Source organism: Paroedura picta, chromosome 7, assembly GCF_049243985.1.
Source record: "Paroedura picta isolate Pp20150507F chromosome 7, Ppicta_v3.0, whole genome shotgun sequence".
Taxonomy (NCBI): domain Eukaryota; kingdom Metazoa; phylum Chordata; class Lepidosauria; order Squamata; family Gekkonidae; genus Paroedura; species Paroedura picta.
In genome coordinates, this window is record NC_135375.1 from 25778359 (window position 1) to 26066716 (window position 288358).

Here is a 288358-nt window from a genome sequence, read left to right on the forward strand (position 1 = left end):
GATGATCTGGGGCCAAGGGACCAAGCCCTATGAAGATAGGTTGAGGGACTTGGGAATGTTCAGCCTGGAGAAAAGGAGGTTGAGAGGGGACATGATAGCCCTCTTTAAGTATTTGAAAGGTTGTCACTTGGAGGAGGGCAGGATGCTGTTTCTGCTGGCTGCAGAGGAGAGGACACGCAGTAATGGGTTTAAACTTCAAGTACAACGATATAGGCTAGATATCAGGAAAAACATTTTCACAGTCAGAGTAGTTCAGCAGTGGAATAGGCTGCCTAAGGAGGTGGTGAGCTCCCCCTCACTGGCAGTCTTCAAGCAAAGGCCGGATACACACTTTTCTTGGTTGCTTTAGGATGCTTAGGGCTGATCCTGCGTTGAGCAGGGGGTTGGAGTAGATGGCCTGTATGGCCCCTTCCAACTCTATGATTCTATGATTCTATGAAATTGGAGACCAATGCATAATATTTGGGGGGTAAAGCCCATTGAATTTACTGCTTGAAAAGTTTAAAACAAAAATACAAACAAAACAAAACAAAAAAACAGACATAAAACAGGCCTAGCTAATTCTCCACTACACAGATCTTGCTGTAAGAATGTGGGAATAAAGATGCATGGAAAGCTTGCACTTGGAGGGAAGGATTGGGACCTTTGGATTCCACCACAGGAGGCATGCACAGACATCCTGTTCTAGGACATATTTTAGGGCACTCAACACTATGCATATCAAAGACCAGAAGGGAAGTTAAAAGTGTTCCACAACTGAATCCTATGGATGCCCTTTTTTTAAAAAAAGTTTAAAATTTTGATTCTTTTACACTCATGGGAGTGAATTTAGGTAATTTTTTAAAAATCTAGAAACCAAATTTGATTAAATACTAAGAACAAACCTGCCATATCTCTGTTCATGGTAGTTCTTACAATCTTGCTGAGAAGGGATGAACTGAATGATGGATCCTGATCGTGTTTGCATCATCAACCTGTTGCTTTTTCTCTTTCAAAAAAAGGTGTTCCTAAGCATCTTGCTATTTTTAACGAACCAGCTGTCCTCCAAACTAGCTGCGCCTCTTTAAACAAAGCTGCAGCCAACCCCCGTGATGTTTTGAATTCGTGTTGACCAAGTCACTTCAAAGCCTGGAATTTTGGGGCTTGCTTTATCTAATCATTCAGGAAACATCTGAAACGTCTGTATTTTGAAGTGATGCTATGATAATCATACCTTTTTATGACAGTTTTAAATCTTATAACTAAAATGTCTCTTCCATTTTGCCAGCTTTCTCTTTGGTTAGCCTGTTGCCTGCCTCATCCTGCAAAGCAGAAGAGAACTTTACTATGCTTAACTGGAAGAACGGGAATGGCCCCTGACCACTTGGCCACTGTGATCCAATGGACAGTCATCTCTAGGTTGGATTGCTGTAACTCGGTCTATGCATGCCTTCCTAATCCCTGCTCAGAAATGCAGCTGGCCCCAAATATGGCTGCCTCACTCCTCACTCAAACACCATGGAGGAAGGACCCATATAACACCAGTTCTCTAGCAGTTGCATTGGCTTCCTGTTGCACTCCAGATCAGGATAATGCTGGCATTATCCTATATATGGCCTGGGTCCAGTGTGTCTAAGGCAGGGGTAGTCAACCTGTGGTCCTCCAGATGTCCATGGACTACAATTCCCATCAACCCCTGCCAGCTGGGGCTGCCCAGCTGAGGATGTTCCCCGACGAGCATTATGCTCAGCCAACACCAACAGGCTGGTAATTAACTCCGTTATCAATAATACTAATGTTGTTTCTCTAATGAAAAATCTGTGGTTTCTCTGGTATCTCATAACTGAATATCTGCTGATATTAAGCCCTATTGGGGCTATTAAGGGCGGATTAAAGGGAGAGATCAGCCCCTGTGTCCACCTGAGGTTTTTAAATAATGATTAGTATGGGTTTTGGGCCACCGAACGAATGGATGATTTTTAGTTGACTGGCTAGTTTGATCGAAATTGTTATTTTATTTGGGTTTTTTGTATTGGGGTTTTATCTGGTTAGCCGCCACGAGCCCTTGTGGGAGTGGTGGGATATAAACGTAATTAATAAATAAAATAAAATATTATTAATGTATCCCACTTTTCAGCAGGCATGAAGTCCCAAAGTGGATATCAAGAACTGGAGGCAAAGTCCTGTATGGACATTGTGTTGTAGTCAATGTCAGAGACCATTAAGCTCTAGCCAGCAGAATCTGCTTAGGATCCCTGGCCCCAAAGAGATCAAACTGGCCTCAACCAGGAGCAGGGCCTTCTTGACCCTGGGTCCAGCCTAGTGGAATGCTCTGAGATCAGAGCCCTGTGAGCTCTCAGACAATCGCACACAGCTTATAAAACAGGGCTCTTCCACCAGGTCTTTGGTTGAGGCCTAAAACCATCTGATCTATTGGCCTCCCTGTCAGAACCAACCAGCCAAGCAGCCGTGAACCATCTTTGTAAGCCCCCCTTTCCCTCCCATAATAGAAGAGTGGGCAACTGTTTTAAATTGATCGCTATAATTTAATGTATGTATTTAAATTTATATTTTATACAAATGTTATGTTTTATTCTCTTTTAAATCACCCTGGATCTCGCAAGATAGGGCACTGAGTTTTTAAAAAACCCAAACATTCCAGTTCTTACGCTCACTCAACCTGGCCTGTGCATTATTTCACTATGAAGACATCTCTCTATCTTCTTTCTCAATTATTCCAGGAAATGGGAAGGCAGGATTTTGAAATACTTTACGCCTCAGCAGGTAGGCATGATGTGGTCCTAACAGTCAGGGAGTCCGACCCTCAGGCAGGCAGATGATCTCTACAGTATCTACCAAACTGATCTTGCCCTATGAAACTCCTAGACAGGTTATACAACTGCACAGAGCCTTCTTCAGTTTTGTCCTATGCTGAAATGAGGCCTTTTTAAAAAAAACTTCCTGATGAATCAATATCGCTCATGCAATACAAGCAAATGTTTCAGAAGTCATTTGCATCTTTCAAATTTGCCAAAGTTTATAGGCTCCCTTTTAATGGAAGAGGCCATAGCTCAGTGGTAGAACATCTGGTCAGCATGCAGAAGGTCCCAGGTTCAGTCCCCGTTGTCTCCAGATAAAAGGATCTGGTATTAGATTATGTGAAAGACATCTGAGACCCTGGAGAGCTGCTTCCAATCTGAGTAGACAATACTATCTTTAATGGGTCAGTGGTCTGATTCAGTATAAGACAACCTCATCACCTGATAACTGCAGCATCAGGCAATAGCTCCTTCACAAACACAAGTTATCAGAATTCTAATCTAACAGACAAAACATTCATTTCATGTCACAACAACTCAGACATAACCAGTTTCAACAAAGTCTACCCACACATTTAGCTGCCAAACATCAGGATATGCTTAGGATTAGATCCTACCAACTAAATTTCTGCTAACAGGAGGGGAAGTAGAAGAAAGTTGGCCCCATTCAGACCAATAAAGTTTAGTTTCTGGATATAAAGGATAACTGAGTGAGCATCCGTAGTGAGATAAGATGCCTATATCTCTGTTAAGCCCAGGGTGTTCCGGTGTCCTGAATGTTGTAATAGCTTGCAATTCAGCAACCTCTTGTTCCAGTCTTTCTGAAATTCTTTCCAATAAAACAACTATTTTGAGGTCCCCTGTTGAATATCCCAGGAAATGTATTCCTACAGGTTTCTCAGTTTTGCAATTCCTGATGCCAGATTTGTGTCCATTTATCCGTCATTGAAGGGTTTGACCTGTCTGTCCTGTGTAAAGAATGGAGATGCATTATTGGCATTTAATGGCATATACAATGCTAGGCGTAAAGTAAAGAGCCTCTTGTGGCGCAGAGTGGTAAGCGGCAGAAATGTCTGAAGCTGTCTGTCCATGAGGTTGGGAGTTCGATCCCAGCAGCCGGCTCAAGGGTGACTCGGCCTTCCATCCTTCTGAGGTCGGTAAAATGAGTACCCAGCTTGCTGGGGGGTAAACGGTAATGACTGGGGAAGGCACTGGCAAACCACCATGTATTGAGTCTGCCATGAAAACGCTGGAGGTCGTCACCCCAAGGGTCAGACATGACTCTGTGCTTGCACAGGGGATACCTTTACCTTTACCTTACAATGCTAGAAGATGAGCGAGTGAATTAGCCTGTGTAGTTAATGCTGTTAGGTCCAGGCCTGGGTGTCTGTGGCAGCAAAGTTGCCATCTGGGTTTATTGTAAGTGCCGGTAATTTCTGCGAATTCTTGCTTTCTGCTGCATCATTTCATAAATCTGTAAAATCTCACTCGAAAAATGTGCAAATCATTAATTTCATATTAACACCCTTAATTACCTTACAGAAAATACAACTCAATGATAACCGTGTTCACACATTGCTGTTTTACAGTCTCAGATCTTTTTTATAGATACTTCAGGTTTTCAGGGATTGTTTTACATTGTTTTTTTGCCCCAAGCGTGTTTTTAATAGCTTGCTTTGTTTTAAAATTTATAGCATATAATTTTAAAATGATTTTATAGCATAGTTTTTTTTTCTTATAAACCACCCCCAGCAGGACTCTGGGAAGATCAAACAGAGAGAAACAGACCTATCCAATGGCAATACAATAAATGTATTCATAAAAGAAAGAAGTGTCCTTTTTTGTAGTTCTCCTTATCTCTTTATTCTGTAGGACTTCTGTCAAAACGGAATCCAGGTAATATCCGTTTTCAGTGAGATTCTTTCATCAGTGACAAGTCCTCTGAGTCTTCAATAACGGCGGGGAATAAATCTAAATAATAAATAAATAAACCGGAGACTTGATATGGCAGCTTAATCTGCTCCTGTAAACAGGGACCTTGGCAGTGCTTCCTTCCTTTTAAAGTCTGTTTGTGGTAAGAAAGTTGTCTCCCCCCCCCCTTTCTTTGCTGCAAGCCACAAAGAGCATCTGCGTCCCAAATGTAAGCGTGAGTTCATGACAAATCGTTTGTCACCAGCAGAGCTATGCGGGCTCAAAACACAACAATCCAGCAGTCCTAAAACTGGCTCGTATTGTCGTATCATCAGAAGAACTTGAAGGAAACCACTTGCCTTTGTACAGACAAGTAGGCTTGAAGAAAAATTCACAAACTGTGCTATAGCACAGTGGTAGTCTGCATTTGCTGGCAGGGGCTCATGGGAATTGTAGTCTATGGACATCTGGAGACCACAGGTTGACTACCCCTGCTATAACACACTGCCAGGGGTGGGGGGTGGGGAACAACCCCAATTTACAGGTGCTACAATGGACTACTACCTCAGCACACGTAAGATCCTTGTAATATTTTAATCCTATGACATTGTGGGAGATTTGAAGTACGGAAGAACCAGCCCTTGCTAACAGTGACGGCAAAATGCCTGCTGCCCTGAATGTCTGTTTTTGTGTTGTTGTTGCTCAGATACTTTTGCTTCTCTGCACTTCTTCACAGAACATTGTGGTGCCCATTTCCAAGACAATACTTGCTCAAACCCATCCGTCTGTTTTCCAGAAGGATTTTATACCCCAATTGTTTTCTACCACAAGGAGTCTCAAAGCAGCTTACAATTATATTCCCTTCCCCTCCCCACAACAGGCACCTTGTGAGGTAGGTTCTGAGAAAACTGTGACTGGCCCAAGGTAACCCAGCAGACTTCATGGGAAGAAGTGGGGAATAAAACTTGGTCCTCCAGATTACAGTCTGCCACTCTTAAACACTGCACCACATTGTCTCTCATCCACACTGATGCCCTGTTTTATAAGATACTAGAGGCAAAGCCTGTTGCACCCAGGAATACAGAGGATGCTAGAACATACATCTGCACTGTAACCTTCCTGGGTTCTGACCCTCCTCCCCCCTGCTCGAGATCCAGTGTGGCGAAGAGGTTAAAGAATAACAGACTCTAATCTCAAGAGCTGGGTCTGATTCCTGGCTCCTCCTCCATATGCAGCCAGTTGGGTTGCCAGCTTCCAGGTGGGGGGCCTGGAAACCATCAGGAACATGAAAAAGACAGGATGAAAGAGAGAAAGGAAGATGGGGGAAGGAAGGGAAGAGAGAAGGAAGGCATCAGTTCTCCTGGGGAAAACAGCTGCTTTGGAGGGACACTGGCCCTCCTACCCCACCCCCACCCCCATACAACAGTGTCTACACAGATCACCACTGTCCCTACCTTCTCATCCAACTCCACTTCTTCCAAAGGCCAGGCTGACTGCTACCTTCTTACCCCCCACATCTTCTAAAGGCCAGGCAGGCTGTGGTTGGGCTGCCACTGCCCCTCATACCTCCCAAAGGCTAGGCTACTCAGGGAAGACCATAGGATATGGGCTGCCTCCTTCCCACCCTCCCACATTTCCCAAAGTTTGAGCCAGGCAGGGAAGTTTGTGGGGGGTTGCCTACTTCCTGACCCCTCCCCCACATATCCCAAAGACCAAGCTGGATGGGGAAGGCCATGAGGAAGTGGACTGCCTCTTTCCCTCCCTCACTCACATCTCCCAAAGTCCAGGTTGCTCAGGGAAGGGCTGCCTCCTTCCCAACCACCCCATTTCCCAAAGGCTGTGGGGGGTGAGCTGAGTTCTTCCTGCCCAACATCTCATAAAGGCCAGGCCAGACAGGGAAGATCATGGGGAGCTACCTCCTTCCCACCACCCACATCTCCCAAAGGACAGGCTGGACAGGTAAAGCTGTGGGGGGGGGCTGCCTCTTTCCCATCCCCCCCCCCAATTTCCCAAGGGCCAGGCGGGGTGGGGAAGGCTGCTGTTTCCCCCCAGCCCCTCTGAGGAGTGGGAATTGGGGGAGGAAGCAAAGAGCCCAGGTCCTATTAGGGAGGACTCCTCAAAGGAAAAGCATTAGCAGGAGCTCCCAACTTCACCTGAGCCTCAGCTTCATGAAAGTGAGATGTTCAACAGCTCTGACCAGCAGGAGGGAATCGAGCTGCAGACAAACTAGGGCTGGATTCCAAAGTTGTTGCAGGAGAAGGGCCAATCAGGAAGGGACTGAGTAGTTTGCATGCAATTTGAACTGATTGGCCCTCATTGGGACAATGCTCTCTCCCTATGCACACAATTTGAACTGATTAGCCCTTATTGGGACAGTGTTCTCTCCCTATTGGCGGCACACCCCCAGGGAGGGCCAATCAGGGAGTGAGATGCCAACTTGAGCTTTATTATGTTTAGTGATAGTAATATGGTTTTCTGTTCCTTTAGACTCTTGTTTGCTTAGCTTTCTTGCTCTCTGCCAGCTAAACCCTACCCCTTGTCACTTTTCTCTCTTCTCACTCATGCATTCCTTTTTCTAGATCCAGGTTGAGCAGCCTCTCTCCCCTCTAATGTCACCCCTCCCTTTCCTGTTTTAGAGGATTCCCAGGTGTGGGGAGTGGCAAATGTTTGGCTTTCACATAGAAAAACAAGCATTGGGTGATGTCATTGTCACCCTGGTCGAGAGACTCTCAAAACAAGGATTGTGTTGAAGGAAACGTCTGCTGGAGAACTTTGGTCTGGCTCCTGACGGAGGATTCTAGCAGAGCAGATTATATACAGTTCAGGAGACCTTTAACAAGTCTGGGAACTTAAGGAGGTCTTGTTTGCTGCCCATGCCCAAGAACCCTTTGCTTCTCTGCAGTTCATTGCCTCTTCACTGGGTCCTGCTTTTCATGATAAATGGCCAGTTTTCACTTTATAATCTGGAGATGGCTGAAGCTCCCCAGAAGCGTTCCTAATTTATTATGTTTGCTAAAAGCTTAAGGTTTTTCTAAACTGCCGCAATTCAACTAACACAAATCTTTCTCTCTACCCTTCTGCAACTACCCCCCTTCTCCCAACTATTAAATCCATGGGTTCAGTAAGACTATGGACACACAGTTCCAACAACCAATGGCTTTACTGGAGCCAGAAATACTGAACAACAACTTTCATAACTAGGGAACTTATATAGTTTTGCTGTGAACCTGTCCCCACTCATCAGATCTTGCCAGCTGTATCTAATAAACCTACTTGTCCCATGATTTGCTCCATGATCAGTGGGAGAGCTTCTGTCTTTGCCTAGTAGGTATAGAAGAAAAAGAAGAATTGGTTCTTATATACCCCTTTTCTCTACCCAAAGGAGTCTCAAAGCAGCTTACAGCCACCTTCCCTTTCCTCTCCCCTCAACAGAAACCCTGTGAGGTTGAGAGAGCCCTGATATCACTGGTCAGTCAGAACACTTTTATTAGCCCTTATTAGCCAAGGTCACCCAGCTGGCTGCATGTGGGGGAGTGTAGAATCAAACTTGGCATGCCAGATTAGAAGTCTGAACTTCTAACCATTACACCAAACTGGCTCCAGACCTAGAAACTGCGTAGTGTAGTGGCCAAGTTTACAGATGACACATCGTTATTCAGGATGGTGAAAACCAAGGATGACTGTGGAGAACTTCGGAAGGATCTCCATAAATTGGGTGAGTGGGCAACAGTGTGGCTGATAAAGTTCACTGTTAGCATTTGTAAAATGATGCACATTGGGCCAAAAAAAATCCCAGCTTCAAGTGTCAAGCAAATGGGGTTTAAACTTGCTGAGAATGAGAAGGGGAAAGATCTTGGGGTCATGGTGAATAGCTCAGTGAGAGTGTCAACCCAGAGTACTGTATTTCCAAAAGCACATGGAAGAGCAGGGGGAAAGTCCAGAAGAGGGCAACCAAGATGATTTGGGGCTGGAGAGTCTAGGACTTCTCAGTTTAGATAAGAGGGCACGCTAGAGGTTTATACAATTATGCATAGGGTGGGGAGAATTGATAAAGAGAATTTGTTCTCCCTTTCCAAAAATACTAGAACTTGAGTGCATCAAATGAAGCTAATGGCCAATAGATTGAGGACGGACAAAAGGAAATACATTACACAGAAAGTGATTAAATTGGGGAATACGCTGTCTGAGTATGTCATGATAGCTACAGAAATAAACAACTTTAAAAAGAGATTCATGGAGGATAGGTCTATCAGTGGCTACTAGTCATGGTGACTAAAAGGAACTTCCTGGTTCAATAGCAGCCAACCTCTAAATCCCAATGCCAGGAGGCAATATCAGAGGAAGGACTCAGCTTCTGCGTCCTATTGTTGGCCTTCCAGAGGAACTGGGCTCATTCTGCACACATTGGAAAATCTATTTCTAAAGTGTATTAAAAGTGTTATCTAAGGTGTGTAGAATGGCCTTGGTTGGCCACCATGTGTTGGACTAGATGGACCACTGGTCCAATCTGGCAGAATTCTTCTTATGTTCTTAGAAAATGGAACATCTTTTTTCATATGAAAAAGAGGTCCTTGGCTATATAGAAGCAGAAAGTTCTCCCAAAGCCTCTGGGAGTGTGCAATGATTGACAGCCAGTGGAAAAGCTACACTCGGATATGACAATTGGGAAAATCCAGTTTGGTGAGAATACTGGTTAACTGTTCTGGTTGGAACTCTCCCCCCCTCTCTTGCCTAGGGAAACAAAACCAGACGGTGAGGCATCAGAATGTTTCCAAGTGTTCTCATATATTGCAAATTATCTAGATTGAATTCCAGACATTTCTGATATTTACAAGAGTGATTCAGGTCAAAACTTGTCTAACAAAGTTCTCAGTATACACTGCTACTGTAGAAGAAGATGGAAGGTAGTCATCAGACTGTAGGAAATTGAGGCATTAATGTAATGCCTATGAGGCATGAACAGTGCCACTGTGCAAGGCTTAGATGGGAGGATGCTGGGTTGCACATCCCTACCTGCTTGTCAACCAACATATCCCATGCACCAATGACTGAGAAGGGTCTCAACCAATGGTAAGGTCTTTCTGGGTTTGTGAAAGCTTTGTAATATGCTGACCCTTATTTGTAAAGGTCTTCTGATTCTGATCTTCTGCCGAAGGAGATGCAGATTGTGTGTTGAACGCCGAAGACAGAGCACAAAATGTCCGTTAATGTCATGTTTTCTTTGGCAGTCCCAATGGCAGCTTATTGCCTTCAGTTATTTTTCTGGCCTACCCAATTTCAAAACAGATGCATGAATCAGCACAGATTTGACGTGAGCAAAGTGGTGGTGGGGGGGAGGCTAAGACTAATTATCTTTTACTAGAGTAAATTCCCATTACTCTTGCAACATATGCTTATGTGTGAGGTGGAAAGTCTAAGCCCTGTGACAAAGGAGATGAAGCAAATGATATCAGGTGGAGGGCCCATTGGGGTGTTTCTCACATGGGAAAGATCTACACAATACTCCCACATAACTGCTGAGCCACACACTCTAGTCTTTTAGAATCACATCACACGGGACTTGCAGCTGTGGAACTGACTGAAGAGGACCACAGTTCCTTTGGTTTCTTTTCTTTACTTACCAACAAATGTCCCTCACCGTATCTTTTGGAGCAAAGGCAATTGGAAACTGCTGCAGAGAAAGGATTGTATCTGGATAGATTGAAATGTTTCCTTGTTCCACGAAGCTCAGGGTGGCATATACTTTATCCTCATTATAACTTCACAGCAATCCTGTGAGGGGGGTTAGGCTATATTTGACTCCAGATCATTCAGTGGAGCTTTGAGTTTATTAGATCCTAGTCTGAAAATGGAACCCAGCCCTTCTCAACCTTCTGACCATGGAGGAGCCCTTGAAATGTTTTTCAGGTTTCAAGAGAGCCCTGGAACTGAGCTGGAAGTGATGACAGCTGGCCACACTTCCCTGTCATGCTTGAGGAGGATGGGGTGGGGGGTGGTGGTTTGCAGCAGAAGTAGGCATCCAGGCTCCATCCCTTTCCCTAGGCATGGTAACCCTACAAGAATGCCAACTCCAGGTCAATGGAAGGAGCTAGTTCCCTGCTTTCATAGCAATGCTGGGAAGAGCTCCTGACAAAGTCCATTAAGGCAGGATACAGGAAAAGACCAGGGAGCCTCTGGGAAGTTCTCACAGAGCCTTAGATCTCCATGATTTCTGGTTGAGAATCCCTGCTCTTCCCACTGTCCTATGTTGGTTCTAGTGATCTTGGGACTAAATGTATTTACAGTTTAAAAGGAAAAGATGGCTAGAAGACTGGGAGAAAGATTTGTAAACAAAAAAGAGTAAAGGACCCACTTCCACTATCTCTCAGTGGTTCTTTCTTTCAAAAGTCATCTTGGTGTAGTGGTTAGGAATACGGACTTCTAATCTGGCAAGCTGGGTTTGAATCCCTGATCCCACATATGCAGCCAGCTGGGTGACCTTGGGCTCTGATAAAGCTATTCTGACCGAGCAGGAATATCAGGGCTCTCTCAGCCTCATCCACCCCACAGGGTGTCTGTTGTGGGGAGAGGAAAGGGAAGGCGACTGTAAGCTCCCATGAAGAGTTTCAAGTCTGTAGCCATGTTGGTCGGCAGGGCCTTAAAGCTTTACAAGAGTTCCGGGGTATAAGCTGCTGAGAGCCAAAGCTTTCCTCATCTGATATCCAGACTGCAGAGATCAGTTTCCCTGATCTATGTAGGGTAGGATCCCTACTGGGATCCCTCCCCTTTCCCAAACCCCATCCTCTCCAGGCTAGGAGCGGGAAATCAAACCCAGCTTGCCAGATTAGAAGCTGCTGCTCTTAACCACTCCGCCATGCTGGTGCCTTTCAACACCCAGTGCTTCTTACAAATAAATAAATAAATAAATAAATAAATAAATAAATAAATAAATAAATAAATAAATAAAATGCCGTGTTCAGTTTAAAAATTGGGCGGATAGGCAAAAAATAAAAAGGCACAAACATATCATTTATTATGAAAGTTGAAATTTAATTTTCTTGGCCTGAAACTTAGCATTCCTTGATGCAAAATTTTGGGACTTTTGGCCTCAGAACTAGACTGCCCGGTTCCTAAATAATGGCAAAACCAAGAACATTTTGTCTTGAAATTCTTTCCATCTTGGTTCTCAATACTTAAGTTTTCTAAGCCAAAAGCAAAAACTCTTTAATCTTGAGTAGTTTGCATAGTAATTTGCTAAATTTTTGGGAACTATTTTGGGAAGATCTATTGCTCTTGAGTTGCAAGTCTGAAAACTCTTCAACTCTCTATGAAAATTCACAAATTTCCAGAATATATATTTTGTCGGTCACACTATTTTTTAAGCAGGACGGAAAAGCCATTAGGAAATCTCACAACTGTTTTTTAAACAGCTTAGGAAAACAATCACCCTCCAGTGGTAAGAATGATCCATAATATGCAGTGTATCATAGCAATTAGGCCAGGATCTGGGAGACCCAGATTCAAATCCTTGCTCTGGGATGAATCATAGAATCATAGAGTTGGAAGGGGCCATACAGGCCATCTAGTCCAACCCCCTGCTCAATGCAGGATCAGCCCTAAGCATCCAAGAAAAGTGTGTATCCAACCTTTGCTTGAAGACTGCCAGTGAGGGGGAGTTCACCACCTCCTTGGGCAGCCTATTCCACTGCTGAACTACTCTGACTGTGAAAATTGTTTTCCTGATATCTAGCCTATATTGTTGTACTTGAAGTTTAAACCCATTACTGCGTGTCCTCTCCTCTGCAGCCAACAGAAACAGCATCCTGCCCTCCTCCAAGTGACAACCTTTCAAATACTTAAAGAGGGATATTATGTCCCCTCTCAACCTCGTTTTCTCCAGGCTGAACATTCCCAAGTCCCTCAACCTATCTTCATAGGGCTTAGTCCCTTGGCCCCAGATCATCTTCGTCGCTCTCCTCTGTACCCTTTCAATTTTATCTACGTCCTTTTTGAAGTGAAGCCTCCAGAACTGCACACAGTATTCCAGATGTATGCTTGCTGGGTGATCTTGGACCAGTCATGTATTCTCAGCACAATCTAGCTCATGAAGGCTGTTGTGAGGATAACTGGAAAACAACATAAGCCACTTTCGGTCTCCTTTGGAGAGAAATGCTCAATTTGTGCATTAGGAATAAATGAACACATTTGCAGAATTCAGGCTTATTGCTGAAATTTGGTCCTAGTCTGACCAGATCAACTGAAGTAGTAGTAGAAGAAGAGTTGGTTCTTATACGCCACTTTTCTCTACCACAGGGAGTCTCAAAGCGGCTTCCAGTCGCCTTCTCTTTCCTCTCCCCACAGCAGACACCCTGTGAGGGAGATGAGGCTGAGGGAGCCCTGAAATTACTAAAGAAGAAGAGTTGGTTCTTATATGCAGCTTTTCTCTACCAAAGGGAGTCTCAAAGTAGTTTACAATCCCCTTCCCTTTCCTCTCCCCACAACAGACACCCTGTGAGGTGGGTGATACTGAGAGAGCTCTGAGAGAGACTGCTGTACAAGAACAGCTCTAACAGGATAGTGACTAGCCCAAGGTCATCCAGCTGGCTGCATGTAGAGGAGTGGTCTTTAAGAGACTATGCGGAAGAGACTATCCTTCCCTGATCAGCACTGTCATAATGGAATGCACCCACCATCTGTTCAGCTCATTCATTGGTAGAGATTTTGCATGGGAAAATCTGTGAAATGTCACCTCTATCAATATTACAAGTTATGTCACTGACTGTGAATACCCAACATCCTAGGGAAATTTCAGGTATCTTTTAACACTTGAAATTATTTCTGCTAATTGTAACATTTGTTCTAGTCATTAAAACAGCGCTGTTCAGAAAAGCATCTTAAACGAGAGAAAAATGTCTGCCAAACAGAATTTTCCGAAAACAAGATTTGCACTGCTACAATTGGTTGTTGAAGCAAACAAGTAATGAACTACGCCCTCTTTGTTCCAAGCTATTTCTTTTCTACCATGAGAAAACTTCTTTTCAAATTTCTGACTTCCCTAGGCTCCTTGTGGCTTGGAGCCAAGCCAACCCATGGCTGACTTCAGTGACTTTGACCAAGGTGTCCCTGTCTTGCAGAGTAACGTTGATTAGGTAAGACTGCCAGGACCAAAAGAATTCCAAATCCAACTTGGCATCAGGTGTTCATTAGATATTTCGCAGATGTATTGGGGAATGAGAAGCTGTATGTTCCCATATGTCATCGAAAGACCCTCTGAAAGGTGAATCTCCTCCTCTTAATGCACTGGAACCACAAATTCATTCAGGTTTGAATCTTTTCCAAAGGCAACCTGAAGCTGCTAACTGGAACAAAAGAGATGGTTATGCCAAGTGTTTTCCAGTAAGGCCAATGAAAAGGAATAAGGAAAAATGCAAAAATGTCAAAAGCAAAGGCAGTTTTTCCCCCAAGAAGCCAATAAATTTCTACTGTGGAATCCCAGAAAACTAAGAAATCAAGAGTCAAAGTGTGTCCCACTTGCCTGGAAATCGATGGCTACATTTACTGGAGGAGGAGGTCTTATTAGTCAGTATGGCTGCAGGGGCTGGCTAGACAGCAGGTAGGTTGGCTTCCAAGCCAAGAGACAGTTTCCGGGGGCCCCTTTTTGTTTGCAGTTTTAAATCCCTCCCGTTAGTCATCAGATGCCTCACTGGCACTTCAGAAAATGGACCAGTGTCTGGCTTCCTGTTAACACACTAGACAATTACAAAAATGACCCATCGACTAAAAAGCCTCACTTCTATTACTTCCATAAATTACTTTGGCAGCAAGTTGCCTTATGCTGAGTTGAAAGAAGCTCAATCCTGTATATTAACTGGGGATGAAAAAACAATGGATCTGAACATGCACAGCGGCAGAGACACCTCGAAAACTAACCAGCAAGAAAAAAACAAAACAAAATACATGCTTGTCTTTTACAGTTCACCACTTTTTAAATAAAGTTATCCCTTATGTGCACTATTTGGTTACTTCGCCATGAACAGAGTCACAAAGACTTTTAAGTTGTTTGACACTTGAATTCCAAGACCTCACACTCATCCATTCGAGAGTGGACAGACAACAGCAACACGGTGCAACACAGTGGCCAAAACCAGGAGTGGTTGAAGGATCTGTGAGGCCCGTAGCACCAGAGCCAGTTGAAGGATTTGCAGGGGTCTAGCAGAATGCAATTGTGGTGAGAGCAGCAAGACTGGGGGTGGGGAGGCCCTCCCCAATGGAAAGTGGGTGTCACTCCCAGTGTCCTTAAAGAGGGGGAAAGGATAAGGTGGGAGGCTATGTCCCAGATCCATAGGGGGAGGAAGCACTGAGCGGGGCCCCTGGAAGTGCGGGACCTGTAGCACGTGCTGCATATGCTACAAGGATAAGCTGGCCCTGGCAAAAACATTTACTTCTAGTATGACACTGTGGAAGCTTGGAGTAGTATACACTGCACCAGATTAAAATTGGTTTACCCAAGCTTTTTGCTAGCTTGGGGGGGGGAGGGTTCTTAAAAATATGTATAGTTTTAATGCAGTTTAATTGTTGTTATTCTGTTGTCTGTCAAGTGACAACAAGTTGCAGCCAACTTATGGTGACCTTAGCAAGGGGCTTGCAAGGAAATTGAAATGCAGAGCAGCATCTTCCTTAGTGGTCGCCCTTCTGAGTACCAAGACTTGACGAGGTTGCGCTATACTATACCATTTCACATCCCTGGTTGTTGTTATCGCTATAATGCTTTACTGTTTGGAAGAAGCCCCTAGGTTCAAGTCTTTCTGGAATGTACGTGTTATAAAATAAATGGTTCTAGTAATATCCTTTAGCAGGACCAACCAAATGATCACAAATTCAGGCTCGTCCTAAGAAAAGATATTACATGATGTTTGGTTTTGGACCATTGAGGTTATTTAGGATCTCTCTCTCTCTCTCTCTCTCTCTCTCTCTCTCTCTCTCTCTCTCTCTCTCTCTCTCTCTCTAACAAGAACAAATATTATAGATTATGTATTCTGGTAAACATCTCCTACTCAAATTGCCTCTCCCTTCCTCTGGGATGAAGCTGAAAGCAAGTCATCCCAACTGGCCCTCAACCAAGTTTGACTGCAAGAATACTACAGCTCCACCTTGCAGTTTATTTATCCCATTTGTGTCCCCACCCTGAATCAAGTTTTAGAGAACTGCAATTTTAGGCATTGTTGAAACAACCTTTACTCCCTTGTACACTTTAAATCAATGGAACCCACTCTGTGACTCATGGAGGGCCACATCTGCAATGACCATCTGTCCATAGAGTCATGTGACTACTGTGTACCTCCCTGCCATGATGGCAGGTCTGACAGGGGCAGTCTATAAATTTGATAATGGATAGATAAATACCAATCATAAACACACATAAATAACAGGATTGCCCACCAGTGGCTGGCACGTGACAGAAGACTAGACAGTGTTAATGCAGGTGGGGTGCATGATGGCATTTCCAGGCAAAACCACAAGGGATGCCTTAGGATTCAGTGTAAACCACAGAGTTTCTGCTAAATCCACAACACTTGGGCATGAAATTGGGGTCAATCTGGGTAGGCAGGCAGCTGTGAGTTCCTTCATTGTGCAAGGGTTGGACTAGATGACCCTGGAGGTATCTTCCAACTCTATGATTGTATGAATCTTTGATTCTAACTATGAATTCTCTATGATCAGTGGATTTAACTGGTGAATATTTTACACCAAAGTCTTAATACCTACCATAAGAAAACCATACATGTGTCTAAAATATGCTGTTGTGTTTTAAGTCTGTTGTTATCTGTGTGGCCCTTGAATTAGAGCACAAGTTTTGACTATTAAAGCCCAGTAGAGAGGGAAAATTGAATATGTAGTATGAAATTATTAAGCAAGATAATAACTTGTGTAACTGAAAACCCAGAAATTGCAGGTTATATCCCACACCTTGCCCTCGTTTGGTTGTCATTGGAGGGGAACATGGTTGAGCAAGAACTTTGGTCTTAGCCCCTTCATAAATGACACTTGCACCAGCACATTAAGATTTTTAAAAATCTTTATGTTTACTTTGTAAAAGAACACCTTCACCAACATTTAGAGCCTGTGATTGAAGTTGGACCTTATAAATTCTGGCCTACTAACTCTGTGATTTTGTCTTCATGATGCTTCTGATATCTTTATATACATTGTCCTAAAAGGACCCATGACAACGGCCTTGAAAGGATTTGGTTGACATCTATCCCTGTAATTATCTAGGTTCCATAACTGGCAAGCGCACTTACATGATGTTTCCCACGAAATGCTTCCCTCCTCCCCGAATTTCAATTTTATGTATTTTGTCGCTGCCAACCACAAAACACAAGGCCTTGAGGTTTGTCTGATAACACCTCATGCATTTTGCAGATGAACTTTGTGGGCTATGTGAGAACTTTCCTCATCACATAATTAATTTACATAGAAGTTACTCTCTGTCAGTTTGGCCTGACTGAGCATTCCAAACATAACTGACAAGTTGGGCTTCATTTGTTTGGTGGTGGCGGTGGGTGGGAGAGGACACACAACCCGTCAGGATCCGGAAAATATTTCTTTTACCTCACTCTAAAAAAAGAAAGGAAACTAAATGCAAACCACAGGACGTGATTCTACCAACTGCCCGGTTGAAAATATAACAGCAATGCATCCATGTACCAAAAGGATCAGATGACATGCGAGCTGACTACTGAAGTGAAATCGACTATTAGAAAGCAGGGGGTTTAATTACAACCTGTCAGACGCTTGCTCCTGGGGAGGAAAGCTATGGCAAATCTAGCCAGCATCCTAAATAGCAGAGACATCACCCTGCCAACAAAAGTGTGTTTAGTCAAGGCTATGGTCTTCCCAGTTGCAATGTATGGCTGTGAAAGTTGGATCATAAGGAAGGCCGAGCGTCAAAGAATTGAGGCTTTTGGACTCTAGTGCTGGAGAAGACTCTTGCGAGTCCCTTGGACTGCAAGGCGAACAAACCGGTCAGTCCTAGAGGAGATCAGCCCTGACTGCTCCTTAGAAGGCCACATCCTGAAGATGAAACTGAAATACTTTGGCTACCTCATGAGAAGGAAGGACTCCTTGGAGAAGAGCCTAATGCTGGGAGTGATCAAGGGCAAAAGAAGAAGGGGACGACAGAGAATGAGGTGGCTGGATGGAGTCACTGAAGCAGTCGGTGCAAACTTAAATGGACTTCGAGGAATGGTAGAGGACAGGAAGGCCTGGAGGATCATTGGCCATGGGGTTGCGATGGGTCGGACACAACTTCGCACCTAACAACAACAATACTGGGCACCTGAGCTCCTCTCCCTTGTCACTGGAGATGGACCTGGAACTCCACCCAAGAGCCATACTGAACCCCAGGAAAAGTTCACATCTTAATCAATGCAAATGAACAACACAACTAAGAGAGCCTTTACTAGCCAGAAAGCTCAGGGTTCACCATGTTCACAGACTGTGCTGCAACAAGGCAGAATAAATCTTTTGGTTAGGGACAGGGGCTTGGAGCTAGGCGATAGGGGATTATTCCTGGCTTGGTCCTGACTTTTTGTGAATGTTAGGCATTCTGGTACTGCAACAGCTAGCAGCACAAAATATAACGAGAAGAGAAGTGGGGGGGGGGAGAAGAAACACTCACAGCAAATGAACCTTGTTGATTAGGCTTATAGGAGCGGTGAGAGAGAAGGGAGGATTTAGGTTACTTTTAACTACAATCGCATTGATGTCTTCTGTCCTCCTAGGACAGGCGCGTTGGCGAGACTTAAAATTAGCCAAACACGCCACTCTATCTTGATACGCATTGTTTGTAGTAACTTCTATAAATATTGTGGCCGAGGGGAGAAGAGTTATCCATTTATCACGGCTGGCTCCAATTATTTTCTCAGCTGTGAAGCAGGTTAATTGTGGACACTAATAGACAGGAATGCTGGGTAAACATTCCTGATACCATTCATGTATGTCGTTAGTTTAGCAGCCATAGGTTACCTTATTGACTGTCACACTAAGGTCATGCTCATTCCTTTAAAGGTGGAGCAGCGAATGAGCGAGCCCTGTGCAAATTTCGACAGACACCCTTTCTGGCCTTTAGGGTATGACCTGCTGAGCTTATAATTACTTGGATGTGGAAAGAGAGGCCACTGGCCAGCCAACCAATACGTAAAACTATTAAGTACCTGAAAACAAGAACCGAATGCTTAGAGTTTCTAGCCTTCGCATTTTGTAAAGGAATAAAACTGAGTGTTTTTTTTTTTAAGTTCGTGTTGAAAAATTAATACATTGGGGGGGGGATCCACAAATCAATCAATGGAATGGCTAATTCCAGATCTAAACTGTTGCCTATTATTTTATTTTATGTATTTGGATTTTTATACCACCCATTCTTTACTGCTCTGGGTGGTTTAATAGACTAGCAGAGAAAGAGGGGCACAAACATGCACCAAATCCTTCTCTTTGTCATCAATTTGATGATGACAAAGGGGCACCCACTTTCGGAACTCCTGGACATGGACCCTGTAGTCCAATCGTTGTGAAATTCAGAGGGGGGTTAGGGAAGACCCTCCCGGAGCTACCCGGAAAGTTTGGAGGCTGTAACTGGAACCCCCATCCCCCAGGCTCCAGGAAAGGCAGGAATGCTGGACTTCCCACAAAAGTCAATAGCGCCATTGACTTTAATGGGTGCCGAAACCAAATCGGTCCAGATCGGGCCCCTAGTGCACGGGCCTACTTCAGAGGTCATAAACAACACCTTGAATTCAAACACAATGGCAACTAGGGTTGTGTGCTTTGGCTGTCAAAGTGGTCATTCAAGCCCCAAGTGGCTGGAGCTCTGGGCCTGCATGCGGTCGCCGACTGGCGCACCACCACCTGTGCCGTCCCTCCTCCCCACGCCACAGCACTAGCTGCTTCGGGCTCAAATGGCTGCTTCGGCAGCCAAAGTGCACAATCCTACTGGCAACCAATGTAGTGGTTTCAAAACAGGCAATGTATGTTCCTGGTGGCTAGCCCCTGATCACAGCTGGGCTGCTGCATTAGAAACTAATTGTAGTTTCTGGGTTGTCTTCAAAGGCAGCTCCACATAGACAGCATTGTAGTAGTCTATGACTGCTCCTGAATGTAACAAGCAATGGTTTAGAACCAGAATTCTTAATATATTTATCAATGTCATTTCCCCAGATCTTTATCCAACTGCAGATCTCTACTGCGCAACCAACATGTAAGGACTCATGTATTATGGTTCTGTGTATGAGTATTTTGATGTACTTTGCTGAAAGTCACACCTTACATACCATTCTGGTACATGCATTGGTTTACATATGAATACAGTTCACGTCCGTGCAGGGTCGTGATCACGTCTGGAAAAGGAACGTCATTTCCCGCAACCTTCTGTTTTCAGTGCTGGAGAAACATTTCTAAACCCAGAGTGATGACTGGGAGCAATTCTGTGATTTCCAGACATCCCTTAGGAACTATGAGAACTTTATCAGGATTTCGTCTGCCGTGACTATGAGATCTCCATTCACTGCTATAAAAAATGAAGCTTTGTGTACGATATTCTGGTAGCCTGTGAACATATAGAGGAAAGCCAGTCTCTTTCCAAAGTGGCTAAATTAGCTCTTTAATTCCCATTGAAGTCAGCTCGGCTTAGATGAGAAGCACAGACATTGTGCGGCTGTTTCCGAAACCAGAAGCCTCTCATCGTCTCCTTTCTCCCTCTTGTAGCAGTTAAAAATGCAATTTGTGTGTAATGACGTCATGGGGCTGGGAGTCTCGCCAAGTCCCGCAATCAGTTGTTGCTACAGAAATCCACAACATGATGTGCAACATCTCACGTTTTTACAGAAGTAGCAATTGTTACAGGATGACGGAAGTCAACCTCTGCGCAGTTCTGCCTTTCACTGCCGAAATCAGGGGTAGTCAAACTGCGGCCCTCCAGATGTCCATGGACTACAATTCCCATGAGCCTGCCAGCGTTTGCAGTGAAGCAGTGTGTGTGTGTGTGTGTGTGTGACGCAGCTCACAGGGAGAGTCCAGATTTCAGAAAACTCAAGAAAACAGAAGAGCTCTCCAACGTTGTTTGGAAATTCCTGGGCCTCTTGCAGTTCAACCTGGGATGTCCGACTATAACTCATTTCCGTGATCTGTTACATAACTAAACATTACAAGATAGATTTATGCTGGAATGGAGTCCAAAACTGGGTCCCCCCCCCCTCACTCTCCTTTATCCTTTGAGCAGATGTGTCATGTTTACAACCTTATCTTGTTTACACACATTTTGGCACAAGCACAGTATTCTATTCGAAGAAGAAGAGTTGGTTCCTATATGCCGCTTTTCCCTACCCGAAGGAGGCTCAAAGCGGCTTACAGTCGCCTTCCCATTCCTCTCTCCACAACAGACACCCTGTGAGGTGGGTGAGGCTGAGAGAGCCCTGATATCACTGCTCGGTCAGAACAGCTTTATCAGTGCTATGGGGAGCCCAAGGTCACCCAGCTGGTTGCATGTGGGGGAGTGCAGAATCGAACCCGGCATGCCAGATTAGAAATCCGCACTCCTAACCACTACACCAAACTGACACAGCATTTATTGCCACATAAGGGTGGTTCGGCCACATCCAGGTCCTACATGGACATTTTATGATTTTGTGGCTGGTGTTTTGTTACCATGCTCAATGTATTACTGGATTTTACTACGAAATGACCTCCAGCATGGAATGTGTACATACAGCATTCTTTATGCCACCAGAAGGCACTAAAGAACTAAGAAACTAGTTGTACAAACCCTTAGGAGACTTCAGCTCCCGTGTCACTGAGCAAAGTGCTTTTGGAATGGTGATACAGAGATACGGTTCAGGGGTCAACCATTAAAAAAAAAGCGTCTCCTCTTATTACCAGTGATAATTACCAGTGATAATTCACTCAGTGTCCTGGGAGCCACACGTGGCCCTTGAGAGCACCATTCCCCAATGTGACAACAGCCCCATACTATTTTCTGGTATGGCCTATGGTGGGCAGATGGCTCCCACTTTGGAACAGTGGCTTCAGGAGGACATGAATTATAAGTAAACTGTAGTCTGGCCAAGGGCCCCGTGTGATGGATGGATGGAGCCATTCATGTCATGATAACATCAAGACTACACTCAGCCTTTCTCAACCATTGAGAAACCCTTGAAATATCCTCAGGCTTCAAGAAACCCCAGAAGTGGTACAATTGTGCAGAATAAGGTGGGGAAGAATAGCTGTGTACACATCTACCCAGGACCCCTCCTCTGCCCAACCCCTCCAGGCCCATCATTGGCCATTGGGAGGGGGGAACTGGGTCAACATGACAATATATGGTCATATCACCTGATATATGGTCATATCACCTGATAACACATTTATATATTTATATATTTATATTTATATATATATATATATATATATATATATGTATGTATGTATGTATGTATGTATGTATGTATGTATGTATGTATGTATGTATGTATGTATGTATATATATGTATATATGTGTATATATGTATATATATGTATATATATATGTATATATATGTATATATGTATATAATTAACTCCCACCCATTGGGAAACTCTTTCAGGGCCATCAAGAAACCCCAGGGTTTCATGAAACCCTGGTTGAGAAAGCCTGACTAGACTACAGTAGTGCACCTGACACAGGTCCCCGCTCGAAACAGACTCCAGTGGGCACAGAAGGCTGCAGCTCAGTTATTACCAGGAGCTGAGTGAAGAAGGCAGATCACACACAGCCACTCCATTGGCTGCTCATTGGGTACTAAGATCCGTTTAAGTAGCTAGATTCCAGTCCAGTAACAGTGTAGACACAGTTTTTTTTTAAAGGGGGAGGGGTCTAATCTTTCTTACATAAAATCTTTCACTGCCTTGGACCTTCGTACTTGCAAGATTGCCCCATCACCTATGTCTTTGCCACAACTTTGATCATCTGAGCAGGGCCTTCTGTAGGTGTTGATGTTACCAAGTCAGTTGAGTCCAACTCTTGGCGATCCTATAGCTCAATTGTCGCCACGATTCTGTAGGTGCCATCCTGCAAATGGGCAAGATCAAAAACTGCCCCCATACCTGCCTTCTCTGTAGTGGCCCATCACTTGTGGAATTGCCCACCTGAGGTCAGGGTGGCTCCCAGACTCCTAGCCATTTGCAAACTTCGTTAAGTATAACTATTCAGATGAGTGTTATTACTGAGGAATGACTGCAATGTCATAACAGACCGCTCCTGGAAAAGGCACTGCGTTTCCACTTGAGTAATAGCCATGTCCTGTGTGGTTCAATATGCCATGTGTAATACTTACACTCGAACCAGGCCACAGCATTTCCAGTGTCTGCAACCCTAGTCCCCTCATACTGCTTATCAGAAGAAGAGGAAGAATGGTCTTGATACCCCGTTTCATCCTACTCAAAGGAGCCTCAAAGCAGCTGGCAATTGCCTTCCCTTCCTCTCCCCGCATCAGGCACGTTGTAGGTGGGGCTTGAGAGAGCTCTACGGGAACTGAAACTGACCCAAGGTCACCCAGCTGGGTGCATGTGGAGGAGTGGGGGATAGAACCCGGTTCTCCAGAGTAGAGTTTGCCTCTCTTAACCACAAGACTATGCAGGCTCTCGGATAGACGTATCCTCCTATTGGTTGCATGGATGAGGAATCCACCTTGAGACTCCATGAGAAAGGCAAACAACAGATATCACCTGGCCCTTCTGCTGGGCACCTGGGCAATTTCACTCCTGCTTGAGCCGCAGGGGTTCGTGCTTGAGAGAGAATGGCAAAGGAACACAGGGAAGCCTTTTGCCCCACTCCAGATATACAAGGGCTGGATAAGGCTCAGCAGTGTTGGGGAAAAACAATCTTACCTGCCAGGAGGCACTCTAGTCAATAAGGAAGTTATTCCATATTTAACATTAACATTAGTGTTGGTGAGCCAGGTTCCTTAGCAGTGGTAGAGTACAAAATGAAGAAGAGTTGGCTTTTGAAGAAGAATTGGTCCTTATATGCCGCTTTTCTCTACCAGGAGGAGTCTCAAAGCGGCTTACATTCACCTTCCCTTTCCTCTCCCCACAACAGACACCCTGTGAGGTAGATGGGGCTAAGAGGGCCCAAGGTCACCCAGCTGGCTGCATGTGGAGGAGCAGGGAATCTAATCCAGTTCTCCAGCATATAGGCTGCCGCTCTTAACCACTACAACATGCTAGCTCCGCCAAGAGTTCCAAACGCACCATGAATGAAGTGACGGTGAAATACCCAATTTTGTTGAAGCACACCAAGGGTTGTTGTGCACGTGAGTCTCCAGAGCACCTTAACGCGATCACGTAGCGAACGTTAATAAAACACACAAACACTCCTACATGTTCAGTTTGACCATCATGTTCAAGCGGACGTATTCGACACAGCATTTATTTCCACTTTAATTAGCGTAAATTATATCAATCACAAACGGTTCCTCCTGCATATCAGTTGTCTGCGCAAATTGGCCAACGAGGTACTGATGCTGTACTTTTTTTAGTATAAAGTTCAGGGCTATAGGATAGTGAGCTATCAACCACCGCATTTAACTACAGAGAGATACAAACTTTTGGAATATAAATTATTTGCCGTTACGAAAAAAAGGCAACTGTATTAGCTAGTTAAGTACAAAAATCCGTTAACTTCTATAAATAACGAACCCAAAGAAGCTCCATGAAACAACACCTACTTAACAGCATTTTGAACATGGACGCGGAGACATGTGGCACATTATACAGGGCGGGGTGGTAGAAATACTGAACACATTCAAGATATTCAGAGATATAACCATGAAGGACAGACATGGAAACAGCACAGGGAACATTTTAGAGCTGGTAGACAAAAGGAGCCACTGACGGTTGTAAAGCATGAGATGTCTGACAGAAACTTGTCAAAACAGCTGCTCTGAGATACTGATTGATAATGTTTTTATTCTGACTGCAAAAGTACTGCAGACACTCACAGGTCTGAGAAGAAGGCGAGGGGGGGGGAGCCCAATGTGGACATGCCGTTGCACACTTGCACATACTCCCAAAGCAATTTAACAGATGTCTCTAAGAATCTTACGCCTCAACAGCATTCGCTCTCTCTCTCTCTCTCCCTCCCTCGAAAAACACCCCAATATTCAACATTTAATGATTTCTCATGGCAAGCAGTTCCCAAGAATGAGATTTATTTCATCTTTCTGATGAACATTCAGGATGAGCTTAAACAACAAACATTTTAACAGAGAGGAGCGGAGTTGCTGTTGAGAGGTCAATTTACATTTAAAAGAACAATTTAGACAGTATTCTTGTTAATGTGACATTCAGGGATCTTACTGCTTAAAAAAAAACAAACGTGAAGTGTTTTAAGCATATAAAATTTTTTACAGATATGCTGAAATCCAGTTATAATCACGGAACTACCAAAGATGAATGATAATGAAAAGGTATGTGTCAAACATATCTGAGGTATCATTTCAGTACATACAGTGGGGTGAACACTCGAGTATCAGTGAATGAAAATTCTTGGAGAAATGAACTTTTCCTGTTTATTAAATATAGACCTGCAGCCCAATCTGATGTAGACTAATTCAGAAGTCACGTCATGCTGAGTTCAAACCAGGCTAACTTACAAATAAGCACACACAGTATTGCTGACCTATAATTTCTCTTACAATGAGCATTATGCCTTAGTCTCTATTCCCCCTGTTAAGCTGTTTTGCTATTTCACACAGGCAGCACCTCATAGCAGCGGCTGTATGTAGGAGATACAGCAACTGCAAGTCAAAATGCTCAGTAGTTTGATTCACATCTGTTGGTGGACAAATTATTGTTCACCATTGGGCCCACATTTCTCCTTGCTACGTATTTGGTCCGTTAGAGATAAAGCACCCAATTAGAAAACTGTTTTCTCCTTTAAAAAAAAAAGTCAATTGGTATCTGTCTCAGACCAATTCCGCACAGGCAGAAAAAGCTGAGAAAGTAGCGGGGCAAATCCTTGTTTGTATGTGACACTGAAGAAACGGGGCAAATCCCTGTTTGTATGTGATGTTGCCGCCAGGCTGCTGCTCTCCCGAGCCCAGTGTGGAATCAGGTTCCAGAAGTCCTGGGCTAAGGGATCGCGGATGTTTCTGAGTTTCCTTACCCAGTGCGGGGGCCAACACGGCCTGCCCTGTGGCAGCCCTGTACGGACCTGTCCTACAGTGGCCCAGAGGGGGCAAACAATGCCCCGGTCGGCTTCATGGTACTTATTTTCATTTTGCAGGAAGGTGGGATTGCGTTCACACACTATCTTACAGTCCTGCAAAATACAGACCCCCCCCCACGTGGAGGAACTATTGCACTGCTGTTTAGTTTTCTGTGTGGACACAGACTGCTGTGGTGCATGCAGCTCTGCAGTGATACACCGCTAGCTGTGCGGAATTGGCCTCCACCGTGCGGAATTGGCCTCAGCCACTACCGTGCGGAATTGGCCTCAGTTGCTCTTTTTGTGTCAAAAAGCGTATGTGTGTGTGTGGGGGAGAAAGTCTGGAACCTGTGTGCTTCACTTAGAGGAACCATAGCCCACCCATAATGACTTCCTCAAGCTGACACTGAGATGCAGTAGAAGAGATTAACTGGGAACAAGGGAATAATTATTTTTAAAACATCCCTGTAAAACGTGCATCCCAGGAAGACTACAGCCAAAAGGTGACACAAATCACTACATGCCTTTAGTTGTATGCACTTCTAAACTTTTGATTAATTTTAAATCTCCTTCTGAGATTCTGGTCAACTTTAACTCATCTACAATTCATTTTTTTTTTAATTGGGCTGGATCGTAATGTGTCTTATAGAAGGACTCATTTTCTGAAGGAGATATATGCCTTTAGGGTTTAAATACAATCCCTTATTTGCTACTAAAGGGTAAATCATATGGCACCCTTTTTCAGGAACAGAAAAAGATAAGACCGGCAGTCTAAAACACCAAGAGTACTGATATATCAAACTGCATTATATACTGAGATGTTATTTCTCACACTTGTACACTAAAGTACATTATTTTAAAAAAAAATCCTTTAAAAGTGACAGATATCCTGCGCTTACCCTTGAAAATAATAATAAAAAAAAACACCCAAAACTCCAAATCTACAAAAATAAGATTAAAATGCGGCAACATTCATATTCTTGGAACAAAACGGAGTGCTTTCACATTTAATGACAAACACTCTTGTCTTTGAGATTAAGCGCTTTCTACCAAAACTCAGACCGAACAACGTCTGAAAGAAAAGCCAAGCCCCTGAAAATAGGGGCATATAAGAAACATGGACAGACTACCACGTAATTCAGGGACACGTTTAAAAAAATATCCGGTGGCCTAGGAATTCTAATGCAATACTAATTTCGTAGGATACATCTAATGATTATTTAAACTTGCATATTGCTCTTGCACCATAGCGGTTACTAAGAGTAAGCTTCCATTCATCATTTTAGGAGACCAATCCTAAGAAAATCTACTCGGCATCCAACTGTACTCAATGGGCTTACTCCCAGGAAAGTCTTCTTGAGATTGCAGTGTATGTTAATTTACATCTATAGATGTATAAAGGCTACTCTTTGTACTCGAGATAGTTCTGAAATCATAGCACAATACTGATATCTCCACTGTCTTGGCTTCCCTTTCCATTTAATGGTTTGTCTCATTAAGAAGACTGACCACCAATAAATGTTAAAAGGTAGGTATGTGCATTCAATAAGGCTTCCAAATAATGCTTGCATCAAAATTCAGTCCTGCGACTCTAAGCGACTGTCACTTCCGGATATATCCAAAGTGCCCATACCATATGATAGCTAGAGCACAGTGGAACACTATTTCAGAATGATCATTAGTTCTTTTTGTGTTCATTTAGAGGTTGTTTTACGTTTTGCACATGCAGTGCCATTCCATATTACCGTTTTTCCTGATGACCACGCGAGACCATGCCACCTAGTGAGCAGAACTGGTGGTAAACAAAAAGGAACTCTCTATTTCAGTAGTACAGACAACTTGGCCAAAAAGAATCATGACCAGACTCACTGAACTTATTTAAAAAAATGTTTTCCAGACTAAACGCAAAAAAAAATAGATATTTATTGCAAGCTCTAATGCAGTCTTCTCAATATCAAACCATAATTCAGCAGAAAGCAAAACGAACAGGTACGACGCCATCCAACAACCATTCTCGATTTCGTCACATTCGGGAAGGCTCAAGATCTCTGTCTTCTAGTAAATTGATCAGCAGGCTGAAGCTGTCTTTTACTGCTTCCATGTCATCCAAGGAACATGGCTTAAGTATCCAGCGTTTTCCTCGTGCGAGGGGTTCAAGTTCCAAATATTTTCTTATCTGTTAAAAAACAAAAATCCCAAAATCCAAAATGAATTGTCATATATGCTTCTCACCTTTACTAGAAAGAAGAAATAGGAGAGAGGGGAATGACCCAATGGAATGTTTGTTCTTAGAAACAGCCGTTTGTAAAATGCAGGTTGTAAGTTGTGACCTCAACATTTTTTCTTTAAGCAGGGAGCGACTGGCTTGCAAACCACCATTCTATCAATACATTAACCACACAGGAAGCCTGGGAAAGAATTCTACACACTTTTATGACAATGGTCAATACATGCCAAGTGTTGAAAATGAATGGGAACACAAAGGGGGAAAGCATCTAATCAACATCATGGTTTCAATTTCTGAATTAAAGCATCTTTCAGGCAGACGCTTATGACTGAGCAAGAGAAAAGGTCTTTATGAGACACTGTGTTGCACATGCTTGAAACCAGCACTGTCCAAATGGCTTGCGCAAAGAGGATTTTCTTTTAGTTGTAGAAAGTTTCTATATTCTAACAATATAAGTTACCCACCCTCCAATTCTACTGAGCATCTACCAGTTGTTTGGCAGCTCAGAATCTTAGCAGTGTGTCTTACGAGCTGAGGTTCTAAGTTATGAACGCACTTCCAGAGGATAAGAGAACTAAATGACATCTCCACAAATTAAAATTTAAACACAACGGTACAAATACTAAAATATCATTCCCTATCAACGTACACAAAGTGAATTAACTAAAGGTAAAGGTAAAGGTATCCCCTGTGCAAGCACCGAGTCATGTCTGACCCTTGGGGTGACGCCCTCTAGCGTTTTCATGGCAGACTCAATACGGGGTGGTTTGCCAGTGCCTTCCCCAGTCATGACCGTTTACCCCCCAGCAAGCTGGGTACTCATTTTACCGACCTCGGAAGGATGGAAGGCTGAGTCAACCTTGAGCCGGCTGCTGGGATTGAACTCCCAGCCTCATGGGCAAAGCTTTCAGACGGCTGCCTTACCACTCTGCGCCACAAGAGGCTCTTAATTAACTACTCAAGCCGATACAGTAGCAAGCTCCATAATGTCACCTTCTGACAATAAGCCTCAAGTTTCTAAAGAGCTCAAGCAGTTCCATTGGCCAAAATTTAAGGGTAGCAGTGACACATGAGGATGATGTGCTCTACTTCGCCCAGCCCCTGAAAGGCCAAGTGTCTAGATCAGGGGTGTCCGAACGGCAGCTCTCTAGAAGTCTGGAGACATCTGGAGAGCCATCATTTGGGCACCCCTGGTCTAGATCACTGGACTATCAACCTTTGATATCTCTGGCCTCTGTTCTTCTCCCTTGAAAAACCTGCATCCAGTCCAAGGAACCATTTGGTGATAATGGCAATTCCTTGCAGCAGCAGTCACCTTAGCATAATGTCACAAGGAACTCCCAAGCAGAGCCGAGGCTTGGCTCCAAGTTTCTGATTTCAATAGGTTTAGACTAGAATAACTTTGCACAGAACTGCACTGTAAAGCCCGCATGGGATAATTTGGACCCGGCTGAAAAGGAACACATTGCGTTGATGTTAAAATCTGGCGCGTTCGCCACCTAATTTAAGAAAAATGAAGGATTTCTGTGGCTTGTTTCAGCAAAAACAATCTGACAGCTGGATGCAGAGAGGAAGCAAAAGCTGCACTAAAACATAACAAAACGTAGTTTTCGGTGCAGCCACTTGATAGCAAAGCCAGCTGGTGCTAAGCTGACAAAAATGGCTGAGTAACCTGAGATTTTCATAAAACTCCAGTGTAAAGAATCCTTGGCACACCCACCCACCCACCATGCACACACCCTTTTTACAGACCAGGGTTCCCCGTCCCACTAACTATCTTAAGGCCCACATTTGTCAAGGTATTTGTCTGACTTATTCGAAAGAGCAATTTGCTTAAACATCCGTAATATCAGACTCTGTTACAGGAAATGGAAGATAATACCAAGCATGCATTGATCTTTTTTCACTGCCAGCATGAAAAAAAGCTACCTTACCGAACGGACTGAGTAAATAGATATAGGAGCTGATTGCACAACAGTCGTCCTGCAGCGTTCTGGGCTCAGAGCAAAACAATATGAAAAAACTGACAACAAAGGAAAAGGTTAAATGAAGAAGTGTGTGTGCAGACTAAAAAAGCTTAAAGGCAGAAGGAAAACTCTGTTGGTCTTAAAGGTGCCACTGTACTCACACTTCGTCCTGCTGCTTCAGACCAACACAGCTGTTCACCTGAATCCATCACTTTTTGTGTTATGCAAAGAACATAGATCAACCTAGGTCTAAATATTTCCTCTCATTACTAAGACAAACTGTACCTGTGTGGAAAGCCCAACTCAAGATAGCTGCCAAAATAAGAAGAAATAGATATTTTTGCAGTAGTTTTTGATGCTGTGACCTTTGGTATCATGGATGCTGTTTCCATTTTTTTTCTTTCTCATATATGGATCAATAAAATCACAGTCTTACAGCTCTACAATTTGAGAAATCAAACATTTTGGGGGGAGGGGAGGGTAAAGCTTCATACAGATGTCTTTTGGAGCTGAAACAAAACAATAAATGGTGACTCACAAAAGCTCACACCCTACCACAAATTCTGTTAGCCTTTATGGCAGGGATTCCCAACCGGGGGTCTGTGGACCCTTGGGGGGGCCGTGGGAACTCCAGAGTGGGTCTGCAGCCTTTCTCCTCCTGCCTAAATGGACTTGGCCACAAGCTAAGGAATTGGATGTATCCCACTGGAGGGCTTGGTGGGTAGGCTGGGGGGGGGGGGGTTGGTTGCGGAGTGGTAAATGGGGGAGTCCGGGCTGTCTTCTCAGCTCCTGCCCTTCTTTCTGGACTAAATGAGGCAAAGCCACTGTAGTAGTAGTAAAGGTGGAAGAAGGGATTATAAAAAGGATAGAATGTGCAGATGTTTATGCTACTTCCGCGGGGCAAGGCAGGGAGGCACGGCCAGCTGCCAACACTTCCAGGGGTCCTCTAGGCCTGAAAATGTATTGCAGGGGCTCCTGGTCAAAAGGTTGAAAAGGGCTGCTTTAAGGTGCTACTGCTCTTTCCTCTTGTCCTTTCATCTAAAGCAGGGGTAGTCAACCTGTGGTCCTCCAGATGTCCATGGATTACAATTCCCATGAGCCCCTGACAGCATGGGATTTGTAGTCCATGGACATCTGGAGGACCACAGGTTGACTACCCCTGATCTAAAGCATGGTCACAGTTTTAGGGATACTTGTCTGAAAGAACTCTCTTCCCCTCCAATGCTCTACATTTCCATGCAAAAGTCCAGAGCCTAAACAGAGAAATGTGGGCTATGCTTAAGATTAAGATGAAGACAAGAGGAGGAGAAGAAGAAGGGGTAGGAGGAGGAGGAGGAGCAGGTGGTCGTGGTGGTGGTTCTTATATGCCGCTTTTCTATACCTGAAGGAGCTTATAGTCGCCTTCCCTTTAATCTCCTCACAACAGACACCCTGTGGGGTGGGTGAGGCTGAGAGAGCCCTCATATCACTGCTCAGTCAGGACAGCTGTATCAGTGCTGTGGTGAGCCCAAGGTCACCCAGCTGGATGCATGTGGGGGAGTGCGGAATCGAACCCGATTAGAAGTCCACACTCCTAACCACTACACCAAGAACAACGAGTACCACAAAAACATGAAGGCACCCAGTGGATGTACTTGATTGTTTTTACTGAATTCATTTTTTAGTACAGAAATTTTCTAATATTTTCTCCCAAGTCATCGGTCTGTTATGAAGCTCCCCAGGTTCTGGTCTTAATTTCTGGGCAGCTCCAAAAGGACAATGTTTGCATACTTTCCACATTCTAGAACCCCTAGCCTCCTTCCCTGTTTGAGGTTCCATGATATCTGCTTTTAGTTCTTTGAATCCAACCCACCGGGACATTCACCCTGTCTGAAGGCTACTCAAAATCTGACAAGCAGCTCTCCTCTGACTTTTCCAGAGGGTCTGCTACAATGTCCAATGAATTGCCAAAGGAAGGCGATTCAAAATGCGTGGGACACAGCTTCCCTTATTTTCATGCTAATAAGGGGCAGAAGCCCCTCTCAGGTCGGCTCTAGTAGTGGGGACTGCACCTGGAAGGAAGCACAGGATGTCCCTAAAATACACTTTGACAGCAGGAACGAGGCACTGAGGCAAACTCAAGGGAAGGGGGCTAACAACACCCCTGTTCCAGAAAACAAACTATTTCAGACCTATAGTTAATGTAGTGTAGTGGTTAAGAGCAGTGGCCTCTAATTTGGAGAGCTGGTTTGGATCACCCACCCCTCCATATGCAGCCAGCTGGGTGACCTTGGGCTAATCACAGTTTCTCTCAGAGCTATCTCAGCCTCACCTACCTCACAGGGAGTCTGTTATAGGCAGAGGAAGGGAAGGCAATTGTAAGCCACCTTGAGACTCCTTCAGGTAGTCTTTTTGGGTCATATTCTTCCGGTTGGGTCAAGCAAACACATATCCATTACTTTATCTCAGAAATCACTACCCTTTCAATATCAGTTTCCAATACCTGCATTAGAAAGTGAAATGTGTAGTTTGAAAAACAATATGTCTTATAATTTATTAGATTTTTATCTCATCCTTTCTCTAAGGAGCTCAGGACATATACATGTTCCTTCCCTCCCATGTTACCCTCACAACAACCCTATAAAGCAGGTTAGAATCAGATAACATGAGAGTATGCAATTATGTTGTTTATACCTAATGATTTCTGAAGGGTCACAACATGTAATTCGCTTATCTTTGTATACATTTTATGTTGTAAGCTGACCCAGGCTTGCTATGCAGGGAGGGGCGGCCTAGAAATTAAAATAATAATAATATTAATCTGTGCCCTAAGGAAAGGCTCCTCTTCTTACAACTTAGTACTAATATTTGTGAAATAACTTGACCTAGCATATAACAAAAAGCTGATTAAGAAACATTTTGTGCACTGAGAAAAGTTAATGAGTCTAAGTCCTGAAGTCACATATTAGAGGTGACCAATTACCCTGTCTGAAGTACAGACTTGTAAAACTATCAGGTACTTGTAAAATGGTCTGCTACACACGAGTAAGACACTGTTTAAATGGCTGGCTTGACTAGGTGCACTCACCATGAAATTGATTCTTTCAAAACACTGTCTTTAAAACTTGATATAAGTTAACAGCATGGGCTAAAAATGAGGGGGAGAAGAGGGCAGGTTTCAGGTACGAGTTCAGTTTTATGGGGCCCAGGGTTATTTGAATGAGAAACTCATCAGGAATGGTCCAAGCTAATCCAGAGATGAACTAGAGGGCTTCATACAATTAGATCATTCCAATGCTATTTCACCACAGATTGGTTGTACATTACCCCAGTTACAGACAGTATTTGAAACTCGAGAGAAGGAAATGGGAAAGAAGCTGTTTTTTATACCCCCCTTATATTCAATCGAAGGAGTCTCAAAATGGTGTAGAGTTCCTTCCCTTCCTCTCCCCACAACAGTCACCTTCTGAGGCAGGTGGGGCTGAGAACATTCAGAGAGAACTGAGACTGGCCCAGGGTCACCCAGCAGGCTTCATGTGGAGGAGCAGGGAATCAAACCCGGTTCTCCAGATTAGAGGTTGCTGCTCTTAACCTCTGCACCAAGCTGGCTCTTTACTTGGAGACCCTCCAAATTCCATTCCTGAACAAAACCTGTGCACCAGTACCCTGTAAGTACTACTTCAGATATCCCAAATAAGATCAAATCTAACCTCCACATTTGGTTAGTGAGACCTTCACAATCAAAAGCCTTGGCTTATATATTTAGCACTAGAGATCTAGTTGTCACAATTTAGTCCTGGCACTAAACTTGTCTGTATGATGAATTGTCTAAGCGTCATTACAGAAAGGAAAACTTGTTACTGTTTAAGAAGAAGGACCTATGGCCAAGCTAAGCAGCAAAGATCTCCTTCAGATAGCTTGGGAGATAGCGGTAGCTTGCGGGATGCTGTTCATGCATTCTCTTCAACAGGAGTAGTCAACCTGTGGTCCTCCAGATGTTCATGGACTATAATTCCCATGAGCCCCTGCCAGCATTTGCTGGCAGGGACTCATGGGAATTGTAGGCCATGACCGTGCTGCTCTAGGCTTCTTCTTCTTCTTTTAAAACATTTCATGGGATTTTGTCTGAGCTGCTTAGCTGGTGGCTTCATTTCCTGTACTCAAGTCCATGCTCTGTTTCTAGGACAAAACAAAACTTGGTAACATACAGGGATGAGGGGTGGGAATGGCTTGGGATGCTTTTTCATTACTCAAAAGAAAAAGGTGGCAAAACAACCCTTTGCTTCATCTTATCCCCTCCTTCTTTCAAGAAGCTCATGTTGGTGACTGTCCCAATGTCACTCTGAGAGTTCCACAGCCAAGCCTAGATTTGAATCCAGATTTCCTTCATCCTATTAGCCATCACACCATACTGGCGACAATAATAAATGTTGCAGAAATGCCACTTATCCACAGTGCACACCGGCTATTTAAGCTCCTATTCTAAAATTGCCACGTGAATTCTCTTTAAAAACAGGCCTACAGATTGTAAAATGAATGGAATCACTTCTTCTATTTGGACACTAAGACAATATGTTTTCTTTCGAAAATATGAAACCAAGTTGGAAGATGGGCAGAGGTAATAATGGCGCAGAATATGTACAACAAAATTGTTTGCACACTACCTTAGGAGATAACGCAACAGGAAAACGGTTCTGCCAATGGGAAAAGGTTTAAGAAGAAGAAGAAGAGGAGTTGGTTCTTATATGCCGCTTTTCCCTACCCGAAGGGGGCTCAAAGCGGCTTACAATCACCTTCCCTTTTCCTCCCCCCACAACAGACACCCTGTGGGGTGGGTGAGGCTGAGAGAGCGCTGATATCACTGCCCGGTCAGAACAGTTTTATCAGTGCCGTGGTGAGCCCAAGGTCACCCAGATGGTTGCATGTGGGGGAGCGCAGAATCGAACCCGGCATGCCAGATTAGAAGTCCGCACTCCTAACCACTACACCAAACTGGCTCTCAAAAGAAAGCCAGATTCAGAATCTCAAAAGAGCAGATTCAGAATCTCAAGCCGCCACCCTCCCCCCCCCTCTCACACACACACATATTGGCTGCGCTGTGCCACAAGTCGATTAGCACGCACCAAAGAGTGCTAGCCACACTGTTTTGTTTTTAAAATAATACCAGCCGCAAACAGATTGATGGAATGAGTCTCTCTCCGACTCGTCTTTCACTTCACAGGCAATGTGCCACAGCAAAAGGAAAGAGGAAACAGACATAAATATCTGGAGAATAACAAGAAATGCAGCCTCCGATTACAAGGAGGTTATAAAAATGCCTTAGTTTCAATATGTGAAGACAGAGTATCAGGCGACAAAAAAAGCAAGTTGCACTGATTTTGCCTGGAAATGACTTTTAGAGCTTCAGACTTGGAGGGAATGAGCAGTCTGGGCAAACGGCATCATTTCCATGGCTAAGACACAATGAGCTACCCTAGGCATTTTGAGCCCTTTATGTGCCTCAGAACAGTAACATCAACCTTGCTAGACCTGTGACTCAACTTTTAACCCTGAGGCAACAGCATGGACTGGCCAACTTCCAGGCACATCACAGGACAGTATGCAATATCACCTGTTTGTTAAATCAATAACCAGGCAGGTCACACACACACACAAAACACATTGCCCAAAAGGCATCTAAGAGTGGATTTAGGGCAGTCCCTTGTGAAAGTGGAATGGAAGGAGGATTGTACCCTGGCACTACATCCCCTTGCAAAATCAACTTTCCGGGGAGATATCTCTGTGGTACATACAGGCAGGGGCTGTGCCCGGCTGGGAAAGAAAGTAAGGAAGAGCAGGGAAATCTTATCTGCAGGGCACTGGAGGACAAACTGGCAGTGGGAGGGAGTGCCAGAGGAATAGGGTGAAGAGAAGGCACAGAAAGGGTTTCTAAACTTGATGCACCATAAGACAATCCTCTTCACTGTTTCAATTTGACCCCCTGCTTCTCAATGTACAGGGGGAGGCAAGAAGCATGCTGACCTTCTTTTCTATCTTTGCACCAGCATCATCCATCCATCCATCCATCCATCCATCCATCCATCCATCCATCCATCCATCCATCCATCCATCCATCCATCCATCCACCTATACCACCCTCCTCCAAGGCTCAGCTGGAGAGCCACAGTTTGATCACCCCTGATTTACAGGCTCTCCCAATGTGTACTGCCAGCTGTTATTTCCAGAACACAGCAAAATTGACAGCTCAGCAGGTTGGGATGCATGACCCACCAGAGGAATCCTGACCACTCAACTAAATGATCCAAGCTTTGCTAAGAAGTATGAGGGAGAGGGAGCTTGCCGTTCAAACTGCACAAGCCAAACATCTACTAGGTATACAAAACTCATCCCCACATGTTTGGGACCTGGCTGATAAACATGTTTATCCTTACCATAAGTTCTCCTTATATTTGTGAAAGGGCCATCTGGGCGGCCCCTGTCCGGGTGGTGTCCGGGCCCTGTCCGGGAGCCCGGAACCACCGGTCCGGCCAGCTCTTCCTCCCCAGTGGGCCAATCCGGACGCACCCAGCAAAGCTGGGCGCGTCCGGATTGGGCCCCTGGAGCACCTGCCTCCATCAGATGAGCGCCAGCCACTCTCCCAGCCTCCGGCCCAGAAGGCTTTTCGCCACCAAGGAGGCCGCTTGATGGCTTGCGCCCTTCCCAGCATCTCTGCTCCAACGCCAGCAGCTACCACCTGTGTGCTGCCGCCGCTGGGAGACCCCTTTCCCTCCCCGCTTGGCCCGCCGTGCATCAAGTCCCCGTCCCCATCCCCGCCCACCCGCCAGCTCTGGATGCCCGTGGCTGATTCGGGGTTGCTTCTCCTTCCCGCTTAGCCCCCAGGCCTAGCTACAGGCCTTGCAGCCCTACCTGCCCACTCCCGTGGAGTGTGCCTGGCGGCGGATTGCTTCCCCTCCCTGCTGCTGCCCAATAACCCTCTCACTGCCCCACTGACGGCACGCCAACCCTTCCTGTCTCACCCGCAGCCTCCCGAGCTGCAACCCCACCGCCACGTTGCTTCCCCTCCCCGCTGGCCCCAAAAAGGCCTCACTGCATCACAGACTTACCAACAGCCCTTCCCACCCCACCAGCCAGCTCAAGCCGAGCGCGCCCGGCGGCATGTTGCTTCCCCTCCCCGCTGCCGCCTAAAAGGCCTCTTTCCAGCTGGCTGATGGCGCCCCAACTCTTCCTGCTCCACCTGCCGCCTCCCCACCTGCCTGCCCCACCTACCAGCGGCTTGCTCCCCCTCCCCGCTGGCCCCGAAAAGGCTTCTCGCCACGTCGCAGACGCGGCAACAGACATTCCCGCCCCACCAGCCAGCTACCGATGACCGCGTCCGCCGGGGGTCCCTTTCCCTCCCCACTTGCCCCCTCTACCACGTGTCCAAAGCCCTTCCCGCTCCACATGGCACCTCCGTCACTTGCCCGCTGCCCTCCCAAAGCCCATTTATTTTAAATGGGCTTTGTTCCTAGTACTCTGAATAAAAGTAAGCAAAGATTAATGAAGACCCAGCGAAGAAAAGGACGGAAGATTTGTTGCATTAAATATAGTCCCCCCCCCACCTCAAAAAGGTGGCTGATATTAGTTACATACTGTATAGATCCTTTAGGATCAATTGTAATGGCTGATAGTGTTTCGTTTATAGTCTACACAAAATTACAAGCAAGGCTGTATCTCGGCTTTAGGAATTCTCCCTTGCAAATCCTGTTAAAAGGGAGTAGGTGTGAATGATAAATCTCTGCCTGAGAGCCTAGACCAGGGGTAGTCAAACTGCGACCTCCAGATGTCCATGGACTACAATTCCCAGGAGCTCCCTGCCAGCATTCGCTGGCAGGGGGCTCGTGGGGATTGTAGTCCATGGACATCTGGAGGGCCGCAGTTTGACTACTCCAGGCCTAGACAGCCGCCAGTCAGAGGAGACAATACTGCTCTTCACAGAGAAAAGGTTTGACTCCCATAAGGCAGCTCCATTTTTTCCCCCAGGGATGGTTCTAATGGATATACAACAGGGAGATGTAAGAAATGTACTCAGCCTTATGCTGCTGTCTTTAAAATCATACTTGGTTGAAGCAAGAGGAAGAATTATCCTGTTATATTTATTTAGGCAAAACTGCATCTGGAAACTTAATATCCCCCAATTCTCGGGGCCTAGGACTTGGCTGGCTTGTGAAAAAGTGGAACTTCGGTAAGTTAACTGCTTTAAAAAAAAAAAAGGAAAACAGATTTTATGGATTAATCTAAACACACTGCCCGGACTACAAGTTGGCACTGCCAGGGCAGACTTCTAGCAATAGATAGATAGATTTAGATGTCCAGAAATTGGTGAAAAGATGTGCAGGACCAGGTGTCAAGCAAGTGGTTTGCAGACTTAACGATTCTCAGATCACACTCAATTTCAGAAAGCGTTCAAAATCCACTTCTTTCCAGCAAGTATGTACCCACAGAAGAATAGTCAGAGGTTTACTTTACATGGTTCAGCTACCATGCTCTCTGTAGCTTGCCTCAATGCAAGGCAGACAAAGGAGTAGGAGAAATTAATGCACTCTAACCATCCAGACTGTCTGAAACATTTGATTCTATTGGAGACTGCCGGGTCTCCATTACATCCTGGAAGTATTAGCTTCATAATATTATCTTTTTGGCCTGACAATTAACTTCACTAACATAGCAGCTAGGAGGCTGCCAAGTAATTCCTGGAAGCCATGGTGAGGATGAAACAAAAATATACATATGCTAACAGATCAGGGATACAATGGTCGGATCAGCCAAAAAGCGCCATGATTCAGTGAGATCCAATTATTAAAACCATGCATGCTGACGAGACAGCACGTTCCTTACGGCAGTTGTCCTACTGGGTCCAACGCCTGCCACTTTTGTAACAGCAGGTCATCTTCCTTAACTGCTGACACTGAAGAGTCTCTCCCACACACAACGCCAAACCCTTGTGCAGGACAATGAGAACAAGCCTTTTGCTTGTGTTTCATTCCCTCCTCTCCTGTGACCCACTCCAATTTGATGAGCTAAAAAGGTAAAGGTAAAGGTATCCCCTGTGCAAGCACCGAGTCATGTCTGACCCTTGGGGTGACGCCCTCCAGCGTTTTCATGGCAGACTCAATACGGGGTGGTTTGCCAGTGCCTTCCCCAGTCATTACCGTTTACCCCCCAGCAGCAAGCTGGGTACTCATTTTACCAACCTCGGAAGGATGGAAGGCTGAGTCAACCTTGAGCCGGCTGCTGGGATCGAACTCCCAGCCTCATGGGCAAAGCTTTCAGACGGCTGCCTTACCACTCTGTGCCACAAGAGGCTCTTTTTGATGAGCTACTGCAGCCTTTTTCAACCTTTTGACCGTAGAGGAGCCCCGAAATAATTTTTCAGACTTCAAGGTGCCCCGGAAGTGATGTCAGCTGTCCATGCTCCCTGCCATACCCCCGGAAGTGACATCAGTACCCACAACTATAACCTTCCTTTTGATCTCTCCTCCACCTTTACTACTAATGTGGTGGCTCTGCCCCATGTAGGCTGGAAAGAAGAGTAGGAGCTGAGAAGACAGCCCAGATCCCTCCATACCATGCCACTTCAGAGCTCCTGTGGACCCCCACTGTTCTGATGGAGCAGTGATATCAGGGCTCTCTCAAACTCACCCACCTTACAGGGTGTCTGTTGTGGGGAGAGGAAAGGGAAGGCGACTGTAAGCCACTTTAAAACTCCTTCAGGTAGAGAAAAGTGGCATATAAGAACCAGCTCTTCTTCTTCTTCAATAATATCAGGGCTCTCTCAGCACCCCACAGGGTGTCTGTTGTGGGGAGAGGAAAGGGAAGGCGACTGTAAGCTGCTTTGAGCCTCCTTTGGGTAGAGGAAAGCAGCATATAAGAACCAACTCTTCTTCTTCTTCTGGTTGGACCCCCTTGAGTTACTGCTTTCTTAGTAGGGTTGCCTGGCCTCCCGCTGTTGTGTCTTGTTGCCCATCAGTTCTTCAAGCACCAGAGGCAGAAGAAAGCCCATCTCACACATGATATTATGTTGCTTTTGGAGAAACTAGGGAAGTGATGACACATAGCTTTAAGAAGTGCTGAAAACTCTTATTATTTTAACTAGAGGGGCATTATGTCACTTATGACTTTTCCCAGGAGTGATTTCATAGCACATGTTGCACCACACATCTCCTTCATGTTCCCACAGTTGCCTGGTAGCAACACTTCTTCTCAGTGGAGTTCTTTGGAAATCTTTAAACAGAGGCTAGATAACCATCTGATGGAGAGGCTGATTCTGTGAAGGCAAAGGGGTGGCAGGTGACAGTGGATGAGCGATCAGGATGTGAGTGTCCTGCACAGTGTAGGGGGTTGGACTAGATGACCCATGAGATCCCTTCCAACTCTATTATTCTATGATTCTATGAGACCACAACACTTTCCTCTGCATCAGGGATTCCAGCCAGCCTCATATTGTGTTTGGGGAGGGAATAAATAATTGTTGAGCCCTCCTGTCGCTGCCCACATCCCCCCCCCCCTTCAAGATAGTATACGTCAGTCTGGTGTAGTGGCTAGGAGTGCGAGACGGGTTTGATTCTGCACTCCCCCACATGCAGCCAGCTGGGTGGCCTTGGGCTTGCCACGGCACTGATAAAGCTGTTCTGACCAAACAGTGACATCAGGGCTCTCTCAGCCTCACCCACCTCACAGGGTGTCTCTTGTGAGGAGAGGAAAGGGGAGGTGAATGTAAGCTGCTTTAAGACTCCTTCTGGTAAAGAAAAGTGGCATATAAGAACCAACTCTTCTTCTTCAGTAATATCAGGGCTTTCTCAGCCTCACCTACCTCACAGGGTGTCTGTTGTGGGAGGAAGGGGAAGGAGATTGTAAGCCACTTTGAGCCTCCTTCCGGTAGAGGAAAGCAGCATATAAGAACCAACTCTTCTTCTTCTTTAACTGGCTCTCAGCCTCTCTCAACATCCTGTGCCTCCAGGATACTCAAGTCCTTATCAAGTTGAGTTTAAAAAAAACCTTTTCTCTCACTCTTTTGGTTAATTTTCCAAGCCACATTTTCCTAACCTGGGAAATTCCCCCAAGCATGTAGAAACTCCTCTTATTTATGGGTGGGTTGGCTTTGCTGGGCTTTTGTGTGTGTGTGTGACAGGCACATTTTGCTGTTAGATATACAGGCTGAAACATTATTTAAGGTGGCTGCCTGAAAGTTCATCTAGAATCAAAATACAAACTAAGGTCACAAACAAAGCCAAGGCCAGTCAGAGATCAGCACCAACAATAAATGACAACTGCAGCAATCCAGATCAAGGTGGCAATGACACTCCACAGCTGTTTTAAGAATAACCGCATTGGTTTGGTAGTTCATCTCCCTCCTTTCTTGCCGAGGCACCAACACCAGGGCCCCACCATGTTATTTTAGATGGTGGAAAGGGCCCCTTGGAACAAGATCTTAACTGGGCATCTAGGCTCACGTGGGAATAGCCAGTTCTTCATATTCAGGTGCTAGACTACTTCCTACACTTTTGCACTCACAGCTCCAACTTTAAGATAAACTTCTATATTTCAAAAGCATACCCTTTTTCTTGTGACTTCTGGTTATATAACTCACAAATTATCCATCCATCCATCCATCCATCCATCCATCCATCCATCCATCCATCCATCCATCCATCCATCCATCCATCCATCCATCATCTTCCACTCTTCTCAATGCAGTGCAAGAATTTGGGCTTGGATCTAGCAGAAAAGTTCATGGAAGGAGTTGACAAAGATCTTTCCATTTCTGCACATAGCCTCCTTTAAGTAGGTCAGAAGAGGTTTATGTGGTGGGGGGAACAGCCCGGGACACAAGGGCATTAAGAGCAAATCAGGTAACATATTTTGTCCCACTGCTGCTACGGGTTAGTGTGAGTGGAGCAGGAGTAGGAGATGTGTTTTACTGACTCGCCCCTTGTCACTGACACACACTCTACTGTGATACCCATTTGTTTGCCACACTCTCTGCCAGCCTTTGAGAGGACTTTCAGATCAAAACAGCAGCCTGTCTGGAGAAGGGGAAGGCAAAGAAAGGTCCACTGTGCCAACTACTTTTATGAATTTTTCTGTTGGACCCCACTGACATTTCCTCATTTATATACTAAATAAATTTACTTACAAGCAAGTCTAATTAAACGATAGGTGCATAGGTGTTTAAAGAATTTGGAAAACTGGAAAGCTTATTTTGTGCCCCTAATTGGTATAATAGAATGTACACTTCAGATTTCTCTACCATTCTTCACAAGTACAAAATCTGCTTGCTTCTTATTCCTATAAAGTTTCTCTTGTACTCATGAGAAAATGGGGGTGACCCAAACTCCCCTGAGAGAAAAAGGGAGAGAATTTTCAGAAAAGCAACCTAGGCTAACTCCTTGTCATGGCAAATACCCAGAAGCCTCTTCAGCTGAGGCTCATTCTAGAAGACTGAGATTTTTGACTCAGTCCCTAGGAAGCAGCTCTTAAGGAACACTTCTCTGGGGAGACTGTCAAAGCTGAGAAAGGAAAACATCCCCAAGGATGGTCTTCTTAGATACAGGGAATGGCTCTTCTCTATACTGCTCCTAGCATCCTGGTTTACCAGTAGCTTTATCAGCAGCTAGAAACAATGGTTGGTTCCCAAGTCCAGACAAAATATGTAGAACCCTATTCCTTGAGTACCTCCTTCTTTCTTGTTATGGATACACAAGGGGGGGGGGAATCTCATTTCTCCCTATATCACCTTCCCCCGTTATTTCTCCTTTTCCTTCTGTGGTAACACCAAGAGCAGAAAAGGTTGTTGCATGGTCAATCAAAGCAAACTGTACTTTATAGAGTAAATCCACCACACACCCACAAAAGATACTTCCTGCCACTTGGCAATTACAATCTAAATTTCAGCATTAAAAAAGGTGCAGCAAACAAAGGAAAAGGAAGGAATCGGAAAGGTGAGGGTAATGAGTGATACTTGCGAAGAAAACAAGACCCCAAATCCTTTTATGATAAGTACTGCAACTTGGTTTTTGAGAAATTCCAATGTGAATATTTTGATATCATGCATAAAAGATATAGCAAGATACCGCTCCCAAATCACCAAATGGATAATCAAAAACCCCTTAAACTTCCTACTCAAAGACAAATATTATTTTGGAAGATACTCAGGGTCAGCTAAATGTTTAGGGTTTTTAGCAGAACAGTCTACGCATAAATGAATCATCTGCTTACTACTGTGGGAGAGACGCACGCTGAATATAAAGGACGGAAATGTAATGACCCAGTCTTGTGCCATTGCTTCACGTTTACAACTGTCTGAAAAAACACACCGTGTGGCCTATTAATAGCCTGAGCAGATGTTCAAGAGGTACCTTGGGCTTCTGCTTGGCATCGAATCAACGTGACAAGATACTAAAAAACATTAACAATGAACAAATTAAAGGATTAATGGGAACAATAAACAGTCTAGAAAGAAAATGGGGACGAGAATAAAATCTGATCAGAAAGTTAATATGTTTTTATTACCACCTGGCAGCAGGCAGCTCAATAGACCATTTAAATGTGTTCAACAATGCATGAGTTAAATGGCGCAATCGTGAAGGAGGCTGCGAGACAGCTCAATACTTACAGCAAAAGAAAACAAATCTGACTAGGAGTGAGGGGCTTGACTCTTATCCTTTAATCATAGAATCATAGAGTTGGAAGGGGCCATACAGGCCATCTAGTCCAACCCCCTGCTCAACGCAGGATTAGCCCTAAGCATCCTAAAGCATCCAAGAAAAGTGTGCATCAAACCTTTGCTTGAAGACTGCCAGTGAGGGGGAGCTCACCACCTCCTTAGGCAGCCTATTCCACTGCTGAACTACTCTGACTGTGAAATTTTTTTCCTGATATCTAGCCTATATCGTTGTACTTGAAGTTTAAACCCATTACTGCGTGTCTTCTCCTCCGCAGCCAACAGAAACAGCATCCTGCCCTCCTCCAAGTGACAACCTTTCAAATACTTAAAGAGGGCTATCATGTCCCCTCTCAACCTCCTTTTCTCCAGGCTGAACATTCCCAAGTCCCTCAACCTATCTTCATAGGGCTTGGTCCCTTGGCCCCAGATCATCCTCGTCGCTCTCCTCTGTACCCTTTCAATTTTATCGACGTCCTTCTTGAAGTGATTCACCTGTGCTCACAAGACCCCACAAAACCCACTCAGATAATTGGATGGCTGACAATTATAGTTTTTTTTCTCACTAAGCATATGAAAACAGTGGGCACGCTATCATTTACAATTTTGAATATAAGGTTATTTTAATGTGGTCACATTATGGGATGAACAAATTCTAAATCTACTTGGTGATTCCTGTGCATGAGGGTGGTGGTTTGCCAATTCTGGAAATGAATTCTGACTCCTCCCCCAGCAAAGGGACCTCCAGGGTCATCTAGGCCAACTCCCTGCAGAATGCAGGAAATTCACAACTACCTGCCCACCACAGTGACCACCATTCCATGTTCAGATGATGTCCTCCCCATAAAACCAGAATCCCTGGCCAGTCCGGCCAGGAGGAAATTCACCTTCTGATCCCAGTGTGGTGGTTGGTATTCCCCTGGGCATGGAAGAAAGGGCCATAAGAGTCAAGCACCAACACAATATCTTCTGCCCACCCACTTACAACCTGCCTAATTTCACAGAATCGGCAACCTATTTTAAAGACTGTGTTATTTGTTTATATTTATTTATTAAAACATGCTCATGGTTCAAGGCTTTTTTTCAATAACAGTTAAAAACATTTCCAGTTCAAACCAAAAATAAACCGCAAACTCCAAATTCCCTCCCCCTGCCAAGACGCCTGCCATTCAAGCCCCTTCAAAAGCCCTGGCAGATAGGAAGGCTTTGCAGAACTTCCTAAAAGGTCTCTTGGGCTATCCTCAACTCTTCAAGGAACCCATTCTATGAAGCCTGAGAAATGATGGACGGTGCTAGACGGGTTTGGACTTGTATACCACCGCTCCCAGCAAGCTGACTCGTGGCAGTCAATAACAAATAACATAAAACAGATATCCAATATAAAACCATATAATAACACTTAATAATAATCCTAACTCCCAGCGCTGTCAGCTCTGGATCTCTAGCCAAAACCAACTAAGTCCCTCGCTCCCAGACAGAGAGTAATAGACCTTTGTTGGACGGGGGGAGGGGAGTGGGTTATATATTTATTATCCGCCATCGTGATATTGTGTTTTAATTATGTTTTAATGGGTTTTTAATGGGATTTTATTGTTCTTATGAATCTCTGTAAACTGCCGCAAGACTTTTCAGAGCGGCGGTATATAAAGATAAAGATAAATAAATAAATAAAAACAATCCCCAACTTTATAATAAATGGTGATACACTACTAAAGCTCCTCCCGACGCATCGGTCCATTAGAATTGGTCCAGATGATGTTTGACAATTAAAAGAACAGAATAAAAACAAGGGGCAACCATCCAGAGGTTCCTGGTATACAGGAATGGGGGGGGGGACTGGGCTACTGCATTCTGGGCCAGTTGTAGTTTTCAGGTTGTCTTCAAGGCTAGCCACATGTACAGTGTGTTCCTGCCAGAATATTCTTTTAAATGGGGATTTTATATTGTATGTTTTTATGTGGGATTTTGTTTTGTAACACGCCGCGAGACGACTTGCCTGGAGCGGCAGGAAATAAATCAATTAAATAAAAAATAAAAATAAATAATCCAACCATGCTGTTCGTAAGGGTCCTTTGCCTCCCAGGATCAGCATTCGGCTGCAGCAGAAGATGGGGAAGCTGTACTGCGAGGACAGAAATCTCTTCCACCTGGGAAACCTCCTGGAGGATCCAAGCTTCTATCAACACATGTCCAAATGGTACAGATATGCTCATACAAACAGGTATGTACATGCTTGGGCCAGGTGTGTTTACTTTGCTCACTAAAACTCAACCAAGGTAAATTTTTCCAGGGAGATAACTTCTGATTTTTTTTTCAATTGCAAGGGGAACTATTTAATATGCACACACAAAAAAAGCCGTGTCCCAGTTCTAAGTTGAATATAGTTTACTAACATGCTGACAACTATGCAAGCTAAAATAAAGAACTTAAAAAACCCACTGTGGAATTTAAACGTACTTTATGTTCGCTGAATCATACGGAATGCATGCTGTGTTATCGATTAGCAAACCAGTGTGATGTCAAAGTTAGAGTGCCAGACGATTAGCAGTGAAACTACATTTCAGATCTCCAGTCTGCCAAGATGAACCTCACTGGGTGGCCTTGGGCCAATCACATGTTCTCAGCCTAACCTCACAGGCTCCCCTAAGAAGGGAAGGATAAAAATGTGACCAGTGACAAACATCTGAAATCATATTACGCTCGAAAGCACTGAAAAAGAACCAGCCGCTTATCACAGGCCAGTCGTAAAAACAGACCAAAGCGTATAAAGTGCATTCCCACAAAATGGTTTATGTTGTATTATTTTGTCCTTTAAAGCCCAATATATGTCTGAAATTCTTAAAACATCAGAGTAAGGCAACGTAACTAAACCCATGAGGTCAATGACTGCGGATTCATCTCTTTCACTGATCTTAACCGAAGACACAAGAAAAGGAGCCAAGGAAAGTAATAGGGGGAAAGTATTTGTCTGACCTTGTGACAGATATGTTAAAGCTATAAGCAACTTGACAGGTACCATCTGGGCTTACAGACTATGGGAATTTGGAAGGCTGCCATGCCCTTAACTTTCCTATTATAAACTGATTGTCTAGTGCCTGGCCTAGAAAAACTGGAGCTCTAAAAGGGAGTTCTAGGAGGTTCAAACATGTGTATTCTCTGGAGGGAAATACTTCCACAATCACCCTGGCTTTTTTAGGGAGGATAGTGGATGTTTTTTTAAATGGCTGCATGCACAACATACTGGAAACCATTCAGGGGTCTAAAATATTCAAGAACTGATGGATACATGGTTTGATTCATTTGCATCATTTCTGTGTTCGCCTGAGTTTACAAACTTGGGTTTTTTTTTTGAGAGTGCTAAATTAGAAGCTGTGTGAAAGGGGATAATATCACACTCGGAAGTGGCAGGAAAGCCAAGCAGATTGTGTGAAAAATGAACCGTTAAATCTCTTCACATTAAAACAAATCCTGCTGCATCTGTGACCTCTCCGTTTTTTTTTCCAGTCAAAAGGAAAAATACATGTGTAAGAATTAAGCATTAGTCAACGTGAACCAAGATCTCAGTTCTTTTTGTTTTCTGCAGTTTAAGAACTTTAGTGATTAGTATTCCTTACTAGCGCTGATTTTTAAAAAATGAATTAACCTCTCATTTAGGTGGCCATACTGGGTAAGTGAATGTTTTCCTGAAGATGGGGAATTATTTTCTCCCCACCCGTTATCTCCTATTGCTCCTCCCAACAAGTGCACTCATTTGACAGAGGGACACAGAGAAAAATTATTTGAGATTTGAGCCATAGGAAGTGTGTTGTCGTTAGGTGCGAAGTTGTGTCCAACCCATCGCGACCCCATGGACAATGATCCTCCAGACCTTCCTGTCCATTTAAGTTTGCACCAACTGCTTCAGTGACTCTATCCAGCCCCCTCATTCTCTGTCATCCCCTTCTTCTTTTGCCCTCAATGGCTCCCAGCATTAGGCTCTTGTAGAGGGAAGTGTAAGAAACGATAAAAGTATCAGTACAGGAAACCCTACAAAATTTACTTCCACATGCAACTGATCACACATAAATTGTTCATAAATTAAACTGTTCCCCCAAATAGCCAGTTTGGCGTAGTGGTTAGGAGTGCAGACTTCTAATCTGACATACCAGGTTCAATTCTGCACTCCCCCACATGTAGCCAGCTGGGTGACCTTGGGCTCGCCATGGTACTGATAAAGCTGTTCTGACCGAGCAGTAATATCAGGGCTCTCTCAACCTCACCTGCCTCACAGGGTGTCTGTTGTGGGGAGAGGAAAGGGAAGGCAACAGTAAGCCTCCTTCGGGTAGGAAAAAAGCAGCATATAAGAACCAACTCTTCTTCTTCTTCAAATAGCACTGCACTTCTTCCAAATGAATCCTTGGCGATGCCAGCTTCATTAAGCCACAACTTGTTTTATACACTCCCATTATATTAAAGTGGTCTGCTGTATGACAGGTAGCAAGAAATTCCTGACACTGGGACACCATCGCCACAAAGTAAATAAAACAAGTTAATATGATTGGCATGTGGTTTTTATTTTCATTTCAATGCATAATGCGGTCCATATTCAAGAAACTTGTTCCCCCTTTGATCAGTTGTTAAAGGGAAATCCTAAGCATGTATAACGAACGCATAAGTGTCCTACTGTGGTTAATAGGACTTACTCTGTAGCAAGTGTGCTCAGGCCTGCAGCCTTAATAAGGTCCATAATAGATGCCAAGTCCTTTGCTGCTCTAGAGGGGATGCTATAGGTCTGTTCACTGTAATTGAGCAACACAAAAGGACAAGATACATATCACTATAGGCACTTCACAGGTATCTGTGTTTTAGTAGCATAAGTTACAGTTGAGGAAGAGCTCCCCCCACCCCATAAAGGCCCACTGTGGCCTCTCCAATATATATATATATTGTTCCCATGGTTGCATTTATTTTACCCACAATATATAATTTTGGATATCAGTATATTTAATGAGGAGCTGTGGGGCCAACCACAATTCCTAGGCATACAGGAAACATGCATTTCCTTTTTTTAAAAAAATCTAAAGAACAGAGGAATATGCATGTGTACAAGCTCTCGTTCTCATGATCATCGTTAGACTGAAGACTCTTTTCCTGAAGGCTCTGGGCAGGGGAGAGGAGAACTGAGGTTGGTCCGTGCCTATCTCCAAAGCCATGAAGAGAGCAAGAAACCCTAGGTTCAAGCCAAGAGATTTGTTGCCATAAATTTCCAATCTTATCTCTGGTTGAGCTTGAGAGGTTGGAAAAGCAGTGAGGTTCAGCCTGACCCTGCAGAATTCCCTGACCTGTCTTGAGGATAAAATTTGGGGAACAAGAGGGTAGAATTTTCTTAAAAGGCAAGGAAAGACAACATTCCCCTCCCCTTCCTACTTTAAAAAATGCTGTTTTGCTCTTGTCTAATGAAAACGGGCTGAGGTTTTAGGTGGCCACTTAAAATGTTGCTGGAACAGCTAAGTATTTTTCTTGGGGGGGGGGCATTCTCAACTTTAAAGCACTGGAAAACTATCTTAGGAAGCCAGTCTCCAAACCGAGCACTTTCACACTCTATAGCAAAGCAAGCAGCCAAAGATACATGAAGTTTTAGACCATCCGTCTATCAAGATGGGTATTCTGACTTGAAGAAGCTTGCCAGAGTATCAGGCAAAGAGCTTTCACTTTGCCTGCAGTCTGATATTTTAACAAAGAAGTGATAAACATGGGACATCTTTTGTATATGCTCTAGCACTAAGCCATGCCTACTCCAGAAAGAAAGGTGGCTGGAGAGTTGAGGTGAAAGGGTCTCTCTTCCTTTATTCTCTTTTTCCTCTTCTGCAACTCTCCTGCTGTAGGCCAACTGGAGCCCTGAACAGGACATTTCATGGTATCGACCAGTCTTTCTCAACTGTTTTACCATTGAGAAACTCCTGAAACAGTCTTCAAGCTTCGAAAAAAACCCAGAAGTGGCACAATCCATGCAGAATATGGTTGGGAAGCATAGCTGTGTACATGCCTCCCCTTCCCACTCCCTCTGGGCCCATTATTGGCCATTCTGGGAGGGGAAGGGGTAGGTCGACATGACCATATATGGTCATATCACTCAATAAATGTTGAGCAAATTTTAAAAATTCACAAAGCCCTGGTATACACTGCAGGATATGCTGCGACTCTTTGCTGTAGATTGCTACTTGTGATCATAGGAAGCTCTAAACGGTTGTGTCTTCTTAGCACAGTATACAAAAGAAAGGCTATTAGTTTGAGAACCGGCAAGGTACAGGGATCTCACATATCTGACTATGTTTTCCTGTTAGCTACAGCTTTTCTTGATTTAGAAGCCATGCTGATGGGCCATTGGGATCTCTATAATTAATATAAGCAAAAGATTCCTCCCCTATCATTTAAGTGCTTGAGGCACATCCCATACATATGCTATTACACTGAGGCAAAAAGGAAGGATCATACCACCATGGTAGAACACATGCCTTGCATGCCGTGGATCCTACACTCAAACCCTGGCCGTTCCAGTTAACTTCTCCTGGCAGTTCTCATCTAACAGGGCTTGCTTGGATAATAACTGCTTGATGGCCAAACCACATTTTACACACAATCGTGCTTCTTTTCCATTTGCATTTTTGGGTTGTGACAAAACACATATTTTGGAAGGCAGAAATTCCCAGGCTCAGTATCCAGCATCTTCAATTACAGTATTTCAAGGTGTTGGAAAAGTCCATAGTCTGCCTGAGAGAAAGGCCATAGTCTGCCTCTAGAGAGCCACTGAGACTTAGAGTAGCCAATGCACAATTCAATGGACCATTGTTCTGACTCTGTCCAATATGATCATAATCACTGTAAGCAATCTGTAAAGTCAACATATTGTCCTCACGTTGCAGATGACTAAGGGTGTCTCAGAGCGAGTTGCATAAAGGCTACCCAGGAAATTTGCATCAGAGGAGAAATTCAAGCCACAGATTATGACTATAACTCCATGTCTTAACTACTATTCTACACCATTTCTGGGATAACCACATCAGATAAGCTATATCACATGTGCGTTAGTGTCACATAAGCAAGCACGAAGCTGCTTTATACTGAATCTGTCAAAGCGCATACTATCCACTAGGGTTGTGTGTGGCGGCATCCGAAGCGGCTGTTCCAGGCTGACACAGCCAGTGCCATGCCACGGGAGGGGGGGGGGGTGCGTCAGTTGGTTGGGTGCATCAGTTGGGTGGATCACCGGTGCCTGCGCCTCCCCCCCCCACACACACACGGCATAGCGTTTGCTGTTCCTCTCCCCACAACAGACACCCTGTGGGATGGGTGAGGCTGAGAGAGCCCTGATATCACTGCCCGGTCAGAACAGTTTTATCAGTGCTGTGGCGAGCCCAAGGTCACTCAGCTGGCTGCATGTGGGGGAGTGCAGAATCGAACCTGGTATGCCAGATTAGAAGTCCGCACTCCTAACCACTACACCAAACTGTCCGACTATCCACTCAGCCTGATAGATGCTCTTCAGGGCCTCAGGCAGTGTTTAATCACATCACTGATCACAAGTAACCTTTGTAAATGCTGGGGATGGAGCTTGGGACCTTCTTCATGCAAATTAGAGGCTCTTCGATTGAGCCAAATTATAAAGAGAAGCATAGGCTTCTCTTTATGATGTGAACAATGTGACCTCAGCTGACCCATCAAAACACCTTCGTGTAGATATATCTTCTTTATGTTTTGATTTTGATTCCAGCCTTTCCCAAAGATATTGTTTGGATTCATGTTACATGATGCCATTACGTACTTCTTGTCTGTGTGCTTTTGACAAGAAGGCCGGGTTGCTGGACCATCTTCAATTAATTTAACTTCTTTTTTTTAAAAAAAGTTTCTCAGCCAATTGTTCACTAAAATAAAGCTAAGTCCCAGATAGTGTTACCTGCTACGTTATCTTATTTTACACTACAATTCAGCTTCACAGAGTATTAAAATAGCATGCGAGTAGTAAACAACTCCAAAGTACAAATTAAACGTTCTCCTCTCCAGCTGTGAAGTCTCATTCTCCAAATGGAGCTTCCAGTGATGACAGAAAATGGTAGGACAAAGGATTAAAACATTCTCAGTGGTCAAGAGCCAGAACAAAATCCAACTGTCGAAGTATAAGCAATGTCTTGAATTAATTACAACAGGCCAATCTGTTGAGATACACCAATATGGTTTCCTCTAGACCTGGCTCCTTGCCTTCCCTTCACATTCCTTAGCAAGAATGTACACCGTCATTTTCAAAATATACTTTATGGACTTTTGCATATGTTTTACTAGAAATCCTTATCTCGGCAGGCCAGTATCAACTTCCAATTTTTATGATCTGCATTTTATGAGACTCCTTTCCTCAAATGTTTGCCCACCGGTTTAAACTTGCTTAGCATGATCTAAAAAAAAAACACCAACAAAACTGACTTCAGTTGATTCACGAAGGTGTGTCTGCTGTACACACACATATAATAATCAAATGCGTCTAAACCGTTTGGTTGTACTTTAAGAACTCAAGTCAGTGGAGATGGAAGTCTCTAAGATCCAAGAGAAAAAAACTGCACTTCATTCAGACCCCTTCATTTATAGTTTGCAAAGCGGCTAACACTGTAAACTACTACTATTTACAAATACTATTGCTAAAAAGATGATAGAGGCATAATAAAATATAATAAATAAATAAAATAAAAAGTAACCACTTCACTTTTGAATACATGCTGAGTATTCAAAGCATTTCACATGTATGGTTTCAGTAATCCTTACAACCAAAGGGTAGGAAGGGATGTCTCTCGTCTGGAAGCTGGCAGTATACTTTCAATGTCATGAGGATAAAGGGCAAGTACAGTCTGTGGAGTTCATCAGTGCCTGCAAAACTGAGCTCTTCCGCAAGGTCTAGGGTTGAGGCTGGGGTCGGAGAGGTACATCTGCTGCTCCCCCCCCCCAGGCTTTTGGAGTGAACATCGTTGGACCTCCTTCTCCACCCCCCTTAGTAATTGGGGGTAGGAAGGGGATTTTCCGCCATGTTGGGATGGATTTTAAGTCTTTTAATGGGAGTTTTAATGGAGTTTTAAGACATTGTGACCCACCATGAGCCATTTAGGGAGTGGCGGGAAATAAATAGAATAAATAAATAAATAGATAGATAAATAAATAAATAAATAAAACATTCCCGACTTGATATATGAAAGAGCATCCCACCCCACCCAATGATACCCTGGTGTTCGACAAGGAACGTTCCTGAATTAAAGGATTCAGTTCCAATGGCCAGAATAAAATACACGACACTCCTGGTTACGTATCCTAACACCACCTTCCATGCTTTTACCTACAGTGGCTTTTCCCAACAGGCATTTAGAGAGTGGGGAGAAATAAGTGTAATTCTTGGAACGCTGATAATTATTATTCTCATTGTACAGGAATAAGAAAGAGAGATTGGAGCAGCGCCTAAAACTGTTCATTACCAGAAGCAAATATCAACACAGTACTCAGAGGTGGTTTGCACATTAGATCCCAAATATGTTCTCTTGATCTCATGTGGGAAGAAAAAAAATCACTGGATGATGCAGGGCACTTAAAAAAGCATCCCTGCTTGGTGATTATAACACTAAGTTAACAAAAGGAAAGCTAATAACTCAGACAAGTCTTTCATTGCTGGCATAACTGCAGTAGTAATAACACGTAATGCACTCAACAGATCTTCAGGCAAAGATTTGAACACCTGTACGAAAACAGGGGAAATGCTTTTACTTTATATGAAAGAGGAAATTCCCCATGGAGGAGAGGCAAAGCAGCTGTAACATCCCCAAAACAAATCCCATCCATGCCCCAAAATGAGCAAACTTCTGTGCCCCCTGCAGGGGTCAGGGATCCTACTTTGAGAAAGTGATCACTGTAGACCACAATTTGATCAACACCATGATGATAATGGCATTAGAACATCAACTCCTGGCAACACTGTCTTCTTAGTTCTGAATACGACCAAATGAAAGAGAATACAATTCAATTCAGATTCTGGAGATGAAACCCCCAAACAAATGTTTTCTGTCTATCTAAGAAAGAGTTCAAATTCCCTGTTGAAAACATAGGAGTTGAAATGTCCAATAAAACTAAACTCTCACAACACTGAAAGGTATCTAAGACTGTTTCTGCACTGGGGGCTTCACACTAGGTTGCAAACTGGAGTTGCCCCATCTCTTTCTGCTCCCACATGGGGGAGCATTTGGCCTGGTGTACCTCATCCGCCCTGTATTTGTGCTCCTGCAGAGGAGCTGGGGCAGCGAAGTTCCCAGTGCAGAAACAGTCTAAGAAATTACAGGACAATTAGCCCATTTTTTGTTTCAGGTAAACTGTAGAAATTGTAATTTATTATAATTAGAGCGAAAGAGCACAACTGAGCATGGCTTCTGCAAAGTCAGGACCTGCCTTACCTATTTGGGGAAGTTATATGAGAATGTTAATATCCATATGTGATCTGATACACATTTGTTCTAAAGAACTTTTAACACTGCCATGTACTAAAGGCTCTTTACTAAACTTACAATGTTAAGAGGACATATCCCATCCCATCATGGATAAGCAATTGGTTAAATGACAGGAATTAGTGGGTCCAAGCAACCTGTCAGTTCTTACAAGGGAAATATGCAAAAAAGTAGTGGGATACCTCAAGGACTTTTATTAAGGAAAATGCTATTTAAATTCTTCATAAATGGTCTGAAGCAGAGGGATCAGTGAAGTGTCCAAGTTTACAAATAAAGCCAAATTATTCAGATGGTAAATTGTGAGGAGCTAGAAGCTGATCTCCCTAGGTAAAACGCGGTACATAGAGCTCCATGTGTGAAAATGTAAAATGATGTGCATTGAGGCAAAGCAACCTCTACCATCACAGATACACTGATAGGAATTTCTGAACTTTGTAGTAGGCCGGGAAAGAATCTTGAAATTTAGCTGATGCCTTGATGTGTAGAGATTCTGTGCTGAGAGTTATTAGGAAGGGAACTGAAAACATAGTCCTACTGTATGCCACATTGGTCAGACTTCACCTGGAGTACTGTGTGCAGTTCTGGAGGCCTCACTTCAAAAAGGATGTGGACAAAATTGAGAGGGTTCAGAGGGTTTACTCTACTCTGGTTCGGCCTCACTTGGAGTACTGTGTTGAATTTTGGGCACCCCAGTTGAAGAGGGATATAGACAAATTGGAGTGTCTCCAGAGGAGGGCAACAAAGATGGCGAGGGGTTTGGAGACCAAGATGTATGAAGAAAGGTTGGGAGAGCTTGGTCTGTTTAGCCTGGGGAGGAGATGACTGAGAGGGGATTTGATAACCATATTCAAGTATTTAAAAGGCTGCCATATTGAGGATGCAGCAAAGTTGTTCTCTCTTGCCCCGGAAGGACGGACCAGAACCAATGGGATGAAATTAATTCAAAAGAAATTCCGTCTCAACATCCGGAAGAAGTTCCTGACAGTTAGAGCGGTTTCTCAGTTGAACAGGCTTCCTTGGGAGGTGGAGGATTCTCCATCATTGGATATTTTTAAATAGAGGCTGGATAGCCATCTAACGGAGAGGCTGATTCCATGAAGATTCAAGGGAGTGGCAGGTTACAGTAGATGAGTGATAGGGTTGTGATTGTCCTGCATAGTGCAGGGGGTGGGCCTAGATGACCCATGAGGCCCCTTCCAACTCTATAATTCTATGAGAGCAATAAGAATGAGCTGGGGCCTGGGGACCAAGCTCTATGAGGAAAGGATGAGGGAGAGAATGTTCAGCCTGGAAAAGAGGAGACTGAGAAGGGACATGATTGTTGTCTTTAAGTATTTGAAAGGTTGTCACTCAGAGGAGGGCAGGGGAAGGTTCCTGTTGGCAGCAGAGGACAGGACCCGTGTTAATAGGCTTATACTACATGGAGAAAGATATCTGCTAGATATCAGGAAAACCTTTTTCACAATCAGAGTAGTTCAGTAGTGGAATCGACTGCCTAAGGAGGTGGTGAGCTCCTCATCACTTTGAGCAGCGGCTGGACAGGATGACCTGCATGACCCCTTTCAACACTATAATTCTATGATTCTATAATGAATTCTATAATTCAAATTGCAGATGCAGCTGTATCTGAAATGTTATATACAATTCTGGTAGAAAACAACTAGCAAGTGATAGCCTTAATACCACAACTAATGCACAAGGGCATATGGTAAGAGAGGTACTTTTAGATAAGTGGGACCACGGCTGTGAAGGACTTTAAAGGTCATCACCAGCACTTTGTTCTGCACTCTCAAACAAATTGGTAGCCAATGGGATTGTGGGGGGGGGGGGGAAAGTGCCGTCAAGTTGTAGCTGACTTATGGTGGACCAGTAGGGTTTGCCAGGAAAGAGACATTCAGAGGTGGCTTGCTAGCGACCCTAAACATCATTGGAGATCTCCCATCCAAATACCAACCAGGCCTTCTAAGATCTTCCAAGATCATGACAGCCTGAGTCATCTAGGTCAGCGAATGAAGCTGTTTTATAGTAGGAGAAATATGTTCACTAGCTAACTGTTTAATGAGATGGAAGGAAAGGCTTGTAAGTTAAGGCTAAGGCTTTTCCGTTCACTGAGAAATCAATTCAAGTTGGATAAAAATTAATTATGCATGATGGAGAAAAATGCATCGAAAACCACACTTTCTTCCTATATGCCAGAACTTGTACCCCCCTCTAAATGTCATGTGATTACAGCTACTGCCTAGGATGGCTTTAAAAGAGGACAAACTGAACAACTTCACTAAGAATAGGTCTAGTTAATGGCTCTTAGGTCACTTTGGCTGAGTGCCTTCGGAAGCTAGCTGCTGGCAGGGAAATATCAAGATGGGGGGCTCATTGACCTCTGTGCCCCTGCTTGTAGGCCTTCGGGGGCACTGGGTTGGACACTGTGAGAAGCAAGATGTTGGGCCAGATGCACTATTGGTATGATCCAGAATTCCTCATGCTCAGGGTTGCTAACAAAATTGTAACACATTTCAATCCAGACAGCTAAATGTATCAACTAAATGCAAACAGATGTGAAGTTTATTCCTGAGCAGTGTTGGCTTGTTTCTTGCTTGAAATGGGAGTCAGATAGGGAAACTAATCACAAAATCCTATACACACTTCTTTTTTTGCCAGTCTGCTGTGAAATGATTCCCCCCTCTTTCTCTGTACAATGTGGCATCAGATTGAAAAGAGATTTTGGTCTTCAAACTCTCCAGCTGACACCTAAATAGCTTAGCCTCTTGCTAAACAGGACTGTTTCCTATGTAAGGGAGCCAATCTGTTTTCAGGTAAGAAATTCTTTGATCTCTAGCACATATCCACATGGGGCACAGTCAGTCATGGGCACCTGTCATTCCTTCTATTAATCTTGAATTTTAATTAATATCTGGGCATGTTTTAAGAAATTGTAACTGGATCCCCCTTTCCAAGATGTAGTTTTGTACCTTTCAACCTGGGAAGGGCTGTCAAAAGGCTGGAAAATACAGGACTGTAGAGGCTGCCCAGACTTAAGAATGAAACAAATAATGAAATTTAAGAAGAGGAAGTAGAGTTGGTTCTTATATGCCGCTTTTCATTACCAGAAGGCATCTCCACATGACTTACAATTGCCTTCCCTTCCTCTCCCCACAACAGACACCCTGTGAGGCAGGTGAGGCTGAGAGAGCCCTGATATTACTGCTCAGTCAGAAAAGCTTTATCAGTGCTGTGGCAAGCCCAAGTGTAGAGAGAGGTGCTCGTTGTTGTGCTAAGAATGGCATGTCTTGGCAGCACTGAGGTGAATTCAACCATCCTTAGGCTGCCTCTAGAGTCCCCGCCGGAGCAACTGTGAGCCGCGCATAGCGCGGCTCGCAGTTGCTCCTTTGCCAGTGGTCTGACGCGGCGAGAGGCCCGCCGCCCAAGGGAGCCCCTGGCAGTCGCGCAGAGCGCGGCTGCCAGGGGCTCCCATGCCTAGCGCCCGCTGTATTTAACGTACTTTACTAGTATATATTTCCTCAAATGCCCAGAGAAGCTCAGGTGTGATTCAGATCTTACTTTGCAGGCAGAAGAGACAGATTATGAATACTTGGAAATGGCTGCCATTAAGAAGACAGATGATATGGAGTAAGAGGTAACTGAACTAAAATTGGGGAGGCCTGACTTCTCACCTCCATTTTCTGAGTGGCTTTGGACCTACCCAATCTCATAAAGGTTACTGTCTGCATAATAGAGACAAAAAGAGAATCTGTACACAGTTTTCTAAATGAGGCCACACCATAGATCTATACGGGGGCATTACAATACTGGCAATTTTATTCTCATTCCCTTTCCTAGTAATCCCTAACAGAGAGTTTTCCTTTTTCACCACTGCAGCACACTGGGTTGACACTTTGATTGAGCTTTTAAAATGATTCTTGGAGTCATGGAATTGGTGCAACTTTCGAAAAGTGAAGTTTCAGCCTGGTTTAAGATTTTATTTTAAAATGAACACATTAAAATCTATAAGTGCTGGCTCTAGGAAAAAACCTGGAAGCATAAAACAATATAACAACACATGAATAATGCAGTCATTATGGAGCCAGGATTAGGTTTAACTACAGCTCCCTGTTGAGTGCACACTTGGAAGTAAAATTAAGTTTGCACGCTGTATGAAAAGGTCCAAAAAAACTTATTTTTTTAAGGACCGTTAGTACGTAGCATTTCAACAAGACGATCGATAGTATCCGTACAAAATGACAGTGACAAAATTTCAGAAGACGACTGCAATCTGTTGTGGTACAGATCATTTTCAATGATTTGAAACTAAAAAAAGACCCTGTATTTTGAGATGCCAAGTGTAACTAAATATGTAAAATTATTATTTCCCTAATGGGAAAACGAAAGAATGTAACAAACCTTGCTTATTAAGAGGCAATCGATGATCATCTCCAAATCCATCTTCTGACAGGAGATCTGTTTCTCCAGAGTAAATTAAGATTTATTAAAAGCTACAGAAAATGTTTCTGGGGAGTTAAACTACAGAGACAAGTTTATTTTTTGCCGATTCAGACTGAAAGCTTTAGAGGCCCATTTCCAACCTTTAGGCTCCTTACTACTCGACTTGCCAATGTTTAAAGCTGTTACAACTAGGTACGCATGCATATGCCAGAGAAAACAGAAGAAAGTATTAATTGGAATGATTGCAAATGCATTCTTTTTCATAAATTATAACCTCCTTGTTTGCCAAGAGTAGAGTTAAAATAGAAACTTTCGTGGAGTTTTTCTAAGGATCTGTTACAGTGTTCCGCATGGCTATCTGAAACTGAACAAAACAAGTTTTAATATATGTGCCATAATCTTTCAGCGATGTCTTATTCTATAAATAATATCCAAAAATGGCTTGGGAGGAGTTTAAAAGGTTTTTTGTTGACATTGGTGAGAACTGTTGCACTAATGGATGTAAATAGTTGAACGCAGTGCAACCTTTTCTCAAATAGATCATTTTATTTTTCTCTGATAACAGCTAAGAATTTCAGAGAGAGCTGAAGATGACACAAGGTATTGGCCAAGGCCATCAAGAACACAGAAATAATCAAAGTATTAAAAGCCTCCGTACTGACAGATGAGATATCTATTCGACAGGCTATCCAAACAGCTGGAAAAGATGTTGATTCTCTTAGGGAAATTTATAATGCGTTTGACTCATGTTTTTGTGGAGTTGTAGATTATCCTGTGGGATAAGAACAAACGAACAAATGCCAAAAAATTATCAACGGTATCTGGAAAGTGATGCTGTCCCTCTATTTTTCCCTTCCTAAGTTAACATAATAGAAATATAGTTAAATAATATTTTTAAAACCAAGAGGTGGGGACAAATATACTATTGATTTTAGTCTTTAGAATGAATGAGTACTTTATTATCAATACTGAAGAATTTCTAGGTCTGTACCTCAAAACTGCTGTAAAAATGTCTTTATAGAAAGAGCAGAATCACACCCTTACCGTTTTAGTTCACATTAAGGGTTTCCATTTTGTTTTATTATCAATTTGAAAAAAAGAAAATTGTGTATTGAGCGTTTCAATGCCAGTCCAAATGATAGAATAAGTAAATTCTAGACATATACATTCTAGGATATACAGTATTAAATAATTATTTTTAGTCTGCCCTTTTAATCAGTCATTGAAGATATCTGTGCATTTATTCTTCTCTGATGATTACTTCTGAACAGAAGATGGCAACAAAACGATCAAAGAGTTAGAGCATGCTTCCTATGAAAAAGGTCTAGAGCAGACTTTCTCAACCAGTGCTTCGTGAAACCCTGTGGTGTCTTGACAGTCCTGGGTTTCCTAAATGGGTAGAAGTTAATCAATTTTAATATTTTTTAAAAAAATTGCTAAACATTTATTGCATGGTATGACCATATATGGTCATATTGACCCCACCCCTACTAAAATAGACCATGATGGGCCTACAGGAGGTGGGAAGGGGAGATGCCCCAGTTAGGCATATAAACAGCTATGCTTCCCAATAATATTCTGCATGATTGCTCTACCTCTGTGGTTTCTTGAAGCCTGAGGAATTTTTCAGGGGTTTCTCCATGGTAAAAGGTTGAGAAAGGTTGGACTAGAGTCTGGGACTTCTCAGTTGTTTTTTAAGGATTAGTTAGAGAGGATTATAAAATTATGTTTAGATGCATGATCTTTCCCCTCTCTCCCATAATACTTGCACTCAAGAGCAACAGATGGACAACAGATTCAGGGCATTAAAAGGGAAACATTTCTCTACTCAATGAGTAATCAAATTATATAATTCACTATCATTGGATGTAGTGATGGCCATGAGCATGGATGCCTCCAAAAAGAAGGTAAGAAAAAGCAAAAGAACAATTGATGCAGTGGCAAAAATAATGGATTCAACTTTCCAGTCCCTAAGTATTTTGCCTATGATTTGTCGAGGGATCTCTATCACTGTTGCCAGAGTGTTCCGACAGCTAACTTTCTGGCTATTCTGTTCTACAGATGCCCCGATGAAGCACAGGCCAAACATGTAGGAATTGTCAAGCTAAATAAATTATTTCCCCCATAGCACCAATTGTTCTTTCTTCTTGTTCTGGTGCAACACAATTTTGCACTACTTTAAAAATGAGGTTAGCAGACTCATGGAGGTTAGGTCCAGCAATTGCCATGGTGACTACAGCCAATAGAATTCTGAATACCAGTGCTTGGAGGCAACATCAAGGGAAATTCTTGGCCTTTATACGTTGTTTGTTGCCCCATTTGGGAAGCTGGTTGACCTTTGTGCGAAACAGGTTGCTGGGCTGGATGGACCACTGGACTAATCCAGCAGGGCTCTTCTTATGTTCTTATCTTGACAAACAATGGTTTAAGATAAACTCTGGTTTATCATTCAGTTCAAGTGCTGCTCTGGTTTGCTAAAGGATAAACTAGGATGCTAAATCATATTAGTTCCAGGTTTGTAATGATATCCAAATGCATAAATTCCAGTTTGTTCATTAGCAAAATTCCTTACAGACACCTAGAAACATAATTTGCTTCTATAACCCACATTAACAAGAAAGTATATATTGGCAACAACAGTCACAAATAGTATTCAGAGCTCTGATGTTCCATGACCTTGATACGGTCATACTTAAGGAACGGGTCTTCTTAAATTCAAGGTCAAACTGTAGAATACAGCAAGCAGTTCAGAGTCCATATCTATAGACTATGAATCCATATAAAAAAAAAGAACCACAATGCATTCAAAGATATTTAGTAGGTGCTACAAATAAAATTCAGCTCTTGGAACATCTCCAATCCTGGGTGATACTTTCTGTATCTCGTTTTGGTGACCTATCTACAAAATAGTCCTCTTGAATAATGGAATTAGGTATGTACAAGCCATAGCTTAGCAGTAGCACACAAATGCCACATGCAAAAGGTTCCATATTCAATTTCTGAAACCTTCAAAGGGAGCTTGGAAAGCCACTACTAGACCATGCTGGGCTAGATGCATCAGTACTCTGATTCAGTATAAAAGCATATATGACCACGTGTATTTTGTGTAAACTTTAAGATAAGATAGACACCAGTTTTATTACTAGCAGGTTGCACTACAGAACTCTAATCAACTACAGGTCATTTATGTTACAAGATTAATAGTTTCAGTTATTAATTATGTTTTGATAGTCCAATAACAAGTCATCATAATTTAAGCAGATAACAACTGCACAGATAATTCTGGTCCAAAATACAAAAAACAAGCAGCCAAAAAAAGAAGCCTAAAGGGACTTCCTAATCAGTCCAAAGAATTTAAGCACCAAGCCCAGCATTTACTTAATCACAGAATTTATAAACCAAGTACAGACAAAGGCCAACATATTCATTATCTTTATTGAACCATGAAATTTAACTCAATTTAAGAAAAGGTCAGTTCAAGTTGCAAGCTTGAAAAGTAAACTACAAAAAAACACATTTTGATTTGGATTTCATAAAAAGGAACATGCCTGCATACACACACACACACACACACACACACACACAGAGAGAGAGAGAGAGAGAGAGAGAGAGAGAGAGAGAGAGAGAGAGAGTAGAGAGAGAGTAGAAAGAGAGAGAGAGAACAAACGAACTAAAGCCACCAGGAACAAAGTACCAGTTCTATTTCTGATGCCAAATCATCTGTGATAATAATATACACACATACACACACACACACAAGCAGGGAAGCCCTTTGTATCAAAGAACACAATGGATGAAAGCCCCCCAGCCCCCCCCCCCAACAGCCTGTAAACGTTAACACCAAACTCCTCCCAGGACCCCTTAGCACTTTTATTTATATACTCATCATAGTTACAGAGCATACTTTTTTACAGGCTCAAGTCACACATTGTTTTCTGCACATATACAAAATTTACTCTAAAAGGGGGGGGGGATGCGATATCTATGACTGGAATTACTAAACTGATATGCTGCAATAGATAGTTTTACAATATCTCAGACAAAAACAGCCCCATGGTTCAAATCCTTTAAAAAGACCATAGAAGAACACCTTTTTAGATACTATTACCTCTATGCCATTATGTATAGGTCTTACCTATTTAAGGTTCCAAGCTTTGCCCGCAGTCTTGAGATTTGGCCAATTCTCATGCATACCGAGATCTCAGTGTCTATCCATATGTGGAAACCTGGAAGTTGAGGATCTCTCCCATTACATCTTATCTTGCCCACTACATGACGAGCCAAGGAAGTTGTTAATTTTAAGGTTAATTCCTGATGTGTCCACAATGTCTGAGCAGGATAATTTGATGTTTTTATTGTCTGATACTGATCCATACATTTCCAGCAGATTAGATCTTTAGGCCCTTGCAGCCAGGAAAATCAGAGCCATAATGAGCAAGGAAAAGACTTTTAATCCCTAAATACTGTACTGCTAATGACATTTTATCTGTTGTTGTCTTTAGGTACATGCATATATATTTTAACTTCATTGTGAAGGCCTTTGGCCAGTACAATAAAATCTATCTACTCCTCCTCCAAAGAAGTATGATACAGATGTAACAGCAATATTTTTGAATTAGCGATGAGAATTCTTTCACTTTAAGTACACATAAGCAAGGGGCTCAACATAAAACCCTGAATTACTACAGAAAGTCTAAGGCAGGGGTAGTCAAACTGTGGCCCTCCAGATGTCCATGGACTACAATTCCCATGAGCCTCTGACAGCGAATGCTGGCAGGGGCTCATGGGAATTGTAGTCCATGGACATCTGGAGGGCCGCAGTTTGACTACCCCTGGTCTAAGGTGCTAAAGAACCTCAACTGAAGTTACAACAAAGCTGATCTTCTGGAACAAGAAATTAATACAGAAAATGAGCCAATAATGTTAAGTACAGAAATGGACTGAAGGCCTCATAATTTCATCACAAATCTCTGCTATATATTACACTGCATATGCAAGCCATCAAAGCTGCCATCAACTCCTGCTGGATGCATTTGCAAGCTCTTGTTACCTTACATAATAAGCCTGGACATACAAACAACTATCCAACTGGATCTAGTTTAGACTGAGAGGGATTCCCTACTGACTTCCTCATAAGCACTATGAACTGCAGTAAAGATTTATAGAAATGTTAACCCCCTGCCCAGATAATACTGATCACCTGTTTCATATCCAACTCATGAGGTCTGCATACCTCAGAAAGGTCCGGCATAAAAATCCAGTGACATTATTGCCCAGTGCAGACAGAAACCTGGCAATGCTTGCTATACAAGCTCTGTAGGTGAAAGCAGAAAGTGTGATGATATTAATAAGATGGAAAATACAGGTTTGCATAATTTGCCACTAATGCTCTCCCCACCTCCCAAAAGATTCAGTTTCTGCTTTGGCTAGTAGAATTTTACTGCTTACTGCACCCTGGAGAAGAGAAACCTTTAGCATAGTATGTTACAAGGCCCAGGCTGCTGGTCATATGTAAACCCAGTAAGGAAGCCCATGGTCCTAATATTTGCTAATATCCTGCTCTGTATGGTTCTCAAGAAAACTGACCAAGGTCAGGATGTGGGTTGAGGAATACAACAACAACTGTAATACTGCCTGTTAATGATTCAGTTTGACTCCATGCTATGATATATTTTATTTTAGCCCATTTATATACCGCCTTCTCTCCAGCTGAAACACACAGCAGCTTACACTATTCTCCTCCCTTCCCTTTTATTCTTACAACAACCCTGCGAGGTAGGTTAGGCTGAGAACGTGTGATTGGCCCAAAGTCACCCAGCCAGCTCCCATTCCAGAATGGGGATTTGAAGCTGGGTCTCCCAGATCTCCACTAACCCCTATGCCACACTGGCAGCTTAGCATATTGGGACCAAGTACGACAACATGTTCACTCCACAAATGTGTAGCACAGGCAGCTTTCCTTAAGACAGCTCACTCCGCCTGCGCTCTGTCCCTGATGCAGGACGGTAGTCACACTGATGGGAAAAGGGGCCCGGCCCCATCAATCATTCAACATGCCCCTCCTTAAAGCACTTGGGACTGGCGTCAAATCTGTCGCGAGTCCTTCAAGTCTAAATTCTCTGTGTGAAAAAGGAAGGAGCTGAGGTAAAAAGGGTGTGAATCCTGTCATAAATCTTCCATAAGTGAATTCTCTATGCAATTGACTAGAACAGAATTTTATTTATTTATTTATTTTATTTTTATTTATTTATTATATTTATATACCGCCCTCCCCGAGGGCTCAGGGCAGTTTACAGAAAACAGGGAGAGATACAATTAACATATGGTAACAGGGTAACATGTTTTTTAAAAGGCCTGCAAAGGAGGATATGTAAAATCATGTTGAAGTAAAGCAGAGGAAATAAATAATGGCTGATCACTCATGTACTCAGTCGTCCCTCCCAATAAAAATTTTCTGGCTACGGGCCCGCCCTGACCTTACGGAAAGACGCATTTAAAAGCTCAAGACTGTTTCTTAGCTGCATGCAGTCCACTATTACATAAAGTGAAGCATCCAGCTGCTGCAGCTCCTTCTAAACTTACGCACTTTGATTAACTTAATTTTCCCGACGGGAAAAGTTGGCGTGGTAATCTTTGGCTCACTCTGCACCTACCATTTCCCAATTCAGACAAGAGCATATATGATGCAATCAGTCCAAAGCACTGTCAGGAGAGAAGTACAATAAACTGGTACGTTTAAAAAACAAACAAACAAAAAACACTATGGTCGCACAGTTTGTTTATTTATGGGATTTTGAGGCCGCCCCTCTCCAAAATGGCCTTGGAGCAGCTTACATCAGGGCGGCTTATAGTGGTTCAATGTACCCAACAGCGAAGAACAAGAATTTGCCATCAAGTTGAAAGTAATTCAGAGCAACCCCAACCATGGAGAGTCCAAGGCAAGAGAGCAGCAGAAATGGTTTGACATTGCTTTCCTCCATGTAAAGACCCCAGTGCTGATTGTGGTTGACCCTGCTAGCTCAAATGCTGATGAGCACTGGCTAAGCTGTGGTATTCAGGCTACTTTCCAATACTGCAACTACCTAAACCAGCCTTTCTCAATATTGTTACTGTTGAGAAACTCCTGAAACATTCTTCAGGCTTTGAGAAACCCCAGAAGGGGCACGATTGTGTAGAATATTGTTGGGAGGGGCAGGTCAATATGACCATATATGGCTGTATCACCTGATAAATGTTTAATGAATTTTAAAATATATTAAAAATTAATTTACTCCCACTATTTTGGAAACCCTTCCAGGGTTGTCAAGAAATCCCAGGGTTTCACAAAACCCTGGTTGAGAAAGCCTGATCTAAACTAAATCTTTACAGGTGCAGACAACTGAGGAGTTACACTCATCTAGGTCAGTGGTTCTCAACCTGGGGGTCGGGACCCCTTTGGGGGTAGAATGACACTTTCACAGGGGTCACGGCAGCTTGGCCAGAAGGGGGAGCACTGCCACTGTTGCTGTAGTCCTGCCACTGTAGTCCTCCTGCAGGCGTCTTTCTAGAGCAGCGGAAAAGAGTGAGATCGGCATGTTGGGACAAGAGACAGAACTGAACTAAGAACCCCCCCCCCAAAAAAAAAACAATTTATATACAATCATGAACAATGGATCTTTATGCCATTTGGTTTAATTTCTGTGAAAGAACACTTTCATAATTTTATGGTTGGGGGTCACCACAACATGAGGAACTGTATTAAAGGGTTGCGGCATTAGGAAGGTTGAGAACCACTGATGTAGGTTTTTATTAAAATCAAAAGACCTCAAAGTCATCATCATCAACAGTTAAGATGTAACATATTTCAGCAGCCAGGCCAGTGGGTTCAACATTAAGATTAATTGTGAATGATAGCAATTGCTCTTATCCTCACTTTGCCCAGTGAGCACAAGTCAGAACCTTCCAAAACACTAGACCACAATAATACTAAGGATCACATCTCTTTCACCAGATCCGAGGATGTGTATTTTGTGCAGTACAAAATTATAATTCATATAAAACTGCGAAGACTTTCCCCAAGTGTAAATTCAGAGTTTTAGGTAAATAATCTAACATTTAAACTGTTTCATTCATCATGTGGACCAAGAAACTGTGTAGGGGATAATAATTTAGAAAGTTGGAGTTTAAGGGATCGTACTGATGCAATATCTCAATTGAAAAGATTGTATTTTTTTTAAAGCTATTTGAAGAAGCTTTAATATTTTGGAACAAATCAAGATTATTCATGGGCAGCCCACTCAAATCTGCTGTGTTTATTTTTTCCCCCAGAAGAGTTAATAGAGAGCAACGCAACACCTTTGTTTTTAAATTAAACTTTTCTCTCCCCAAGAACCAAAGATTAACAGAAAGAGACTCACTGAATTAGTGGAATACGTTTGCATTCATTCTGGAGTTTTTAAGCTGCGCCACAACAAACATAACTGAGCTGAAAAATGGAATGTAGATATCAAAAAATACAGAAATGAGTCAAATGAATTTTTATGCATTTTAAAAGAGCCTCTTGTGGCGCAGAGTGGTAAGGCAGCAGGCATGCAGTCTGAAGCTCTGCCCATGAGGCTGGGAGTTCAATCCCAGCAGCCGGCTCAAAGTTGACTCAGCCTTCCATCCTTCCGAGGTTGGTAAAATGAGTACCCAGCTTGCTGGGGGGTAAACGGTAATGACTGGGGAAGGCACTGGCAAGGCCACCCCGTATTGAGTCTGCCATGAAAATGCTAGAGGGCGTCACCCCAAGGGTCAGACGTGACCCGGAGCTTGCACAGGGGATACTGTTACCTTTACATTTATGCATTTTAAAAGGCATTACTAAAGCAGTCTAGGAGGATTTAATCTACCTCGCTCACTATAACAAAATATAGCTCAGAATTACTTTTTCTGCAACCATTTAATATTCAATTATATGTTTAATATACACGAAGCCTAGAAGGCACATTGCCAATGTGTCCATAAAATAGCAGTCCTGATGACACAGCAGTCCTGATATCTTCTGTACGCATAATGTATCACACTTTCTATATTTAATTTCTAGAAAACATGGAGAAGATGGGTAATAAACTGTTGTTAAGTATCCACTGGCTTGTGACCTTTCCAGCTCCTTCACAAACCAATTGGGACCATGACATCTTTATTTACAACACTATTTGTCAATGATTCAAGAGCACCAACGATACTGTCTGCTTGCAGCTGCCATCGGACAGCTGTTTTTTCTGCTGACCCAGGCAAGTTCCCTTCAATGTCACTAATATGCTAGTTGTTCTTTGCAGTTGAGTCTGCGCTAGGGTTGCTTATTGCAATTTCGATTGCCTGCCCCAAAGCCTCTTTTTGCACACCACACTAGCATGCTACACTCACTGGCATGCTTGGGGGGATAGACAGAAAGAGAGACAGCTTGGTGTAATGGTTAAGAACGGCGGCTTCTAATCTGGCGAGCTGAGTTTGATTCCCCCGCTCCTCTGCATGCAGCCAGCTCGCTGACCTTGGGCTCACCACAGCCCTGATAACACTGTTCTCACAGAGAAATCTGTCTTAGAGTTCCCTCAGCCTCACTTTAAGACTCCTTTGAGCAGGGTATAAAACCAAACTTTTCTTCTTCTTTTCCTCCCCCCCCCCAATACAATTCATTGGGGAGCACCCAATGAAATTGATGGGCAGTAGATTCAGGATGGGAATGATTAAAATGTAGAATTTTCTCCTGGAGGATTCAGTGATGGCCACAGGTATAGGTGAGAGGGGGAATTACACAGATTCATCGTGGATAGATCTATCATCAGCTAATAGACAAGGTATCAAGAGGGACCATCATAATTTAAAGGCAGCAAAGAATACCAGTGGCAAGAGGAAATAGCCTCTATGCCAGCAGAGGAGCAGGTTGGACACTATGTGAGACAGGCTGATGGACCAAATGGACCGCTGGTCTGATCAAGTAGGGTTCTTATGCTTCTCAGACACTGCCAGAAGTCTCAAGGTTGCCTCAGAGATTACACAATTTCTGCATCCAGTAACTTCTATGTGGAAATTAACACATCTTTAAACTGCTCTGTGGCGCAGGGCGCCGTGGAATAAATAATCGAGTAAGGGCTGTCTGGGAGGAGTTAGGGTGGGCCCTGTCCGGGATAAAAACTCGGAGGGCCCAATCAGGAGCCACAAAGCTCCCCATTGGCTACTTCACCCGGCCGGAGAATCACTGCATAGACTGAACTGCCAGCTAATGCGGTGAGTCCTCTGACCGGCCTGCTCCTCCTCCTGCTTCTCTTGGGCCGCTGGAGTGGCCTCACCGCATCATAGACAACGTGTACGACGCGGCAAGGCCACTCCAGTGGCCGGGAGAAGCCCCAGCCATGCTCCGGGGTGGGGTGGGGGCCTCTCCGGCTTCTCCAGGCCGCAGGAGTGGCCGGGAGAACCCCCACGCATGCCCACTCTTGCCTAGTGCCCATTTTATCTCACCATAAAATGGGCTTTAATTCTAGTAATCTGCATAATCAGTGGAATCTATTCCAAAAGGGGACGTAAGAAGACACCAAGTAAGTCTCAAAATGTAAAATAAAAATATAATTTCTCATTTTACCGTGCTCCCTTTTAAAAAATCAGAGGTGGGGGGCAGTGTTGAGAAAGCTGCTGCATTCATACGAATTGATATATCTACATTTGTTCAGACACATCTGAACAGTTCGCCAAGGAATTAGTGTCCTGCTTGAGGCTGATCCTGCATTGAGCAGGGGGTTGGACTAGATGGCCTGTATGGTTCCTTCCAACTCTATGATTCTGTGACATAAAGCCAAGTTTGTGGCTGTTTGAACAGTAGGAGGAACTCTGTTGCCAGCTGTAACATCGGGGTTGACCATCTGTACCCCCTCTGGTTTTCTGGGTGTAAAGCTTGGATGTGGTCAGAAGCACAAGTACATTGATGAGAGCCAAAGGGTTTGTACCCCATGGCTCTGGATGAGCCAAACCAGTGGATCCAGGATTGGCCAAAGCTATAATAAGCCAAGATCTAGCTAGTTTTTTCTGAGAGAAAAGAGGACAGATTTTCTTGCTCAGAATAATTAATCCTCTCTACATCTACCATTAAGGACTTAATAAAACACAATACCGGTGAAATGAATGGAACACTTGGGTAGCCAGAGTTGAATTAGCCATGATTGACAGGATTGTCTAGACCAGTGGTCCCCAACCTGCGGGCCGCGGCCCGGTGCCGGGCCGCAAAGGCCATGGCACCGGGCCGCGGCTCCCTCTCCCCGCCCCGCCCCCGCAGTAAAAAACTTCCCAGGCCGCAAGCTTGCGGCTCGGGAAGCTTCTTACTGCGGGAGGCGGGGAGAGGGAATCAGGGCCGGGCCGCGCCCGCTCGGCCCGATCCGCGGGCGCGGCCCGATCCGTGGGCGCGGCCCGGGCGCGGCTCGGGTGCGGCCCGATCCGCGGGCGCGGCGTGGGCGTGGCCCGCGGGCGCGGCGTGGGCGTGGCCCGCGGGCGTGGCCCGCACGGGCGCGGTCCGCGGGGGCGCGGCCCGATGCCCTGCCGGTCCCCAGCCTCGGAAAGGTTGGGGACCACTGGTCTAGACTATGCTCCAGAGTTAGCATATATTAATGAACTGGCTCCTCTGCCTCACAAATGATTAAGCCACAGTTATTCTGATCGTTTTTAAGGTGACACAAGACGTGCCATGATTTTGGCTGCAGCAGACTAAACACAGCTTTTCATACACACACACAATAAAAGCAGAGCTGGGAAGATTTCTGCAAGATTACTATTTACAAAAGCATACTGATTTGCTATAGAGGGACTATAAGGAAAACATCACTGGTTTTAAGCTACCGTATCTCACTGATCCCAAAATACAGAAATAATAAAGGATAGCAATAAAGTACCCTAATGCAAAAACCAATGCCAACACCAATGACGTGATGAATCAAAATCTAATACTGATAACTAATCTAAAGAACAGAATATTTTAACCATAGAAGAAGAAGAAGAAGAAGAAGAAGAAGAAGAAGAAGAAGAAGAAGAAGAAGAAGAAGAAGAATTGGTCTTCTACATCCCTTTAACCACTGTGGGAATATGCTTAAGTTTGTTCAAGAGTATGTTTCTACTTCTGTGTTCAAAATAGGGGGCAAAATCTGTTTTGGAAAACAACGCCAGCATACAGCATAGGATTTTTTTTTAATCTAATGTATTTAAAGTCACATCCTGGCTTCTCTCAAGTGTAGTCCAGAATATGTGTTACATATAGTATGATTTCACTGTAGAGAGAGAGTGGGCCCTTTAAATGTGTCGAAGTTCCCAGTAGTTACTGGTCCTTAAAACAGAAGACAAAGAGTTGGTTCTTCTATGCCACTCGTCTCTACCAGGAGTCTCAAAGCGGCTGACAATTGCCTTTCCTTTCCTCTTTGCACAACAGACACCCTGTGAGGTAGGTGAGGCTGAGAGAGCCCTGATATTACTGTTCAATCAGATCATCTCTATCAGTGCTGTGGTGAGCTTAGGGTCACTCAGCTGGCTGCATGGGGAAAAGCAGAGAATCAAACCTGGCTCGCCAGATTAGAAGTCAGCACTCCTAACCACTGCACCAAGCTGGCTCTCACCATTAATTTAACCAATATCACAATTAATCTAACCAAACTTCATTGTAATAGGAAAATGCATGTGCCTTCTAAAATTCAAAATGGATGGAACAAAATAATGTATCCGTCGGGAGATTTCTAGGGTCACAGTGCGGCAGCTGTGAATGCCCTCTCACTCATTTATTTTTGTTAAACATCTGATGGCAATGAATCATAGACCAGGACCTTTCCAGATTAATGGAGTATGAAGGTAAGTCCATGGTAAAAGAGATCAATAATTGTACTCTGATCTTACACCATTTAAGGATTTAAGTGTCAAGCCAGCAATGTATCTCATGTATTTAAAACAACCCCTACATTGATTCAGGAACAGGCCAGAAATACCAATGTTTGCTTTCTAATGTTCATTGCAAGAATCTATATTAAAATACTTGAAGTTTGATGGACTCAGGACAAAGCCAATCACACATCTTCCCCATCTAACTTTATCAAGCTAGAAGAAGAAGAAGAAGAAGAAGAAGAAGAAGAAGAAGAAGAAGAAGAAGAAGAAGAAGAAGAAGAAGAAGAAGAAGAGTTGGTTCTTGTATGCCGCTTTTCCCTACCCGAAGGAGGCTCAAAGCGGCTTACAGTCGCTTCCCTTTCCTCTCCCCACAACAGACACCCTGTGAGGTACGTGATGCTGTGAGAGCCCTGATATCACTGTTCAGTCAGAACAGTTTTATCAGTGCCATGGCGCACCCAAGGTCACCCAACTGGCTGCATGTGGGGGAGCACAGATTCAAACCCAGCTCACCAGATTAGAAGTCCGCACTCCTAACCACTACACCAAACTGGCTCTCCTTCCAAGAGGAACCTTCCAAGGAGACGGAATTGAACAGAACATTTTACCTCATATGAATTATCAACAAAGATCGCATAAAGTATAAAGAATAGTTGTATATATATATTTTTAAGTGTTCAGGATCCACTGCTCTAATATTCAATAGCCTCTGTTATGGCAGTGATTTTTGCCTTAATGAAAACTAGCCTTGTTGAAGAGGGGGAAAGAAGCTTGTGTTGTTGTGGTTGTTTTTGTTGATAATTGGCATTTCTCAAGTTAAAGGCATTTGAGGGGGCAGCTGAAGTTTCCCCCCCAGAGCATTAAGCTGTTTTGAGCAATTTCTTTTAGGCAATACACAAAATCTCCTGTCCCCAAAGGTCGATAGCTGAAAGTTCTACTACATGTCCATCCAAGTTGAACGCACTTTATCCTACTTATTAATTCATTGTAATCCATGGGGATACTGGATCATAACAGCTCAATCTTAGCAAGAAGTGCTGACCTCTGATGTTGCTCATAGACTATTATAGTGACAATAGCCAAGAGTTGTAACAACCCAACTTAACTTTGCTTGCAATAAGAATCTGGAGCCAAATTCTCTTCCACACTGAAAGCCACATCAGCTTTAAAATAGACACTATAAATATTTTAATAAGGGACATCTTTTTTTTTTCTACAACAACATTAAAACAATGGTCCTATTGCATTTATTTTCTCCGGTAAATGAGCTTTCTATGTGGCTGTTTACTAATTTGAATGTCCTCGTCTAGGGGTCAGTTGCTTCCCCATTTCTACCAGATGCTTGAAATCACACTATTATTGTCTCATTTTTATATAAACATGAGCAAACACAGACCCTTCATCAAAACTTCATGTTCCCTTGCTTTTCTATTTTTAAGTAATTGTGTGGTATTTAATTAGTCTTCAGATCTTTAAAGTTAAAAGCAGATTTTTCCATTAATCCATGCTATAAAACACCAATTCAAAATGTGGCAAAAGCTGGTAATTAAATAACAATTACCTTACCAAAAGCATTCAAATAACGCAAATGTGGTCACTGAAATTACTATAAACCTAAGGAATACCGTGCCACCCAGACAATTTTCAATTAAATCCTCTGTGTTTTTGGTGTGTTTTTTTTTCTATTGAACATGGACTGTTTATATCCTTCAAACATTCATAAACTATGATGCATCATGTGCGTTTTGTGGACAAACTCTGCAGCAGAATGCAGGATAACTGCAAAACACCTCCTTGCCTGATGTTTTATCAATAGGGACAGAGGTTTTGTAGATAACAAGAAGGCACAGAACAAGAATTTGCTTCTGAAAGGGGGAAAAATGTTTCTATCCATGCTCTTTTCCATTCCTTAAAATTCAAACACATCATGAAGGGAAAAAAAAGAAGAGACCCACCCAATCCTTTATAAATCAAGCTAGACAGTGGCAAGCCAAAATGCAGAACTAAAGCAAAGGAGTGGAAAGAGACTTGCTTTTGCTTCTCAGTGCTTAATCATTTGTAAAGGCTAATGTCTGCCAGCCACTGGCTTCACAGGAACAAAAGAAAATGTCTGCGGCTGGAAGCCATTACAGAACTTATTCAGGGTTATTATTGTGCTGTAAAGTTACATATGTGCCTCTTAATTTTCAACTGATACAAAGCATGTACTGCAGACTGTAGTACATCTGTCAACAAATATCTGCAAATACACCAACGTTTTGCTTGAATTTCATTCAGCAACTTCCTACAGCCCCCCCCCCCCCACACTCTTGTACCAAATCCCTGCTAGATTCAAGCTGTTCAAATGCTGCTTTTGTTTTTTAAATAGTCTCTTGCTGGAAGAAAAAAAAAATAACTGGTTGCTTTATAATTTGTCACCTTTTGTCTTCTTTCACCAATGTGTCATTAAGTCTTTAATTTGGTGTTTCCTGTTGTCTGCAAAAGGATATATGCTGCTTCAAATCCAAAAGGACCGCAGACATAGATGGTGGGTAAAAATCTGTGAACCATAAGTAAATTCCTATAAGGAACATCCAAAAAGAAAAAAGATTGTTCTTCAGTCAGACTTAAGCCATTACTTTCTTCAAAAGAAGAAAAGACACAAGTTAAGAGAAAGGAACCGCCAAAGACCTTCTGCTGAAATGTGCATCTCCATGAAGTTTCCTGCTGAGTGCATATGAATGCAGTGCGATCTGGGAAAAGGATCCAAATAGGATTTCAAACATCCAAAAATTTTAACTCAAACATCTAGGTATTTCACCATGCTGCTGTTCATTCATTCACTGATTTTTGTGCGTGTTAGTTTAAAGAGATGCTAAACAAAAGGAGACCAGCTCAACGTGTATTTACATTCCAAAACTTAAGATCCCCCTCTCCAGCCCCTCCCCCAACAAGTCTGTCATCCCTTCATAGCTAAACAAACCGTAAAGTTTAGCCTCATGTTCTTGAGGCAACGTAACAAACATGGTGAAGTGAAAAGACCCTAAACCCCCACATGCATGCACGCACGCACACACACACACAACGCAAAGAGAGATGTTTGGTTTTTAAGCCATTATAGCTTTGTGCGCTGTTTTGACTATGAACAGCACACACTTCTATAATGGTCGTAGACTAAACTAGCTGTGGAAGGGGGATCAGTTGCTTGACTATTTTGGCTTTACTGAACTCTTTGTTCTCCGACAACTCCACTCAGTGAACTTCACCCTTTTGTGCGTTGTGCGTTATCGTTACATTATACTTGGTTACAAATTTGTGTGAGATCAAGGTGCATTTCCTGAAACATGACAAAGTTTTACTTTTTTTAAAAAAGAAGATTCATTATAACAAAATATACATATTTGAAACGGTGGGCTAATTAGAAGGGGTGATATAAGAATGGGGTGCCCCAGGTGAAACTACGGAATGTGCAGATGACATTAGAACAGGACATACAAAACTGGCTCCACAGAGAGGCTGGTTAAACAGTTCCTTATTTCATCTGCCTACACGCAACCTCTTTAGTTGTTTTTCAATAGCATGGAGCAAATGTCAGTAATCATATTGCTTACCAGCATAACTGGCTAACTTTGTTTAACTTTAGACTATGTAGAAAAATGAGCCTTAACTATTAAGAATGCCTGTTTCCACACTCCTACCCTATCTCTTGTTCCTCACATTTCCCCCTCAAACTGAAAACCTCTCTCTCTTGAACCTTTTCTTGCTGAGTTGGGTCTCCTAATAATTTGTGTTGTCGGTGTCATTTTGCTCGAGAGTAAGAAAGACCTGGAGAAGGAGGAAAACAAGAGTAGAAAATTCAGGTTTTTTGCAGGCCCTTTTCCAGTGATGTTCAGCTGGTGTCCATTTAAAAGTTGTTAACCAATAATGTTTCTGAGAGTGGTCAGAACTGCGGCCAAGAACTTTTGCAGTTGTGGCTCTGCAGAATCAGCTGCCCTGGAATCGGACCTTGTATGCTGTGTATAGACCACCTACAAATATTTTACTGAATCTTGGTTTTAAAGTATAGATGAAAATATTTTTACTGTAGTATTTAGAGGCTGCAAAGGGATGGAAGTCTCCAGAAAGCATATGCTGTCTGCTATAAATGCTTCAAAAAGTCGCTGCGTTTTCAGTGAGGATGTCCTGAAATTTATTACTGCTATCAAGTTGCAGGCAAATACATATTCAATGAAGGGGTATTTAGCAAGGAGAACTCCATTGGCAATTCAGAAATACAGGAATTGTGCAACAAAGTATGGAACCTGCTCAACTATGTTTGGGCAATGACCTGCAATGGAAGTGGCAGGGGTGTCGTAAGACCTGTGACCTGTTAGTACAAAGAGCTAAGTTGCAAATGCGACAATCCATTATGAACCCCATTTGAAATCTGAGGGAAAGCAGTGAAAGACCAACTCGATATTTATGGAAGAAAAAACAGCAGTTAACATTATTGTACATTATACGTATAGATTGACAGTTGGTAAAGACAAAAGACCATAAGAAGTTTTGGTTAACAGCAAATCAAACAACAAACAGTTGCTGAGGACGTGTAATATAATAGACCACATCTGTTGAACGGGAGTTGTCAGTCACTGTGCGAGTCCCTCGAAATTCCAAGGGTTTCCAGTAGCTTTGAATTATCTTCTGACTGATTATCATGTGCTCCCACAGAAACTGTAAAATTCTACTGAGAGACATATATTTGCCTGTTGGGACAATATTGATGGGAGGAACTCTGCTTAGGATGGTTATTTTGACCTTCAGATGTTTGTTTTCTTTTACTGTCCCTAGACTACTCTGTTTGGGATGGTTATTTCAACCTTCAGATATTTATCTTCTTTTACTGTCCCTAGACCACAATATAATGATATTATATAACTCAAATGGGGTGGCCCCTTCCATTTAAAACACCCTTTCCTAATGGGTCACAATGTAGAAGTTGACTTTTCATTGTCTCATACACATGGTGCTGATGTTTTCAGAGACCCGCTCAAAATGATCCCAAGACAATATTTTAAAATTAAAATGAAATATTCTAAGGAGCAAATAAGTATTAACCCTTATTAACATTACCACGAGAAACACCTCAGACCATCTCTTAGAACGGCACACAGCCTGTTGGGACAAAACAGTTTTAGGTGGGATAAAAGCAGTTTAAAGTTTTTAAACCCCTATTCTATTTTGAAGTTGCATTTATTTATACACAGAAATACCCAGATGGTTCACCTAGTCACACTATGTTTCCTTTGGTTGAGTCTAGAAACAAGCTACACAACCCATGACAGAGAAAACAGTAATTCAATGACTTGTCTCTTAAAGGCATTAGCCTCTCTATCGGCCTTGACAGCAGGTCCTGGCTCCAGTCTGCAAAGCTACAAGCGGAAAAACCTAGCTGTGGTTGCCAGTCTACTCCAACAAAAGTCAACAATACAATTTTGTCTTGTGTTCCTACTCCACCTGTTAGATACAGTCTCCACACCAGAAAAGAAACCAACTTATCCCCCTTTGTATTGCATTTCCCTATTGTATTGCACCTGTCACCAGAAAACGGGAAATCCATTCACAAGACTTCTACGAGCCAATGAGAGTTCCTGTCCCACCTGGAAACCCAGATTTATGGCACAGACAGTTTGCTTTCATTTGCTGCATCAGATTAAAATAGTTTCAAAACAATGCTTTGATGGTATTTGGTCTCCGGATAACTAAAGGACAGCTATGATACTGCTCTGGAGCATTTATGTACTATGGAAACAGAACTATTGTCTTCATGGGTTTTGGAATGTGCATTTATAGAAAGATTTCTGGTTACGCCTTAAGATCATGTCACATACTCATCACTATTTTTCTCAAGTGTCGCGACAGGGTTAAGATACAGAATTAGTCAAGCTCTTACCAGCAGCTAGAGCTGAAATCTAGAAGGACTTGGAAATTTTAACGACAACCCATCTCACAGTATAAAACACAATTCCAGTATAGGTTTTGTCATTAAGCTGACCCTGCTTCTCTCTCTTTAGGGAAGGAGTAAAAGGCTCATTACAAACTATTTTAAAATATAACAGGATCCCTAAACATACAGCAAATAAGGTTATTTTTCAAGTGATCCTATCAATGCCGTAGGGAATGTCTGTGGTGTGAAATCAGCAGGTGCACTATGGGAAAAGGCATATAAATATACACACCCATGCTACCAGTCTCTGACTGGATTCCAGATTAGCCTGCAAATGTGCTAGGTCTGACTCAGCCAGGACAGCATGGGAATAGCACATGTGAGGCAGAAAAATGCCTTCACTGGAAAATGTCTTATCAGATGACAGCATAACAGAGGAAAATATTTAAAGTGTATGTTTGGATCCATCTCTCATACCTCCCCAATTCCAGTAAGATACCTGAGAGCGCCAAAATAACTGATGTTGAGAGTTGTGGGAGCCTCATTGATAAAGTACCATGGACACTGCACCAAGGAGAGGAAACTGGAAGGGAAGCCAGCACAAATGGCTCTGTTAGTGGAAGATGGAAGTCGTTTTGCATCCCACCTCTTCAGTCCCTCAGAGCAGGGATCTTCAACCTGTGGTCCTCCAGATGTTCATGGACTACAATTCCCATGAGCCCCTGCCAGCATTTTCTGGCAGGGGCTCATGGGAATTGTAGTCCATGAACATCTGGAGGACCGCAGGTTGAGGATCCCTGCCTCAGAGCACCTAAATGTCCATGGAAAACAAAGATTCTTTCAGAGCTCTGAAGTGATAGTTGGGAAAAGAGGGTGGCAGAAAAATTCACATCCACAAGACAAGAGGTTTCAATCTAAACCAGCTTTCTCAGCCAGGGTTTTATGAAACCCTGGGGTTTCTTCACAGCCCTGGAAGGGTTTCCCAAATTTATATATATATATATATATATATATATATATATATATATATATATATATATATATATATATATATATATATATATTAAATTTGTTAATCATTTATCAGGTGATATGATCATATACCGTCATGTTGACCTTCCTCCCCCAAATTGCTACTGATGAGCCTGGAGGAGGTGGGAAGGGGAGGAGCCCCAGGTGGGCGTGTCCACAGCTATGCTTCCCAACCATATTCTGCACTATTGTGCCACTTGGGGCATTTCTTGAAGCCTTAAGAATGCTTCAGGGAGTTCTCAAGAGTAAAAATGTTGGGAAAGGCTGATCTAAACCCATAGAACTAGAAGTTCTATATAACATAGAAATTTTTATTTATTTGTTTGTTTATTTATTTCCCAAATCTAGACTGGGGATACAAATATTACAGGAAAGAGAAGTGGACAAAGGTATATAGGATGAAGATATTTTGTTGCATCTACTGTAGCAACGAATTTCAATCAGTGAAGAATAACTGTTTTGTCTCCCCTAGCTGCTGCCTGTTGTTCCTGGGGTAGAGAATATATATCAACACCACAAGGAAGCAGAGATCAAGTCACAGGAGGGGGGAATCTACAGGAAAAAAAACCCTTCTTTAGTCCACAGAAATCCATCGCTGGATATTTGGACACCATCATGTCTAGTTCAGCCCAGAGGGAGAGGCCTGTGGATGAAGACACACTGTATGTGTCAAGCAATATTGCCTAGGAGTTGCTGGGGTTTGTCTAGTCTAAGTTCTGGTAAAGAAGGACTGGGTGTAATGTTGGCCAAAACAGATACTCTTGGTATGGTAAAAGTAAGTATCAAGCACAATAAAATCAGATCATATTTAATCTACAGGCAGCATTGCTTTTATGCTGATGCTGCTTCTTAAATTCCTGGTGATAATTTATGGTAACTGTAAGGACCCTTGCTGTATTCATCCCTTGGAAGGCACCTTTGAATCCTGATTAGCACTTGAGGCTTAAATCGTGTCTTGAACTTGGGTTGGTGGTAAGAATCAGAGTCATTCTAAGGGCCAGCACTGAAACTGGGTTGTTCCCAGTACTCATGGGCAAAGAGACCAACACAAAATAAGCATTTTCTTTGTTACTCGTGGTCCGAGGATCTTTGGGCTGGTCAGGGAGAGTAATTACCCATGTCTGGAATGATAGTTATGAAGTGCTGACTCGGTGAACTTTAGACAATGTGAATCCATACATTATTTATATAACATCAGACAGACTATGGAAGAGAACTATTAAGCCCACATAAATAAAAAGGAGGGGGGGGGAACTATCTGACTTTGCCTGTATGGTTTTATTTTTTATTTTAAAAAATAAGATTTTCAGCCATCAAGTTGATACATCATGGAAATATACCGTTCAGCAACCCCTCCAGTAACCATATTTGCCAAGGAGAACACAATGTGTGATTATCCTTAAAAAAAAAAATCAAGGCATTTTTACCTTGACTTAACCAGTCCGAAACAATGGTTAAAAATAGACGCATTTTTGTATTATTCCAACTCTTCTAATGAAATTCAAGTGAAATCCCTCAGGCTCTATAAAAAGGGTACACTTTTGCTCAACTACTAATGTGGTATTTGCTAAAGGGGTTACATTTGGCTATGTCTGTTATAAATGCCACTTGATCTAAAACATCAGACAAAAAAAATTAACCTTTGAAATGAACATAGTCTATACAACTTATTTAAAGGTAGAAGAAGAAGAAGAGTTTGTTCTTATATGCCACTTTTCTCTACCCGAAGGAGGCTCAAAGCGGCTTACAGTTGCCTTCCCATTCCTCACCACCACCAAGGCTGTCCCTGAGCCAGTACTGATCCACAGTGATCATGGTGCACAGAAACTGCTATAAGCCATCTAATTTTCTTTTAACTTGCATCATTTCATCAAACTGCTTGCAATTACATGCTACTGTGCCTTTAGTTGGCATTACAAGCCTTAGAGAGCAGTCCTCAGCAGGTTTACTCAGAATGCTACTCAGGTCTGTTCAACGGGTTGTTACTACGGGAAACTATGCTTTTAGGATTACACTGTTAATGTTCCAGATTACAACCCGCCTAAGAGCCAGTTTGGTGTGGCAGTTAAGAATGGCGGCTTCTACTCTGGCGGGCTGGTTTTGATTCCTCACTTCTCCACAATCGTTCTCATAGAGAAGTCACTCTCATCTCACCTACCTCACAGGGTGTCTGTTGTGGGGAAAGGAAGGGAACGTGACAAGAAGTCTCAAAGAGGCTTACAATCACTTACCCTTCCTCTCCCCACAACAAACACCTTGTGAAGTAGGTGAGGCTGAGAGAGCTTTGATTTGTGACTGGTCTAAGGTCACCCAGCTTGTTGCATGTGGAGGACTGGGGAGTCAAACCGAGTTCGCTAGATTAGAGTACACTTCTCTTAACCACTACACCAAGTTGTAATTTTGATGACGTAAAGACGGTGCTGACTTGGAACTTTAAAATATCAGTTTTTCATTCATCTTATCAATATATCTAACCCTAAACAGAGCCTGTTCTGTAGACATTTATTGGAACAATGAGAAGGCATGACAGATCTTTAAAAAGACCTTTAAAAAGCTCCAGGCCTGAAATCTTAAAACAACAACAAACTGTAGATTTAAGAAATGAATGTCCCTAGTGGCTACTACTAGGCTATCACAACAGTTTTGTCAGCATTCAAACCTTGGTTTCAGTCAGTAAGAAGGGAAAGGTCACGGCCCTTTTCACAGCTGTTTTTGGCCTTTGAGGGAGGACCCACTAGGATCAGGCCCAGCAGCAAACACCAGGGCAACTTGTTACCATACAATTTGCATGAAGCCCAGCTGCTTCCTACTGTTCAATATACATCGTTGAGGGTTTCATATTAGGATCTTGGAGACCAGGTTCAAAACTCCACTTTGCTGTTGAAGCTCACTGGGTAACTTGACATCCATCACACACACACACACACACACACACACACACACAGAGACCCTAACATGCCTCACAGGTTGCTGTGAAGATAAAACTGAGGACAGGAGTAATGTGTAAGTTGCTCTGGGTTCCCGTTGTGAAAAAAAATCAGAAATGAAGTAAACAAATTATAAACATAGCAAAAGATGGGGAGGGGGTAAAAGGTAGATTAGGGGGGTGGGGTGGAAGAACTCTGTGGATGGCCTCCCCTCCCCCCAGGCCCTAGAAAGGCTGCAGGCAGCTGTCAGGGAACTCACTGGCAGGGGCAGCTCTCATGCAGCAGGGATCTGCGGCCCCCAAGCCTCAAAGGGAAGTGGAAAGAGGAGGGGGTGGTCAGTGGTGGGGGATGGAAAGCAATTGGCTGGACACTGGATAGACAAGCAAGCCAGTTGGAGAAGGAAACATTCAGGGGCATGACAGCCGCCCTGAGTGGGTATTAAGCGCTGAGTGGTGCTTAAGACATAAGATATGCTCTTCCTCCAAGGCCTTACCAGAAATATTAAGTGGAACAGATGACCACAGTAGTACAATTGCACATATAATTCTCTAGATCCAATGGACTGTAGATGTTAATAATGTATATGTACCATACTAAGGTCCAATGGCAGACTGGTATCATGCTAAGAATACTATGACCCATACATACTACACTGCAAGAACAGACATTCTTACAACATCAAAAAAGGGGACTTGAGATGGGATGGTAGGTAAGTACAGGATTAATAGTAAGAGTTTCCTCTTTCTGAGAGAAGAACATTTTGAACAATTGCCCCACAACTACTCCTGACTAATTTTTACTAGCCAGGATTTCACATCAGAGGATCGTTCCTTTTTCTAACCACTCCCATATTTTAACAGGTTATCTTGGGGCAAGACAGGGTTTCAACATAATAGTTCTAGGCTCTGACTTCGAAATACTATTCAGTTTTGAATATTTGTGGTGATGTTGATAAGGCAGGTGGCAAAATCACAGAAATTATTCATGGCTCTAGGCAGGGAAAGACAGATTTATTAGGGCATTTCTCACCTAGAACAATTCTTCTGTAGTTCTGTCATAGATGCTAAGTCAACAAAGCTGCTTCTAAAACCACAGCATTTTTGAAGAGACAAACCCACTAGTTTCAGTCCTAATAAAAAAAAAATCTGCCCAAAACTAGGTGCTTTCCTATTACAACAGCTTCAAGTTCTACATATGCAGAGAAATCTATATTGTCAAGATGAGGGAAGATAATGTCTTGATTCAACCAAACCACTGGTCAACTCCAATCATTGACGAAGCAGTAGATATGGTTTGCGGGCATTTCCATTTGAAAGCAAAAAACGGTTTCTTTATATCCTAAAAGGCATTTCACTTAATTAGTTCAACTCTGGTAGGAGCATACAGAAGCAGGGGTCTACACTCACAGAAGATAATGGTGTACTACTGGTGAGCAGAAGGTCCAACCCAGGACTTAAGGTGTCACCCATTCTGGGTAGGATTTCACTTCCTTTGAAGGAATAGGTCCATACGTCTGGTGGTGCTCTTAGACCTAGGTCTATTTTTGAATAAGCAAGTGGTAGCTGCAGCCAGGAAAGCCTTACCAGCTTTGAGAGGTTATCTACCTGCAGACTTTCCAGGCAGAAAAGATCTGGCCACTGTGCTGTAATGCGTTCTGCATGGGGTTACCCATGAAAAATATTCAAAAACGTTAACTGATGCAAAATGCTGCAGCCAGAATGTTTAATGGAGTAGCTTATAAGGATCATACTAGTCCAGGCTTTGTTCTTCTACACTGGTTCCCTATTTATGGCTTTATGGCTTAGGATCAATGTATCTAAAGTACAGCTACTGCCTTACAACCATACCTAATGGCTACAGTCCATTTTTGAGGCCCTGCTTTGGGTGCCTCTATGTATCAATAAGAGACAGGTAACCTGGGATACAGCCTTTTTCATTGTGGTACCAAAACTCTGCAATTCTCTCTCCAAAGATACCTACCTGTTCCCTTATATTGCTATATTCCATCAGAATGTGAAGCCTTTGTTTTGTTTGGCCTGGGGATGTCCGTGATTCCTGCTTAGAATTTTAAAATGGGCATAGTAAACAAATTCAAATTGCAGGTTTCTCAAATTTTATATATTTTTATCCTTTACAACAATCAGGATATTTGAAGTTGTCATCCAGAGCAGAGATGCAGTCATGCCAAACTCAACCATAGCATGGAAGGAGTATCCAGGCTAGGATTGACTTGCTTATCAGTGTTAAGCTAAACTGATTTTGGTCAAGTCTTGCAGTTTCTGTAAAGTAAGTTATTGATCATCCTATCAAAAGAAGATTTAATTAAGCCCAGTCATCCTGAGCGCTCGTTCAAGAATATACTACCACTTAAGATATCTTCCAGTACATTTGGTCAATCAAGAAGAACTTGAACATTTCGGTTTTCAGCTGAAACCTGTTGAAATTTAGCATTTGCATCAAATCTATATATTTTTCTTAACAAGTTATGCCAAAGTACATACTTCTATTTGTGATATCTTAATTGTGCTGTATTCTTTTAACCTGTTTGCATACATTATTCCCTAAAAAGGTCTCTTAGGTGGTTGAATGCTTTAATTAATAAAAGCTCACTGAATTAGAGTTTGGTCTGTCCTGTGTTTGAAGACATAAAAGAATGTTAAAAGCAAAGGGACTCCATTATATCCTGGTTGAACCTTTGACCAGCTCAATACCCCACTTGGCAGTGGTGTGGCTTACACACTAGCACAAAAGGATAGAGGCCGCAGAAAGAAAAAAAATAAAAGCCACAGCTCCAAATGGTTCATTCAAGAAGTGCCTTATGCATTTCAAGGAGCAAACTCCGAAAGATGCGTATCTAGAGAGATTGACATCCCTATCACTCTGTATAGGTACACAATGTATTGCAGTCTGCTCCTTCAGTTCACAAATGCACACTGGCCTTAACTATATTGTTGCTGCTACCCATTGTATTACTTCCTAATCCCAGAGATGATTAATCAGCATTAAAAGTTACACTTCCCAAGTAGGACAGAATACTAAGACGATATTTAGATGAAACCTGCTAATAGTCACTGGAAGTAACAGCTATATAAAATAGTTCTGCTTCTGGATATAGAAACACACTGCTACTAAATTTCCCCAAAGGCAATGTCTGGCTATTCACAGAATGATTTTAGGTTACTGCTCATTTTTTTAGGCCAAATGCAAATAAATCTCTGATAAGCAAAACCCAGGTACGCTTCCACATTATTCCAGAATTTTGAGGGTGTAACTTTAAGAGCATGCTAAAATTCCTCTATCTATATATAAAAGATCATCTCCACACTATAAATACTCATCAAAACAACAACTGAAATACTACCATGGCAACTATTGATACGTGTGTGGTATCACAACGTTCTAAAATAGGCAGGCACTGGTGCTATGACATCAACAACTGTAATCAAACAAATAACGTGTTTGCATTCTCTCTGATCTTGCTAACTTGAAAACAGAATTCAGAACCCACCCGCCACCCAAGGTAAGGCTCTGAACTAGAGATGTGCAAGTCAAAAAATGATTTGCTTCCAACTAGCACAGAAGAAAAACAGAGTAAGGCACAGACATGAGCTGGAATCCAAAAACTATACAACATTTTTTCTAAAACAGCAACCTCTAACACTGCCCAGCAAAACATTTGTGGAACTGGAGGAGCTTTCAAAAAGTAGTCACATGGCATGGAAGTCTAATGCCCAATGGGAGGAAGTAAACAAAATCCCCTTAGTCCTGCTCACTTCTGGACCATCCTTGAAGTTGTTCTTCGGCTTCCTGAAATGCATTTCCCTTATGGAGCAGGTGTGCTGCTACCTGCCACTGGAATGTGCTTATCATGTAAGTCAGGGCTTCTCAACTACGGATCAGTGAAACCCTGGGGTTTCTTGACGGCCCTGGAAGGGATTCCCGAATGGGTGGGAATTAATTTTTAATATATTTTTGAAATTTGTTAAACATTTATTGGGTGTTGTGACCATCTATGCTCTTTCTTTCTTTCTTTCTTTCTTTCTTTCTTTCTTTCTTTCTTTCTTTCTTTCTTTCTTTCTTTCTTTCTTTCTTTCTTTCTTTCTTTCTTTCTTTCTTTCCTTCCTTCCTTCCTTCCTTCCATCCATCCATCCATCCATCCATCCATCCATCCATCCATCCATCCTCCCCAAAGGCTCAGGGCAGTTCACAAAGAACGTAAATAAGAACAATACATCGAACTCAGTGATTATAATGAATGAAAGGTAACAGTAATAATAATAACAATAAATAAAATAACATTAGAACAGAGTAAGCAATCTAACATACCATGGTTCGGGGACCCAGTAGATGCTGTTTAGTTTTGGTTGACCTCAGCCAAATGCCTGGTGGAGGAGCTCCCTTTTGCAGGCTCTGCAGAACTGTTTTAGTTCCATTAGGGCCCTGATCTCCTCTGGGAACTCATTCGACCAGGTGGGGGCCAGGACCAAGAAGGTTCTGGCCATGGATGAGGTCAAGTGGACTTTCTTGGGGCCAGGGATCACTAGCCAATTGTAGGTGGCGGAGCACAGAGCTTTTTGAGGGGTGTAGGCAGAGAGGTGGACTCCGGGGAATGGTAGAGGACAGGAAGGCCTGGAGGATCATTGCCCATGGGGTCACGATGGGTCGGACACGACTTCGCAACTAACAACAACAAAAAGGAAGAGAGGTGGTCCTTCAGGTACACTGGGCCCATACCACGTATGGCCTTAAGCCTGATCCAGAATTCAAGTGATAGCCAGCGCAGTTGTTGGAGAACGGGCTGGAAGTGGGACCTCCATGGTGTTGCTGTGAGGACCCTGGCTGCCACAGTTTCTGGATCAAAAGTAAGGGATCAGTCAATCAGTGCTTACACACCAGGTACATTTATTTATTTGTGCTATTTATAGTCTGTCTTTCCCACTGAGATTCAGGGCAGATTACACACATTATATTCACCTCAGGCCAAACTGAGGTAATGATCAATTTATCAGTTTGACATCCCAATCCTATGAGAGGCTCATCTACTCCTCCTACTTTTCGACTGCTTTACCAAATATTCTGAAATAACAGGCAGTAAATAGATAAATGTGAGAGTGGCGAATACTATCTATCTATCTATCTATCTATCTATCTATCTATCTATCTATCTATCTATCTATCTATCTATCTATCTATCTATCTATCTATCTATCTATCTATCTATCTATCTATCTATCTATCTATCATATAAAATATATTATGCTTATGAGTCCATCAGCATTTACGCACAGGTCTGGAACCCTTGTGGGGTTTTAGTTAAAGGATTCAATGCTTAAAAAAAATCTCAGCATGTGCAGGCAAGAGTTGCTCATACACTAAAAAAAGAAGCTGCAGAAATACCCTTCTTAACACTCTTCTCAAACTATCACAAAGGATGCAACTAGCACAGCAGAATTCATTTCATTAATACTGTGCTCACTTTGACAGATTTAGTAGTTCAGGGAAGTGGTTTCTTCCATTTCCAGCAAGGTCAGAAAACTGGGTCTGGATATATAGTCATGTTGTCATCAGTCTATGCATGCACCACAGCGTCACAAGCTGCTTGTTGGTTGTATACATGCATGGTGTTGCACAAGTCATCCCATGCCTAAGCAAACTCTGGCTAGTGCTCATGGAAATTGTAGTCCATGAACATTTGGAGGACCACAGGTTGACTACCCCTGGTCTAGATGTCTCCCTCTCAGCCACAGTTCAATGGAACCAGCCCTTTGTCTTCTCTGCTCCACTCCACCAACCACCACTGGTGATTATTCCTTGGGAACACCTCTTACAAACTTCTTGGTTCTGCACACTGACCATTACAGAAGCACTAAATGGGCCATCATAAACTTGCATGCCAGAAACATTAACAATATCAAGTGAATTCTAACTTCTCATATTCTCCAACAGATGTTTTAAGCAGCTTTCTGCACCAGCAAGGTACAGAAAGAAAGATACACAAAGTTACAGGATGAAAACAGATGATTAGAAGGGGCGTTGGGAAAAAAGGTTGTGAAAGTTTAAACTATCCGGTATTAAATGATCCGTATGACCCTGTTTAGACCTCATTAGGAATACTGTGCCTATATTCTCTGTATAGAAATAGTCTGTATCTCAAAAAGGACATCACAGAGGTAGAATAAGTACAGAAGAGGGCAGCCAAGATGATTATGGGGTAGGAGCATCGAAGAGTCTGGGACTTTTCTGTTTAGAAAAGAGACAACAAAGGAAGGATATGATAGAGGTTTATAAAATTATGCATGGGGTACAGAAAGTTGACAAAGAAAACTTGGTCTCCCTCTTCCAAAATACTATGAGGGCATCAAATGACACTTGGTGGGCAGTAGATTCAAGATGGGCAAAAGGAAATCTTCTATACACAGTGAGTGATTAATTGTGGAATTCACTACCAGTGGATGTTGTGATGGCTACAGGCAAGGCATCTGCAACAGGGGAATTTAACAGATTCACAGAGGAAATTTCTGTGAGTGGCAATTAGCCATGGTGTCTAATGGGAACCTCCATTTCAGAGGCAGTAAACCTCTGAGTACCAGTGCTAGAAGTCAACATAAGAGGGACTTGGTTGGCTGCTGTGTGAGACAAGATGCTGGACTAGATGGACCACTGGTCTGATCCAGCAGGACTTGTCTCATGTTCTTGTTTTTAAATATAAAAAGCCTACATAAAACATACTTTGTAGTATAATTTTAGTGAGCATTTTCCCAATACTGAATTTTTTCTCTCTGTCCTTTCCTAAAATTCGAAATAACTTCTTTCCTTTGTACTGGATTAGTGAAGAATTCTGTAACAACCAATTGTAGGAAATCCTACGTGGGGCAGGTAGACTATGAACTTGTCCCCTCCCCACTCTAATTACACAAATGTATGTATTTATTAAGGCACTGTTTCCTAATTAGCAACAGATATACATGGTGAAATGCATTTCCTTCTCCTGCAGTCAGCCAACAAAAACATCTGTTGGAACAATATTATCTTTGAATGAGACAAGCACCAAAGGGGAAATACACAAGGCAGTATGTAAGTCAACAAGATTTGCAATTTGGAATACTGTCCTTATTAGTAACAGGGCTGAACTCTCTCAGTAATACAAACAGAAGAATTTGAAACATAAATTAGGTATAACCCTAAATACTCTATGTCCCTGCCTATTGACAGCTGCTAATTGGAGAATGATTACCATTAGTTGGCTGTCTATTGTTTTGTCAACAGGACTTGGAGATCCATGACTGGCTATGGGCCAGGATGCAGTAGCTGCTAAAATCAATTGGGCACTCTTCCCTACCCCCGCAGACCTAATCTCAAAGTGACCACTCTATGGAGATTGTTCAAAGTCTATAGATAATGTAGGATAGGGCAGCACAACATGAGCAAAACTAGTCTTCTTGCTGGCTTCCTGGACAACTGAACCAGGCATATCCTCAGGGCTGCTCTCCTCGTGTCTCGTTATTACCAATGTAATATCTAGTGATATTTTCTACGAGTCAAAATCAAAGGAACAGAGAGACATTTTTTCTACTGTTCCATGTTGCTTGTTGTTGCTTGTTGTTTCACTTCGTTCATCATTGTTAATCTAAGATCTATATGGTTTCTGTTCTGTTTTATGTGAACCGCCCTGATAAGTCAGAGAAGGGAAGAAGAGGGGTTCCAGTTTTTATGTTTCTCCAGACAATTACCAGCCTCTTCCGACCCAGCTTGGTGTAGTGGTTAAGAGCGCGGACTTCTAATCTGCTGAGCCAGGTTTGACTCCCTGCACATGACCCTACTACATCCCCCCCCTCCAAGTCCACAATTCACTGTTCTGAAAGAGTAATAGCAATAGAGGGGGAGGGGGGTCCAAGTCCATTGGTAAGTGCTGTGCCTATTAATACAATACAGCTTGGTGTAGTGGTTAGGAGCGGCAGCTACTAATCTGGTGAGCCGGATCTGATTCCCCACTCCTCCCCTACATGTAGCCAGCTGGGTAGCCTTGGGCTTGCCACAGCACTGATAAAGCTGTTCTGACCCAGCAGTAATATCAGGGCTCTCTCAACCTCACCTCCCTCACAGGGTGTCTGTTGTGGGGGGAGGAAAGGGAAGGCGACTGTAAGCCGCTTTGAGACTCCTTCGGGTAGAGAAAAGCTGCATATAAGAACCAACTCTTCTTCTTCTGTTTTAAGAAACAGTAACTACTGGGGACGTCGACACCACCAATGAACATTTAAAGGGCCCACTGTCTCTGCAATAAAGTCATACTATATTTAACACATATTCTGGTCTACGTTTGAGAGAAGCCAGCATGTAAGCTTAAATAAATTAGAATTTAAAAAAGAAAAGAAATCCTATGCGGTGTGCTGGTGTCATTTTCCAAAACAGTCCCCCCCCAGTTGAACACACTAGTAGAAACCTACTGTTGAACAAACTTCAGCATATTCCCACAGTGGTTAAAAGGACCATTTTCCCCCAGCCCTATAAGTCAGTCACACACAGGTAATCATTTGTTAGTTTCCACTTCTTCCTTGCCTGGATCTGTTTCAACTATGTGACAACAAAGAAATGAAACACCAAAATAGCAGCAGCTACATATCCTCCGCATGACAGTGTAATTTCTTCTGCCTTTAGGCAGTGTCTAGCACTGAAATCATACCCTGTTTACTTCCAACTGGTGCTACGTTAATATCAAAAAAGCCTCAACTCTCCCTGATAACGCATCTGAAGACAGATTGATGAATCTGAACGCTATGTTCAGATTACAATTAGCAAAGGCGCTCGCTGTTGCCAATTTATACAGAACACAGGTGGGAATATCGCCGAGTTCAAATCAGAAATAAAGACTCCACTTATGCGCGGATACAAATCCTTTTGAACATTTCCTCTTAAAATTTAGCCCACTTTGCATAATCCTTGCGCCTTCTGTCACTTACTGAAGTGTTCCTCTACCTCACCAATAAAACATTAAGAACTCTTGATAGGCACCATGGCTTGCACCCCATCAAGAATACCGGTTCCTTCCAAAGTACAATTAACTCAATGAAGTGCAGATACAAACATGGACAAATTGCAAGAGCAATTAATAGGACAGGAATGAATACATGGTGCAATGCAAGATCATCTAATAATGAGTGATTAATGGGTCTAAAGGTTTTCCTGAGGCTTTTATTTATGCCTTCCTGCCAGAAGCGACTCCCCAAAGCGGCTTAGCAACGAAACTACAGTCAGTGTTTTGGGATATACTATTTAAAGGTAATTTCTGTCTGGCTTTTCAACAAACAGCCTTCTCAGGGTGGGTTACAGAAACAACAGCACCACCATGGCTTCTTGATAAGTGCTGTAGACCAGAGGTAGTCAACCTGTGGTCCTCCAGATGTTCATGGACTACAATTCCCATGAGCCCCTGCCAGCAAATGCTGGCAGGGGCTCATGGGAATTGTAGTCCATGAACATCTGGAGGACCACAGGTTGACTACCCATGCTGTAGACCAAAGGCCTGAGTAAACAAGTGGGTCTTTGCTCTCAAACCCGAGTATCAATCCACAGCCTGCAGCCTACTTCGATGAGCCCCTAGTCTGGTGTCAAAGACCACCAGGACAGTTTTGTGGGAAGCCACAGGGCACTGAGGGCACTCCCTCAGACCACTCTAATGGGGCTTTGCAAGTAAATCACCAGGGGGCCTGGATTTTGCCAGAAAGTATGCGGATAGTATCTGAGGGGTGGGGTGGAGACCATTTAACAGAATGCCTTTTAATCTGCACAGGCAACTAGAAGCCCTACATCCTAACAACACTTGAAGGGTACCAGGAAAAGGTGTTGGTGGGATCCATGGTGCCATGCCAAGGACCTCTGGCCTAATGTAAGTTACTAGTAAATAGTGTCAATATTAGGTAGAGAAAACACCAGACTACTAAATGCCCCTTATATCTTGGGTCTAAGCAGATTTATGGTCCAATTACAGTCCTTTGATTGACACCTCTTGAACAGACACCCGCCCCCCTCATTTCAAGGCTTGGGCAACCAGGAGGATGGAAAGCTCAGCACTTGAGGGGAAGTTCCACACGGACAAAGAATTGCCATGTTTGGACTATGAATTTTAAGAAAAGGTCAGCCACAAAGGGAAAGGCAGGATGTTTCAATAAATAAATAAAACTGCCACTGATAATCTGTTGCAGGTTTGATTAAGGACAAAATCTATAAAGAGGCTGTAGCTGGTGCCGGAAACAAGCTGTCATGTTAGAACAAGAATATAGGGACAATGACTCTTAAAATCTGCATTATTAGACAAGGAATAATCTAAAGAAATTGGTTCTTTCTTTTCTTTTTTTTATCATTGTGCAACCTTGGCAGAGGATTTTTCACGAACCTGGTCTCATTTTTTAAGGGAGCTTTGGTCCGAGAACACCTGATAAGCATTATCTGTGACCTGATGATTTGGAGTGGGAAATTTGGGGGTTTTTTTTTGTTTTTCTTTGTCTGCCTTACTGAACAAAACTTCAATGGTGCTCATCAAATTGACAAAGATTAATACGGTAGTTCTCCTGCTTGAAACGCTTGACGCTGCTGACGGGACTCAAGTGGGCTTTTGCTAGAAAAGGCAGCTTCATTAAAACAGGATTGTGCATGTCAAATGTTATAGGTTAACTTAAATTTGCTCTGTGATTTTAACAATTACCTATTGGTGTGGGCCTCTTCAAAACATGATCATTCTGAAAGGGTGTAGCTTGTTATGGTTACTAATTAGATAGATTTAAAGTATTTTAAAGACAGATGCCATAATGTGATTTATGGATTTGTGCTGTCACCTGGGAAAGACCTCTTGAACTCTGCCTAACAGGTCTAGCGCTGCTACTCATTTCAAGAGGTAATCTTCCCTTTCAAGGGAGCCACTTGATACTCCTCCTAGAGGCAGCATTAAAATGCTGCAAATGAATCAGCACAGAATCAAAGAAAATGGGACCAATGCAAACTTATACGTGCAAATACACATTTTCTGGGTTTAAAGGAGCTTTTCACTGGACGAGTTATGAAGATGACCTGGTAGTGGCACATGCTTACTGCACAATCCATGGGGTGCGGCAGGCTAGCACCCTAGCAAAAATTACACATGCATAAATCCACTGAAACTATGATGCCACCTTCACAACTCACACTGAACCACAGTACCCCATTAACTGACCGCTTTCCCCTTAGTAGTATGTCCATGCAAAGGCAGTGATAACATCTGAGAGAACAGTGTGGCCTACAGAGAATTTTTTTCAGCATTCTGGCTAATATTCTTCTAAGTCAGCCGTGCTGATGAACTTCCAAGCTCTTGGGTCACAGGACTCAAGTCACTAATTCCATGACTTGAGCACTAAGTAAATGCTCAGCTTCATCTATTTCAGATGACCTCCTAAAAAAATGTGCTGGTTAGCACAGTTCAGTATCAGACTCTGGAAAGAACTACATCGCCTGAATCTTTAAAGACACTTTATCAGATAACCAGAGTAACAAAACAGCTTCCCAAAGTAATGGCAGTTTATCATTAATGACAGGACAATTATAATAAATAAAACATAATGGGTTTACAACTCATGTAATCAACATCTTTCACCAAAGAACATATAGTTGCAATAAAATCCCCAAGTATCGAAAATACATTTATTTTGTAAGTGCTAAAACAACATCTCCTCCCCCTACACACATATGTACAATAGACCAGGGTTTCCCAGTCACAGTGGGGATCTTCAAAATGGCAACAAAATGCCAGTCACCCTGTGAAAGAACTGCTTTAAAAAAATTCTACCCTTATTTGGGCAGGTTGACCTGCCTCCTCCCAAAGAGATCAATGATGGGCCTGGAGGGGATGGGAAGGGTACAACTGGCTTTCAGAATACTGGATTATAGCTATAGGAGGCAGATTCTCAATGACTTGCACGATTTCATTTTTCCAGTGTTTCTACATAAGCTGCCATCATAAAGGTAAAGGTAAAGGTATCCCCTGTGCAAGCACTGAGTCATGTCTGGCCCTTGGAGTGACGCCCTCCAGCGTTTTCTTGGCAGACTCAATACGGAGTGGTTTGCCATTCCCTTCCCCAGTCATTACCATTTTACCCCCCAGCAAGCTGGGTACTCATTTTACCAACCTTGGAAGGGTGGAAGGCTGAGTCAACCTCGAGCCGGCTGCTGGGATCGAACTCCCAGCCTCATGGTCAGAGATTCAGACAGCATGTCGCTGCCTTACCACTCTGCGCCAAGCTGCCATCATAGTTCTAATTTAATGTGTTAATTTGTGCTCAAAATAAATAATGGGTTGTTTCCATTGCCTATAACCTGTGGACATGCTTGTAATATAAAAGTACTTCAAGGAGGGGAAAGGTAAATGGGCATTAGTTTTGTAAGTAAAAATTTTGCAGAGTTGTCACAGATATTTAACTATCTAAATGCTAGAGCTATGGCTCCTAAAGGATGCCTTGAATTTTACTTCAGAAAGTACATGAACATTTAGCCAACTGCATTTCTTTGGTCATAATGCAGTTAAGAAGCCCCTCCCCCAAAACGGGTCTCAGTAAAGGTTTGCACCTCATGAACTGAGGCACATATATTGTTGTCTATTTTTTAAAAAATCATTAGCATATTAACAACCTTAATTTATGGATGATCTTCATTCATATAAATTCATGCTTTTGGGGGATAAAAGCTAAATCAGATGCCTTGAATTTTCTTTCTTTCTTTTTCTTTTTTAAGAGTCTAGACCAGGGGTAGTCAAACTGCGGCCCTCCAGATGTCCATGGACTACAATTCCCAGGAGCCCCTGCCAGCACTACCCCTGGTCTAGAAGCTCACCATGCCTCAGGAGGAAAGTTCTGGCACAAGGGGGGTAATTGATTAAGGCTCTGACATCAGACCCTGTTATTCCTGGCAAACTTTATCAAATCATCATTGCTTTATCTCACTTCCATACTCCTGCAAAGTAGAAGCCAAAATCCTTAAACATATCTCAGATTTAACAAAGCTTATAATTGATGATAACTGGAAACAAAACATTGGTGTTCGAATACAATGTATAAAAAGAAAAAACTACCATGTCGCCATACTCTAGTTATATGTTATGTCTTTCCATTATCTCTTACTTGATTCGTTTCTAGTTGACTGTTTAGTGTACCCCAACTATACCATTTCATTCTTCTGAAAAAGCTTGCTGTTCCTAAGTGAAACTTGTGCCAGGTAAACCACTGTGCATATTGACATGCATGCCTTCCAAGCTACATAGAGTGCATATGTCCACACGTATAAAGAGTAATTTGGATCACTCACTTCCTACATACATAAAAAGTCCATATAGAAGTAAGGGGGGGGGAAAAGCATACATAAATATATATCAGCCACTGACAAACTGCTTCATGCATAGCCATGGTTCATGTCACCAATGTAAAAATGCATACCATGTCAAGTGATACCTGTCCCTCACTTGAGAGAGAGAAAGAGAGAGAAGCTGGGGTTTTTTTGTATCCTGTTTTTTACTACTCAAAGGAGTCTCAAAGGCCCATTATGCAAGGAGTGGAAGGTCCGCATTTGGGGTGGAATGGCAGCGGCTAAAATCACCAATTATGCATGCTGCAGGCGGCAACTGGGCACAGAGTCAACATATGCCACCGAAAAAGCCACATTAGCGAGATGCGGAAGAAAGTGGAGCTTCCCGGGACCAGGGCGCAACCAGAGTGACTCCGGAGTAGCCGTGTGCATAATCAGATACTCTGGGTTTTGCCGCCGTTGCGTCCCGTTCCGTGCATAAGCGGTTTGCTTCACTTCTTCCTCCTCCGCATTCTCCATGCCGCCATTTCAGCGGCCATGCATAATAGACCAAAGTGTCTTACAATCACCTACTTTTTCTCTCCTCACAAGAGACACTCTGGCCGTTTACACACCGGAGGTTTCATGCCAGGCCGCAGGCTGGAGTTTTTAGTCGTGGCAGGTTGCCCCACCTCTTCCTGAACCTACAAGGGGGAGCATTTGGCCTGGTGTGCCTCATCCGCCCTTGATTTGTGTTCCTGCACGGGATCTGGGGCGGTAAAGTTCCCAATGCATAAACGGTCCCTGTGAGGTGTGTGAGGTGTAGAGAGCTCTGAGATAACTGCGACTGGCCCAAGGTCACCCAGCTGGCTGCATGTAGAGGAGTGGGGAATCAAACCCAGTTCTCCAGATGAGTGCCTGGCGCTCATAATCACTACATCAAACTGACTGTCTTGTATGATAGTTTTTCCTATAATAATGGTTGGTTGGGTATGTGCCAAAGCATTTTCTGTTCTTCCAACTATTGAGCAAACTTTGTTAACTATTTTGGTTCTGATACGCTGAACACAGTTTTAAGTCAAAGAAGATCAAAGAAGAAGTCAAAGAAGAACATTGGACTATAGTGAGGACAGAGTTTTAGTCTAAAGGGAATGCTTTAACAGCAGTTTATTAACAGTGAATTTCTTTCAAACAGCTATATTTCAAAACTGCAGCTCAGCAAACCAGCAAGCTTACTTACTGAATTTCAGTATTGCCTGGGAATGGTGACAAAAAAACCCCCAACAACAAACCAAAATATGATCAAGACAGCAAGAGAGAAAGCACCAGGCACTTTTTTTCTAAGAAAAGTTGCAAATCTTCTCAAACTATATTGGCATGCAATGCTTAGTTACTGCTTAGTTTGTATCACATTGAGAAGTATCCCATTGGCAAACTAGGTTTACTTAAGTCTGTGTTTAAAACACGCACACACTTTAAAACACACACACATTCACACACGCACCAAATGATTACCATTCAACGCACAAAGCACGTGTAAGACATGCAAGACAATCAACGACAAACTGCTGCTTTTGCAAAACTCCATATTAAAGGATGGCTTGCTCAATATTTTCTGCTTCCTGAAGAAACCCAGATTTTTTTTTGGCAATTTAAAATGCCAGATTTTGCATGGCATTAAATAAAATGCTACTCCAAAGATTTTTGATAAACATTAAACTGTTTAACAATACTAAAACAGACAGTTAATTATAGAAAAACATGTCAGTGCACATATGGCAGCCGGATAAATTATGCACATCTGGATTACTTTTGGCAAGAAATACAGTTAAGTGTCTACAGCCAAATCTAGCAATCTGTCACTAACAATATGTACATTTATTCTGAAGATGTTAAGGCCTCAAAGTAATCTTTTTAAAACAAAATTCATCAACTTTCCAGATCTTCTTAAGAGAACAAACAGGTGACACAACATATTGCTCAAATTGCCTGGAGCTGTATAAACAGGAAGAATTCTGAATCTCTTGCAACAGACACAACAATGTTCATAATTTAAGAGCAATTTTAATCCTTCATTGATGTACGCTGAAGTCTAGGATCAAAACTCATTTTAGGGCTAACAAGGTTAATCCACATGGCATCTTGAAGACATGGTACTAAGCAGTGGTATGTCTAACAGTCTAGAATATATCCAACAAACTATTATTATAAGAAAAAGCATAATACAAGAAAAATTGTAAGTGAACAAGCACTTACCAGCTACATGTGGGCAAGTATTCACTGGCACCACAATGGCAAGCAAAGTATTTCATAATTAGTAACCCATTGCAAACACATACACACACGCACAAACACAAAAAGATCAAGTTCAGCCACAGTTTTAGTGTATTAGATCCTTCATTGCAATTAGCCACACACAAAAATTTGAACAGCTAGGTTGCCATAGCATGACAGAACAATTACGAAAACTTGGAGACCTTTCTAAACTATCACAATTTCATGCAGTGTAGGATCAAAACTCATTTTATGGCTACTAAGGATAGTCCACATGGCACCTTATTTATTTATATTTGCATTTATAGCCTGCGCCTCTTGAACTAGTAATCTGAGGGTGCTTTACAACAATATATATACAACAATATATATAAAGAATAAAAACAGAAAACACACAAATATATTTAAAGCTATTAAAACTGGCAGTATAAACCTCATGGGCTGAGTCATTATTTAATCCCTATATAAAGAGAAGAGAACTCCAGATTGGTAGGGGAGGCCTGTGATGTTCTGATTCTTCTGTGTGTACTGATAGCAATCATATACCCAGTGGAAGAGTTCCATCTTGCAGGCCCTGTGGAACTGTGCTAGCTCCATCAGGGCCCTGATGTTCTCCAGAAGCTCATTCCACCAGGCATGGGCCAGGGCTGAAAAGGCCCTGACTCTGTCAAGGCCAGTCACACTTCTTTGGGGCCGTAGACTACCAGTCAGTTAGCTGTGGATGACCATAATGTTCCCTGGGCTACATATTCAGACTTCCAGTCCCTTAGATACCCAGGTCCCTCGCCACGTATGGCCTTGAACAGAATCTGGAATGCCACTAAGAGCCAATGCAGCTGTTGTGTGAGATGTGAGATGACGTAGTACTAAGCAGTGGTATGTCTAGTAGACTAGACCAACCCTTATTATAGGAAAAAGTGTAATACAAGAAAAACCACAGTGAACAAGTACTTACCAGTTACATGTGGCAAGTACTCACTGGCCACCACCAATATGCTTAGTATCACAAGGCCAGGCAACCTACGTCATAATTACTTTAACCCATTAATTACTTTAACCCATTGCACAGCAGTTAGGCTTTTTATTGTACTACTGGACGGAGAATTGTTGTCCCAGCCCAGACAGTAGCCCTCTTCACAAGTTACAGTAAATGTATCATCCACGCACTGTGCAGAGTTGACTGTTCTTTGTATACATGCTAATTCTCATGTTACTGTCAATGCATGTACAACCGAACATGTGATACAGAGCACATACTGATCCGGGTCCTGGTTTCAGTGTCATTTATAAAGTGAATCCACATTGGCTCATTCCTACAAACAGATGTACACGGGTACAGGCAGGATATACGTGTGTTCACTGTAAGACGTCAACAGGGCTAATGTTTACCTAAGGCAGGAGGCAGCTAATTACCATCTTTTATAGGACAATCCAATGCAGAGTGAGTCCAGTCTATTGGAATAATTCTAAATATGACTCTATATGATTCATTTCTATTTAATTAGTAAAACAGCCTCACGGCACAGGGACCTTAGATTCCATTTGCAATTATTTCTCCTTTCCTCACTCAGTCTCGACACTGGAAGCTTGTTTCCAAATCAGGGTGTAAATTTTCCAACAGAGCTGTCAGTGCCTGTCATTAATTCCCGGTAATCATAAACTATGAACAGGGAAACAAAACGTATCTGACAATACATAAAGTATTCAGCATTTTCATAGTAAAACATCCAAGGCAGCTCTGAATGCCTCTTAACAGTGGTTGCCTTTCGTAAGAATTCCTATACGCTCCCCCCCTCCAAAAATAATTACTAGCCAAATGTCAGTAGTAGCTGTTGATTCCCTAATAGGCCGGCAGAAAGTATGCAGCATAAAACTAGTATTATAGTGGTAAGATAGTATGATAGTGGTAAGATAGTGGTAAGAGCATAACCTTTAGTAAGGGACACAGCTTTAGGCTGCAAGACAATCCATGGGTAATTTTTGTCAGCTACCAGCTTGCATCAATCTTGTTAACACTCTTATTATTTCAAAGGAGTGTAAAGTGATATTTCAAGTTTTGTTTTTATTATCGTGTTCCTTTTAGGTAATCCCACAGTTAGTTCAGCCCATGAAAGAAATTCGCTCTCTTCTACAGGGGAGGGGGAGAGCATCTGTTGAAATTTAAAAGCGATGCAGAGATCTGAAAACCGTACTAGACAAATTTTCTTGCCAGGCGCATGTACAAACATATCTTAGCAGACAGTTACATTCTTCTAAGGTCAATCACTCAAAATATATATATAAACGGTTGCCTACAATCAAATCTTGAGTGGAAAAAAAAATACAAGCTCTAAAAACACAGCCCAGCAGATGCAGTAATGGAGTAGGAATTTCATGACAAAATGTAAGTTACCTTCCAAAATTAGAGGTGTGATATAAAAGAAAAAACCAATTTCTTAATTAAAGTCAACTAACCAAGACTGAAGAATAACGTTAAAGAGACGAGGAAATACTACCAACCCACATAACCAAAAAAAACTCCACATTTATCAATCTATTGAAAACTTGTAACAGCAAACCCCAATATAGCATCTGGATGCACATGATGTGTTTCCTGATACCTGCTTGGGGAATAATCCCCAGAAGGAACAGAAAATAACCAGAATGCTTCCGGTGACTAGCAATGTGCTGCAAACAGAGAAGGCATCAAATGTACAGGAGATTGGCATGAAGACAAGTAAATTGAAAGAGTCCATCAGTAAGGTAAAAAAGAAATATGCTAAACAAAATACACAAACCTATTATTTGACTACCACCTGTCTTCATAATCGTGCCATATACAGCTATGAACATAAATATGCTCATTTTAAAAAGCGTCCCGTCAAAGAGAACGTCGGCCTGAAATGCTGAGGATTTACTATTTATTTATTTAGATTTTTATATTGCCCTTACATACGGCTCTCGGAAGTTTACATATAACATCATGGGGCAATTACATAGAACATTGCAACAAATATAACAATCATAACATGTCAACCAGAACAATATTTAAACAGGAACAGGAACATTGACACAGCTTTGGGTTGGTCAGAGTCTTCGGTCATGAGAGGGGGTGTCCGGGGGGCAGTGGGTGTTTTTGGGCTGGTCGGCCTCAAGCAAATGCCCGGTGGAAGAGCTCCCTTTTGCAGGCCCTGCAGAACTGTGAGAGTTCACACAGGGCCCTGATCTCTTCAGGGAGCTCATTCCTTCAGTGGGGGCCAGGATCGAGAAGGCTCTGGCCCTTGTTGTGAGCGTATTGCATGACTTCATTCGCTGACATTTTATGTTTAGCTTCACTTTCTGCAGAAGCCCTTTTAAAATTTTGCCTGGACACCACAGGAGAGAGTGCGAGACCCAGCCGCCTGCCGGGAGAACCTTGAAAAGAATGCGGGTGGGGCTGCAGGCGGCTCGCGCAAGCTCCAGTAAGCCCCAAAGGCAGAGGAGGTGGTGCGCTCCATGAGCTCCTCAGCCACTGAGCTCATCCGGTCACTTTCCCAACCGGGCAGACACCATAAGATCCAAGCGAGGCGCGAGGCGGGGCGGATGGGCACCTTAGTACAGTACCTTCCTCAGAACACTTTTCTGGGAGTAGGCATCAGTGGAGACCTGAGAAGAAATCTAAGTAGACCTGTTTACGATTACTCCGTTAGCCTCTACATTTTGGATGCCTGGTCAGAGCAGAAATAAGCAACTTCAGAAAAATTATCAGAGTCCACTATAGGAAGTTCACTTTTATCTAAACAGACAGAAAAGGTTCAGCTCACGGACCCCTACAAAACATAGAACTGCATCTTTGCCATCATTACTTCACAATGTAGGTTCCAATTCAGACTGCAACACGTTCTTCCACTTCCGCTCAAACCTTCTCCCAGTGCCATATAACTGCATCATAATGTTAAAAGCACATGCTGCCAGGGGTCCTCTGCAGTTTCATAGGAACCAACACACACGAAACCTCTACGGAAATAGAAGAACCTAGGTAAGGTGGGAGCAAAGGGCAAGCCAGCTTGACCCTACTCCCTCGTACACTGAGGAATAACTGTTGTACAACGCGATTGAAATGGAAATATGGAAATAATTATTTAATTTTTTATGACGACGCACTTAACATACAGTTGCAAGTATGCAGAATATTCTTGGCATTGCACATGCATTAGGGAAAAAATATTTTTTTAAACTAATGGTTCATCTCTTGATTGCATCCAAGACCATAATGCAATTTTATGTTGATTACTTGCCAAACTCTGTGCACATAAAGAATGATTATGAACATACACCAGACAATTAGGCATTTTAGTTAGAAATTACTTTTTGTTGTTAAAAAGAATGGGTGTTTTTTAATTTTTGCATGACTATGCATGAAGTGTACGCGATTAACTACAATTAGATTCCTGTTTGTAAGTGATACAGTGTGCAACTGGTTTACTTTTTATCTAAACTTGACACACTCTGGTTATTGCTGTGCTGTCAACAGCATTAAACTCTGATGGAAAATAAATTTATTTTCTGCAGCCAATGTCCCTCCATAAATCATAGCAGGGAAAGCAGGCGTCTACACTAAATCACATCTCATTTTGCAAGACTTCAAGGGCTGAAGGACAACTCTGCTAAAGCTTTCAACAACACACAGTGTGCTCTCAGGGGGCATTCATTTGCTGCTATGGTGGTCTTCATATTGTCTTCATGTTGTCTTTTTACCACAAAAAAAAAAAACACCACCATCACCAAAAAACTCCGACTATGATACATGCTGGACAAAACCTTTTATTCTTTTGGAAAGCTGCTGCTAAACTTACATCTTGAACTGTGTTGTACTAGATTTTCTCTAAGCCATTAACTGCTTTTTAAACACAGCTTTATGGAACAATAAAACTTGTGAGCTGGTAGACATGTCTAATGACTTTAACACAAGACTAAAAAAAGAAAAAAAAGGACAGACGATATGTAAAAATGGTGCACGGATCCCAAATGGGGCAGGTAGCTCTGCCAGCTCTTGTTTTCTCTTTCTTTTTAATAATAGCGGAGGTATTTTTTAAAACAAAACTTCAGATGCGTGCAGGGGGGGGAATCCTGAAGATTCAGCATATAAATATATCAGACCACAGAAAGAAAGTGATAAAGTAAGCTTCAAAGGTATGAAAAAGACTTTCTGGAATAGGCTTATTGTTGTAAGATCAAATGTACTCCTTATGTTGAAACAGAGGAAGAGTAAGTATTGCAATATGGCTTGTGTTTCAGTACTGCAGGTTTTAACCATCAGCTGCCTCAAGCAATACTTTGAAGGAGTGGTATAGAAATATTCTAAATAGATAAATATTTAATTCCCCTTCCCCCATTTCAATTCTTTTTCAGAAGAAACTGTCCCCTTCCCCCTGGCTTCAAAATGTCTAGCTTTACATCTGTAACTGAGAGAGGAAGAGAGAAGAGCAGGCATGAAGGTGAGGTAGTTTGAGCAGTGGAAGATGTGCATGCATGCAAACAAGTTGCCATAGCCTTCTCCTGCAGGCAGGCAGGCAGGCAGGCAGGCAGGAAGGAAGGAAGGAAGGAAGGAAGGAAGGAAGGGCAGTATAGCGCTGCAAGGAGCATCAACTGCAGCTTGCTCTGCTCTTGTTGCAGGAAAGGGGAGGGGAACAAATAAGGCTGACTTCCCAGGTGACAAGGTACACTGTGGTTGCACATGGCTGATTTACTCTGGCTTCTGGGTGAGGGGAAAACCCCTGCAACTCATCCTCACCATAGCTAGGGGAAAAGAAAAAACAACAACTGTGATAAGAACAAAGACCCTGGAAGCCAAGAACATGGTCCTTCCTTGGTTGCTACTCCACGGGACACCTATCTGCAACCAAGTTGACATGATTTTCAGCCTGAAAGTTGGACCTCACTTGGAGCCATTGGAGAATTCATGTCACAATAGCTCTTACACTTGCAAGAAATATATAGTAGCAAATGGTAGATGGGCATCCCGTGATAAATAAACTGCTACTTGTTCATCTTTTCTAGTTTACAGGAGTGTGAAACGGCGACACCAGAAAAGAGACCATTGAAGAAGGCTGCTGACTACACCAAGTTAAGGAACTTCTCATCCCTTCTAACCTTTAAGAAACCACTTTGGTCCACAAAATCTTATGTGCAGTTAGCCAGTAGGTGTTTTTTCAGGTGGGGACCTGCCATAGGATCTAAAGGGGATGGGGGGATTCAATGGGGTCTCAACATATAATAATTATTTTCTGAGAATATTTATTTTGATTAAATTATTTTTTAAATTTAAGGTTTTTTTCTTTTGCATAAAGTTTATTGATAAAAAACTGTTCAGTTTCATTTCCTATTTTTTCTTTTACAAATATTTCAAGTAAAAAGCATTAAAGCTCTCTTTTGTATAGCAATGAATTAATATACTTCTAACATAGCAAAATGACTCAATAATTAAATTACTATATGTGTGTATTTTTTTGTGTGGGAATTTTTGGTGTTAGCCATTTTCCATGTGGGTATTTTTCAATGCAAGCAATTTTCCATGTGGGCATTTTTCTTGCACACATTTATGACAGTGTTTTTTTTTCCTGTGCGCAATTTTTGAGTGGCTGTTTTTCATGAGTTTTTTTCATAGACCCACTGCCAGGAGCTAGATGGAGCTAGATAAGTCCCACTTCACTGGCGGCCTGTCAGTTACCAGACTCAATTTAAAGAACTGACTATCATATGCAAAGCCTTTTATAGTCATAAGCTCTCATACATCCAGTACTGTCTTTCCCCCTATGCTCTGCTATAATATCTGAGCAAGGCCTTCTGCAGGTACCATCCTCCCAATGGGCAAAGTCAATAACTGCTTGCACACACGCTGTCTCCATTGTGGCTTCCATCTTGCAAAATGGCCTCCCTGAGGAGGTCAGGAAGGCTTCTACTCTTCTGGCTTTCCGCTACCGATGCTAAACTGAATTATTCAATAGGGCCTTTCCAACAGGCCATCAGATAGCGCCATCACAAAAAAGCTTCTCAAAGTTACTTGGATAAATTTTTGGGAACAGAAGCCTGTACTACTCAGTATAATTTGCTCCGGGTTGGCTCTCCTTGTGTAATTTTTTACGGCATTTAACGTTTCATGTTAACATTTATGCTTTGCTTCAGTTCTGCTTTTTAGACTTCTGGTTGGGTCTACAACCCAAATCCTATTTCACTGTTTATCTGAATGTCCCATCTTGTTTATTGTATTGACTCACTCTGTGTAATCTGTCTTGAGTTCCTGTGAGAAAGGCAGATTATAAATAATGTAAACAAGTACCAAGTGGGGAAGGGGCAGGAGCTGCAGGGAGAATCTCATTTTCCCTTTTCTTCTATTTCCCTCTTCCCATTCCCTGCAGGTCCCATGCCTCTCCCCTTTTCCTGCTTTCTTCTCTACTTTGCACTGAGCAAGGTATCTTTTATTTGCCTAATCTTCAAAAACAGTTGTTTACTTTATTTATGCCCTACTGTTCCCCACATTGGGGACCCAAAAATTCTCCTTTTTATTCTAACAATGACACTGTGAAATTAAGACGAAAGTGTATAACTGTGTTCCAAGGACACCCAGTGAGTTTCCTAGCAGACTAATGAATCAATTTTGGGTCTCCACAATCTTAGTCTGAAACTATAACTACTGGCTTTTAGGGTGCTGCTGGTGAATAATATCAAGTGGCCATGCCTGGATGGGTCTTGCAAGTCACATGGTATTGAGTCACCTGGTAACTGCTGCTACCAATGAGTCTTCCATCAAAGCCTAAAATAGCCTTGGAAAGGGCCCTGCCCCCTCCCCTTGACTTTTACCTACAGAAACCAAGGTTGGAAGGCTGGCAATACCATTTGGTATCTTAGCAACAGCAAATGAGGGAACTTGACTGATTGGCTGTTTTAGCAAAGAATTATCATATGGCATCATATAGCTTAATTTGGATATTGTGACACAGTTTATTAATTTGCCATAATTTGCATTTGCCTTATATCTTCACAGTTATGACGGTTGTTCATTTAGTCTGAAGAAGAGTGCATGAATAAATCTTTGTTGGTCTTCAAGATGCCATTGGACTCTATTTTTGTTCTGCTTTATTCCATTATGAAAGGAAGAGTTGAACCCGAATTCAGTTTTGTACTATTTAAGCTTTATTAATGAAGGTGTAATTCAGATTGCAATATCTAAGCAACATTTACATGCATAAATGGTTTCTATCTAAACATTTAGTGATGGGACGTTCCAAGGGAAAACCTGAGTGCCCCCTCTGAAAAGCCAGGTGTGGCTTCTCAAAAGGGCTACTGTTATAAAAGGTTTTATAAAGCAATTAGAGTAGCATAATAATGTTGCTGTGTGAGTGCGCTGAACAGCTGAAATCAACCAGTGAGAGAGGATACACTGCGGCGGAATTGTCATGACTACTTGAGAAGCTGTCGAGAAGCCCGAAATGTTATTGACCCTACTGAGCATCCTCCACTGCCACTGATGAGATGGGTTCTTTGCATATTGTGACAACATGGAACAGAGCAGCAGTTGTTTTCATGACATGTGAAGGTCACATGACTTCTACTAGAAACTTGGGCACCTTCAGAGTACACAAAACATTGCCAAAGGAACTAAGAAGTACGGATTGCTTAGATCAGGGGTAGTCAAACTGCGACCCTCCAGATGTCCATCTGGATTGTAGTCCATGGACATCTGGAGGGACACAGTTTGACTACCCCTGGCTTAGATGATGGAAAACAGTGTCCTTTGATCATGAGTGAAGCAACTGCTAAAATATCCTGCAATATGCAAGAACAAGGCCAAGAAAAAGTTATTTCAAAAAAACAAACAAATGAGGGGGGTGGAGAACAAGAGGAAGAAAACCAAAATCCACCAACTAAATAGAATTCTTTTTTAGGTATACATACAGTAGGGACAAATATATAACAACAGTGACAGATCCACACGCAAGTCTCTACAAAAGGTTTCCAAATATCTAAAAATAAGTCCATACATAATTACACAACTAAAATGCTTGTACTACAATAGTGGTAAGGTGAATGCCCACCTTCAGTCCATCACTGGACTGAGGATCTTAGAACTCTATCAATATATGAATACATGGCAGGAAAGTATGGTACACCATGTTGATGGGGAAATATCTGCATTCAAAAAGTACTGGGGCAGAGACAGAAAAGTAAAGAATGAGGTTATACAAATTTGGCCTCCCCTCATTATTTGCTGGAACAGAAACAAACTCTAAAGATTTAGTCAAAGTTGAGATACTGAACCTGGTTTAAATTCTCATTACTTTGTTCACTGAACTCATTATACCATCACACTGCTTACATACTCCTATAATCTAGCTCTGTATCATGGCACTTTTGGATTTTATTTTTTTAAGAGAGCAAGAGAGAAAACTGAATGCATGGCAGATGGATGACACCCAATCAAATTGGTGTCCTGGGCTTTTTCAACCATTCCTATCCTGTCACCTGAACACAAAACAGCATGTTTGTTGTTAGATGACATTTTTCTAGTTTGATTGCTCTCCATAACCGTAAGCATACAGAATGCTGCCTTATGCAGAATCAGGCTAGTGGTCCATCTCTCAGTATTCTCTGACTGACAGCATCTCAGATAGACAGAATTCTTTCAATATCCCAGATCTTTTTCACTTTGGATGTCTGGGGTTTAATGCAGGATCTTCTGTAAAGCACATGCCTTCCACCTCAGGCTAAGACTTTCTCCCAGACAAAGAATCACTCTGCCAAGGTATTTTTTTTTTGCTTTCTTCAACTATGTGAGCGAATGCTAGCTAAACTGCTTTTAGAGAGCCTGCATTAGCCTTAATTGAGAAGTTAATGAAGGAATGTATAGAAACCCATTCTGAGATCCAATGGGAGTGAGAATCAATTAGCTAACATATAGAACACACACACACAGGGTTGCTTTTTGGGGTTTTTTTTTTTTTTTAGTGTTTAAGACCACCCGCTTATTTTGTTACCTAATGCCTTGGTGAGCAACTATAATGAAGCTTAAGAGACTGTACTTCTATCTTTACAAGTGACAGCTGGGCCAGAAATAATGCCTGAATTTCAATGGGTCAAAGTATTATCAGTTCAGTAAATTAAGAAGATATTCTGAAAAAGTGTATTCTCACAAACTCGTCTCTCCCTCCCAAAGGGTGACACCACTGTCAACAAAGATTCTCAAACGGCAAGATAAATATGTGATAGAAGATTTAACCATGAAAGAGGGACTTGACAACTAGGACTCTTTACATGCAACTCAAATGTTCAGAGTGGATGTAAGGAAATATGCATGATTCAGGTAAATATGAAAATTGTATGCACACGTCATAATGTTTCCTATAGATCTCCAAGCCATTTTCAGGGGCTGATTCCTCCTTCCCCACCCTCTGCAAGAGACTGCAAAACAGTCATGTACTTTTAAAAACACATGTGTTCATTTGCATTTAAATGAAAAGGAGATGATTATATTGGATTTATGGAACTGTCATGCAAAGTATCTGCCTGTGAAAAATCTTAAATCAATCGACGGTTTTGTAAGAATTGGGAAACAGGGCGCTTCGGAGTGCAAGCCTTAAAACCTTGGCATTTAATATCAGTTCTGTTGCTCCTGAACGGTTGTGAACTAAATCAGGCATACTAATGTGGCCTAGCATAACAAGGCTTTTTCACACCGTTCGATCACTCTGCATCTCTTTTCTCCGCAGACACTATTTCTCTCCCCCTCTGTCTAGCCGTCCCTCCCAACAAAGCAAACAAAAAATGTTCACTGTAACCCCCACATTATTGCTCATTAGATCATAGATTAGTGAAGTGAAACTGCCAGAGGTTCCCAAATGCAATCAGTACTTAAAAAAAAAACACCCATGCCAAATGAGGGAAAGAAAGCCTGGGCATGGGGGTCAGCCAGACCAATGATCAAAAGAGATCAAGAAAGGGAAGTCTTCCCCCCCTCAAAGGTCCTATATCATAAATCAGAATCAGGTCACACAGATTGTCTTTCCCTTTTCATTCATTCATGAAATGCAACCATCTGAGCAGGTCCCCCCTCTCCCCCACCCCATGTGGAAAATGAGATTTTAGTGAACTCGCAGCAATCCTATACAATTTCTCTAGTCTAAGTCTGTCAGTCTTCAGCCTCCTTTATCTGTTACATCTGTGTCCCAATCTCTCATCAAGAACCTTAGGGAAATCTCTGCGGCATTTTCTAGGTAATTTGCTGGTCGGACAGAGGTCTCCTTGCTTTCAGGCACTGAACTACATCAGACACTTCTGTACTATGTTGGGGTCCAAACAAAATAACTGGGATTATTGAGGCAGGATCTATTTCTAATTCTGAAGTCCAATGGCACCTTTAAGGGCCAATGATGTTGATTCTGTTTTAATTAGCTACAACAGACTAACACAGCTATCCCTGTGAATTTACAATCCTACTCAAAACACTGAGTTTCAAGTAAAAACGACTAAACTATACAGATTCAGGTGGGCAGCTGTGTTGGCCTGAAACCTCAGTGGCGCCTTTAAGACCAAACAAATAGATCAGTTTGGTCCAGACCAACTTTGTTGGTCTTAAATGTGCCACTGAACTAAAACTTTAATATGTTGCTTCAGCCCAACAGAACCACCAACCTGAATCTATTTCCAAAAAACTGCCCCCCCCATCGTCTTATTCGGGATAACCATTTTAATATAAAATGAAGACCTAAGCAAATAATATATCAACTATAAATGCCAATAAAGATCTTCTTATTCTGAATATATCGACTGTTTTCTTAGTATAACGTTATGCTCAGCAAAACAAATTATAGCAACTTCTCCTGTCGAGAATGTTTCATAGTATTACACAATACTGATCTTCTTCAACATCATTTTATGTATGCTGTATTAATTTACTCCACTATAACTTTGCCTGTACTAGTTTAAAATGTACGCGAAGCAAAATGCAAATCTGTAGTTATCAAAACAAACCTCAACAGTTACAATATGTGAAATAGCACTTCATGCATGCCTTTCTGTTCATGTGATGACACAAATGCATGTATGCACAGTAAACATATATCCATCCAAAGATATAGCTTCTTGAGACCCAAGGAATGGAAGTTAACAATGGTGGCAACTCACACTGACAAAATTGTAACAACCATGATGTATCTTTCAAAAGACAGAAGAAAGGGCACAAAATGGAGATGGTTATTTCATAGAGACTACGAAATAGGGACAACTGTGAGCATATGATAAGGTGTCCAGATTTTAACATTGGTAAAGCAGGACACCTTTGACCGGGGGGGGGGGGGGGGGCTCTTGATTAAAATTTGGTCTATATGGAGCAACAAAAAGTTGCATAGAACGCATAGAACGCAAAAATAGTATTGTAATATATATATTTTAATTTCAACATAAGCACAATTTGCCAGGTACCCCCAGATGTCCCTCCAAAAGTGGGACAATCTGGTCACTTTAGCATATGAACAAATTGCATCTTTTTACATACTGGCAAAGCAGCAAATCAGCCACTTAAAGGCAGAGCAAAACTGACTGAAATCTTACTGCCTCAAAAAGAGGCAAACAACTTGAACTGACGGAGTTTTATCAGTGCTGTGGCGAGCCCAAGGTCACCCAGCTGGTTGCATGTGGGGGAGTGCAGAATGGAACTGGCTTGCCAGATTAGAAGTCCACAATAGATGCTTTAGGCTGATTCTGCATTGAGCAGGGGGTTGGACTAGATCTTGTCCAGGGAAGGAGGGTGGGAGCTGGAGAGGGCTGCACCCTGATTGGCCCTATTCCATCTCGGACAGCCAGGACACTCTCCACCCCCATGGCTGTTTCACAAATATTAAGAGGAACAATGGATAAGGATATATACATATATAGCATTAATACTTGAAACTATCTTGAGTAAACACATATCCCGAGAATGCTTGGTACAATCTTTTTCTTCTTCTAAATCATCATTAAAATAATTTAATTATATCCACAACCCTGCTTATGGTCATAATAATTTCCCCAGGAGCCTAGATAGCTGATACGTCACATCTCTCTGAGAGTGTATGTTTGCTGCCGAATCATAGCTCACTGTAGAAATTGGGGGGGGGGGGAGGGGTTGAAAATGATTTCCTATTCCTTTAACAAAGTGCCATTATACACTAGACAGACTACATTTCAGAACAAATACTGGGACAGACACTGCCTGTAGCGTTATCTTTGCTTCAAAAATTCAATACAGCCCACTTGGCAGTACCATTTACAGATTGTAACGTAACTGTGCAGTGTCATCCTGTTATTTTAAACGGCAAGGGTAAATAAAGCATTTCAGTTTTTTTCTAAATTGCAGGCGAACAGAATACAAATCCTGCGACAGGCAATCCACAAGCACTACAGCTTCAGTAATTGCCATTCATGCTAACTGAAGTGGTTCGTATATCCAAACAAGTGTGGATAGTTCACAGTTTAAGCAGAGTGTTCTGCATTTGCAAGGTTGTCAGGATTACAACCTTAGGACAAGTCCAGACCAGCTTTCTTATCAAAGTTTATTTTGAGCTTACCACTCTAATGTCAATATGGATACATTTTCCATATGTAATGGTCTTCCTCAAACTGCATATTTGGCATTCATTTATTTGTTTTATAATTGTTTAATTTACACCACTGCACCATGAAATATAGTGCCTAAGTATATAAAGTGGAGTGCTTTTATGGAAAGCATTTTTCAAGAAGGTATAAGGATGATGAGCCATGTCTTACATGCTGCTGTACATGAAGGGCTTGAGTTCTTACAACTCACTATATAAAATTTGGCCCACATGCAGCACCAGTATGTGCAACGAGGGATGATGCTCAGGACTCACGTGGCAAAGGAAATTATTCAGGATGTCTGACTAGTTCATAAGCTTTGACTCCGGGAGAAATCTAGGGTTTTCTTTGCCTCCAGTATTCAGCTCCATGCCTATGCAGCTCTGCTTTCCAGCAAACGGCTTTCCCTTTCAGACATGCTGACATGAACAGTTTAAATATCTGTGAACATTCCATGTTCTCATCAGACAATACTTTGACCCCACCTTGAAAAAAGATACATTTTTCAGCCTTTTCTAACATAAAATGAAGAGTTCCATCATGAATGTTCATACCACGTTTTATTGCTGTATCTTATGCTCAAGGGAGATAGTTCAATACAAGTAAGCAGAACATGCCAAACATCTGGCTAGTTAAATGGCACTGAAACTTTTAGTAATAATGCACTTGCATGAACGCAAGCAAGTTTAATGTTCCAGTCCAACATATACCACTTTGCATTTTTCTTAAAACTTTTACAGCATAATACTGGATATTTTCAGAGCCTCTCATCTCTGAATACGCCCCAGCCGTATTCAGACTTGGTGACTTATGACAGGAAACCAAGAAATATCCAACAAACAATTTGATCTTTCCTGAAGTGACAGTTACTTTTTGCTTGAAAATAATACAGGCAAGAATCACCCAGTTTGGGAGACCAGCAGAAACAAGCTTTACATGCAAAAAGATAGCAAGATGGCTTTAAATGGCAAACACCCACTTCTGGCAGAATTAATAATCGCAAGATAGCATTGTTGTGGCAGAGAAAGATGCTACTGAGGTCCTTCTCCTAGATCAAGTTTGAAATGAATGCTTGCTTGCAACTAGCACGGCAAAAGGGGCAATGCCACTGGGGAAGGGCCTGGAGTGGGAACACAGGTGTAAAAAGACTTAAGCATGTCTTCCACTTCCACTGATTCTTCCATCCTAGATTTAAAAGAGGTAGTGAGGGGCAAACACCACACACAACGATATGACTGCCCTTTAGCTCTAGCCTACTCTTTGCCAATTATAAAAAAAACAAGGGTAGAAAGATTTCATACATCCCTTAATAAAGATTAATAGACTCTTGTAAGAACTACCATACAGAGATTACCAGACAAATGTCTTCATTTAATATTTGTTTACTGTAGTGTGGTCTAAGACCACTTAGATGACTAATGGGTGACACAACAAGTGGCCTGTTGACCTCCTGGGGCCTCACATGACCCAGTCAGCTGACCCACCAAGCTATCAGTTGGCTTGGCCAGGTAAGCAATATAAAAAAGGAAGGCAATTTATTCGTAAAGCCGTCTTAGGTTAAGCTTTCATTCCAACGAGAAGGAAGATACCAGTCCTTTAAATGGGGTCCTCTTCCACGTCCTTTGCGACACTGCTGTCTGGGAAGGAGGGGAGTTTTGCACACATGTGAATTGTGAACCATCAAGGAAAAAGTCTGAACAGGCAATTAAAACGGGGGGGAAGTACAAAGCCCAGATGGGTTTTCAATGGAGCACATTTTGAATGGGTATCTATAAGAGCTTCCTAGACAGCATTATAGAACCATTCAGACAAAAGTTCCTGGACGCCATTCAAAACAAAGGCTGCATTATAGTAATTAGCAGAAAATGGAAGGCTTAATTAACTGGGAAAGAGCCTACATTTTGCTCATCATACAGCCCCATAAACTGATCCATTTGGATGCCAAGAAAATACTGAAGCCTTGGTGCTAAGATTGGAAAGATTTCTGTTTAATAAACTAAAACCAAACTGGCTTGATCCAAGAGGCGGCTGCTGCTGCTGCTGCTGCTGCTCCTTTTAGCCACCCTTAGGAGCACTGAGGATTCTCAACCTATTAAAATAAATAAATTAACCTCATTCAATATCATCGAGAGCTGGAACTGGATGTACTGAAGAGAGACTGCAACATTACCCAGACGAACAGCAGGATATTGTGATTATTAGAGTGGCTTTAGGCTGGTCCCATCTGGGCTCTAACGACAGAGAAGCAACATCCACGTAAGAGATGCTTACACTGGGACCAGTGGAGGCTCTAAGAAAGGGGTGTGGGGAGGGGAGCTGATATTTCGGAAGCATGCTTCTAAAGCCCCCACTTGTAATGTCTAAAGCATTACTGCAGAAAGATCACGGTGTTCCAGAGACTTTAAACATGCTGGATAAACAATCTCCTTCTCTGAATAGTACATAAGAAGGAGAGATACAGAACTGCAAAACACGCTTCTTAAATCCCCACTTCCTCGGAACGTCCCAGTCAGCTTAGTAAATGTACAGTTTTCCTTACGAGTAAACAACAGCACAGATCACGCGGCTAAGATAAGCAACACTCTTTGTTTAAAGCAGTGGTCTGCAAGCTTCCGCTTGCCGCGGACCGCTGCGGAGTAGTTGGCGGAGAGGGCGGCCCGGGGGCAGCCCCAGCACAAACGCGGCAGCCCCAGCACAAACGCGCATGCGCGGACTGCCGCGCATGCGCGTTTGCGCCCAGCAGGGGCGCAAATGCCGGCGGCCGCGGCTTCCCCTCCCGGCCCCGAGCAAATCTGCCGCTAAAGCGGCTGATTAGCTTGCGGCTTGGCAAGCTTCTCTTCCCTCCCCCCCGAAGTGAGAAGCTTGCTGGGCCGCGAGCTAATCGGCCGCTTTGGCGGCCGATTTGCTCATGGCCTGGCGAGCTTCTTGCTTCGGGGGGGGGGAGAAGGAGCTGCGGCCCAGTGCCGGGCCGCGGCCTGCGGGCTGGGGACCACTGGTTTAAAGCATCAGCTTAATTTGTTAAGGAAGAAAAGTGAAACTGTATAACAATGTGAAGTTTCTTAAAGCAAGAAATACTAGCAGCACAATACTTTGCACGTTTACGTGGATTTACATCCAGGCAAATGGTTCCCTGGGGTGTGGCCGATGTTATGTAACTGAGAAGTATGGCAGCTAGATACTGTCAAATCTTAATGCATTTGTGAATCAGTTTGGCTCTGAAGAGCATGAGAGATGCAAGCATATGACAATTCACATGAGCAAACAATGATATTTTTGATCCAGGTTTTGGGTTTGTCAATTAAGTTACATGTAGTTTTCTTCTTAACGGCTTGAATAAATAATTTGTACAGTGTTATTTTTGAAAATGCAACATATAAAGAAAAATATTTGCTCAAAAAGCTTAAAATTTGGAAGCTTTACAGTGCCCCGCCCGCGAGTGAATATCACTACCAGCTGTTGCAGAATTTCTTTGGTAGACAAAATGATTTTGCGACTCCTACTCGTTCATATGGTACTCCAATTTGAAAAATACTCTGCAGACTTCACGTTTACCCTCACAATATCTCTGGAGTGGGGATCAAAATTATTCTCACATGAATAAACAGCAACTAGGCTTGATAAGTAGCAGTTTACCCATTATTCCGATTTCTCTCCTCCTCTTCCCGGCACGCCCAAAGCAGCTGATGGAAGGTTTTGCAATAAACAAATTGGAATTGAACCCAGATAGTCTAGATACAAAACCAAGTTTAAAAAAAAACACCTAATGAAGAGAGAGAGCCAGCTTGGTGTAGTGGTTAGGAGTGCAGACTTCTAATCTGGTGAGCTGGGTTTGATTCCACGCTGCTCCTCCCCCACATGCAACCAGCTGGGTGACCTTGGGCTCGCCATGGCACTGATAAAGCTGTTCTGACTGAGCAATAATCTCAGGGCTCTCTCAGCCTCACCCACCTCACAGGGTGTCTGTTGTGGGGAGAGGAAGGGAAGGCAAATGTAAGCCCCTTGGAGACTCCTTCTGGTAGGGAAAAGCAGCACAGAAGAACATTACAAGCAGCAAAGCAACCCTAGAAAAGCCCCAGTTAGGCCCTCGGCCATCAGAATGAGGATGAATTGTTCCACTTTGCACAAATATGGGTAACGAAAGGGTGATTTGAATTTGAATACCCCTCCCTGAGTGGGCAGAGGTGTGACCTAACCATCCTTGGATGACTTCCCCCACTGAAGGAGAGGAATGGGAAGGCGATTGTATGCTGCTTTGAGCCTCCTTCGGGTAGGGAAAAGCAGCATATAAGAACCAACTCTTCTTCTTCAATATATATTGAATGGGGAGCTTGGGAAAGTCTGACATAACTGCACTCCTTAAAATATAGATGTGATCAGTCCCCTGAATGGGGTAACCTCCTGGGACCCACATGTAAGTACAAGGTATAACCCCAAAGGTGGCACTTGAATGCAAATTAAACTTCCACTGGGAGCACATAAACATTCCATCTATTCCAACTCAAATATTTTGGCCACCTCAGGAGAAGGAAGGACTCCCTGGAGAAGAGCCTAATGCTGGGAGCGATCAAGGGCAAAAGAAGAAGGGGACAACAGAGAATGAGGTGGCTGGATGGAGTCACTGAAGCAGTAGGTGCAAACTTAAATGGACTCCGGGGAATGGTAGAGGACAGGAAGGCCTGGAGGATCATTGTCCATGGGGTCGCAATGGGTCGGACACGACTTCGCACATAACAACAACAAATTCCAAGGTAATTACACACACTTCACAGACTTATAGGTAACTCCTATCGATAGGAAATCCTGCAATCAAAGCATGAACAGTGAGACTCAGCAGAGTGCTAAATCATGTGATTATACTTGCAAACCAGGAACCATCAAGCCAATGGCAAAACGAATAAAAACACATTTTACAGAGAAGTCTAACGACTTCTTGTGCTCTACATACAAACAAACAAGAAATGCACTAAGGACATTAGTTAAGAAGAAATCTAAATTTAAAAGAAAATTACACCCAGGCACTTTTGGAAACTTTTGGTAAAGGCAATTTACGGACTCTACCCCTTTTAGCAAAGTGAGGTGAGGAAAGAACACAATATACAGACATACACATCAACAGCAAAAAAGGAAGACATAAGGTGTTGTTGTATTACCTCCTGTACTGAACGAGCTGCTGGTTTGTCTTGATGATTGGCCAATATTAAAAAAGGCAACGTGCATAATTGTGGGTGCTGAAGCGCAGAGTGCAGTTCATTTCTAGCTGTTTCTAGATCATCTTCTGAAGAGGCACTGTCTAATACAAATATTACTCCTTGGGATCCCTGGTAGTAACGACTCCAGTATTTCCTGATGTTGTCAGCCCCTTAAAGTTTTTTTGAAAAAGGAATATTAAAACAGATAAAAAATAGTATTAAGATACAGACATAAAGTAAACCTAGATTTGCACATGATTAAGGTAAAGGTAAAGGTATCCCCTGTGCAAGCACCGGGTCATGTCTGACCCTTGGAGTGACGCCCTCTAGCGTTTTCATGGCAGACTCAATACGGGGTGGTTTGCCAGTGCCTTCCCCAGTCATGACCGTTTACCCCCCAGCAAGCTGGGTACTCATTTTACTGACCTCAGAAGGATGGAAGGCTGAGTCAACCTTGAGCTGGCTGCTGGGATCGAACTCCCAACCTTATGGATATGACTTCAGACAGCATTTCTGCTGCTTACCACTCTGTACCACAAGAGGCACATGATTAGCTTCTATTTAAATTGCCTTAATAGGTATTTTGAAGTGCTTTTAGGGTCAGGTGCTTTGGTGCCCAAAGTAGCCAGTCTCTCCTGGCACAGCTAGCGCCTCGCCACGGGAGGGAGGGAGGGGAGGCCCGGGCATCGGTGCACCGGCAAGCGCACACACCACATCTGCGTGTGTACACCTGCGCCTCCCCCCCCCCCACGGTGCTGGCTACGCCAGGAGAGACGAGCCGCTTTGGGCGCCAAAGCACCCAACCCTGCTTATCTTTTTTGTCCCAGAATATTTTGCTTATATTTTGTCCCAAAAAATTGGCTCTGTGTCTCTCTCCTAGTACTAAAATTCTTCGATTCAAGTGGGTAGCTGTGTTGGTCTGAAGTAGCACAACAAAAAAGATTTAATAAATCTTTGTTGGTCTTAAAGGTGCTATTGGACTCTATTTTTGTTGTACTAAAATTCTTGTAAGAGAATAGAATTGCTTCTGCTTGCTGGCTTTGTCTTCTCACATCTCCTATTCACTGGCTTCCCTTTCTATCCCACCAGCACAAACTGTTCTTAACACCCTTAATCCCACTTTAAATTTGCAGTATGCCCCTCCCCCCCACACACACATACACAAAAACCCTTGGATTGTTCTAATTTCTGCCGGAGATCTTTGCTTATGCATCTCAACCTTGCTGCAAACATCACCTTTCCCATATTTTCACCAGGCTGCTTATTTTGCAGAGTCCTTTCCTCTTACCTACTCAATACCCATTTCTGGATTACAAATATGTCAGCTAGTCTAAACTGGAAATAGTCTAGGGCAGTGTTTCCCAATCCCTGGTCTGTGGCCCGATACCAGGCCTTTTTCTCAATTTGGAACACGAGAAAAGTCACACACTGCATCACATTATCTTTCCATCCAGAACATATTCCAGGATTTAAATTATTCATTAAACTGCAGACCAAGATTTATTTATTTATATTTTCGAATTTATTTCCAAAAACATACAAGGCTGGCTCGTGGTGGCTTACAAGTCTCGTAAAAACCCTGTTTAAACCCCCCATTTAAAAACATAATACAAGTATCTGTAATGTTAAAGACTTTCTCATTAAAAATTACTTTTTGGTTATTTAGTTGGTTGCTTTGGAGTTCCTGAGGCATAAGAAAGATCGCTAACAGGTGAACACCACTGAATCTCAGCCAACATGGCACTTAAGTAGCACATGAAGGTAACTTAAGTACAGCATCAAAAAAGAAGAGGGCTTATGCATGCTAATGGAGCACTATCAAGTATAATTAGGAGGATAAGTTTATATAATTTGTCTTTTCCAGCAGCTAAAGAACTCCAGTTGTTTTGGTTTCTAACACAGCAAACATGTTTTGCCTCCTAGCCTTATTTGTCCTAACTTTCCAACATGAATCATACTGATATACAAGATAAGAGCAGCCCCTCCTTTTCTACTTGGACTTTCCCTTTCAGGATTTCCACTCATTAGCACCTCAGTCCTTGGGGAAATTACCGAGTAATTTCCAACACTTCACATGTCGGTTGAATCATCTTTATCGGATACTTTCAGCTCAGGAACAGGCAAGTTCTGCAGACAAAGCTAACCGGTTCTGTATTTTTCAGGTAGGAAGAGGTCCTCTTGTAAAGGTTTCTTTACATTCTTCAGGAATGATTAGAGATTCCTGAATGACATGCAGGTGGCTTCAGTACATCAAGGTGAGAGGCAAGGGCTAACAAAATAAATACTGAAACACCCTAGAACTGCATTCCGCTGCACTTGAGGACATTTAATCCACAATTTCATGAGGTGTTGCTTAAAATCAGCAATGTTTTACCACTGGGTACTCTATCCGTTATTTCTCAGGGATGAATGCACCAAGTCATAGAGTGAATCATTTTCTGCCAAAGTTGGGCATGGAGGATGGATATTTCTTCTACCAAGAATTTGCACAAAACATCTTCAACACATGCTTCAAAGTCAACAGCCTGTTCTGGTGATGCTGCATACCAACGTTAGAAAGAGAGTTTGGGGCCTTCTGCTGTTCAGACTTTTTGTCTTAGCTGACGAGACAATGCCTGATATTTTTTTATGCTGTATAACTTACAGATACTCCAGCAAGGTACGCTAGTGCCCAAACTTCCAGCACCACCTTTTCAGGGCTCTGTATCTCTTCTTTGCCTCCTACTTTGTCCCTTCTCAGCAGCTTTCCAAAATGCCACGTCCATCAAGACAAGTCGGCACACCGCCAGGCACTGCTTCTGTTTCTTCAAACCAAACCAAATTTTCTGGCTATCTCTACTTCTTCCTCAGGTTCTCTGTTCTTCTTGAAAGCCACACTATGACCGTTTATGCACTGGGAACTTCACAGCCCCACCCTCCTGCCAGGAGCACAGAACGGGGGAGGATGAGGTCCACCAGGCCATATGCTCCCCCATGTGGGTGCAGGAAGAGGTGGGGCAACCTGCCAGGACTAAAACTCCAGCTTGCAGCCCGGCATGAAACCTCCAGTGCATAAACGGTCTATATGAAGAGGCCTTTCAGGAAGAGGTTTTGAAAGTCTGATGCAAGGTTGAAATAGTCACTCATTTCCAATTCTTGAAAGGCACATCCAACAGGATTGTTATTTCTGTTCACTTGCTGGGCACCACTTCAAGCATGAGGGGCCTCAAAGCAGTTTCTCTTGTGTCTTCTGTGGACAAGTGAGACAAGTTGATGCCATTCAGGGAGGCTGCCAGCTTCTAGTACTTCTTAGTAACCACTACCAATAATTCCTAATCTCACCAGGTTTGTGGGCCTCTCCTTATTAGAGCAGTGTTTCATTCAGGCGCTTCATTTACTTCAGCTGACATAAATTGTTCACATGGATTAGCCCAAATCTGTTCTTCACTGTTGGGGGGCAAATGACTTTCATAATCTGGCCCGCATATGGTGATGGAAACAGATTCTTGCTTTCTGAGTTACGTGGCAAAAGAAATTTTAAAATGCCCTTATTCATTTCTCAGGGAAATAGGATGGCCTTTTTACCAAGGAGGAGAGATCGTAACCCTAATGTCTGAAAATTTTAAACAATTTCAGTTGCATTGTTTGATACACATTGTACTGTTACCACATTGTTTTAGAATTCTGCAAGCCAGCTATATTACATTTTAATGTTGTATTGCATTGTACTCCTATTCTGTGTTCTCGTTTCATTGCATTCTTTCTCACCATCATCCTGCCGTTTTTTTGCATTCTCCAAGTCTGTAATCCATTGTTTTAACGACTGCTTGCAGTTTTTATTGCATGTTTTAAAAAATTACATTGTTTGTCTTGAGTCACAGTGAGAAAAGCAGACAATAAATTAAGTAAATAAATAAACCAGAGTGATTCAGCATAGAAACACGGGAACAGTCTTGGCCAAGAGCAACAAAATCGTTACAGAGATGTGGGTTGCCCATTATCATGCACAGTGCTGCCCAAATAAACCACAAAATGTGAGTTTAGCCGTGAAGGGTGGCGGTATAGAGAAAATTTCACATTTAAGGGCTAGCCTTGGTTTAATACCCAGTGCAGTAATCTCCCATCCATTGGAACAAATAGGATATATGGGGTGAGTGGACTTACTGAAGACAGTTTTCGGAGAGTAGCCATAGAGATCTGCAGCAGAACAGCTGGATTTGAGGCCAGGGACTACTTAAGAGACCAACAATATTTTCAGGGTACAAACTTTCGATATTCAATGCTCCTTGTGTCAAATAAAATGCACACAGCAATTCTGCGTCCGGAGCTCCTCCTTCGCAACACCATTCCCAGCTTCTGACTGGAATATAAGGACTAAGATGTTGCCATGAAGGGATCGCTGACTCCTGAAAGCTTAATAACCTGAGAAACCTTTTGGCCTCTAAGACAGTGGTCCCCAACCTTTTTATCACCGGGGACCACTCAACGCCTTTTACTGAGGCCCGGTGGGGGGGGGGTAGTTTACTCCTCTACTCTCAACCACTGCCCTAACACTCTCTGATCGCTATGGTAATGTTTAAACATCCCTTCAAAATAAGATACAGACACGCCACAACAATGAAGTGTGTTGTAAAGGGCTGGGGGGGGTGAAGTAAAGGGCCAGGGAAGGGGGAGAAGGCGTCCTTCGGGGCCCACCTCCAATTAGTTGAAGGACCACATGTGGTCCGCAGCCCACAGGTTGGGGAGCGCTACTCTAAGATATTAGTGGATTCGAAATCTAGCTGGACTCACCGAATTATAACCCACTTTTCAGACTTGTTTTCAAGGTGGGTTACAGTGAATGAATGAATGAATGAATGAATGAATGAATGAATGAATGTATGTATGTATGTATTCATTCATTCATTCATTCATTCATTCATTCATTCATTCATTCATTCATTGTGTTTCTATACCGCCCTTCCTGGGAGTTCAGGGCGATTTACATAGTGGGAGTACATTAAAACATTCTTGACCACAGTTAAATAATTCAAGTTTCGTTTAAATTAAAATAATTAAAAACATCCTTAAAACAGCATAGGGGCATTCCGTTCTGTCAAGGATAGGGTGTGGGGGGCGGGGTGAGGGGATAAGTGCTCAGGCAGGGTGTCTCTATGGTTACTAGGTTTTATTCATTGTATCTATTTGCGCAGATTCCATGTGTGTATCTATGGAGGGAGGCCAGTTTTGTTGGTGGCCTATGGGCCTCAACCCTAGTGGTGGGACAACTCCGTCTTGCGGGAACTGTTTTATGTCCTGCAGGACCCTGATCTCATCTGGGAAGTTATTCCACCAGGCCAGAGCTCACTTTATTTCTCTGGTTGAAGCTAGCATTATTTCTCTTGGAAATAAGACCCTTAGCAATTATTGTGTGCAGGACCTTAAGTGCCTTTGAGGGACACAGATGAAGGCTGTCCTGCAGGTATTAAGTTTCAGAGGGTAGTCATGCTGGTGTACAGCAAAGCAGCTGGATTTGTCCTGCCTCATCTTGGAGAACAAGATTCTGGGGTAGGAATTTTAAAGAAGCAAGGCTCTCTTTGTCTGTGAATCTATATAATTCAGTTGGAGTTAATTGATGCCTCCTTTGGCCAGGCCTCAGCAGTTGTAGCCATCCGCCTCTTTCTCAAGGTGTCTGGCTTTTGATAGCATTCATGGAGGAGGGGCTACAGGCTGATGGAAGGAGCCTTGTTCTTCCTACATCTGCTTTGGCAGAATGGGAACAGAGAGGAAATCACCTACTTATTGTTTTAGGTAAACATTTAACGGAGGATGCATGCTGCAGTGTTGAAAACAGAAATACCAAACCTTACTGAACTTTCCTCTCTTCTGCCTATCTGTATTATGTCAGACAGGGAACTGTAGCATATTTGTGAGTCTTACAGTGAATTAAAAGGTAAAGGTATCCCCTGTGCAAGCACCGGGTCATGTCTGACCCTTGGGGTGATGCCCTCTAGCCTTTTCATGGCAGACTCAATATGGGGTGGTTTGCCAGTGCCTTCCCCAGTCATTACACTCTGGTAAATGCTTCTCCTTACTTTCAGTTGCTAATGAGTCTTAAGTTTCCAAGTAAGAAAAATGTACTAAAAGTGTACCATTTTACTAAAATGCATACACAGTCTAACCTTAAATACAATCAAAATCAATGAGGCGAGGAGATATCCAAAACCTTCCATGCCTTCACCCTCATTCCTAAAATAGCACTTATTTGCTTTCGTCACGGCAGGAAGAGCTGGTTAGCTGCTGTGCTTCTGTCACTTTTCTTTGTTCCACTGAAACTAATCTTTCTGGAAAGCCGAAACTTTCCTATGCTTGTTTGCTATTGTGTCATCTGAAATTCAAGGCATTCTAGTCTCCCACTGCATCCGCTTCCAAAAACGGCACTCCTGAATTTACTTTTTCTCTCGTGCTTCTTTCCTCCTACTCCTCCTCCCGCCACAGAACTCAGCTAGTACTTTAAGAGTTGACTTATGTGTTGCTGCAAAGTAAAATCATACATTCACTGTAAAACAAAAGGATGGTTTAAATCTGACTATAAATCAGCCTTCCTGCAGAGATTTAGAAACTCGATGCAAACACGTTTAAACCCGCCTGTGACATGTACCCAAAAGCAGGAGAACTTTATGTAACATGTGTGAAGCCAGCCTTGGACTGTAAACCTGCAAGGCAGGGACTGTGTCTAATTACTTGTCTGGAGTATACGGTTTTGGCAGTGCACGATTAAATATTATTATTAATAAAAACAAAGGAATGTAAAACTACTGGTCAGATATGCAGGAAATTAATAGTGTTATACCTCCAAGCTCTTTTACATTCAAGATGGCGTTCTGGAATGGCACTGCTTTTATGCTAAAACCTGAAATCAAGAGTTAAAGAAAAACAGTTAGTAGCTTGTTCAGTATTAAAGACCACCAAAGCAGCACAGCTGTTAATACCCCTCCTCAACCTATTGGTTAATGCAAGGTCTGTGGAAATATTGGAATTTTGAGATCAGAGATTGAGCATCACCACAAAGTAGTATCCATGGAGGGCTGAGGCCCAGAAGAAAAAGGCTGGGGCCAAAATGCTGGGAACTTGCAAGCCAAGTGCACTCCTGCGGTGTAGTCCAGGCTTTCTCAACTCTGGGATTTCGTGATGGCCCTGGAACGGTTTCCCAAATGGGTGGCAGTTAATTAATTTTCAATATATTTTTAATAATCTGCTAGACATTTATTGGATGATGACCATATATGACCATGTCAACCTGCCTCCTCTCCCCCAAATGGCCCTATGATGGGCCTAAAGGGGGTGGGAAGGGGAGGGGCTCCAAGTGGGCTTGTACATGCTTATGCGTCCCAATTATATTCTGCATGACTGTGCAACTTCTGGGGTTTCTTGAAGCCTGAAGAATGTTTCAGTGGTGAAAAAGTTGAGAAAGGCTGGTGTAGTCAGTTGTTTCTGGATTTTCCTGCTTTGATGAGGTAAAGGAAAGCCAGTATTGAGCCTTAGCTTTGGGAAACAAGCAAATGGGCATTAAGCCATGCATCAGCATGTACGAAGGTGCCCACAGGAGCTACATCAGTTTGAAATCTAAGCTTCAAGTGTCTGACCAAGTCTTGAAATAGTTCTCTGAACTCCAGTGTTTCTTCCTTCGATTTCTAATTTGCTTACATAAAATGAATAATGGATACAGAATAATAAGATATAATTATACAAATATATATTGCACGTTTAACAAAAACAGAGACTTTTTATGGGGGGGGGACCAAAAATACACACTCCTTGGCTTACATTCACCTAAAACCGAAAGATCTAAGAAGGGTGTCACTGCTTCAGATCACAGTCACCCTAGCAGCGATGAAAAAATTCATTTTAAATTCATTCGCTTTCCAGTTTTATTTATCTCTGGCATTCTTTCAATTCATATCACAGTATGAAATCAAATTAATCTTTCAGGGATGAAAAACTTTGCAAACTAATATTTAAACCCAGAATTCAGAATCTTCCAAGCCCAAGAATGATTAACATTACTTATATCAGTATTCCAAAAACCCAAATATTCTGGGCAGACATTAAGAATTTAAACTGCAGGATCACTTCATCCTTAACCCTAAAATAATCTAGGACTATTGGAGTCAAAAAGGCAAATGAGATGAAGTTGGCTAGTAATTCAGGAAGGAAACAACTACTCCAAGCAACAGGTTAGGTTACTTCTGAAGGCAGATATGTTTGGATATTGTAGTCCTCCAGGCAAATATCTTTCCCAAAACAAACTGGGTAGCTTCTCCTTCTCTGGAAGTTTTTAAGCAGATGCTAGATAGTCATCTGACAGAAATGCTGGTTTTATGAACTTAAGCAGATCACGAGTGGGTGGGCAGGAAGGGATGTGCCAGTGTTTGTCTCTTGTGGCCCTTCTTTGCATCCCAGGGAATTGCTGATCACCTCTGTAGGATGGTAGGTGAATTCCCTCCAGGCCAGGCTGAATTTTGGAGATTTTTGGTGTCTGTGGGGGGATCACTTGGGCAGTATATTAGCACGTAGTTTTGAGTTCCCGTGTTATGCAGGGGGTTAGACTAGATGACCCTGGAGATCCCTTTCAACTCTATGATTCTATGAACTGTCCAAGCCTCCAGTACAATATTGCTCCAATGCATCAGGCCAGATCCAAGCAAAACTGGAAATACCCACAAAATCTCCCTTCACACTGTAGATTCCCTCTGGTATTACATCACTCCTTTATACTGCACTATCCCCCAGGAACAGTGTTTTGTGGAGGTAAGTGGGCTACAGCTGTAGCAAAAGCCAAACTGGGACCCATGCAGCCACATCCCCTTATCAGAACAATGTCAAGCCAATCTTGAGAAGTTTCTGAGGAAGTGTGCATGCACACGAAAGATCATGCCTTGAATAAATCTTTGCTGGTCTTAAAGGTGCCATTGGACTCAAATTTTGTTGTATCATCTAAGGCAGTTACATTTAGAAATTAAATATATATATAAGTGCTACTGAACCTTCATTGCTTGAAGATGTATCAGGTCAGATCGTTATACATCTTAAAGTTTTTTTATAAAGTGGAGGTCCTCTTCTGCCTTCACTGCATGCTGTGCTCAGTAATGACTATTCTTACAATTCAGTATACAGCTACCATACCTCAAGACCTCTCTCAAAGGACTTCATGAGTATCTACTGTTTCATATTTGGTCTCTTCCACGGCACATCCAATTTATCAAAAAATGATTCCCCATATACACAAAAGGAGCTGAACTGAGGCTGCAATTGCTAGATGTGTAACGCTCAATCAACAAGCCCCATGCTCTTTGCACAGTACTGATAAAAAATACAATGGCCACCCAATCCTAAGCATATTTCAAAACATGCCTTTTGGTTTGGCTCCAGAAGAATTTTCCAGAGGCTTGAGCACACCTCAGTTTTGAAAAGGGCTTGGGTAACATGAGCTTACCTGTTGTTGACACAATGTTCTCTCGGTTTTCACTGCAGAGCTGTGATAACAGACTAGTCTTGCCTGATCCAGTGAGACCTATGCAGACCAAGTCATACTCCGGGCGCGGTGGTGGCGGTCCTTTGCAGCAAAGCGCTCGGAAGCACTGATAGAGAGAACAGAAAAGAAAGATGAATCCCATTTCTTATAAAGTCCAAGAGATTATTGGTAGGATTCAGGTTGACAAATAGGGTGGAAAAGGGACCTTAAAAAAAAAAGGGGAGGACCGGCTACTATTCTGAATAAAGATTGTCACCAATGTTGTTTTCTACTATTATTGTCATAGAATCATAGAGTTGGGAAGGACCTCCAGGGTCATGTAGTCCATTCTCTGCACAATGCAGGAACTCACAACTACCTGCCCACCCACAGCGACCCCAATTTCATGCCCAAGTGATCCCCGCATCAAAAATCTCCAGAATCCAGTCTGGCCTGGGGGAAATTCACCTACCACTCCACAGTAGCAATCAGCAGTTCCCTGTGTATGTAAGGAAGGGTCACAAGTGACAAACACTGGCACATCCCTTCCTGCCCACCCATTCACAATCTGCCCACCCATTCACAAAATCGGCATTCCTGATTTGATTTTGAGTTTAAGCTTATTAAACTTAGCATGAACTATCCCCTGATATTTTTATTTCAGCATGTCAGAGAAGCTCTGCAGAAGCTTTTCAATCACCAGTTTGAACTAAAACTATAGTTCTCAAAGAGGGTCGCACACATGTCTCCCCCACTGAAGGATCCACAAACTGTTGATAATGGAGCTACAAGCTGTTCCTTAGAGTCCAGCTCTAGGGAAATCATCAATCCATCTCTTCCATAACCGATATCACATTGGCAGCTACTTACAATGTTCATGTTTCTACTGGCTGTTCTGACTTTGTAAAAAAACCAAAAGCCAACAAGTTGTTTTGATTCATCTGAGTACCTCCCTTAGTGATCTTAAGCATCACAACAGAATTGAATGGTTTGGCGTCCTCCCCTTTGAGCCAAGGGAGATAACTGTGAGCTTGTCTTAATATTTTCTTCTTGCATAAAAGTTCATAACCAAAAAATCATAACAACAACATGTACTTTCTGCCATCACAAGGCGAGAGGCAATGCTGAAAACTATATAGATAATTTTGATTATGGGACCAATGTCAGACATACTTCTAAAGAAAACAGTCGAAATTCTCCAGCAGACTGCTGGGTCTTATACTATTGCCTCAAATAACATGCAGCTCATTGTTTGAGCAGAACAGCCCCTGCATCAATAAAGGGGTCTGAACATTAATTCAACTATACCAACTATTCCTCCAGTGTGCAAAAGGGAACTTACTTTCTTCCTATGGGATACGTTACTTTGTCTTCTAATACCAAAAAATATCTTTTATACGTTTCAACAGGCAAATAAATCCTTAACACATCAGGAGCCAAAGAAGGTGTGAATACTTAAGGATCTGCTGCTGAGGTTTATAGTGCTTTAGAGAACACATTTCAAACACTAAAACACATGGTAGGATAAAGGTTGAACTTTCATATTTAAAAGATCTGCACCTGTATTTATTCAGGCACAATATTTCTTCGTTTAATCACTACACTTGATATGTTATTCTAGTTTGTCCCAGACAGTAAATACAGCTAAGGGACAATAAAGTACATTTCTGAAAATGCCTCAACTTGTCATCTAAATTCTATGGAGAGGTCCCTGCAGTTACAACAGAGCCTCGGATAACCTTCAAGCTGGTGAATGAAGCCAAAGGGCTCTTTGCATGTCTCAGGGAAGACTGAAAAGAGGGATGGGCCCACCATACATTCTATAGGGTACACTACGGGGGCATGTAGGAAACACACCCACATGTAAAACTTAAGAAGCCAGTCTAATATCAGAACGGTTTTCCTTTCAGGGTACTATTCAGGCATGGCGTTTGGAGGCAAGATAAAGGCGAGAAATGTTTTAAATAAACAACATATACAACTTTGCCAAGAGTGAGGCTTTGATTCAGAGAGTTTTGGTGTAATTTAGGATTCAAGCATCTTCTTAAAGCAGTACATGATGGGAGAAGAATACTGAAGGACGTAAGAAATAGTAAGCCTGTTGTCAATGAAGGAGAGCCAGCTTGGTGTAGTGGTTAAGAGCAGTGGCTTCTAATCTGGTGAGCTGGGTTTGATTCTCACTCCTCCACATGCAGCCAGACAGGTGACTTTGGGCTAGTCAAAGTCCTGTTAGAGCTGTTCTCACAGAGCAGTCCTGTCAGAGCTCTTCCCCCCCCCCCACCTACCTCACAGTATGTCCAATACAGGGAGAGGAAGGGAAGGCAATTTAAGCCACTTTGAGACTCCTTCGAGTAGTGAAAAGCAGGGTATAAAAAACAGCTCTTTGTCTAATTTTTAAAGTATTACCCGCCTTGTCCACTTAGACTCAAAGCAGCTAACAACACAACTAAAGGTGAAAGGACACCAAAACAGCAACAAGATCAACAATGTTCAAGAAATGCAGCCAAGTCACTTTACACTCTGTAGTAAAACAGTATAAATCTTCCGGAATGCTGAGCAAAGGCATTAACTCCGCCTCCACTTGGGTAGGTCATCCCAGAGGAATGGACCTACCTTAAAAAAATAAGTGACCAAACTATTGCTACAGGAGTAATCCTTGCAGAAGGTGCCACTAGAAAAGACTGGTAGGAGAGTATCATTGCAGCATGGATGTAACTGTAGGACCACGATTTCATAAATATGCCAGACCCAGGCCCTAAAGTGATTTAAGGGTAATAACCATGGACCCAGAAGCAGAAAAATAACCATTGCAATTGATGCAGCACCGGGGAGGGGTCTTGTCAGGGCATTTTGTACCAACTGAAGCTAACAAGCAATCTTCAAAGGCAGCCTCACATGGAACACAATACAGTAGTCCAGTCTGGAGGGCGATGGTACCCTAGGTCAGTGGGACCAGTTTATGAGCTAATGTAGTTGGAAGAAAGTACTCATAGGAAGAGCACTACTCTGTTTCTAGGGTTGCTAACAGGCTTGCAGAAAAACATCCTGTCGCTTTAATAGAAGCTTACCACTATTAAAGTCGTATTTCCTTTTGTCCGTCCTGAACCCATCAGTGTTTTTTCTTCTTTTTATGTTCTCAAGTCCTAGTTTTTCTCTTTGTCAACCCTCTCCATCCCATGTATAATTTTATGAACCTCTATCACACCCCCACTGGGAGTGATCGAGGGCAAAAGAAGAAGGGGACGACAGAGAATGAGGTGGCTGGATGGAGTCACTGAAGCAGTCGGTGCAAACTTAAATGGACTCCGGGGAATGGTAGAGGACAGGAAGGCCTGGAAGATCATTGTCCATGGGGTTGCGATGGGTCGGACACGACTTCGCACCTAACAACAACAAACAATCACATCCCCCCTTAGTCGTCTCTTTTATAAAGTGAACAGTCCTGGACTCTTCAGCCTTTCCTCACAGGAAAGGTGCTCCAGTCCCCTAACCATCTTGGTTGCCCTCCTCTGTGCTTTTTCTAGCTCTGACCAGAACTGTACACAGTATTTCAATCGTGTTCTATACACATGTCCAGGTCGAACCATCAACATAGTTTCACAACACCAGGTACTTTGGCTTTGAACGTCTATGACGTAGGTGAGGCTACCTAAGCCCTAATAACATGATACTGAGTGTCAACCCCACCACACGGCATCTCATTCCTACACAACAGAGCAGGCTGGGCCTTCATTATTCTCAGTTATCATCCCCAAGTTCTCCTCAGACTGATGTGGCAGGCAATCTCTACCTTGTTGGACGCTGAGACACACCCAACAAGCTCTTTCAAGAGAATCCAACCATCAGCAGTATACAGGGAGATGCTGATTCTGAAGTTCTTTAAAATGACTGAATTAAGGAGTTTCCACAGCTGTCCTGAAAAGGGCCACAGCCTCGTGGTAAAAAGGTAAAGGTATCCCCTATACAAGCACCGAGTCATGTCTGACCCTTGGGGTGACGCTCTCTAGCATTTTCATGGCAGACTCAATATAGGGAGGCCTTGCCAGTGCCTTCCCCAGTCATTACCGCTTTACCCCCCAGCAGCAAGCTGGGTACTAATTTTACCGACCTCGGAAGGATGGAAGGCTGAGTCAATCTTGAGCCGGCTGCTGGGATTGAACTCCCAGCCTCATGGGCAGAGCTTCAGACTGCATGTCTGCTGCCTTACCACTCTGCGCCGCAAGAGGCTCATGGTATCTTTGTAATAAAAATAACAATCCTGGTCCTCCCATACACACAAATGAGCACAACAAAAATCACGCCACCTGCAAACATTATGGGAGGTTTCTTGTCTATACAGAAAAAACTCTTTGTTTTCTTCCTGGGGGAGGGGTCAATTTACTAAAACGCTCTCAAAAAGACAGCCCAGCATGCTCCAGGAGAAACAGAATGCTGACTAGCATTCAGGGGACATGAGACAGGGAAAGGGCAGAATTAGACAGCTTCAAGCCCATGAGAGTTCAAAGAGGGAGGGGGTTATTGCAGGATGGAGCAGGACTGTCACATTGTCCTCTTCACAATTCCTTCTGGATCGTTGATGGTTCTAGAACAAAATGTAGTAGATTGGAGAACGTTTCCCTATAATGAGAACAGAACTGCAAAAGCTAAAGGTCCTTTTTTACGATTACTACTACCGCTGTCCACAGCAGAACATATATCTTGCAAAACATTTCAGAGAAACTGAGTCACACTGTTACATACCATAGGTGCCCTAGTACTTTCTCCTTCTATAGTGACCCCAGGTTTTGTTGTTTCTCTATGACAATTGTTGTCCACTTCAGTGTCTAAATCTTTCTGTTGTCTCAGTCTTAAGAACACCGTATTCTTGGGCTTCAGGCCATTTTTTTAAAGATATTTTTTAATTCACATGTGGAGTTGCACGTTAATATTACTATTGTATGGTGACTGCAGAAAAACAACCATTTGCCGAAGGCATGGGCTTTAGAAAACAGATCACAATGGCCTCTGCAGTAGAGCAAGCGCTCCAGTACGTCTAGGACAAGTAAATGAAAGTAACAGGACATTGTTGTTTTCTAAAGGGCACGGTTCTTTCAGTTGTTATCTAAAAACCAGACGAGTAACACATCATATGCAGCAACAGAAGAAGGCTAGACATATTGTTCAATAGAGGACTACAAAAAATATTCTGAAAGAAGGCAGAATTTACTATTCTCTCTTTTTAAAAAATCTTACTTTTTGTATTACTTTGTATTACTGCTCCTTTCCCAACATCTTGACAAAAAGCAAATTAAATGACAAGCAGTGCTAGTCACTGTATCCTTTTGCCCAAAATGTACACGGGGAACAAAAGGGATCCTTTTATTTGTGAAAAATTCAGAAAATATTAAAACGCAAGACTAGAATTTCTCCGTGGATTGCAATTTTAGCTTTTAGGGGTTTTGTTCATAATCACATATTGTAGTACTTATCTCCCCAAATCATCCATGCAAAATGTATTCATTTTATTTAATATTCTAGTATTAACATACAGTTTTTGTGGGGGAGTTCAATACAGTGCAGATCGGTCTAATTGGAGGGGGGGTAACAAATTTGGAACAAGTAATATTCAAAATGCCTTGTTCCAGGTGTACACACAAATTCTTTGGCCAATCAGCTAAACTTACTTTGCTTCTGAGTGAAGACATGAATCCTGTGTTCCTGTTCAGTCTTCAAGTTCCAGGAATTCAGGGCAGAATGCAGAGGAGTTTAGATGGCCCTGAAGTTTCAGTAATAATTATGTTGGATTGTGCCCTCAGCTTGCAGTTTATGGTTATAGGGAAGCAAGATTCTAGCCCAAGCAAGTTGCTTAAAATGATATAATAAGAAGCTCAAAAGCTATACTAATCTAACATATGCTGCTCTTTGACACATAGTGGAAACTGTCATGATGTCACAGCAAGTGATATTTTTGTCCAGTTCTTTATCTATTTCTATACCTTGGGTATTTTGATGGAAAGTCTGTTTATTGCAACTTGCCCCCAGTAAATAACTACCAAAATGTCTGTTAGTGGTATTAACTCATCCTAAGACACCTACCTGAGTTAATACAGGAACTCTTTCTAAGGCTGTAAGTTTTGTATATTAAAATGGAATTGTTGTTGTTGTTATGTGCGAAGTCGTGTCCGACCAACCGCGACCCCATGGACAATGATCCTCCAGGCCTTCCTGTCCTCTACCATTCCCTGGAGTCCATTTAAGTTTGCACCTACTGCTTCAGTGATAAAATGGAATAACCTGATCATATAATAGATAAAATTAATACATTGTCAGATCTCAGAAGCAAAGCAGGGTCAACCCTGGCTACTACTTGAACGGGAGACCTCTACTAGGGTCATAACGCAGAGGCAGACAATGGCAAACGACCTCCAAGTTCTCTTGCCTGGCTGTCAGACAATCCCAGGACGTCCTGGCAATTCTACACACATGCTATACAATAAATAAATAAACACAAGTAGAACAATGTTTGAGTCCAGTGACACCATTAAAACGGACAAAGTTTTATTCAAGGTATAAGCTTTGGTGCGCCTACATTTCTATTTTGTGCAAAATTTGTCTTTTGTGGTGGTGGGAGGGCGGGGAGATATTTTCTGTCCATTACTATTAAAAGTTCACGAGTTTTGCTTCTCTAATCAGCTGGATCATCCAGTCCAGCATCTGCCATTATGGCCCGGTCAGAAGAACGTAGAAAGACCGGAAAGCAAGACTTTGGCAGACGCTTGGATCCGCCTGCGAGGCAGCATGACTTTAAACAATCATGCAGAGATTAAAACCTCTGAATAAATTAAAGCAGCATATTAACCTCTATATCACAGCTCTGCTTGATAACTGACTGTTCCCTTAAAACATGCAATCTTTGCAGAGCACAACCCTCAATATCTAAAGGAGATATAAAAGCGTCTCTGTTTGTTTGTTAGAGATTCAAAATGACCCTGTATCTCCCAGGCAATAAATCGTCAATGCATTGATCAAACTTAAAAAATAATCTGAGAATAAACATCCGTGACATTCTTGTGTTTATGAAACATTCTGAAAATATCCAATACGAAAGAGTAGAATTTCTCTGTGTGTTACAATTTTGGCTCTGAGGGCTTGCTTCTAAGCAAACATTATACTACTTTTGCAAAATTGCCTCTCAAACCACTCCTGCAAAATGTATTCAGGTTTTTTTGAGCAAGACAGATTCCATATAGGGTTGTGTGTTTCGGCCACCGAAGTGGCCATTCCAGCCAGTGCCACGGCACGGAGGGGGGGCGGGGGGCGGCGCGCCAGTCAGCGCACACACGCAGGCACAGAACTCTGCACCTGTGTGCGCCAAAGATGCACTAGCACCAGGAGCACTGGCTGCTTTGGGCTGGAACAGTTGCTTTGGTGGCCGAAACGCACAACCCCATGAACCAGAGCTCTTGCGGATAAATGTTTAGTTGACATGCCAAAAACAAACCCCAAAATCTTCAAGTCATAGCTTCAACTTTGATTCCCATAGCCAGACTGGTCTTGGCTATGAACGACAAACTAAAATAAAAGACTAAAATTCATGACTGGCTTATGAAAGTAAAAGAAATTTATACTCTGGGGAAACTAAGAGTCTCCCAACAAAACTGAGATCTTTACAAATTAGAGTACTTATGGTCAAGGGTTATACAGAAAATAGAACTTGTAGCAAAATTTGAGATAGAATTCTGAGTTTTGCTGGGGTTCTATGGTTTGGTTGCCACCTTCTCCTTATGAATACTATTATGTATATTCTTTATTGTGTATACCTTTTTATTTCATCAGAATTTTTAAAAATCAGATAACTCTATCCTGATTTAACAAAACATTACTGAATACAAAGAACACCGGCATATCCCATAGAATCCAATACTATATAAGCATAAATATAATTCCTTTTCCACTTAAATTCACTTTGAGGGGGAGTCAAATTTTGATGCCTGTCACCCTGAGCTCTGGGAAACGGGACAGCAAATTTCACTAAATTCCAAATCTGGGGTGTGTTCACTTTTTATACAGTGAAGATACTCTAGCCCATCAATATTTTTAGTTTCCCTTTTTTTGGTATCTTTCTCAGCTCTTACATATTTTACAGATGTGGTAATCAGAACTGTATGCAGCATTCTAAATGCAGACACCATAAAGGATACAGAGCATTTTATTTTCCATCCTCTTCCTAAAAACCCAATATGAAATTCAACACTACAACTAGGCTGCAAGGAAGCAGACATCTATGCAAAAAAAAAATTGGAACTACTATAGTTTTTTTGTTGCTGGTTTTGCTGGAGACAAGTGCTGACATATCATCTGTTGCTAAAATTTCAAAGACCAAACCTAAAACACAAGCATGTTGCTCAAATGTAGGGATCAAGCCATGGTTTGTTCTTACCAGAATGAGCCTGGAGGGATCTTCAGAGAAAACACGGATTAGGTACCAGCAGCCACTGGGAGAACCCCCAACGGCAATAAGTTCCAAAGGATCTTTCAGCTGTCCAACCATGTGAAGCAAACTCTCTTTTTACAGGATATGATATGGACCCCCAAACAACTCTCGGCTCTGTGGCTCAGTAGCAGAGCATCTTCATGACATGCAGAAGGTCCCAGGTTTAATCCGTGGCATCTCCAGTACGGATCAGGTTGTAGGTGGTGTGAAAGACCCCAGCCGGATCCTTAGTGAGCCACTGCCAGTCTGAGCAGACACGAGCTACAAACCTGGCTTTGACGGACCACCACCTGATTCAGTATAAGACAGTTGCATATGTTCAATAGCCAAATATTTGGGAACAGCCTTTCAAAAGATATGCATGTACCCCATTCCTGCTAGCCTCATATCTACTGTGCTCCATGTGTAAAGACAGGAATGTGCTTTTTTGTTTCTCACGCCTGTAAGAGAAGAATCACAAAGGAAATCCACCACATATATCATAGTAATAGAACACCAGGGCAGGGGGAAGAATGCATATTTCCAAAGTTGTAACCCCCATAAAACTTCAACAGTGACAGAAGACTGTTAAATTTTCGATTCTTTAAGGAATCAACTAGGTAAATAAGCAGTCTACCATTTCAAAACTACATTGCCCAAACAACTGACCCTCCCAAAATTGTGCAGGTTTTTTTTTTATTCCTTTCAGCTACTAATTCTGAAACACAAAAACGAGTGATAGTCCAAAGATGTTGGTTTCAGTCCAAATGCCCACCCCCCAAAATCCTCCCAACCCTCCAATTTGTCTTTTGCTCTGGTCAACAGCTAATGGTTCTTGCCTTGCATAGTAGCTATGACCCCTACATTTGAGGTGATATGATCAAAGGCACTCTGGCCAGACTTGGAAAAACATTTCCACTGAGAATGGACATAGTGCCTGTCAAAAGGTTATTCCCACTGTGTACGGGGAGCAGCTCATGTTACTTCCAGTGTAACATGAAAGGGCAAACTCTAGCTGGAGCAACCCACATACATGTTTTTCTTTCTGCAAAGGGCATGTGGGAGGCTCTGACCAGAAGAACGCACATCCATCTTGCCTTCTGGAAAAGGAGGGGGGGGAGGAAATAAAAGGTTTCCTTAAGCAATCCAGCTGCAAGTCACTTATTTTTAATCATTTCTTTAAAAAAAAAGAAAAAAACATAAGCCTTCCATTTGAAAACAATTTCTATTGAATTCAAGCCTGGGGAGGGAACGGGGGCTTTTTTGGGGAAGAAGAAAAAAAATTAGTCTCCCTATATCTCGTAGAAAACAAAATAACTTGGCGGCGTAAATCTTAATGTCAGTGACAGGAAGGCTTTGGTGAACCATTACCATAAATCTGACAAACGCTAATTTGATGGGTGGCTGTATCTGTCTGCTACAAAGCCAGTCTAGACAGTCTATTGAGAAATCCTAAAACACAACTGTTTGTTCCCCGTAACACCATCTGGATATGGCAATAAGAGCCGACCCAGTGCCATTCACACATGGATCAAAGCGCATGCTAATGCCATCATGAAGTCATACACATAAAAAATTCAAATCTGAGAACTCAACGCAATTTCGCTAAGTCCTCAGCGGAGAAACCTCAGACTTTGCTTGACTCGAGCTAAGTGCATCAAGAAGGCCGGGGGGGGGGGGGGGGGGATGGAAAAAGAGAGAGAGAGAGAGAGAGAGAGAGAGAATGGAATATTTAATGAGCTTGGCCTTCCAGAGGAATGTTAGGCCACCCATTGTATTGGAAAATGCTCATGTCACACTTCAGTCATGGCACACAACAGGGTGCCGCCTTTACAAAAACTGATCTGAAGGCCTTTTGTAAATACCTGTTTCAAACGGTACCCCAAAAAAGTGCAGATGGGTCCCCTAGGTGTAACTCTTGGGCTTATGACAATAAACTATTAGAATACCCAGGCTGATAGACAATATGCCGAACCCCCGTTCATTAAAGAAAGGGTACCATGGCATTAGATCAAAGCATCAAGGGCCCCCTATTGAACTTCTATAAGTATTACAAATGGAAAGAGTAAGTCTGGCTGCACAGACTCTTCTCCTGCCCCTACTCTTCTCTTCTCCTGCCCCTACTCTTCTCCTGCCCCTTCCCCCAAACCAAATCAAAATCAACCCACACATTGGAATTTTTGAAACAGTGATATGAGTCGGCACTGTTACAATACAGATGTGTTCTGAAGCTAACCTCTGGAAGCAAGAAATGCCACCAACACGCTCAAGCAAATCACAGAGTTCTTTTTCCTAACGCAGTGGACCTCCATGTCTGTGTTCTGATGGAAGAGTTTAAAGCAGCAACAAAGGTTAGCAAAATGATATTAGGAATCCCATATCAACATTTCAGTGCAATGGCAAATAGGCAGTCACTTTAAAAATGCTCAGCACCAGATTGTGGTGGAGACTGAAATGAGCCAAGGCAACTTTTCCGGCTTTGCGCACCTGATCCTCTCATGCCATGTCACAGTGCTTTTGAAGCAACATTCAGTTTTTGACAAGGCGCAGATGGAATCTGCAAAAAAAGATTCAAACCAGTGTCACAGTTCTTTGGTACGTGGCCTAAAATATATAAAATGCTATCAAAAATCAAAAATACATTGTAATCCCATACGTTTTAAAAATTGCACCCTACTGTTAAGCATTGCTGTGGATGGAACAGATTTTTCTGTTACGTTAATTAGCAATCTCACAAAGCTTACATTACAGCCCATGTTGCAAATGAGATATGTGGGGAATTCTGAACCAGAGGCAAAGTCCAGAAGGAATCAAACGCAGGCAGCTTTTCATAATTCATTTCTTTTATAGTATAACTTTAACATTAATTTTGAGAATTAATTGACGGGGTTAGACAGAGGTGGTGCATTCCATAAAGCAAGAAAATCATTCTCCAGCAAACTATTTCTGATCCTAATCCAAACCCATAGCTTCCAAGCAAAAAAAAAGGCAACGATGTGTTTATCATCCAAATTGTTCAAGTGGAAAAAATACGTCCACCTGTTTGAAGAACTAACTTTCATCATAACAAGGTCTATGCCTAGAAAACAAAAAAAAAATCTGTTTTTTAAATGATTCTTTCCACTCTTATCCCAATCAGCTTGCAAATAAATCCGTATCCGCTATTATCAACTGATGTTAAGAATAAAACTATGCTCATGGGGGAGGAGGGGAGACATGCCCCAACCAATGGAGAAGAAGTCTAGCTGGAACATAATAATCACCAATATTACTGGTGAAGAGAATTGTGCACAGGATGCAGTGGCTGTCAGGAGTCTCCAAGATGAACAGCGTACAGCAAAATATGTAAGCAAGTGCTATCAGTTCCCCATTAAACGATTTCAGGATTCAATTGGGGTAACATAAAAAGTAGATGCCAAGCACGGCATGTGCAATTTGCAGCCTTGAGAGCAAAACAGTGCAGAACCTTCCCATACAGCGGAACAAGTCTGCCACCTAATGCTCAGCAGAAGCACCTTCTCTCCTCAGATTGGGCAGACCACCTGACCTTCGAATCACGTAAAAAATTCCTACCGCTGCCGAATGCAATTGGAAAAACATTTGGCGAACTTAAAAGCGGTTATCAGATTCTGGCTCATGTGTTGCAGCTGTTAGTTGCTTGCTCAGGAACAACAGCAAAACACAGCGCTGCCCGACAAGATGCACTTCAAAAACAAACAAACACCATCTACATTTTATAAACCCACCAAAAATAGTCCCGGTTCCAAAAATTAAACAGAAAACTCTACAGAACAAAAGAGGCTTTACAAGGATTCCGGAACAGAGAGCATAACTCCTGTAGCAAACCACTCCATAAAACAGGGACCAGCATCTGCTCACACCACCACACAAAGAACTTGTCAGGCAGAGGTCACAGTCTACAAAAGCAGCTGAGCAGAACTTAGTCGGTGTGTGGGTTTATATGGTGAGAAAAGCACCTTCAGGTATATGGGACACAGTTCATGGAAGGCTTTACAGATAATATCAGGATACTCGAGCTTGAGATGAACCCAGAAACGTATTGGGAGCCAAGTAATTTGTTCAAAAGGAAGGGACGGTTGCCAGCATTCAAACGTAAAAAACAAGCGGCTTCATACTTCTCCTTGCACACACGCTGAGAAGAAGCAAGACAACTAGGCAAAGTTACTGGTGGGGACAATTCCTTCCTAGAACAAGAAGTTCAGAGAACCACTTTTTCCCACTATACCTCTCCCATGTTTTCTGTCCTTTTCCTAGCCTGGCCCACCAGGAGGTCTTAATAATAATAATAATAATAATAATAATAATAATAATAATAATAATAATAATAATAATAATAATAATAATAATAATAATAATAATAATAATAAATGTTCTATAGGTGCTTGCATTGTGGAACCCACCTCCCCACAAGGGAGACTTAATTCTGGCTCCTCCTCTGCTTGAGCCATCCAGCTACGGCTTCCAAACATCTGGCAAGATGGTTCGGGGTGGGTGGGGGGTCCGGGTGGCCATCTATGCAGAGATAGAGCTGGGTGTCATTGGCATATTGATGATAGCCCAGCCCAAAGCTCCAGACCAGCTGGGCCAGAGAGCACATCAAGAAGTTAAAAAGATGGGGGGGGGGGTAGCACTGCTCCCTGTGGGACCCCACAAGGAAGTCGACAGGGAAGCGATAACTCATCCCCCACAGCTACCCTCCATGTCCGGTTCTGCAGGAAGGAGCACAGCCATTGGAGAGCTGTTCCCCGTATCCCCACATCAATGCCGCCAACAGATCTAACATCATGAAGATGGCTGAACTGCCCTGATCCAGCTGGCAGCGGAGATCATCTGTCAGGGCGCCCAACACTGTCTCCACCCCAGGCCAAGACAGAAGCCCGACTGGTATGGGTCAAGTGCCGAAGTTTCGTCCAAGAATGCCAGGAGCTGGTCCATGGCGGCCCTTTCAACCACCTTGCCCAAAAATGCAAGATGCAAGACTGGGCGGTAGCTGGCCGGGTCCTGTGGATACATTGCAATAAAGACGGGAATACCAAGTTATAAAAAATACAATAAAAATCATATATGGAATGTGCTAGGGATGCCAGTCCCCAGGTGGGACTTGGGGATTCCTTGGAATTTTAGCTCACCTCTGGACTAAAGAGATCATTTCCCCTGGAGAAGATGGCTGCTTTGGAGGGTGGACTTCACAGCATTATACAGTACTGAAGACCCTCCCTGCCCCAAATCCCACCCATTCCCAGCTCCACCCTCAAAGTCTCCAGGTATTTCCCAACCCTGCATCATGCAATCCACTTTTAGTCCCTGTGAGAAAGGCAGAGTATAAAGAAATAAAGGCGAAAACTGGATTGCAGAGGTTAGAAAACAATGCAGGATAAACAAGAAATGCAGCTAGCGTGGTGTAGTCATTAAAGAACAGCGGACTCTAATCTGGAGAACTGGGTTTGATTCTCCACTTCTCCACGTGCAACCAACTGGGTGACCTTGGGTCAGTCACAATTCTCTCAGAGCCAATCCTGCAGGGCAGTTCTCTCAGCCTCACCTACCTCAGAGGGCATCTGTTGTTGTTATTATTACGGGATTTATTAACCACCACTCCCTATAAGGTTCAGAGAGGAAGGGCAAGGTGTTTGTAAACTGCTTTAGGACTACTTTGGGTAGTGAAAAGCGGGGTATAAAAAAACAGATCTTTCTTCTTCTATAACATGCCCATTGGAAAATTGGGAAGTCAGGGCTGTTGGGCATCTTCTAATGCAGCGGTAGTCAACCTGTGGTCCTCCAGATGTCCATGGACTACAATTTGCTGGCAGGGACTCATGGGAATTGTAGTCCATGGACATCTGGAGGACCACAGGTTGACTACCCTTGTTCTAATGCATTGCCCTTTTTATCGTGATCTTAGATATCACTTTATTCAAAAACATCCCAGATAGATCTGAGGAATTGTATATTGCCTTTCTTGCCTCAGACCATGAGTCTTGGATCACGGAATGTAGCCAAGGTTTTGTGCAGCTGCTAGAGCTATCAGAGTCCTCTGTTTACCCAACGGATCATATCTGCTCATTTTAACAGAAGCTATTTAACTATTTTCTAAATGTATCATTTGATGCTATTGTATTTACTCCTCAGGATGTCTTTGACCGTAATAAATATTTAATCGATTCACTTAGTATAGCCTCTCTCTCCCCACCCCCATTCACTTCCCAGTCTGTTAACTATGAATGCCAAGCTTGATCTAGATGGCACAAGTTGCTGATCCATCCAATAAAATTCTCCATTTTTTGTTTGTTTGTTTGTTTCTCAAGTCTCTACAAACCCCTACAACTGGCGACTGCACATGTGGAGGTTACCGTACTGCAGTCCAACTGATTTTCTTCCAGGCAAAGCACTGGGGGACGTTCATCTTCAAGACACTGGGCTCCAAATGGAAGACAGTTAGAGATGTCAAATAAAAATAAGACCAGGTTTGCTGCAACACACATTCCCTTTCCCCAGCAGACAGCTTATTTCAGAGAAACAGGGCAGTTGAGAAACCGCTAGCAAGCAGCGTGCACGCCCACACTGGAACGGATTCGCAGGAAGCGTCAGCATGCTCCCGCCAGACATTTCTTAACACAATCCCAGCTCCCCTTAAAACATAAATCTTACATAAACAATACATACAAACAATGAGCCAATAGCTTTGTGCAGCTTCCTATATCGAGCCTCTCCAAAATGGTGGACAAGCAACTCCCATTGGGCTTTGTAGGGGTTGCTGCCTGCCAAGAGCACAGAGCCAAGGACATGGAGGCAGGATTGATATGTTACTGGCAACGCTGGCGTGGAAAGGAAGAGCCTCATTCTGCTGACCAATTCGGCTCCTTTCTGCAGATGTTTCTGGAGCAACATGGGACTAGAAGATGGAGAAGCCAACACCACCCCAGTAACACATGAATTAGGTCCAAGTGGCCCCCTTACAACAAACACAAAGTACCATGAGTTTGCATTTGAGAAGCTGTACGGAGTGAAGTTGGTTGCTTTTATGCAGCTTTAAAACAGTAGCCAATGCCTGACACATAACCCCGGAGTTCTCAGTAACCCATTTCAGTCCATCACTTGAAAATATTCTGGCAGAGTCGAAAAAACAATTCAGTATTTAATTAGATCCTGCGCAAAGCTCTTTCGCTGTTACCCACACCTTCCTTCTATGCAGTCTAACAACTTGACTCTTTTGCCTGATCTTCCAAAGGCTTATTTGGGTTACTTACTAGCATCTTTTCCACCATAAGCAGAAAGCTGCAAAAATATAGTGACTACAATTTGAGGGCAAAAGAAGAAGGGGACGACAGAGAATGAGGTGGCTGGATGGAATAACTGAAGCAGTGGGAGTGAACTTAAATGGACTCCGGGGAATGGTAGAGGACAGGAAGGCCTGGAGGATCATTGTCCATGGGGTCGCGATGGGTCGGACACGACTTTGCACCTAACAACAACAACAATTTGTTAAATCCTGTTTGTTCCAATCTCCAGGGGCATCAATGTAGCTTGAAAAACACAATATACAATAAAAAAGATATATTATTCAAAATTCAAAAGGAAAAAAAAAAGCAAAACTGTTATAAGGGCCATCACAAAACACCATATATGAGCTTTGTGAGATCTCTTGAACTCTTCGTTAGTCAGGTTATTAAGACCAAAAGTTAATTGAGGAAGATTTTCTCCGCTGGCAGGGGCTCATGGGAATTGTAGTCCATGGAGATCTGGAGGACCGCAGTTTGACTACCCCTGCTCTGGGTGATAGGGTGGACCCAATTATCCCCCAAGTTGCCTTTCTCCAGCCTAATAAGGCTTCCTCCCTCCAATCTGCAGTCACTCCACTGGCTGCCCATCCATTACTGGGCTCAATCTAAAGTACCGGCCTATCATATACAAAGCCCTTCATGGTCTTAGAATCACAGAATCACAGAGTTGGAAGGGGCCATACGGGCCATCTAGTCCAACCCCCTGCTCAACGCAGGATCAGCCCTAAGCATCCTAAAGCAGGATCTTGGGTCTTGGACCCAATACCTGCAAGATTGTCACTTTACTCATCGGAGTAGGGTCTTCTGCAGGTGCCAACCTGCAAATGGGCAAAATCAACAAATGCCTGTTTCTGTGCATCTCTCTACTGTGACCCCCCCCCCCCTCGTGAAATGACCTTCCTGAGGAGGTCAGAAAGGCTTCCCACTCTCATGGCTTTCCACAAATTTTGCAAAACCAAATTATTTTGGTTTGGTACAGGCAACAGGGCAGCATTGAACAAAAGGATTCACAAAATTACTCGGACAAATTATAAGAGACTGATCTATACTACTGTGCACAGTTCACTGCTAATTAGATCCTCGTATGTAATCTTGCATCATTTAATGTGTCATGTCAATACATTTGCTTTACTTCAGTTCTGGTTTTTTTAGATTTCTGGTTCATGTTACAATCCAAATCACACGTCACTATTTATTGAATGTCTCATCAAGCCCTATGAAGATAGGTTGAGGGACTTGGGAATGTTCAGCCTGGAGAAAAGGAGGTTGAGAGGGGACATGATAGCCCTCTTTAAGTATTTGAAAGCGTGTCACTTGGAGGAGGGCAGGATGCTGTTCCCATTGGCTGCAGAGGAGAGGACATGCAGTAATGGGTTCAAACTTCAAGTACAACGATATAGGCTAGATATCAGGGGGGGAAATCTTCACAGTCAGAGTAGTTCAGCAGTGGAATAGGCTGCCTAAGGAGGTGGTGAGCTCCCCCTCACTGGCAGTCTTCAAGCAAAGGTTGGATACACACTTTTCTTGGATGCTTTAGGATGCTTTGGGCTGATCCTGCATTGAGCAGGGGGTTGGACTAGATGGCCTGTATGGCCCCTTCCAACTCTATGATTATATGATTCTATCATGTTCATATTATTGAGTCACTGTGTAATCTGCTTTGAGTCCCAGTGAGAAATACAGAACATATATAAAACCTTAAAAATCAGGCACGCCAGAAGACACTTTAAATGTTCCCCTTCCCTCCTAACTTTATTCTTCCTTGTACTCTGCTAAACACTGCTTCTGCTGAGCCCAAGTTTACAGAAGCCGCCTACAACATGGATTAGCTGCGCTGCTAAGAGGAAAGTGGCCCCACTGGATGTACAGAATCAATTCTGCATCGAAAGTAGACTGTGGAAGAATTCCAGATGCCTGAATCATCCCAGCTGGACAGGACAAAATGTCATTACCTCATGGTATTTCTCACTACAGATCTGCTTAGGAGAAAGGACCTGCTCAAGATCACCTAGTAAGCTTCATGGCTGGTTCATCTATGTTGCTATCGACATAATGTTTTTAAAAATAGGAAAAACAGTTTTTAACCTTGGGATACAGTGTCCAAGTAAATCCAATAAACTGGCAAAAAATGGAAGCCATCGTAAAAAATCGTAAAAAATAGAAGCCATTACTTCTGACGTAATGTAAGGCAAGGCAACTCTATTTTCTCCTCCATCTGCAGGGATGTTTAGTATTCCAAGCGATGGGGACACCATACAATGAAAATACATTTGTCCCTCTTAGAGTGGCAGAGAGGAAAGATCTGGGCAGCCGCCCTTCATTCATATTTGCACAGCTGCCTTAGTCAGATTATCAAGATGACTTTCAAATGTTGGTGCTTAATACTGGTAAGCAATCTGACAGTTAAATTAAAATGTAGCCTGAATAATAAATTATCCTCTTAATGTTGTTTAGATGACTGTAAGCAAGTATAATAGTCAAACTGTTTCAGGCTTTGTTTCCTATTATGATCTCAGCTTCTTTTGGCTTTCTTTCTCGGCTACAGATCTTAATCTCTAGTAAGTCTTAAGGAAATTGCCTCTCCTCTAGAAAGCCAAAGTCCAGATGTGGTGGGAGGCTGGAAAGATGGAACCGCTTTTCCGCAAGGCCACTTTTACCATCTCCATTCGCATACGCTTCTTCCAAAGAACAAATGTGCACTCCCAGTGCAGAAAATGATTATCCGAGACTACAGAAAATTGTTCACAGCCAAAAAATAAAAAGGGGAAAATGGGATGTATTTGCAGACTGATTTCTTTACCTGAACTAGTTGGACAAGTTTTCACAAAACGTTTCTCCCAGCAAATGTGTGGTTTAGTTACTGCTAGCTAATGGCAGACTTGTACAACCCATTTCCTAACCACAGCCTAATTTTTTGGTCATCTTGTCATTACACAGTGGAGATCGACAGGAAACATGCTGGTGAGAATTTATTTATTCAAAACATTCTCACAGCTGAACAAAGTATATACATGCACAGCAGCGCCCTCATCCTGCAGATACATGGCATAACTTCTTTAAAAAAAAGATTTATTATAAAAACTATAAAGCTAAGAAATAATTACCGGATTTCATTGTAAGGGTAGACACCAATAACCTGATGGTGTCAATTTGTGGATGAGAGTTTTCTAGAAGAACAAATAGGAAAAGGGAGTAATAATTTTCATTATTAGGGTACATGAGCCTCAGCAATAGTGAGAGAAGTTAGAGGACAACCATTACTATTACCAAGAAAACTGCAGAGTCCCAATTAAGTTGGGGTATATACACTTAGTTCTGTCTCAGAGGGTGTGCACTGCAATCTGTACATCCACAGTGCAATCATACATACATTCTCAAGCCAGATTGGTGTAGTGGTTAGGAGTGCAGACTTCTAATCTGGTGAGCCGGGTTTGATTCCCTCCTCCTTCTCCACATGCAACCAGCTGGGTGACCTTGTGCTCGCCACGGCACTAATAGAGCTGTTCTGATCGAGCAGTGATATCAGGGCTCTCTCAGCCTCACCCACCTCACAGGGTGTCTGTTGTGAGGAGAAGAAAGGGAAGGCGATTGTAAGCCGCTTTGACACTCCTTCTGGTAGTGAAAAGCAGCATGTAAAAACCAACTCTTTATTATTTACATCATTTACTCTCCAACTTGCTTTCCAGGACAGACCCCAAGTGGCTTACACTGTTCTCTTCTACTTTATCCTCACAAGAAACTTGTCAGCATATGACTGGAAATTCCATTAAGGTCAGTGAGACTTTCTCCCTAGTTAGTGTGTTCAGGACTGCAGGCCTAGACTCATGTTCCATCAGGAAAAGCATGGATTCTTCAACCAGTTTTGGTTACTGAAACCCATCATTACTGAAACCCATCATTCAGCCAAGCTGCATGGCAACACACAGGTGTGCAGGTAAGTGCTTCGTTCTTAGCTGCAAAGCTAAAGTAAATGACTTTTGTGTGATCAGGGGTGCCACTTCGCTGGTAGACTGCCTATTGAAAATTACTGCTGTCTTCTGGGGCGTGAAACAAATAAGGATATATCCAGTTTACATCATCTGGGAAATCTGCATGCCAACGCCACACAAAGCTGGTTATATTTACATATCCATCAACATTCTGTACTATGCGCTTCAGCAGTTAGCAACATTTTGGATTACCTTTAATTTAATCTTTATATCAGCTGTTATTTTGTCTGTGCTCTGATGCAAACCCTCTTTCTTTAACTACCGGTCTGGTAGCACTAGAGGCAACATGGTATAGTGCAGTGTTTCCCAACTAGGGGTCTGCGGGGCGGGTTGGAAGGAGTCCCCTGCTGCCTTAGCTAGGCTTGGAAATTGGCCATTTCCCTCTTTCTTCTCCCCCTCAAGCATGAGTGGTTTAGTCCAGGGTTAGTCAACCTGTGGCCCTCCAGATGTCCATGGACTACAATTCCCATGAGCCCCTGCCAGCATTTGCTGGCAGGGGCTCATGGGAATTGTAGTCCATGGACATCTGGAGGACCACAGGTTGACTACCCCTGGTTTAGTCCACTGATGGCTTCCCTGCTGGAAGGAGGTGGAGCCTGCATACTTATTCCCATCTTAAACTGCCTACTGTCTCTCCCTCCAAAGCAGCCATTTTCTCCAGGGGAACTGATCTCTGTCATCTGAAGATGAGCAGTCATTCCAGAGCATCTCCAGGTCTGACCTGGAAGATGGCATCCCTAGCTGAGAGCTACTACACCTGGATCTAGTGAAAGGACTGTGCAAAGCCCGCGTAAGGATTCCTTTCTTTCCAGGTTTCCCTTTGCTTTGGCAGCCATTTCTGGCTCTGAGAAAATATATTGGGGATTGCCAAGCTCCTGGTGGTGCCTGAGATGGATTCAAGAGGCCGGGGCCGAAGTCTGAGAAAGGGGGCTGGACCTCTCTGGGCAGGATAAGGTTCCTCCCTCTACCAGAAGTCTGGAGCCCGGCCGCAGCTTCTTCCTCCTCACCTTCCTGCAGTGTAACCTCACAAAAGGACCACGCTCCCATAAATTGCCCTTTCAACTCAAAGACCGTCCTGTTCGAGAAGAGCTGTATAAAAATCAAATACAAAATAAATAAATATTAAAATAGAAGAAGAGTTGGTTCTTAGGGGAAGTGCTTGCTAATAGTTTGTTTCTCCTTCAACTGATGGGTAAGGAACTGACATACCTGAAGTAAGCTGAAGAAAGCAAGATGCAACCAGTCATTGGCTACTGAAGAATGAATTCTCAAGGATCCAAATGACAAATCATGAATTGAACTGTTTCTGGAGGAAGGTTCATCTAGGCATCTCTCCCCCCCCCCCCAATGCTTCCTTTCTGGAGCCCATTTTATGTTTTATTATTACTTAGCTGTATCATTTATTACACTGCCGTACAGTTATCAAACACAGAAGGAGCTTTAACAGCTAAATACAAAGAACCACTCTAGAACACACATATAATGGTATGCAGGTTTTCTAGGCTAACATACCTATTCATGTAGCCTCATCATCTTCTACACTTATGTATGAAATGTCTGTATCATCATAGCCCTACGAATACATTAAAAAGCGTTCAGCAGTCTTGGCATAAACCTCCTTGCATGGTATTTGACTCATAAAAGATTAAACTGCACCCTCTAGTGGTCCCATCACAGTCTGAGAAAATGTACACTGTTCTATAATTGCAGATCTGCATAATTACTGCACTTTTCTCTAAGCTGCCGAGAATAACAGTTAGCCCTTAGCCAAGTGAAAAGCTCCAGAATATTTGATTTGCAAGAAAAACCTGACTGGTCACACAATTTCTTCTCTTTTAATACTCGCTTCTACACAGGCTTTGAATACTGGGGCTGGATACCGACCCTGTTTTTTACCTACAAGGGCATTTCTGTAGGTGTGCAAAGATGGATTTTTTACCAGTTCCCCCTTCCCATTGCAGAAATCCTACTAAACCCAGCGCCCGGGAAACCTGACCACAGTGATCCATGCAACGGTCACCTCCAGAATTGACTTCTGTAGCTAACTCTACATGGGTCTTCCCTCGTCCTTGATCTGGAAATTGAAGCCGGTTCAAAATGCAGCTGCTAGGGTCCTCATTGGAACACCTTGGAACGGAGGTAGTCAACCTGTGGTCCTCCAGATGTTCATGGACTACAATTCTCATGAGCCCCTGCCATCATTTGCTGGCAGGGGCTCATGGGAATTGTAGTCCATGAACATCTGGGGGACCACAGTTTGACTACCCCTGCCTTGGAGGACCCACATCCAGCCAGTGCTGGGGCAGCTGCATTGGTTGCCAGTTGCGGCATGGATCAAGTTCAAGGTTTTGACCTTTAAGGCCCCTCGTGGTCTGGGACTCACATATCTGAAGGACCTCCTGTTGCCTTATGCCCCCCCCCCCCCCACAGGGTCTTGTGCGCTGTGAGCACAAATCAGTTGGTGGTTCACGGCCCACAGGAGGTTAGCCTGGCCTAGACCAAAGCCAGGGCTTTTTAGGTCCTGGCCCCGACCTGGTGGAATGAGCTCCCAAAAGAGCTGAGGGCCCTGCAGGAGCTTTGATGGTTCCACAGGGCCTGTAAAACAGAGCACTTCCACCAGGTCTTTGGTTGAGGCCAGGGTGTGGATGATTAGAGGGCCCCTCCGAGCAGCAAATATCAGGGCTCTCTCAACCTCACCTACCTCACAGGGAAAGCGAATGTTTGAGGAATTCAGAATACACTTTGAGACTTCTTCACGTAGAGAAAAGCAGCATATAAGAACCAATTCTTCTTTCTTCACGCAGTGAAAAGTGGGGTATAAAAAAACAGCTCCTCCTCATCATGCAGATTCTGGGCCACTAGGCTATTGGACCTATCACTGAGACAACTACTCTTCAAAGGCCCAAGCCTTTGAAAGCCTTGTCAATTAGTCGTGTTGGTCTGAAGTAGCACAATAAAATCAGAGTCCAGTAGCACCTTTGACCAACAAAGATTTATTCAAGGTGTGAGCTTTCGAGTGCCTGCACTCGAAAGCTTGCGCCTTGAATAAATCTTTGTTGGTCTTAAAGGTGCTACTGGACTCTGATTTTATTGTCAATTAGCCTTATTGATACCTGTAGAATAGATACAAGTTGATAGACTCAACAAGGCATTACTCAAGCAAGCACCTATTTTAGTTCTACTTATTAATTTATACTCTGCCTTATTGCCCAAGACTTAAGATGTAAGGGCATCGTACATCATACACATCCATCTTTTTCTTTTCTTGCTTACACCAGCCTATGCTTACTTTTTAAAACTCTAATAAGTCTCTTCCACCACCAGACACTGTTTAACATAATACAAATAGCTTTCTACTAGGCACCCACATTTGTCTTGACCGACTTTATTATTGGACTTTCAAGGCACGTTGTGGGAAGTTACAAAGCATTCTTCAGGAAGCTGGATCTTCTATAACGCAGACTGTCTGCCATTCAGTTCCCAAAATAGGCACATTCTAAGCCAGTCTTTTCCTGTTGCATTAAAATAGGAAAAAGTTGTAACTTTGTTTGTTGCTTCCTGAAGAGTCCTTTCCTCGTCTTTTTAGAGGTTTTAATGACAGACACGGATACTTATTGCCAGGCCTGAGAACAGTAGATTTTAGCAGCATCCCATCCGAAACCTATCCACCTGTGGAGATAGATAAAGCTGGGTAGCCATGTTAGTCTGCAGCAGCATAAAAGGACATCTTAAAAGACTAACCAAATTTGTGAGATGCTGCTTACTTCTTCAGATATATTTAAGGTGCTGTATCTTCAGAAGTTTTTAAAGATGTTATTAGACTTTTGCTCTTTTCTACTATCCACTTTTGGCACATATCCATTACAAGACTGTTCATAAACTTTACAGGACATGCTAATGTACTCAAGTAGTATAGAATCATAGAGCTGGAATAGGCCATACAGGTCATCTAACCCAACACCCTGCTCAGTGCAGAATCAGCCTAAAGCATCCAGGATAAGCTTAAGGTTTTGGTAATCACCTTCAAGGCCATGTGCAGTCTGGGCCCAATGTATAGGTCTCCCTGCCTATACCACCAAAAGAGCTTTAAGCTCCTCCACCTCCACCTCCACCTCCGACTGGCTGTGTATCATTGGCCCCAACGAAGCACGTGAGAACTCAACAAGGGCCAGAGCCTTCGCCGTCCTGGCCCCAACCTGGTGGAAGGAGCTCCCTGAAGAGATCAGGGCCCTGCCTGAACTCCCACAATTCCACAGGGCCTGCCAAAGGGAGCTCCTCCACAAGGCATTTGCTTGAGGCCAACCGACCCAAAAACATCCGCTGGTCCCCCACCCCGCAGACACCCCTTTTTCAGGACTGAACAACCTGACCTACCCAAGGATTTGTCAATGTTGTTTCATGACATCTGAACTGAACCCCTGAAGAAGACAGCTGATGAGTACAGCAACTAAGTAGAAAGAGCTGGAGTGTTAAATTAATAATGGTTGTGCAACGACTTTATATTGCTTCTTCTATGTTGCATCATATGCTACATGGGTTATCACTCTGAATTCCTTCCAACTGATTTAAACCTTGGCTGGGCCACAGCTGCCCAATTCGGAGGACAAAGGACCAAATAACAAGCTCACTCAACCCCAGTTTGCCTTAAGCACAGGAGGCCCTAATAGAACGTTGCAAGGCCCAACAGTATCGTAATGCAGCCATTGCTTAAGAGCAGGGGTAGTCAAACTGCAGCCCTCCAGATGTCCATGGACTACAATTCCCATGTGCCCCTGCCAGCGAATGCTGGCAGGGGCTCATGGGAATTGTAGTCCATGGACATCTGGAGGGCCGTAGTTTGACTACCCCTAAGAGCCTAGTTGAAAGATGATTCAAGAACCGTAAAAGACCATAATTATATTCAGTTTATATAACAAAAATTAGCCTACTGGCTCCATGACAGTCAAACGGCCATCAAAGGCTGGATGTTTTCGTTTCTACTCAAATAGCTCAACAGTTCATGAATACCTATTCTAGTGCAAACAAACAACTTTGGCCTCCCGGAGAGCGAGGGGGCCAAGAAGGCTGAAATCCCTGCTGTAGGAACAGGGCTCAAAGTGACTCAGAACATAAGGCAAGGAACATTCTGTCCTATGAAAAACAAACATATAGAGATAAACGTGTCAAGCATCTTGGCGCTCATTGTTTTCAGAGACAATTTTATAGTGTAAACCACAAGAGAAGCCTGTTACTGGTTTGGCTGAAACATCCACATAAAGCGACATGGTCATGACGACAGTGACCCCACCACCACTACCTCCACCCCCAACCCCACCCCCGGATATATGTTATACAATATAGTAGTAAAACTAATTGCCTTAACATGGATGGCTCAGGCCAGCACAATCTCATCAGCTCTTGAAAAAGAGTAAGTGTCCAGAAGCACTTTACAGACTTACACAATTCGTGGTAGGGTGTGAGTTTCCATGAGTCACTGCTCACTTCGTCAGATACAGCTAGAATGTGAGTCCATCTGCCCCATACACTGGAAAGTGGAGTGATTTCAGAGGCCAAATGACATTAGCAGGCGAAAGACAATAGCAGCTGTAATTGGATAAGCCAAGGCGTGATATGCAGAGAGGCCAAAGAAATCAATATTGGTGATGAGACAGGAAACTCCTGGGTCTTTAAGGTGCTTCTGGACTCTGACTCTTTTCTATTGCTACAGACAGACTTCACACAGCTACCCATCTTGAACTCTCTCAGCAGTTCTTGGAAGCTAAGCAGGGTCAACCCTGGTTAGTATTTGCATGGGGGACCACTGAGGAAGCCCCGGGTCCCTACACAGGGGCAGGCAATGGCAAAACCACCTCTTAATTATTCTTGTCTTGAAAAACCCATGGAAGGGCTGTTGTAAGTCAGCTATGATATGTCGGCACATCCCACTAACAAACCTTACTAGAAACAGAATCATCTATTAACTGGGTGCGATCTAGACCCATTGAAAATACACATTCTGGGATATGTCCTTTGATCATTAGATCTGACTATTCTATGGCTGATTCTGAATGACTTTATTCATTTTTATTCCCCCAGGTAAATAGATCACCATTTTTTTTCAAAGATCACATTACCCTGAACAGAGCAACGTATCTGCTAGAACCAGCTTGGTGTAGTGGTTAAAAGCAGCAGTTTCTAATCTGGGGGGACCCACATTTGATTCCCAACTCCTCCACGTGCAGTCAGCTGGGTGAACTTAGGCTGTTAGAGCTGTTCTCACAGAGCAGTTCTGTCAGAGCTCTCTCAGCCCCACCTACCTCACAGGGTGTCTGCTGTGGGGAGAGGAAGGGAAGACGATTATAAGATTCCTTTGGGGGGGAAGAGGGGGGGTTAAAAACCAACTCTTCTTCTTTTAGAACTTCCCTCCAACCATCAGAACGGACAGTTCAAATGCTGCCACGAATATTTCATTTTAGTATTATTCAAAATGCATCGCCATCAAGATTGCACACTATAAAATGTAGCTGGGAGAAAATCCCTAAAACGAAACTCAGTTTGTATTCAATTATTTATATCTACATACATCCTGTTTAGGAAAAATGTCCAGCACACGTAATCTTTACAAGGGTATCTTCCTAAAGGCGGAAAGGCCCAACCAGCACTTGCTTCCTGTCATTCACATCTTATTGCAACTTACAACCATCCAAGCCGACTTAACATCATCCATGGTTTCTATATTTAGAACTTTAAAACTAATGGCCTGTGCCTCATTTTTAGTCCTTTCATACACTTTCCCTTGAGATTTCAGTAGGAGCTCCTTTAATTCTGGCGGAATGACATTCAGGTCAAGGTTTCTTTTTTCCCACCTCCCCCAGTTTCCAAGGTAACATTTTGCCAATGAAGATAGTTTAAGAGGGTAGCCAGATTGATCTGCAACAGAACAGCTAGATTCAAGTCTTCGTAGAATCTTAGAGAACAACACGATTTTCAGGATATGAGCTTTTGAGAGTCAAAGCTCCCTTGTGCATCTCCAAGTTGCCACTGGACGCAAATCAAACTCTTGTCAATGAGTATCCCAGAAGTTCAATAAGCCATTCACAAACAGCAAGCGGGTAAGCCAGCCGCCCTTTTCGTTCTCTCTCAGTAGCCACAGCAATTGTTCCATGGTTCGAGCAGAACCATTCCCGTCACAAGAAGCAACAGAAGTAATTCCAACAAGGAATAAACACACGGTTGGCATTTGAGCCGTCTGTTACAGCCTCAGAGAGTTGAAATAAGTGTCCATGGGAGTACAATCACAAAGTTCTTTCCTGCCCAAGAAATGGCAGGAGGTGAATGACATTGGAAGGCCTTGTCAGACCCAGATGTTGGGGGACTGTGGATGACACCCCAAAAAAATCCAACTCATTGAGGTTTATACCTGCTGGCTTAAACACAGCGGATGGCCTTCTGAGGATGGCAGCAACACTCACTGACTCCCCCTTCCCACTACAGACCCCCAACTGGGCGTCACTTTTCCTCAGAAGAAGCATTTCAAGATGATATCTGGGTTGCAACAGGAGGAGGAGGTAGGAAAGTCCTTGCCCACAGATGAAAATCCCTTCTGTCCCCAGAAGCCTCCAGGAAATCCAAACTCATATATCAGGGGTAGTCAAATTGCGGCCCTCCAGATGTCCATGGACTACAATTCCCATGAGCCCCTGCCAGCATTTCCCCTTTCACAGGCGTCACGGCAGGGCAAGCATCTTGGCTGGGGGGGGGGGAATCATCTGCACAACAGCCTTGCAGGGTAAATCGAGACGGAACGTTCATCTGTCTGGAGCAGCAGAAAAGAGTGAGATTGGCATGGTGGGACAAAAGGCAGAACTGAACCCTGGGGAAAAAACAGTTTATATTCAATCATGAACAATGGATCTTCACGCCATTGGTAAGTTTTGGTTTAATTCCTGTGAAAGAACCCTTGCATAATTTTATGGTTGGGGGTCACCACAACATGAGGAACTGTATTAAAGGGTTGCGGCATTAGGAAGGTTGAGAACCACTGCACTAACCAATGGCTGGCAGCAATATGGAAAACCATTCTCTTTGACTTGCCCTTCCAATGCTATCAACTACCAGTCATACCGAGGAAAAGGAAAAACCCAACATAAGGGTGAACGTGCTCTGAGACATGGCAGAAGCTTGCTAGAACAAGCATTTCTTGCTTATTTCTTCTGCGGCTGTAGAAAGAGGAATGGGCACTTTATTCTTCATGGAATTTGTCTTCAGACAGTAAGCTATTTGTTTTCCTGGTACACCAAACTTCAAACACCGTACACACATAAAAAGGTAAAGGTATCCCCTGTGCAAACACCGGGTCATATCTGACCCTTGGGGTGATGCCCTCTAGCGTTTTCATGGCAGACTCAATATGGGGTGGTTTGCCATTCCCTTCCCCAGTCATTACCATTTTACCCCCCCCCCCCAGCAAGCTGGGTACTCATTTTACCGACCTCGGAAGGATGGAAAGCCGAGTCAACCTCGAGCCGGCTGCTGGGTTCGAACTCCCAGCCTCATGGGCAGAGCTTCGAATAGCATGTCTGCTGCTTTACCATTTTGCGCCACAAAGGGCTCTCCGTACACACATAAGTGTGAATAAACTTCCATATGTGAGTCTTAAAGTCTTCAAACTCTTGCTCAGTCACGTGTGTTTAATAGGCCTTGTACCAGTCACTGTATCTCAACCTTGGTTATCCATTACATTAATTTGCAGTAATGATGGGAAAAACTGAAGGCCGCAGGAAAAGAGGAATACCCAACATAAAATGGATTAACTCAGTCAAAGTATCCAGGGCCCTCAGTTTGTAAGTCCTGAGAAACCCAGCGAACGAAAAATTTTTGAAGAACATCAATTCATAGGGTTAATATAAGTCATAATGTTAATTCAAAATTTTGAAGTATGTTAATTCATAGGATGACCAAGCAACTGGACAGCACTTAACACATACGCACAGTAAGTACACACTCAAAGTATGAGGAGACACACAGGGATAACAATCCCTGATGTCACAATAGATAAATAGCTATATCATGAAGAGATCCTCCTGAAGCAAGGATTTTTTTCAGTGCATTATCCACTAGGACTTAAGGCTTCTACAATTAGTGTATTGAAGTTGGGGTATGGGCGAAAATCCTATTATTGGCAGCTGCCACAATATGCCAAGGGCAATTACAACTGAACAGATGGTGGAACCCAATGTTAAACAAAAAAAAATATTTCCCCTGCGTTGTTACATACTTGGATTTTTCACTGCTTGTGTGCAGGAAAGGGAGGAGTACACAGGATGTAGCTTAAAAGCTCTGTATTTCATTTATTTCAATTTTTTCCCTCCGCACAATGGGAAACCATGGGACAAAAGATTACTGCAAGCTTTGCTGCATTATGAGTTTAATCTAAAGGATTTTATTACACAGTGTTAGAGACTTGTTTTTCTCACTGTAGAGGGGGAAATAATATTTCAAAGAGTTATCTAAATTCTTAGGATGGAGGAATGATTTCATCTCCTAGAAATCTTTCAAAAACCATTTTGAAAGTTATAAAGGAAAACCAGCCTTTGTGCTACCCCTCGGCATACCAGAATTCAAGGACAGTGTTGGAGGGAGGGGAAAATGTTTCACACACTAAAACGTTAACTGCTTTCAAAGTCTAGATAGAAATATTAACGCTAGCAAAAGCTTGCTCTGGAAAACACCACCTTCATAGTTTGCTTTCCGTTTGTATCTTTTGAACACCCAAGTTGAATATTTCACTGTGCATCAAACATTAACTATTCAAACCCTCTTTTAAAAAATTATTCAACTTACTGAGGCTCCATATGTAGTCCTGGTGCTAAATTAGTTAAAACAGTGGTCCCCAGCCCCCGGTTCGGGGACCGAGACCGGTCCGTCAATCAGTCGGATACTCCTCGTCCTCCTCCCTGGCTTCTGCCTCGGGGGCTGCCCTGCCACTCTGCCACCAGCTCACCTTTGGTGCTCTCCGGCAGCCGCCATGGCTGGGGCTCCCCCTCGGCGTGGCACTGTGCAGCTGCTGCTGGCAGTGCCCCCCAGTGGGCGGCGGGAAGTCAGTGGTGCCAGCAGGACGTCCCTCAACAAAAGACTACCCCCCCACCCGGGCCTCAGTAAGATTGTCAAGCGTTGACCGGTCCCCGGTGATAAAAGGGTTGGGGACCACTGAGTTAAAAGACCACAGAAGCTGTTTACCGCATCATTGTGAATCATGGAATCATACCTGACATTTACATCGCACAAGAGAAACAAGCGACCAAATAGCAGGACATATCAGACAGAATTTGGGATAGTACATCCTTAGAACAGTATACCCAACCCATCATTTACTAAGTTGCAGCAGCTGCAACAGGAAAGGCCAGCAGGGTTTGGAAATGACTTCAATGAGAAAAGAAAACTTTGAGGGAAGGGAAGCATGAAAATGGCTAATTCCTCCCTGTTTTCAAAAAAACGTAACTCTTGGAGGCGGCAGGCCATGCCAGTGACAAACAAAAGCATCAGGTTTAGTGGTACAGAATGCGTACTCAGGACTAACGGTAAGCATCCATCGTGTCCCACCTGTGAGCTTTCTAAGAACATTTGAAAAGTCAAAACTGGTCTCGTCGCTGAACAACATGGATATTTGGTGTGCTCCTGCCTAGGCGTTGGGGAAAACAAGGCACCTTTTTGTAAATAATTGTTTTTAGTTGAGAAGTCGTGTCCGACCCATTGCGACCCCATGGACAATGATCCTCCAGGCCTTCATGTCCTCTACCATTCCCCAGAGCTTGCACCAGCCACTTCAGTGACTCCATCCAGCCACCTCATTCTCTGTCGTCCCCTTCTTCTTTTGCACTCAATCGCTCCCAGCATTAGGCTCTTCTCCAGGGAGTCCTTCCTTCTCATGAGGTGGTCAAAGTATTTGAGCTTCATCTTCAGGATTTGGCCTTCTAAAGAGCAGTCATTGCTGATCTCCTCTAGGACTGACCGGTTTATTCACCTTGCAGTCCAAGGGATAAATAATAATAAATAAATGTAAATAATAGCTATTACTAATAACTGAGCACAGTCTTCCTCGCTTGAACCCATCAGAACTTTGGTGTTAGAAGATACAAATGAAAAATCAGAGGCTGCCAAGTCCAGTTGGCCTGCATCCATATTTCACTGCAGGCCAACTGGACTTGGCAGACTCTGATCCGTCAGTTTACATACCATTTTGTTACACCATACCTATGAGAACAAGCATGAATTATTGAACAGTACTGAACAGTACAGGAACACTTGTATTCAGATCTCCATTCACACCCTTGAAACTTTCTTCACAGCTGATACTTTTACATACCACGTTCAGAGATATATACTGATAATCTATTTAAAGAGGATCATAGTCCAGTAGCACCTTTAAGACCAACAAAGATTTATTCAAGGCGTGAGCTTTCAAGTGCAAGCACTCAAAAGCTCACGCCTTGAATAAATCCTTGTTGTCTTAAAGGTGCTACTGGACTCTGATTGTATTGTGCTACTTCAGACCAACAGGGCTACTCATTCGAATCTGTTTAAAGAGGACTCTCTCTAGTACTTTTACTGCAAAGTGATAGATAGAGGCTATCTTCAGCCATGCCACCTTAACTATGGGATGCAGGAGTTTAGACTACCGCCTCAAAAATTCACATGGCCAATGAAAAGATTAATTAAATGGACGGTAAAACAAGCCATGAAAACGAGCTAGGCTTCTCCATTTCCATTTTGAAAGCAGGCTATTCCTCGCAGGTAGGATCCAGCTCTTCTACTTTCCATAGTTTGGTAAGGCTTTGGAATAACTAGAGGACTTCTTTGGCTGCACCAGAATGTTTATACAAACATGAAGCTTGTGCCACAGTTCAAACCATGTTCCATATCATTGACAAGGTTTGTCCTTATACATTAAGCCCGTTCTTCCATTTCAGAGCAGAAACACACAATATTTCCCCGTGTAACAATAAGTCTGCAATTATTCCTGGTATATATTTATGTGCTTTTACAGTGTCCTTCAGCACTACTACAATCACCGTCACATATTTAGTCTTTTGACTCCCTAGTTTCAATGCAGCCATTTTAGCTTCTTTTCCCAAGACATTTCTTTATGTCCCTATCCTACTTCTGCATTGATCTTCAAGTGGTCTCCTATTCAAGGGACTGATCAGGTCCACACCTGCTTAACTTCAGCAATGTTCCAAGCATCATAAGCTCTCACATCATTCACTGGGCCCCAGAAGTTATTTCAATAGATAAGGGAGGCTGTAGCAAGGACGGGCAAACCCTACCGTACATGCCTGATTATTTTGCTTTGCATGCAGAGTCAGTTCCCCATCCACATAAGGGAAGCAAGTTCCTGTGGTACAGTTAGTGAGAAAAAATGAGAGGCATGGTTTGTGCCAGGGTTTCCAATGTTATGTCTGTGGGCACCATGGCACCTGTTAACACCTTTTCCAGCACCTGCCTAGAGTTCTTGGGAAGTGAGCAAGGCCAGATAGGGCAAAACGTCTTGTTGACTACTGCAGATCTGATGGGCTGTACAGATTATTTTTTGTGTGTGCAAAATGTTGTGATGGCAGCAGCTATCACAACAGCACAAGGACCTGCACTGTAGAATTGTAGAGGTGCAAGAGACCTCCAGGATCATCTAGTCCAACACAGTGCAGAGACTCCTAACTACCTGCCTACCCACAGTGACCCCAATTTCATGCCCAAGTGATCTCCCCACCACCACCAAAAATCTCCAGAATTCAGCCTGGCCTGGAGGAAATTCACAGTGGTGATCAGCAATTCCCTGGGTCTGCAAGGAAGGGACACAAGAGACAAACACTGGCACATCCCTTCCTGCCCACCCACTCACTATGTTACTGAAGTTAAGCTCTGGCGATCATTTTATTTATTTATTATTTTTATTCTATTACATTTATATACCACCCTCCCCTGGGGCTCAGGGCGGTTCACATTGCAATTTCTGCTGCAGTACAAGGAACATCGTCATTTTGAACATATAATGAGAACACATAGTACCTCTGACTAATGGCAGAAAGTGAAGAGGAACTAAAGAGCCTGTTGATGCGGGTGAAGGAGGAGAGTGCAAAAGTTGGCTTGAAACTCAACATCAAGAAAACAAAGAACATGGCATCCGGCCCTCTCAATTCCTGGCAAATCTAGACAGCATCCTAAAAAGCAGAGACATCAGCCTGCCAACAAAAGTGCGTTTAATCAAGGCTATGGTATTCCCAGTTGCAATGTATGGCTGCAAAAGTTGGACCATAAGGAAGGCCGAGTGTCAAAGAATTGAGGCTTTTGAACTCTGGTGCTGGAGAAGACTCTTGCGAGTCCCTTGGACTGCAAGGCGAACAAACCGGTCAGTCCTAGAGGAGATCAGCCCTGACTGCTCCTTAGAAAGCCAGATCCTGAAGATGAAACTCAAATAATTTGGCCACCTCATGAGAAGGAAGGACTCCCTGGAGAAGAGCCTAATGCTGGGAGCGATCGAGGGCAAAAGAAGAAGGGGACAACAGAGAATGAGGTGGCTGGATGGAGTCACTGAAACAGTCAGTGCGAACTTAAATGGACTCCGGGGAATGGTAGAGGACAGTAAGGCCTGGAGGATAATTGTCCATGGCGTCACGATGGGTCGGACACGACTTTGCACCTAACAACAACAATACCTCTGACAGTAGAGTTCAACCTTCAACATCAACATTTAAGTGTAACATTCTGACTCCACAGTTTTGCTATCTGATGTTACTTCAGTGCTGTGGCTCGGCACACCTTTCTGTGAGATGTAGTTGGTGGTGGGAGGGTTCTCTGAGCTCTGATTGGTTGGATTGCTTCACTGGCCTCCAGTGAAAGCCTGGTAGAAGAGCTCTGCTTTGAAGGGCCTACAGAACTGTTTTAGTTCTGGCAGGGCCGTAATTTCTTCTGGGAGCTCATTCCACCAGGTAGGACGGCGAAGGCCCTGGCCCTGGTCAAGACCAAACGAGCCTCCCTGGGGCCAAGGATAGCCAGCATGTCGGTGTCAGGATCACTGCTTGTTCCTGCCATGAACTGACATGAGTTTCTCCATGTTTGTTTGCTTTGCTTTTTCTATTTTGTTCCTGGGGCCCTATGTAACCCAAGGCCCATATATTATGCTTGCATGCCTGAAATCGTTGTTGCTGCATCCTGTTATCAGGGAGCTGTGAATTATTTGTCTTTTGCACCTGCTGGCTGGGTCTGCCTTTTGTAACCATAACATCTTATCTTGTCCGGAGGCGACCAAGGACGTGCGAGAATTAACACTATGGTTTATGGCACCTGGTGCCTCCTCTCCCCCTCCCTTGGGAACTTTCAAGTTTTAGGCGGGAGAACACTATTGATAAGGGGAGGCAAATCTGGCCTCAGGCAGATTTGACTCTCTTAGCTTAGGTGTATGAAGTAACTTCTCAATAAACGCTTCCTTTATTAAAGAAGCTTGTTGTGAGTTCTTGCAACGCTTGACAGTCGGTACCAATAGAGCATAGTGCTCTTTGGGAAGCATAGGCGGAGAGGTGGTCCCTCAGAAACTCAGGGCCTAGGCTGCATATGGCCTTGAAGGTGATTACCAGAACCTTAGGCATGATCTCGTATTCAAATGATAACCAATGCAGCTGTTGGAGCGCAGGCCTAAATGTGGGCCCTCCAAGGTGTTCCCGTAAGAACCCTGGCTGCCACATTCTGAGCCAGTTGTAGTTTCCGGGACAGGGATAAGGGTAGGCCTGCTTAGAGTGAGTTGCAGAAATCTAGCCTAGGGGTCACCATTGCCTGGATCACTGTGTCTAGGTATTTTGCGGCTGGCTCCACCCCCTGCAGTAGCCATTTAATGGCAGCCATTTTGCTATTGTGCCCACCACACTGTGGCAGAATTCCAAATGTGACTTCAGCCTCAAAAAGGTTGGGGACACACAGTTTATGCCAATCACTGCCTCCCAGATTTTTTGAAGGTCACAGGCAGGCCTAAGGGTGATCCTCGCGGAGTTGCAGGCAAGGACTACTGAGGTTCAGTTTGTTTCTCCATGCCTGGCCAAGCACAATCCCTCATCCCACCCACCCTTTTGTCCTTACCGAGATCTTTACAGACGGACAATGCAGATTTAGGAGCATTAAAGGGGGGAAAATGCATTTTCTATGCATTGCTGCTTAAGCCTTAATTTTTAATATATTTTTTTTGTTTGTTAAACATTTATTGGGTGATATGACCATATAAGGTCATGTCAACCACCCCTCCCATACTGGCCAATGATGGGCCTGGAGGGGGTGGGAAGGGGAGGGACCCCGGGGAGGTGTGTACACAGCTGTGCTTCCCAACCATATTCTGCAGATTCATACCACTTCTGGGATTTCCTGAAGCCTGAAGAATGTTTCAGGGGTTTCTCAATGATAAAAAAGTTGAGAAAGGCTGAAATAAGAGACTACTACGATCCATGCTGAAAAGCTATTTTTTAAAAAGACAGTTTGCTTAACGGTGCACCCTCTACGGGCCCTTCCATCTCAATGCTGTCAACTGCTGAATCAGCACCAGCGCCTTCTGCAAAGCCCAAAGCCCTGTACATTCAATCATACTCTCAGCTCACAGCATCCATTACCACTTTGCACATATTTCCCCCCCCCCCCTCCTGTACGCAAGCACTGGATTGGCCTTTGGCACAGAATTAACAGAGGCAGCTCATTAGGCCCCGTGGCTTTAAATTCCTAAGCATAATACTATCAAATCTCAGAAGCAAGTTACATTTACCGTTCATCAGAGAAGCTTTCAAAAGAAATCTGAATGCTCCAGAAAATGCTCACATCATTTGAGAAGGAAGCTTGGCTTACTGAAAGGACATGCAGCTAGCAGAACCCAATATGCAATGGTGGGTTCAGCTAGAGCTGCAGACAAATTACAGTTCTGGTAAAGCTTCCTGCCTCAGAATCTTAGAATGCCAGCTTTCCAAGGGCAAGTTTCTAATCCTTGTGACTTAAATGCTAGGCTTGGAAATGAGGAATTAGCAATGCCTGAGGAAATCTCTCAGCATTCAGAGTGTGTGGGGGAGAAGATCCCCAAAGGGACAGAGGTTTGCACTTCCTGCATTCTGCATTATTTGCTTCCCCCCAACCTGGTCTAGCCTTGTGTGGTATGGCTTCCTCTTTTCCGTTGCTAGGCTCTAAACGACACAGACAATAACACTTCATACAAACAAACCATGCCGACCAGGCAGGTGACAGCTTCTGTCCCATTGCCTCATCTTTCCTGTGTTGACAGTGCCGGTGTGGGAAGTAAACACATGCCTATTCCCACCCCACTCCTGTCAAGTGCTACCAGCACAGGGCAAGGTCCTGCCATGTGCAAGCAGCAATCGCACTGAATGCCCAACGTACAGATGGCTACAGCATATCAATGAGCCAATTAGAATCACGCACACATACAACGGAGAGATGGAGCAACTAGTGATATGCAATTGACTGGGAAGGAGACACGCCTATTCTGGGTAATGCAATCTTTCACTCAAAGAAGCAAGTTCACCACACATATTCACAGGCCTAGTCTTGACTTCCTAGCTTTGTGGCCAACAAATATTCTTGGTGAAGAAGAGGAAGAGGAGGAGGAGGAGTTGGTTTTTATACCCTGCTTTTCATTACTTGAAGGAGTCTGAAAGCGGCGTGCAATCACCTTCCCTTCCTCTCCCCACAAAGGACACTCTGTGAGCTAGGTGGGGTTAAGAGAGCTCTAAGAGAACTGTGACTAGCTCAAGGTCACCCAGCTGACTGCATGTGGAGGAGTGGGGAATCAAACTCAGTTTGCCAGATTGGAGGCTGCCACTCTTGCCCAGTACGCCACATTGGCTGACAGAAATCTATGACTTGCTTTATCCACCCTTTGTTCAAGGTGCTCAGGTCAGCATCTATGATTCACCCCACTACCCTTTCCAGATAATGCCCTTCGACCTGAGTGGTGAGCACAAAGTTCATCTCTTCTTTAGTCACCACCACGCTGAAAGAAGTAATGGTTATGTGAATGCATACAGCGTCTCTGAAACTCTGATTAAAAGACAAGTGCTTCTGTTTCCCTACTCCTTTGAGAAACATGGACACACAGAGGGAGTATGCATGTGCACCATTCCTTTAGTAATATTTATTTATTTGTTTTTGTTTGTTTGTTTGTTTGGATTTTGCTATCAATATCTGGCTGACCAATGCAAAAAGTCTATCATTTAAACAACTAACATACTTCTTCCAGTCCTGCCAGCTGGCCAGACTGAAATTAGGCCAAGAATTGCATGTGTCCAACACAATGTGTACAATAACATGGAAGATACATATTCACACTACAGAATTCATGTGAGGCCTTGATAAAGCAGGCCCCTGAATTCGGTAACACACCTATTTAAACCACTATCTAAGAGTCACACATCTCCTATGCATTATCTTGTGAAAACGTCTGTATTAATATATAAATCTGCAATATTCACAAGCTGGTCTATTTCTAGAAGCATAAGTGAAGTACAGCCTGCTATGGTAAGTCCTAGCTAATCACATATGCCAATTACTTGCCGGAAATAACAGGGCAACTAACTCTCTAAAGCACAAAGAACTACCATAATTTGCGAGAGACATAGATAGGTTTCAAAAGATACCTCATTGCTTACCGTGTAAATGCCAATTCTACAAACAGCAAATGAAAGCTGGATACATTCAGACATTCTCTAAAGAAATTGAAATAAAGTATTACCAAGAATTATAAAAGGGGGCATAAAAACAGATTTTAGCCACAATTCCTCCCCCCACTGCAAGTGTAATCTCAGTTGGCCAAAGAAATGCTTATGTCACAGCCAAATTGTCAGAAGCACAACCCGAAAATATCAGGCCCATAATGGCAAAAATTTGTATGACAAGCACATTTGTCCATAATGAGCTGAGTAATGTTGCTGTTTCACACCGCTATATCTCCAGTGAAGTTTTGAGCCTTCAACTGTGAAAAAAATGAATGAGTTATCTGCTCAATTTTTCATGAGGGCAGTTTTGAAGCAGGGGAACAAAACCAGGATTAATCTGTGAGGCACAATGAGAATAAACTACTGTAAAACATAGAACTCTTTTGCAGACTGCCATGGAGGAGTCATTCCCAAAATGCCACAGTCAACTGCAGATGTTATAATAGATGAGGACTTAAAATTGACTGTGGAAAAGAGCTTCAGGCCTAAGCTCCATAACTCTGGAAAGTTCACTATACTCCCTTTATTAGTCTAAATACACCTCTGACTTAGCACTAAAAGACAAAGATTGGGGGCCCCACACTTTTTGAGCTTGTAGGCACCTTTAGTTCAAAGGGTTCAACCACAAAATGGCAGCCAGAGCCACACATGCACCAAGGAAGCCCAAGTGAGAGACAAGAGAGAAGTTAAAATAATATTATTTGGGAAAGAGAATAAAACCAGCACTATGGTGCCAGCTGCCACTCAAACAACATTATTTTACTCTTTCCTGCCAATGCGATTTCCAGCAGCCAATCAGAAGCCCTGCTAGGCAATTGCCCCACCTTCTCCCATCCACCTTCTACAAACACTTGCTGGGCACCAGGAAGGGTGTCGGGGATACAATGGTGCCCACAAGCAATACGTTGGGGACCCCTGACCTTATTTCCCCCTCCTACTCAAGGTAATATCAGGTCTCCCTAAAAAGTAGTAACCTGTCCACCATTTATGGTCAGCATGTAAAGCCCTGCTCTGTGTGCCCCTACCACCTGCAGAAAGGTAAGGGACAACAGAGGAACAGCACAACACCTCAGCTCCAGAATGCTTCCCCCACCCCTACACGAAATTTGCCTGGCATCTAGTACCATATGTGTTCAGTACCAAGTAAACAGTTTTGCAAACTCTGTTTGAAACTGTTGTGTTTTTAAACTGCTCTTGCTGAAGGCTTTAAAAAAAAAATTGCACTTCACTACCCTACTCCTGAATTTGCTCTTTGCATTTTCATGCTCCTGCTTTTCTCTGCAGCTTTATAAATATTTGTTTTGATGAATTTTTGTATCTATTCGCTTGGAAGCCAGTTTGAGCATATTTTATGGAGAAGGGCCCAAAAGACTACGAGTGAATACTATTTCCATATATGAATTATTGTTCCTGCTTCAGAAGAATGGAATTCAGGAAATAGCTCTTAATCCCCCTTCCCTGCCTAGACATTTAAATCATCATTTTACATTTAACACAGGAATGCAAATTAGAAAAACACCATTTCACAACTTACATTCAAACAGGCAGGTGCCAGGTCAGGAACTGCACAACCTATGCCTCCAAACGCTCCCTTAGGGTGAGATGACAGACCACATTGTAATATTACCAAAATGTGGCTATTTTCCATGGCCATTCTCCATGAGTGTTTAATCATAATTCCAACTAATCATGGAAAAAAGACCTTAGTGAATTTTGCAACTGGCACAGAGGAGGAAATTAAAGTGATTTAGTGCCTGTTGTCTATATACGACAGAATACATTCTTTGTCAGGGATTCCTTTGTCAGGGGTCTGCAGCCTTTCCCTTTCTGCCGTAATGCAGGGGTAGTCAAACCTGTGGTCCTCCAGATGTCCATGGACTGCAATTCCCATGAGCTCCTGCCAGCGTTTGCTGGCAGGGGCTCGTGGGAATTGTAGTCCATGAACATCTGAAGGACCACAGGTTGACTACCCCTGCTAATGGACTTGGCCACAAGCTACGGAACTAGCTGCCTCTGCCCAGAGAGCTCAATGGGTAGACCACGAGAATAAGAATCAAATGGGGAGAGAGCTGGTTGTGGCATGGTATTGGGGGGGGGGGCTCAGGCTGCCTTCTCAGTTCCTGCCCTTCTTTCTGGTCTACACGAGGCAGAGCCACTGTAGCAGTAGTAAACGTAAGGGGAGGGAGTGAAAGGCAGTCAACAGGTACGTGTAGTTATGTTACTTTTGGGAGTGTGGCAGAGAGATGTGGCCAGCTGGCATCACTTCCAGGGGTCCTTGAAGCCTGAAAATTTATTTCAGGGGTTCCTCCATAGTCAAAAGGATGAAAAAGGCTGTTCTATGTCTTTGAATCTGTGTAAATTTGAAGCCATATTCAGACTGTAAACTCAGAGATCTGACTCATTTGCTGATGTTACTCTATGAACTGCCATAGATATTGTTAGCACAATAAATGCATATTTAAATATGTATACAAATAAAAAGCTGCTGTTCGACCACAAAAGCAATTTTACTTGGCTAATAATGGGTAAGTCTTGGGCTCTGATTATTTCCAGTTTTACATTTTGCATTCTAATGCTTTCGACACAATACGGATCTGAAATTATACTTAAGACCGGAAAGGCGTTTGGCTTAGTTCAAAGGATTTTTTTAAAGTTTACTTTCACAATTGTTACAGTTATTTATTTAATAATAAAAGTTTACAAATCAGAACGTACTTTCAAGAAGAAGCAATCATTGTACACAATTTTCTAAGACAAAGACCCAGTTAAAGATCAGCATGACAAAGTACACAAAGTTCAAACTCGTTATTTTAGTTGAGAAGCCAACACACACAACAGCAATTATGTAACGCCAGTTTTTATTCCTATTCAACACTCTATGGATTCACACTGCCGCTGGCAAATGCAAAAAAAATTCTTGTGTTTTTCAGCTACAAACACTGATCTTCGTATGTATCTAGTGCAGCATATATATGTGTGTGTGTAAATACAGATATATACACACATACATAAACTGCACTACACCCTTGTGTATAGACAGACTGGTAAGTGTACTGAAGAAATGCAGACTTCCCCACCTACTGATGGTTTGTTTTGCAAAGGTGCGCAAAGGACAGGCAGAAGCCAAGCTGCAGTTTGTCTGTAGCAACTCTGTACAAGGACTAATTTTATTGCTTTAGGCAGCATTTTTTATAAGTTATTCAAGGGCCGGGCTCCCCTGAGCTATATTCAGATTTATAAGCAGACCTTCTTTTATGACATGTCAACTTTATAGTCCCCTTGTAAGCATGGAAGGCAGGTAGATTAAAGAATTTATGGTGTAAGGCCATCTAAGCTAGGAGGGCGTGAACCTTGAACTGTTCACCTCCCTCTTCACACCTTTATAAAAGTCAGGCCTCTTGACGCTGGATCTTGGAAACCCAGCACAAGTCTATCACTTTTCACCGTAGTCTACAACCCATTTTTTCAGACAAGCAATTTCCACGCTGTATTAGTGGCCACTTGTGTAAGGACTCACTGCAGAACTGACCAATCCTCAGACATAATACAAATCTTAAACCACTTGAACACAAGGAGCCAGTCGGCTACCTATCCATTTAGCTCTTTTCAAGATGCATCATCTTCATCTCCAATGAGCCTTCAGGCTCAACAAAGCAGCACTGCTCTGTAAGCAAGGATGCTTACAGATGCAGAAATGGGGAATCCAAGTTTAGATCTCCTCCTCCAACTCCTAATCCAGCATTCTAGCCATCTCATCCCACTAGATATGAAAACTGGAGCCTATGAGAATTTACCTGAGATATGATAGGATATTAACAAAATAATATCCTGTAAATATTACTGGAAGACAACAAAGTCTAGTCCAGGGGTAGTCAAACTGTGGCCCTCCAGATGTCCATGGATTACAATTCCATGGCTCCAGATGTCCATGGCTCTTGGGAATTGTAATCCATGGACATCTGGAGGGCTGCAGTTTGACTACCCCGGTAGACTGTTCATTTTTAGATGCATCACTAGGCCATGTGCCAGTTTCTTCCACACAAGGGGAAAATTTAATGTTCAAACCAAATTCACAATATTCAAAACGGATTCCCAGGTATATGTCCATTTTCGATTTCTTCATCAGTGAATCTTGATATATTGTGAATTTGGTTTGAACATTAAATCACTTCGCCATCGCCGGCTTGAGACTTTTTTCTTCTGCATTATGGCTGTTGGGTCTTCACCTGTCCCAAACCATAAAGAGCTAAAAGAGCTTTCTGCCACAAGGCATATAATGGCCACCATACCATTGACTGGAGAGGCAACTCATAACGCACTGCAATATTAATGGCCTCTGCCTAGCAGATGTGGCAGGCCCAGTTGTTGTAATTAATGGGATGCTGTACAATTAAAATGAACAAGCTTCGGGCTTGAACTACAGAGAAGGAAGGGGGGGGTGTCTATCAGCAAACACCGAGTGCTGGATCAGGCTAAAATTTCATATACTTACAGTTTACTGTGGTTTTCTGCAAGCAGTTTACATGGCGAGCATGAAAAAGAAAACAAACATTTTTCACTCGCAAGTCGTTTCAAGTTAAACATTCAAGCCTGCCAAGGACATCTTCACCCAACGCTTTATGGCAGCCGTAGGACAAGCAACTGGGGACTAAATCATGAGGCTAAATCATTACCCACCCGGAGGCTTTGGAATGTTGTCGGATACCGAAAACTTTTTCAAATAGAATAAGCAAGCAGCACATGTGTGCAGGAAGTCAGCATGCAGCATTCTAATCATTTCCCTGCAAGTTTAAAGCAGAACAAAAGCTGTTCTGCAGAGCCAAAGGTTATACTTAACATTAGCTGAGCACCCTTTGGAAAAACGTACAGAAGTTTAGAAGCAAATATGTGCAGATATGGACTAATGCATCCTCTGTTTAGTCCATGCCATGCATTCTATCCCAGAGGCGCATACAGTACTGCTGCCATAGCAAACAGATTACACTGCTTGAAAGAACATCCCCTGGGTGGTAAGCTGACTGAAAACAGCTGGGTGTGCCCTGTGTCTTTTCAGAGACCCCTGGTTCTCTGGAACTCGCTGGGATTGTCTTCAGAAGAAGCAAAACATGATTGCGCTTCCTCACAGCAACTTAACATTCAGATCTTTTTGAAACCAAGGGGAAATCACTCAAGTTGTTCTGCAGGGGCTCTGAACTACCAGAGTTCCCGACATGCCGAGCAGAATGCTTGTTGCTATCTTTGCACAGAGTGTTAGTATTAATTAGCAGCATTCCTGGGAGCCTTGAAGTTTTATCTGATCCACCAAGACTTCATTAGTATATGCCGTATGCTATCAGGAAATATTCATGCAGCTGTTGGTTCCTTGGTGTAGGAATGAATGAAGGAGGACATGAATTTAACTCCTGGTGAAAACTATCAAGCCTGCATAATCGTGGGCAGTCTCACAATCACAGGTATCAGCAACAATAAAATCTATTGTGCTACTTCAGCCCAGCACGGCTACCCATTTGAAGTTACCAGCAACAGCTGCTTAGGGATGCCAGTCCCCAGGTGGACCTTAGAATCATAGAGTTGGAAGAGGCCATACAAATCATCCAGTCCAACTCCCTGCTTAATGCATTATCAGTCTACAGCAGGGGTAGTCAAACTGCGGCCCTCCAGATGTCCATGGACTGCAATTCCCAGAAGCCCCTGCCAGTGAATGCTGGCAGGGGCTTCTGGGAATTGTAGTTCATGGACATCTGGAGGGCCGCAGTTTGACTACCCCTGGTCTACAGCATCCTTGATAAGTATCTGTCCAGCTACAGCTTAAAGACTGCTTAAAGACCCCGAGATCCCAGGGAATTACAGACTAAAGAGATCGGTTCCCCTGGAGAAAATAGCTACTTTGTAGGCCGGACTCCAAAATATTATGCAAACGTTGAGGTCCCTCACACTTCCAGCTCCACCTCTAAAGTCTCTAGGGATTTCCCAACCCAGAGCTGGCAACCCTAATCTGCACCATTACTGGAGCAGGAGAACATCAACACTGGTAGCCTTCAAGAAACCCCATCCTCCTTTCCCTTCCCACACTAAGTTGAGCGCACCAAAGATGCACAACAGCCCATGGGATCCAGAACTTCAAGCAAAAGGTATAATGAAGTGAATAATTCAGAAATGTCTTATATTCCAAACAACATAATCTATCCATTCAAAGTCAAGGTCAGAGTGAGGGGTAGCATATAAGCTGAATGAATAAATAAAATTGCTGAAAGAAAAGCCAGCCTCCTTTCAGTTTTATTCTTCGCCATTGTTTCGGATAGGTTAGTTCAAGAGCTACAGTACACTTGTAGCTGTAGGACTGGGGTATTTCCTTGAAAGACGCATTTTTAAAGAAAACAACGCAAGCACTGCAAGCAGCTCCTCGTTTTCGTGTTCATATAACTTAAGCACAGAATTAAAATGATCAACAGAACTGATACTCCTCAAAGATCATCAGGTAAAGCGATTTCCAGAAATATATGGAATGTCCGTCCAAAAGGTCTCCTGCAAGGAGTTCTGGATTTTCACTTGAAGTCTCACGGCTACCTAGAAGCCTCACTGGAAATGTGATTTGATTTTGTACCTGTTCAGAGTTGTTCAGAGGATAGACAGATAACACACTTTCTTTCAATCCACATGACAATCATTTTGTTTCTACAGAGAATGTAGTGACCTCTTCTGCTCACCTGATTTCCAGTGTTGTAAAAAACAAGTATGCAGTTTGAATACTTCTGTAGCTGCACACATCGAGGTGCACTAGCCATGGTGTTAAAGGCCTATGCACAAAAGAACAACATAAGAGTGACATATCAGTGCTTGCAGAAGTCTGGGAAGAACTGCTGCTATAGATGGCTGGGTGCTAAAGACTAGGCCACTGCCATAGAAAAGGAAGAGCTACTTCTTGTACGCCGCTTTTTACTAACCGAAGGAGACCCAAAATGGCTTACAATCACTTACCCTTTCTCTCCCCATAACAGATACCCTGTGAAGCTGAGAGAGCTCTGAGAGAACTGTGACTGGCCCAAGGTCACCCAGCTGGCTGCATGGAGAAGAGTGGGGAATCAGACCCAGCTCTACGGATTAGAGGCTGTCATTCTTAATCATTAAAAAGGTAAAGGTAAAGGTATCCCCTGTGCAAGCACCGGGTCATGTCTGACCCTTGGGGTGATGCCCTCTAGCGTTTTCATGGCAGACTCAATACGGAGTGGTTTGCCAGTGCCTTCCCCAGTCATTACCGCTTTACCCCCCAGCAGAAAGGTGGGTACTCATTTTACCAACCACGGAAGGATGGAAGGCTGAGTCAACCTTGAGTCGGCTGCTGGGATCGAACTCCCAGCCTCATGGGCAGACAGCTTCAGACAGCATTTCTGCTGCTTACCGCTCTGCACCACAAGAGGCCTCCTTCTTAATCATTACATCAAGCTGATTCTTCATCTTGCAATTCACTGTGGGTCCATTCCACACCTGCTTATTCACATGCACTTAGAATCTACAAGCAGTTCTCATTAGCTATGAGCAGTATTGATTTTAGTACAACAGACATACTACGCCCTGACCTAGATAAGCCAGGATAGCCCAATCTCATTAGAGCTCAGACATTAAGCAGGATCAGCCCTGGTTAGTTAGCCAGTTTGGTGCAGTGGTTAGGAGTGTGGACTTCTAATCAGGCATGCTGGGTTCGATTCCCGCTCCTCCACATGCAGCCAGCTGGGTGACCTTGGTCTCTCCACGGTGCTGATAAAGCTGTTCTGATCGAGCAGTGATATCAGGGCTCTCTCAGCCTCACCCACCTCACAGGGTGTCTGTTGTGGGGAGAGGAAAGGGAAGGTGACTGTAAGCCACTTTGAACCTTCTTTGGGTTGAGAAAAGCGGCATATAAGAAACAACTCTTCTTCTTCTACTACTTAGATGGGAGACCACTAAGGAAATCCAGGGTCGCTGATTAGAGGCAGGCAAGGGCAAACATCACTTGCCTTCAAATGCCCCCTTCATTTGTACCCCATTTCTTTTTACCTTCACATTGCTAAGAGATACCTACTTTATTTTCTCCCTGGGTACCTGGCCCTTTTAAAGGAACATCCTAAAGAGCATTGGTGAAGCCTTTTCTAGGTTGCACCTTAGAGTTGCCAGCTCCGTTTTTTTGAAAACCTGGAGACTTTGGGGGTGGACAAGTCAAAGGGCAGGATTTAGGGAAGGGAGGGACTTCAATGGGGTACAATGCCATATAGTTCCTTTCCCAAGGTGACCGTTTTCTCCGGGGGAACTGATCTCTGTTGCCTGGAGGTGAGATGTAATTCCAGGGCGTCCCCGAGTCCCACCAGGAGGCTGGCATCCCTACCACAGTGACAAAAAAACTTGGCTTACTACAGTCATCAGAGGCACAGAAGCCCTACAAGAAGGTGGCAATGTGCTAACGTTTAAAGCCATTCGTGTTCTGGGACCTGCATATCTAAGGGACCGTCTATCTGAATACATCCCCCAGAGAATACTGCAGTCAGCTATGGTTAACCAACTGGTTGTCCCTGGCCCCAAAGAAGTGTGACCGGCATCAACTGGTAAATAAATAAATAAAATGAGCTCCCAGAGAACACCAGGGCTTGCAAGATGGAGCACTTCCACCAGTTATATCGTTGAGGCCAGCATGCCTGGGAGATCACACCACCATACAAGCTTCCCCCACTCTTCCCTATGGGGAATCAACCAGAAATGACTCAGTGCAGGATATTTACTGTTATCTTCTTTTAAAGTTTTAATTGTATTTCCATGCCATAATGGGTTTATTCTATAATGCTGTGTGCCAACCCCCAGATGCTTGGTTCGAGAAGGGTGGCCTATAAATCTGAAATATATAAATAAATAAAATGTTTATTTAGATCCCATTTTTCTATTTATCCAAAGGCACGACCTCCAGCCAAGCAACAAAGCAATATCAACAAAATCAGAGCTTCCCAAGGAAGCTGCATCAGATTGATAGGCTGCCAGAAAAGTTCGTCATTGGCATGAATCCTACAGGAAAATAACAGTGTTACAGAAGGCTAATGCACATGCTTTCTGAATGGCCTCTAGTAATCCATTGTATAATATGAGCCAGAAAACGAAGGGGGTTGGGGTGGGAATGGAAACAGAATGGGCCACCAGAAGGGAGAGGCAACAGGAGAAACTGCTATGAGAAGCACTGTTGGAAGCACTGGTTGATTCAGAGAGATGCATCCTTCAAATACGTGCCCCAGGTCTTGAAGGGCAGAGAACTCGGAAGCAATAGGAAGCCAGAGAAACCACAGTTAATATTCTGCACAGTAGGCTTCAAGATGACCTTCAAGGTGAGCCCCACAAACTGTTGGAATAATCTAGGCAACAGTTTACAAAGGCATGAATCAGAGTAGCTAAGTCAGCATAGTCTAGCAGTAAGGACAGTTTCTGAACCATGCCCTGATGGAAGAAAGCATTCCTAGCAACAACTCCAGTGTGTTCTTCCATCAATTCTGGACAACTTTGATCTGCTGAAGAGGACTCCACATTACCTAGAGTTGGTAAAAACAGTCCCTTCTAGAATATCTTATTTCCCAAAGAACATCTACATCTCTATCTCATCCAGATGTAGTTTCATCTTGTTTCTCTGGATCCACTCAACCACAGCTTCGAGACACTAGTTAAGAACCAAAGCAGCTATTTCTGCAGGCTTGGTAAATGAGACATGAGGAGCAAAGCCCTCCTCTTTGCACTACGTCACACTATGGGGAGTTCTGGGGCTGCAAGAGCTTTGATATCTATAGGGCAGGAAACCAGAGAGAAGGAACTGCTCTCAAAATCCCCCACCCTGGTGATGGCTCTCACAAGCACCCAGTGCTTAAAGATTTGGTGATCTGGTTATGCAAATAATTGCAGTCAGTAAATGACAAACAGTGAGCTATCCCACACCCTGGCAGGAATGCAACACATAGGAGAGGTTGCCAAATACTAGATTGTACGTCTTCCTGGAAGCAACAAGAAGAGAAGACCTGGCCCAAGAGGTGTGGGGAAACAGAGGAGATAAATTCCCTTAACACAAGGAAACAAAGTCCATTTGGGTTGATTTTATCTGGAGACAGCTTGCAGGAAGGAGCTTTCACCTAGGCTTCATCTTGATGGCCACCATTACCACAGGGAGCTAACAAAGGGGTCGCTCAGACAAAGACTCAAGGTAATGGATGACTGATACAACAACCACACCTTAAGAGTAAATAGAACAACAGGAGTCAGGTTAGGCAGAAAACAGGGACAGAGGACTGTGCGTATGTACCTTTACTTTGTACCTATGGCCAATATGTTATTGGGCATGGTATGTATTGTGGGAATTTTCTTTTTTAATGCATTAGTTTGAATTCTGGAAGCATATTCGCTGCAACTATGTTAAGCCCCTTCTAATGTGTTAGTAAAAGGGCACATTAGAAGGGAAGGAGGTAGTTGGATGATATATCACTAAATCCCCAGAATGCACAAGTGAGGTAAGCTATTCCTACTGCAGTTAATTGAAGCAAGTGAGAATCCCAGGCCATTAGGCACAGCTTCCAAAGTTCCAAATTTATGGATGATCTCATTTGACAGGTATTGCAAAGCAGTGGTGGCAAGGCTGGGAGGGAGGGTGCATTTCGATACTCACATGATGCACAACCTGTTGACGCAACTCTGTATCCTCCACATCCTTTTCAAAACACCTCATCAAGACAATGTCAAAGACCACAAACATATTAGGATAATCAGTAACCACTGTCCTTTTGCTAACGGAGATCATCATCCATTCCCAAGTCCTAAACCGGGCCTGAGCACCAGTGTAGTGAATTCAGGAAGATTCGTGAATTTAACTTAAAAACTTGTCAGGAGTTTGTCATTACAGCGTCCCGTAAACTGAACATTGCTACAACAGTACCTTGTTAACAGTACCTTGTTAGTACAGAAACATTCCAAACCGACTGTTTGTTCACTTGAGTTTTTGAAAAGGTGTCACACTACCCGGATACCCAACCCCCTAGGAACACGTTTGCACATAAAACTTAACACTGTTGTGTGTTTATAGTGTAAACCTAAGACCAGCACTGGCTACATTCTCAGATTATAGGTGCTACATGTGAAAAAGCACACTTTGTAGAGGTGCAAGAGAATATGTCCTCCTGGTTGTTGGGATATGGACACTCCCATTCTTGAGAGGTCTAATTCTCCAGCAAGCTTCTGAAGGCCCACGTTCAAGTGATTAAAGTTGCTTCCGTGAAGGCTGATTTTCAAGAAATTCAAAGCAAGTTCGCGGAGCAACAAGAGAGCAAACACACAACAGAACTCACAATATGTCAGGGAGGCTTGGGACAATGCTGCTTTTCTAATCATAAATCTGAATTGAAAGGATGTTGAGTCATAGAGTTGGAAGGGGCCATACAGGCCAACCCCAATGCAGGATCAGCCTAAAGCATCCAGGAAAAATATCTGTCCAGCTGCTGCTATCTAATATTCTATGGTTTACTTCAATATAGCAACAAAAACAAAAAGAGCCAACATTTCATAAATAATATAGTCCTCCAAGTCATATGATACTTAGCAGAAACAACCAAATTAATACAGCCACGTTCTCTTGTTTGGAATTTGAAATGCCATGTGAACTCTATTAATGGCTCTAGGGAACAACATGCTAATTATCTTTAGGATGTTTTGGGATGATCCTGTGTTGAGCAGGGGGTTGGACTAGATGGCCTGTATGGCCCCTTCCAACTCTATGATTCTGTGATTCTGTGATCTTGAGCTTTCTTGCTTTGCAACTGCAGTACCTTGTAAGAGAAGTCTGGATGACCAAGGTAACCTAAAACTCCAAGAGTATTGCAAACCCCATCCTGGCCCTAGATCTTACGCTCATTAGCTGTGTTAACACAAACATGTTTTCTTCCCCAGTACTACCCTGTGGCAAGCTTCTGTGCTGACTATGTAATGTCTCTGGCATTTAGCCATCATTCTATTGAAACATTTTTTTTTCCAAAATCTGCTCCCAATGCACCCTTTATCCCTAAAAAAACAATGCAGTTGCTGTCCCATAAGTTCAATCACGGGGAAGGATGCAATGTTCAAAGAAATATCCCTGACAAAATTATTTCTGTTTGGGAGGGGAGAAGAGGCTCTTTTCACAGGATTGTAGAACAGCTTGGATATGCAGCAGAACAAAGCTTCATGGTTAATTAGCGAAGATCACTGAAGCTGTTTTGGGCAGAGCTGTCCGACCTTTGACTGCCCTAGGATAGAAAGAGGTTTCCAGGAAGAATGTTTTCTAACAAACAAATGAAGCCACAAGTAAAAATTCACCTGCTATGTTTTTGCTTCCCCTCCTTCTGATTGAAGGTTGTCTATAATCTCAGTAGGGCTTACTTCCAGGTAAGCACAGCAAAAATAAGAGTCCAATGGCACCTTTAAGCAAAGATTTATTCAAGGTGTGAGCTTTCGAGTGCAAGCACTCTTCCTCAGACTTCCATGTAAGCAGTTTAAAGGAGGTGACCCACCCATCCGACCCCACACTGCAGGTTGCGGACAACAAGAACCTCTTAAATTTCAAACCATGAAAGTCTCACAGCACTATCTTGTGCAGGCATTCGTGCAACTCAGGCTCCATGCGATCAGAGATGCCTAGAAAGCCTCTACAGCAGGTAGTCAACCTGTGGTCCTCCAGATGAGTGACCCCTGTGGAACCAGCTGCCTGAAGATGTATGAACCTTGCAGAAGCTCTCTAGATCAGGGGTAGTCAACCTGTGGTCCTCCAGATGTCCATGGACTACAATTCCCATGAGCCCCTGCCAGAAATGGGAATTGTAGTCCATGGACATCTGGAGGACTACAGGTTGACTACCCCTGCTCTACAGAAATGAAGTCCCACAGATCTGAGATTGTTAATTTTACCGAAAAACATCTGCCAATACCAGTAACTCAATCATGGATCTTTTGTAGTAGGTGTTTCATTATCTAAAGCTGCAAATTTGTCCATCTCCGCTCTGCACCCATGGTTTACCACTAGATGACGGACTCAAAGGCATGGCATGCTGAGTACAGGCAGGACAGAGATAATGCCTTATGCTTTGAAGGGACTCTATCAACTTTTCCTGGATAGAGTGGGGTAAGAATTCACAGAGCAAGTTAGGAGTTTGGGGGGGGGGTACTCAGAAGTGAGCAGATGCTGCCTTTGAAAGTTTTTAGGAGGTGATTTTCTTAAGGAGATGGGTCAATGGGGTTTTGTTGCCTGATGCAGGTTTTTAATTTAGGAATCATAAGTATCTTGACCCACCAGGCAAAGTACACTTTTAAAAATATAAGTATTGCTCTCAGGCTGATGTAACCCATTGACCGATCGGAGACACAAGGAAATCACAGTCCTGGAGGACTTACCAGCCAGCTCACTCTGAGCACTGCAGGGGCTGGCCAGACACAGGAGCTTTTTCTGACCCACGTGGAAATGCAGTGGTGATTGAGAGCTGGGCAAAAGCAGAGAGTGGTGGCCTCTGGAAGTGCCTATTTTAGAGCAGGGGTAGTCAAACTGCGGCCCTCCAGATGTCCATGAACTACAATTCCCATGAGCTCCTGCCAGCAAATGATAGCAGGGGCTCACTGGAATTGTAGTCCATGGACATCTGGAGAGCCACAGTTTGACTAGACCCGTTTTAGAGGGTGGGCTTCAAATCAGATACTTTCACATTAGAAAGATTAGTTAGAGCAATACCAAAGAGATTTTTCTTTACGCCCAGCAAGGCTTTTGATGCTGATTTTATACACGAGTGCATTCCTCCTCACAGTAATTTGACCACTGAGGAAGACCCCTTAGAGTCAAAACACCTTTGGTCCATTTCATGTTGGTCTATTCCATGTGCAGTTAGAAATGTGATGTTTTTACATTATGATGGCTATGTTTTTAATATGCTGAATTAGTGTACTTTATGTAATAACTATCTGAAATTTTTTAAAATTATTTTTGCAGCTTAACCTTTTGGGGTCCTAACTTTTCTGGTTAGGTTAGGTTTTGGCTTCCTTTTTTGGTTTTGCACAGACACTCAGGAGGCCTAAAGGTAAAGGTATCCCCTGTGCAAGCACTAAGTCATGTCTGACCCTTGGAGTGACGCCCTCTAGCGTTTTCATGGCAGACTCAATACGGGGTGGTTTGCCAGTGCCTTCCCCAGTCATTACCGTTTACCCCCCAGCAAGCTGGGGACTCATTTTACCGACCTCGGAAGGATGGAAGGCTGAGTCAGCCTTGAGCTGGCTGCTGGGATTGAACTCCCAGCCTCATGTTCAGAGCTTCAGACTGCATGTCTGCTGCCTTACCACTCTGTGCCACAAGAGGCTCTCTCAGGAGGCCTCCCCTTGTGCAATTAGAGCTCCCTGCTGCAACCCCAGCAGACAGTGCCAATCCAGTTCCAAAGCAGTACCTTACAAAGGAGGGGTAAATACTGTCTCAGTTGCTCCACTGTCTCCAAGAGACGTACATCACCATGTGGACCAGAACGATGGAGTTTATTGTGGGCCTTCACTGACAGGAACAGTTCTACCTGTGATTCTGCAGTCTGTCAGCGCAACTCCCAATGGCGCAGGAGAGCTGCCAGCCCCACTTCTCCAATTAGCTTTTAGCATGCCTGATGCCATCCAGTAAGCATGTTGATTATACTCCCCCCTTTTGCAGATTGACCTCAGCTGACTTAAGCATAGCTTGAGTTCTCTGAAAAAGGGCTGGGGGGTGTCATGCAATGTCTGTACAGGTCTGCTCTTGTGAGGGGAGGGGAAGGCTCCTCTGGTAGAACACACAGGCCTGATACATGAGTCAGGGGTGAATGCACAGACAAAGGATGCGCAAAGTTTGCTGGGATGAACGGAAGCATGTGGCAAGGCCCAAGATGCAGCAGGAGAAGGGTGCATGAGAGATGGCTGGACAACATGACTGGTGTGTGGACAGCCCACCCCCGCATGATTGTATCTGATGCAACAAAACCTCAGGTCTTTGTAGAACTCCTTCCAGGGCTGACTGGAATTCCATGCACCATTTGAAACAGGAACTATACATTTGCTATATCTGAGCTTCTCATCACAGTCCTCCCTGCCATAGTACATATGGCTGGTGTCAACTCCACGGGTGCCGAGGGGCTCCTTCGTGCCCTGGGTTGCGTTTTGCTCCCAGCTGAGGATATGGTCAGGCAGGGTGTGTGCATTTTGTTCTTGTTTTTTTGTTTCTATGTTGTGCTGATCGGACTGCTGTAGGCAAAAGGTGAGCTTTGCCTTCCTGGAAGCATTCCTGTTAACTAGATCCAAATCTACATCTCCCATCTACTGCACAGCGATGAGAAGTGAACAGGACAGACTCCTGATAAATAGTTTGCATCCTCGTGCTGTTGCCTTGGGGTCTGCCTCCCACTTTCTGGAATTCCCACACTTCCAAACTAATCCTTGTTCAAGAAAGGTTTGGGATATTACCTGGGGTGCCTCTGCCAAGGGAGCTGCAGAAGGAGATGGATGATGGGTACACACCTGCAGAGCTCTCTAGCATACCTTCATTCTAAACCTCATCCCATTCATGCTGTGGTGCCCACTGGTTCCCCTCCCTTCCAGGTTAATGTCAGCCAACTGCTCCCATCTCTGCCTATCACAGGAGCCTTGCTAGCATGTGGGTTGCTATGGAGCTATTATGCTGCTCTTTGTCTTCAAGATTTACTTCCTAGCTGTCCCCAGAAAGATCACCAATCACTACATGAGAGCCAGCATGGTGCAGTGGTTAAGAGCAGTGGCCTCTAATCTGAAGAGCCAGGTTTGATTCTTAGGGCTGTTCTCATAGAGTTCTCTCAGCCCCATCTATCCCACAGGGTATCTTTTGTGTGGAGAGGAAAGGAAAGGTGTTTGTAAGCCATTGGATATAAAAAACCCAGCTCTTCTCCCTTCTGCTTCTACATGAGCTCTTGTAGTGTTGCAAGGTATTTTTATTTTGTTAAGTGGTGAAAGACTCAGGAGGGTTCAGGTGGGCAGCTGTTGATTGGACCGCACTTCCCCTTTATCTTGAACTTCAAGGCTTTGTTCTCCTTTGAGCTTTGTTCTCCTTTGAGCTGGAGGTAGAATTTGTACTGTACAGGCAATTTGTTCTGAAGGGGGTTCTCCTTCTCAGGGGAAAGCAAACTCCGGGAAGAAATTAATTTCCGAATTGGGAATTCAGAGGGCAAGCTGAGAGGAAAATGAATTTGTACAGAAAATGTATTCAGTATATGTGGGGCAGAGGAACGGCAGCTGGGTTGGATTGTTACATAACAAAGAACTGTTCAGGGGGGCCAAGTTATAAGTAGACCGGTGTTCCGATTCCAACCGTTAGCCAACTAGATGCCTCAGAAATGAACAAGTTGGGTATGAAGATTGTGTCGTTCTGTTTGCTGCTTATACGGAACATCTGGATTCCAAAGTAATATTGCCTCTTATTGACCAGGTTCCATTTACCTATCATTGGTAACAGCTTTGGGAAAGATCTTTCCATTATTATCCTGGGATTTGTTTTTAAAGCCATCTCACCTGACCCAGCTTGTGATTTCTTACCAATTACTAATATTAACCAGTTAGTAGACTGTGTCTGCATTTTTCTTTATTAGATTTGAATTTTACATTTTACCCTGTACTTCCTACTAGAGTTGTCAACAGACCAGAAGAAAAATATCCTGTTCCCCTAATAGTTATAGTGTGTGGATGGAGGCAGCTGAAACTTTCCATGGCATGGAGGGAAATAACATCACTTGATAAAACATCCTACTAAGCCTCAATTAAAGAGATTCGACATTCCCCAACCCCCTACAAAGCAGCTATCAACTCTTTGTTCTGCATTTAATGGCCCCTTGGTTCTGCTGTTTGTCATGGCCCTCCATAAAGCAGCTGCATAGTCACAGATCCACTCACTGCATCTGAAGGAGTAGGTTCCAGTGTGTAAAAGTTGATGCTGAAATGAACACACATGAACACATGAAGCTACTTTACACTGAATCACACCACTGGTCTATCAAAGTCAGTGTTATCTTCTCAGGTAACAGCTCTCTAGGGTCTGAGGTGGAGGACTTTCACATCACTTACTGAGGTTTTAACGGGAGAGGCTTGGGAATTGTGCCCGAGATCTACTTTGCACTCAGAAGATACTCTCCCTCTTAGCTACAGCCTCTCCTGAAATAAAATTACCCGTTTAAGACTTCTGCTTCCTTTAAGCAACGGAACCTGAAGTAGTTGTACAAAGTGGCTGTGTGCAGGGATGGGCATGAACCAGAAAATACCATTTCACGGTTCGGGGTGTTCCCAAACCTATTAGCCATTTAAACCTTCCCATTTCACTTCCCCCCAGCCAATGGAGGGAAGCAAATTGAAGGTTTAAAATGGTGGGCATCCACTTAAAATTTGTGTTTTGCTTCCCTCCATTTGGAATGCAAACTCCAAACGTTTCAGGAAATGTTTGGGGGAAGCACCTCCTCTGAACCTGGGTTAGAGGGGCACAAACCAGCCAAATGCTTGATGGATGAACTTGGTCATGAACCAGTTCATGCCCATCCCTAGCTGTGAGTGCAGCCTTTAAAAGCCCCCTGCTTTTTTTGGAGGGGAGAGGGAGGTTGTCTGTGGGAAAGAGCAAATCAGAGCACAGAATCAACGATGTGGGATTTCAGGGAGGGATTAAACTAGTACTCCAATAAACACAATAAAGCTTTCTCGTGATTATTTCAACTTATTTAGTAAACATTTAAAAATGACTCCGCTTCAGTCTTCTGCCTCAAATGCTTGAACCGCTTAGGGAAATAAACAGGCCGTATGTCATTGAAATATTCTACTCAAAGCTTTACATGGAAATGGTCTTTATTGGACTGATACTTATAAAACAGTAAAGCCAACATAGCATTGGACATTTCTTACACTGCTTACATTTAAGACAAGGCAAAAGTTCTGAAAGCTGCTGACACGCCAATTTTAGCAGAGAAAGAACCGGCCATGATATACCTTGAAGACAGTTCCCATTCATCTATTTCAGAAGAAACCAACTCTCTCCCCTTAGAATTTACCAAAGCGCCTCAGTTTCACTTTCATGCTCCACAGCAGGGGTAGTCAAACTGCGGCCCTCCAGATGTCCATGGACTACAATTCCCAGGAGCCCCTGCCAGCGAACGCTGGCAGGGGCTCCTGGGAATTGTAGTCCATGGACATTTGGAGGGCCGTAGTTTGACTACCCCTGCTCCACAGCATCAATTGTTAGCTTCACACCGGATTATTACTAGATCAATAAAACACACGTGAACTTTCCTCACACATTTGCTATCAATTATTAATGGAAACACTAAAACGCTGGCCTAATATAGGATTGCCAATGCCGGCCATTCATTATTAGTTTCTGAAGTGGAAAAATTCACATGGAAAAATAAAGCACTGGAGGCTTTCCGCAGAGTGTTCATGGAAAGTTTTCTGCCCCGAATTTCGGTAGACGGCACAACATTAAAGAGTCACAACATTTTGGAAGAATAAAGTAGGGCAGGGCTCAGAGTTTGGGACTCTCACCTGCACTTTGTTGCTCCTCTGAAAACAACTTACTCGCTGCTACCAGGGCAAGCATTCCTATAGTGGTCACCACAATAATGCTTGAAAACTTATAAGCTCAGCACCAAGTGCAACAGAAATTATCCGGGATTCGGAGGAGTGCTGCCCCTAATTATGGAGGTCTCAATCAGCTAGGCGAACAAGGCGAACAAACGGGTCAGTCCTAGAGGAGATCAGCCCTGACTGCTTCTTAGAAGGCCAGATCCTGAAGATGAAACTCAAATACTTTGGCCACCTCATGAGAAGGAAGGACTCCCTGGAGAAGAGCCTAATGCTGGGAGCGATTGAGGGCAAAAGAAGAAGGGGGCGACAGAGAATGAGGTGGCTGGATGGAGTCACTGAAACAGTCGGTGCGAGCTTAAATGGACTCTGGGGAATGGTAGAGGACAGGAAGGCCTGGAGGATCATTGTACATGGGGTCGCGATGAGTCGGACACGACTTCGCACCTAACAACAATTAGCTATACTAGCCGTTGGGGAAAAGCTTCCATGTTGATGAAAGCAGGACAATTCTAGGAGCACAGAGAAGATGTTGGAAGTAGTTTGATGGGAATTTTAGGACCCACTGCTTTGGGCACCGGTCTCCCTTACCCTATGCCCACTGATATTAGGAGGCACAGAGATGCCTAACTGTCTATGATCAGGCTGTTAGTAAGACTCTTGCACAGAAGTCAAAGTTACTACTCATGTACAAGATTGTATGGAGAGATGGTAATGCTGGAGGATTTCCCTAAGTCTCAGATGAAGTAACCTCTGGAGGAAAATACCAAATTAGAAGATCCACTGCAATATTAATCCCAACGTTAATCTAACAAAGGGAGATAAAGACATATAACAACACTACTTTAAAGTTGTTTACAGTTACGCAGAGATGCTATTGCCATGTGTTCACTTTTAATTTTTTTAATGGAAAGCATAAAAAATCCCAGCAGAGGATGAGTGGGCACCTTCACTTGAGTCCTCCTTAAATGTAAAGGGAACAAACATCAACATTAAGCTAGAGAATCTGTTCTTTCTCTCATTCCACAGACGAGAACAACCCAAATACAACAGCTAGACACCACAAAAAGAAGATTCTGATCTTTAACTGTGTAAAAGTGTCACAACTCATGGGAGAAAAATAAAACTGTCAAAGTACATTCTTTGTAAGAACAGTACAAACATGATATAAGACAGACAGAAAATGGGGGAGGGAAAAGAAAGCTTGCCACCTTGTCAAAATGCAAGTCATTTGCTCCAGGATGCATATAGTATAGACACTGCGGCCAAGGAAGTAGTAAGTAGCACAAGAGGTCAATCCGGACTAGGTTAAGAGTATTTTCTTAAGTTTCATGTGTACACAAATAGCTTTCAAAGTCAATTAAACACATTAGGTTCACAACCAATGCTCTGCCACAGAAGTCGTGCAGTTCAATTCCCCCCATACGGACCAGCCAGCTTCATCTGGATAAAGATTTCTAGAAGAACCCTGAAGAAAGCTCCAGGCTGACAAGGAGTTACAGCATGAGTGCGCTTGGAATGTTCAAGTTCATTGCTAGTGGTCCATTAACTAAGTTCTTAAAGAGAAATAGACCACCACATTTTAAAGGGCAAAGCATCTTCTCTCCCCAGTGGTAGCAGGACTCGGCACAGAACCAAAATGGCTCATTCACACAGATATTTAACCTGTATTTTCCCTCAAAGTCTTACATTCCTATTTTTAGAAATGAACTATATTTTTTCTTTAAGTTCTAAGCAGTTTGGTCAATGGAGGGGAAAGATCCACTCAGGTTGGATAAAGTTCTTGCTTAATTTAAAGTAATTTACATTAGGAGAGGAGTGTAAAACAAAAATCAGGGCAGTAAAAGTCCACACAGTGCATCCAAAACAAACCAAAGGACCACACTTTCTTCCTCCTGCTAGCTAACACCTTCTTACCCATAAAAATTTAGGGGGCCAATTTATTCCCACAGACTTTTTCGAAGAGGTTCTGGCCCTCTGAGAAATATCAAGAAGTGGCAGCGATTAGGATAAAAAGAGTTTCGTCAAGGCATTCTGGATAGCTACAAAAATGTGGACAGAGACACATGAGAAGGCCTCTCTTCCTATGTCCTCAGCCACAGATGAGACATGGCAAATCACAGGCTCTCCCATAGAGTGCCAGCCATAAAGTCAACATGTTATGACTGGCCAGGTTGCCCTTGACCAAATCACAACCCAGCATTAAGTGGCAATACACATTCCAAAAATACCTAAGGTCAGAACAGGGAAGACACTAGTAGTGGTCTTGCCCAGTAACCAGTCTGACCAGGAGCCATCAACAAGAACAAAGGAAACAGCAGAACTGGAGAGAGCATGGAACCATGCTTCCTTACCACTTAAGTAGACTGTGTTTGCATGTATATGCAAGGGGGGGCGGGGGACGAGAGATCTCCCTCCACGTGGAGGAGCAATTCAGATTTGCACTTGCCCAATATTTCCATGAGTCCAGAGCGTCCTCCGTGCTCGAAGCAAAAGAGGAGCGATACCATCTTTCAGCACCAATAAAAGCAGCACTCATTAAATGCAGCTAAATCCCAAACGACTCAGGTGCAGGGCCACTTAAGGCCGGAGCGCCAATTGTGTGCATTCAGGCGTCCCCTCTGTTTACATGTCCAAGGGAAAAGCCAATGGACTGAGGTCAGGGCTTTAGAGTTCTAATAACCAAATGAGCCAAGCCACAGTGCCCTTTAGCAAAACCACTCTGGTTTATTGGCCTCTAATCGGTCTGAAAGTCGGTTGGGTGTTTTTTTCGGGTTTTTTGTTTGTTTTAAAGGCCTGGCGCTTGAAGACGACCCTCTTCCCAGCCCACCTGCCGCAGCAGCACTGGTGCTGCAGGGTCATCTTCCAGCCTGGCAGTGCCACGGGCTTTGCCCAGCTTCCCAAACTCACACATGCCTAAGGTGATCAGATTTTAACATTGGTAAAGCAGGACACCATTGACGGGGGGGGGGGGGGGGTCTTGATTAAAAATTTGGTCTATATGGAGCAACAAAAATTTTCATAGAATGCACAGAATGCAAAAATAGTATTGTAATATATACATACATACATACATGTGTGTGTATATATGTGTGTGTGTGTATGTATATATATATGTATACATATATACATATATATATAATTTCAATGTAAGTACAATTTGCCAGATGTCCCTCCAAAAGTGGGACAATCTGGTCACCTTACACATGGCCCAAGATGATGAACCGGAAGGCAGCCGCCTGGACAGAGGAGAAAGAAGCCCGCACCGCGCCCCAGGCTGGCTTTCCCCACGCTCGGTACCTACCAGATAATCCATGAACTGGGGTCGCCACCGAGAAGATCCACCGACAGATCTCAGGGGCAGCCCGCTGGGCGCCAGCAGCCTCGGGCACGGCGGGCAAGAAAGGGAGCGGGCGGCCGATCGCGCTGGCTGGCTGGCCGGGCGAGGCAAGCGCCGGACTCCGCGGCGACTGGAGGCGCCTGTCGAAGCGCCGCTCGGCAGCAGGAAGCTTGACGGGGCGAGGAGAGGGGAGGGGAGGGTCAGGGTCCCTCCTGCAGGCAGGCAGGCAGGCAGGCTGGCCAAGCCACGGCTCTCCCCGGCCGCCCCAGCCGCGCTGCCCAACCCACCCTACCCCAGGCCAGCCCAGCCCGGGCGCACGCCCCTCTCCGCGCCGCCCAGCGCGCCGTCCTTTGCAGCCCAAGCGCGGAGCGGAGAGAGCCGTGCGCGACCCGCAGCGCCCGATGTTTCAGGAACAGCGACGAGCGTTTCCCCGGGAGCGTCACTGTCAGCTGACCGCACACGTGAGAAAGAGAGCGAAAACTCTTAAAGAGACACGCGTCTGGCTGGGAGACGGGCGCCAAGGCCTCCAGCGAGAGGACGGGGCGGCTAAGAAAGCGAAAGCCCTGCAACGACGGGGCTGGCAGCGGGCCCCGCGCGCGCGCAAAGGGCGCGAGGCAGGAGGGCCAGCGGTGGGACGCCCCTGCACTGGGCCCGTGGTGAGTGGCAAAGGTGCAAGCGCCTGGCGACATTGTTGGAGCTGTGCTGGGAGTCAGCGGCCTTAAGGCCGGGCCTGGGCGCGGAGCGCAAGAGGGAGCGCTCCCTTGCAGCCGTCGCGCCTCAGCGCTCGCCTCGCTTTTGCCCCCCGCCTCTGTTGCCGCGCCTCCTCCGAGGCACTCTGCCGTGGGTCGCGCGTGAACATTGTGGGGACGGCACCGGGGGACCAGCGAGCGGGTCCCGTTCTGCCTGCCCATCGCTCCTGTTTGCCACGTTACCTGCGAATGGGCCAGGGCAGGGGTAGTCAAACTGCGGCCCTCCAGATGTCCATGGACTACAATTCCCATGAGCCCCTGCCAGCGAATGCTGGCAGGGGCTCCTGGGAATTGTAGTCCATGGACATCTGGAGGGCCGCAGTTTGACTACCCCTGGGCCAGGGCAGCGCTGTGAGTTATGGTGTCCGCCTCGGCTCTGCCACGAAGGGCGCTGGCCCAGGCTTTCTTCCCTCCCTCGCAGGGCCTTGTTCTCAGCAAGGAGAGCCCTTCTACTTCTCCGCCAGCGCTTTGGAGGAAAGGCGGTATACAACAAATATGTAGTAGATAAATACCCTCGGCTGTAGAAATGCACCGAAGAAAGATTTTGGAAACGGCTGCTGAATCACGGGGAAACTCAAAAACACATTCAGAATCAGCACTGGGTTGTGGGGGCCAAAGCAAAGCATTTTGAAAACAAAAAAAACCCTAAAATATTCCCGCTCTCCCCTGAAGCCACACATCTTCCTCGCAGGCAAGTACAGCTTTTGCAAGGGCCTTGCAATTTTTCGTGGATGACCTGCGAGGCAACTGAACTGTAGGTGAGGTTGGCCTCCGAGTAAATTTGGAAAGCGATTGAGAGTCTGTCAATTTGGGGAGAGCCCAAATTGAAGAAAGAGATTGACTCGAGGTGTAGTAAATCCTTAATAAAGTGTTTTTGCTAAATTTCTTGTGGCTTTTTAAATTAAACGTATGAAGCCAAAACGGGTTCTGGATGAACACTATCCCATTTTCTGCAATTCTAAGTAGTATCTTCATTTTCATCCTTCTCTTAATATACTAGGTATAAATGGAGGACCTTTCCCAAAAAGTCTTAAGAGGTGCGCCATTTACCTATTAAGAAAAGGATGAAAATAATACTAAGTACAAAACAGAAGTGATCAAGGAAAAGATATAAGCCACTGAAGAATCTGTTTGCAAAAAACAGGATATTGTTCATCCGGGACCCATTTTGGCTTCATACGTTTAATTTTAAAAGACACAAGAGATTTAGCAAATAAACTTTATGAAGAATTTACTGCACCTAGAGTCAATCTTTTTCTCCAATTTAAACATGAAAAACAGCAGACCAGAAGAGCTCAGTTCATACCTAGTGATAGGAAACAGAGTTGTTTCCCCTCCCCCACCACCACCACTAGTGGGGGGAAGGGTTGTCAGATCCAGGTTGGGAAATTCCTGGAGATTCGTGGAAAGGTGAGGAAAGGGACCTAAGCACCTTCAAAACCTCCATTTTCTCCAGGGGAACTGATCTCCGAAGTCTGGAGATGAGCTGCAGTTCGAGGAGATCCCCAGGTTGCATCTGGACGTTGGTATCCCTAAAAGAATCCTAGAGTTGGAAGGGACCTCCTGGGCCATCTAGTCCAACCCCCTGCACTGCGCAGGACACTCACAACCCTATCAGCTCGTCCACTGTAAAGGGGATAGGAAAGGGGCACAGTGTTTGGCAGTGCAAGAGCAGCAGTGATGGAAGAAACCAGTGGACCATCTAACCCAGCAGCCTGCTTCACATGATGGCCAACCATGTAAGACCTGCCAGAAGGACCTAAAAACCAAAGCTTCCCCCTGGTGTTACCCCACCACCACCACCACCCCCAGCACTGATGACCCAAAGTTGCTGCCTCTGAAATTAGAAGCTCTATTAAATCACAAGAGTGAACAACCATTAACATTGTCAATCATCACAGCCACATCCCTTTCTGAATTAATGTCTCCTTCCATTGGACCTTGTCTTAAACTGGCCATTTCATAACTTTCCTCCCCTCCCTGCCCATATAAAATTAGGGACAGTAGTTGAAGAAGTGAATTCTGGCTCACAAAAGCTTCTGCTGAAGTATATTTTGTTCAGCTACTTGACTCCTGGGTAATTGGAATTTTTTGTAAATGTTAGGCTTCATGGACTGCTCAGCTGACTCTTGTAAAGCTCTGATAGCTTCAGAGGGCTGCAGGGACAATGTCTCAAAACCAGCATCTCCATCTGTAGCTCTTACGGTTGATTCTGCTTCTTGGCACAGCAGAGGGTGACTTTCTCAATAGTCTCTAAGCAGCACTTTGTGAATTATAACATGGACAAGTAGGATCCTTCTTGCTAAGACCAACTGCAATTAGGTAGGCTTGCTCAGGCAGTAACTGCTTGCTTTGAGTTCTTGGGGGGTCTTGGTAGAGGTAATTTGCAGTTCCTAATTTGAGTTTTTAACCCTGCATTTAGTGCTGCCAGAGGAAGAATGCATAAACACGGGCCTTTACAGTTCATTCAATACTATGCTTTTTATTTCCTGAATCAGATGCTCTGTATACTATCACTTTGATATTCTTACATGAGATAGTTCTTGAAGCTTTCAGTATAGTATATCCTTGCTTAAATTCACAAATTAATATACTCCTTATCAACTTTATTTTATACAAGCTCTCTTAAAATGAGAAGAAAAGCTGTTAGTCCAAATAAAACTGCTGTGACAGAGTGTAGTTTTAAGAAGCTTAAGTGCTTTCCAAAGAGGTAAAAAACTGTGGAGGGTTAATTCTTCACAGAGCCAGAAAGCTTTGAGTGGCAGACAGTTCCAGGAGATCTGATTGGCTGGCATTAGTTGAGCAGAGAAAGACTTTTAAACTGCATGCTGAGGAGAGATGCAGTCTGATTTTAGCGCTAGCTGAGAATAATCGACTATCAATGGTTTGGGAATTCAGTCCTGACTGGGAGCCGTTTAACACTGACAGAAGAACTAGGGAAAGTTGACAAGGACAAGTGGGTAATTAGGCAGACACTCCCATTCAAGCCAAGGAAAAGGAATAGATTATCTAGACAGGAGAAAATTCCCTACCCAATCAAACAAAAAGTTTGCAAAGATCCCTGGTCTGGTGTAGTGAGAAACAGCCCTTAGAGACCTTAAGAGACAGTTAACAAGAACTGGTGTTTCAAGAGAAGGGGTCTGGGTACTGGAAAGAGCGAACCAGCCATGAAAAATGTGTTTGCAGATGACCTTTGGTAAGCTTCCCTCAAATCAAGCCCAGAGCAGAGTAATTTTTTTGCACAAAAGAATCCCCCTGGCATTCTGCCGACTCTACGCACACCACCCTTTTGTTGCAGGAGGGCGTGACAGATAGCAAAAAAGATTGGGAAAAAGCATTTTAACTTTCCAGCCACCCTCCTCCCAATCCCCATTTCCTGAAGTGATTGTTTGCCTACTACCACCAGAACAACAGCAGGAAATATAAAACCAAAACAGGATTCTGTGGGTGCATCAAAATGTAGAGAGGGGCCTGATTCTGGACACCGCTGCAGCCAGTAAACCTAGCATACAAGAATCATAGAATCAGAGTTGGAACAGGCCATCTAGTCCAACCTTCTGCTCAACGTAGGATCAGCCTAAAGCATCCTGGATAAGTATCTGTCCAGACGCTGCTTGAAGACCGCCACTGAGTGGGAGCTTACGACCTCCTTAGGCAGCTGATTCTACTGCTGAACTACTCAGACTGTGAAAAAAAATTCCTGATATCTAGTTGGTACCATTCTACACATAGTTTAAACCGAGTCCTATCCTCTGCTGCCAACAAGAAAAGACTTATGCATGAAGAACTCAGCATAGTCCTGATTCTAGTAAAAAGAGTTAAGTCCAGGTCGCTAACAGTGTATTGTAGCCTTTATTGCCGTATTTCATGGCAATTATGCAAGAAAATGCCTGCACACTCACTTGGTACAAAGTTCTGCAAAGGTCACCTTACTCAGCAAACTAGGAACAGGATATGGGGCCTTATAGCTCTAAACTGATGGTTCAGACTCACCATCAGGTGGTGGTTAACTAGAAATCATTTGCCAGACACTTCTTAAACTAACCACCTGACTGTAGAATTCACCAGTGCTAAAAGAGGAATGGGGAGATGATACATGACACCTTGAACTCCTTGGGGCAAGGGCAGAATAAAAATCTAAATTGATAATCAGAACGCTGCAGAGAGAGTGGTGTGAAAGCCAAACTATTTAGGGACCTAGTGTGATGGTAAAATGGCTATTTTTTCACCAGTCGCATCATAGGATGTCCTATATAGGAAGTCAAAGGAAATAATCACTTTAAGGAACATAGAAATAGCGCTGGATCTATGGTGACACCACTGCCAGTACTCTGTCCCTCCTCTGCCTCTCTCATATAGCCTGTATGCTTCACTATGATCATAGAATCATAGAGTTGGAAGGGCCCATACAGGCCATCTAGTCCAACCCCCTGCTCAACGCAGGATCAGCCCAAAGCATCCTAAAGTAGCAGTCGGGGTGACTGTGAACCTTGGATCTGCCAGCATCAGGCAGTACTGGCTTCAGATACAGGAATGAGAGTTTAGGATCCTGCTTAAGCCCAGTTTATCCCCCTGACACCCAGCTGCTAGTTCTTCTGCCAGGGTCACATTAAAATGGTTAAAAGTGCTGTGCTAGTATCTGGAAGACCCAGGTTCAAGTCCCCACTCGTATCATGGAAGTTTGCTTGGTGACTTTACTTCAGCCACATTCTCTTAATCTACCTTGTAAGATTGTTGTGATGACAACATGGAAGAGAGGAGAACTGATGTAACCTACCTTGGGTACCCAATGGGGAGAAAGGCAACATGTCACCAATGAATTAAATAAATAACATAAAATGGTGCTATTCCATTGTCAGCTGCATATTTTATCATCAAGATAATTCTGACTAAACGGAATTTAGTTTCTGTTTTAAGCATCGGACATTGTGGGGGCCGCAAATCTGCATTGAAAAGATGCTCCCTCTAATGATTACTTCATGTGTTGCAGCAGAGGTGTAAAGGTAAAGGTAAAGGTATCCCCTGTGCAAGCACCGGGTCATGTCTGACCCTTGGGGTGACGCCCTCCAGCGTTTTCATGGCAGACTCAATACAGGGTGGTTTGCCAGTGCCTTCCCCAGTCATTACCGTTTACCCCCCAGCAAGCAAGCTGGGTACTCATTTTACCGACCTCGGAAGGATGGAAGGCTGAGTCAACCTTGAGCCGGCTGCTGGGATTGAACTCCCAGCCTCATGGGCAAAGCTGTCAGACGGCTGCCTTACCACTCTGCGCCACAAGAGGCTCTGACCACTCTACGCCACAAGAGCAGAGGTGTACGCAGTAACAATTTTGCATATACTGTCTCTTTTTCCGTAATATTTGAAGCAGATCTGTATTTTTTCCCCTGTGTATATACCATAAAGATAAACAACAGCGTGAAATGCCTGGCCCTGATTTATCTTCCTTTGCTGCACATGGTGAAAAAAAGATGTAACTTCCCTCTCATGCTGCAGGGCAGGAGAAGGAGTTGGAGTGTACGCTACTCCCCTATCCTTTCCTCTTCACCTCTTAATAATTGGGGGAGGGATGGGATTTTTAGCCGCCATGTTAGTAGGTTGATATTTTAATGGGAATTTTAATGGGATTAGTTGTTGTGACCCGCCTCGAGCCTATCGGGAGAGGCGGGAAATAAATCTAATAATAATAATAAAAAATGGTAAATATTTTAACTTGTTCTATTGTGACTACATAAGAAATGCAAGGAGACTTACAGGGCTACTGGCTGGAATCTGTGAACTTTAGCTCCTGGTTCCGCATCTTTCCCAAGTGTCTTCATTCAATTGCAGCAGCTACTCATAATAGCTTTTTATGGCATATGGGTCTGAAATATTAATAGTACAATTTCCATTTCATTTCCCTGCCTTGTGTTATCAGGTCTTCGTGACAGAAATGCAATATGTACGGCGACTCATCTTCCAACTGCAAATTCCACAAAATGTCACCTTGTATCTTGCCTCCAGCCAGTCATTCCAGAGAAACGTTCTTCAGTGACTAATGAAGAGTAGGCAAGATGATAATTTTATTAACTGAACCAAACCTTGGTGTTTAGCATTCTGATCAACAGAAAGAAACATTCACCTGTAGTTGGCCATATATTCGCTAGCGTAACTTGATCCGCTGGCTTAGTATAAGGCAGGTTCAGGTGTTGAGAAGGAAGGAAGAAAGGAAGAAAAGACAGGCAGACAGACAAGGTAATTAAGGAAAGGAAGGCTGCAGTGCCAGGAAGTAAATCTCACTCAATATATTGAAGCATATTTCTGAGTAATTGTGCAGACGGTTGCACTAGGAATCAAGTAATAACAGAGCACGGGTTAGGAGCCACACCCTCAAGGCATAACTGAAATTAAATTAATGCAATAATGCCGAACAATTCTGCACAAACGTTAGAGAAAAAGTTCAGCTGATTTCTCCCCCCTTCTGCCACCTCTTTGGTCCTTTCCAGAGGATCAATGAGGATGCATCCAGGTCATGGCTGGACGAAGGGATGAGCTAGTTAGTGGTTCTTTTTTGCCTGCCGCCTTAATAATTGTAGTAGTATTTTTAAGAGCTATTATGGGATTTTATTGTTTTTATTCTTTTATTGTCTGTAAACCGCCGTGAGCCTACCTGGGAACAGTGGTATATAAATCTAAATATAAATAAATATCAAAACTGAAAGACGATGCTGTTGATATATAATCCATATATGCTATATAAATATACACAAAAATTAACAAGTAAAAACAGTTCCCACTATAGACAGAAAGGGAGTTTGCAGCCTCCAAACAATCAACCAAGCGGTACCTGCGGGACCGCTTGGTTGCTTATGCCCCCCGCAGGGCACTCCGCTCTGCGGGTATGAATTTACTGGTTGTCCCGGGCCCACGGGATGTGCGCCTGGCCTCGACCCGGGCCAGGGCCTTTTCAGTCCTGGCCCCAACCTGGTGGAACGAGCTCCCAGAAGAGCTAAGGGCCCTGCAGGATCTACCAGCTTTCCGCAGGGCCTGTAAGACGGAGCTCTTCCGCCAGGCATATGGTTGAGGCCAGGGCAGCTCTCCCACTAATCCATCAGAGGATCCCCTCCAATATTGAGATCTCTAACACCGAGATCATGGTTAGATCTATTGTATTGGTGCCACCCTCTTCTGAACATTATTCTCTCCACCAGGCTGAACTAAGATCAGAATTGTGACCACCGCCGCTATATGTTATGTGATATGTTATATGTAACTTTTAATTGGGGTTTTTATGGGGATTTTATTGTGTTTTAACTATTTATGTTGTAAACCGCCCTGAGACCTATTGGGAGAAGGGTGGTCTAGAAATTAAATAATAATAATAATAATAATAAAGATGATATCAGTTTTTAAAAATTCCACCTGTATTTGCGAAGCATTGTGATAGAGGAAGCAGTCACATATCAAAGGAAGAATCTTGCTACTCAGGTTACCCAACTTCATTACTCTCGTCTTTGACACTTGGAAACTTCTTGGACAGAAAGGAATGCATTGAGAAGACAGTCCAGTATTACACAATGTTTGTTGCTAAGAGAAATAGGTTGCTATTATGTCAGGTCTCCCGAACACAGTTTGTGTGTTGTTAGAGTCGAAGGAAGATGACTTCCCATTCATGTTTGTGTCTTATGAATGGTTCAACAGCTGCCCTTACAATGCCGTGGTCCCCATGCGAAGCAGAATGTGCGGGTAGAATCCTGAATGGGTAGAACTGTCAATTCCTTGAAACGGAAGCCTATGGGCCAGCTCCAGTTCCTAGCTACTTGCACCTATACAGCAGGGGTGTGCATTTCGGCTTAGTTCGCCAAGGCAATCACCGAAGCCCAAGGTGGCCAGCGCAGAGTTGCGCCTGCGTGCGGCTGCCAGCTGGCACACCGGCGCCTTGTCTCCGTGCCATGGCGCTGGCCTCCTACACGCTGCTTTGGGCTTCGGTAATTACCGAGCCGAAGCATACAACCCTACTATACAGTCTCCCAAGCCTGGCTGGCCTGCATTGTGCAGGACAGGTAGAAAATTATTGACTAAGATTTCTACTCTCCACTGTGGCCAAAGGAATGCTGGCTAAAATACATCAGAGTTAAGCGTGTTTAAACTCACTTATATCCTTACGACTATGTGTGTTTCACAGGCTGTGTGCAAAATGGATTGTTAATGCATAAGACCATGATCCCAAAGTAATTGACTCTCCGAGTGGTGGACGGCCAGTATTTCAGCAGCAGCTCAGGCTGTAACTCTCCATGTCCCTGGAAAAGGGAAAGGCTTTATTCTACTCCAATTCAAAAGCCGTCATGGCGGGGATTGAGCTCCTGCGATCCCTCTGTGTTTTAGCCAGGATCCTGGGAAGAAGGATGAGGGCCTTCTCTATAATGACCCCTGTGGAACCAGCTGCCTGAAGATGTATGAACCTTGCAGAAGCTCTCTAGATCAAGGGTAGTCATCCTGTGGTCCTCCAGATGTCCATGGACTACAATTCCCATGAGCCCCTGCCAGCAAATGCTGGCAGGGGCTCATGGGGATTGCAAATGCTGGCAGGGGCTCATGGGAATTGTAGTCCATGGACATCTGGAGGACCACAGGTTGACTACCCCTGTTCTAGATTCCTCAGGGCATACAAGGCTGCTCTTCTTTAAGGCACCCTTTGGATGATTTTGATCCATCAGACATCTTGTATGGTTTTAAATGTATTGTATATTTTATATTGTTTGATTTGGTGTATCTTATACACTATTAGCCACCTCGAGTTCACTTTGGGGGAGAGGGAGCAGGATATAAATTTGATAAATCATCAACATCTGGGTAGGTTGAGAAAACTAATCACGTTCAATGGTCACATGATACAGGGTGTCTACACTACGTGCACCACAATCGCTCCACAATCACATATGCTATCAAATAATGGTATATTAAGACTGCAAAATGCTAGATGGCAGCGCATTAAGGCACACCAACATAAAGGCACATCGGTAGGTAGGAATAGTGAAAGAAGAGTGGTCATAGGGAAGCTCTCCGAGTGGAAGAATGCTAAGAAACTGAGTAGAACAAACATGTTGTGCTCCACAGATTGTACTGTTATGCTTAAATAGATATTTTTAAATCATGTTTATGGCTTCCTATCTCATAAATGCACAAAGTGAGTCTGAGGAAAGACTAAGGAGCTATAATCATTGCTCGAGAATTTTATCCCATTGGGAAACATCTAAGTTCTCTCTGACTAAGCCAAGGTAGCCCTCATGGATCTTGAAGTGTTTAAGGGGGAAGCCTTCAACGAAGCCAGAGCTTCTAGCGGTGGTTGTCCCAATTCAGTGTGGAGGTCTACTTCTGCTACCTGTTTTAGAATTCTGCAGAAAGAATGTAGGAATTCAAGAAGAATTGAATCCAAGGACTTACCTGTTTTGTCAAATCCAGATACCAGCCCTTTATAAACTTTGCAGAGCCAGAGTTTGACGGCAGCTTGGATGTCCTGAGCCAACTTTGTTAAGAGTTTGTTCGTTATTTAATTCAGGGCGTGTTTTGGGAGCAACGTGCAGAATGTAGCTCTAGGCAAAGACAATGATTACTCAACAGATTAACATTTAGGTCAGACTTTGTCAGCCAGGGTTTCAGGAAACCCTGGAGTTTCTTGACAGCCCTGGAAAGGTTTCCTGAATGGGTGGGAGTTAATTAATTTTAATATATTTTTTTTAATTTGTTAAACATTTATTGGGTGATATGACCATATATAGTCAATGTTGACCCATCCACCCCCTCCCCAAATGGCCCATATTGGTCCTAGAGGGAGTGGGAAGGGGAGGGACCATGGGTGGGCATATATACAGCTATGCTCCCCAACCATATTCTGCACAATAGTGCCATTTCTAGGATTCCTTGAAGCCTGAAGTATGTTTCAGGGGGTTCTCAAAGGTAGAAAGGTTGAGAAAGGCTAATTTAGGTGAATGGGAGTCCTCCTTTATTACTGCCTAGAGTGTTCCCCTGCATAAGTTACAAGAAAGACACTACAGATACACGAGTATCGGGGTATTAGATTGACGCCTCTTTTCCCATCTCTTTTTTCCCATCCCTCCTCTGCCAACCAGTGTCATCCTAAGCAGAGTCATACCCTTAGAAGGATGGAAGGAGAGCACTGGTTCTTACCCTCCCTGAAATTACTGGTTTTGGTGGGCAAAATTACCTAAGAAATGCTTCTCACCCCAGTTTTATCCTTAGCCCCCCCAAAACCACAAGGACATTGTAAATACTATATTGTGGGCAAAGAGATATGCATAATACGCATAGAAGAAGACCTAAGTTTATGTTGCTGACTCTAATCAATTAACCAGCTCTTGGCAGGTGTTATGCATAGTTACAAACAGTTATGTGTATTTAGCAGCCTTTGTAGAACTTCTTGACTTCCACTCATGCTGCAGCCCTCTGGTTCCTTCTCCCAGTTTTCTTTATGGTGGTCAGTAGACCCACAAAAAGAGCATGGGGAGAAATAGGAGACAGCCACTGGAGGTGGGAATAAAAGAACTGCCACACCCTTTTGGAAACTGGCTTTGTGAAGAGTTTTGTTCAACAGCAACATATGGATCAACAAATATTTAGGTGAATTATGGGTGCAAACTCTGCATGGCGTATTTAGTAGTATGCAGCCACAAAGTGGATTCCCATTTTGTATGGTGTGCTCCCCTATGGGTATTCCACAGCAGTTCCCAAGGGCACATTTGATTGTGAACTCTCCTTTCCTTCTCCATCCCTCCACTACTGTTCATCTTGATTAGAGTTCCACCCTTCTAAAGCCACTGAAATAATGACATTTCTGGTTCCTGATGGCATAGCGAATAGCAAATTCTGAAGACTGTTTATGGAAACAGTGGAATTGTTTACAGCAAAAGGAAAAGCAGACATTAGATCAAGGGCACCCAGATTTTTTCTTATCTAGATTCAGTTCATCACATATACACTTGCAAAAGTGTTACTGCATTTCCACTGAATTACTTCCGGAGAATTAAGATTGTCTGGCCATATGGGTAAATTAGGAGATATTTCTTTGCCCTTAAATCATACTCCTCACCACTGTTTGTGGGGAAAATGTCAACAATAGTGTATTTCAAGTGCAAATATGATGGGTGCAAAATACAATTTCCTATTTATACCCTAGATAGCAAATAGCCTCATGCTTCAATAATAATTGCTTTATCCTGTTAGTAGATATTAGGGAAATGCTTCATTAATTCACAGTTGCAATAAAAAGCTTTGTCATTAAGGACTTCTCATTTTTATAGCCATCCAGTCTATGTTTTGATTCTCAAGGCATCAGGTTATTTCTAGCAGATATTTCCCTATAGCCAAAGTTTATGGACTACTTCCAGTCCAGTAAACCCCCATGATTCTGTTCATCATTTGTCACCCACAAAGCCCCTACCATTGGAGTCCTATAGACAGATTAGATAAGGGAAAATGGCCAGCAGGTTTCATTTTGTTATTTACTGCATTTGGATTAATCCCATCACTGGTTTTATGTCATTCAGAACAGTACAGATTTATAAGCTTCAGTAACTAGCAGACAGCTTTAAATGAGTAGCCGTGTTGGCCTGAAGTAGCACAATAAAATGCAGAGGAAGAGTGCTTGCACTCGAAAGCTCACGCCTTGAATAAATCTTTGTTGGTCTTAAAGGTGCTACTGGACTCTGATTTCATTGAGAAGACAGCTTGTAAACAGCCACTGTTGTATGTCAACCACAAGGTGTCAGTACAGAACCTTTTTCTAGGGATGTGTTTAGGCATGACAAGACCACGCTCTTTGTTAACTGTTTTAGTTCCACAGGACAAAATTGTAACACAAATGAGATGGTATGCCAGCCTTGACCAGGGAGGGATCCCAAAAATATTTGTCAGCCTTCGAGGAGCCCCAAAAGTGGAGAGGTGCCCCTTAAGAGAAGTGGGCGCAGAAGTAAGATGCAGGAGCCAGCCAATCGACTGATCATTTACTGTTTTCATTGTGGAGAAAGAGACTGGGCCTGCAGAGCAACAAGGGAAGTGGGCTTCAGTGACATCTAGTGATGTCAGCAGCCATCCTAACTTGGGAGGGGAAGTCTCCTAACCCCTGGGGAGCTCTTATGTAACTCCAGGATTCCCCGAAACCCTGGTTGGGAATCCCTGTGAGACACTAATAGGAACCACCTAAGAAGTAGCATGTGAGTTTTCATGTTACACATGGCTCTTTCTCTGAAGTGGGGAAATGATTCAGTGTCTGGGCATGGCCGGTAAGCATGAAGGTTTGTTTTTTTCCCCAGTGGTTCTGCATAGAAATGGTACGGCTGCAGTCCTATGTGAATTCTATTAAGTGAAGTGGTCCATGACCTGCTGTATTCCCCTCAGGCTTCTGTATGTCTCTAATTCTTTTTAAAAGCTCTTTAGGGCTTGTGTTGCCATTTGATGCAAAACTTTTAGCATAACCGGGTGTATGAAGCTTTGGCTGACATAATAACTTAACCGGTAGTATGAACAAAACCTATTCGCGTTGACTTAAGCAGGAATGCTTGACCACTCCAGCATAGCCATTTTTGGGTTTCTTTGAGACACACTTCCCTTCATTCTTTAATGAGTCTGCAGAATGTTCATGTTTTAAAAGAGCATAAAAAGGTCTGTTGATCTCATAGTCTAGCGGAATAATCACTGCTGAACCTGATAGTTAAGTATTTTTTAAAAATCCAATATGGTTGTTTTTTTTTGGGGGGGGGGGAGTCTCATGTACAACACAAGAGGAAAACTCATGGTGATGATACTGAGGTCCCCTCCTTTAAATTCTTAGGGGTATTGTTTGAGCAGAGTTTAGCTTGGTCAGTGCAAGCTACTCATACTGAAAGCTTGGCTACAGTGGCATCAAGTATTATGGTGTAGTGGTTAAGAGTGCAGACTTCTAATCTGGCAAGCCAGGTTCGATTCTGCTCTCATGCAACCAGCTGGGTGACCTTGGGCTGGCCACGGCACTGATAAAACTGTTCTGACCGGGCAGTAATATCAGTGCTCTCTCAGCCTCACCCACCTCACAGGGTGTCTGTTGTGGGGAGAGGAATGGGAAGGCGACTGTAAGCCGCTTTGAGCCTCCTTCAGGTAGGGGAAAGCGGCATATAAGAACCAACTCTTCTTCTATTATCTGCTGCTGCTTTTATTCATCTGAGGCTCAGCACGTCCCAGTCACCATCAAATTGGGGCCATGCAACATTTACATGGGGCTTACCCCCATCTGGATTGATAAAACGGGGAGTCAGTTCTTTTTAAATTCCTACAGTGCATCTGCAGAATTCCGAGCTGTGTCACGAGGGGAATCCTTTGAGCTCAGTTTGGGCGACCTTCTCTTGAAGCTCAGGTTTGGATATTAAGTATAGAGTCAAACTTCTATGCTCTGACATTCAAGAGGGCTACCTTGGCTTAGTCAGGGAGGACTCTTATGTTTCCTACTGGCATGAGCTTTGTCAAGCAAGGACTACAGCTCCTCAGTCTTTCCTTGAACTCCCTTTTTGCAGTTAACAGACAGTAAGAACAATAAAAAAACATCTATTTAAGGATCACTGTACAATCTGTAAAGCACAAGTTTGTTCTGCTCCATTTGTTGGAATTCTTCCACCTGGACAGCTTCTCAATTACTGCTCATAGTTCACCATTCCTTGTTATAGATGTGCCTTTATGTTGATGCACCTTAAAGCTCTACCATCTAGTGTTTTGCAAAGGGGATATCTTAGGATACGGTATTCTGATAGAGTATGCAACTGTGGGGCAGGTACTGTTGGCATCCTGTCTCATGTGGCCTTTGAATGCAATCATTTTCCTGAGACTAGAAAGCCTTTTAGTTCTTCCTTTGCTCCAAAATATAGATCAGAAGAAGACATCGCTTCTTTTATTAATAGATAATAGCGGATAATAACACTTTTCTAGCTGTGAAATTCTATGCATTTGTGATAGATTTTTGCAGCTGGCAAAATGTGAGCTAGCTTCTATAATTTATTAATCTTCTTAGAATTAATAAATTAAGCAGTGGTAGGTAGGTAGGTAGGTGAGAGATACAAAAAGGCCTCTGAGTAAAGGGATGCAACAAGAATTGTCAACACATTTTGGCATGTAATACCAACATCATACACTAGAGAGCAGATGTGGGCCATTTAGTCATGGGCTATTTGAGTCACAGCCATTCTAACTCTAAGAATGCCAATCTTTATTTAAGCCTCAAATCTTATATCCATACAGAGCTCTAAAATGGTGAATTACATGTCTATTGTTAGGCCTGGGGGATAAGGATGACTACATACACAACCACAGGAATACTATGTTGCATAGACGGTACAAACCGTCAGGTTTTAAAAGCTGTGCTAGATTGGAGTCATTGTTCACAGCTGTTTTTATCTCTGAAACCCAAGCCAGATCTCAGATTCCCTGCAGCGCCTTCCCCTCCCACTTAAAATTCAATAACACTGCAAATACTCAAAGCGCAATTACAATGAAAGCTACCTGCCACAAAAGTCAAAATACAAAACAAGAAGACACCTAATTCAGAAAATGCATACATTCAGTGCTACAGCACCTGAGCGTCACCTTAACATTTAGGGAGCCTCTGTGCTTCATAAAAGGCCTTTCTCCACACTGAGTGGGGCACAGAAGCAGCGTTTTGGATCTATGGGGGCTGGTGCAAAGCAATGCTCGACACCATGATAAGAGAACACACATTCCTTGTACGGAAGTAATTCCCATTAACTCCAATGGAGCTTGCTCCTTCAGCTGAGACTCATATTATTATAGAAGAATGCTGTTCACTGAGCCTGGAACACAGGCAGCCCCAAATTCCTGCAAAAGTGGGCATTTCCCAGATGTTGGCACAACTCTAGCATACTTACGCAGCATCCCCTGTTCTCAGCAGAAAAAGAACAAGACCTGACTCCATGTAGCTGGAGCAGGGGTAGGCAAACTGTGGCCCTCCAGATGTCCATGGACTACAATTCCCATGGGAATTGTAGTCCATGGACATCTGAAGGGCCACAGTTTGCCTACCCCTGATCTGGAGGCTGCTGACAACACTAGGCCAGCTTGGTGCAGTGGTAAAGAGTGGCAGCCTCTGATCTGGTGAACTGGGTTTGATTCCTCATTCCTCCTCCACATGCAGCCAGCTGGGTCACCTCGGGCCAAGCACAGTTCTCTCAGAGGTCTCTCAGTCCCACCTACCTCACAGGGTGTCTGTTGTGTGGAGAAGGAGGAGAGGTGTTTGTAAACTACTTTGAGACTCGTTCAGGTAGTAAAAAGGAGGGTGCCAAAAAAACAGCTCTTCTCCATCAGCAATCAGAGACTGGCATGCGCATGACACCTCCTCCCACCTACGGACCTCCTCCCACCTCCCCTCCCCAATACGGAAGGAGCCAAGCATAGAATGATAGAGTTGGAAGGGACCTCCGGGATCATCTAGTCCAACCCCCTGCAGAATACACAACACTCACAGCTACCTACCTACCCACAGTGGGCACAATTCCATATCTAGGTGATTCCCCCCCAAAAAAAACAGAATCCCTGGCCAGTCTGACCTGGACGAAATTTGCCTCCTGACCCAAAGTGGGGATCAGCATTTCCCTGGGTATGCCAGAATGGGCCACATGAAGTCCTGTAGAAATGAAGCTCTCAAGAGGAGGAAGTCCTTACAAGGCAAGGGGAACACACACTAAGACATACAAAGGAAGCAAAATTTTAAAAGTTGGGTGTTTTAAAAGTCAGCTCAGTCAAAACCTCTCTTCACTCCCTCAGTGGGGTGATGGTTAAGGGTCAGATTTTAAGAGCAAAACGTTTATTTTAGACGCCAGCTTAGTGTAGGGGTTAAAGCAGCAACCTCTAATCTGGAGAACCAGGTTTGATTTCCTGTTCCTCCACATGCAGCCAGCTGGGGGACCTTGGGACAGTCACAGTTCTCTCGGAACCCTCTAATCCCCACTTACCTCACGGAGTGTCTCTAGTGGGGAGAGAAGGGATAGGTGATTGCAAGCTGCTTTTATGCCACTTTGGGTAGTAAAAAGCGGGGTACAAAAAAAAAAAAACCCACAGCTCTTATGGAAATGAGCAGAGCAGAACTCTTTCCTCCCATGCATTTATCTTTCCTTTTCCTGACACAGTTTGTATTTTATTTTATTTTATTTTATTTAGATTTCTATACTGCCCATTTCTTTGCAGCTCTGGGCAGTTAACCTGAACATTATATAACTTACATGGAATGTAACCTCAAAACAACTTTCAATAAAGCATCAAAAGATTACAAACCACATTTGTAATATAAATAACAATTAACAGTAACATGGGGAGGTTAATTCTTTCAGTCATAGGGGGGCATCTGGGGGGGACCAGCAGGTGTTCTGAGTCGGTCAGCCTCAAGTGAATGCCTGGCGGAAGAGCTCCCTTTTGCACGCCCTGCGGAACTATGGAAGTTTGCTTAGCTCTCTCCCAGGACTGCAGCCAAGGGCAGGAAACGGGTGTGGAGAGTTGTGGGATTTCACGTCCTGTACCTTCATATTCCACCCCCAGCCACCCCCCGCCAAACCAGAACTCCCATGCTCTTCGTGACTGCAACAGTTACCACATTTAAAAGCAAGATGCCATCATCATATAATACTCCACCTTTCTCAGTAACTCAGTAACAGACCCACTTTTCCCCCTCTTCCACCTTACCTTCAAAACAATCCTGGTCTGAGCGACTGGCCCAAGATGATCTCCCACAACCTAGTCCAGGGGTGGCCAAACTGTGGCTCTTGGGATGACAACAGACTACAATTACCATGACCCCCCCACCAGCACCATGATAGCTGGGGCTCATGGTAACTGTAGTCTATGGGCATCTAGATCTAGTTTGGCCATCCCTGATCTAGTCTGATCTTCTAACCACTACACGATACAAGCGCCTTCCACAGGGAAACGTTGCACACATACTGTGGTACTGCCCTTTTGGCTCGCATTGGGTTGCAGCCAGAAGTACACAGCCTCCCTCTGCTAATTAATCCTTCAGGGGTAGTCAACCTGTGGTCCTCCAGATGTCCATGGACTACAATTCCCATGAGCCCCTGCCAGCAAATGCTTACCAGTGGAGTCACACCCAGTGAAGTGATTACACGGACAGAGCTAAAAAGGAGATGCTGGCAGGGGCTCGTGGGAATTGTAGCCCATGGACATCTGGAGGACCACAGGTTGACTACCCCTGAATATAGAACCATTCATGACATGTGAGCTTCCCCAGAGTCTTGCTAGATACTCCTGGCAGCTACTCATTTAACACACAGCTGTTATATCACATTGTAGGTCAGAGTTACCCCCAGCAAGAGGAACACTCACCTGGAGCGCATGTTCCCAGCAGCATTCCTACAGTCATGTTTAACACATCGGATCTTAATTGGCAAAGTGGGAAAGGTCTTTAAAAGGCTTCACCTGAGATTCTGCAAGAATGCTTGAATGCAAGGATGAAACGGCACAGGTGTTTGCCATATTACCCACCTGAAGGGGGAGGAACGGAGGGAAAAGGTAAAGAGCAAAAATCTCTTTTTGCTGTTTTCTGGATTGTTTCTGTACTGAGGACTGTTTTCATCAAAATAATTTCAGACTGCTCAGTGTATTGTTTGTTTGTTTATAGATTTCTAGGCCACCCCTATTGACACCGCTGTCTCGGAGCGGTTTACAACATTGTTAACATGCAAAACAATTAAAATCATTAAAACAATTAAAATGAAGAAATACTTCAGTCCATCAGGCAGGCAGTCCACATGTTTCTTCTCATTGGTATGCTGTTTTATGCCCAGGCTTGTTTGTAATGGCTTGTTTTAACCTCAGTGTGCTTCGATTACAAGAATAACTCTGCAGAGGATTAAACTTTGAATCTGACAAAGTTCTGTTGAGGATATCGGCTTTCGTGGGCGAGAACACAGCTTCATCTGGAATACAACTTTGTTGGTCTTAAAGGTGCCACTGGACTCAAACTGCTGTTTCAGACCAACACAGTTACCCACCTGAATCTACCTCAGACGGTTGCAGAGTTAATGGCTTTGTTTGTTTATAATGGCTGTCTCTAATTGGTTTTCTTTTCTCACTTCAGTTGGAAATTGCTCTGAGCTGGACTCTGGAGAGGTGGCGTGTAAACTGTCCGAATAAACAAAAATAAATATTGACCCTATGTACAAATGTTTTATACACGAGTTAGGCTGCAGAGCAACAATTAAATACACATTCTTGGCAACGTACGATTCGTATTACTAAGCAATTTAGGAAACAGAATTAAGCCTTGTGGGAAGATGCCCAAGAGAAATTGGCTTCTTGATCTTGGGATGTGAGAATAAAACAAACGGAACATATCATTCCCTTAGAGTGCTCAGAAGGAAAACAATATTAAAGATTGTGAACAATTGCATGAGTAACTATAATACTTGAATAACTTGGACCAACGACATAAAAGACGAAGCGTGGCATCATGTTAGACAGGCACTGAGCAATCAAATGAAGACCTCCGAAGCAGCCCAGATGGAAGTCCTATAAATAGAGTCCAATTGTCAGCATGTAAAAAGATGCAGCCTGTCCCATAGATCTGAGTCACACCCAGTGAAGTGATTACACGGACAGAGCTAAAAAGGAGATGCTGCTTCGACTGATAAACTAGTATGCAAGCAGCTGTGCGGCGGATCTGCAGGACTCCTCTGTTTTGACCGAACTCAAGAGAGCAGCAATGGAAGGAGTGCTGGTGATACGCCACAGGGTGGAAACTCCAGTTCGTTATCAAGAGCGTTTTGCTGAACAAGACCTTGAAGCGTGCAGGTTGAACCACCGCCTGTATGCTTTGCCAGGCCCAGCCACAGCTGACCAGGATGCCCGGACAACAAAGCGCACAGCGGAAGCAGCACAGAAGGGCACAGAGGGTGGAAAGCCCCGTTTTCAAGTCTTGCTGGATATTGTGCAGTTCCGTCCTGAAGACGTGATCATCCAGACCTTCGAAGGATGGCTGCTGGTTAAAGCTCAGCACGGACCTAGGATGGATGAGCACGGCTTTATCAGCAGGAGCTTTACTAGACAATACCAATTGCCAGAGGGCGTCGAAACCAAAGATCTGACTGCTCTCTTCTGCCATGACGGCATTTTGGTGGTTGAAACCAAGACCTTGGCGGAGAATTAAGGGGGAGACTTTTCGTTACTGGTGAGACAAGGCAGTTCCCACTGTAACTCGAACCCTCGTGGCATTGTGCAGGCAGAGTTGTGTTTTCCAGTGAGGAAAAGGTCAAGCTTTTGCATATTTTGTTCAGGACATTGAGTTTGCTTGATGCAAAAGACAATATTTGCTCACAGCAGCTGCATATTTTCTGGCTCTCTTGGCAAATGGAAAATGTATTTCTGCCCAGCTAACAGAAAGGACAGAAGGCAGGAGACAATGCACATGAGGGATTTAGAGGATATTAGAGGAGTGTGGAAATGTTTGGAATGGGGGAGGGGGAGTGCATTTCAAGACACCCATGCTCTTGAGGCAAAGACTGGACTCTGCATGTGAATGGAATGTAATTTTCATGCCTGAAAATGCTGCTTTTATCAGCACCATGACCACAATCCAAAGAAGTCATTTATGTGCAAGGAAGAGAATCGCACAGCTGGAGCTTTCTTTTAAAGTTTGCCCTGCAGCGGTTCCCACTCGCGAAGAGGGAAACAACTTTTTGAACTGAATAATAGCTTCCCATCCCCAAATGTATCAGCATATCGCACAGCTGTATGCAGAGATTATTTTCCCATTCCCACTAACAATTGTACTTCAAAGTGTGTCTCTTCCCCAGTTTTGTTACACATGTTGTTTTAAATACTCCGATATTCTGCTTTTGGAAGCACAGCAGCTGCTGAGCTAGACTGACGTCTTTTCGTGTGTTTTTAAGATAAGGCTGACTGCTGAGCTATGAATAGAGAAAGAATTCAGAGGAGAAAGCCAAGCTAAATATAGACTCTGTTTATGGACACCTGCCATAGGAGTGAATTAAAAGATGGATTAACTGAAATAGCCCATCTAAAGGACTAGGAGATAAATAAAAGTTTTAACTAATGTTTTAACTAATGCCCTACTTTTAAACAAAATCTTGATATTTGTCTGCGAATGTTCTTTATTGGGCCTGGAATGGGAATAGGTTGCCAATAATGTAGAGGGGGGAAAATGTCCTGCTCCTTTCCATAGAGGATTTGTATGTGGAAAAGGAAAAGGGTAGACAAATTGTTCCTTGGTACTGGGGTAGATTACATCTTACTGAGGATGTATTGAGGGGGCAGGACATATTTTCTCTCCAGTTTCTTGGCAATCCCATCTGGGAAGCAGGGCACAAGAGAATGCCGTAAAAAAGGGACTTCTCCCCCTAGCAGCAAAAGTCACCATCAGGGCATAATACTGATAATTTTTCAGGAGGGATGAAAAGAGGAAAGCGTTTAGAGTCTCAGTGACTGCTACTGTCATAGGCACAGATTAGGCAGTAAAGTGTGGATGGCCCAGGCTTGACCTGTTGGTTAGGTGCAAGTCCTCCCACCCCATCTCACCCCACCAACCCCCCTTCCAGTAATTAGCATAAGATATTTTCCTACCTAGAATGTTAATATAATTTTTATACAGAGGAGTGCTTCTGAAGGGAGAGGGATTCTCACTGCATTAAAAAAAACCCAAAATGTTTCTGATACTCAAACATTTGGAACAGTTTATGGATGTATTAAGATTAATAATTAATTAATTTGTTCCATGTATCCCCGCTGTTGTATGTAAACTGCCCTGAGCCATATGGAAGGGCGGTATAGAAATCAAATCAATAAATAAATACATAAATAAGCTAAAAATATCATTATGAGAAATTAACAGAGGGGAAAAATTAAAAGTTTAAGAGATTAAAAGTTGAGAATTCTAGAGACCCCACCAATCTTTCATGCATTCAGCAGGCTGCTGAAAATGTAGACAACCCTTTCCTTTTGTATACATTATTGGCTAGATCAGAGCTACAGGGATTCACACTAGCAACACACTCAAAATCAACTCCCCACACTCTTTCAACATTTCTTCCTACAGGATTCTAGATGTCTGTGTACAAGGGTAAACAGGCATCTGGAATGTCATATTAAAGGTTGAGTATCTTGGGCAAAAAAAAACCTACCAGCAAATTAAAGGCAGGAAAGGGTTAAGCAACCCCCCCCCCTCTACTTTAAATTCCCCATCTCCAGAAGCAGCTTTGCTTGTCATAAAACAATAGGGGGTCGCTATTATGTGTTAGCATGTAACATGCAGTTAACCCCTAATTTGGTGGCTACCTGTATAGCAAAGGAATTAGGTCAGCAAAGAATCTTGTTGAAAAAACACAGAAGGCATATTTAAGATGTAGCTCCTGTTTCTGAATTTTGCAGAGGGCAAAGCCATCATCTAGCCCATGATAGCCCTCTTTAAGTATTTGAAAGGTTGTCACTTGGAGGAGGGCAGGATGCTGTTCCCATTGGCTGCAGAGGAGAGGACACGCAGTAATGGGTTTAAACTACAAGTACAACGATATAGGCTAGATATCAGGAAAACAAATTCACAGTCAGAGTAGTTCAGCAGTGGAATAGGCTGCCTAAGGAGGTGGTGAGCTCCCCCCCACTGGCAGTCTTCAAGCAAAGGTTGGATACACACTTTTCTTGGATGCATTAGGATGCTCTGGGCTGATCCTGCGTTGAGCAGGGGGTTGGACTAGATGGCCTGTATGGCCCCTTCCAACTCTATGATTCTATGATCTACAAGGAAATTTACATCTCCAGCAATACTTTTAGTATTAAATGGTAGTAAGTTATTAGCTGCACTATTTTGTTGACCAAAAACAACAACCCATTCTTGCCTGGTGATCATTAACGAGTGGTGATCACAGTTATTTGTTTACGTTACTTATACTCCGTCTTCCTCACTGGGACTCAAGGTGACTGAGACAAAATAAGACAATGCAATCAATTTGGTAACTGTTTATCAATACAGATTTGTGACTGTATATGCCTTAATACCCGCCCTGAGCCAACTGGGAAGGGTGGGCTATAAAAATAAAGTTGTTGTTATAACAGGGACCTCCAATAAACAGTGCAATGGGATTTGGAATTTTAGAACTCTGGAACCAACCAGAAATCTGAAACAAACATCTGGGAATAGGTTTCCATGGGATGATACAGTTTACTGTAACTTCTATATTCAGCATGTTTAAAATCTGATGAGACAAAATCATCAGAGATGTTGAGTAAGCTTCTAATACTGATCTGAACTGTTAGCATTTATGGGTGCTATGCCACACACAGAGTACGAAGAATGACACGGTGGGTCTGACACAGTGATATACTTCTGAGAGTGTCTTAATATTTGCTTCCCTCAAGAGCCAGGACCATGAATAAAAAGAGATATCACTATAAGTTGCATAGGAAACCAGCTTCAGACTTTGAAAGTGGGTTATCCTCGTAACAAACCAAAAACACAGTTGGTGCCTTAACAGCCCGCCACTGATTTCAGCAGCAAGGGACTCCGGATCAGAAACAGAGTCAGCCCAGCTTCCTCGGATGGGGCCCAGCAGCCTAGCCGGGCCCCATGGTCTGCACACATTTCTGGCTGAGCTGCTGGAGAGGTGTGGCTGTGGGTGTGGGGAGGCATGCCCTGGTGCCCTTATAAAGGAGGTATGCTCAAGTGCTGGAGGTTGCAGGGCAGGACAAATGCTCCCCAGTGCATTTGTTTAGAGGATCACTGTTTGTGTTGAGGGATTTCCTTAAAGGGTGTTTTTGTTCATTGTTTTTCTCTGAATCAGCAAAAAATAATGGAAGGGTTTAACTTCATTCCAAAGTTGCTCTCTTGGGAGAAATGCCTTTTGCTGGCAAATTTCAGGTACATGCACATGAGAACTTCCCCTCCTCTGCAGCCACAATGATGCTTCACACCTGCCCACTCTAATTGCCTATAGTTGTTGGTTTCAATTTGTCTTTTCAATTGGCATGATTCTCTTCTGTTGTACTGTTATTTTTCACAGCTAGTGGTTATGCTCATGCGGGCAGATCCTTTGGGGTGGAACCCACGCCTGCATGCCGGGCTCCACCAGGATGGGTGCATGCTGAGCTGCAGCAGCTCCCTAACTGGGGAGGCAGCTGCCTTGCATTGTGGGTGAGTGGGAGGAGCCCTAATAGAGGCTGACCCCCACAGGGCTCCTTCCTCATGCCCCTTCCCATTTGCACACTGGGTCTGCAGGTCTGGGGGAGCTTGACCTGTGCATAGCTTGGTCCCCGTAAGTAGCCTGCTGATGTGGGAAGGCTCCTTGCAGCCAGTTGGTTGCCCACAGTTCACGATCACTTATTTGCATAACAATAGGGGTGTGGCCAAACTTGATCCTCTGTAAGGTGCGGAACATGTCCCCCCTGCAGTGCAATAAAGCACCAATCCATATATTACCTTGGCTATATGTGCTGCCATCCTTAGTTTTTGGAGAAAGTTCACTTTTTAGTCTGCAGACAATACATAAGGAAAACTCTCATGTGCACTGGCAGAGTGAGAATTGCATGCAGATACAAGCAAAGGAAAGTTTTTTCCCCTCTCTACTTGTCGTCACCAATCAACAGAAATACAATAAAAAATAATCCTTTCCATTCAGTGGAATAGGAATTTGATCTAAAAGCAAGACATTTGAGATGAACCAAGTCAATCTCTCTCAGACTGCAGGCCTAAGAATGCTTTTCATTGTGTAAAATAGGACTTGCTTCTGAATAGGACTGCTTAAGATTATGCCCTTAATTTAGCAGATGTCTGACACTTGCTGTTGTCAGCTGGTACATCTAGAGGATTCTATCATTAATCTGTTTGGCAGGGAACAGAAAGTGCCTTTTAAAATATTGAACATAAGTAATTTAGGGTTGCAAGTCTTTAGATAATGGAAATAAGTCTGCTGGCTTTTTTCACAGCATCATAATTTAAAAAAAAAAACATTCAGCCAATTTCTTTGAGGAAAAAACAGCTGCTCTCAGATCCCCAGAGAAAGGGATCAATACAATTTATAACTTAGAATGTGGTAGAAAGAAATTGCTTGAATCAAAAGCTGTAATAGAAATGCAGAGTGATTTAGAGGCATGGAGAACAGAGAGGGAGATTTCCAATACACTTCTTTAGCATCCCTTGGCATCCTCAATGTTTCAATAAGACAGGCCTTGACAAATTTTCTTAGGACTTGGATGCCAGCCCACAAATTAAGGATCCAAAACTCATCCATAACAAATACAATTATTTCCTCTGTCATATTAAGCAAGTTTAATGTTGCCTCCAAGTTGTAATTTTACTGGGTTGCCAACTGACCTGTGGAAAATGTCTTGTCCCTTTAATGGGCATTACTTACCAGGATATGTTGTTTACTTTCATGTTACAAAAGGCTTCAACAGTCCATTTCTGTACATTAAGCCTCCATTAAAGGGACTGGACATTTTTCTTCACACCAGTTGCCAACCCTAAATTCAACAGCTCAGGCATCAGTTAGCCTTTACTGCTTTTAGCCCAAGGCTCCAGAATGTCTTCCTCATTATGGTAGATTCAGGTGGGTAGAGGGTCTGAAGCAGCACAATAAAACAAAATCAGAGTCCAGTGGCACCTTTAAGACCAACAAAGATTGATTCAAGGCGTGCTGCTTGTTGTGAGAATAAAATGGAAAAGGAAAGAGTGTTGCAAACCGATCTGAATCCCCATTGGCAAGAAAAATGGGGCATACATAAATAAAATGGAGCATGTTTCAGCCTCAACTCACACATGACCAAAAATATGTTACAGGGAGAATAAAAGGAAAACCAAACAATATCCCTTATAATCTAATACTTCATGTTACATTCACCTTTAACACCTTTTCACATAATCAAAACAGGAAGTCTTTGGCAATTTATTGGAAGAGGAGGATCCACTGGGAACACAAATTATTCCTGCACTCACTACCTTGATTGCTAATTTCACTTTCCGTGGTAAGGTCACCATAAATATTACCTACATGCCTTTCTTTTAGCCAGGCAGCTTTATTTTCTGAAACATTTAGCGCCCCCTGGTGATAATAATATACATTCCTGTAGTAGTAGGCTAAAAATGAGCTTCTAAATTTCTGTTTGAAATACTGCATATAGAAATGTTTTACCCAGAGAAAGATCAGTAGCGTAGTCGTTATGATGGAAATAGTTTACTTATACGTATAAGAGATTTGATAGCAAACCATCCTGTGACATGGAAGCCACATGCAGCTTTTATGGCGTTCAGGCATTTTTATCTCACCTGGCCAGGCAGCATTTAGAAAACCCCAGTGATTCAAGACAGAGACTTCAGGCCTCACTAGACCTGATTGTTAGGCCCATTATTGAATTTCCTGCAGCTGTTTACGTTGCTAAAAGCAATATATTTAGAAATTGTTAACCTACTTTTCTCCAAAAGAAGCTAACATTAGCATTCTTCCCGCCTCAATTTTATCCTCCCAACAATTATAGGTTAGGCTGAGAGAGAATGACCATGCCAGTGAGTTTCCATTGCATATTGAAGACTCAAATCTGCCCCCCTCAGATCCTAGTGCAATACCACAACTATTTCCTATAAACCTTTTCCCAGTGTTTATTCCTGGGGTATACAAATGCTTGAAGATGACTGGTCACCAACAGCAACAACATGAGTTAATAAGGTGCTCTTAAACAGTTGATTGACCATATTGTTGGTTTTACTGAACCTTTCCTGTACCCCTAATTTCTAACACATTACAAAAGCTTATTTGTAGTAAGGAAAGAGTGCAAAATAAAACATGCAGTGTAGGGAGCCTTCCAGCTCTGAAGAAGAAGAGTTGGTTCTTATATGCCGCTTTTCCCTACCCGAAGGAGGCTCAAAGCGGCTTACAGTCGCCTTCCCATTCCTCTCCCCACAACAGACACCATGTGGGGTGGGTGAGGCTGAGAGAGCCCTGATATTACTGCTCGGTCAGAACAGTTTTATCAGTGCCGTGGGGAGCCCAAGGTCACTCAGCTGGTTGCATGTGGGGGAGCACAGAATCAAACCTGGCATGCCAGATTAGAAGTCCGCACTCCTAACCACTACACCAAACTGGCTAAAACTGCTGGAGTTTTACCCTATAACATTTGCTCTAATGTACGTACTTACTGCTCCTACCAGAAATACTTACATAAGTGCAAAAAAAACACTACTTACCTAGATTCAACTATGTATCCACCTGCAAAAAGGCTAGTACAAAAAAACAAGCTGTATAAAACTCTTGGTGCAACAGCAAATTAAGCTACAAATAAGTGAAACATTCATTCAGAAAACATACAATTGCTAAAGAAATAATAAAACAATTATTATGATTTATAAAAGAGGTAGGTTGCTACAGGAAAGGGCTGTGCTAAATGCAAAAGGCAACCACAGCTCAAACTCATGCATGGACAAAGTTCCTGAATCTGAAGGGGGGGGGGGAATCCAAGGGTTAGACTGCTTAAAGAAGAATCTCGTAAACAATTCCAAAGGACCAAACCACTAATGTGGAAAAGCAGTTTTATATACTAATCCCAGATTATTATCGTTTTATGTACTACTACTGGCCCACAACCACGTACCGGTTTACTCACAGCTATTTCTTTAAGAATGGACAAATACAAAAGTCATGAACACTCATGTAGTCACTTAGTCTTGGGAAAGTCACTATGGCATAGTTTGCTACTATACAATCAAACCTGTGGGATCTAGTGTTGGGAATCCTGGTTTGCAAAAGAAACTCAAGGTAAGGTTTGCCACAAAAGATGAAATATGTAATTATTTGCTAATTTTTGGTAAGACAAGGAGAAAATGAGCAAGCCTGAAAATTGCTCTAGGGTTGTAAATATGGGAGGGGTGTGTGGATGATTTGTTGTTATACCTGAACCATGCCCATGCCTCTCTGTTGAAAACAGAAGGGCACAACCAAATAAATGTGCATGGGACCACTCTTTTTGCCATTACTTTGGGAGAACATGCCTAACCTGAAGATAGGTAATCGTAAACTCAGGTCCCCTCTCCCTCACAACTATCAAGCCAACAAGTATATTGTTATTATATGTTTATATTTGACAAACTGTGCTTTGGCGATATATTACATGCTATAAAAACAGTCCCTGTGAATTTCAAGATCCAATGACAATCTTATTTTAGGGTGACTAATTAAGGAGATATTTTTGTATCTGACCTGAAGTTATCAACAAACCAATGATTTTCTTTCATTTAATACTCTGTGTTAGCAAGTAAAGTGCTGTATTAGCCCCCTAAACCCATTCATTATTCCCCCAACTGACTTTTTTGAGGGGAAGTGCGGTTGGTATTTCGCCGATCCTGCAGTCTTCCAAACTGTTCCGGCCCATCTCAGATATTCTCTGACTTATGTATGCAACTGTATAGGAAAGGTGCAAGACATGCTACAGGTAACAATTTAACTTGTACACTATATGAAAATGCACATAAGGGAATCATTTCCAAGAATGATCCCATGTCAAAAACCCCCTCTATGTGGGTAGCATTTAACCTTTTATTTCCACAACATGTAAACTTGACCTCAGATCTAAATTTGATGTGGACATCTTCTGTGTACTTTTATTTGATAGGGCTGTGCAACCTTTGTTCCTGGAGTTTTGAATTGGACCTAAAGTACCATTTTACAGCCCAGTAATTTGCCTATTGTCCCATGGTAACTGCATGTCATTGCGATACCATCAATACCAGTTCAGAGTGTCAGAGCACTTAGAGCAGGGGTTCTCAACCTGGGGGTTGGGACCCCTTTGGGACCCCTTTCATGGGGGTCGCGGCAGGGCAAGCAGCTTGGTCGGGGGGCTCCATCTACACAACAGCCTTGTGGGGTAGATTGAGGTAGCGTTCATCTGACTGGAGCAGCGGAAAAGAGCAAGATCAGCATGGTGGGACAAGAGGCAGAACTGAACTGAGAAACCCCAGGAAAAAAACAATGTATATACAATCATGAACAATGGATCTTCATGACATTGGTCAGTTTCAGTTAAATTTCTGTGAAAGAACACTTGCATAATTTTATGGTTGGGGTCACCACAACATAAGGAACTGTGTTAAAGGGTTGCGGCATTAGGAAGGTTGAGAACCACTGACTTTCAAGATCCAATGACAATCTTATTGTCATCAGAGCGGGCAGACCCACGTGTGACTCCCCACTTTACCACTTTCAGAGGGTAGCTGTATTAGACTGCAGTAGGAGTACCTGATAGATGAACAAGGTATCTTGGCTATAAAAGAGAGAAACATGGAAGAAGAGAAGGGTTGCAAAAAAAATTATCATTTTATATTATGTTGGGCCGGGGCACTGACACTACTGCTGACCAATAATCACACTAAGGACTGTAGGCTTAGTTTGCATGAGTCTAACAGGCCTCCAATGTAGCTTTTGCTGTCGAATACAAAATATGAATAGTTGCAAGTATTTGCTAGTCATTTAAGACATATTTTGATTCATCAACAGGATATAAACATGTTTAGGATTTAAAAACATGTAATAAAATTATCATATGACGTAACCAGATGTCAGGAGTCTTACTGCTGCCAGGCCTAAATATTAAAGAAAACACTATATCATGGTTTTGAAGAATGTTCCTTTCAAATAAGTTTTAAAACATGGGGATGAGAGGAAAACAAAATCTTGAGGCATCGTAGCTGCATTTTCACTTCTATGCCTGTTGCCAGTACAGTGCTATGGTTAAGAGTGACGTCCTCTAATCTGAAGAACTGGGTTTGATCCCTCACTCTTCCACATACAGGCAGCTGAGTGACCTTGAGCCTGCTACAGTTCTCTGAGGAGCTCTCTCAGCACCACCTACCGCACTAGGTGTGTTGTGTGGAGGGGAAGGGAAGGCAATTTTAAGCTACCTTGGGACTCCTTCGAATAGTGAAAAATGAAGGGCCTAAAACCCAACTATTTTTGTTGTTTATTAATTGGGGTGCTGCTGTTGGGACCAGAACCATCAGCAGGCAATTTTTTACCTGCTTTGAGTGACAACAAAATTTCACATCGCAGTCAAATAACGGGAGAAGAGCGGGGGGGAATAGCTCCTGAGGGGATTCACTTGTGGATGGGAAGGCGGCTGTAAGCCGCTTTGAGCCTCCTTCGGGTAGGGAAAAGCGGCATATAAGAACCAACTTCTTCTTCTTCTTCTAGTTCAAATGGGTAGCCTTGTTGGTCTCAAATACTACAACGCAATCTGAGTCCAATGGCACCTTTAAGACCAACAAAGATTTATTCGGTATGGAGGCGGTAAGTAACTTGCTTCTTCAGACTTCTTTGGAAGGGAATCCCATCAGCGGGCGAGGGCAACCTCCCAAAAACAAAAGCGCGCTCCTTCTTAGCCGCCGCCCTTGGGGAGTGGCTGCGTTTCCCTTGCTCCCTTCCGGCCGGCCGACACCTAACCCCGAAAGCTGAGCCCGCGGTCGGCGCTTGTCCTCGCCCGCCTTTTCTCCTCGCGCGCTGAGGCAGCAGCAGCAGCGGCGGCGGCGGCTCCTCCCGAGTCGGACGCCAGAGGGCAGGCCGGGCCCCCTGAAGCCGCCCCAACGAAGAGCGCTCGGCCCGGCCGTCACCCCTCCCTCCCCCGCCCCATCGATGGGGGCGGCAACTCTGCGCTCTGCTCCGAGGCCCTTTCTCTCGGCTCTGGATTAGCGAAACTGGCGACGTGGGACGGTCCCCCCCCCCACCTCCCCTCCACCCCGCCCCGCCGTCCACGCGCGAGGTGAAGCGGGGACTCGGGCGCCGACGAGGCTGACAGACAAACGCCTCAGCAGAGCCCGCCCGGAGGAGACTCCAGCCGGCCGCGAGGGAGGGAAGCCAGGCCAGGCCAGGCGAGGAGACCCCCCCCCCCCCGTTCTCCTCCTCCTCCTCCTCCTCCTCCGTGAGGCGGGCGAGCATCGCCGTTGTTGCCGGCGGCGGAGTGGGCGGGCGTTTGGCGGCGCTGCGGGGCGGCCCGTCGGCGCCTGCTCGCGGCCATCCTCGCCGGCCATGGCGCTGCTGCGGGCCCGGGCGCTGTACGACTTCAAGTCGGAGAACCCGGGCGAGATCTCGCTGCGCGAGCACGAGGTGCTGAGCCTGTGCAGCGACCAGGAGATCGAGGGCTGGCTGGAGGGCGTCAACAGCCGCGGCGACCGCGGCCTCTTCCCGGCCTCCTACGTCCAGGTCATCCGCGCCCCGGCCGCCGAGCCGCCCGCCCCGCTGCCCGCGCCCGCCCCGAGCCGCTACGCCAACCTGCCCTCCGGAGGCGGCGGCGGCGGCGGAGGCGGCTTCGAGCCCGTGGCGGCGGCCCCGCCGGCCGCCTTCCACCCTCCGCCGGCCGCCGAGCCCTTCCAGCTGCCGCCGCCGCCGCTGTCGTCCGGCTACCCGTTCGCCTACGGCGGCTCTGCCTACCAGCCCAGCCAGGGCAGCGACGACGACTGGGACGATGACTGGGACGACAGCTCCACCGTGGCCGACGAGCCGGGCGTGCTGGGCAGCTCCTACCCGGACTACGAGAACGCGGGCGCGGGGCCCGCCGCGGGCAGGTACCGCCTCTCCACCCGCTCGGATCTGTCGCTCAGCTCCCGGGGCAGCCAGCCGGGCGCCCACCTGCATCACCCCGCCGGCGGGGGCGGAGGGGGCGGCGGCGGCGCCAAGAGCTCGGCCACGGTGAGCCGCAACTTGAACCGCTTCTCCACCTTCGTCAAGTCGGGCGGCGAGGCCTTCGTGCTGGGCGAGGCGTCGGGCTTCGTGAAGGACGGCGACAAGCTGTGCGTGGTGCTGGGCCCCCACGGGCCCGAGTGGCAGGAGAACCCCTACCCTTTCCAGTGCTCCATCGAAGACCCCACCAAGCAGACCAAATTCAAGGGCATGAAGAGCTACATCGCCTACAAGCTGGTGCCCAGCCACACGGGCCAGCAGGTGCACCGGCGCTACAAGCACTTTGACTGGCTCTACGGGCGCCTGGTGGAGAAGTTCCCCGTCATCTCCGTGCCCCACTTGCCTGAGAAGCAGGCCACCGGGCGCTTCGAGGAGGACTTCATCTCCAAGCGCCGCAAGGGCCTGGCCTGGTGGATGGACCATATGTGTAGCCATCCGGTGTTGGCCCAGTGTGATGCCTTCCAACACTTCCTCACCTGCCCCAGCACCGATGAGAAGGCCTGGAAGCAGGGCAAGCGCAAAGCAGAGAAGGACGAGATGGTGGGTGCCAACTTCTTCCTGACCATTAGTGTCCCCGCTGGCCATCCCACTTCTCTGGACCTGCAGGAGGTTGAAAGCCAGGTAGATAGCTTCAAGAGCTTCACTAAGAAGATGGACGAGAGCACCATTCAGCTCAATCAGACGGTGAACGAGTTTGCTCGCAAACAAGTCACTGGCTTCAAGAAGGAGTACCAGAAAGTGGGGCATTCCTTCAAGGGCCTCAGCCAAGCCTTTGAGATGGACCAGCAAGCTTTTTCAGTTGGCCTCAATCAAGCCATTGCCTTTACTGGAGAAGCTTACGATGCTATTGGTGAACTCTTTGCAGACCAACCCAGGCAGGACCTGGATCCTGTGATGGATTTGTTAGCACTGTATCAGGGACATCTGGCGAATTTCCCAGACATCATTCATGTCCAAAAAGGTAATGTAGCTGTAGTTATCAAAATAGCAATATAGAGTCAGTGCTCTTGAATTTTGCTTTGAAGGCTTTTGGAAAAATGGTGTATTCTGAAAAATATGTAAGCTGGATTTGACTTTGGCTTGCCCCATTCTTCTCTTTCCCTGGTGAATCACTATTAACTTTGCATTCTGCCAGGGTTCTGTTGAGTTGTTAAAACAAGGTCCCATTAAAATACTACATACATAGCAGCATCTTTGATATGCAGAGATCTTATCTCTCTGATCAAATGCCTGTGATCTGCACACAAAGCTGGGTAATGCTAATTCACAAAATGTACCGTGTGTCTTAAAGTTAGTTTTAGAACTTAAGGGGTTGCTTGAATAATTCAAGGACTATCTGTGTCTGTATGCTATACTATATATTCTTGTACCAGATGACAAACTACCTTTTTGCTCTATATTTGCATTCTTGAATTTTGCTCACATATGCATTAATAGGCTGTTCTCATAAACAATATAACTCCCTTGTAGTTGACATTTCCAGGCCTTTATCTCAAAAGGCATTCACTCTGCCTGTTTCTTTGTCCCTGATCTAATGTTTCTATGTGAAGTATTTAGGCCAGTGTACAGTTGCTCCCTTCCCATTGATTTCAGTAGAACTAGAATGATGTAATTCTCCTTAGAATAGCACGCTTCGAATTTTTTAGTGGGTGAGCTACATGGAAAGAACTCTGTAATGTGTTGTAGTTAAGAATTGTGTGACTGAAAGTTTGATTTCATTTATACAGGTAAACTTGTATAAGTAATGTGGATTAGGACAAATTGGTTTACTAGTGAAAATTCATCACAAACCTGGCCTGGTTCATAGTCCGTAAACTGATGCTCATGGAAGCATCAAGCTTCTTCAAGCCATCTTGGTGTAGTAGTTAGAAGCACCTATTTCTAATCTGGCGAGCTGGGTTTGATTCCTCGCTCCCCCACTAAAGCTGTTCTGACAGAGCAGTAATATCAGGGCTCTCTCAGCCTTACCTACCTCATAGGGCAGGGGTAGTCAAACTGGCAGCGAATGCTGGCAGGGGCTTCTGGGAATTGTAGTCCATGGACATCTGGAGGGCCGCAGTTTGACTACCCCTGTCATAGGGTGTCTGTTGTAGGAAGAGGAAAGGGAAGGTGATTGTAAGCCACTTTGAGACTCCCTCTGGTAGAGAAAAGTGGCATATAAGAACCAATTCTTCCTCTTATTCTTCTTCTTCAAACACTTACCAAACTTTTGTCTAGTTCAGCTGTTCAGGCCATTTAAACTTAACAGCTGAGCAGGGCAGGTCTGCCAATCAGCGCTTAAGACTAAAATGGCTGCCAGCCATTTCAACCTAATTGCAGGGTGGGTCTGTCCATCAACTGTTAGGTTTAAATGGCTGCAAGCCATTAAACATACCCATATCACTCCCTTTTCAAAGCCGGGATCCAAACTGGCCAATTTGGGAAATTTTTGGTTCAGTTCAATTTGGGGTTTGGTTTGAGTGCCACCATGAACCAGAATTTTTAGAGATGTGCCTATCCCTAATAAATATTGCCTATTTGCATCTTGTGTTTACCATCCTGGTAGCCAATTCCAATCAGTTAGTGTATTCTGCAAGTTAAAGGGCAAAGATCAGAATACCTCCCATTGTAAATAATATAGTTTTAATTGTATTATGTTTAAGAGCCATTTTTCACTAGGAAACACAGTGACAGGGCAGAAGTTGTTATATAATATTCTAACAGCTAAAATAAGATTGTATAGGGACATCTAAGGACCAGTATGTATAATTCTCATTGAGATCAACTAAGGTGTCATATGCTTAACCTCTAAATGTATGATTAATCTATCCCATTAACATCTGAGATGCTTGTAAAGTTTTGTAAATGCTCCCATAGTTGCATTCAGGAATACAACAGGTGCTAGATTGGGGGGTGGGGGTGGAAGAAGTTTGCGGACAGCACCCCCTCCCCCCAGGACCAGGAAAGGCTGCAGGCAGCTAGTAGGGAACTCACTGGCAGGGGCAGCTCTCATGCAGCAGGGATCTGCAGCCTCCAAGCCTCAGAGGGAAGTGGAAGGAAGAGGGGGTGGTCAGGGGTGGGGGACTGAAGGTGATTGGTCTGCCTGCTGGACAGGCAGGCAAGCAGGTCGGAAGAGGAGGCACTCAGGGGCGGGACAGCTGCCCTGAGTGGGTATTAAGCGCTGAGTGGCACTTAAGCCATGAGACATGCTCCTACTCCAAACCCTTGCCAGAAATATATTATGGGGAACAGATTAAAATTAATACTGTGTAGGTGACCAAAGGTAAGTTTTTTTTGCAAACAATAACTTTGTGGTGGATTTTGCAAACGTATAAACAGTATCTGTTTAGAAAAAGGCACACTGAAAGTACCATTAAACTAAAATTTTATATGGAAATACACAGTTCTTGCCATAGGAAAACAAGGAATGAAGGTATTCATGGTAGATTTTTCTCTTTTTTGTATACAGAACTTTTTGAAAAGCTGTTTTAATTAGTACCGGTTTCACTATATTGTGGAGTCCTTTGCATTATACAATTTAGTGCCACTCTACAGCATTTATTTTAAATGCTGCCTGTACAGATAATCAGTGTGATTACCATCTGAACACTATTACGTAGTCTATCATGAAAAGGCTTGATGGAGTTATTAATTTTAGCAGCCATCATTATAATTTGTATAAAATGTAATGTTAATTTGTGGTAGGATTTTTAGTATCACATTAATGTCTTTCTTTGGAGAAGCACTTGCAGCCAGTTTATTGATTAAAATGTGGGTTACTCATAGGTGAGGGCTTTATCTCATGGTGGAAGGCAGGGTAGAGAACATCGGGCTTGTAAGCCAACACGTTTCTGGAGAATTCTGGAGAACATGGAACCGTGGATTTATGTTGGCAGGTACCATGTTTATTTTTTTTTAAGTTGTAGAGGTTCAGGCAACATCACAACATTTCATGACCACCTCTCAGGTATTACTTTCATCTCTTAATACAGTACATCAGCCTGGAGGTGAGCCCATAGTACAGTATCTCCCAGATACTCTCAAGATAAAATGGCCTACATCAGGCCTGCACAGCTTGAGATCCACCATGCCAGGTACAGCATACCATCCATATATTATGACCATCAGATGCTTGACGGTTCCCTGCTTTTGCAATTCCATTCCAATAACAAAATTATGGAGGTCTGTCAAGCTCTTTATGGGCCACCGCAAGTACTTGGTGGTCTACATTTGACTTGAATCATAACAATCTAAATAATTTGTGTTTTATTTGAGCATTTATACAGTGGCTGATTAAGGATTTATACTGGCAGCAATTCCAAAATCCTGGAGTACTCCAGAATGTGCCATAGTCCACAAGCAATAAAACTGAAAGAATTATAATTTCTGGCTAAGGTGACAGATTTTGGTATCCCAAACTGAGGATGCTCTAGCTCTATCATAATTTCATTGCAGCCTCTCTTGCATGCATTATCCATACTGGGGTACAGTACACCTGGAAAGATGGAATTGTTTTCTCACCCATCACAACATTTTGTTACAGGGAAGAAGTCAGAATCTTGTTTCACAACACAAGCATTTTGGATTGGCAGATCGTTAAAGAGTTCCACAGTTCCCAGGTGGCCATAGCTATGGCAATTCCTCATAGTGAAGTAGTAGAGATGAGTTCTGCTGTCAAACCTACAATTATGCTAAACATACTCTCCTCTCTCCATCCCCCCACCCCATTATTTAGATAAGAGGTTTGAAAATACAACAACAGAATAGGTAAACCATTTAGGTGACAGAGGAAGCAATCCTAAGTAAGTCTACTCAGGAGTAAGTTCCATGTTAATCAGTGACCTATTATGCACAGCAGCTGCTTTGCTGGGCTGCCGCCACACCATTCCCTGTGTATGCACGGGGGCGGGGCTCCCTGCCATATGCTGATGCCCAGGCGTAGTGTGCGCACATGTGCTGCACGCTGGGGCCAGGAAGCCCGGGATGCTGCCCGCCAGTGGCAGTGGCCAAGGGGGGAGTGGGGAGGGGCCTGGCCCCAACCGCATGCTGTCAGAGAGCAGCATGCAGCCCTCCCACCATGGTGGGGGCCAGGGGACGCCCCTGCCAGCTATGTGAAGCTCACAGGGGCATGCGGTATCCCTGCAGGGACATTGTAGGTCAGGACCGGGTGGGCCAAAAGGCCCGGCACTGTAGGTTATACCCATGGTATCTAGGGGACTGCCGAAGGCCCATAAGGCAGGCCTCCCATAGCCCTGGGCCGGGCCATTCCTGTGCTGATGGCAGGGCATGCATAATCGGGGATTTTCCCTGATGCTCTGCCTCCGCCAGCACAGGCATTTTGGCCTGTGCATAATGGGTCAGTGGGACTTGCACCTAGGAAAGTTTCTCTAATCATGGCAGCCAGAATTATTCAGTCTCCAGATAAAAGTTTATAAAGATAATTTAGTTTATGGTTAAAAGAACAAAATCTTGTGAAATAAATCTTTGCCAGTGCCAGACCTTTATATATTGTGATTTTGGAGATGCTCACTAAAGTCTGGAAAATGGTGACGTATTTTTGGTACTATCTTGTTTTTTTTGAGTTTCACTTTGGTGCCCTAGTCATTGTAAATAGTTCCCATCATCCTCTTGAAGTAAACTATCAGGAAATTAGTGAAGAAAACAGGAATACTGGTTTGCTTGCTCTTCATTGTAAAATTATGCTTCCTGCCATTGCCACCATGACACCTTGGGATTCTTCCTAGCTTGTTTTAGCTCTGTTGACCATACACGCAGGGATACCCACTTTGCAATCCATATATAGATTTTTCCTTTGTTGCAAGTCTTTACTGTTCAGAATTTAAACATTAAGCAAATACAATAATGGAAAATGTGACAGAAATAACTGAGAAACATGGATATATTGGTACTGGTTAAGGGAAAGTAAGTTTCCAGCATATCACATTTGGTCTGTCAGTGATGCTGGGAAATAAAGGAGGCTTCAAGTACCCTCACAATAAAACTTTGTAGCGCACAGATGATTGCCAGGGTTAAAAAAAAAAGAGCACTAAATGCTTTGGAGTTTCCATACTGGTATAATTGACGCTTGTAATAGGAATGACTAGGATCATAATGTGTATTAGTATGGCTGTTCAAGAAATTTAAAATTAAGTGCGCATTTAAATGCCAGTTGAAGGGGCACTAAATGTGTTCACGTCTGTTGAAAATGGCACATGGGTGTTGTAGTGCTTCATTCTTCAAGTCGCTTTTTTTAGTTAGAAAAAAAGAGAACAAGCTACGAAAATTTGTCCCCCCACCCCCTTTTATTTCTTCTTTCCCTTCTTTGGTTGCCCCTGTAGCCCTTTCCCGTTTTCTTGCTTTTTTCTCTTCTTCCCACCCACCAGTCAACCTGCCTTTATCTGCCCCCTTGTTTTCAGTTTTTCCTCCTTCCCAACCCCTGGTAGTCTGTCCCTGGGGAAAGTCTGGCTTAATTGTACAATGCCAGCCACTAAGCCAGGCCCAGATACACAAGTCGAGGATAGTTTCTTCTGTATCCCTTTCTCCATACCATACAGTGATCAATCTTTTATTTTGTTTTTCTTGATAGCCTATTATCTCAATTCCAAAAGATTTAGACTGCTTTAAAGTTCTTGTTCAATACGATAGACTATGTTCAAACGACACATTATTTCTGAGATCTGCAATTACTGTGTCTGGAAATAGGGTTGGATCCAGGCAAGTGTTTCCACAGGCACAAGGATTTCTGCCCGTTGACCACTGTTCCCTTTCCCATGACAGGCTGAAATGCTCCTTGAAATTCTGTTCCTAGGAACCTCTTGTACTTCAGGGTTTAGGATGGGTGTTTTGGGTTGCCAGGAGAGGGTAGATGTGCGAATCTGTTCTTCAGGTTTCTAGCCTAGGTCCATATAGTTCTACTGTACAAAGCAACCTCAGGGCCCATTATGCACGGCCACCGAAACGGCGATTTCGGGTCACATGGAAAACGCGGAGGGGGAAGACGCGACGCATACCGGTTATGTACGGGAGGGGGCGCGACGGCGGCAAAACCCAGAGTAACCGATTATGCACGCGGCGATCCGGGCGCCGCTTCTGGTTGCGCCCCGGTCACCCGGAAGCTGCGCTTTCTTCCGCGTTTCACTGACGCGGCTTTTTCGGCGGCATGCACCGAAGCTGCGGCCGGTTGCAGCCGGCTCCGTGCGTTATCGGTGATTTTAGTCGCCGCCATTCCACCCCGAATGTGCGCTAAAACCCCCGTGCATAATGGGTCCAGCACTGTTACCCCTGTGCTGTTTTACCAATTGATGCAGGCAGTAACAGGCATCCTGTGTACTTTTCCTACCTGGATCTTTCCTACATGCCATAGATCTCCAAACTAACATTGAATTTGCCCCTGAACTAAGAAGCATTGCCCTCATACACTTAGAAAAGGTGAGACATAATATGCATGGGAATATTTTGAAGGGGGGGGGTTCCTATCAGTAAAATCTTTTAAAGTTATGGTTTAAATGAGTGTGCTATGAAAAGCCCCTCTCCTGCTCCTCTAGGCGAAAAAGGAATTTCGCATATCACATTGAACTGTGTAGCCATTAGAAGTAGCATTGGATACTTGCACTGTTCCTGCATATTTCCAAGGCTATCAAAACACGAGAATCTTCGTTCCTTCTCAAATTTTGTAACAGTAATGTCATGCAAGAAAACAATCTATGAGCAGAGGAGCATGCTTTGGATCTGACTCAAAGATCTGGATCCGTTGTTTGTACCAGTGTAGCTAATTCCAGGAGATCTATTGTTTGTGCCAGTGCAGTGCACCTAATGCAGACTTTCTCAACTTTGTTACCAATGAGAAACTCCTGAAATATCCTTCAGGCTTCGAGAAACCTTGGAAGTGGCATGATATGTGCAGAATATGGTTGAGAAGCATAGCTGTGTACACACCCACCTGGGGCCCCTCACCACTCCCCCCCCCAGGCCCTTTGTTGGCCATTTGGGAGGGAGGGCAGGTCGACATGACCATTTATGATCATATCACCTGATAAATGTTTAACTCCCACCCTTTCAGGAAGCCCTTCCAGGGCCGTCAAACCCTAGGGTTTTGCAAAACCCTGGTTGAGAAAGCCTGACTTATTGTATGTACCGGTGCTGGATCTGTTGTTTGTACCAGTACACAAGTGGTTCACCACAAGTTTTGTAACCGGGCTGTTCTTTCTGGGATAGTACTGTGTAAGCAACGTACTAAGGATACATTAGAGTGAATTTTGTGTAGTGGTTAAGACCAGTGGCCTCTAATGCTCTACCCCGAGACATCACAGTGAGGGGTGGTATATAAATTACATGAATAAATGAAATAAGTAATCTGGAGTACTGAGTTTGATTCCCCCGTCGTCCTCTATATGCAGCCAGCTGAGTGGCCTTGGGCCAGTCAAAGTTCTTCTCACAGCTCTCAGCCTCACCTCACAGGAGAGGAAGAGTAGGCAATTGTAAGCCACTTTGAGACTCCTTCAGTGAAAACTGGGGTACAACCCCCACCCCAGCTCTTCTTATATACAACAGAATTAAGTTGCTAGGAAAAGAAAAGGGAACTAGAACATTTCCTTTTTAAAAAATTCAAGTACGTTTTTCTTCATTAATTCCAATTGAAACTGAAATAGATGTGAGAAAACCAATGCAAACTGTACATTGGTATGCAATTTAGTCAGAATGTAAAAGTGAACATAAATTTAGATTTTGAAGCCAGTGGTTCTGGTTTTTACTTGCAATACCTGCATTTGACACCATAGCTGTTTCCTGTATCTGGCTTTGATTTATGAAATCTCTCTAGAATTTAGTAATTTATAGAACTACCTCACAGGGTTGTTGTGAGGATAACATGGAGGAGAGGAGTGTGTTTGGGTCCCCATTGGGGAGAAAGGTGAGATATAAATGAATAAATGGACGGTGGGAAGGAAATCCTTCAAGAACATCTGTGACCTCAATAAAACATGCCATCTGACATGTCATTTAAAGATCATTCTTGAACACTAAGATGGGTGGCCAGTATCCAGAAGAGCAACAGACACACTTTCTGTTCATGAGGAGACGATTCTCACAGAATTTGCCTTCGTAAATTGGTCGTCATAGAATCCTCAAATTGAGCTTTAAAGTATCTCTGATTTTTTAAAAAAGCAAAAATTTAGTGCAAGCAAGTTAAAATAGTATCTTGGCGGGTACATATAATGATTGTGAGAAATACTGCAAAGCTCAAAAGTATCAGGATCTCTAGGATTTCTTTCTAGACCCGTTTATGAATTTGTCTTAAGGGTAGTTAAAACGCTTTTTAAAAGCCAAAAGTGCTCATGTTTTGAGGGGAAATGCCCCTGAAAAAATAATGTTGCAAAAAAAAATGGGCATGTGTACATTCAACCTTTTTTCATGGTAGTAATTGTAAGTTTGCTGAGATACTAAATTTTGTTCCCCTTCTGAAAAGTTATACACATTAGGAATATACTTTGGAATACTCGTGTGTTTTCTAGAAATTAAAATAATCCCTGTACAACCTGTAGTAGATTGAAGATGAATTTGTATTCTTGTGTTGATGGCAGTCTTCAGCAAAGAGTATCATTTTACATCTTTCTGACTTGCCAAATGGAAGAAGTTTATTTGTGTTTTACGGGGAAAGAAAAATGTTCATAGCAGATTGGGCTTGACAGCGGCTCCTGAACTTCTTACTTCCTTTTCACCTTTATACCAGTATATACAAAAATGCCCACAAATTTTTAATGGAAACGTGTGGTTTCCTGCTTGAACAGGTGATTCCCATTACTCAGGGAAAAGATGCTAACATGATGCTGCAACTTTATTATTACAAGACCACTTTCTGGACTTCAGGCATCTTGGCACGAAAGCAATGTCATTCTTAATGTTCTATACCAGGGGTAGTCAAACTGCGGCCCTCCAGATGTCCGTGAACTACAATTCCCAGGAGCCCCTGCCAGCGAATGCTGGCAGGGGCTCCTGGGAATTGTAGTTCACGGACATCTGGAGGGCCGCAGTTTGACTACCCCTGTTCTATACTGTAAGTTGAGATAGCATCGCTGCAGTAAACCAAACTAAAGTGCTCATATTAATGCTTCCCCTGGCTAGTAGGACTCTGAAATGCAGCAGACACACCAGAATGTTCCAGAGTTGACATGATACTGCTGTGTCTGAATTTTTGCAAGGGTCAGCTGTTGGTCATATTCTAGTCTCTTGTTTAAACACATGTACACTGTCCTTTTCTTAACACAAAGGCAAACTGGAGGTGATATATCTAATTGGTCTTTGAGCCTAACTCCTTTAACATTGAGTAAATAAAACATTTGGCTCCACAGCACTGATTCTAGCAATGATTAAAGCTTTCCATTATTATGAAATGAAAAGAAGAACAGTTTATTCTTATATGCCGCTTTTCTCTTCCCAAAGGAGGCTCAAAGCGGCTTACATTTGCCTTCCCTTTCCTCTCCCCACAACAGACACCCGGTGAGGTGGGTGAGGCTGAGAGAGACCTGATATTACTGCTCAGTCAGAACAGTTCTCTCAGTGCTGTGGCAAGCTCAAGGTCACCCAGCTGGTTGCATGTGGGGGAGCGCAGAATCGAACATGGCTCACCAGATTTAGAGGTCTACGCTCCTAACCACCACACCAGATACCATTTCATTCGAATGGTACTAAGGATTATATAAAGTTTTTATTCTGTAGCCATAAACCTTCCTTTTGGATATGTGAAGCTTCCAAAAGAAACAGGGTAAATTTTATCATCTTTATAATGCTATCGTTTTAAGGTTTGTTGTATAACATCGCAGATGGGTAGCATCCATTAGCCAGTAGGCCAGTTGTAGTCTACTGAAAATTGTGCTATTGAGAGTCTCCCTCCTGTCATTATTCTCGCCACTAGAAGCAAAAACTTTTTAAAATTAGGTATTCCAACAAAGTAAATATTTTAGGCACAAACTGATTATACCTTTAAAGTCTGTGCTCTAATCTAGAGGTTAAAGGAAACCGAGGACAAGAGGCATTAAGAGGTTTTTGTCGAGTGCAAATTACATGGGCATGTTCCATAATGATATCATAGCCTTATTGTCAATGGCAGAAAGTGAAGAGTGAAGAGGAACTAAAGAGCCTGTTGATGCGGGTGAAGGAGGAGAGTGCAAAAGTTGGCTTGAAACTCAACATCAAGAAAACAAAGATCATGGCATCCGGCCCTCTCAATTCCTGGCAAATAGAAGGGGAAGAAATGGAGATGGTGACAGATTTTATTTTCCTGGGCTCCAAGATCACTGCAGATGGGGACTGCAGCAAAGAAATTAAAAGACGCTTGCTCCTGGGGAGGAAAGCTATGGCAAATCTAGACAGCATCCTAAAAAGCAGAGACGTCACCCTGCCAACAAAAGTGCATTTAGTCAAGGCTATGGTCTTCCCAGTTGCAATGTATGGCTGCGAAAGTTGGACCATAAGGAAGGCCGAGCGTCAAAGAATTGAGGCTTTTGAACTCTGGTGCTGGAGAAGACTCTTGCGAGTCCCTTGGACTGCAAGGCGAACAAACCGGTCAGTCCTAGAGGAGATCAGCCCTGACTGCTCTTTAGAAGGCCAGATCCTTAAGATGAAACTCAAATATTTCGGCCACCTCATGAGAAGGAAGGACTCCCTGGAGAAGAGCCTAATGCTGGGAGCGATCGAGGGCAAAAGAAGAAGGGGACGACAGAGAATGAGGTGGATGGATGGAGTCACTGAAGCAGTAGGTGCAAACTTAAATGGACTCCGGGGAATGGTAGAGGACAGGAAGGCCTGGAGGATCATTGTCCATAGGGTCGCGATGGGTCGGACACGACTTCGCACATAACAACAACAAGCCTTATTGTCAAAGGGCTTACAGATGAAAGTTGATGTGGCACTGTTGCTACTGGAAATAAATCATTGTCTGTTTAATCCTATGTCCTGTAATGTAGACAGGACAGAGTTTACATAGTGCTTCTTATCTGAAGATTTCCTGCTTCATCATATAAGAGCTGAAGAGGGAAATTATCTAATTAGCTATTTTTAAAAAGTATTTATACTCCCCTCCCCACACCAGGGATCCAAAGCAGCTTACATAATTCTCTTCTGTTTTATCTTCACAACAATCCTGTGAAGTAGGCTTGGCTGAATGAGGCCAGGCAGCCCAAGGTTACCCAGCAAGTTGCTGTGACAGAGTGGGGATTTGAACCTGGGTCTCCCGGATCCTTGTCCAACACTCAAACTGCTACACAACACTTGCAAAATAGGAGGGAAAACAGGTTTGCTCATCACTTGTTTGAGAACCTCCATCTGTTGTATATAAAACAAGCTTTGCATAAACGTATGTTAGTTGATAAAAGCAAGCTTTAGTGCAATGGCTGCCCTTTTTTTGCCAGATCTGTTCTTGAGGCTCTGGTCTTCAGCCTTTGAAAATAAGTACAGTGAATTCACTAATCAGACCCTTTTTTTTTCAAAAAGAAAAACCTCCATAATGCACTCAGAGCTGTGTGGACAAATGTAACTGAAGACGTTGCATGTGCAGTGACTCAGCATGACTCAGAGTTGGTGTCAGAAAATACAGGCATGTTAGTTCATTCATCTTGCCCAGAATTGTCTTTGACTGGCAGCTGCTAGACAGGGTTTCAGGCAGTCTTTCCCAGCACATGCCACCTGAGACCCTTCAGTTGGAGGTAGAAGATTGAACATAAGGAAGGCATGTGTAAGGCATGTGTTCTTCCATGCCATAAATGTGGAAGCAACAATTAAAAACTCCATTCCTTTACTATCTCTGCAATATTTGTATATGCCCTATAAATTTAGGACATTTGTCTGCCAGAATTCGCCATTTGTTTATTCATTTGCTGCATGTGTGGCTCTTTCTTCCTCCAAGCCAATGGTGTTTAATTTGCTTGGAAGCTTATCAAGTGTCTTAAAGTGAGAAGATCATTAATAGTGGGCAATCTTTCTTTGAAAGGCAGCTTTGTTCATTATCACCATTCTTTGTATTCTGTTGATACAGCCAGGGAGAGGTCCCACTACAGTGCTTGCCCAGTGCTGCTATGAATTGTCTGTTCCTCTTAAAACAGGCACTGAGCATCTCTCACAATGTTTCCTGAAGGCAAAAATCTTGAAAACAACTTCCCTGAGATATATATGGGGTTCCCAGGTGGCTCCCCCTTAGGTGTAATGACTCAAGGGATGACTAAGGTCAATTGCAGCAGCATCCTTTTTAAGAATCAAGTAGGCAGGTTCACTAGTATCTGGGATTTGAAATCCTGCTGTAATCACACTGTAAAAACAAAAGTAAAGTTAGGACTGGCTGGGCTACAGAGGCAGAGGCAGCTGTTTGGATTAGCAGCCCATTCAAGAGACAGCTGCAATTATAGTTTCTCTCACTGAGTCTAGCATTGCTGATTCTCTACACAAATTAATGATATTCTGCAGAATCTGCTGACCATGTTGAAGGGATTCTGGGCATGTTTGTCTCTCCCATGATACCCATTCCTGGGCCAAGGCTGTTTTTTTATCACTTAGAGAAGGCTTTCTCGGCAGGGGGGTTTCAATGGCCCCAAGAGTGTTTCTCCAATTGGGGTTAATTTTTTAGATATATTTAATTTTTTTAAATATATGACTATATATGGTTATGTAAAAAAAAAAAACCCAAAAATGGTCATAACAATCCTTGCCATCCAAGGTTTGTTGCACATGGTACTGACTAGAGTCCAGAGAGGTAAGCTCATCGGGGGTGGCAGGGGGAGACAGAGCAGTGGATGCCTGCCCCAGCTATGTTCCGGACCAGCGGGTTAGGCTGTTGGGCCATTCCTGGTGTTGGGAGGAGGGGCCGAGATGACAGAGTGTGATGTCACATCCAGTGGGAGCACCTGGGAGATGTCACTTCTGATGATTTGTGACTTTTTCCGGTGAAGTGGCAGGAAGGTTGGGCTGCTGACATCACTTCCGTGATTTCTCAAAACCTGAAGGATATTTCAGGGGTTTCTAATCGGTAGAAAGATTGAGAAAGGCTGATTTAGAGTTGCATTAAGCTGCAACAAATAGGTTCGGTCTCTTCATCTTTTCATAACTTTATCTGGCATATTGGCCAGTAGACTTGCAGATTAGGGGCATTGTAAAATGTGTTTTTTTCTTTTAAAAGATTCTGATTGCTAGAAATCTAGGTAACTTGTAGAGTTGCCTGTGAGTTGATTAGAGACTGTTGACTTAGGGTTGTTAAACAGAAGTCTTTTATACAAGCAGGGAATTCCAGAGAGAGGAAGTTTTGTTCCTTTGTTCGCTTTCCCTGAGCCTGTTTATCTGCAAACAGGCTTGGGGTGGTTTACAGCATTTTAAAGTTCAGTTCAAAACAATAATAACAACAATATAGTATGTCATAATGAAGTGAGCAAAGTGAATTTTTAATGTAATTTCTGTTCCTGATTTAACCTGGAATATGAAAACAGATCAGCCATTGCTGTTGATTATTGGTTTGATTTTGATTTATTGTATGTATAGGATCACCCCTCTTGGCACAGCTATCTGTACAACAATTTAGAAACAATAGGCAATAAACAAATTAATTTAAATTGGTTAGAAACTTATCACAGACAGCAATCAATTCCTTCCCTTCGCAAGTCTGGTACATTGATGTTCTAGGTGTTTGGAGGAAGATGGTGAGCCTCTGGAAGTTGTGTTTGCATAATTTCAGGAATTACGTATCTGTACTCTTGAGGTCACAAAGAGCTACATCTACTCCAATTTCTAGTTATCACTCTAATAAAGTACATAATACTATCTGAAATATGCATATTTCAGTTGGCATTTACTGGCATATACTGATAATCAATTTTAACCTAGATTTGGTCGTTTTGTTTGGGTGTGGCAAACATTCCCATATCCCTTACAGAGCAAACAGTGATTATAGTATATGCACTTGAAGCAGCCTTACACTGAGGTCTTTCAAAGTGTTTCCTACTCTGACTGCAATGTTCCATGGTCTCAGGTTAAAAGGTACTACCTGTACCTTTTCTGTCCAAAGATGCCAGGGACTAAACCTGGAACTTCCTAAATGCTGCAAACCAGGTGCTCTACCCTTGAGGCACCGTCCTTCCCCAATGGTAATATGTCTGAATGATAGTATCTCTTTCTGCACACAAGTGATTGTTTTAATGTTTTACATAGTTTGAGAGTAATTAGTGTTCTTTAGAATTTTGACAATAAGCTTGTTAGTGCAAAGGGTTTTCTCCCCCCAGTAATTAAATTCCATTATGTCTTCTTTGTTCATTATGCAGGTGCCCTTACCAAAGTGAAGGAGAGTAAGCGGCATGTAGAAGAAGGGAAGATGGAGGCTCAGAAGGCGGATGGCATTCAGGATCGTTGTAACATTATTTCTTTTGCTACCCTGGCAGAAATCCACCATTTCCACAAAATTCGAGTCAGGGACTTCAAGTCACAAATGCAGCATTTCTTACAACAGCAAATACTTTTTTTCCAAAAAGTGACGCAAAAGTTAGAAGAAGCTCTTCACAAGTACGACAGTGTTTAATGTCTGGATGGCTACAATATTGTTTAATTCCTGGACTCTGAATAGTGGATATTTCTTGGCATATGGATGAGTTAAGCAGCAGAGACAACAAATACTTTTCCCAAATAACTATCGGCACCTCCTTGAGGCTGCTGTACAAGGATGATTTTATAACTGTTTTGGATGCAACTCAACCTAATAATTGCATTAGGAGAAAATAATTATGCCTATGTAGCGGAGACTGTACTACACATTGTAACTAAGTCATACTCCGAATGCCTACACTACCATTATAATGTTTTTTGACATAATGATTATACTATCTGCCTTATTGCTTTTTTGAAATACGGTATTTTAGTGCATATTCCGTAGACCGCAGAACATTTTGGGTCTTCAAAGAAGCTGGTTAGTTTAAAGAACCTGCTTCAGATGCCTTTTTAAAATACTCTTCGGTTTGAATTTCATAATTCAACCATATCTGTTTACAAATTCCTGTTAGAGCAGCTATGCGACTTTGTGCCTTTAGACTCACAATTTTTTCATTTTTTTTCTAATAAACCACATTTTTATCACTGAATGAATGAAGGGTTGGCACCTCCGACAGTGCCTGATTTCAAACCTCATAGTGACTGGAAATAATTGTAATTAAAATTGCATACCTGGTAGTAAGAGAAATGTTGGTTGAAAAATGGGATCCAAAATCATTTTAGACTTCATTCTGATTTTTAAAAATACTATTTATTACTCGTACCAGAACCTTAAACACACAGGAAAGAGTTTGGCGCTGCTGTATTCCTAACATGGTGACGGAAAACCATTCACTGTAACACTTTTAAAAATAGAAACTTTGGACCACTTATCTAATAAACGAGTACTCAAGTGTAATAGTGAGTAAGAGAACAGAATCAGTGGAAAGAATGTCTCTCTGCACTTTTTTGTGTGTGTGCAAATGTCATCTTGACTGGCTATTGATTTATTTGACTTCAGGCATGGACCTATATTGCAGACTGTCATTAATGCTTGTTGTAGCTGCTGTTCGGTTGAAAAGAAAATGGTGGTAGTTAATGACAAGTTTATTTTCCTTGAATGTTTCTGCTGGCTGTTACCCTACATTGTGCTTTAAGTCCTGTGCATATGGATGTAATGGAGCCCTAATACAGTGAGGGCAGGTGTGAGGATTCTCTTTACCTACATTTCCGCACTCCAAGGTAACCCTATTTAAAAGAAATAAGTTCTTAATTATCTAAAGTTACATATATACAAAATTAGTGTTCAGAAAGTAGCAGAGTGCTAGACACTGTATTTAAAAGGTGCTTCGGTTTACTTGCCTGCAATGCAATGCCCACTAGCTTTAATTAAACTAATTTTAAACACTGTCCTTTAAAGGTCATTGCCCAGAGTTCCCAGAATTGCACCATTAGTTCTGTACCAAAGGCAGCTTCAGATGTGTGTTGCTGCATGCTTCAGCTATATGGCAGAAATATTTTTCGCCCTGATGCAGGTTTCAAAGCAGTTTGAGAAGTTTACCCACGCATAAGTAGCAACTTCCTGCTAAGTATGGACTAGCTGTTTAGAGCTGGTTTTGCTACATCTTTTACAGGTACTAAAACAATTTTTAAAGTGTATTGAAGGTGACAGTATTGGCTAAATAGAAGGTTAATATTTTGGGTGAAACAGGGAGCTTCAATTAGGAGAAAGCTCTTGTGTCTTTTAGTCATCACAAGGTAGCAGGCCCTGCTCCAGTGGTAAAGTGTCTGGAACAAGGGAATAAACAGGTGAGTTTAGCAGGTGTGCAAGGAAAGGGTAAGTGGTGTGTGTGTGTCTATACACACCCAGTTTAATATAACATATCAAGAAACGCTAAGTGACAAAGCTTAAAACAGTAAAGAGGGCAAATAATTTAAAAATTACCATTAACAACCAACATTTTGTACCTTCTAAGTGTTGTAGCTTCTCAAACTAGGTGTAGCTAATTTTAGTTCTAAACAAGCTCAGAGGTTCTCTTCAAAGGACAAGGTATTAAACTTAGGTCATAGGGCGAACTTATACTCTATTATCAATTTTAAACTTTATTATACCTATAGATTAAAATACTAATACCAGAGGCAAGGAATAGCGAGTTCACAGTTAAGGCTTAATTATTTTTAAGAAAAAGGAAAACAAAACTGCCAACTAGGGTTTAAATATAGCTAGGGCTTAATGCACGGGAGTCCAATTTAAAATTTAAAATTTTAAGCTAATTCTTACATTCTTTAGACATTTTTCCTACAAGGATACAAGTAGGTGCATATCTGTTGTAACTGCTAAGATTATTTAGCTAGAGTTTCCTTTAATCCAAGTTTAGAAAGGCTAAATTTATATTTGAAATTTATTTATTTTTCAATTCATTACATAGCACTCCCAGTTACCCACTGGCTTGAGGCAGGTTACCGTATTTCAAATCCCACAATAAAATCCATTAAAATCCTGTTCCCTGAAAATCCCAGTGGCACTCAATCCAAACTCACACCCACCCACTTCCCATAGCTCAAGAAGCCCTTCTTACTATCCCATACCTCAGGGAAACAAAGTATAAATGGGGTCAGCATGATGTCCAGCTGAGACAAGGAGGGCCCCATAGATCTTAATCGGCCCAGCCTCAACCAAACAACTGGCAGAAGAGCACCATGTTACAGGCCCTGTGGAACTACAAAAGCTCCTGCAGGGCCCTCAGCTCTTCTGAGAGCTCATTTCACCAGGTTGGGTCCAAGGCCAAAAAGACCCTGGCCTTGGTCAAGGCCAGGCACACTTCCCTTGGTCTGGGGACCACCAATGGGTTTGTACCCACAGAGCAAAGAGTCCGGGGGGGGGGATGAATAAGGTGATAGGCGATCCCTCAGGTATATGGGGCCCAGACCCTGGATGTCAATACCAAAACTTTAAACTTAATCCAGGACGCAACTGGTAACCAAGGGATTTAACATTTGAAGTAAAGGATAACCTGGGAAAGAGAGGAGATCTTGCCTGAGCAGCTCCATTTCAGCAGCTCCTTTTGTTAATCAGCTTACTCATGGTTCTTTGTTGGTTAGGTCCTAGTTAGCGTGATTTGTCCCAGTGAAGAGTGGAACTTTGGCCTGAGCTATTTTTTTAGGTCTCCTTTGAACAGGCCCTCAGCAATGATAAAGTGTCTGGGGCAAGGGAATAAACAAGCAAATTTAGTAGACAGCTGAGTTCAGCAGCAGTGTGAGGAAGCCAGGACGTTAGTCTCACAATGTACCTTAAAGGGTAAGCATGCTTTCCTCAAACAGATCTACATAAAAGGAGATTTAGAAAAGGTGATTTTAAAAAAGCAATTATGAAGGCAGGATGCCAGAAGGGAGTAGGGGGCTCTCCAGTGTATTGCACTGAATGCAACATGTATGACTGCCCGCTAGACAGAGGTCTTGGGTGTGTGCTCTGTGCAAGGAGCTCCTGGTTCTCAGGGATCAAGTCTGCACCCTGGAGGCCAAGGTGGCTGATCTGGAGAAACAGACAGCTCAGCGCACAAATAACATTCTAAGAATGACAGCTCCACTGCTCTCAAGGCTCATGAGGGTCAAAGGGAAATAGGGCACTGTGCTGAATAAAGGGGGATGTTCTCTCAAAAGGAACTACTTCTGCAGCTGGTGAACAGGTATTGTTTCACATCAAGGAACCATCCTCGAGGCTGCTGTTGGTACTTGGTGATTCGATCCTTAGGCATGCAGGTAGATGGGTTGTGAACCTGTGTACTGGTGACTTGTCTGCCTGGTGTGAAAGTAGTGGACATTATACATGCTCAAGACTAGACTAAATAGGCTCGTAGATAGTACTCGGAAGAAGTCAATAGTTGTGGCATGTGTTGGTACCAACAATGTGAGGACATGTAGTCATGTGGTCCTGGAGGAAAAATGTAGACTGCTAGACCAGAGACTTAGGCCAGGATCTCCAAGATAGCCTTCTCAGAAGTCCTGCCTGTTCCACACACGGGGCCAGCTAGATAAACACAAATTAGGAGTCTCAATGTGTGGATGAGAAGTGGTGTAGGGTTTGTTAGACACTGGGATACTATTTGGAACAAGCAGGATCTCTACGAAAGAGACAGCTTCCACTTGTCACTAATGGGGAACCGTGACCATAATGCTATTAAGTTTAACATTTATGTAAACAGGGCGTTACTCCCAAAAGACCAACGACTACATTAGAATGGGTAAATTCTCTCTAATGAAGGGCCTTGTGGGGAATAAACTGAAAGGAGAGGTAAGGAAGCTCAAATCCCTTTTGGGAAGCTTGGAGACTCTTTAAAACCACAATACTGGAAGTTTAGCTAAAATGTAGGTCACAGTTTAAGAGAGGTATGAAGAAGTGTAGAGCAAGGCTTGCATGGTTAACAAAGTGATGGAAGCAGTAAAAGGTTAAAAGGATTCCTTTTAAGCAGTGAAAGACTAGTCTGAGTGCGGCAAAGGAAAAGCAAGTTGGTGATCAGACAGGCCAAAAGGAAGGGACTAGGAGGAACATACTGCAAAAAAACTAAGACTATCAATACAGTTTTCTTCGGATACAGTAGTAGCAGAAAAGCAACAAGGCAAGGAGGCCCTTGGATGATTGAGGGGTGAAAGAATTGATAAAGGATGATAGGGAAACTGCAGAGAAGTTGAATGCACTTTTCCCCTCTGTCTTTATTGTCAAAGATGGGAGATGCTTGCCCGGTGCAGAAATGCCAGTCTCAGGAGAGGTGTTGAATGACTTGTGTTGGATTGAGGTCGGATTGAAGGGGAGGCCCTACAACTGATGGACAAATTAAAAACTGACAAATCACCAGGCCCAAGTGGTGTACATTCAAAATGTCTGAAAGAACTCTGGTGTTAATTTGTGATCTCGTAACAGAAATATGCAATCCTTAAAATCTGCCTTCATTTCTGAGGACTGGAGGGTAGCTAATGTAACCTGTTAGGCTGGTCAGTCTAACATTGATACTGGGTAAGTTGGTGGAATCTGTTATTAAAGGTACAATTTGTAGTCCCATTGATGAACTAAGGCTATTGAGGAGAATCAGGTAAGAGAAGATATTGCCTCACTAACCTTTTAGAGTTCTTTGAGAGAGTGAACAAACATATTTTATATGGACCTGGAGGTGACCCAGTAGATATCATTTACCTAGACCTCCAGAAAGCTTTTGGTGAGGTGAAGAGAGTTGACAAAGGGCACTTTTTCTCCCTCCCAAAATACTAGAATTTGAGGGCATCCAATGAAACTGCTCGGTAGTAAGTTCAGGATAATCAGATAAATACTACTTTACACATACAGATTAAAATGTGGAATTCGCTGCCATATAATGTAGTAATGGCCACAGGGATAAACAGCTTTAAAAGGGGATTAGATCGTTATGGAGGATAAGTCTGTTCATGGCATAGGCTACAAGCCATGGTGACTAAGGAGAACTTCCACATTCAGAGGCAATAAACCAATGGATCAATGAGCCAGGAGGCAACATCAGAGGAGGCTCTATGCTCTCTTAGCCTCCAAAGGAACTGGTTGGCCACTGTGTTGAGACAATGCTGGAATTCTCATAGACACTGTACTTCCCTCAGGAGTGGTGGGTTCTCTCTCTATCTTTGGATAGCTATCTGATGAAGCTGATTCTGTGAAGGTTCAAGGTGGTGGAAGGTTACAGTGGAGGAGCGATAGGGTTGTGAGCGTCCTGCATAGTGCAGGGAGTTGGACTAGATGACCCAGGAGGTCCCGTCCAACTATGATTCTATGACTTTATAGAAGCATGTAGGCTTTGAACTATGTGATCATCGAAGTGCAGGGCAAGGGCTGCTCTGATAGCCTACATGCTTCTATAAAGTACAGTGTCTATGAGGATTCTGCTAACATTGTGACTAGCAAATTGGTCCCATTTTAGTACGTTTAAAGCAAATTTTGGGTTGTATGAGTGTCAGATCCGATGAGGGAAGGGGAGTAGACGAACAGCTTACTCATTTCGTTCTGGGATAGCAACTGGGAGAGTTTCATTCCTCATCTTGTTGCTCTTTTCAATGGAATGCTTTATATGGCCAGGGACCACAAGTTAACTCTTGCTCAGACCTTCCAGTTCTTTTTCTGGGAAATACGTAACTTCCCATGTTTAGTTTCTCCTCCCAAGCACTGAGTAATGCAGAGGGTGCTCAGGCACTTTTACGAGGCTTCTATGAGCTGTTTTGCTGCAAGGGGTTCTGCAAATCTGAGTCCCACCAGCATGCAACCCATTCATTATCATATTGCAGTAGGGGGTAAGGTCCATCCTACAGGTTTGAAGTGGAACAGATAAGATTCTAAACAGTTCTGCTTAAACCATGGGTGGGTTGTTATTGTTTGTTTGTTGTTCTTTTTGGACCAATTGTATTGCAACAGAAGTCTTTTTCAAATACATCTGGTTGGGGGGAAAAAATCAAATGCCTCAATTCTAGGTTTTCCTGATTCTCATTTCTTTCTGGAATCTTTCCTGATATTGTACTCTTTGCATTTGTTTAGATGACTGCAGAGCAGTGGTGGAAAGGAAGCTGTTCTGCAGGGCTAGGTCACAGTCCAACACATAATTAAGTGGGCTTAAATACGCTGGCCTGTGGCCATAGCCGGTTGGCATTGCCAACGAGTTCCCTTCATCAAGCTTGTAACAACACAGCAGCTGCCAACAGTACTTAAGTCCACTTTCTAATACAACTTTAACATATTTCTCCGAGCCAGAAATATCTTTTTCTTAAATATGCTCCATCCCAAGTTTGTTAAAATCGCCTCCAGGTCCATATAAAAGCCATCATCGACTGCGCAGTGAGGCACGGTGGCCCAATGCTAGAGCATCTGCTTTACCTAAGGGGGACCCAGCTTTGGTCTGCAGCACCTCCAGTCAAAAGGGTCACATAAAGTTGATGCAAAAGGCCTCCATGTGAGACCCCAGTGAGCTGCTGCCAGTCAGAGCAGGCAATAGTGACCTTGATAGGCCAAGGCTCCAACACAACGTAAGGCGGCTGCATGTGGTCCGTGAGAAATCCAGATGATTCTGCTTTTCTGTAGGTTATCTTTTAGACCGTTTCCGCACTGGAGGTTTCATGCCGGGCTGCAGGCTGGAGTTTTAGTCATGGCAGGTTGCCCCACCTCTTCCTGCATCCACATGGGGGAGCATTTGGCCCAGTACACCTCATCCACCCCCGATTTGTGTTCTTGCATGGGAGCTGGGGGCAGTGAAGTTCCCAGTGCATAAAGGGTCTTAGGGAGGCACTGTGGCTTGGTGATAAAGCATCTGCTCAGCTTCTCTATTAAAAAAGATGTGAGAGACCTGAGACTTTGGTAGGTGATGTGAAAGACCTGAGACTTTGGAGAAAACACTGACTTTAACAGATCGGTGAGTCTGACTCAGTATAAGGAAGCTTCGTATGCCTGTGGATGTGTTTTTTTGGGTATTTCTTAAACTAGAGAGCAGGCCATGATAGACACATTATTCAGATTAGAAGTCAAACTTTCAGGCAGCTTCTTTGAATCATGGAATCATAGAATCATAGGGTTGGAAGGGACCTCCTGGGTCATCTAGTCCAACCCCCTGCGCTATGCAGGATACTCCCAGCCCTGTCGCTCTTCCACGCTAACCTGCCACCCCCTTGAACCTTCACAGAATCAGCCTCTCTGTCAGATTCTTTATTTATCATCACTGTTTTGCCATGCTGTGCCATAGCTTCCCAAGAAAATTGCCAGGTTTGGGGAACAAACTACCAAAGACCAGCTCATAGACAAGGCATCCAGAAGATACCTTGTGGATTGTCGATTGCCACCACATTAAGCTTCTATGCTCTTTGCCCCATGGGTGGCTGGTCTTCCCAGCATGTGTTTACCAGTTGGGCTTTTTGTCCTGCTTGCATTCCTTCTTCAAATCAGATGTGTGTTTTGAAGGTTTAATAGCAAACTAGGCTGCACAGAATCGCTTTGAGAAGCACTCCTGAGCCCACCATGGTCATCCTTCAGCTTGTATTCCTGCTCGAAGCAGTCTTTAATCTCAACCCACAGCTTATCATAGTCACATGCCCTGCCTTAGCCTTGGTGCTTTGAAGGCTGACTCCAAAGGGCTTAGAATTTATCTGTTTCCTTCACTAAAGCAAAGACTTTCCAGCTCCTGACTTCAGGTTTCTATGAGAGTGGTGACTCATGGGCTGACGGTTAACCCATGACTTTTGTTTACTTTAGATGTTGTTTTTGCGGGCTGTTATTTGCGGTTTATGCAACAATGGACATTTTATGTTTTCCTTTGAACACTCTCACGTAACTAGCAGGGAGCGTGTGCTGGATGTTAGAGTAGTTAGCCTCTGAAATTACGGCTTAAGAACCGCGTAGATACTTTGTGATGACTAAACAGAACGCGGGGTTTTGTGCTGTGCTGTGATTATCCCTGTGCCCAGAACCTCGTGAGTATGAATTTTGCAGCAAGGAGCAAATCTTACAACACACTGCCTGGTTTCCTGCATTCCTCCGTTGGCACCGCTCCAACCCCAGCCTCCCCTGTGAGAAAGAAAACTGAACACTATTGTAACAGCTTTCTCAGAACAGTAAAGTTTTTTTTTTTTTTGCAACGTGGTGGAGAAATCTATTGTGAACACTGTGCAGTGTAACTGGGTTAACGTCAGACAACAGCATGTTGAACAATGTCTTGCGTATTTTAAGGAGCAATGTTTGCAATAACATTTATCGTTCTGAGGTTTCACTTAGTAGACATCAGCGGAGCCCTCATTTAGATGCCAAAGGAACTATGCTGAAGGTTCTTGCCGCATTGATTTCTACAGCACAGCCTCCAGAATGTTATAGTTAGTACTCTAGCGTTGGGGTCCATTAGCGTGTTGTTTCCTTTGTTGGTCTTAAAGGTGCCACCGGACTCTGATTTTGTTTTATTGTGCTGCAAGTTCAGACCAACACGGCTATCCACTTGAATCTTGTTTCCTCAGGTTTTGGCTCTCATGAAATCTACATCAGGCAATACAGATACCTGAGATTAATCCATCGAAATACTATGGCGTCTCAAATGAATACTTTGCTGGAGAAAATGTATCTGCTGCACAGCACGTGCAAAGCAAAGAATGCAAGCCCTGCCCCAAGTCAGCTTCAAAGCAATTAATTTAAGCATACTTTTTAAAGCCCTTAAAATCTGTTCATATCAAAGGAACTGAGAGCCGGTCCAGATGTTATTGCAGCTGGCCAACTCCCACGACACTGCCGAGCAGTGCAACTTCGAAACTGGGGTCAGGCCAGAGATTCCTGTTTCCAAGATAAGAAAAAACAGAAGTCACAGAAGTAAATCCTTTTTATAGATATTGACTCCTATTGACTAAAAAAAAATAGAACTATATGAGAAACGTTTTGATTGGGCCAGCCACTACTTATGCTGCATTTAGCACTGAACAGATTTCAGATCTTGTCCAACGCTAAGATGCTTCTGAGTAAGTCTAGCTAACATTGAACTGTTAGAAACTTTTAAAGATAGCACAGGCTGTACCAATCTAAGTTGTTGTTGTTTATACTGCAGATGGCATGGAAATGTACTCACTTGTCCTTGACCTAGCATAGGAAACAACATGATTTTCAAAATAAGAAGAGTTGGTTCTTATGTGCTGCTTTTCTCTACCCCAAGGAATCTCAACGCGGCTTACAATCCCCTTCTCTTTTATCTCCCCACAACAGGCACCCTGTGAAGTGGGTGAGGCTGAGAGAGCCCTGATATCACTGCTCTGTCAGAACAGCTTTATCAGTGCTGTGGCAAGCCCAAGGTCACCCAGCTGGCTGCACATGGGGAGTGCAGAATCAAACCCAGCTCACCAGATTAGAAGTCCGTGCTCCTAACCACTACACCAAGCTGGCTCTTATCTAAGTAAAAGAATAAGACAACTGGGACATGGTTTGTTTAGGACAAAGCAGCCTGGACTGGATTCTACTTCTGGCCAAACTAAACGTTAACTGTGGGTGCCAACTGTTAACGTTGGTTTACATCTGAACTCAGCCATTTAAAAATGCTCTGAACCTGATCCTACTGGGACCAGATGTTCTTGTCCTCCCACCACGTACACCTTTTCAAGTGGCCAAACAGTCCATGGCTGGTCAGCTCCAAAATGGTGTCAGACATGTGGCCACAATAACGTCTAGCCTGACCCTTAGACCAAGGTAATTTTGAGTGCATTATAAGGCACATCTTCTGCATCCTATAGGATAGGCCAGCCTTTCTCAACTTTTTTACCATTGGGGAAACCCTGAAACAGGCTTCAGGCTTTGAGAAATCCCAGAACTGGCATGAATGTGCAGAATATGGTTGGGAAGCACAGCTGTGTACACACCAACCCAGGGCCCCTCCAGGCCCATCGTTGACCATTTTGGGAAGGGGGGGAACAGGTAGACATGACTATATATGGTCATATCACCCAAAAATGTTGAAGAAATGTTTAAAATATTTTTAAAAATAATTATTTCCCACCCATTTGGGAAACCCTTCCAGGGGTGTGAAGAAATCCCACAAAACCCTGATTGAAAAAACCTGGTATAGGCAGTGTACAAATACACTGTATTTTATGGTACTTTAAAATGCCTTGGGACATTTTTTTTTAGCTAGGTACTCTATAAGTAAACTTCAAGGCAATCTTCTGTTCATCCAAATCTCTGCCCCAAGATTGCAGATCAATGAATGCCTTTCTGCAGTCTCTGTACATTGATCCATTGTGTCTACGTTGTGGATTGAGTTAAAATGATAAAATTAAAAGACAGAAGCACTAGCTTTAATGTAAGAACATAATGTAAATGTTGTGTTGTAGTTTGAAGTTTTAAAGCTTTCAAAGAAAATTGTATGTATAAAAATTTTACCCCATTCTTCCTCCTGGGAGCTCAGGATAACAAACACAATCTTCTTCCATCTGATTAGATTACTACAATATCCCTGAATTGGAGGGAAGGCTGAGAAATAGTGACTAGTCTCATATTTGCTAAGAATCTTCTTGTCTCGGAGGCCAGGTCTCCCCACCCCAACCCCGACACTAAGCCAATGTGGCATCCAGCAACATGTTTCTTACTTCATGATTGCTTCTTGACTTGGAGACAAAATTCCAAAGAGTTTTGGGCTGCTTCCTTTCAACTGACTGACCAGCCAAACTTTCAACTCTTCCCAGACATGTGAGTCAACACCATCACAGCCATGTTCACTAGACTTGGCTGCAGACATACACGTTTTATGCCTCTAGGTTTAGCATTAAGAGCATAAGAGCAGTAGTGTTGTGTCAGTCCAATGGCCCATCCAATCCAACACTCTGTGTCACACAGTGGCCAAATCCCAGGTGTCTTCAGGACGTCCACCAGCATGGCCAGAACTCCAGAAGTCCTTCCACTCTTTTCCTGTGGCCACCTAGGGAGAAAAACCATGTTTCTTTGAGCTAAGGCCAGTCCCATCTTTCTTTTGCCTCACTGATGCAGGAGAAAATTCAAGAGAGCCAAGGAAGCATTGCCTTTCCATCTACTGGAAATAGCTCCTGCTAGTTGTGGTTCAACGAGGCATGCCACCTAAGACGGCTGTTTTCTTTCCATCCCCGATGTCTCTAACTCTTGCTACTGCTGCCCTCCCGGGTGCACCACAGCCTGGCTCCTTCTAGTTCTCAGAGTGTCTTTCAGCATCATATGGCAAGCCATGTGTTCATAGGGCTTCCAGAACTTTTGAGAATTCAGAAAACCCCACTGGGCATGGATGGCTTGCAGCACTATTTCTTAAGATGCTTGGGTAATGCAGAGAGAAGGGTCATTAGCTGCTTCAACTCTTGGATGGAAGTGTCTCTACCCACAGCAGTAGACACAGAGGGTTCCGTCTCCCAAGATCTGCCTAATGCTACCACCTCACCTCACACCATTTTAAAGCTGGCCATGGCCAGCTCTGTTGTAGGAGAACTCTTGACTTAGAACCTGCCAATATTTGTGAAACATTTTCAGTTTTTTTATGGTTGGCCATGCCCACACAGTGGCCATTTTGTGACTGGCCTTGCTCCCACAGTATCCATCTTGTGAAGGTGCACAGTGGCCTTTCCCAGAATTCCAGAAGTACCTACTGGCTCAACCTCATTGGAGATCCCTATTACATCACAAGCCCTCTGCCCTGCAACAGAAGCAATTATTATAAAGTCAGGAAGGAAACAATTTCCATGGTCAGCAGAGCTAGATTAATTTCTTTTATTAGAAAGCCTTCACCTTTGCCCTCCTACGTTTCTGCTTCCTCTGTTGATTTTTAGGATGCTGTAGTTTAGGGAAATAAGTTGCATCCTGTACTTTTCCTGAAAATACCACATTCTGCAGAAGAGAAAGGCATCAGCATCAGTGCTGTAAATAAAGAAACAGGAAGACAAGTATTCTATGTTACTAGAAAGGAGAAGATCCCATTTGGGGATCTTGGTGGGGAGATTTTGCTTGCTTGTTCTCTCTCCTTGAACTTCCTCTGCTCCTCTTCCTCTTCTGAATTGTTTGACTCGATTTAGGGCAGCAATCTTCCTTAACTCATTCAAGTTTAATGTTAATTTATGTGCAGCTTGGCCGATAATCTTTGCCCATGCAGATCACGGAAGCAAAAACAAAAAAACCCAAAACCGTCTCACTTCAGTATTAAAATTATAACTCACTTTTGTGATGTTGTACTTCTGGGGAATTAAAAAAAAAGTTTTCCTTCTTGACGAGTCACATTCTGATTGAACCACTAGACTTTCTCTCCTCACTTGGAGAATTGGCCAAAGGCTAAGACACAGGCATGGAGAGGTTTAAAAGGGGATTAGACTTATGGAGGAAAGGTCTATCACTGGCTACTAGACATGGTGATTAAGGGGAACCCTCACATTCAGAGTCAGTAAGCCTCTGAAACCCATTGCCAGGAGTCAACATCAGGGGATGACCTCAGCCTCTATGCCACTGCGACTGCTTCCGCACAAGGAATTTGACTTGACTTAGCGCTTGTCCGGCCACAGGGCTAATTCCTGCTTCAGACCTGGTCCAGGGCGGTCCCAGGCCTGGTGCAACTTGGGCCCTCAGTTGGCCCACAGCAAGGGAATGTGGATAAAGTTGTTGTCAATGGTGTTTCATCAGACTGGAGAGAGGTGAGTAGCGGGGTACCTCAGGGCTCAGTGCTTGGTCCGGTACTTTTTAACATATTTAGTAATGATCTAGATGAGGGGGTGGAGGGACTACTCATCAAGTTTGCAGATGACACCAAATTGGGAGGACTGGCAAATTCTCCAGAAGATAGAGACAGAGTTCAACGAGATCTGAACATAATGGAAAAATGGGCAAATGAGAACAAGATGCAATTTAATAAAGATAAGTGTAAAGTTCTGCATCTGGGTCAGAAAAATGAAAAGCATGCCTACTGGATGGGGGATATGCTTCTAGGTAACACTGTGTGTGTACAAGACCTTGGGGTACTTGTGGATTGTAAACTAAACATGAGCAGGCAGTGTGATGCAGCAGCAAAAAAGGCGAATGCCATTTTGGGCTGTATCAACAGGGGCATCACATCAAAATCACAAGATGTCATAGTCCCATTGTATACGGCACTGGTCAGACCACACTTGGAGTACTGTGTGCAGTTCTGGAGGCCTCACTTCAAGAAGGACGTAGATAAAATTGAAAGGGTACAGAGGAGAGTGACGAGGATGATCTGGACCAAGGGACCAAGCCCTATGAAGATAGGTTGAGGGACTTGGGAATGTTCAGCCTGTAGAAAAGGAGGTTGAGAGGGGACATGATAGCCCTCTTTAAGTATTTGAAAGGTTGTCATTTGGAGAAGGGCAGGATGCTGTTCCCATTGGCTGCAGAGGAAAGGACGTGCAGTAATGGGTTTAAACTACAACGGTATAGGCTAGATATCGGGGGGGGGGGAATTTCACAGTCAGAGTAGTTCAGCAGTGGAATAGGCTGCCTAAGGAGGTGGTGAGCTCCCCCTCACTGGCAGTCTTCAAGCAAAGGTTGGATACACACTTTTCTTGGATGCTTTAGGATGCTTAGGGCTGATCCTGCGTAGAGCAGGGGTTTGGACTAGATGGCCTGTATGGCCCCTTCCAACTCTATGATTCTACGATTCTATGATCCTATGAAATTACGGGCCTCGTGGAATCAGGGCCAGAACCCAACAACTCCATCAGCACCTCAGGAGCCACTTGGTTCTGACCCTTCCATGACAATTATCATTAGTGTCAATTCATCCTGGTTTGTGGGAATAAGCAATGGGAGAGCTAAGGCTCATTGCCCATGCTGCTGACTGCCTGCCATGCTTGGCTTGTTCCAGTCCCATTTGTAATGACCTGATTCTGAATGCTGAATGCAAATCCTTTGAGTTCCAAATGGCACAGGACACAGAGATAGATGCATCAAAGCTGCATTAGGAGCAGACACATGCTTCTGTACCCAGGGCCTGTGGCTAACGGCTACTAAGCAAACAGCCTTCCTTACCAAAAAAAAGGTATACCACTTGACAAAGGCTGAAATGCACACAGATGGGTTATGGGGAAGTGAAGAAGGAGAAGGAGAAGGAGAAGGAGAAACTGACGAGACAGGAAGTGCTTCATTTGGCTATGATGCAGTCTGCCCCTCATTTGGGAAATGAAATGCTTTTTAATAGCATAGATGCGATTATGAAATTGTAAGACGGTTTAGGCTATGTTGCCTTCAGGCTGTGGTGTTGGGCAAGATGTGAAAGAGCAACTGCCAGTGAAACTGACATAGGGAAGTGGGTGGAAATGTTAGGACACAAACTCATTGTGCATCTTGTCGTAACTGTATGGCACAAGCAGTCACTACCACAGATGGCGAGAGGGTCCTAGATTTTCACTGGAATCTTAAGTATATATATTTTTGTCAGTCCCATTTCATAGACATGAGTAGGATTTTGAGTAGACCAACTTGGACTGGCACTGAGAGTCTGTTACAAGCACCTATGTAACTGGTGGTATCGGTGTGTTAATCTGTATGAAATAAACTTTTCCAGTTCCTTGTTCCTTGTCCTGAGCTGTGGATTTCCGTACAAAATCTTTTAGCTAAACAGTCTATAAGGTTTCAGTTGGGTGTAAATTCCTTGACTGTTGCCAGTTTTGGAGTTTCATTAAAGGTCGGAGAGGGCTTCATTCATGTTTATTTCATAGTCACTCTGTATCATGGGGTCTGTAGTCTTAAAATTGCTTCAACAGGTAGGTACAGAGACAGAGACTGACAGGTGCTGAAATAGAGACAGAGAGGTGTAGAGACAGATAGACATGGAAATACTATAGGACAAAGTGTACAGCATTCTTTCCTAACTGAGCATTTCCCCCAGAATCTTATCAATAGCATAGAATCAGAAAAAAAAATCTGAATGAGTACCTTAAAACTAACAAATTCAGTGAATACAGTGCTCACATAAGCAATGCCAAACTAACAGTAATTATTGGCATGCACTGTATAATTCTGAAGGCTCTGGAGCAAACTCCTCTTTCTGATTTTATTCTTTTGCAAAAATAGGGGTGCCAGCTCTCCTAGCAGAGGTGAGGGTCTCCCATCACCAGGTCCCCCAATGCTAATCAACTGGCTGGCAGAGGGACTTACCATAAGAGAGAGGAAGGCCCAGGCAATGTCACTGGTGACATCACTTCTGGTAGGCATGGGAAGTGATGTCATCTCACAGGTAATGTCCAGGTAACACTCTGGTATTTGGGCAAAAATCCTATGGTAGAAGCCATTTTTGCCATAAAGCTTTTGACCAAATACCAGAGCACCACCAGGACATTGCAGCTTGATGATATCACTTCCTGTGTGAGCCAAAAGTAATGTCTCCATGTTGATTCGCCCTTCCTTTCTCTCCTGATAAGTTCCCACCATCCCTCTACCAGTTGCCAGAAGTGACTTGGCAACTCTAAGCAAAAAGGTATTCCTAAAAATGTACAGGAAGTCAAATACTTTTACATTTGACATTCATGTTGGGAAAAAAAGAGCCATCAAGGTATACTTTATTCATTAATGATTTAGCACAAAAACTGGAACCTATTAATGGTCATCCCCCAAAACTTGGTTCCCAGCATATTCCTTTGTTGTTGTATGCCGACGATACTACAATACTCTCATATACAAGGGTCCTGTCTGCCTTTCCTTGCCTTTGGATTCTGCACAAGAATATCCAGGAATTGGCTGTTGCCAGTTTTCTTCTATTCTCCTAGGACGCATTTGGAATTTCCTGGGAAGTCCATCAGGAGAAAGATTTGAATGGAATCTTCTTTATATTTGTGACAGGATTTCATTATAAAGACCACGTGACTACATGAGCACTTTAATACATGAGGGACTAGGCATTTACATCTTACTGGAAATTGAAAGAATTTTTTATTACTGCCTGTAGCTAAAGTGTGGAATCATCCATATACCCGTTTAAATGCTTGTTTTTGTGAAAAACTATTTTTCCTATGAAGGCCAAACATGCAATACGAGAATCTGTTTTTCATTTCTCAGCCCCTAAATGGGAGCATGGCTACATCTAACTTTGGCTGCTTGATATCTGGTTTTGTTAGATGACTCAGCCAGGTGGCCTTCTGGTCTGATTCTCACCTGACCTGCCTTCAGGATCAGCTGAGGTCTTCTGAGCCTTTGTGCCAGATACCTCTAAAACAAGGAATTTGGGAACAAACATCCTCCACGATGTGCCTGTCTGAGAACTAGAAGCTCAGAATCAATGTGCAAAAGGGAGAAGAAGGGGGGGGGGAAGAGCCCTTTCTGAGTTGCTAATGAAAAGTACACTGTCAAAGAAAGCCCCACGCTGAGTAATTCTGTGCCTAGGCCGGGACGAAGTGCTGACTCACTCAAACGAGCTGGAATCTATAAACAGGAAACTGGAGCTGAGACGACAGACCTTTAGTCACTGGAGCAAACTTCCCAGCACTTTTTAAAGGGTTTCTGCACAGGAAGGAGCACCCTTCAAGCTTTTTCCAATGGGGGCCTTTTGGGGAGCAGCAGTGTCTTTCGACAGGGGTGGGGAAAGCGGTGGTGGTTTTCAACAAACGTTTTCTGTGCTGTCCTCTTCTTTGAAAAAGCCCTTGAAAGTGGGGAGAGAAGTCTGTTTGTTACAAAGGAAGGCTGGAAGAAATGTAACATGTAGTCTGACTCTGAATCTGGATGAGGTCTCTTGTATTTAGTGTCCAAACAATGCTAATGACTGCTGTATCACCACCCTTCCCTCCCCCCAACATGCTGACCCTCTCCTACCATCTGCTAGAAGTCTCATAATATAGGCAATGCTAACAGCCCTTGCTATCACTCCCTGGAGACACTCAGCAGCCTGCAGGATTTATCCTGTTTATGGTTCTTCTCACTGAGTCTCCTCCTACCGAGACTGTAACGAAACCGCACTTAATTGCTTAGGTTCCTAACCTCCCTTGTTGCACAAAACATTTTTCTGTTCTAGAAGGCTCAATTATTATATCAGAGATATAATGTAGAATTCTTGGGACATTCAGACACATACACATTTTCAAAAAATTGTCAGTTTGGAAATCTAATTTACCCAAAATTTAAAAAATAGACATCTGGAATGTTTTAATAGATACTTCCAGCAACACAAGACCACTGGTATCAAGAGTTAGAATTTTTCTCTTAAGATTCAATCTATCGTCTGGTTAGTGTGAGTAATAAATTGTTTGGGGGGTTGCTTCACATTCTTCCAATCTGTGTAGGGTGTTTTTAAAGAAAAAAAATTTGTTGCACAATCTGTTTTCTGAGAATGAACTGCAGCAACTGAAATGTTTTCTGGGCAATATCTGCCATCACTCATGTTGACCTTGCTATTGTGCCTGTGGGACTTCTTTGCTGATTTAAATATTTATACCCCACCTTTCCTTTTGGCTTCAGGCAGTATATGCAGGTCAAAAGAAATTCCATCTAAACATCCGGAAGAAGTTCCTGACAGTCAGAGCGGTTTCTCAGTGGAACAGGCTTCCTCGGGAGGTGGTGGGTTCTCCATCTTTGGAAATTTTAAACAGAGGCTGGATAGCCATCTGATGGAGAGGCTGATTCTGTGAAGGCTCAAGGGGGTGGCAGGTTACAGTAGATGAGCGATAGGGATGTGAGTGTCCTGCATAGTGCAGGGGGTTGGACTAGATGAGCCATGAGGTCCCTTCCAACTCTATTATTCTATGATTCTAAGATTCTAATGGAAAACATCACAGGTTAAAAGAAAACAAAACCCTCAACAAGCTCCTCCCTCCAAAGGTTCCTGCCGTTCGTATTGAGTCATACATCCCAGCAGACAAACAAGACTTGCGATGCCTCCTGAAAAGGATCCCTTCAGGATGCCTGCCCCACAGAGTGGGGGCCAAGGCCGGAAAGACCCTGGCACTGATCACTGCCAGGTGAGCCAGTAGGTGGCAGCCTGAAGACTGTATTTTGCCAGTGTGAGGTTGGATCATGGTTTCAACTGTGAAAAGAAGAGGGGGTCTACAGCAGCCCTTCTCACCTTTTCTTTTCCCATTGAGAAACCCCCTGAAACATACCTCAAGAAAACAGAAGTGGTAAGATGATGAAGATGATGATGATTATATTAGATTTATTTCCTGCCACTCCCTGATTGGCTCATGGCGGGTTACATGTCATAAAATCCCCACTCAAACCTCCAGTTAAAAACATAATCCCCAACATGGCGGAAAACCCCTCCCCACCCTCTGCTATTAGATGTGCAGAATATGATTGGGAAGCATAGGTGTGTACACACCCACCTGCAGCCCCTCCCCTTACCACTCCCTCCAGGCCCATCTTTGGACATTTTGTGAAAGGGGGGGGGTGTAACATGGCCAACATGGCCATATATACCAATAAACGTGGAACATTTTTTAAAAATATATAAAACTCAATTAACTCCTATCCATTCAGGAAAACCTTCCTGAGCTGTCAAGGACCCCCAAGGTTTCACAAAACCCTGGTTGAGAAAGCCTGGTCTACAGAAGTTGTGTCCCAATCTTCCACCAGTAGTTGACCAGACTGCTTTAGAAATATACTGCATAGCAAGCACACAATCATGCCTCCCCCTAGTTGCTAGCCAGCCATCCTGATCTACAGGACGAATCTGTGTGCAGAAACCCGCTTCTGAGTATGCATGCGCCTCTGGGTGTGGAACCCACATATGCAGCACAAGCCCAGTTGAACTCAATGTGTCTTGTGATGCAAATGGAGATGCAGACCTCCAGACCAGTTTTTTCCAGCCTGTGAAGTGGGACCCAAATGTGGATCATGAAGCCTCTGAAAGTGGGTGGTGGACCCTACAGCTGCCCCTGCCCTTTTCATTTCTCCCTTTTGAATTTTGGAACCCAAAATCTGATCCTAGAAACAGTATCTTTTATGTCACACCTTAGTTGTTGTTGTTTTTATCCTCACTACAAATACACATTGATCCAGTAAAATGCATTCTGATGGTTTCTAGAGGGGTTTCTTAGAATCTTAGGGGGGGTTATGGAGAAGGAAAGGATGGTCAGAGAATGGAACATAACCTCCACATGCAAAGGCATCATATGTCAGAATGCTACTTGCCTGGGGTATAGTTGGGGCAGCTGCCCCCTCCGCGCTATGTTTTTGGGTTCTCAAAAACATCTGGTTAACCATTGTAAAAAATGGAATGCCGAACTAGAAAGGTGCCATGGTCATGGTGCCAAACCCCACCCCACCTTTGGGTCAACCTTGGATGGTGCACCATACCAAGTAAATGTAAACTTGTGAGTCACTATACTGTAAACATTGAGAACTGCTGGGAAACGTTTCAACTGCTTGTGCATGACTAGAGGTGGATTGGGGCCAACATGTGCTTCAGGCTCAGCAACTGCAGCGCTGCCCAAGTTACTTTGGGGGGAACTGTCTCCGGAAGCCAGACTCCTAAAAATATAATCTGGCAGAGTGATCTGGTGCTTCCAACAGACTGAGCGGCTGAATTATTCCTTGTGAATAATTTATCCAATCAATATGAGCACTTTTTCACCAGCTAAATGATTAATTCCTTACGATATCGTCTTCATTGTTCAGCCTGCTCATGCTTTTGAGAAGGCTGCATGTTCAGTCTTGCAGTTCTATCTGTGGGGTGTCCGAAAGAAGCACAGCATGTTTCCCTCGCAGCACTCGGGCTACATTTATTTTGCTTCCTTGTTTTGTTTGTTATGTTTTTAGAACTGACACAGGGAGAAACAACTAAAAGGCTTATTCACTGCGAGAAAAAGAGAACAAGATCATGAATATTACCTCCCCAGACATTAGGTCATGAATGTTCACGCTGTCCACATATAAACAAAGAGTAGAGGCAGGAAGAAATCTACTTCCTTCTGTAGTCTCTTATGTTAAGTGAAACCAAGGCTCCCCCCCCCCCGCCCCCGGTTTTGCCCTTGCATTATTCTATGTCCTAATTCAATTCTTCATCATTTAAAAATCTGTATGCTTTAAGCAGACACAGGTACAAGGTGATACCTGAGCTACTTAAGTTCTTCTTGTTGTTTAGTCTTGTGGTGGTGATGTTCTGTACGATAAGAGGGTCGAGGAATACCTGCTGTGCAAGTCTATGCCTTGCTGTGATATGATTGATCAACACCTTGTGGAACCTTTTAGGAGGAACAGTGCTAAAATGACTTCACTGCCTCCCAAATCATCATCAGGCATGGAAATGGTCATATTGGTGGGGCCGACTGAGCCATAACACCTACAGGTGCCCCCCAGACTGAGGGAATGAACCGACTGAGGGATAGTCAAGTTATTGTTGAAGTGCCGTTCTAATTGTTCCAGTTGATATGTTGTTGTTATTGTTATATTGTTATATTGATTTTTGATATTGAATTTGATAGTGTTCTATGTGAATGTTCAAAAATGTTTTATGTAAACCGCCCAGAGCCGTAGGGAAGGGCGGTATAAAAATATAAATATAAATAAATAAATAAATATCAGTCCCTAAGACTGGCTGCCAGTAAGAAGACTGGTTAGGCCCAGGGCTTATTTATCCATGTAGCATGTGCTACAGGCCCTGTGCTTTCAGAGGCTCTGTACAATGCCTCCTCCCCCCATGGGTCATGGCTGTAGGTTCTCACCTCTCCCTTTCCCCCTCTTTAAGGACACTCAGAGGGACACCTCTTTCCACCTCTTTCCACCATGCACCCAACACAGCCCTTTGGGGACTAAACTAGTTCAGAATGTAGAGCTGTGTACCATTTGCAAAACTTCCTATCTGTAGGAAACTAGCACAACAGGAAGAAGGGCGACTTTTCTTCCCTAGTAGATACAACAACTGATTCACCACAAACAACTGTTTAGCAACACCTAACCCCTTCAGTTCCTGGCATCTCCAGTTGAAAGCTCTGAGACTCTGGAGAGCTGATGTAAGTCTTGGTAGACTACTGACTTCGATGGACCAATGATCTGACTCAGAATGCGGTGTGTTTGAGACACTTTGAAATATATAACTCTATACCGGGAACCCGCACTGAAGTGGAACATGGACTGGGAAACTTACTATGCATGACCCTACTTCACAAAATGAGTTGTATTAAGTAGAATGGGCTGTCACTGGGATGTTGATATCTGCTGCAAATGTCACCGATAGACTATGCAACAGTGGGTCTAAAGCAGTGGTTCTCAACCTTCCTAATGCCGCGACCCCCTTTGGGTTGCCTAGGCCACTGCTGCTGCAGTGGAAGTGGTGGCGGCACGGTGGCGGTGACGATCCCTGGGGAAAGGGTTAATCGACTCCCTTGGGGTTGCTATTCATTGTATGGTGGATCTATTTATACAGCACATGAAATGTAATTCTGGGCGATCTCCTGTTCCAAGCCTGGAGGCTGGCATGCCACCAAGAGGTGGACCCAAAGGCATTCTTCCATTCATAGGAGGAGCCTTCTGTCTGTGGTTCTTTCTCTGAAGCCATGGCCACCTTTAACTCTGCCCTGTGATTAGGCTGCAACCTTAAATTCCCATTAAGTATCTTTAGCTGGAATATTTTAGAGCATTTGACTTTCTTCATCTGCCCTGTACTATTTAGTTAAGGTCGAACAGTAGACCCATGCCATCAGCAACAGAAGAAGAACCGTGATGTCATGGTTGTGATTAAGATGCATTAATTAAGCCACTCGTGAGCAATGTGGCCCAAGGGAAACAATATTTAATCTCCTGGAAAACCATCATAACGCACCTGTATAAATGGATGTGATACTGTCACCCGTGATATAGGCGTGCCACATGACAAGACTCACACAAATAGTACAGGAAAAGACACGTTTATTTCCTGGAACTCTCATGGGGCCATTCTCATTACATTCCCATTTGCTGATTAATCCATTATCTGCACTCAGGTTTAATCAAGACTGTGCAGTACACCCAGTTTTAAGCATTAGATAAATTGGAAAGGCAATTACAGTGGTGCTATTGAGACATAAATAGCTCTTCTGGCGGCATTTGTGTGCAATATACTGGCGAGGCCTTCAACAGTTTTTAGAAATGCTCCCCTTCTAATTCCAAGCACTTATTCCAAAAAGAGGCTATTCTGTTCCATTTCAGTTCCATTAAACATCATCTGATTGCAATAGGAGCCATCTCTCACTTTGCCCCGCAGGATCCTGACCTTAACATATGCTGAAAACTGCAGCATCTCCTCTTGCAAACGAAACAGAGATGGAAAGAATGGGAGGGAAAATGAACTGAGAATAAAAATGAGGAAATGTAGTTACACCTACTTGGACTTTGCTACAGTTCTCTACCAGGAAATAGCTACCCAGAAAATCGCATTGCTGTAATGGGAAAATCCAGCCCGCTGAATGAAATCAAAACAGTGGAAAACTCAAAATACAGTCATAGCTAACTCTGGGGGCATGCATGTGGAATGTTTTGAGAAGAGTTTTCCACTTGCATTATGCTGCTTGGTGGTATAATTGCTCTGGAGCCAGACTACGCAATAGAGTGCATGATTTCTTTTCCTGCATTGTGACCAAAGTTTGTTCCGGGGGGCGGAGGGGGAATTACGTTATATCTCCAACGTTTAGAGAGCCTCTTCCACATTAAAGCTGATGCTTTATTTAGGATAATTATTTATTTAGGATATCTCTAGGCTGCCGCTTCTGAGTCCTGCTTTAGAATCATTAGTGCTGTGAATATTTTGAGTTCTGAATCAGCATAGAAATATCACATAATTTCCAAATGATGCTTTTCAAGTCTCTGATTATTTGTAGAAAACCTTCCCAAGGTATTGCAAACTAAGCTTTATTCGGAATACAGAATCCTGCTGACTCATACTAAGGATCTCGGTAGTTCCAGTATCCTGCTTCCAACTGTGGTCAACCGGATATTTCAGGAAAGCCAACAAAAGAAGGCATGGGGACAACATCTCTCCTGTAATATTTTGTTCATGTATTCTTCACCTTTATACCACAACCTTTCTCCAAGAAGCCCTGGATTGCATAGTATTTGGTCTCTACCAGGCTTTCTCAACCAGAGTTTCACAAAACCCTGGGGTCTCTTGACAGCCCTGGAAGGGTTTCCAGAATGGTTGGGAGTTAATTTTTAATATAATTTTAAAATGTGTTAAACATGTATCTGGTGATATGACCGTATATGGTCCTGTCAACTCACTCACCGCCACCACCGTTCATGAGTTGCCACCACCATGGTTGTGTGTGGGCCAGGAAATAGAATCAAAAGTCTGGTCTTCCTACTTCAACTGCCCAACCTAAAAGTTAACATCTACTACCAATGATATAGATATACTTTAAGTGTCCACTGCTGCAGCAAGCAGGTGGCTGCGGAGGACACAGTGGTGGCATGGGTTCCCCTGCAGCCTGTGGGGGTGCAGGCAGCCCCTTCCATGGTCACTTCCATGGCAGACTTCCATTACATCTCCAAGGGCAAGGGTGCTGCTAAAGACATTTTCATATCAATCAATCAATAAGAACCACAGTCTTCTGTGTTGGTCTCAGGACTGGCGGGAAATAAATTTTAATAATAATAATATTACAAATGTATTCTCCATTTTGCAGTCTGTTTCTCCACCCCTCTGGAAACTCAACGCAGTTATTTTACATGCCCCAATCTGGGGAGCAGTATTTAGAATGGGTTGTGAGGCTGAACCTTGGTGAGTCCTAACTCTGTTCTGGGCTATAGAACAAAGTCTTGAAAGTTCACAGGGGTCTTTCTCTTCTCAGCAAGAATACTTTCCAGAAGAATGGCAAAGTTTTCCGGTTGGAAGGAGTCCATGGTTACAAGAGTTATTTCCGAGCTTCATGGGGAAAACTGAGCAACCCTTCAGCAAAACCCTGCAAGTGACTATAATTAGACCATGGCCAATTTGCTATTTTAGATGTCTGACAAATATTGGCCTATAAGAACGTTTTTGGGGTATTACGGCACTTTTGAGAGACCACATCCCAACCAAAATGAGTAGCTACTGGATGTAGCTGGTGGCCAGAGACAGAGAGAAGGGTGTAAGAAGACTGAAATGAAACCTTCAGTAAAACCGATAAAAGGGAAGGATGGAGCACTTGAAGGAGCACCATTAGTGAGAAAAAAATGGTAAGAACCAGTAAAACAGGTAAAGCTTTTTCTTAAAAAAAGGAGGACGAATGATGAAATCTGTTTGGCAAAGGGGGAATAATAACCATGAAAATTATGCTGCATTCAGCCATGACTGCAAAGATTCCACACAAAACATCCCAGAGTATTTCAAACATTTACCTATAAATAGCTTTCTCCGTCAGGTGAACCCCTTCAAACCTATCAAAAATTTTCCTAAATTCAGCGACGCAATGGAGAGGTTTGGCATAGAAGGATAAGAAATTGTTTTTAATACACATAGGCTGTTTGTTTTTCCATGAGCTTTCCATTCAGCAGCTACCTTAAATGGTATTTTAGGATATTTAAAATGACTTAAAGATTGGCTAGGAGAAGATGAGTGAAAAAAATACAGCACCCTCATCAACGTTTTGTATATTTTCAATCTACAGTTCCTTGAAGATTTTTTTAAATGACGGTTAACTGAAAAATCCATAAAAGCTGAAATAAGACGTCTTGTTTGCACTTGTTTTGTACCCATTTTGAGATGTACTTTCATAGTGTGCACACATCTAGTCTGTAGAAAGAAGGGTTTGTTAAGAGAAATAACTGTGGTGAGATGGAGCCAGAACCAATTTACTAGCTACACTACTCACACATCACTGGTGTTTTCTGAATATAATCAGGTGTCCAGATGGTATCTGAGTTTTTTTCTGGGATACTGGGGAATACAGTAGTGGGGATACAATAACTGAGATTATTAGGAGCCAGAGTTTTAAGGCTACCAGAACTGTTTTCCCACACACACCCTTTTCCTGTGTCTGTTTCTTCCCAGGACTTGGCATCAGGCTGTCATGCTGATTTGGCTTTGATTCTGTCCTTTTAAGTTGGTTTTGTTGATCTTGCAACATCATATTCTTTGCACCAGGTTGCTTCTTTTGCATTTGCAGTGGATTTTTGGTTGTTACATTGCCTTTGATTCTTGGGTTGTATATTGGCTCAGAATCTCTGATTTTTACATTTGTTGGGCTTGCAACTATTCTTTTTGGCTGTGCTGAGTCTCTGGTTTGACACTTGGATGGATTCTTGGCTTGTACATTTGTTGTGTTAGGTTTGCCACATTATCCTGCATTTTTGCCAGGATTCCCTGGTTCTGCATTGGCTCTTTGGGCTTGTTGTTTCTGTCTGCCTTTAGAGACCAGGGTTTGCTTTGCTTGCTTTTGTGTCTTTGGCTTTTGTGTCTTTGGCTACCTTGGATAAAGCATGGAATCCCCTCCATAGCAAGCAATGGAGGATGGCTGGGGGACTGTAGAATTGAACCTCATAGGCCAATTCACTTGAAATTTGGGAACTTGCAGATCTTCTGCAATTTTGGGGCAATTTGTTCAATTGGGAATGGTGGAGCCAAATAATATCAAAATCCCCTGCTCTCCCCCCCAAAGAAAAATAACAACCCAGATCTTAATTCCATACTGGTATTTGGAACCTGGAAAACCTGGGAGTGACTCTAGCTGAAATCCATTATTATATAAATCTTACACATAAACAGGATGAGCATCAGCTATCTATGCAGTTTATCTGGATCCAGACCTTTTTGAACCTCAAAATACAAAAAAGGGGGTATTTCATTGTCTCAGATCTGCTATAGATCTCTTGTTATCCTGAAACTGAGCACTTCCATAGTTACAGGGGAGAAAGGTATGCCTAGTAAATAATTTCCAATATGGAACTTGTTATAACATAGAGTGAGGAATCTTGTCCCTCTTAAAGACAAGTAGATTTGTTGCTGCATAAGCTTTCATGGATGCATGAAGCATGACCTCAGTTGGCAGCAATAAATGCAAACATTTGCATAGAGGGGGAAAATAGTGTGGTGGGGTCAAAGGGCAATGCAATGCAAGATGAGAATCACCTTTTATTGCTTTTGTGACTTATCACTGTTTTTATGTTCTGTTCAACTGAACTATGCATGGAAGGCTGTCCATAATGTTAGCTCTAAGCCAAGAAAATTTTGGTCAGAATCTGTAAGGCTTCAAGGTATCTCAAAACTATTTTAGTTTTTGTTTATAAATACCCTCTTGGAACAATTCATTTATGAGTCCACAGTTCACAGATACAATGAGATCTGATGCCCTATTGGTGAGGTCATATTTAAAAATGCAAAGCAAAAGAGGGAGATACACACAGGCACACACACAGGCTTACAACTGTCCTTGCAAACCTTGGCACATGTATTTCTTTTTGTTGGACATGTTTCTGGTCAGAGCAATATGTTCCAGTAAGGCAAGGTGCATTATTGTTTCAGCCTTCATTGATAAGAAAATATCCCAAGAGAAATCTATAACAGCATCTGACATCTGTCACCGATTGACCACCAGCAGCAATGTCATCTGGATCTTCCCTATGAACCTACAAGAAATAGCTACATCCTGTTTCCAAATTCAGTTTCTGGGTGACAATAACTTTTTAAAAAACCAAGTAAGACTCTTGGAAGACAAAATTATATTTTGCCTCTCCATACAATGTGAGGAATATGCATTATCAGTTCTCCCTCCCAATGCTATGTTCTTTACTTAAAAGCAGCTGGCCACATCTCTAATTTAGATCATATCAGAATAGAAATGATGCAGAAAGGGTTGTTTAATCCTTCCCCTCATTTGATCTAATAAGCTTCTGGGCGAGGAGAGAATTGGAATAGATAAATATCCCCTCACCCAGAACTTTAGCTTTCCTTAGTGACAATTTCTACCAGTGGCAACTACCAGTGATGGCTCAGAATGGAATCTCTGGGCCTTTTCGCACGGGGATCTTTGTTGCAAATTGTTTGCGGAATGAAAAATCGCCATTTAAAATAGTGGAATTCGTCGTTATGCATACCTGCCTTTGTAGTGGAATCAGTTGCGTTTTTTAGCGTTTCCCACAGGCTTCCGGTCTCGGCAGAAATCGCTAGAAAGGAAGCGCTATTGCCAAGCTCGTCCCGCCCCTGGCCATCAAGCAGCCAATGGGCAGCCGTTAGCATGCTCCCAAACTGCCCCTTTCCCTTTAAGAAAGGTTTAAAAAAAAAAAAAAACAGACCCATAGCAACGAATCTAGGTAGATTCGTTGCTACGGAGAGACCCATCCAGCTGCCTAATGTGAGCTGTCATTTGATTGTATGATCGTTGGCACGCTGCCTCGAGTGATAAAAAAAAAATCCCCCCCCCTCTCACGGGCCCGATTTTCGGCTGAATTTATGTGTAAAAAATAAAGGGACTTTATTTCAGCAAACGGGCTTTTATGTGGTTTGTGCTTAGTGACTAAAGGTGAAGGACTGAAGCCAGGGAAGCCTCTAAACAGAAAGAGGCTCGCTGGTGCGTTTATCCCCGCTCGCTCGGAGAAAAAAAAATGGCGATCGCTTCGCCGGAAGTTTGGAGGAGAGAGCCAGGGGGAGGGACTTTGAAGAACCAGCAACAATGGTAACGCACAGGTCTTTAGCGCTACTGTTGCAGATTGGTTGCAGGAGTGTATCGCTATCCGGAGGGTGAATCCACTTTTCTGGATTCCCCTGAAAGCGCTACAACGAAGCGCTTTTTGCGGGTCGGTTTCAGGATTGTTGCAGATTGTCTACGACGTCGTGGGTTATGGCAAATTAGTAGCGTTTCCAATTAGCAACCATTGTGCTATTTTGAAGCCGTGCGAAATGGCCCTCTGTATTCAAAGGAATGGTGGGGGATCAGCAGATCTAGCCAGAGGCAACTAGCAATTCCATCTGTAGGGGAGGGGCTGCACTCATTGGTAGAGCATCTACTGAGCCTTACAGAGGGCAATATACAAATGTAATAAATAAATACTTAAGAGACTTACTAAGTCTGCGGGTTTAGTGATCACAGACTCCAATTCTTCAGAACAGCTCTTTTTATTTAGCAACTCCAGCAACAGACTAAAACTACTGAACAGAGAAAAACAGGCAAACTCATGCACTTTTATACCTTTCAGGCAGCCAGCTGCTGCCTCTGATTGGTTCTAAGCAAAGCAATCTGATTGGCCCCTAAACGGAGCAATCGGATTGGCCCTAAGCAGAGCAATCGGATTGGCTCTAGAAGAGCTATCAGGTTTCTTTGATTGGTTAGTTCCTTGGCTAGCAGAAGCTCTCATTTGCATCAGTGTCCAAATGCCCACAGACATAACAAGACTCACCAAATATTGAGCATGAGCATTTTCTAGTAGGGATGTAAGTTCTCAGTTCAGTCCCTACCACCTCCTGATAAAAGGGTCAGATATGTAGCTGGTGTGAAAGACATCAGCCTCAGACCCTGGTGAGGTGTTGCCAGTTTGAGTGGACAATACTGACATAGATGGACCAAGGGTCTGATTCAGTATAACATAGCTTCTTTTGTTCTTCATGTGTATCATGTTCTGCTTCTCAGTTTTCCTACTTGAACATAATTCTTGTATAATTTTCTGCCTTTTACATTCTTTTTATTTCTAACCTAAAGAGCCATAGCTTGTTAGTAACACTATCAATTAACTGGGAAACAAGCCTGCAATCACAGCTGATCAGGCAATAAAAATGTAGCCCTGATAACCAAGCAAGTCAAAAAGAAATAGCATGAGACAAACAAATGGTTTTAAAAAAAATCTAAATTCAGGGTTTAAAAAAAAACATGATGGTATGACTTGTCTCAGAACAAAGCCTGTTGGGAGATGAAAGAGTAAAGCAACCATCTTTAAATGATATGAAAGGGGAAATAATGGGCATGTCTGTAACTTGAAAGGCCATAAATAGAATCATGTGCTGAGAAAAAAAGAGAAGAGTAATAAACTGCAGCTGAACACTTAGAAGGGTAAATGGTGTCGAATTTCATTGAACAACAATGACAGCTGATTTTTTCCATCGGACAGCAATAAGAACTCAGGGCACAGTTATGGAATAAGCAAAGGAATACACAAAGAGCAACAAGCAAAATCATCTCTCTTGAAATGAAATCTAGGGAAATTATCCAGCTGAGACCCAAAGAATTTTTCTAGTCATTCCCCCACAGTGTTAACTGGGAACATTTTTAAAAGGCTGGTTGTGAAATAAAAGTCAATTAAAAAAAAAGAGAGGCAACTGCAGTTATGTTCTATCTCTGACCATCAAAAATTAACTATAACTTTAACTAAAAATGTCCTGCATCTCTACTTGGAGATGCTCATATTCAAGATCTGGCAAGTCTCCAAGAAAATAGGAATTGCAGAACTGATGAGCAGCCACTAAGAATGCCTCTCTGCAAGTTCCGATAGTTGTTCATGCTGATGACATTAAAAGGTCCATTATATAGTCTAATAATGCAAGAAGAAGGGCGGGGATTGGGCATGTGTCTAGAATTGCAAATCAGTTTGTTATCTATGTAGTGGAAGTGGTAGAGATGGTAAGGGTGCCCTGACAAATATACTAAATACACAACCATGTAGGACCAGCCACATTAGCCTCTATCTGCATTAAAAACCCAGCAGAGTGTATCTTGCTGGGTTCCCTGAGCATCTTTACAACTGAGTATCTTGATAACTTAGAATGCTCACTCTATGGCTGGACCGTGGTCTAAAATATTGTGCAGGATAAAGTGAAGGTCTCTTTGTGTTCAGAATACACTGCAGTTGACACAGTGGGGCAAGAGAAACAACTTCTGTTATGAATTTAAAAGCCTCACTATGGCCCATTATGCACGGCCGCCGAAACGGCGATTTCGGGTCACATGGAAAACGCGGAGGGGGAAGATGCGATGCATACTGGTTATGTACGGGGCGGGGCACGACGGCGGCAAAACCCAGAGTAACCGATTATGCACGCGGCGATCCGGGCGCCGCTTCTGGTTGCGCCCCGGTCACCCGGAAGCTGCGCTTTCTTCCGCGTTTCACTGACGCGGCTTTTTCGGCGGCATGCACCGAAGCTGCGGCCGGTTGCAGCCGGCTCCGTGCGTTATCAGTGATTTTAGTCGCCGCCATTCCACCCCGAATGCGCGCTAAAACCCCCGTGCATAATGGGTCTATATGGATCAACAAGGGTCTCAATTCTACTCAATTTGTCATTAGTTTGAGGAACATATGGCACACTCTGATTCTTAAATATGATTTGCATATCCTCTGGTTGTCATGTGAATTATTGGAACAGCAAGTCGGGATTCAGTTATGCATACTTCCCATTATTGAAATGTTGAAGGTAACTTGGGTTATGGCCAATGAAACAAAGGCTGTGTACGTTTCCTTCTTTACAGTTTCTTCATCTGCACTGTAAGGGCCAGCTTTTGTCCAGATCTAAAATACCTGAAGTACAAGGAAGAGATTTCTTTCTTTTATTAACAATATAAGCTCCTTCAATTAGAACCATACAATAGCCATATAATAAAATCACAGTTCAAATATCAATTACAATTACGGAGGGACTAGTAACAGAAAATTATGTCCCTAGTAAAATCATGAGATCGTTACATTAATTCTTAGCAGGAGAGTGTCTCAAAGATATTATAATGGATAAGAATCTAGCCAGAGACCACTTAACTGCAGGACTAGTATCAACCCCCCCTCCCAAAACCCTACTTGAGATTCAATGGCAAGTTAGTAGGAAGTGATTTCAAGCTAGTTTTATTTCTCTTTAGAGTGTTAATCATATCTAATCATGTACATGGGAGGATGTCAGATCAGATTTCAAAAAGGCTATGCGTATGCTTTACCCTGACCTACAAACCCTTCATAACTCAACATAAAATCTGCACCCTTCTGAACTAGGAACCAGGAAGAGGAAAGATATTCATGCTTGCTGGAGTGTCCTTGGCTGGCTCTCACCTCATGGCCCTAGTATCTTACACAAGACTGTTTATCATTGCATCCTGTAGTGAAAGTCGGAAAAGCTTCATTAACTGGAGCTTGAGGTGATGCTGAAGGGAGATGCTGAAAGCAACTTCAAGAGCTGATTGGCTAGCAGAGGTTGGATGGTGAGAATGGAACGCCAAGGCGCATTTTCAGTTCTCTTGTACAAATCCTGCATGTGAGCACTACTTGGTACCCTCAAAGGCTATACGTCCAGTCTTTTAAGGGAGCTGACTTCCATTCAAACACATTACCCAAGCAAGCAAGATATTAATTTTATCATTCAGACTTTGCTCCCTCTTGGTTAAGTGTATTAGCCCGATTCTGTTTCCAAATCCATCCTGAGTCAACTTGGCCTGTGTAATACACATCACTTTTCACATTTAATGAAAGAATGGGGTGGCTGGCATCTTATGAAACCTCTTGCCTTGGGGTAGCATACCAATTCTAAGTTGGAAGGGTTGAAGCCGAGATTCAGACAAAGCTTTTGAAAAGTTAGCCAACATACCTCATGGTGTGGTTGTGAGGAAAAGAAGGGAGGGCAGGAGAATAAGCTGCTTTGGTTCCCACAGTAAGGAAAGGAAGTCAATAAATAATCAATAGAGCTGAAGATGGGAGGCAGCTACATGGTAGGTAGACGAATGGCTTAGCAGGAGAGAATGAGGCAGGGAAAGGGGAGAGACTATGGCAGTTCCCAGGGGAAGGAAAGAGGAAATAGTATGGGGAAGGGGATGCAGGGGAAAGTGAGGTGCTACCCTACAGGTCCCTTACCATGCAAGTGGGCCTGACCTAGTGGCTGGCACCACACAACAAGGTCATAGCAATGAACTGTCATGACCATAACATTAAGACAGTATGTTAGGCTGAAAGTATGTGACTAGGCTCAAATCACCCAGTGAGCTTCCACATCAAGATGGGGATTCAAACCTGGGTCTACCAGACCCTACTCTGAACCGCTACACTACACTGGCTTTCATGGGGTGGCTACTGTTGAAGAGCATTATTCTTCCAGCCCTCTCTATTTCTGGTAACAGAACAGGCTGAGAGAGAAAAAAAAACTCAGCAATATAGAGGGAAAGGGTCAGGGATTTGCCTGAGCACTGTGGTTTTGTCAAATGCATGCATACTTGAGAGATGAATGATTGAACACATGCATAAATTTACAAATAACTTCTTTGGCTCACATTTGATAATTTTTCCATTATGGCCTTTAATATGGTGAATAACAATGAAGGATGGTCACTGAAATGCCATTTCCTGTCATTAAGTTGTAGGGACTCTACTGCCATGCATAAACGAAATATCATGTTCCCATGGTCATACATATCCATCAAGTCTCCAGAATGTTAAATTAAGCAGAGCTTCCCCCCAAAATAGCCAGAGGATGAATCCTGATAACATAAATTCTTCTTGGCTTCTAAATGACAATTCATAAAGCTCTAGTTGATTCAGATGGCTGGAGACTCAACACTGATTCATGCAATCCTGAAGTTGTGGCAGGAATCTCAGCCACCCAGATATTTTTTCCCTGACAGTGAGAAATTCAAAAGCTGTTTGGAGGAGAAAAAACTTTAAAAAAAACCTTTGAAAGATGCCAAGGCATTTCAGCACATTAGTAAAAATAGCATTATGCCAGCATAATGGCAAAGTGCGAAATTTTATCACGTGTCCCAGGCCCTCCTCACCTTTTTGCTGTCTTGACTTTGTCTGCCACCTTTCCATGTGTCTCACCCTCCACATCTGTTGCTGGAAATGGCAGAACAGAGCAATGTACCTTATATGCATCAAACTTCTGCCTGTCAATCAATTCAGGCAACCAATCCCCTTCCTCCATATTTTGATGCAGTTTAAAGGTCCTACTGATCTTTCTTTAATCCATACTTTTCTATTGCAATGCCTATGCATAGCGCCTTTTGAACGCCACCTCTTATGGCATCACTAGTCCTTTGAAAAATTAATATAGTTCCTGATTTTGGGGGAAGAAAACTTTTGAGAGGCACACTTTGTGTTACAGCACTGAAAAAAATATATTCTTTTATTTCTGGCATCACTTACACACATGTCTCCTATTCGTTGCTCCAGGCACATTGCCATTTTTAAAAAGAAAAGAAATTCCTATTCCCGGGAACAATGGAAAGGGAGGCAGGTGCAAGGGCAAGGTGATGCAGATGGCTGTAGTATGTTTGAGCCTCCATAGGTTCCTTCTGTTGATTGCCTGCTGGTTGTCTGCTGGTGGATGGCACTTTTTAGGTTGGTGAATCCACTTTATGCAATTCCTGAACTTGTGCTTTAAAATGGAGAATGTAGTGATCTGTCAGCTGGCCAGATGCTGGATGTGGGCAACGTCATGCAGAGTAGCCAGAATATAATGCCTACATTAGGTAAACATTTCACTATATTTATGGCATGCGGAAATCCCCCCAGTCTCGAATCTTCTAACTTCTTTGCATGTACATATGAGAGAGATCTACAATCTACAATCACTTGATTCCCAGCAGTCACTCTAACCAAGTGATAATTTGTGATTGTGGGAACTCTGAAACACATATAGATCTTTTACTTGGTTAATACTGTTAAATCTTCCCTCCGGGATTCCCTTGTTAAGCCTGAGGTCATAGCCTCAGGTGCCATTGTCCTGACTTCATCACCCATCCAACAACTATTTGCTTAATTAACTATATGTCTCCTTAATACTTTTGGCTAACCCCAACAACAACAACCTAAACAGGGTTTCCTCATGGCTGTCAATTACCAATGAAAACATATAAGAAAGCTATTCATAGATCTCCCAGCATTTCATCTAGTTTATCACATAGATTTGTTCCTGAAAATTGTCCAGATACAGTTCTAGGTCTAAAAGGTCACAGCCTGGTTCATCAACTGGGGCTGGCTGCAGAGACACCCCCCCCCTTTGCCAGCAAGTGGCAGCCAACTTATACTGATCCCATAGGGCTATTGATTCAAGAGATGTTCAGAGGCGGTTCACCATTGCCTGGTTCTGCGTAGCAACCTTAGATTTACTTCCTTAGTGGTCTCCCATCCATGTATTAACCAGGTCCGACACTGCTTGGTTTCTGAGATCTGATGTGATTGGACTTGCATGGGCTGTTGAAGTCAGTGTAGGGAACCCATTACACTTCCATTAAAATAATTGTTGGCAATCAGATAGCATCAAGATAACAACTCAAAGTTCTGGTTCTGTAAATCCCAAAACTTTTCAACGTGGCCATCTCAGGGAACATCTTGAATATGATATTTCACTCCATATGAGAACCTATTCTACATGCCACAGCTGTTATAAGCTAAGCTGGTGACCTCAAAGAACAAGTTCTCTCAATAGCAGCACCTTCCCAGCATTCCAGGCAAATTCAGTTGACTAAGCCATTTGGTGGGAGGGAAGGTGACCTGGTATAGCCTGATCTTGGAAGCTAAGCAGGGTTGCTAACTGAATGGGAGACCAAAAAGGAAGGCTCTCAAGAAGAAGGCAATAGCAATCCACCCTTGCTTCTCACTTGCCTTGAAAGCCCCCTTGTTGGTTTCACCATAATTTGGCGTGAACCTAATGATACTTCACACACACACAAACCATTGTTTTGCGGATTCCTACTCTCAAAATGACGACATTTCTACTTCAAAATGCATTTGGAAGAATTTAATGTGTTGGTGGAAGGTCTAGTTATATTGCTAACTCTCTGATATTACTGTTGTTTTTCTTACAGTGCCATCAAGAGTGGAGTTACATACTTCTAATTGCATTGAAGTCCGTGGCCCTTAGAAGGATGCAACTCTGCTTAGGACAGCAATGTCAATTAGTTTTAATTCTTGAACTGTTAAATATTAATCTTTTCTCTTTGATAATATGCCTGAAGGTTCTGACGTAGGCAGAAATGTGGGGTGCAATTTGAAATGAACGAGGAAAATGATTACTGTGCATCAGATCACGTACGCAGCTCTGGATTGAACCAATAGGTACCCAAAATGCATTCCCAATGTGTGACATTATTTTCTTGATGCTACATTATGCAACGAAAATGAAAAGGATTTCATCAGCTTTTAATCAGAATGCTAATGGAACATTACAATTGCAGCAACAGATAATGAGATTTTGGAACAAAGCAGCAATGTTTTCAGCTCATATCATACAAACATTAATTCTGATGCATTTATGTTTATCTCACCCTTCTTCCAGGGAGCTCAGGTTAGCATATGTGGTTTCCATTTTTGTTCCCAAAATAATCCCATGTCAAGCAGGTCAAACTGAAAGAACGTGTCTGGCCCAAGAACATCAGGACACCGAGCCTAGAGTTTGCATTTTGTTGACACTGGGTTGACAATGGGTTGACACTTTCATTAAAATATCTAAGCACTGGCTATCATTCAAAGGTGGTGTTTCCTATCCCTTTTTTTGGTAATGAATGAAACATCTGGCAGAAGCTATTCGGTACAAGCTAGTTTAGTTTCCAGGGAAAGAAATACCTGTCTGCAAGGTCAACCCAGTGATTTGATTATATAACAGAATTCTCCCTCTCGGGGAGGGAGAATTCAGCCAATACCCAATTCTGACATATAGTTAAGCCTCATAGTTATTTTTAAAAACCTTTTCTAAAACCCAGTCTAAACTATTTATGGTTTACCCGTTGCACCATTTTTACATTAGTAATAATATTGTCTGTCTGGTACATTCATATTTATTTTACGAGTCATGCTGAAAGAACGGTGGCGTTTCTGGAGCTAAGAATGGATGTGCTGCTGCCGCTGCTTTCTATTAAACAAATGACTCTGACTTACAGCTTGTCATTTTCTCTCGCTTTAATGGCTTTTCCTCAATGACTGGAAGCCCTTTTGGTCTAATTATGCAGCTAACCTGCAAGGTAAGACTATAAGGCTGATCCATTGGCTGCCCTGGTGCCCCTGAAGACACATAACAGGTGGTCTACAGCAGGGGTAGTCAACCCGTGGTCCTCCAGATGCTCATAGACTACAATTCCCATGAGCCCCTGCCAGCAAACGCTGTCAGGGGCTCATGGGAATTGTAATCCATGAACATCTGGAGGACCACAGGTTGACTACCCCTGGCCTACAGCTTTGGACATGGACATTGAATTCAGCCATCAAGGTGAATGGCCACTGCTAGAATGGCCACTTGTGTCTGTCATCTGCCCCCTCCCTTTCCCTTCTTAGTGGTTGTGGAATTGGGTTAGTTATATTGAATTTTGCCGCCATCCTTGTCTTAATTTTTGTATTAATTGTATTATGTTTTATTGTGCTTTTATTGTTTAGGGGATTGGTTTTTATGTGACCTGCCTCGAGCCTCCGGGAGGAGGCGGGATATAAATAAAATAAAATAAAATAAAATAAAATAAAATAAAATAAAATAAAATAAAATAAAATAAAATAAAATAAAATAAAATAAAATAAAATAAAATAAAATAAAATAAAATAAAATAAAATAAAATAAAATAAAAATAATAGATCAATACACCATGAACTTGTTAATCTCCTCTTAATGCTATCTAAACTAGTAGCCAGCAACATACCCCATGGCCACAAGGGCCACAAGTTAATTGTGGGTTGTGTGAAAGTAACTATTGTTGTGAGGCAGATTATTCCCTGACCTGGATAGCCCAGATGGGCCAGTCTCATCAGATCTCAGAAGCTAAGTAGAGTTGGTCCCGGTTAGAATTCAGAGGGGAGACCACCAAGGAATGCTAGGGTCACTATGCAGAACCACATTTGAATGTCTCTTGCCTTGAAAAAACTGACAGGGGTCACCGTAAATTGTTTGTGACTTGAAAGGGAGGGGGATGATTTGCACTTTGCACATGAGAATCTGAAGCTGCTGAATGGTGACATGTCCAAGACCATGACTGAGCTTAAACATGAATCCACATCTGAGATCCAACATCAGCTTTCCAAAATGACTACAGTAGATATGTGATAGTGATAGACTGTCAGAATAGGGTTGAGGAAACAAAATTCCAAAATTCTACTTATGGATGCTCACTGGGTAGCCTTGGGCCAATCACTCTCTCTCTCATCCTAACTTACTTCCAAGGGTTATTTTCAAGGATATAGTGGGAAAGAAGAAGACATATGTAATTCGACTAGGCTAAGAGATAATACCTTCCCTAAAGGCACACTGTGAACTTCTCAGCTGACTGAGAGTTGGAACCTCAGGCTTCCCTTATCTGAGTTTAGGAAAGACTTCATAGCAGCACATTACATGAAGAGGAGTAGGTTTTTATACCCTGCTTTTCTCTACCCCAAAGGTCTTCCTGTAACAGGCACCTTGGGAGGTAGGTGGGGCTGAGAGATTTCTGAGAGAGCTGTCATTGACCCAAGATCACCCAGCAGGCTTTAGGTAGGGAATCAAATCTGGTGCTCCAGATTAGGCACTGCTGCTCTTCGCCACACCACCATGCTGGAAGAAAACACCAGTGGCATATTCTGCAGATATCCTAAATGAGTCCTAGCTACCTATCAAAAAGTCTATCAAATTCATATGAATAAGTGAAAAAAAATCTGGTGAAGTCAAATGTGGGCACACATGTGGACAGTTTTCACAAATGAGGGGCTTACTTTTTTTTAAAGATAAAGGGAAGGGTGATGGCCAGAAGGCTGTCCTACCCCTGAAGGGGGAAAGCTCACTTGAGCCTATCAGAGTGCTACTCCAGTATCCAATCCGTTTTGAGAAGGGGGAGGGTGGAATGTTGGAGGGAAACTGTTAGGAGAGTTTGCTAAAATCCAGCACAATCTTCCCCTTCAACCTGGGAAAGCTGGCAGAACATATAATTTTATTAAGAATGGCATTGTTGATGCTAGTTCATCTAACTACTCAAGAATCACAAACAAGCTGGCATCCGGAGCAGAATCACAAAGGAGATGAGTTCTGACTCAGGAGGGAAACAGCACTGAGAGTTCAGCATGCCCATTCTGCACACATTGGATAATGCACTTCCAATGTACTTTTGCAGCTGGATTTTCTTGTGCAGAACAGGAAAATCTACTTCTAAAGTGCATTGGAAATGCATTATTTAACGTGTGCAGAATGGGAAAAAAGCAGACAGGATGAAGGGCTGCTCTGCTTGGTAGCATGGTGGAGGGGCTTGAATTCTGTCCGAAAACAGAGTGCCCAGTCATTAGGACAGTCTCTGGCAATGAGTATACCGTGTGCCATTTAGCCTGACTCTTGGCAAAGGGCAGGCTAGTGTGGCTGGAATCCTGCATCTGTGTTAGATCCAATCTAGTGGACTAATTGGTAAAAACTTGTTGATGCTTGGGAGTATGTGCATTCGTCTCTGCCGCGGAAGTTGAAATACTAAGTAATCAATTAACAGCTTACAAGTTGTGAGGTCCAGCTGGCCTCCACCTGGAAGTTTTTAAAGAATTTAGAAATGAAACTGCTGATCCCCTCGCTAAAATATGCAAGTTGTCACTATAACTGGCTTCTTTACTGGAAGACTGGAATGCAGCCAAGGTAATGTCTACTTTGCAAGAGAGGGTGGAAATTACAGGTCATTTTACAGAACACCTATTCTCAGTAAACTGGTGGAAAACATTATTAAAAATGGAATAATACAGCATATAGAACATTGATTTCCAAGTTGGCACCTATAGGCATCAAGATGAACCTGGACACATTTTGGGGTGTCTACTTGCATTTCCTCCAAGTGACAAGCCAGCCTTGGCTCCACCTCACTGGAGTAGAAAATGCCTGGATATAGAACACTTGGGTCTTCAGGGGGTACCCATTTTAAAGTCTCTCGGTGCAGACTTATGAATTGAACAGTTGTAAGATAAACTGAACAATCATAAGATCATCATGGATGTGGTTAACTGGTAAGGGGTTAAGGAATGGACTGTATTCAGTATTGGAGAGGAAAGAATAATTGAATCATAGACTTGGAAGGGGCATACAAGCTCAGTGCAGGATCAGCCTAAAGCATCCAGGATAAGAATCTGCCCGGCCGCTGCTTGAAGACTGCCAGTGAGGAGGAGCTCACCACCTCCTTAGGTAGCTAATGCCACTGTTGAACTACTCTGATTGTGAATTTCCCCCCCTGATATCTAGCTGATATTGTTCTACATGTCATTTGAACCCATTACCACAGGTCCTATCATCTACTGCCAACAGGAAGTGCTTCCTGCCCTCTTTCAAGTGACAACCTTTCAAATACTTAAAGAGGGCTATCATGTCCCCTCTCAACCTCCTCTTCTCCAGGTTGAACATTCCCAAATCCCTCAGCCATTCCTCATAGGGCTTGGTCCCGGGGCCCCGGATCATCCTTGTTGCTCTCTTCTGCATCCTTTCAGTTTTGTCTGAGGCCTCCAGGATTGCACACAGTACTTCAGGGGCAGTCTGGCCAATGTGGTATACAGCGTGACTAGGACATGTTATGATTTTATTATTATGCCTCTGTTGATACAGCTCAAGACTTCATTTGCCTTCTTTACTGTTGCATCACACTGTCTGCTCATATTTAGTTTACAGCCCACAAGTACCCCCAAGATCTTCTTTAAGTTCTTCACTAAAGATGAGTCAGGAAAGCTGACATAAGGTAGCTTTCAAATGATTCAGACTGGTGGTAATCCAGACGGACTGCAAAATTCTGACAGGATCTTCATAGGTATATAAATTGGCATCAAAATGACTAATAAGGTTCACTGCATGTTGGAGCAAAGAAATCATAATCTCACATACTCGGATAGGATGTGGACACTGATCAGGGACCAGGAAACTGATTTTATGTCACAGCGGACAGCTCAATGGAAATGTTGACTGAAGTGAAAAGATCAATCCCAGTGATTAGTAGGAAAGGGCTTGAACATTTAACTGCCAACACCCTTGCACATTCACAGAAATGTGTGCCGGGGCTACATTTTGGAGTACTACTTGCAGTTTCCCTAAGTCATAAAGAGTATGTATATGCTTTGAGCTGCTGCGAGCCAGCTTACTGGGAGCAGCAGTATACCAATAAAATACTAAATAAATAAATAAGTTTAGCTTTGCGCAGCGAAATGAGCAGCCACTGGGACAGATGATTCATGAGTATCACAGAACAGTCTGGCTGCATTCCAGATGGCAAGTTCAGTCCCTATTGTAACCAGCCTAGATTTTCAGACTGTTCTCTGTACTGTTGCTCTGGCTGCAATATCCCCTGTAAGCTTCTCAGACACAACAGAACAGAACATTTGTAGAATGAAACGCATACTTTTTGAACTGGAAATGGAATTGCTTCTCCAGATTTCTCAAAAGGAAATGGGTTAACATAACCCGAGGCAAAGTTTTTGTTTCCTTCATGGTCAGTGTTCCACTAACCTCCCTCCTTCTTGTCTCTGATCTGATATTTATAGGAGGAGGAGGAGGAGGGGGGTTATACTTTTCACTGACCAAAGGAGTCTCAAAGCAGCTTACCATCGATTTCCCTTCCTCTCCCAACAAGAGACACCCTGTGAGGTAAGTGAGGCTGAGAGAACTCTGACAGGAGTGCTTGGTCAGATCAGCACTTTCAGGATTGTGATGAGCTTAGAGTCACCCAAGTTGGCTGCCTGTGGAGGAGAGGGGAATCAAACCCAGATTGCTAGATTAAAAGATATCACTCTTAACTACTACATCAGGCTGGCAATAGCAGGCAGTGGGGAAGTTTTAATAAGTATTTAAAACAAAACAAAACATCAAATATTCTTAGAACTTTCTCTTAGTTAATTCTGTCTTTTCATTTCTAAAGGTAAAGGTATCCCCTGTGCAAGCACCGAGTCATGTCTGACCCTTGGGGTGACGCCCTCTAGCGTTTTCATGGCAGACTCAATACGGGGTGGTTTGCCAGTGCCTTCCCCAGTCATTACCGTTTACCCCCCAGCAAGCTGGGTACTCATTTTACTGACTTCGGAAGGATGGAAGGCTGAGTCAACCTTGAGCCGGCTGCTGGGATTGAACTCCCAGCCTCATGGGCAGAGCTTTCAGACTGCAGGACTGCTGCCTTACCACTCTGCGCCACAAGAGGCTCAATTTTCATTTCTATCCACCACAAAAGTGTTTCAAATGTTGTCTTTGCAGAACATAAAGATTTCTATATTTCATCTACCCATTATGTGTTTCTGGAGGGAAATTTACAGCAGATATCCCATTACTGACAATTCCTTTTTAGCGTATGTGTATTTATCTTTCATCATCACCACCCCTTTATGGATACTAATATTAATATAACTAATTCTCAATGTGGCCCCATGAGTGGATGCGTAAATCCGGAGACTGGACCGATGAAGAGTCAAGACAGAATGTTCTTCAAACCTGAGAAAAACCTCAGGTGTTTAGAAAATTCTGAACTCTGAAAAAAAAATACATTGGGATTTTAAACCCCCCACTGTCATGGCCCCGTCTCCAGAGGGTGCCTCTGCACCACTGCCTGAGCTCATTCTGCCAGCTCCCTCGGAGGAAGAAGTGGAGGAGCTGGAGCAAAGCAGCAGGGTGCTGCTTAGAGAGGCAAGTCCCGATAGGGAGCCACAACCAGGTCCCAGCCAGACAAGCACCATGCCCTCTGCACCAGCATTACCTCAGCCTGCAGCAACACCCCTGAACAGCCCAGGCTCATCTCCAGAGAGCAGGAGGGAATGCAGGAGGACAACGTTGGCAACACACAGGCAAAGTGCTCGGCTTAGACTACAGCAACAGGCTAGGTTGGACTCAGGTGGGGCTCATTCATCGGAGGAAGGTGCCAGGTGCAGCCACTTGGTGTGACAGCTCAGCTTGTTCTTAAGCACAGCCGAAGTGCTTCCCAGTGTGGCTGCAACTTTGTGCACATGTCCACCTGTTGCCTTGACTGGTTTCCTGCTCCCCGACGCTTTGACGAAGCTCTGTTTGACTGATTCCCGGCTTGACCTTGGTAAAGATAAACGACAACTCTTTCGGTTCTCCTTTGGACTTTGTCAGCTAACAATTCCTGATAAGACCCGGACTGGACTTTTGACTACTCTCTGGTACGCGCTTTGAACTTGCTGGACTCGGTAACTGTGCTTGCCCTTGCACTAACCCTGCGTGTGCCCGGCTAGGGCAGCACACCTACCCCCAATAATAGAATTAGTTCTTGCACCTTTAAGAAAATAAATCTCAGAGGTCAATATGGAGATTGCTAGGCAACCACAACAGAACCATCAGTCTTCAAACTTTACTGTCAGTAGAAGGGATGAGGCAGAGCTGTTTCTAGGTTTTATTCAACCGTATTCAATTTATTCAATTGCAATGAGCAATTTGTGCAATTCAGTCAGGTGTGGTGCTGGCTGGGACTTGATGCTACACAGCTTGCCTGGGCCTAACAGCAGCTTCCATATAACTTGCTTGACTTGTCCACCTAAACAGCCTGCTATTCCATAACTTATGCAACAGTTTGCAACTTTTCTCAAGGAGGCCAGCTTGATGTAGCAGTTAAGAGTGGCAGCTTCTAACCTAGCAAGCCGGGTTTGATTTCCCGCTCCTCCACATGCAGCCAGTTGGGTGACTTTGGGCTTGTCACAGCCCTCTTAGAGCTGTTCTGACCGAGCAGTAATATTGGGGCTCTCTCAGCCTCATCGACCTCACAGGGTATCTGTTGTGGGGAGAGGAAAGGGAAGGCGACTGTAAACCACTTTGAAGCTCCTTTGGGTAGAGAAAGGTGGCATATAAAAACCAAGTCTTCTTCTACGTCTACGAGGGGATCATTTTCCTACCACAAATTTTGGTGATGCAATAAGGCAAAATCAATTAGATTGGGAAGAAGTCTCCTTTATATGTTTCTCGTGTTCTTTAAAAGTCAGCCTTTAAAAAAATGTTTTTACCTAAGTACAATTATTACACTCATATGTTTGTTTTGACCCTATCTCTATACCTTAAACTAATTTTTATTTTCACTCATTCTGTTTTTCCTCTGGCAAGTTATGCAAGTCCCCAAAATATAAGCATCACCCATAAAACAGATTAATCAGGAAATAATTAAATCATACTAATTAGCAATGAAACCATTTGCATGGATAATTTGAATTAAATATATTCCAGCCGCAGCCCACATTTTCCCTTTTTCTTTTGCTGATTACTAGAATTCTACTATGCCAATGTGGGGGTGGAAATTAACAAAAAATCCATTTCAAACCTAGCATCTGTTCTATATCAAAACACCTCTCATGGGAGGGGGATTTTTAAAAAATTTAGAAACTGACAAGTCATTTTTTTATTGTGGCCCAAAGCTCTTGGCTGAGCTCCATCTGTATCGCAAATCTTCAAAACACTTGAATGAAATAAGCAGGAATAGAAGTGAATCAGATTTAGGGATAATCGCAGGCATTTGGGTATCAAGTCTGGGTTCTCTCCTATTGAAGCTTTTACTGACTCTCGTTTTCCTCTTCCTATAATTTCTGCTGCTGTTGTTGTTGCTAGGTGCGAGGTCGTGTCCGACCCATTGCGACCCCATGGACAATAATCCTCCAGTCCTTCCTGTCCTCTACCACAGTGGTCCCCAACCTTTTTGAGGTTGGGGACCGGCAGGGCAACTGCCCGCCCGCGCATGCCGTGCATGTGCGCCGCGGCCCTGATTCCCTCTCCCCCCCTCCCACAGTAAGAAGCTTCCCGGGCCGCAAGCTTGCGGCCTGGGAAGTTTGTTACTGCGGGGGGGGGGCGGGGAGAGGGAGCCGCGGCCCGGCGCCATGGCCTTCGCGTCCCGGCACCGGGCTGCAGCCCGCGGGTTAGGGACCACTGCTCTACCATTCTTCAGAATCTATTTAAGTTTGCAATTTCTGCTAGAATCTGACCAACTAGCTGAGCTTCTTCCATTTCACTGTTGTTGCATCTAGAAATTGTGCTATCATTTTGATACAACAACAATTTAAAACTAGATTATTCTTTTCTACATGGGATAATCCCATTGGCAATAGTTGCTATAGCAGCCTGATAGCATAATATCCAACTGGGTGTAAATACTGCATATAGTGTTTGGTAACAGAACTATTCCAAGCTGTTGAATGAATTTGTGTCATAATTGAAACCATATTTAAACCATCACGCATTCACTTGATTTGTTAGTCACTCTTAACAGGTTACAGAAGACTCTGTTTCTTCATTGGCACAAAAGTGTTTACTTTTTATTATTATTTAATAATTATACTTCTGTCCTGCCGCTCCCAGCACAGCTGGATCACGGCAGCTCACAAAATATCACATCCATAAAAACATCTCCCTCACATAAAAAACCCTTAAGAAATTATATGTGGTGGTACAATATAGACCATATTACAAGAACTCCTCCCCCAACATTTCAAGTCATTGGTGACGGTGTAGAAATATTAATGATTGAAAATGGGAAAGATGGGGTAGATTGCCTAATGGCTCTGTACAGGTCTAATACTCAGGGCCTTTTCGCACAGGGATCTTTGTTGCAAATTGTTTGCGGAATGAAAAATCGCCATTTAAAATAGTGGAATTCGTCGTTATGCATACCTGCCTTTGTAGTGGAATCAGTTGCGTTTTTTAGCGTTTCCCACAGGCTTCCGGTCTCGGCAGAAATCGCTAGAAAGGAAGCGCTATTGCCAAGCTCGTCCCACCCCTGGCCGTCAAGCAGCCAATGGGCAGCCGTTAGCATGCTCCCAAACAGCCCCTTTCCCTTTAAGAAAGGTTTAAAAAAAAAAGAAACGACCCATAGCAATGAATCTAGGTAGATTCGTTGCTACGGAGAGACCCATCCAGCTGCCTAATGTGAGCTGTCGTTTGATTGTATGATCATTTGCACGCTGCCTCGAGTGATAAAAAAAAAAATCCCCCCCCCCTCTCACGGGCACGATTTTCGGCTGAATTTATTTGTAAAAAATAAAGGGACTTTATTTCAGCAAACGGGCTTTTCAGTGGTTTGTGCTTAGTGACTAAAGGTGAAGGACTGAAGCCAGGGAAGCCTCTAAACAGAAAGAGGCTCGCCGGTGCGTTTATCCCCGCTCGCTCGGAGAAAAAAAAATGGCGATCGCTTCGCCGGAAGTTTGGAGGAGAGAGCCAGGGGGAGGGACTTTGAAGAACCAGCAACAATGGTAACGCACAGATCTTTAGCGCTACTGTTGCAGATTGGTTGCAGGAGTGTATTGCTATCCGGAGGGTGAATCCACTTTTCTGGATTCCCCTGAAAGCGCCACAACGAAGCGCTTTTTGCTGATTGGTTTCAGGATTGTTGCAGATTGTCTACGACGTCGTGGGTTATGTCAAATTAGTAGCGTTTCCAAATAGCAACCATTCTGCTACTTTGAAGCCGTGCGAAATGGCCCTCAGTCCTGAGCTAGGGGGGAGGGGGAGACCCATTTTTATAACCCTGGGAATTCAACCCGGCCTCAACCAAACTCTAGGTGGAAGAGCTCCATTTTGCAGCCCACCCAGAACCCTAAGAGGTAAATTTGGGCCCGCAGCTCTTCAAGGAGCTCATTCTACCAGGTAGGGGCCGGGACCGAAAGGGCCCTGGCCCTGGTTAAGGCCAGGAATGCCTCCCGGGGCCTTGGAACTGTCAGCAAATTATGCCCTGCGGGGGGCATAAGGAGGCAAGCGGTCCTGCAGGTAGGAAGGTTTACTGGTAAAATGCAATGATGTATGCTTTTATTGTGACCAAAATTACTTGGATATGAGTTCCTTTATCACTGATTTCCCATTTCTCTTTAGGTTTCTGTTTTTAAGAGACAATATAACGACAAGGAAAGGTAAGTGCTCTGCTTCATGAACTGAACTAATTATAGTCATTATTAACAACAAAAAAGTACAAACTGGCTGCTGAAAAATAGTAATTTGGTGCCAAAACTAAAGCTATCCACAGATGGAGCACTATAATAAGGCACCAGTAATAACACATGAATGATATACTTCATATTCTATTGCACAGAATAATTCACAGTCATGACAGGATAGCCAAATTGCAGGTACTTTTTATGATCTTATCAGCCAACTAACCAAAGAGTGGAATAACTTCATTGATTGGTCATTGTGTGATTGAAAGAGGCTTATGCTGAATAATTCATTCTCTTGAGTCTAGATGCAGTTTTAAAGGTGGAAATGTGGGAATCAGAGTTGGTAGTTAAACAGAAACACAAGTCCCTATCTACAGAATCAATATACCATATTCGCCGGCGTATAAGACGACTGGGCGTATAAGATGACCCCCCAACATTTCCACTCAAAATATAGAGTTTGTTACATTACATTATGGTACTATGGGCCAATACGGGCAGCTATGTCTATCCCAACTGAAGGGAAGGATGACCCCCCCACTTGAAGGCATGTTTTTCAGGGGGGGAAAGTAGTCTTATACAACAGCAAATACTGTATATAACGTTTATGCCAGTTATAGTTTTACTCACAGAATCTTTCAAAATGTAGTTGAACACCACAAAAATCTTTGTCAATGACCCTTCAGCAGAAGAAAAGAGCAAGAGGCAAATTTGTTTGTCACTGCTCACTTCTTCAGTTATGGCTAGAATAACCCTCTATATCTCCTTGAAGAACTGTTCTCTTAGAACACAAAATTTATTTATTTATTTATTTGTTTGTTTGTTTGTTTATTTATTTATTTATCATACTTCTATACCGCCCTCCACGGAGGCTCAGGGCGGTTTACATTATAACAGAGAACCATACATAAAACATAAAAGGTACATTTATGCCAATAGCATTATATAGCTGCCTAGAAATTGAGATTATGATGTTTTATAATCCAGCTCTTCACCACTGTGAAGGCGGCCTAGTTGATCCAGAACTGGCAGCACCCAGAATTATATCTTCAGTCACCAATGGACTTGAGGTCAGCTTAGAAGCTGAACAAGGAAATTCTATCCTTTAAGAGAATACTGAGGGTTTGCTATATCTGCCGGTGACCTGAAAAGAACAAGACCTAACTCCACTGATCACCTTAGTTTTTTTGTGAATGCACCTACCTGTGAGAAACTAAAACCACCCTTTAGTACTTGTCTCATTTGGGAAAGTGGTGGATCAAATCACATGTGAATATTCCTCAAATGAATTCTCTTTTGCATGGATTCCCACCCCCGTCCCCTGTGCTTTCTTAAAATATATTTTGAAATATATATATGGCTTAGTTAATTATGAATGGACCAAATGTTACTTGAAATAAATGTACTGAAGTTCTCAACCATATTTTTAAAAAGGATAGTACTATTAGCTTATTGGGGGGAAATGTGGGATTCTTCAAAACCTGGCAGAAATCAAGATCATTGTTGATGAGTTATGATGAAACAAGATTCCAGTGACATCTTAAGAATGCCACTGAACTCCATCCACTCCAAATTTAAGAGATTTCCATAGCTTTTATCCGTACTTATTCCCAGCCTCTGGGCAAAAGAAGGATGAGGAGGGGGGTTGAATATTTCTTCCTACCCCAATAGCTCTTTCCTACTACTTCCATAATAGCTCTTTCCTACTACTTCCATAAGGCCATACTCTGACGAACAGGCAGTGGTTTAAAAATGCAATTAAATCACACATTTAAAATCTTTCACAAATTATATAAAGCCCTTGTCAATGAATGCTGTGTTTCAATAAAATCTTGCCCTCCAATGGCCATATGCATAATCCCTAGTGCAGCTAATGGCAACCCATGAGCATTACTTTTGTGCATGTGCAGCTTTGGCAAATCCTGATGCAAACCAGTTCTACAGGCATTCACGGCTTCTTGGGATGAACAGAACAGAACTAGCCATTGGCTCCCATCTGGTTGCCACCTTGGGATATGGTAAGTTCGACAGCTGAATGCATTAATGGCAAAATTCACAGCATCCCTTTCCCCAACTTGAAGGGCCCTCCTGTTTTAAAAGAGGCACCGATGGGTCAAGAAGGGAACTATGATGATTAACAGTCACTGTGGAGCAAACATAAAGAGTTCTCTACAATAGGTTCATTTGAAACATTAATTATATATTTTTAATAAAAATGAAATGAAAGTTTTTAATCTTACGTGATTATGAACAAATCACAAAAATTGCATAATTATAGAAGGCCATTGAGGCTGAAAACTGATATATATTTCTTCATAGTCTTCTATTTTGCTTTTCTATTACAGATAAAAAATAGTTTCTTCAGACTCTGATTGGTCTTTGCATCTCCCTTCTCTGGAATGTACTAAATATGTCACCTTAATTATGGTAACATGATCTTAAACCTTGAGTAAGGCACTACTAACAAAAGAACCTGTGTTAAAGAATTATAATGTGACAAGAACAATCACCAAAGCCAATCAGGATGACATGCTATATTACTGAAGAAAGGATCTTGTGATGGATACTCTTCTGAAGCATTGATAATGGCCATTGGAAATATGTTCCAACTGAAAAATAAACGTTGACAGTCTTGTTTTTGAATGATATCTAAGAAATTCATCTGTAGACAACAGTGGCTGCTTTCAGATCTCACGAATATATTCCAATTTGCTCTTCAGGAAAATGAACCTGAAAACTATTAGCATTTTCTGCTCTCTTCTGTTCCTTCTCCACCTTTAGCCTGGTATAGTGGTTAGGAGTATGGACTTCTAATCTTCCAATCTGGCGAGCCAGGTTTGATTCCACGCTCCCCCATGCAACTAGCTGGGCCGGCCAAATATATTTTGAACCATTCGAAATTTCCAAGAGCTTTTAAAATGCATTCATGCAGAGAGCACTTCTTTTCCTACTAAAGCACAGCTGAATTAGGGCAGCCCTGGAGGGTTTTCAAGGTAAAAGATGTTCAGAGGTGGTTTTCCAAAGCCTGCCTTTGTGTAGCAACCCTGGTATTGCTTGATGGTCTCATCCAAGTACCAACCAAGGCCAATCCTGCTTAGCTTTTAAGATAGCTGTCCAAGTCAGGACACAGAATGTATTACAACTGTCTAATGTGGATATTGCCAGGAAATGTATAACTGCAGCCAGAAAGATTTTTCCAAGAACAGTCAGTCCCAGTTTTTATATCACCCAGGGATGAACTATATCTGTACGCACCAGTACTGGATACTAGAAAGAAAGTGGTGAGTCCCAACCACTATTTTTGAATCCCCCAAGACAGACAGTACAATTCAGAAATTTAAATTGGTTTCACCCCTGATATTAATTATAAGAAACACTCTTAGCCACGACAATTATCTGAACATCTGAGGTCCACCCAAGCTGGTACAGAACATTGTGGTGAGTTCCAGAGGAATAAATGGACTCTCCCTGCCTTTCCCCTGGTCTAGGTTTGCAATTGAGGTGACCACAGGAATTTCAGTCCTGAAATCAGTCAGAGGTTAAATAATCAGCTTCATCTAGAAATGTTAGAGTTACATGGTCACCATCTGCTTGAGCACCTTGACTCAAAAGGGCATATTAGCAATCAGCATTAGGTCTAGACAGGTCTTCTTCAGGAGTGGCCCCCTCCTTCAGCACCACCGGAACCATTCCATATCTCGATTATATATTAACCATCTACTGAGCCCAACAATCATTTCTCCCACTCATCCCCCACCCAAAAAGCCTTGATCTAATAAACCAAAATAGACTTTGGTCACCTTTTGCAACTTTTTGACAAAAATAATATGTGTATCTGAAGCCTAAGTAGAACCCAGATAAATAACGCATTGTGCCTTCTATATATGTTTATTCAGAAGTAAGCGTCCGTATATTCAGCTATGTTGATGCCCAAATAAGTGTGCACAGTATTACAGCCTCAGTGAGCAAATGTGCATCATCTTGAGGTCCTAGCTACACCTGCCAATTGGATGATTTGCATCTCTTCCTCTTGGACAGCATATTTGCTCTGGTATTGCATGTTGTTTATGTCCCTTTCATAATGTTATCATAAAAGACCAGGTACCCCCTCCACACAAAAAAGCCAAAACTTGTATCATAACAGCATTTCAAATTAACTCGGTCTTCCTGTTCCGCTCCTCCATAATATTTTGACAATGATGAAAGGCTCCCAGACAACTTTCCATTATAGTAAGAAAAGAATCTGGCGAGACGCCATCTCTGTGGTTTGAAAGTTATGAGCCAGGAAGACAAGCTCAGTCTGTACATATAAATGCTGTCCCGCAGAAAGGTTTCCAACTAGATGCAGATGGCAAGACAAAGAGAGGGGAAGATTAAAGGCAGTTGTCAGGAAACCTTCCTCCATGTAGTAAATTGCAGAAGCTGAGCTTACAAAGCAAAAGCATTGGTGCTATTCCCAAGCAGAAGTCTGTGAGAAGATCAAAAGCAAAATGATGCCAACAAAGAGGTGTATGTTAAGTAAAATAATGTGCTGGTTACTGTGGATTAAGCAACTCGGATAGTCCGACTTAACCTGAAATTGTTGGAGTTCAGGAGCTAAGAGGGGTTGGCCACAGTTTGTACTTGAATGGGAGACCACCATGGAAGGCAGCGTTGCTCTCTTGCCTTCTGGAATGCCAAGGCATTGGGGTCACCATAATTGTTTGAAATTCAGTAGAACAGTCTTCTTCTAATAAGGATTTGGTATATTTTAGGTTGTTATCATGGCTTCTCTGAAGCTTTTATTTACCTCTGGAAATCTGAAATCATCAAAAAGAGAAAGGAGAGTATAGCTGGACCACCCCAAGATACAAGACATCAACTTAGATATGCCAAACATAGCAATGGCAGCTGGGATCTCCCAGGAAGAGATATGCTCAGGATGCCGCTGCCTAGCTTGAACCAAAGGAAACCACCCAGATCAGCCAGAAATGCTTTCAGTGACAATAATATGCTAGAGTGGATTATATGATCCTGTAAACTTCCAGTTATACAGAGGACCAGCTTACCACACGGTAGGGCTTTCTACCAAGTGGCTTCTTGGTTGCCTGTATTACTTCAAATCTGTTGTTTCCCCACCCACATAGGATTATATATTGTAAAGTCTGGCTCTTTACCAAGTGATAAAACAGTCATCTGTGCTAATTATCCATGGCTAGTGATGTTGAATTGGAAAGATATTCCCCCATCTCAAGTTCCATGACTAGAATCTCCCTGAAGGAAATGTCTCTTCTGTTGTTCTCCAGGCTTTTCATATTTCACAGTACCAAGCTCTGCCCATATATTTTGAAAGATTGATACTTTTGCAGTTTTCAGGTGGTTGTTAAAAATCTGTACTATATTTTTTCTTTACTGAAATGCTGTTTATATACTTTGAGAGATTTATGTACTTGCAGCTTTTATGAAATATTTATGTTTTTAGTCACTATATATTATTATATTTTAGTTTTTCTGTCCTGAAATGCTGTACGATATAACTTTAGGTGAAATTTCAATACATAACGTTAACTTTGGTAGATTATTTTCTTTCCAGTTTTTGTTTCATCATTTCATGATAGTTCACACATGGACATCTGACAAAACAAAACAAAAATCCAGTTGAATAAAAAAGGGGACATGTGAAAAGAATGCACACTAATACTTAAACTGCATATGATAAAAGTAGTATATTTTAATCAGGGAGTGAAATTGAATCTGACTCCCTCCCCATCCCAAATTTTTATATCTGTGAACTGAACTAAAACCCAAAATCTCTAGGTTATCTTGCATGTAAATTGGAACCAAATTCATATATAGAAAAACATTCTGGTTCTGGTTTGTTGTATTCATTTACTTCATTCTGGTTGAATTTGTTTATTCTCCTTCTGAGGGGAGGACATCTGGATGAGTTTTCCTACCATGCAGCCTGAGAGGTAGGAACTGTGGGGAAAACCTTTCCCCCCTTTCTGTCTCCTGTAGTCTCCCACAGTTTGATTTCACCCATCACCTGTCTCTGAGAACCATGTAAAATGTAAAGTAACACTTCAGGCAATCCTGTACCTTCTTCAAATTGAAGCCATAGAGAGGGTTCCAGATTGCAAGTACTTCAAAGGGGTCGATTCCATTTTCTTCATGGTCCTCAAAGAAAATGGGAACTGGAGACAAACACATTTGACTCCATAAATTTCACAAGGAGTCTCTTCAAGCCATAGCAGAGACTCTTCAGAAGGACAATTACTTAACTTCACTTGATCTCATGGAGGCCTTTCTTCAAGTACCCATTCATCCCAATCAAAGAAAGGTCCTCATATTTTGCATAAGGGGGGAACACTTTTAGTACAGAGTGTTACCCTTCAAGCTTTCCACAGCCCTGCGAGTAGTCTTGAAACTGTTGATAAATCCTGGAGTCATGCTGAGGCAGCAAAGCATGCACCTGCACCCTTACTTAGATCATAGAATCATAGAGTTGGAAGGGGCTATACAGGCCATCTAGTCCAACCCCCTGCTCAACGCAGGATCAGCCCAAAGCATCCTAAAGCATCCAAGAAAAGTGTGTATCCAACCTTTGCTTGAAGACTGCCAGTGAGAGGGAGCTCCCCACCTCCTTAGGCAGCCTATTCCACTGCTAAACTACTCTGACTGTGAAAAATCTTTTCCTGATATCTAGCCTATATCGCCCCCTTCAAGGATCGCTGCCTTGTTGTGGCAAGGGGGCTTGCGTAGTTCAGTGAAGCTATGAGCTATACCGTGCAGGGCCACCCAAGACGGACAGGTCATAGCTGAGAGCTCTGACAAAAGGTGATCCACTGGAGAAGGAAATGGCAAACCACTCCAGTATCTTTGCCATGAAAACTCTATGGACAGTTCCAATAGGCATAACGATATGACGCTGGAAGATGAGCCCCTCAGGTCGGAAGGTGTCCAATGTGCTACTGGGGATGAGCAGACGGCTAGTACGAGTAGCGCCAGAATGAATGAAGCGACTGGGCCAAAGCCGAAAGGACGCTCAGTTGTGGAAGTAACTGGTGGCGAAAAGACAGTCCGATGCTGTAAAGATTTTTATTCCATAGGAACCTGGAACGTCAGATCCATGAATCAAGGTAAGCTGGACGTGGTCAAACAAGAAATGACAAGACTGAACATCGACATTTTAGGAATCAGTGAACTAAAATGGACAGGAATGGGTGAATTTAATTCAGATGACCATCAGGTATACTACTGTGGACAAGAATCTCGCAGAAGAAATGGAGTAGCCTTCATAATCAATAAGAGAGTAGGAAAAGCAGTCTTGGGATACAATCCCCAAAATGACAGAATGATCTCAGTTCGAATCCAAGGCAAACCATTCAACATCACAGTGATCCAGGTCTATGCCCCAACCACTGCTGCTGAAGAGGATGAAGTTGATCAGTTCTATGAAGCCCTACAACACCTTCTAGAAGCAACGCCAAAAAATGATGTGCTTATCATCATGGGGGATTGGAATGCTAAAGTAGGAAGCCAAAAGATAACCGGGATAACAGGCAGGTTTGGCCTTGGAGTACAAAATGAAGCAGGGCACAGGCTGGTAGAATTTTGTCAAGAGAATACAATGGTCATAGCAAACACTCTTTTCCAACAACCCAAGAGACGACTCTACACATGGACATCACCAGACGGTCAACACAGAAATCAGATTGACTATGTGCTCTGCAGCCAAAGATGGAGAAGTTCTATACAGTCAATAAAAACAAGACCAGGAGCTGATTGTGGTTCAGATCATGAGCTTCTTGTTGCAAAATTTAGGCTTAAATTGAAGAAAGTAGGGAAAAGCACTAGGCCACTCAGGTATGAACTAAATCATATCCCCGACGAATACACAGTAGAGGTGACAAATAGATTTAAGGAATTAGATCTGATAGACAGAGTGCCTGAAGAACTATGGACGGAGGTTCGCAACATTGTACAAGACGTAGCAACTAAAACCATCCCAAAGAAAAAGAAATGCAAGAAATCAAAATGGCTGTCTGAGGAAGCTTTACAAATAGCTAAGGAGAGAAGGGAAGTGAAAGGCAAGGGAGAAAGAGAAAGATACACCCAACTGAATGCAGAATTCCAGAGAAAAGCTAGAAGAGATAAGAATGCCTTCTTAAATGAACAGTGCAAACAAATAGAAGAAAACAATAGAATGGGGAGGACCAGAGATCTTTTCAAGAAAATTGGAGATATGAAGAGAACGTTTCATGCAAAGTTGGGTATGATAAGGGACCAAAATGGTAGGGACCTCACAGAAGCAGAAGAGATTAAACAAAGGTGGCAAAATTATACAGAACAACTATACAAGAGCGAGCTTAACATCCCTGATGACCACAGTGGGGTAGTTAATGACCTGGAGCCAGACATCCTGGAATGTGAAGTCAAATGGGCCTTAGGAAGTCTGAGCAATAATAAAGCTAGTGGTGGTGACAGCATTCCAGTTGAACTATTCAAAATCTTAAAGGATGATGCAGTAAAAGTGCTACACTCAATATGCCAGCAAATTTGGAAAACTCAACAATGGCCACAGGATTGGAAAAGGTCAGTTTACATTCCAATCCCAAAGAAGGGCAATGCCAAAGAATGTTCAAACTACCGCACCATTGCACTAATTTCTCATGCTAGCAAAATTATGCTCAAAATCCTACAAGCTAGGCTCCAGCAATATGTGGACCGAGAACTTCCAGAAGTACAGGCAGGATTTCGAAGAGGCAGAGGAACTAGAGATCAAATTGCCAACATACGCTGGATCATGGAGAAAGCTAGGGAGTACCAGAAGAACGTCTACTTCTGCTTCATTGACTATGCTAAAGCCTTTGATTGTGTGGAGCACAACAAATTGTGGCAAGTTCTTAAAGAGATGGGAATACCAGAGCATCTTATTTGTCTCTTGAGAAATTTATATGTAGGTCAAGAAGCAACAGTGAGAACTGAACATGGAATCACTGACTGGTTCAAAATTGAGAAAGGAGTTCGGCAAGGCTGTATACTGTCGCCTTGCCTATTTAACTTGTATGCAGAGCACGTCATGAGAAATGCGGGATTAGAGGAGTCACAAATTGGGATCAAGATTGCAGGGAGAAATATCAACAACCTCAGATATGCAGATAATACCACTCTAATGGCAGAAAGTGAAGAGGAACTAAAGAGCCTGTTGATGCGGGTGAAGGAGGAGAGTGCAAAAGTTGGCTTGAAACTCAACATCAAGAAAACAAAGATCATGGCATCCGGCCCTCTCAATTCCTGGCAAATAGATGGGGAAGAAATGGAGATAGTGACAGATTTTATTTTCCTGGGCTCCAAGATCACTGCAGATGGGGACTGCAGCAAAGAAATTAAAAGACGCTTGCTCCTGGGGAGGAAAGCTATGGCAAATCTAGACAGCATCCTAAAAAGCAGAGACATCACCCTGCCAACAAAAGTGCGTTTAGTCAAGGCTATGGTATTCCCAGTTGCAATGTATGGCTGCGAGAGTTGGACCATAAGGAAGGCCGAGCGTCAAAGAATTGAGGCTTTTGAACTCTGGTGCTGGAGAAGACTCTTGCGAGTCCCTTGGACTGCAAGGCGAACAAACCGGTCAGTCCTAGAGGAGATCAGCCCTGACTGCTCTTTAGAAGGCCAGATCCTGAAGATGAAACTCAAATACTTTGGCCACCTCATGAGAAGGAAGGACTCCCTGGAGAAGAGCCTAATGCTGGGAGCGATCGAGGGCAAAAGAAGAAGGGGACGGCAGAGAATGAGGTGGCTGGATGGAGTCACTGAAGCAGTAGGTGCAAACTTAAATGGACTCCGAGGAATGGTAGAGGACAGGAAGGCCTGGAGGATCATTGTCCATGGGGTCGCGATGGGTCGGACACGACTTCGCACATAACAACATAACAAGCCTATATCGTTGTACTTGTAGTTTAAACCCATTACTCCGTGTCCTCTCCTCTGCAGCCAATGGAAACAGCATCCTGCCCTCCTCCAAGTGACAACCTTTCAAATACTTAAAGAGGGCTATCATGTTCCCTCTCAGCCTCCTTTTCTCCAGGCTGAACATTCCCAAGTCCCTCAACCTATCTTCAAAGGGCTTGGTCCCTTGGCCCCAGATCATCTTCGTCACTCTCCTCTGTACCCTTCAATTTTATCTACGTCCTTCTTGAAGTGAGGCCTCCAGAACTACACACAGTACTCCAGGTGTGGTCTGACCAGTGTCGTATACAATGGGACTATGACATCTTGTGATTTTGATGTGGTGCCCCTGTTGATACAGCCCAAAATGGCATTCGCCTTTTTTACCGCTGCATCACACTGCCTGCTCATGTTTAGTTTACAATCCACAAGTACTCCAAGGTCTCGTTCACACACAGTGTTACCTAGAAGCGTATCCCCCATCCAGTAGGCATGCTTTTCATTTTTCTGACCCAGATACAGAATTTTACACTTATCTTTATTAAATTGCATCTTGTTCTCATTTGCCCATTTTTCCATTGTGTTCAGATCTCGTTGAACTCTGTCTCTATCTTCCGGAGTATTTGCCAGTCCTCCCAATTTGGTGTCATCTGCAAACTTGATGAGTAATCCCTTCAC

At 43.3% G+C, this 288358-nt stretch overlaps 3 protein-coding genes and 1 long non-coding RNA gene across 12 annotated transcripts; 3 read left to right on the forward strand and 1 right to left on the reverse strand.

The window, feature by feature from the left end:
- Window positions 1-24911: 24911 nt before the first annotated feature.
- Window positions 24912-185084, reverse strand: ARL15 (ARF like GTPase 15). 5 transcript variants are annotated; one of them, XM_077347099.1, is made up of 9 exons: window positions 184680-185084; window positions 167265-167280; window positions 164307-164363; window positions 162707-162763; window positions 125281-125425; window positions 122638-122697; window positions 119970-120038; window positions 115788-115996; window positions 24912-28102 (listed from the first exon to the last, which is right to left on the reverse strand). In XM_077347099.1, the coding sequence occupies exons 4-9, from the start codon at window positions 162758-162760 to the stop codon at window positions 27950-27952; spliced, it is 690 nt and encodes a 229-aa protein (XP_077203214.1). In that variant the 5' UTR covers window positions 162761-162763; window positions 164307-164363; window positions 167265-167280; window positions 184680-185084; the 3' UTR covers window positions 24912-27949. The 5 variants fall into 5 exon arrangements, with proteins under 5 accessions (XP_077203214.1, XP_077203215.1, XP_077203217.1 ...); XM_077347100.1 differs by lacking the exon at window positions 164307-164363; XM_077347102.1 differs by lacking the exons at window positions 162707-162763; window positions 164307-164363; window positions 167265-167280.
- A 5-nt stretch (window positions 185085-185089) lies between these two features.
- On the forward strand, window positions 185090-205564 carry HSPB3 (heat shock protein family B (small) member 3). 5 transcript variants are annotated; one of them, XM_077347104.1, is made up of 3 exons: window positions 185198-185371; window positions 202796-203014; window positions 203321-205564. In XM_077347104.1, the coding sequence occupies exon 3, from the start codon at window positions 204207-204209 to the stop codon at window positions 204648-204650; it is 444 nt and encodes a 147-aa protein (XP_077203219.1). In that variant the 5' UTR covers window positions 185198-185371; window positions 202796-203014; window positions 203321-204206; the 3' UTR covers window positions 204651-205564. The 5 variants fall into 5 exon arrangements, 4 of the variants coding, with proteins under 4 accessions (XP_077203219.1, XP_077203220.1, XP_077203221.1 ...); XM_077347105.1 differs by having other exon boundaries at window positions 203583-205564; XR_013233031.1 differs by lacking the exons at window positions 202796-203014; window positions 203321-205564 and adding an exon at window positions 191379-193911 and having other exon boundaries at window positions 185090-185371.
- A 9414-nt stretch (window positions 205565-214978) lies between these two features.
- SNX18 (sorting nexin 18) lies at window positions 214979-232555 on the forward strand. Its single transcript, XM_077347108.1, has 2 exons — window positions 214979-217126; window positions 231438-232555. The coding sequence occupies exons 1-2, from the start codon at window positions 215515-215517 to the stop codon at window positions 231689-231691; spliced, it is 1866 nt and encodes a 621-aa protein (XP_077203223.1). The 5' UTR covers window positions 214979-215514; the 3' UTR covers window positions 231692-232555.
- Window positions 232556-256024: 23469 nt separating this feature from the next.
- Window positions 256025-283279, forward strand: LOC143841740 (uncharacterized). The gene is made up of 4 exons (XR_013232774.1): window positions 256025-256231; window positions 277692-277729; window positions 279664-279771; window positions 280099-283279. It is a non-coding gene; the product is annotated as an uncharacterized LOC143841740 (long non-coding RNA).
- The last annotated feature ends 5079 nt before the right edge of the window (window positions 283280-288358 follow it).

Bases quoted from the DNA above. Each gene is read 5' to 3' on its own strand.
- ARL15 (XM_077347100.1), bottom strand. From the start codon at position 162,760: ATGTCTGAATGTATCCAGCTTTCATTTGCTGTTTGTAGAATTGGCATT. The intron at 122,698-125,280 runs GTAAGCTCATGT...TCTTGATTTCAG, and splicing joins GAACATTGTGTCAACAACAG to GTTTTAGCATAAAAGCAGTG. The intron at 28,103-115,787 runs GTAATACAACAA...GTTTTTTAACAG, and splicing joins CAGCTCGTTCAGTACAGGAG to ATAAGAAAATATTTGGAACT.
- HSPB3 (XM_077347104.1), top strand. From the start codon at position 204,207: ATGGAAGGAGTGCTGGTGATACGCCACAGGGTGGAAACTCCAGTTCGT.
- SNX18 (XM_077347108.1), top strand. From the start codon at position 215,515: ATGGCGCTGCTGCGGGCCCGGGCGCTGTACGACTTCAAGTCGGAGAAC. The intron at 217,127-231,437 runs GTAATGTAGCTG...TTCATTATGCAG, and splicing joins CATCATTCATGTCCAAAAAG to GTGCCCTTACCAAAGTGAAG.